At 41.3% G+C, this 288,358-nt stretch overlaps 2 protein-coding genes across 5 annotated transcripts; both read left to right on the forward strand.

The window, feature by feature from the left end:
- Nucleotides 1–17,530: 17,530 nt before the first annotated feature.
- On the forward strand, nucleotides 17,531–138,485 carry Itgb6 (integrin subunit beta 6). 4 transcript variants are annotated; one of them, XM_051184597.1, is made up of 17 exons: nucleotides 17,532–17,791; nucleotides 62,215–62,266; nucleotides 62,788–62,863; nucleotides 63,579–63,658; nucleotides 66,269–66,473; nucleotides 67,028–67,274; nucleotides 80,937–81,102; nucleotides 82,446–82,607; nucleotides 85,631–85,726; nucleotides 102,862–102,951; nucleotides 108,056–108,190; nucleotides 108,396–108,813; nucleotides 115,007–115,229; nucleotides 120,813–120,907; nucleotides 125,824–125,943; nucleotides 131,936–132,102; nucleotides 136,529–138,485. In XM_051184597.1, exons 3-17 carry the CDS (start codon nucleotides 62,803–62,805, stop codon nucleotides 136,625–136,627), a joined length of 2,364 nt encoding a protein of 787 aa, XP_051040554.1. In that variant the 5' UTR covers nucleotides 17,532–17,791; nucleotides 62,215–62,266; nucleotides 62,788–62,802; the 3' UTR covers nucleotides 136,628–138,485. The 4 variants fall into 4 exon arrangements, with proteins under 4 accessions (XP_051040557.1, XP_051040554.1, XP_051040556.1 ...); XM_051184600.1 differs by lacking the exon at nucleotides 63,579–63,658 and having other exon boundaries at nucleotides 17,531–17,791; XM_051184599.1 differs by lacking the exons at nucleotides 17,532–17,791; nucleotides 62,215–62,266 and adding an exon at nucleotides 62,492–62,590.
- Nucleotides 138,486–171,986: 33,501 nt separating this feature from the next.
- Pla2r1 (phospholipase A2 receptor 1) lies at nucleotides 171,987–285,475 on the forward strand. The gene is made up of 30 exons (XM_051184602.1): nucleotides 171,987–172,156; nucleotides 187,153–187,536; nucleotides 191,059–191,232; nucleotides 199,103–199,276; nucleotides 204,467–204,580; nucleotides 205,188–205,328; nucleotides 211,412–211,606; nucleotides 213,837–213,994; nucleotides 218,584–218,682; nucleotides 222,393–222,505; nucleotides 237,458–237,627; nucleotides 249,576–249,778; nucleotides 252,416–252,561; nucleotides 255,426–255,510; nucleotides 258,640–258,772; nucleotides 259,275–259,310; nucleotides 259,763–259,920; nucleotides 262,930–262,994; nucleotides 263,702–263,805; nucleotides 265,763–265,899; nucleotides 272,172–272,289; nucleotides 272,953–273,083; nucleotides 273,530–273,677; nucleotides 277,142–277,380; nucleotides 278,104–278,272; nucleotides 279,866–280,006; nucleotides 280,995–281,111; nucleotides 282,101–282,277; nucleotides 284,225–284,257; nucleotides 284,361–285,475. The coding sequence occupies exons 1-30, from the start codon at nucleotides 172,036–172,038 to the stop codon at nucleotides 284,573–284,575; spliced, it is 4,398 nt and encodes a 1,465-aa protein (XP_051040559.1). The 5' UTR covers nucleotides 171,987–172,035; the 3' UTR covers nucleotides 284,576–285,475.
- The last annotated feature ends 2,883 nt before the right edge of the window (nucleotides 285,476–288,358 follow it).

The following is a 288,358-nucleotide window of genomic DNA, read 5'->3' on the forward strand; positions in this document are numbered from 1 at the left end:
TGCTTGTGTGTCTGTGCAGCTATGGATGTGGAGTTGAGAGGTCAGCCACTGACATCCATGGGAAAGAGTGAATTTCCTCCAATGGAATCTGAGTTGGTTGGCATCCCACTTGGCCCTATGTACAACTCAGGCCAGGACTGAAAACACATTTGTCTCCTTGTTCCCACCTCCTGCTTTAGCTCTCCCTGGTGGGGTCTGGTATCTCCCCATGACCACCTTGCCACTGCTTATTATTATTATCATTATTTAAATGTGTTACTTATTGTCCCTACTTCTTAAAATGCCATACCCTCACCACAAAGAGTTTATTGTATTATCTACAACTTATTTTTGTTGTTATATAGTATTTCATTGGATATCACTCTATTGTTGATAGATGTGTGGTTCTCTCCAGTTTGTAAATACTCTGTGATAAACACACTTGCACACATCTCCTGGTACCATTTGTGTATGTGTTTATGTAACACTCATGATGTAAGGGTGCAGTGCTAAATCGTGGGGCATTCCTAACTTTTGCTAAATAGCTTTAGAAGAGTAATCGTTCTCAGGTCAGATAGAATACTTTCCTTTCTTGGAAGAAATGCCTCTTTTTGACAGACAAAGAACAGAAAAGCTCAGTAATTGGTAAAGATGAGCAAAGTACATGAGGAACCATATGTGGGTGAGGGCTAGCCTTCCTGTGAGGGGTGAGGAAAGGTGCAGAGCCCCAGGTATAGTGAGTATAAACTAGTGTCTGTGTACAGGAACATGTGTTCCTCTCTGGGCACACTATGAAAGATTCTCTCCATCCCTACAAAGAAGGGGTTGAATAAGCATGGATGCACTTCTAAGTTAGGGGGGCTCTAGTACCTCAGCTGATGTCCCAATGGCTCCCACAGACACAACAACAGCTGAAGAGCTGACCAAGTTGCTGCTGCTAGGATAGCTTACTGCTTACAGTCCACCCCAGCCCCTGGCCTGGAGGGCGTCACCTTCTACTCTGTTAGCAGCCACCATGGGGTTCAGTCCAAAACAAAAGCCTCCATGCTCTAATGTTGCCACTGCATGGGTATGGTGGTAGACCATTCTTGTCGACTCGTGGTTCACCAGCAGAAACAAGGGAGACGGGGAGGCTGGAGAAGGTGCACCTGGGTGTTATTTTAAAGCTGAGTGGTACCTGCACGTCTTCCTCTTTTTCAGTATTGGGCCTTGCCTTACTCCTCAGTGTCTTTCCCTTTCCAGTCCCACTAATGTTCTGCCACTTACCTGCACTGTAACTGTATATCCACTGGGGGTGGACAAGAGCCCTGCTCTCAAGATTCCTTATGTCATCTACTGGAAAGTTGTCAGCACAAACACACTACAGTGACCCTGTGAGCTATGCCCTGCAGTGGTGTGGTTACAGCTGCCTCACAAATTACAGATTGCTTAAATATCTAAAACAACTCATTGCTTCTATCAATGATTATACTTTCTTTTTTATAAGTTTTTTAATGTATTAATTATGCATACAATGTTATGCCTGCATGTATGCCTGCAGGCCAGAAGAGGGTACCAGATCTCATTACAGATGGTTGTGAGCCACCATGTAGTTGCTGGGAATTGAACTCGGGACCTTTGGAAGAACAGGCAGTGCTCTTAACCTCTGAGCCATCTCTCCAGCCCCTGATTATACCTTCTTAAAATTAGATTATCAGAGGCACTAGCAAGAAATGACAATGTAAATTAACATTAATTACTACCTTTTGGCATAAAATGTACCATATACTTACTTAAGTTCAGGTCAGCCAGGACTGCCAACCAAAGGAGTTTGAGTGATTAAAAAACAAAACAAAACAAAAAAACAAACAAAAATAACACCCAGTGAGGGATTTAGATTTCACCATGGCACAACAAATTTTACCACCACCCCTTCCCCCTGACCCATGCAGAACTAAGAATCTACACCTTGAAGAACACAACACAGAATTCATGAAAATCTGGATGAGCAAGGAACCACTGGGGGCTATGCACCAAAAGGAAGATTTTAAAACTTGCCTGACCAGCAGGAGTCACATGTTTTCCATGCCTGCTCACAATGGATACCTTTCTCTTAATTCTCCACAGAGCTGGTGCCACCTGCCATGCTCACACTGAATAGCCCACAAAGCCAGCCATAATTAACATATAATGTGCTTCCCAAGTTCAGCCATGGTGACGATGACAGTTTATAACGGCAACTAGACTGAGACACACTCTGAGCGTGCATTTGAGCAAGTATCCCGAGGAGTTAACGCACTCCGCATGTGGGCAACACCAGCCGCATTGAATAAGATGCAGGAAAAGGAGCAAGGTAGCAGAGCAGCGCTGTCCATGCCCCTGCTTTCCATCTGCCCCAGCTGCCTCAGGGTTCTGCTGCCATGCCTTTCCCAGGAGATTGAGTCGACCCTCAACCAAGGAGTCACATAAGCTCTTCCTTCAGTTGTTTTGGTCAGGTCTAGTCTCTGCTACAAGAAAGGGTACTAACATGGCTACCTTGTATGCCGCATACACATATACTCCTTCAAATACTCTCTTCTCTGCATCCCAGAAGACTGACAAGGTGTTATCCGACAACCTCACTTGCCTCTGGTTTTTTACTTGGGTGTATCCAGTAGGAGGTACCAAGAGGCTCCAAGATGGGTTAGAAGAAAGAGAACAATGGGTTAAGTCATGGGGGCCACAGATGAGTAGTGTCCCTGTCTGGAACTAAACTGTACCCCACCCCATTCCTGTGCTAAACTTAATCCCCAGAACCTCAGATTTTGGCTGAAACTGAAAATAGAACCTAGCCCTCAGTACCTCAGAATGTGACTGCATCTGAAAATAGAACCTAATCCCCAATACCCCCAGAATGTGACCGACACTAGAAATAGAACCCCTAGTGCCTCAGAACATAGTTGTGTCTAAAATGGTACTTAACCCCCAGTATTTAAGGATGTTGTGACATCTGGAGATAGGCAGATGAGTTAAAATAAGATCATTAGGAATGCCTCATCCCAAATAACTAGAGGTCCTGTAATAATGGGATATGGGCACAGAGACGAGGCACAGTGGGCAACCACACAAAGGCACGGGGAGAAAGACAATAATGAAATAATGAAAGAATGCTCAGAAGAAACCCACTTGCCAGAGCCTTAGGTCTTCAGAACTTCAGGAAATTTTTTCCCATTGCTTAAGCCATCAACCTCTAGTGCCCTCTTTTGGGAACCAGGGTAGATGAAGACAGCTCCCGTAACCCAGGCCACATCCCATGGCCATGGTTTCCTTGGGAGTCCTGGGCTCTGCTCTCCTCCTCAGGCTTGAGGATGGCAGTGGGGCTCCCTATCTCTTCCTGTCAAAGTTGGTTTCTCTGAACTGGGCCCCAGTTCAGATGTTGTCATTCAACTGGCTTGGCTTCACTTACCATGGCTTTTTCAGTAGTCTGTTGTCACTTGCAGGGGACACAAACATTCATTTTGTTCCCCTTACAAGCTGCCTATGATGTTTCTAAATGCAAGTTCCCTATCACAAGAAAACAGACCAACTCAGCAGGGGACCACCTGCCCTGTTACTGGAGAGAAGATTTTTTTCACAATTTCCGATGACAAGAGTGTTTTAGAACATACAGCCAAGCATTTAGCTATGCAAAATTAGAGGCTCCTGGCCTGGCCTGCTCTGCCCTAATAATGATGACATTTTACCTACTGCGGAAAATGAAATGGAGAAAACACTTGGAAGAAGGATTTTGCTTGTCTATTTATTTATGTAGAGCTGGGTATTGAACCCACACAGCCCGAGGCATGGTAGGCTAGCATTCTACCACTGATTTCTATTCTCATCCTCTAAGGGATTGTTTTTGCTACGGCACACATTTGTTTCTGAAACAATGGTACCTCTAGTAGTTACCTTTCTGTTACTGTGTGGTGGTTCCTGTTACTACCCCCTCCTGGGTGTTGGGTGGGAGGGGGATGAGTCTCCAGGCACACCTGTGAGAAAGTATCTGGATTAAAGGTAATCTGAGAATGTCTGAGGGGTTATCTCCATTATTGTTCACTGATGTGGGAAGACCCCTCTTAATTATAGATGGGATCATTTCCTACAAAGAAGATCCTGGCCTGGACAAATGGAGAAAGGAAACTGGCCAGTAAGCACACATTCAACAGTTTTCTTCTTGACTGCAGACTCAAGCTCTGGCCTCTGTGACTCCCTCACCGTGATGGACCATACCCAGGAGCTGTGAGTTGCTTTTATCACAGCAATGGAAAGTACACTTGGGTCATGACCAAATACCTGAGAGAAATGGTTTGAAGAAGTAAAAATTTATTTAGGATCCAGGTTTCAGCATCCTTAGTTCATAGTCTGGTACTATTGCTACTGTCCCAGGATACTGCTGAAGAAAGAATATTGTGTTACATAAGAAGCAGAGAGAAACAGTAATAGGAGGGTGAAGGCCAGGGCACCTCCAGTGAGCTCTCTATACCCAGCTCACCCTTCCCATGGGCCACCACCTCCTGATAGTTTATTCACGTTTTAATTCACTGATAGATTGATCCACAGAAGCAGGCAAGGGCCTCTGCTCCTTGCTTGTATCAGGAACTGGGGATTCAATACTCACTGAAGAATCTTTAGAAAATATTTCATGTCCAAATAACAACACCCATGTTCAAATTAGTTAACTCATGCCAGGGAAGCAAGTAGACCAACTGCAGATTTTTATCTACACTCTCTCTCTACTCCAAATCCAATCCCCCGTCTCATCACCAGCTCTGCAGCCTCCTCTACACCCGAACTCTATCTGCAGAGAGTTACAGAGATCTTCTCTCCTAAATTTTCTCCCCCAGCTCATTGCTTTATCTAGCTCCCAACTCCAGCAGGCATTCCATGGGAACCCACAGGGCACTCTGACCAGGGAAGCAGGTAGACTGACTACAGAGGAAAGAAGGCTAACTGCAGATCTTCACCCCTCCTCCAAGTCCAATTCTCTGGTCTCATCCCCAGCTCTGTAGCAGACCTTCTGCCCCCATCCCTAGGGGATCAAACAGACCCTGGTGGTACACTCTACTTTCCTGCATCCTGTGGACCCTAAACCCTAAACCAATCCACATTCCTTAATATCAGCTCCTCAATATTGAGAAACACATTTTACCTGGAACCCAATTGGCCACACATCAGGATCCAGACAAATTTCCTACCAGGCAACACACAGCCACCACACTGTCCTAAGAACCAGGAGGGCAACAGAAACCAAGGAACCAAACACCCACCCAACAGATACAAGACCAGATATCAGCACACAAAAATACAATCTTCCCAATTCCAGATGCCTAAACACCATTGTAAAAATACTATCAATAACAACCAGTAGAATATGTCTCCACTATAGGAGAGGAACCCTCCCACAGAAGGCCCTGAGTATCCCAGCATATCTGAAGCTCAAGAAAAAGACCATAAAAGCCTTTATGAACATGATAGTATTAAAGAGGAAATGAATAAAGCCTTTAAAGAAAGCTATGAAAACATAACCAAAGAGCGTAAGGAAATGAACACAAATTTCAAGCCCTGAAAGCAGAAATAGAATCATTAAAGAAAACCCAAACTAAAGGATATCTGGACATGAAATTTTTAGAAACTTAAACAGGATCCTCAGAGGCAAGCCTTGCCAACACAATGTAAGAGATGGAAGAGAGAGGTTCAGGCACTGGAAACACAATAGAAGAAATGGGTATCATCTCAAAGAGCATATTAAACCTAAAAAAAAATCTTGGCACAAAACATTCAGGAAATGTGGGACACTATGAAAAGACCGAATCTAATAATAATAACAATAGAGGAAGGAGAAGAAAGCAGGTCAAAGGCACAGAAAATATTTTCAACAAAATCATAGAAGAAAATTTCCCTAATCTAAGAAGATACCTATCAAGGTACAAGAAGCATACAGAACACCAAATAGAAAAGACTAGAAAAGAAATTCCCCTCAGCACATAATAATAAAACCACAAAATGTAAAAAACAAAGAAAGAATATTAGAAGCTGCAAGAGAAAAAGACCAAGTAGCATATAAGGTAGACCTATTAGAATGACACATAATAAAGGCCATTCACAGTAAGCCCATGACCAATATCTGCTTAAGTGGAAAGAAATTCAAAGTGAACAAGACAAGGCTGTCTACTCTCTCTATATCTGTTCACTATCGTACTCAGAGTTCTAGCTAGAGCAATAAGACAATTGAAGGAGATGGGGGGGTGTATACAAATCGAAAAGGAAGAAGTCAAAGTATTGTTATTTGCAGATTATGTCATAGTTATATTTAAGTGACCCTAAAATTCTACCAGAAAACTCTGCTTGCTGATAAACACTTTCAACAAAATACCTCATAAAACAAAATTGACTCACAAAAATCAGTAGCCCTCCTATACACAAATGATAATGGATTGAGAAAGAAATCAGGCAAGCAGCACCTTTTACAATAGCCTTAACTCGAACCAAGCAAATGAAAGACTTACATGATAAAACTTTAAGATATTGAAGAAAAAAATTAAAGAAGATATCAGAAAGATCTCTCATACTCATGGATTGGTAAAATTAATATAGTAAAAATGACCATCCTATTCACATCCATGCAACAAAGACATCTGTTCAACTATGTTCATAGCAGCACTATTTGTAATAGCAAGAACCTGGAAGCAACCTAGATGCCCCTCAATTGAAGAATGGTTAATGAAGATGTGGCACATCTACACAATGGAATACTACTCTGCAGAAAAAAATAATGGTATCTTGAAATTCGCAGGCAAGTGGATGGCACTTGAAGAAACCATCCTGAATGAGGTAACCCAGTCACAAAAAGAGGAACACAGTATGTACTCACTCATATATGGATTTTAGAACTAGATCAAATGATCACCAGCCTATAATTCACATCACCAGAGGAACTAGGATACAAGGTGTATTCTAAGAGATTCATATAAAGTCCCTCACAGAACTGGGAAGGGACAAGTCCCCCAGAGCTCAGGTGAAGTGGGGGAGGACAACGAATGGAGAGAGAAGTAGGAGAAAATGAGGGGGAGGAGAGGAAGGCATGTGCGACCAGGAGGATTGAGCCTGGTTAGGAATGGAAGATAGGAAAGAGAGAGAGAGAGACAGAGACAGAGAGAGAGAGAACATAAAAGAGGGAACCAATATTGGTTTGAAGATAAAGTTGAACACAAAGAAAGGTCGAGAGAACTACAAGACTGCTCCCAACTAACAATCTCAGCTTCCGTGGAAAGGCTATCATAAATGCCCTTCCCGGAGAGAGAGATCAACAACTAACTTCTCCATGGAGCCCTCAACTAATGCCTGTTGAAAATAGGATCAAACACCCATACATAAACACTGAGTCGAACTAGAACCCAGAAGCAGATGGAGAGGACAAGACCATGCAGTAGAAGCACATAGAGACAGCTTACCTGAACAAGGAGGAGCTAAGGGCCACTAGACTGATAGCTGGGAAGCCAGCAGGGGACTGACTCGGGCCCCCCTGAATATGGGTCTCAGCCAGAAGGTCTGAGCAGTCTAAGAGACCTCAGACAGTGAAGCCAGGATGTATCCCTGGTGCACAAAAGGACTTTGCAAACATATCCCCCATGGAGGGATAACTGCCTTATTCTAGAGACAGGAGAGAAGCCCTAGTCCCTACTTCACAGGACCTGTCACATCTACATGACCCCAACTGGATGGCATTCCCCTACATATGGAATTGGGGTGGGGGGTTGGGAGGGGAGGGTGTTTAGAGTGCATGTGAGAGGGCAGAGAGGGTAAAAGGGAGGGAAGGAGGGAGGAAGGGCTAGAGGGGAGGGAGGGAGGGAGGGAGGGAGGGACAGGGAACTGGGATCGACATGTAAAATAATAAATTAAAAAAAAATGCTTTGACTCCAAAATTTAACTTGAAGAACAAGTTACTGGGGAAAAGGATTTCTATTTTTGTTTCCACAGAAAATGAAAAGATGTGGATTCCTTCCAGACTAATGTGGTTTGATCACGCCAGACCGCCTGAAACAGAGTACAAGCTGATCCTACATTCAAAACAGCTGGACAAAACAGCCCTACAGACTACAGCCAGGATATCTGAATCTTCTTCGAATCCCCCAAGACAGCGCCCCTTACCAGCAGGAAGTAGTTTGGAAAGAACGATGCCCAAATTCCCAAATATTGTGTATAAATGTTTGTTTTCATTTAATTGGACTTTGTTATATAAAATTAAATAAAAAACTATAAAAAAAAGAAAGAAAGGAAATCATGAAATAAAGAAGCTCAAAAAAAGAAACTATGCTATATACTTCTAGTACTGAAACTGAACAATATTTATTTAGCCTATTACAATGACAATGATATATCCTCAGAAAATAAAACTGCCTATGTTTAAAAAAAAAAAATGACCATCCTACCAAAAGCAATCTACATATTCAATGTAATCTCCATCAAAATCCCAATATAATTCTTCACAGTCCTTGAGAGAACAATTTTTAGCTTCATGTGGACAGAAAAATCACAGGATATCTAAAACAATCCTGACTCATGAAAGAACTGTGGAAAGTAGCACTATACCTGATTTCAAATTGTACTACATAGATATACTAATAAAAACAGCATGGTATGCCCCCCAAAAAATGTGTTAACCAATGGAACTGAATTGGAGACCCATAAATAAATCTACACATCCATGGACACCTGATATTTGATAAAGAAGCCAGAAACACACTTGAAAGTATACCATTGTGCTGGTCAAACTGGAAGACTATATGTAGAAAAATCCAAATAAATCCACATGTATCTCCCTCCACAAAACTCAAGTCCAAATGGATCAAAGACCTCAACATAAAACTTGATACACAGAACTTGACAGAAAAGTAGGTAATGGCCTTGAGCTCACTAGCACAGAAAAGAGCTCTCTGAACAGAACACCATTATCACAGGCATTAAGATGAACAATTAGTAAATAGGACCTCATGAAACTGAGAAACTTCTGTAAGGCAAAGGACCCCCATCATTCAGACAAAGCAGCAGCTTACAGAATAGAAAAAAAAATTTTACCAGCTAAACATCTGAGGGCTAATATCTAAACCATGTAAAGAACTCAAAAATTAGATGTCAAGAAAATAAATAACCCAGTTTAAAAATGGGGTACAGATATAAACAGAATTCTCAAAAGAGGAAACTCAAATGGTTAAGAAACACTTAGAGAAGTGTTTCACATCCTTAGCCATCAAGGAAATCCAAATCAAAAGTACACTGAGAATACATCTTACATACTTCAGAATGACTAAGATCAATAAAACAAGTGACAGCTCATGCTGGCAAGGATGTAGAATAAGAGAAATACTCATCCATTGCTGGTGGGGGTCCAATTTTGTACAATCACTACAATTACTACAGAACTCAGTGTGGCAGTTCCTCAGAAAGATGGGGAAGGATCTACTTCAAGATCCAGCTAAACCACTCTTGGGCATAACCAAAGGATGCATTACCCTTCCCCAGAGACACTTGCTCAACCACATTCATTGTTGCTCTATTTATAATAGCTAGATACTGGATACAACCTAGATGTCCCACAACAGAAGAATGTATCTGGGATAAACATTAGAGAATAGCTGTTTTCTAGAAGTACTTTGACCTTGAAGAGTCACTGTGGAAAACAGTCAAGAATCATTGTGGAAAACAGATTATTTTCTATGATTTGTATAGATTGTTTTTTCCAGGTGTTTCAGCTTTCACATGATTTTGGTCACAAGATGCCTCTGGCAACCTGGGGCTATTGGATTATTGTGTATTTCAATATACACAATAAGAACTAAAGTCAAGTGGGCATGTGATGCTTTCCTTTAGAGAGACATATTATATTAGGGGCCTTGGTATGAGGAAATACTTTACACCCAAAAAAAAACTCTGTGTAAAATCAATAAATATGCCTTTGTACAGTGACTCAAGGGTCACTTCAGTTCAGTTCATCAAAGGTTGGACATTCCTGCTGCCACATAGGCCTTAAAATTTCATCTTGGAGTGACCTCTTTCTTCAACCAACTCACAGAACACAGAACACCCCAACAATGAATTTTAAAAATATATGTTACAGTTCTACAATGGAGTTTAACTCAGCTGTTAAAAAATATTAAATCATAAAATTCTCAGGTAAATCAATGGAACTAGATATAAAATCATCCTGAGTGAGGTACCCCAAGACCAAAAACACAAATGTTGTATGTATTTTCTCATATACAGATATTAGCTGTTAAGTCAATATTCAAGTTACAATCCCTAGAACCACACAGGTTATGTATACAATAAGGGCCTAGGAGTTACAGACAGATCTGGCTAGGAAAACGAAATAGAACAGGAAGAGGAGAAAAGAGGAGGATGGGGAAGGAAATATGGGGAGAAACAGCTAAGAATAAAAGTCATTTGAGGGGTAGTATAGAAATCTAATATAGAAATTTTCTAAAATATATGTGTCTATGAAGGATATATGAGTGAAATCACCGAATAATAGAGGAGACAAAATCCCAGCTGTCCATTTCTTGTCACGGATGAACTATCACTACTGGAATTGAATTGTTGGCCAAAGGGGTCCCATGAAAATCTCCAAACAACCCAGTCTGTCTAGTCCTTAAACTGATGGCAAGGTCCCATTGCTAAAGACAACACCTAATACAACTCATTGAACATGAACGAACTGATACCTACATAGAGCCTTCACTCCTGTATTCTAGTGTCTTTGGTACAGGAAGGTACTCTGCATGGTACCAAAAGAAAAACATAAACATCAAAAGAGAAGTGTAAACATCAAATCAGGCACAAATCTGTTGATCTATGATAGTGTTCTGGTGTAAGAAATGCTAGCACAATGGTGGCACCAAACTTATCTGACTTGACTTAAGACCTACTTCAGGAGATGGAATCTATACCAGACACTGTTTGGGTGAGCAAGAACCTGTGACTAGAATAATCCGGAACATAAGATAAAACCATATTCTACTGGTCTAAAAGAAGAACAACACAAAAAGAATAAAACAAAAGCAAACAAAACAAACAAACAAAAACCCATATAGCAACAAAATAAAATCCAATGACATTTTGCTCTACTCATAGTTCAGTGCCTTGCTCAGCCATCATCAGAGACATTTCTGCTAGCAGCAGATGGGAACAAATACAGAGACCCACAGCCAGGCATTATGCAGAAAGTAAACCACTTTGAAACACTTAGCACTGAAATAGATGTCTCTATCAAATCCCTCCACTCTGGAAATAGAGGAGGAAAGAGTGTAATAGCCAGGATGGAGGAAACCAAGAAAACAAGGCCCTCTAAATCAACATCATCAAAGAGAACTTACAGAGACTGAGACAGCATGCACAGGGCCTGCATAGGGCTACGGCAGATCCTCTACACTTACATTTTGGCTTCCAATTTAGTGCTTTCATAAGATTCCTGAGTGCACAAATGAGTGGGTCTCTGATTCTTGTGCCTTCTCTTGGGCTGTTTTCCTTATGTTTGTCTTGTCCAACTCCAATGTGTTAGTTTTTGTTTAAACTTATTTTATTATTCCCCCTGTTTGTTTTCTAATGAGAGACAGAAACAGAATGGCTCTGGATGTCAGGGGAGATGAGGAGGAGCTGGGAAGAGGAAGTTTCTTCTCAGGATATATTATGTGAGAAAAAAAAATCTATTTTCAATAAAATTCTAATACATGTTTGAAAAACTGGGGAATAGGATTTCCTAAATTATGTAAAGATGTTCTAAATGAATAATGTCAGAGGCCTTTCAATGTATCTCTATTCTCTTGTCTATTGTTGCTTATATGTGGGGGGTAATGATGCATCAGCTTGGCATTTCTACCTTGTCGTGTTTTATGGGTTTGACCCATGGGAAGGAGTTTTTCATTATAACAGCATTTGATTGACACCAAGGCAGATAGGAATTTATTAGGAACTTTCAATAGACCCTCTGTAAAACCAGTAGATTAGACTAAAACATGTGAATAATGATTTAGTCCAGACAGTGCCCTTGCTGTGTTTTCTCTGCAGCACAGCTTCTAGCTAGAAGAGTCACAAAACCCAGGTATAAAAATAAACAGAACTTAACCCACGCATGACTCAGATCACAAAGTGCTGAGCCAAGCTTTTCAAGTGCCAGATATTAAGTTACTTCCATACCAATACAAAGTAAGCGTACAACCTTAATATGACAGTAGATGCAAAAATGGGGAAATACATAAATGTTTCATCTTTTAAGTTTTTCTGTTTAATTATCATAAAGTATTGATTTAGTGGCATAAGCACATGATTTATAAATGTGTTGTAAATATCTGCTGAAAATCCTTGGCTGACTTGGATGGACTGACTATTAAAAGTTTTGAAACCACAGGGGTTGTGGAATAAAGAAAGAAGGAAGGAAGGAGAAGGGAAGGGAAAGGAAGGAAGAAGGGAGAAAGGGAGGGAGGAGAGGGGGAGGGGAGGAAGGAGTGGAGAGAGAGAAAATGTCTATGGAAACCCAAGTTTATGGTCTTCACAAATTCTTATGTGTTCCTTTTGATTTTAAAGAAAACAACAACAACAAAAAAATGTGAGGACAAATGCCTGTACAGCCTTTTCAGGGTTAGGCAAGTGTGTACATTTGGTTGGCCGGACACCTCTCAGAACATTTTAGAAATATTTGGAATGTAGTAGGAGACCTAAGGGACCATCTACTAGTACCAGAGAGAGACAGAGACAGACAGACAGACAGACAGACAGATACACACACACACACACACACACACACAGAGTGGGGGGGGAAGGAAAGGAGGGAGGATTCTAAAACAACAGGGGACAAAATGAGGGTCAGCCCCTCCCCATTTCTGCATGGCTAGCACACTCTAGGTGTATCAGCCATCTTGTCTAATTCAGCTTGCAAATCAAAGGCATTCCTGAGTGTCACATTGGGCGGGAACCTTGGAAATGAATGTTATCACAGCATGCAGTGTTTGGAGGTGACAGAAACACACCAGGCAGAAAAGAGCCCCACAGACAAGTCAGGGAGAATACCTAGAGCTCTAATCACCCAGTATGCCTGTTCTCTGGTGCCTTGAGCAAAACAAGAGCTCAGCCCCAGGCAGAGCTGTGAGTATTATACTTATTTATTGCCTGAACTTTCAAGCAAATGGCTATGAAAATACATTGGTGGAATAGAGATCTTCCAAGATGCTGGGTAATACTGTGTTTTTATTTTTTGTTGTTGTTGGTTTGCTTTAGAATTTTCCACTGATTAAAATGAAAATCTGGTTATAAAGCAAGGGACCTATGCAGATGCAACATCTCTACAAATGTATCCTGCATCCTCCATCTTTTCCTTTCAAAGGCATGACAAGTCAAACCACCTTCTTTTCTGTGTCGACCTTGTACAAAAGCAGTTTCACATTCCTGATCAAGCCTCCACATGACAGAACACTAGAATGCTCTGCAATTAGCAGCAAGAAATTGATTATGTCAGCACAATACTCTCTGCTACATTCTGAACCATGTCTTTGTCAATTAAATACCTGTCATTTGTTGTTGCTTTGCTGCTTATTTTGACTATCCATCTCATGTGTTTTATTGGCTGGAGATTTCTACCTCCTGGTCAGCTCACATAAAACCATTCAAATACCAAAAGCCTCTGGGTGACTACAAGTCCTCTATGCCTTGGCCAGGCTGGGAGGGTGGTGCTAGCAGATCTTGCCTTTTCCAGGACTGTGGACTCCAGACTGTTTTCCCCTTTTCATCTCAGCTAAGAAGGAAGCAGCCAAATCATTCTCTCAAGAATGATCTTCAAGATGTGCAGGGAACAGACAATATTCCCCCAGCTACGAGGTGTTTGTCCTTTCCTCCATACCCTGCTTCAGCCTCTTGCAAAGTCTGTCTGACACTTCATCATTAAAGATGACACACATAGACTTTTAACCAACTTGTGTTTTGAGAAATGAAGGTGAAGTCTTGATTTATTGTGACTTGAATAGCACATTTGACAATTCCAACAGATTGCTAGATTTGAGGTATTCTCCATCATGTTTTATAGCTGGGGCCATTCCCATCTTGGCTGAGGAGCTAAGAGTGGAATTTTAACTATGAATTTCCTTGTGTTTAATAAGCGAAAGTCAAAAAAGCCACAGTCTGCTTTCAGATATGCATGAACAACTTCCAACTGGAGTTACTCATGTGTATCTGAGTTTAGTTAAAACACTCCAACTTCTAGGCACTTAAAAGAAAAAAACACAGCTCTTTAATGTGCACAAGGGACAATAAAAAGGTATGGATAAAATAATTAAATTTGTTCATTCTTTTGGGTCAAGTGTTTGGTTTTCAAGGAAACAATCCCATTTGGTCATTTTCATCTCTAGACAGCTCACCCAGTCCACCCTCATACACACCAACCCTAGCTTGAAGGGCTCTTTAGATCGGCCCTGTGCCGTTACTAGTAGAACACAATGCCTGAACTCAAAAGAAGCAAGACCAAGTTCCTTTCTGACAATAGCCAGACTCGGGCAATTTGGTCTGCCTAAGTATCTAGCCTTCTCTAAACTATTGGTTTTGCCATCAATACAGTATGAAGAATTCAGAGATGGACAGTCAAAAAGCCCTTCTATTTAAAGCATGTTCTGGTCCTTAAAGCTATTATGCAGATAATAATTAGTAGATAGCAGGTATTGAAAAGATATGTGCACACGTGTGCATGCACACACACACACACACACACACACACACATACACACACATTCACTTAGTAATGAAGTGGAAATAGCAAAGACAAACTTATCCAACAATGATTGTGAGATGATATGGAGCAACTCCTTGGGAAAGGAATTCTAATGAATACTAATCACAACCAGCACTTATTATGTCTCCTTTGATCCAATAATTCCACATATAGAAATGTGCTATAGGAAATTTGAAAAATAACAAAAAGGGAACAAGTAAAATGAACCCAAACTTTTAAGAAATGAGAGTTTAAGCTCCCTATATATTCTTAACAAAGTGATACTTAGGTTAAATTAATGTAATGTTAGATGAAGAAATGTGAGCTCAAAATACATATTTTGTTTGATCCCATTTTGTAACAATCACAAAAATATTAAATAAGACTAGAAAGAAATCAAAGAAATGCTGTCAACGGTAACTGTCATAAGATACTTTGTATACTATTATTTGAAATTTTGAAATCTCGTACCTCAGCCAAATTATCTTACTCAAATAACTTTCCAATTAACCAAAACTCTATCTTACCTACTCCTATGAAAACAGTACAGAGACATTTTCCTGGGTAGTTTGATCTTATTTTTGCATCCAGCTATCTGTAAGTTCAGAGATATCCAGGCTAGTACATTTGGCATCTGGTCAAATAACAAATGCTTGGAATTAGTCAGCAAGTGTCATGAGGCACAACATCAAAGGAATGTTCAGTCATTGCACCCCCAAACAGCATGGTCCGTGTCATTTAAGCCTCAGGAATGCTGAGCAGGGGGTGACCCATGTCCTGGTAGGAGAGCCAATGTATATGTTTCCATCAACTGGTGTGGGGGATGGGGATGCTCAATGACTATGTGCAAGTTGCTACACTGAGAGCAGATGGTTACATTCAGAGAAAGCTTATCCCATCCACAGAGTGCATTGATGTCTAAACAAAAAGAGACTGTAATAAATAAAGGCAATTACTTTACAAAAGTGGAGTGGAACACACAGAATGAGCAGAATGATGAGCTCATGTGGTTTTCTAACCCCATTGGAAATAGCAGCATCTTTAAATGAAAGCAAAATCTAGAGGTTTTCCTTAGCAGTGATACTGTAGGTAGCAATTACTTTTCTTGTTGCTATGACAAAGCAACCTAGGAAGAGTTTACAGCCTGGGGGTATAGTCCATCACAGCAGGGAAGGTACCAGGTACAGCAAGAGTAGAGGTTATCAGGTTATTTTACTCTCTCAGTCTGGAAACAGAAAGAGATGGATGCTGATATTCATATTTAGTCTCTTTTCTCTTTTATTCAGTCCAGGACTCCAGAGCATGAAATGGCACTACCCACATTCAGAGTGGATTTTGTCTCCTCTGCTAACCCTCTCTGGAAATACCCTCACATCCTTGCCTAGAGGTGTCTCTTCTGGGTAATTCTGAATCCAGTCACAGTGACAATCGAGATTAACTGTGGTAGATCATTTTTCCTATTTCAGCACATCCTACAGGACTCTGCTGCTCGCTTGTGTATGAAGTAGAGTCTTTCACCTAGGAAATGGAAGGTCCTCTGTATCACAAGCATCTTCCCCAGGAATGAAGCCTGACAGAGAAGAATAACATTCTTGTGGCAAAACTGAGATCAGGTTTTGAATTTCAAAAGAAAATGTTTCCTCACATCTGAGTTAACACAGAAGACCAAATATGTGCCTCCATTACAGGAAACTAAAAGCCAATAGAAGAAGGCTCCTGAAATCAAGAAAGATGTGAAAGGCAAGTTAGACATCTTCTCATACCAGACCCACTCCCACACTTTTGAAAGATGATGAGCAAGCTCAGACTTTCCTGAGATTCCCCCAGCCAGTGGGGTCTGGATTTGAATCCAGATCTCTCAGCTTTTTCTCTATTCTAGCTCCAACATTCCCCAAACCCCACAGAGGTTGCAAGCTGCTAAACCTGATCAGCATGCCCACTACATGTTCAATTAGCAGTGTAGCATGACTCAAAGGGCTTTGGAACCAGAAAGTCTAAATCTTGAGTCTCAGTGCTGTGTAGCGGCAGACAGGACAACTAACTTCTCTGATCGGCAGGATCATCCATAAAGGAAAAAGCATATGGTCTGCCCCATGGTGTTAGGGTGGGAAATGAATTCACCTTGAGTGCTGAGCAGGGCTCCTGTCATGCCACGGGAGCTCAGGAAACAGTGTCTATTATTAATGTCACACCACATTCTTAGAGTCTTGACCTTTCTACTTTAGCCTAGAAAGAATGGTCGGAATAATTCATCCTTCTTGACAAACGCTGTTTGGACATTTCTGTTCTCAGTTGTGCCTGGCCAAAATAGCACTAATCCAATCTGGCCCGTTTACTGCTTGGCATCATTTTGAACACTAGTCTCATCAGTTGTTATTTTCAGTTGTGGTTTACCCAAACAGGCCATTTTTAGAGAGTCGTGAGTTTAAACCTAAGCTGCCAATAAAATAGATTTATCTTGAAAACAGCAGGACCCTTCTGAAGGAATGTCACTATAAATACACACAGGGCCCAGGGATGCTAGGCAACCATTGTTCCTGGCCTGGATAGTTGGTCAACTATGAACTCTCCCAATTCTATTTTTTTTGGGGGGGTGCGGGGGCGTGTCTATATGTGCTTTACCAACCCAGCCATCCACTAGACTTGGATGTCCTTTAAGAATGAACTTGATCCTGGTTCACTTTTGGTCTCCCTCCAGAGAAGCGAATGTGCTGGCATAGCTTTGCCATTTGTCAGCCAGAAGTCTGGCTACACATTTGCTCGTCAATCTAAACCTAACCTATTCTCATACGCGCACTTGGGGGTTTGTGTAAATCAACCAGGCGTTCTGTCACTCACCAGCAGTATCTCCGCATAGTGGTGTACACCCACATGCCTTCATGAGATGTCTCATTATGCCGGTGGAAGAAATGTTCACATGAATGCGCTTTTTCAGGGATGGTGACAACAGAATGTTTTAATTCTATTCACTACCACAAGGATCAATGGCACTTCTGCCAAAGACTTTGCTCACGGGTACAATAACGCATGTCATCTCTTTCTGAGATTAGAGGGTCTCCCTTGAGAGAGGTAAGTAAACCAAATTTTCTTCATGGCTAACAAATGCAACCCCAGATTTTAGAGCTGAGTGTTTCCTGCCTGGCCCTTGATCATTAGAGCCCAACTCTGCTTTGGGGAACCTTAATGTCATTTCTACTTTCGTAGCACTTAGGAGCCCTTGAATGTGACCCCAAGGTTTGTAAAAGCATATTCATATTAGCTCATATTAGATTCACACATGCTTTAAGCAGTTGCTTCAAAATTTTGTAATAGGCAAAGAACAGGAATTCACATATTTATATTCACTTGATGCTTGATATCATGCTTTAACTATTAATTGGATGGTCTTTTAAAAGAAGATTTTAGGATATTTGCTTCTGACTCCTCAGCCATTGTGAATTTTTAAAAAAATGGGTGATGAGATTAGCCTTCATTGATTCTTTCTAGCATTTTCAAAGGGCACAAAATGATCAACTGAGAGTTTAAATGAGAAGAAAAAAAAAATCTGTTGTTATTGACATGCAAATAACACAGGAGCAGTTAACCAGAGTCTCTCTAGATTATACAATGGTGTCTTAATGCTCAGCTAATACATGAAAACCATGGGGGGAAACAGAGAGGGAAAGACCACCCATCCTGGCTATCTACAAAGAGCACATTTCTGGGAGTGACTGAGACGCCTAGTATCATTACTATTCACCGTGAGGACCCTGAGTAAGACTGATACTGCATTTAAAAAAATTCAATATCTGTGAGAGGTTATTCATCTAAATAATGTACTCCTAGAATTAAGGACTCACAGACATACTGTATTGTATTAGCTCTCAAACTGTCTAAAATGGACAGAATATAGATTCTGTTTAGAGGGTAATAGCTTTGTCCTGACTGCTGTGGATTCTGAACAGCTACAGAAGATAATAAGAGTTTTAATACTGAATTCCAACCATGCAGTCATTGGGTCACACTATAAGCATTAGTGTCAGCCTACGTAAAATTGTGTACCTTAGTGGGGGAAAAAAAAGCCTTCCTGGCTTCCTGGAACTGGCTCTTCTAAGGCAGCCTTTTCTCTCTGACTTCTGCCCCCTTGTGTCCATAGGATGAAGTGCAGTCTCTGAGGACAAATTAGAAGTAAACAATACTTTTGCAGTATCTCAATAATTTCCCCAGACACCACATACTAAAGCACACTTACCACTTCATGTGCTGACGGAGCATTATATGATGGCAGGAATTTTTCATCTGAGGATCCAAACCCAGTAGAACCTTGATGCCATCTTCAGGCTCCCAAGGGGCCATTGACTTTTAATCTAGTTCTTAAGGGATAAATTCCTTCTCTGCCTTGAAGCTTTGCATTCTAATTTGCCCTTATTGTGATATGCAGAAAGGTAAATGGTATGCTAATGAACTAAAGCATGAAAACAGCCATTTCTTTGACATGTTCCCCAGGGGAAGAACTTAACATTTTCATTCTTCTAAGTTACATTCGAGGTTGAAGGTATTTTAACCAGGAAAAAAAAAAAAAAAAAAAAAAAAAGAGAGAGAGAGAGAGGGATTAATTTTTTTAATAGTCTTCCAGAAACCAGAGGCATATGTTTAGTCGCAGAAGCCCTTAGTAGACTAGAGGGCTAGCTACTGGGAACTGTATTGCTTATGATGCCATTTTCTTTACGGAAAACAAAATATGCTTCCAAAGCTGTCTGTTGCTATTCCTGCTACTCTGAAAATCGGCTAACTTTAGACCAAGGTCATCTGGGGACCAACTCAAGCTGCCCACATGGATAATGCCCACACTTAGCCATTGTGCCCAGTTAGCCTTGCCAAGCTGTTGAGCCAGCCAGGCCAGGCAAGACTGCTATTTCGGTCAGAGTTCCCAGGAGAAGGGCCTTGACTGCCCTTCATGCTGCTGGCACTCGATTTTATACTCAGCCATTTTGAACTACTGTCTTGTCTCTCCTGTGTGTGATGACCTCTCAGCTACACGTTACCCTGCCCCACTGCAGGTTCACAGGTATGTCACACTGTGACATTAAAATGAGTCTTTTGTGTAACACAACAGAGCTCACCCACTCACAGCACTGCTTCACCAAATTGCCTTACAGAGTGCCTACGCAGGAAATCTCAGGCTGTTTCAGACTCGCCTTGGCACCTGTCATCCCTAGTGTCCTGCCACCGCATGCACTCTGGCCAGGGTCAGCTGGGGCCCTCTCACCTCCCTTTCCCGCTGCCCCCATCAAGAGCTGATCTGGATTTACCAACCAGAACCCAGATCCAGGAGCTTGGACCCATTTATCCCACTGACTAGGGAAAATGGCCTGCAAAGTGAGTTTGAGGCTAACCTGGGCAAATTTATTTTTAAAGGGACTTGGAGCATTCAGCAGTAGAGCGATTGCTGATCAGGAGTGACAGCCAGGTTCCCGCCCCAGTACTGGAAATAAAATGGAATGAAAAAACCATTACAGACCAGGGAACTTACCTCTTGTTAGAACTGCTTCAGTGGTTCTTATTGCCTGTGAGAGTCCCAAATTTAGAAACCCCCATATGTTTAGTTCATTTTAGTGCTTCTAACAGAATACCACAGGCTGGGAAACTTGGAAGAGATGGAAAGGTTTTGGAATACCACTGTGAAGACTAAGAGGTCCAAAGTCAAGGGGCCAGGCACCAGTGTCGGCTTCCTTGTTGGGTTATCCCATGATGGGTAAGCGAGAAATGGTGACAGGGAAATTGAGACTACTTTTCCTTGCATGAGGAGCCACAATGAGCTACTCTTCCAGAAATGACAGTAGGCCTTCATTGTAAAGGTCCCATGGCTTACGCCAGTATACTACCAACTTAGATTTTAATTCACGGGTTTCAAAGGACGTATTCAGACCTCAGCACCTAACCTGGATGTTCCTAGTCCCTCTTCCAGCTTCCTCTCTTACATTCCTTTTGTAGTGTTTTGGCACTCTTCCTTCATCACATAAATATGTCCTCTGTCTTGACCAAAGAATTTCCTGTTCTCCAAGCCTATCACAGTCTTCTGTATCTCTGGGCCTTCCTTAATTCTGTCCAAAGAGAACTAAGGACAGGAGAAAAGGAGTGCAACAGACAGAAAGTAATTCATCTACCTTCCTTCAGTATTCGTTTGGACCATCACTTTTTGATGGTGTTTCCCCTACTCACGCTGAAGCCCAGCAGGGTCCAGCCTTCCAAGTAAGTGGGATAAACATGCCTGAGAGTTAGGGGAAGCACTCCATCTAGTTTTCACAGTGAGTACATTTAGTTACTCCATCTATGGTTCTCTCTAGGCCACTGTGGACTCTTCCACAGTACCTCCACCAACAACCCCCACCTCCTCACCCAACTCCCATTCACAGGACCTTTCTTTTGAGATGTAGAGGTTTTAATCCAGGAACTCTGTACTGGTTTTTGTGTGCAAGACGCCTAGGGACATAACTAAGATAAAGCATTAGACATATGTACGATATGGATAAAAATACAAATCTTTAAAGAGCCAGCATCATTCAAGGAAACATATTTGGAAACAATTCCTGCTTTGATTTATTCCTTCTACTTACTATAGACTTATTATGAGGTCTATGGCTCTACACCTGTACTTAGGAAAATACTTCTGCTAAAAGCAACTGGGAAAGTTTTGGGGAGTAAGGGTTGGGTCATAAGGTAGAAGGAGTAAGGATGTGTTGGGAGTTGCTATTTGCTGCCTCATGAGTCCAGCTCAATGCTAGAAGACTTGGGAACCAAAGGGCTATTAAAATAGAGACAGGCCTGTCAGTGGGGTGTACAAGTTTAACCCCAGCTGTTGGGAGGCAGAGGCGAGTGGATCTCTGAGTTCAAGGCCAGTCTGGTCTACAGAGTGAGTTCCAGGACAACCAGGGCTATGCTGGGAAACTGTAGTAATGTATTATTTATAATTTATTAAAGTTTACCTGAGGATTCAGAAAGCAAAGTCAGCCACAAGCCATAGAAGTCAGGCATACACCTTTAATCTCAGCAGCCAGAAGCTAGGAGGTAGTGGTACACACCTTTAATCCTAGGACTCAGGATTAAGAGGTAGAAAGGTTCTTTCTGATCTGTTTACAAGAAATCCTGTCTCAAAGAAAGCCAAACCAAACCAAACCAAACAAAATCCAAAGGGATGCACCACACACAGCTCACACATGCTACACCTTCAGATTCGCTTATTTGATGTCTATACACTGGGCTCATCTGTACACTTCCTGGTGTGGATGGGGGATGAATCTGGATAACTCAGCTTCCAGCTCTGTAACAAGCATAGGTTCTACCACTGCCATTCCAGGTGTATCATCCAGCTGTTTTATCAGAGGCATCCAGAAAGGCTGGCTCGAGAAAGTAGGCAGAAAGCTAGGCTTCCTGTGGTCTCTGATTGGCTATGTAGTCTCTATGACCTCAGCATGGGACAGATTAATGTTAGAAGATAAAATCTGGCTTTCTGTTGGTTTGCTCAGCACAGCATGTCTTTTTTTTTTTTTTTTTTTTTTTTTTTCCTTTCTTTTCAACCATCATTTATTTGCTCATGATTCTTATCAATTTGGGCTGGGCACAGTGGGTGTGGTTCCTTTGCAGGTCTCTTTGGGGCCTTAATTATATTATTAGTACAATCTAAGTCTCATGCACATGACATGTTTTCAGCTGTGTGGCCTCTCAGTTTGATAATATTTGCACAGTGGACCAATGGCTACCCCACAACAGTAGTTGCCAAGCCTCAGGGTTTTTCAGGTCTCTACTTATACGTATTTGCTAGGATTCCTTTGTCACATAGTCCAAAGCAGAATGAAGGAATGGAGATACATAGGAAGAATACAAAGAGGGTAAGTACAAAAGACATGGATTGGGGGCCATCAATCCTACTGCAGAGACCTTCTCGGGGCTGTCTTCCCAAAGCTTTCATGTAGGTATGACATGCCTTTCTTAACAACCACCGCACAGCACATGACTCTGTCAGTCTGACCAGAACTTGGGGAGAGGGTCCTGTCTGTGCTGATGTGAGCTGAGCAAGCAATTCCAGGCTTCTTGGGGACAGACAGACAACAGACACTTCTTCAGTCACAGCTGGGCCTCCCAGCACTTACAGGAAATGGAAATATAAGAAGAGTCCAAAGACATCTAAGGGAGAGAGATGGAAACATACCCTAGAAAGTGTAGGAGAACATAGCATTTCAGAGAATACTGAAAACACAGGATATCAGTGGGCCAATTCTTACACAAAGCAGTGGCTCACATAAGCTCCCTCCCCCTATCCACATGCCCTCTAACTGGATACAGTCCCCATTGCTTCCTTGAGGCACATCCAATTACCTTTTAGAACTAAAACCAAGCATTGGTTACTATTTGTCCCCACTCTTAATCCACTGTGTGGAACTATGCATGATACTCTAGTCTCTATTGAAATGAGAAAGCTAGAGATGCATGAGCAGCCCCTGAGCCAGTAAGGAATATTCATAATGAGAAATATACATATATATATATATGTATATATATATATATATATGAAAAACGTGTCTGAATAAAAACAAAAAAGTGTATCTTAAAGATGTCATTATGTAATAGCTTCATCCATTCATCCATCTGTCCATTCATTTACTCACTCATTCCTTCTTCCATATTGCCTGCCCCATAGTCATTTGAGCTTTCCCTCATGATGAATGAATACTTTATTTTCCAAGCAAAGTCTTGAGTAACCTGAAAGGTCTTTCTTCTTTTCACTCTCAGTACTCTGGGGAAAATGGAGGGGGCATCAATAAAACTTGGCTGATGAACTGAAAGTTTGGCTCGGGGTTCTGGAGAGAATAAATGCAAGGAAGGGGGTCCCCTTCTTCAGTCTGCCTGAGCCAAATGGAAAATTCACAGCTAATCACTGCATTTTAACCAGTGACAGCTGGGCCTTGCAGCTTGCATGCTGCCTTCTCATCTTTATTTCATCTGTAAAGGCAGGAAACAGAGGGGCACCACACACAGCAGTCACAGACACTCAGCAAAGACAAGCCACTGACATAGAAACTGAACACGAGAACACCTCAAGAATGACTGTGGGTGTGGCGGTCGAGTGCATGCTCTCTAGCTATCTATCCTAGCTATCTATCGGCAGCTCTGCCTTATGCTTTGTGGGTGAGGGGTAAGGCACAGTTTCCTTCAGTTTTTAAGCAAAAGGACAATTTCAGGAAATGTGGTGTGAGTGGTGTGTCAAGGACAAGCCCAGCTGTAGTGATGTTGGTATTTAATGCCAGGGTGATGCTCTCAGAAAGCCTGCCTGGCTCTTCTCCATTCCTTTTGGGAAGATTGGAATCTTCAATCTGCAGGAGCATCCATGGATGTTTCAGATAGATTGTAGTCTGGAAGAAATTTCAGGGTTCTGGGTTTGAGTCTAAGAGGAAAGATCCTTCAGGGAACCAGGACACTCTGTTAACTTGATTTTGGAGAAAGGCTCCAAACAGTCTTGGGATTTGAATTTTTAGACATCTAATACAAGAAGTTGTCCTTTTTTTAAAAAATGTATTAATTTTTTATGCATGCATGCTTGCACTCCAGAAGAGAGCACTGGATGTCATTATAGATGGTTGTGAGCCACTATGTGGTTGCTGGAAATTAAACTCAGGACCTCTGGAAGAGTAGCCAGTGCTCTTAACCCCTGAGCCATCTCTCCAGCCCCAAGGACTCATACATTTATGCCCATGAGACTTAGACCATGTTTTCACTTCTGACCTCTGAGCAAGCTCTAACTTTGAAAGGCAGCGTTAGTTATGATTCATTGTAGATTACTACAAACCTTCTCCTTCCCCCGTGAGAACAATTATTTGTGGCTCCAAAAGGAAATAGCAGAAGCGTCCTTCTAACCAGACACACACTGTAGAAGAAGCTGGGTCCATGTCCTTTTTTTATTATTAAACTAAGCCAAGTGCCTTGACCTTGGTGGCCCTTTCCTTCATTTTCTCTCAAACTAAGGAGAAGTTAACCACAAAAGAATAGGTGGAAGAATTTTGTATGATACTAATAAGGCTGAGGACTGGAGCAATGGCTTGGCAGTTAATAGCACACCTTACTGCTCTTCCAGAGGACCCAACATCAGTTCCTAGTATCCACATTAGGAGGTTCACAACTGACTATAACCCTACTTCCAGAAGTTCTGATACCCTCCAGCCTTTTCCAGAATGTGCATGGATATCATACATGTAAATTAACAGAGGCACACACACATAAAAATAAGAAATAAATTTTAAGTGGTTGAATTAGAAACAGTTCCATTTTCCATTGCTCTAGGAGAATAACCAAAGCCAAGTAACTTACAAAGTAGAGACTTTTGTTTTGTTTCCCACTTCTGGAAATCTAAACAGGTGCTATGGATATCTTTTTGGCTTCCGTTGGTGCCCTTATCCTCTTCCACGCATGTCATATAAACTGACACAAGGGGAGGAAAGGTAAAGGACAGAGTCACAACAGCCTACTCATGATGACTAATGATTCTTAGGACCCACATTCATCCCTTCAAGATAGTAGAACCGGGTGACCTCTCTTTAAGGCCCTCACCACTTCTTTATACCGTCATGCTGACAAAGAAACTTAAATATGAGTGTAGTTTAGCAAAAACCATATCCAAACCACCAAGGGAATCACAGTGTAGGAAAAGAGTGGCCAGAGTGATTTCACTAACAGCTGCAGACTCAGGGCTAGATCCTGGGTGTGGTGACAGTGCCCAGCCCGGCAGCAGCTGGCTGATGATTTTTCTCTGCTCAGGCTTGCTCTCATGACAGACCTTCTGGAGCAGAGCTCAGCAGCCTGACACTGTCTAGTCTTCAGGGCCCTTGTCTGTCTATGCTGCAGTTTAGACCAGGTTTTTCTAACTTTTAGAAACTTATACCAGGTATTCTTCAATGGAAAGGATAGAGAATGGCAATCTATAGCCTGGTGATTTGGTACGGAGGTGGCAGGGGCTATTGGCCTTCCTGTATCCCCGCCCACAGCACTCTGCTGGGGCCTGGCCAGGATGCTCAAGACACTGATGCTTGATCATCTTAAATGCCTTTGAATGCATTATTTTTTTGGCTCTCTCAAGCTGCTCTCCCTGCCCCATCCCCCATCAACACTCACTAAAGCCCCTCTGTGGACTGAGGAAGAAGAGTATGTACCCCTAGGGACGATGCTGAGGAACCCCATTCTAGAAAATCATTAGCCTCATCCTTCCTACTGGAAACTACTGGAGGAGGAATGCACTCAAGTACAACTTAAGGCAGATCACAGTGTGTGCTTTAATTATTAGCATTTGGTAGCCAACGGAAACAGCAGCACTTCATTCCCTATTAAGAGTAAAGGAGCAGCCTTTACACAGTGCTTGTGTGGGCGTGCAGGATGAACACACACAGGCTTCACACACACCTCAGATACTCTGAAGTGTGCCAGCTGACTCATTTGCTCTGTGAATACTTACTGAGCTGGCAACCATCTTTTAGGTGCTGGGAATACAACAGCAAATCAAACAGATGTGATCCTGTCCCTGGGAGCTCACAGTCTGATGGGAGGAGGCAGCTGAGGTTTAACAATAGGCATGATAAATAAGGGAAATACATGGTGCGCTACAAAATAAGTGGGGGAAATATAGCAGGACAAGAAGAATGGGGAGAGGACTCTTGTTTACAGGGCATATGCTCATTTATTATATGGCTATGTGGCTACGGTTCATATAGCCAGTGCAAAGGCCCTGAGGTGGGAACACACAGTGGGGTATTTGGGAGCGGATGCACATATCCTGCAAAGGGTTGAGGAACAAGGGTTATAGAGGGAACCGTGGCCAGACAGGTAGGCCCCCTGCATGAAGTCTGCATTCTTTCCCAGGGTGCAGGGAGCAGACAGTAAGTGACACTACCTGACCTGGGGTTTAATGGGTTCTACTTTGGTTCCTGTGGTGAATCTCACTGTAGTTCAGATGAGTCCACAAGGTCACTTGCAGTGTGACAACAACCACTCCCACTTCTTTCCTGGAAGCTGCTCCCGATGGTCAGCCTTGGTCAGCTCCCACTTAGCTCACAAATCTCTGTCTCCTAGAATCAAATTCCCATCATCCCATCACCAAGAATCTAAGCAGGACATAGAGATGGTCAGAGAAGGGGATGCATCCCCCTGATTCCCCCCAAAGACTCTTGGGAACTCAGCCTCCACCTAACAAGATCCATTAGCACTAATTAACGAGCTCCTTTCTGTGTCTCTTCCCAGTGATTAATTCTGGGTCAGAGACAGAAAGCCCGTTCCATTATGGTTCTTTTAAAAAATTATTATTATTCAGGCTTCTAATACTGGCACGAACTGCGGGTGAATTTCTGAAGTCATGTTCCCTAGCTGTCACAATGAGTAATAGAAAAATTCAATTTAGAAAGAATTAGGGGAGGCAGGAGAGGCATGCTTTTCGGTCTAGAACAAAGGAGATCAATCCTGACACAATGGCAGCATGACATTTGTGGACTTTGAAGATTCCAGGCTTCCTCTTCATTAATTAGAGAGAATCAAGAGTTCTGCTGGTTAATTATTTGCAGAAATTGTGCTCTGCAAAAGCAGATGCCAGCTCACTCCAGCCACAGCCAGCTGCAGCTCCCCATGGTAATTAAGTCCTGTGTCAGTCTCTGGCTGCATCCTCTTGTTGGCAACTATACACTCTGATGGCTACTACACACCACACACACACACCACACACACACACTCCAACCCCAATCAAAGTGTGGTCATGCATGAGACTTCCTAGCACAGAGATATCCAGAGGCCAATGGTGCTCTGCATAAATGACCCCATCCAGGTGAATCTTCCAAACTCCACAACAACAACAACAAAAAAAAAGATGGAAGCCCAAAAGTCACCTTCTCTCTTAAAGAGTAATTTCAGTGAGTCAAGGGTATTCACGTGTCAGGACTAGTGGCTTCTCTTCAATTGTCACAGGGTTAAGAAATCAATGATATTAAATGTCAGGTTTGTTTTTCAATTACAAAAATAATAAATACTCCATACATCAACATTAAGCCATGTAGAAGCAGTAAGGTGCAAATTGTAGTTTCTCCTTGAACCCATCCACCTTTCTAGGCTCCTTTCAGGCTGAAGGTTTGAGGCTTTGCTCTCCCCACTCGTCAGATACTGACAGACAAGGCAGACTCACATTCCCACTGCTCTTCTATTCCCATAAGAACCTCCATCCTTCCTCAGCTTCACTATGTCTCAAAACCCAGCAGCAGATGTGACATCAGACTCCAGTCTGGGCTTCAGAATCTTGTTAATGGCTCTGACCATGTGGCATCAGAATGTAGGGACCCTGGCAACTACTTGAATGTCTTGAACTGGAGAATAAGAGGTAAATCCAATAACACCATTGTTACATGAGCAATGTAGCCGTGATGCAGCCCAATCTTTAATTAGAGCATGCATAGTACTGGGAAGAGCATTAAAGGGCATTACCCTCATAAAAGCTGCCAGTATTGTGGAAGGGAACAGATGCTCTCCGTCTGCTTGCACCTTCTGGGGAAGCAACCAGGATGCAATGCGACCACCCTAGAAATAGACTGCGCCTGAGCTAGGCCCAAGTGGAATTTACCATGGGCAAGGCAGCAGTCAGCCCTAAGGGAAAGCAGTCATCTGTCCCTCCATCAACATTTTGGGGAATTTATCTAAAAGACTTCAGAGCAAGATCTGGACAGGAACCAGAGTGTCTGATTGGCATTCTGAACCCTCGGGCAATGAGGCAAGTGGCTGCCTTGCAGGGCTTTCCTCAACTACCCAGATTACTTAGAGTGTTTTGACATTTGTTGACATGAAGGCATTTGGGTCATTTCACAGCCCATTTACTGGAAGTATTTTAAACTCTTTCCGCAGGCAATGAAGGTTGTAATATTAGTCTTGCTGACCTCAGATATGTTCTTAAGATACTTAAGGCTACCACACCCAAAAGAGAAGTTTGTAACTTGTATTGTGCCCGCTGCACTGCCTCCCTCGCTAAGATGTGTCTCTGTAGGAGGGCGGGGAGCATGTTGGAAGTGTTCTGGTGCCGACTGGCAGTGGTATGAGTGTGAGACCAGTTCTGAGGGTATCTGCTCAGGACTGGGTGGGTTGTTGGTGGTAAGTGGTTTTGTGACACAGGGTATGAGGCTCAGCTTAATGTGTTCACTCAACTAGGCTGTAATACCCAGTTATTTACTTAAACACTGTTCCACATGTCCCTGGGGAGGTACTTTGTAGCTGTTACTGACATCTGCCATCAGCTAACTTCAAAGACTGCTCTTGATAGCTGGGGTGGCCTGCATTCATTCAATCAGCTAAGGCCTTTAAAGCAAAAGAGAAAACTCTGACTCAAAACCACAGCACCAGTTCCTGCCTGCTACTTGAGATTTCCCACAAGAATTGGATGAGCCAATCCTTAAGAAAAACAAAACAAACAAACAAACAAACAAAAAAACCCACAAAGCAAACCAAACAAAAACACCACCAACATCAACAACAAAGTCCTTTCTGTTATTCTAAACTCACCCGTTATCTGTCAAAGCACCCCACCATGCTGTGCAGAAACCCCTGAAGATCATTCTGTCCTGATGTCACATTCAAGTGGGAATGCCAAGCTATATACAAGGCAGTGTGCTACTAGTAATGACTGAACAGGGCAGTCCCTGACCTCGAGGAAGAGGAGGCATCCAAGGGCAGCTGGACACAATTGCCAGGTGTTTAGAGCACCCAGACTCTGTGATGCTGAACAATAAAGGAGCTAGACTCCGTGGACCAGAGGACAGGACAGTTGGGCCACACACCCTTGAGAGGAGAGAGTTTTCTCTACTGCAGGTGACCTTTCTCCAGAAATCCCCTTTCTGGTGTGAGAACATCCCTCCCACATGACCTCACTTCCTTTCCCGAAGGCTTGGGATTTCCCTTCAGCCTAGAAGCTTCAGGGACAGCCTGGTTTGGGAACCTTACTGAACATAAACATTTAGAATGGGAAGAATGTCTAATGAGACAAGGCAGGACACTTGCTCTTTGCAAACTCAAAGCTCAAAGTGGCACCTTTCAAATTGGCTTTTAAACTATGTTATCTTGCTTTTAAAAGATAGCATGTCAGTGAAGAAACAAGACCAATCAAAAGGCTCAAGGAAGGTAAAAGTTTCACAGAAGCGAGTCAGTACAGGCCCCACCAGGCTGATCCAGCTGTCATGAGGGCAACCTTCCTGAGAAAGAACATGACCAGTCCTTTCCCCTGAGATGGGAGGGTGGTGGCAAAAAAAAAAAAAAAAAAAGGCAGGGCTCTGGTTAATCACCATGACCCATGTGTGCAGCCAGAGTTCAGGCAAAAGTGACTGAGCCCATAGAGCACGGTTGGTGAATGGAAAACAGGGGTTCACTTTCCTCCCAGTGACCACAGGGTAGTCTTAATAAACATGCAAAACTATGCAAATATATAACGAGTACGATTTACAGGTCACCTCCTAGAGGCCTGCAAGACAACCCCATTCTCAGTGGTCCTACAACCATTTAGATTTCTGGTCTGAAGCCCCAGCATGGCATCCCAGCAGTTTGCAAGATTTCAGAGCTGCTGTTGTCCAGGAGCTTCCATAATCTACCAAGTTACTTGTGCAGGGGGATGCTTTCTGCAGTCTCTCAGGGACCACCTCCTATCCATTGGCCCACTATATCTCCACATGAGTGATGGTTCCAACCAGACCACGGGACTCTCACCACAGCCTCAGTTTCTCCCGTGCCTATCTCTTCAGTCCCTCCCCCTCTAGTTTGAGTTGACCTTCTGCAATTCAGATGTAATCTCTGTTCACAAGTCTGTTGCTCTTAGTAAGATTATGAACTACTTAGGATCAAGAGCCTTGGCGTTTCCCCTCTGCAGCTTCCAATGCTTCTGTGGCACCAACACCTAATGAAAATAAGAGGTGCAGCTGTTGTGGATGCCATTTGGAGAGGCAATGAGAACAGGTGGTTCGTTCTGCCCGAGTCCTGTGTGTATGATGGGGCCTAGCCCAGCTGATCTGACTCAGACAAAAATGATCTCATGAAATGTAGTCCACGTTTTACAGCACACCACAGTTTACAGTCTACGTGTGTTCATCTCAATTGATCATTACAAATATTCTGAATTATTATTTATATGTGAACTATACAGCTTGAAAAACCCAAGGTTCAAAGAGGTCACTGCAGGAATAGGAGAGCTACAGATCAGACAGACTGTAAGGCCTGGCTTCTCCTCATCCTTCCAGATGCCTCTAAACGTATATCCCAGCCTCCCCAAAGGAGACAGATGCAGTCCTCCCAGCCCACTGTCTACCATGCCCCTCAGGAATCACAGACTTTGCAGACTCATACACGTGTTATACATTTGGCAACCCAGCATTCCAGGTTTTGCAGAGGTCTCCCTTGCTTTCATAATTCTCATCGTCACCCTTGAATTACTGTTGGTTCCTCTGTTGAAAATGATCATGTTTTATGGAGCTGCTCATCAATGATAAGGGGTAAGCCAGGTGACCCTGTTTGTTTCCCCTTGATGGGTCATCACTCATCTGAGTGATGCAGATGCCTGGGAAGGCTCTGTGCCCCCACAGCTGCTCTGGCCATGCACTAGCTATGGATACCATGCCTGTCCAGCATAGACAAAGAGAGTTCAAGCTACTTCCTGTTCCAGCTTTGCACATTGCTAAAACCAAGACCAGTGTTTTATAAAAATGGGTGTGGGGGCATGACGGAGTAGGGGTTGGTTTACAGTTTGGGAAGTTGGAAGCCTGAGGTCAGGTGAGGACCTTGGATGGTCTCAAAGCTTGGCACAGAACATCACACAACTTAGCTTACTCCAGTGCAGCCAGGAGGTGGGAGAGACTGAAGGAAAGGCCAAGCTCCCTTAGTAATGGCTGCACTTGTGATAACCAATCCAGTTAGAGACCTATCCAGCTGTTACAGGAAAGTGAATATAAATCCCTTCCAAGGTAAAGCCCCATCACTTCACTGACCCCATGTCTTAAAGCAGCGGTTCTCAGTCTTCCTAATGCTGTGATCCTTTAATACAAGTCCCCATGTTGTAGTGACCATAAAATTATGTTTGTTACTACTTCATAACTGTAATTTACTACTGTTTTGAATCATAATGTAAACATCTGATAAGCAGGACATCTGTTCTGATCTGTGATCCCTGTGAAAGGGTTGGTGAACCCCTAATCTCACACTGTGGGGGATGGGGAGAATCAAGTTCCCAGTGCTTAACCCCTTAGAGCAACACCACATTTAACCCACAGCACCCTCCTCTCAAGGCCGATTTGGTCAGCCTGGATTCATCCACCATGTTCCTTCTGGGAAAACAGGAAATTTTCAGACAGTCCTTTGGTCACCATCCTACCTTCCACTGTGATGCTAGCTAGTATAATTTAGGAGGAGAGATGCCCTACTCAGCTTCTATAAAACTCCAGTTCGATGTTAAGTGGGTTCCTTCCTCAGAGTACAGCAGGTGAGCCCCACGCATCACAGGCTTTGCTTCCCAATGAGCAACTGTCTTGCTTGTACTCAATTACAGACCCCTTTAGGCTCTTATTTGTCCTCACACATTTGTCAATAAGAATAAATAAAAGCTACCTTGATGTAGGCATGGACCTTGAATGATGCCTTCTCTCTCCAAACACAGAAGCTGATCCTGGGTTGATAGGTAGCTGGGTGAGAGGTTTTCCCCAAAAATCCTTCCTTCAGGCTTCTCAAAGGAATTTCTGCAAAGGAATAGCCATATGGAAGCCTTAGTAGGTACCCGGGAGAGTGCTAATTGGTTCTAGCACACGTTTTTTAAGATGGAAAGATAGTGATTGGAGATGTCAGTTATAACTCTTGCTCCTGCAGGCTACTGAGGCCTTTGAGTGGGTTGCTGTATGGAAAGAGCTTGCTATACTGTGCAACAGCCAGCATTGTGGGGGGGGGCATGGATCATGCCTCAACAGAGTAGAGAAAAGCAGCTTGAGAAGGATAGACCTGTGAGTGACTGTGAAGGTTGTTCCTGCCACTTAGGAGATGTGAATTTAGCCAGACTCTTGCTCTGTCTACAGAATGGGACTGGTAAGGGATGGAAAGTGGAGTGGAACACACACACACACACACACACACACACACACACACACACACACACACACGGGTGACTATATTTCTACTGTGGCTTTGTGTCACTGGATATAATCTATCTCTATGTACATGTACCACCACACTTTCAGCAGGCCATTCCTCAATCTATTTCATAAAAGCTTTTGTACATCTCCATGAAAATATTATATAATTACACTCTGCAGCTTTGATAGTTAAAATGTGTGTGTACGCTAAGTCAATAATGCCAAGTGTTTTTCCTGAAGAAACTCATAGAGCATTTAACATGCAGAACACACTCTTCTTGCTAGAGTCTCCCCCACAGATCTGCTCCCAGGACTAGGGGCACCAGATATACTTTGGGAGACATTAACTTCTGTTCTGGAAAAATAAAAGGTTTTAAGTAGAAGTCAAGGAGACTGTCTAGCTAGTTGTGGGAATGTGGAAAATAGAGGCATTAAAGGGGGCTTCTCAGTGCTCAAGAGTGTTCAAGAGCAGAAGGCCAAGCAGGGGTAGGAAGGACTTGGCAGACGTTGCCTGTGAGAGACAAAAGTCATATTGCTGTGAGTTAGAAACACCCACGGGTCAATTAGACTGCCACTCAACACAGCAGAAGGGAAGTAGGTACTATTCACTGCCACCCACTTCTTCCTTCCTCCTAGCTCTGATGTCATTAAACACACAGGGCACTAAAGGTACCATTCCACATGCTATAGACCTGGTGTGCCCAGGATGTCACTTCCCTTACAGGTAGAGGGCATCTATGGCAAGAGTTCTGGGTTTGAGAGAGAGAGAGAGAGAGAGAGAGAGAGAGAGAGAGAGAGAGAGAGAGAGAGAGAGGGAGGGAGGCATTTCAGGCAGGGGACTAATAATTGAAAGGCATTTGCTGTATCAGATAAAAGAAGGACATTCCAGGAACAAAGGTCTACCAGGTGACAACACTGTCAAGGGTTTGGGATGATTAAGCAGGGAATTGGGTCAGAGTGTGTACACAGGATCCATTAGAGCTGGGGAGCGTTGGAAGCTTTAAAGGCCTTGCTTGCCTGTCCATCCATCCATCAGTCTACTCGTTCATTCATTTCTCTGTAAATCTGTAATGAGCATCTTAGGCTTACCATTGCTGTATTGAAACACCATGCCCAAAAGCAAGGTGAAGAGGAAGTGTTTGTTTTACTTTCTCTTCCACATGTCTGTCCATCACTGAGGGAAGTCGGAACAGGAAAGCAAACAGAGCAGGGACCTGGAGGCAGGAGCTGCCGCAGAAGCCATGGAGGAGTTGGATTGACTTACTCCTTGTCGCTTCCTCAGTCCCCTTCCTTATAGAAACCAGCCTATCCCCACCCACAATGGGCTGGGCTCTCCCGCATCAATCACTAATTAAGAAAATGCTCTATAGCTTTGTATGCCTGCAGCTGGATCTTATAGAGGCTTTTGCTCTGTCAAGGCTCCCTCCTTTCAGATGACTCTAGCCTGTATGAAGCTGATAAAAATCAAACAAACAAAAAACAAATAACAACAAAACAGCCATGGTAGCATATACTTTTGGTCCCAGCACTCGGGAGGCAGAGGCAGGCAGATCTCTGGGAGTTGGAGGACAGCCTCATCTACAAAGCTAGTTCCAGGATAGCCAGGGCTATTACACAGAGAAACCCTATATGGAAAACAAGCAAACTAAAAACCAAAGAAACAATGTACTGAATACTGCCGTATGTGCTTTTGAACAAGGAGGCAGTGTGGTCAGTATGGGACAGAGGGCTCGAAAGGGTAGTACTGCATGGGCCTCTGTAGGTGTCCAGGCTTTATCCTGCTGTGATGGTAATCAGGATTTTACTTTGTTGGCAAGGTCTTCGTACTGAAGTTGCCCAGGTAGGGTTGCAGAGTGAGAGGACATGAGTTGTGGTTGAGGACAGTGAGCAGAAGGGAATTTCACATGGATACAATATTCTTAATTCTGATAGACAAGGGACATTCTGGATGGTGTTAGGAGCGCAGAACACCGTCTTCCTCCTCTTCCGTTTGTTGATCCACCACCTGGAGGAGGAACCCTGTGGAACCCTCAGAATACTTGACATTGGGAAAGTAGGTAGGGGTAGTAGCTGTGTAGGGTTGATACCGATGCTGCCTATAGGACAGGAGTTCGAGGCCCACCCACTGGCTCAGAGGAGAGCAACTGGAGGCATAGGCCAGGAAAGAGACACAGTGTAAGTGGGTGGTGGGAGTGAAGTAAACAGCCAACACAGGCAGTTAGCCCAGGCAGCTAACACAAGCGGGAAAGGGGCAGGAGGGATGAAGCAGATTTGATAGTTTGTTATGGTTTTGGGCTTACATAGGCTGATACTGGAAATCAGCATTTCATGTGCCAAAAGGTGAACTTTGCCAGGTTTGAGATTTAGGAGAGGTGTTTTCACTGGATGAGTGCTCAGGGTGGAGATAAAGAGGGCAGAGAGTAACTTGTGATTGGTCTTGGTTTGGCTGGGGGTTGGACCCAGGACCATGTGCAGGGTAAACTCGCTCTATCTCCTCGGGCTACATTCCCAGCCTTGAGGAATGAGTGAATATTGTCAAAGGGTTGGCCCAAGTTCCTATCTTCTTGTCTCTTCATTCCAGGCATGTTTATTTTATTTGTTGAGACAGGGTCTTTAACAGTAGCCCTGGCTAGCCTAGAACTCACTATGCAAATCACTGGCCTCATACTCAGAGATCATTTGTGTTGGCTTCACAGTGCTGGCATTAAAGGCATGGCCTTCCTTCATACTTTTTATCTATAATATTACCAATCATATATCTTCAATAATTTGTTGTTTACCTACCCCCAGCATACAAATTATATGGAAGCAGAAACAGTGTCCCATTGTCTAGATCTCACACACGGACGTGCCTTCAAAGACCACTTGTTTGGCTGGCCCTGTTTGGTAGCCTGTGATCTTTTGCTTAAATGTTTACCTACAGAGAGAAGAAAAATAATTCCTATAGAGAAAGAAAATTTCCCTGCAGGGGAAATGAAACCTTCCTCATTTTGTCCAAGGATGTTTATTGGAAACTATCAAAAATTCAGTACCTCCTATTTCTGTTTGTTTGCTTAGATTTAAAACAAAAAAAAACAAAAAAGTGTTACAATTACTAAGATTTGGGGAAGGAATCAATACAAATATGACAGACATTTTAGTAGGTCTTTGTTCTCCTACAGCACAAATAAGGCCATGTCATATCAAGCTATTTTATAATGGAGTTGACCTCCCCTTAGTAATGTGAGCCAGAGGTCCCTTAGAACCTCTGTGCTTTCAATATCACAGGGCAGTTTGTGATTAAACTTAGTATTCCTTTTGCTAATATGTTTATAGTTACAGTTCATAAGGCACTTTTGAGGACTTCACAATAGCTTCTTGAGCTAGATACAATTGTTACCAGTTTTATGATGAGGATGCCAACTGAGAAACACTAGCATAAACAATAATGGTAGTAGGAGTTAAGGCAGGAGGGTGAGCCCAGTTCAATAGACTTACCCTTCAACTGCCATTTAGCAGGGATGCCTAAACTAAATCAAGTAATTCTTATGTTTTTATATAGCACAAATTAGGATTCAAAAAGGTGATTCTCTTTGACCCTCCAAAATAGATGTGAGAGCCTTAGGCAAAACTTTTAAGTGGATCGACCATTTCTTGACCTTCTACTGTCTGTTTAATATGCCACTGCCACATGTGGTCATGGGGCCCATGAGATGTGATAAGTCTAAGTGGAGATGTGCTTTAGATATATCTCCAGGGGGGCTGGTCACACCTCAATCTTGCCATCTAGACAAGCTGGCCTCTCAGGACTGCACTTCTTCATCTTTTGAGCATGGATGATGCTTGTTCTTCTGACCTCCCCAGACAGTGAACAGGGACAAATAGCATCATAGAAATAAAGCTGTCCTTTGGGATTAAAAACTCTAGATGTGTGGTATTATAAATTACCAAGCAGTCACATCCAGCCATCTCCACCATGTTGATAACCTAGATAATATGGAAACTTCCATTTTCAAATAGCACTCAGGAAAGCCCCGGGCAGATGCAAAAGAATGTGGGTCACTTTGGATCTGGTATTTTTCTGGAATCGTCAATAACATAAGTGGGCGGTTCAAATCTTAAGAGCTCTGGAAGCTGTGTTTGCTCAAGGAGAGGCCAGAAGGAACAAAGGCTGTGGGGAGGGAATGCTACCTTTCTTATCAACGTTTTCCCACTGACTGGATAAGGCCTTGTGCACTTTAGAATTTGGAAGGGGGTACAAGCATTCAGAGTGTGACCCAGATCAAAATCTCCCTGGGTCAACTACAGAATAAGGAAGCATTCTCCCAGGGGGTCTGACTCAGGGATCTGGAATTCAGACCTGTCTATAAATAACACCTGTATTCGGTGCTCTTATTATATTTTTTCCACCTGAGTTATTTAGGGATTTCAGTTCACTCTAGGTAAATGATTAGTGTGTGTCCTTGTAGAATAAATGCTGCTGCGGTGTGAGACAGATTCATGAAGGACATCGGCCATCTGTGCGATGCTCCTTGTCAGCTGGAGACCCACAGGCACTCGGCACCGTTTACTGTGAAGTGGGGTGAGCAGAAGACTGCTCTCCACACACACAGGAAGTCATTAGAATCCCGACAGAGGGACCAGGACTGGAAGCAGAAGCACCTCTGAACAGATGGAGGGCTAGGCTCTGCATCTCTGTCTAATAGAAAGGCAACAGACACCACAAACCTGATGCGCAAGTCTGCAAGTGAGCGTTTTCTAGACGTTGTACCGTGAGGAAGTAAAAAGAAAAATGAAATACTTTTATTTCATCATAATTAAAATTAAGATAGTTAATGTTCTTTTCTAAAACTAGTCACACGAAACCTTTAAAATCCAATGCACCCTTGATACTTGCACATCTCCACTTAGATTCGTCACATCTCTTGGGCCCCATGACCACATGTGGCAGTGGCATATTGAACAGACAGTAGAAGGTCAAGAAATGGTCGATCCACTTAAAAGTTTTGCCTAAGGCTCTCACATCTATTTTGGAGGGTCAAAAAGAATTGCCTTTTTTGAGTCCTAATTTGTGCTACATAAAAATATAAGAATAACTTGATTTAGTTTAGGCATCCCTGCTAAATGGCAGTTGAAGGGTAAGTCTGTTGAACTGGGCTCACCCTCCTGCCTCAACTCCTACTACCACTATTGTTAATGCTAGTGTTTCTCAGTTGGCATCCTCATCTCTAAAACTGGTAACAATTGTATCTAGCTCAAGAAGCTATTGTGAAGTCCTCAAAAGTGCCTTATGAACTATAACTATAAGCATATTAGCAAAAGGAACTTTAAGTGTGTCTCCAGTGTGCCTGGCACTTTGCTGCTCTATATACGTGTCTTCACATTTAAAATGATCTGAAGGACACTATTACCCAGTCCTTATAGGAGAGCAAACTGAGGTTCAGGAAATTAAGTATCAAGTCACACAAATGGAGAATAACTGAGCCAATTTCAACCTTGAAAATACATTCGATTCTATTCACAGCAGAGAGAATGAGTCCAAACTTTCAGTCTCTGAAACAAGGCATCTCCTGACCTCAGAGGGTTTTGTTTTTGCTTTGACAGAATCTGACTATGTACCTCTCATTGGCCTGGAATTCACTGTGTAGATCAGTCTGGCTTAGATCCACCAACCTCGGCAGGACTAAGATGGTCTTAGGTAACTCTTGGGATCTCAGATAAAGAACTAATCCTTGAGGTTGAGCCTTCTCTGGGGAGGCTCAATGTACCAGACTGTGGGTACACCCTTAACTATTCAAGGTGGTGCCTCAGTTGGGACTAGTGTAGCCCCTTCCTCTTCATAGTCCCTGGGGAGCCTTTAATGGGATGATTTATCCTCGACTTTTTATGTCCATCCTGATTCATGCAAATAATAATAGTAAAGATTGTGATCCCATAACAGCACGTAGAGAGAGTATGAGGTATTGTTGCCCAGTATTGCTTCTATCCCAGCAAACGCCATAATGAGTCTATATTATTTCCATGCCCTTGCCAAACCTCTCACCAAGCAGCCTGATTGGTTGCATGTACACTTTAGTGCTTCCTAGTCTGTTCCTTGACACATACTGTTCCTGTGTCCCAAGTGCCTTGTTCCTGAGTGTCCCCCATTCATATCTTGGTAGCCCTGCAGGAATCCTTGAGCTAGGTCAGCTTGACTACTTCAGGCAGGAAATCTTTGGACCTCCAGCACCTATACCTGCACCTCTCATTTGACCTCATCTCTCACACCACATCTTGCTGTCAACAAAGTATTTCTTGTGGAGTTTTTGTTTTGTTTTGTCTTTAAACCCAGCTATACAAAGGGTCCTTAAAGAAAAAGGCCCTTGTATCTGTGTGTTTCATATAATAGTGGACTTAAAATATCTTCCTGACTAAATACATGAATATACTTCTGTGTAATGAGGCTGGGTTTATAATGATGTGTAAGATACATTTAATTAAATAATTTTGGGGTTTGAAAACTGCACAAAATAGCTCTGTTTGAAGCAACAAAGCTCTGTCATGGCTTCCAGGGTTAGAACTGTCTATTTTTCCTCTCTCGGCTACATCTCTTAGACCTTGAATGTGAGTTACTCAATCTCACTGGCTTTCCATTTTTTTTTTTTTTTTTTTTTACATATCCTTAAGAGTTCTTTGCTACTGTTGCTCCATACTAATACCCTGTGTTATTAATATCCTCAAGCAAAAGAATGAATTATCCTGCAAAGTATATGATCAGAGCGATTCAGAAAGCAATAAAACTATATGGATGTGAGAAAGCTTGCCCCCGGGTGAAATTGACAATTGAATTGAAAACAGTGACTCAGCTGTCTGCATTTTTCTCCTTCAACAAAGCAGCACAGAGTGCTCTGCGGCCATGAATAAACTCTTCATGCCCTTCAAAGTAATGAGTAACTGTGTGTGACTAAGAATGAGGAGAGAGTCATACCTTAAAGAAAAAAGTGCCCCTGTGTCTGGCTAGCTGGGGACACTCCCAGTTCTGGGAAAGATGATCATGTCACAGGCTTGAGTCATTGTTTGTTGTTTGTCAATAAAAGCCTCTAAGGGACAGTATGGACTGTAGAGATAAGTACATGATAACTCAGGGGTCTGTGAGTTCCTTGGGCTCTCCCAGGAGGTCCTGTTCTCTGGTATCAACCCTTTCAGGAATTTTCATATTTTCATTGAGTTGTGAAATTTGCAAATACAGAGAAACGACGACTGGGTTTCGGGCCCTTAGAGAATAGATTGTTTTCATGAGAACAGGCCTTCCGGTTTGTCTTTAGGTAAAATGATTTAAATTCAGACATGAGCGTGCTCTCAGAATCTCCCCTAGCCCCTCAGCTCTCACTCCTGCCGCCACAGATAGCCCAGCAGGGAGAACTGAACATTTGGCCACTTGAATGTACTTCCCTCTTCTTGGGCTACTTTCAAGTTATTTGACTTTCTAGCCTGTGGAATTGGCTATGGGTTGCCTTTCAAGACTGTAATTTAAAATATTTGAAACCAAAGACTTCATCTGGCAGTGGGGGTAGGCAGGCAGTTCTTTCCCCTCCTGGTAGACATGCCACTGTCTGGATGTTCTGGTGAGTACCCAGGCCAGACTACCTGCATCTGAGTCGGGAGGGGCTGCTGGTGGTCATTCTTGTCATCTAAAGATCTATTTGTGTGCATGTGACCAATCAGGAAGTCCTGCCAGCCCCACCCCAAGAGGCTGTTCTCCAGGATGGACATGACTAACATGGCCCAGTCACTGTCTCTCCTCCATTCTGCTGAAGCCAAACCCTGCCTTGTCCTTCCCCAGACGCCATCATTGGAGATACCTGCCATAGCTCCAAGATGCTCCCAGCCTGCTTGATCTCTCCCTGCTCCTTTCTCTGGATTTCTCTTTCCTCTGATCTTTGCATGGATGGATCCCCTTCAGTCTAACTTTAATCACTTCCTCAGAGGTGCCTTATCCGTTATTCTACTTTATTCTACTTTAAGGTGTCATCTAGATACCCCTCATTATATCACCCCAAATCAATTCTCTGTAGACATTTTATTATTAATCTTCTTATTGGTTAATTTATTTACCATTCACCCCTTCCCATCCAAATGTTGTGTAGAAAATAACTTCTGCCATGGAAATCATGTATTACAATTGTGGCCTAGGCTGTCCTGGAACTCATTCACTATGTAGACCAGGCTAGCCTGGAACTCTCTATGTAGCCTAGACTGTCCTCAAACTCATAGCAATCCTCCTGTTTCAGTCTCCTAAGTGCTGGAATAAGCTGCCATACTTGACTCAATAAATATCTTAATGGGATGCTAGATAGTAATAAATGTCATGGCCAGTAGCCATTTCACAGTATCTATCAGGCCTGAAGAATATACAAGAGTCTAACCTCTTACCACACAGAATTGACCACTTTCAGCAGTTATAACTTCCAATGTGTAACTTATTCAACCGTTGTGGAAACAGTGCAGGACCATTCAGGAAAAGAAATCAAGGCTCTTTTGCAGATAAGCTGTAAGCTTTCTTCTACCAAAGTCTAGGAAAAGGAGTTCACATCCTAGAGGTTTAAGGCCTCTCTTCTAGCAGGGAGACTGTCAGGAAGATATCAATCCTGAAGCTTGGGATTCTTAGCACAATTACCAGGGGGTTTGATCTGCATTGTCTTGTTTTGAGCTAAAGGAGTCAAGAGGTATCTGGATGCTAAGGAACAACTAGGGCAGTTGGGATAGGACAAGAATGGGGGCCCAGTAAGACTTGAGCCCTGACTGAGAGCAAAGCCAGAGCCAAGCAGAAGTTTTGGGATTCAAACTATGAAAGGCAAGGCAGAGTGGGTGAGGGTGCTTTCCCTAAGAGGCAAGAAGGTTCTTGGCCAGTAGAAGGAGGAATGCAGAGAATGTGGAGCTCTGGGGTACTTTGCAGCTGAGCCAAGGCCGGGGTTAGCTTCATGCCACTGGCAGAATAAGAGATGTGTGGTGAGGGCTTGCATGAGAGAGTTGTCTGGGTGTTCTGAATTGTGCAATGGCTTTAGTTCACTCAGAACCTTCTCTCAGGTCACCAGTTCTCCCCATATTCTCAGCACCCCAAAGCTCTTGGAAGTGTAGGCCTGAGGGAGAGACTTAGTCCCAACAGAGAAAGTGAGACACAGGGTGTCAAGTGATAGCTTCTAGTGGCCAACAAACCATGAACATCCAAGATCTACAAAGTGTTTCTGTACATGCTCGATTCCTCCTGTGGTCTTACTCTAGGAGCAGAGACACTGTGAGAAAGAAGATGCATGGGGACCCAGAATTTCTCAGGTGGAGCAATCAGCTAGAAACATTTGAGTGGAAGTAAAGTCTAATTGGCCTCCACAAACCAGTGAGGCCTGGGGACATTTGGTTACACACCTGCCAAGAAGGCTCAGCAGACAGGTTCAGACTTACCCGGTTGGAATGCAATTAAGCATAGATGCCAAGGGGGAGCCAAAGGCAACAGTGGGCTGAACAACAGACCTGTTGTGGAGCCCAGCATCCCACAGGCTGTGGGGACGATGCTCCAAGCCCACCCCTGCTCTGCTTCTGCATTGAAATAGGCATAATTAATTAACAGAAGCAGACTGTAATTGCTCTGCCCTAGGGTAGCAGTCTACCCACACTTACAAAATATGGAAAAGAGCTTCCTTCCTTACTATGACTCTGTAATTCCCACAGAAAAGATCAAAATGTCTGCAGCAAGAGGACTCCAGTGAGACTTCGGCTATGAAGTTATTATTTCAAAGTTCTATATGAACAAATGTAACTTGTCTTTTATATCACTAGCAAAGAAATTCTAGACTGGTGTATCAGAGGACAGATACTTTACCTCAGCTACTGGCACAACTTGCAAAGCTTGGCTGGGATCTTGCAACCTAGTAGGTAGTCAGCATGTGTTACTCAAAAGGCTCAAAGTACAGCAAGAAGTAAATGTTTCTTCCAAGGAGCTCAGCTCCAGCAGCAAAATCGTACAGTGTGATATGACAGACACACTTACCTAGTGACACTCAGAAAACCAAGTCCTTTCCCCTATCACCCTTCCTAGGAAACAAACAACTCTACAGAAACAGAGCTATATTCCAGTACAGTAAGATGATGAGCTAATTCTAACTCTGCCATGATTCAGAAATGTCCATTCTGAAAGAGTCATACATTTGGTTTCATTCCGCTTGTTGGAGGCCCTGTGTGTGTATGTGTGTGTGTGTATGTGTGTGTGTGTGTGTGTGTGTGTGTGTGTGTGTGTATACACCTGTGTGCATGACCTGTGAGATATGAACACACCTGTCTTAATGAGCACTGTTAACAAAATGGCAAACATTGTTTTGTTCTGTGGCCACAGTGATGAGCATTGCACATGCCCCTGCTAAGCAACTAGAATATAAGATCTTATGTATGTGATCTGGAAACTTAAAACCATTTGGGCAATGAGCCACTCTTGTGTAGCCCTGTAAAGCAAGAGCTATAAAAGCAAGCCCTGGGTCAGTGCATGGGGTGGGAGAGGGGCTAAACTAGGAGAGGCTTTGTGACAAAAGATGATGACTATGTTGGCAGTGTTTCCAGACACTTGCTGTAGTGGTGTAAGGAATTCACACCTATATAGGATTTGCCCTTCCTTAAACTGAGCCACCCTGGCAGAGTTCAGCTGAGTAGCTAGCTGGTGACAATGGTCTGTGTGCAACACAGGCAGGATCGTCACCAGCTTTAGGAAGTCTGCCTGCCTCCCAGCTTGATGCCACCAGATGGGTCCCATAGGGACTGTCAGCTAGCTCAGATGGTTTCAGGATTATACAGTAGTGACCTACTGTGACTGCATGGCCCCAGCTGCTAAGGTCAAGAAGGCAGCATATCTTTTAGGAAATATATCAGTTCTGAAATGGTACCCAGTCATTTTAGAGAATCCAGGCTACCCAAGACCCTGACTTTACATTTATAGGCTTTGTAGGATTTACCTATCCAGGTGTTCTAGAATACCACCATCTGAAATGCCCAGAAGAACTCACAGGTGGCCCCTGAGGGCTCAGTGTTTGCTTTGGGCTGGGAATGTAACTGCCCACTTTGAAAACTGAGGTTCTTTCCATCGACTATTCTTTCTGAAACAGCAGTGACTCATGTGCCCCATGAACATTAGAGCTAAAGGTGAATCAACAAAACAAGAAATCCCTGTTCTGACCCTGAAGACATGGGTGTAGGAACTCAAAAGCCAAGCCAGATGCGACAGGAACAAGCCAGGGGTCCCAATCCCAATCTAAGCAGAGCCCCACTAAGCCTCAAATAAATTTAATCCAATTTTTCTTCCACCACTTTCTATTTTTATTTCTTTTTACCCATTGGTTCAGAAGTAGAATAGTCAAAGCAGTCCCAGGGCCACTAAGTTTCCAGGGTATTCACAGGCAGCCGGGAGACAGCAGGAAGAAGGCTTTATATATTTGTGTTATCAGACAAGCAATTTCCAAGCTCTCAGCTTTTGAACTGGGTTTCAATTAAATAAATGTACAGGTGTTAATGAGACCAGATATCTGAATCACAAGAGGAGTGTTCCTATAATCCAAATGAGATCCCAACTCCAAAGCATTGACATCCACAGAGAGAACAATGCAGGTGGGCCTCTGGGCACTGAGGAGGATACCTGATGATGGATGCAGAGCCCTGAGAGGTCAGAAAGGACTTGCTGGTGTGGAAGGTATTGCCACACCGAATGCCAGGCTACAATGAGGTTTTTTACAACATAGTGGATCTTTTCAGCCACAGAGAGGCTGTGTGTGTGTGTGTGTGTGTGTGTGTGTGTGTGTGTGTGTGTGTGTGTGTGTGTGTGTGTGTTTTAAAGATGTTTAGTCAGCTTCATACTGGCCACCGGTAGACTCTAAGCTAAGTTTACCAGCTTCTATGTTAGCAAAAGTGATAGCAGTAGCTATCCAAAATGGCTGTTGATTTAAGAGCCATATCTACAGACCTCAGACTGTGCTTTCTAGTCTCACCTGCCCTCACCCTTCCCATATCAAAGGTTCCAGCCCCACTAGTTGATTTGCAGCTCCTGACACAAAGCCTCCTGGCTGGCAACCTGTGCGCTCTTTGCCCCAGAGTGGCCACTTGCCTCACATTGGGCTTCTTCATTTGAGTTACCTCCTTAGAGAGGACTACTGACTGTGCTAAATGAGAAGACACATGGCCTCTCTCACAAAGCCAGCTAATCTATGGTGAGTAAGTCAGCAAGACCTCAAACTCTCCAGAGGGTCCTGACCTCTTGCTGCGTGGCTGTCTCTTAAACCTGAGATGTTCCAAATGATACACACAAATAGACCGAATTAGCCACACCTGCCACTGTCTGCATTTATGGTGATTAATCCAGACTGTCAATTTGACTGAACTGGGAAGCTCCCAGGAGAGTTTAGACTCTTTCCTGATGAATGAAGAGTTGAAATCACACCAGTTTCCTCATTTCCATCCCCTATTTTTCCCAGCTTTCCCCTCAGTTTTCCTCTCCAGAACAAAGGAAAAAACTCTGTTGTTATTGTTTTGTTTGTCTGTTTTGTTTTGAGACAAGGTCTCACACTCTAATCCAAGCTGACCTAGAACTTCTGGCAATTCACCTGCCTCAGCTTCCTGAATGGAGGGATTACAGACATGAGCCACCACCACACCTAGCTAGAAAAAGCTTGTATGCATCTGTTGCTCACAGATACCAAAAGATGCTAACAGAACACATGCAACTGAGGGTGTGATGGAGGAAGTGGCCTAATGAGACCATGGGTGTCCACGCAAATTAGATAAGCGGCTCTTCCTCAAAGTACTTTATTTCCATCTCTGAGACAATTGTTATTATAAACAAATCTGCAATGTCAACATGAGCTCTGTTTCCTCGAATGTTCTGTTAGGCTGTAGCTACCTGAACTGAGTAGTCAGTTAACTTGTACTTGCTCCACTATGACATCCATCTTTACCAGGAGTGCAATAAGCAGTTTAGCCCTTCCCACAAGTTTTAGTCATCTGCACATGACGGTTCCTTTAGTCTCTCTAGATCTACAAAATTGGTGCAAGAGTAGTGTGAATGACATGAGGACCCCAGACCTACCTCCTCCTACCAGCTTCCAGGTGCAGACCTGACTGTTAAAGCTCAGAATCAGCTGGAAGAAAAGGGTGTGGCCCAGAGCAGGGGCAGGCCAAGCCAGACCTGTGACTGACTTGAGATTGGCAGTTTTCTCCTTGTCAGGCTCTACTGAGGTCACACTGCCTGGAGCTGGGGAAGGAGACAGGTTGAGACCACCTCCTCCCACATTCTATTTGGCAAGCTGAATAGCATAAGGCTACAGCATCAGAGTAGCAAGAGATCTGAAAAACAGCGGTCAAGGGACGAGCAGACTTGTATAGTTCTGTTTTGCTTTCTCTAATTCCATCAGCCACATGAGGTTTCAGTTATTCTCAGAGAAGTCAGTAATCGATGCATGGCAAAGCCAGGGTTTATTGAATGCCTACTATGTGATTACAATGGTGTTAGCTCTCAATGCAAAGACATTGAAATATAATTGAGTTAGACTATAAATGTCACAACTTCAACATAGGCCAAAATAAATCCCAAATGAGCCATATGTTTATGCCTGTGGGATTCATATAGGATTGGCACTGTAACCTCAGGGTACAGGAAAGAGACTAGAACTTGAATGTGTCAATCAAGGATGTACAGAGTTTGTATGATCTAAGTACCTCTATGGGTATATGCAGACATTTCCAGGAATGGAAAGGATATGCACAGAGATTTGGTTTTGTTTGTTTGTTTTGGTTTTTTAATGTGTTGTTGGGAAATGGGACAAAACTCCATCATCAGGAAACAGTTTTCTGGACAGTCCTACACAGCAAGTCAGTGAGCGGTAGATTGAGGCAGCGCGCTGGGGGCTCTGAATATTAGGGTAAGGTCATTGAATTTTGTTCTATAGGCTGTGAGGAGTCACCAAAGATTTACTGGAGCCAACTGTATATGTGTGAGTGTGAGAACAAGGCTTGAGAGATAAGACCACCTGAGTTTCTTGCATTGGATGGGGTAGGTAGGTTTGGGGTAACGGAAGTCATTTTATTAGTATAAAATATGTAACTATCTTTTGTGGAGGGCGGAAAATGAATTGTAAAGTATATAAGTTGCTTGTTCAAAAATCACACTATCCTATTTTCCCAAAACACGGATGCAAGATGAGGGTACAGAATCTGTGATGCCCAGGGACACAACGTGGTAGGTCTCAGAAAATTAAAAAGTTTCGCATTTGCGAATCCCCCAACCCATGATGTGGTCTCGTTATTCTTTTAAAATGCCACATATCCTGTGTGTGTGTGTGTGTGTGTGTGTAATTTTGTCTATTTATTTCAATAATATAGCCATAATTCAATGCATGGGCACATGAGGCTAAGTCTAGTGATTTCCAAGTTTGTGAGTTTTCTTCTCACAAATAGCTTGTCTCAGAACCTCTATCTGTTCTTTCTAATTAATTGAAAAAAATAGCAACAACAACAAATGAAACAAATTTATTTAACAAAGTATTACTGTTCCTGAACTTCAGTGAATAAAATACTATTCCCAAATGGAGGTGTTGGTTATCTGGCCAGAGTTGTATTCAATTCAGTAAGATGTGAATTTGTCTGCTGCAGTATGGATATTCAAGTGTGAACCGCAATCAGTCATCAGTGGGCTCATACTGGAGTGAACGTAAGAAAGTATGAGGTAAATGAAAGTTGAGCCTTTGTTTCATTAAGAGAGTTCTATTTTCAACTTTGAAATTTTGTCAGGACACATTTCTTAACTTTTCAAACCTTGGGGTTTCTCTTTGGGGTTTAGAAAGTTCTGGCAGTATTGGCCAAACTAACATTAAAGAGTTGACTCCTTTTAGTTACCCTATAGGAAATCCAACAATTCAAGTATGTTAAGTAGAGGGCAGTAATACAAACTTGTGTGTGTGTGTGTGTGTGTGTGTATGTTCAGTTAAGCAGAGATACTTCTGTGTTTCTTTTCTTTTAGAAACACTAGACCTTAAAGGATATGAAATACAAATGAACCATGCGTGGAACTCACAGGCTCAAGGAATTTACTTATGATAAATAAATAAATAAATAAATAAATAAATAAGAGTTGACTACACCTTTCTAAATATGAAACCCTAGCAACACTGCGTCATAACAAATACTCTTGCAAGTATTTATAGTTACCCACATGACCCAGGAGCACATGTGTTTGTATCCCATCTCAGAGATAAAAGAATAAAGACATCAGTAGTGTTCAGGTGATCTAGAAACAGGGTCTTCAGTTTGTATGACTACTGTCCTTTCCTAGACACCTTTAACAGTCTAATGAAAAAAGAAATGTCTCTAAATTCTAAAATAAAATACATATCATAATAAAAACCAACTAGATTGAACAGTTATCAAAGTATTGAAAAACAAATGTACATTACAACAACAACCTCTTTATTAGCACTATAGATAACAGGTCCACTGGCAGTCCTAATGTCTACTATGATTCTGACAGGATGCTACATATAGATAATATTTTGAGTCACCTATAGCAACTGTAAAATGATGAGCAAAATATGTGTGGCTTCTTTTGTTGAGAGCTGCAGGAACTGCTAATGTTACATGAGTGTGTTGTCATAGTGGAAAGAAATGTTTAGTTGGTTTCAAAGTAGGATTGCCACAAATGAAGATGCAATCCTTCCTCTCATTCCAAAATCATATGCCCTGTAAGTTCTGTCAGCAGCTAAAGCCCAGGTTAAAACAGGTATGTTAAACTGGTTCTAGGCAAAACATAGGCTGTCAATGATTATTGGAGACTAAATAAGTTTCTTCTCAGACTGGGAGGTGCAGACCGTTTCTGGGCTCTGGAAGGTTGTCCTTTGAGCTTACTTAACATTGCATATTGCCCCCTGCCTAGCAAGGTAACTTGTGGGAATAAATGTTTAATGTACATATGTTCAAGGAAGGAAGGAATGGAGGGGCAATGGAGTAGGCTGTGACTTGGCAGATTAAGTTCCCTGCTTGCCCTGACAAATGCAGAAGGAATTCACCAGGGCCAGCTCATAGTCCTGTAGCTGCCCAGGACAGACCGCAGGAGACAGCAGAGGCAGTGGGTGGAGACCAGCTTGGGGCTCAGTACCCAGCTGGAATTCTGCCCCACAGATAAAGATCCAGAACAGAAAGCGGAAGTGCCAGAAGTGCCACAACCAGTGACCGCAGAGGCTAACCCAAGGGCCACAGGGAGCAGCTGAGCTGGTCAGCTGTCTTCTTGCAGCTTGTCTATCAACATGGGCAAGGGCAGGAAATGCATTCATCCTGCTCCCTGGCTTGATGAAGAGACCCACTGTAAGTTTTAAACAGCCTTTGTCTTTTGAACCTTAGGGAAAGGTCTTCACTGAGGGTACCCATTATCCTGCTCTATCTCAGCCACAAAAAAAAAAAAAAAAAAAAAAAAAAGGCGAGGACCTATAAAGTTCCTGGTAGAACTAAATGTTGCACACATAGATACAACCAGAAACAGAAACACAATGTAACACAATGATAAGGTTACTGAGGGGCATGATTTCATTTGGGATATTTACCCAACCTAACAGCTGTGTATTGAGAGAACTTATACTATACAAAATAATAATAATAACAACAACAACAACAATGGTCATTTTAAGAAACATGTCTCTCATGCAGGTATTTTATACATTTTTATCCTATTTACTCCTCTAACAAGCCTATGTGCATTACTTATCTCTTTAATGAGTTGAATAGTGGCTGTATCCAAAAGCTACACCCACCATCCTGATGTCTGTGAATGGACACTTTTTTGGAAAACTGTCTTTTACATATGCTTAAGCTAAGGCTCTCCTTGGACAGCATCTTGGGTTTTTGGGGGTGGTCAGAAGTTTAATGGACTCAAAACCATGTAAGAAGGGGAGACACAGAGAAGGAAGGCCCAAGTGAAGGAGACATCCCAGAGACATATCTACAAGTTGGGTGAGCCAAGGATTGCCAGAGGTCATCGGGAGCTAGGAGAGAGGCCAGGGCCCATTCAGAGCCTCCAGAAGAAGAATCGGTTCTTGTTTTTTAAGCCACTAGTAACCTCCAGAATCTCTTCAAGCTCTCAAGAATCAGGAGCCTACTGTTCCATTGTCCTAAACTGCCACCAGCGTCAGTCATGCATGCCACTCTGTCACTTGCCTGCCAGAACTGACAAAGAACTATGTACTTAGAGATGAAATAGCACCATTAAGGCAACAACAATTTGGAGCAAAGGTTAACCAAATGTCTTTTCTCAGACTGCTTGGATTTGAAGCCAACATTCCCACCTACAGAGTTAGGGAGCTGTGATGAGTTAGTTATCCTCCATACACGTCATACTTGTTCTTCTGTAAAATGGGGAGAGTCCACAAACAGTCCTAAAAAGACAGGGCAAAAAGTGGAATGTGGCACCCTAATCAGATTGCTAAATGGAAAAACATAAAAACAAGAAAATCTAAATGAAGCATGGACATGATTTTTTAATTATAAAAACTGTATTGGACAAACCAGATGTGAATAATAAAGGAAAATAGGGGGCATGGGAAATTCATGCGTGAATTCACCGAATTAAAGCACTATACTGAATATCTCTAAGTGGAAAAAATATGTCTCACCTTCGAGTGTGATAAGGCTTAGAAGGCACCTGGCACATTGCTGGAGTCATTGTCAGTCACTGTCATTTCAGAATTATTAACAGGACCAAGACTATGTCATGTTTGAAGGTAGGCTATTGGTTTTAAAAAGTGAGATGGTCCTATATTTGTGAAATAAATTATCTGAAGATATTGTTTTAACTATAATTTCATCTCACCCCCAAGGATGATGATTGACTATCAGACTATCAGATGTCTACCATCCTACATTTGCATATTACTCGAATGATTCACATCCAGTTTATTTTTCCTGAGGGAAAAAAAATTAAAGGAAACCTGTAAAGTTACAAATATACATTTGAACGTGGTCTGTCTGTTTCTTTACATCAATCTGCTACTCAAATCAATTTTTTAAAAAACATCCATATCATGTTTTGCATTTTGCTTGCTTAGAAAACCAAACAAAGTACGTTGTGGTGATCCTTTCTTAACTGTGTTCATGTCAAACAAGGTAGCCAAATGAGATGGACCCTGTGTATTCATTTCGATCCCCACAGCAATGGGAGAATAACATCTTTGATTAAAAACCATGTCATTGTATGAAAATGCCAAAACAAGACACTTTAAAGTGAAGACAGCCTTCAAATTTCAAGCAGTGATTGGTCCGTGTAAGAAGGGTATGCATGAGCCTTTTAAGAGTCTCAATGCTGAAAGAGGGAATCCAGATGCAAGCAGATTGTTCCTGCCTTGTGTGGCAGATGCCACCTGCATGACATGATTGGAACAGCGCAATGAGGGCGAGTGTGGAATAAACTACTGCATTCTCACCTGAAGGGAAGGTGATGGCTCGAAGGGCACTACTCTTCTGGACCCTCTGTCAGCTAGACAGGTAGACAGATAGACAACGATGAGAAGTTTGGGGGAGGTGTGTGATGACATGGCAAAAACTGGGATACTCTGGTCAGAGAAGGGGGAAGCATATCAATGGAAAGTAATGAAGAGCTTAGGAACTGTTTCACAGGGGAATCCAATTGGGCCATTTGCATCGAAAGCATAGTGTCTGGCCTTTCTAAGCAACTGAGGTCAAGGCTTGGCTCTGAGTCTGGGGGTTTATAAGACGTCTCTACCCCAGAGGCTATATCTGAACTATCCCTAAAATAAATTTGCCCTCTGAAATTTCCTTAGAGAATCCTCCCAGCCAGGGACCCCAGCCTGGAGAGTCTTTGAAGGGACAATGCTCTCAGAAGACAGGAACAGGGTTTCCTCATGAAATCTGACTACCACAAGGCAACTTATATAGGATTCTGGGTTCTCTCTCCAGGTAAACCTGAGATTGTATTAGATGAACAGGACTCAGGAATGCTGAAAACAGTGTGCAAAAAAAGGCCTTTTCCAGGAAAGCAGGTTCCTATTTTGACTGTTAAACAAGATTAACAATTTTCTTCCCTGAGAGCTTTTTGGAGTGTTTACTAGATTAATGGGCACCATGACTTTCTGATGAGGGGATTTAATAGTCTATATTAAATAAACTATGGCACACTGCATTACGGGAGTGAGGATTAACAGCTTTCTTCAGAACACAGTTTTGGGAAGCCAGGTACTTCCACCAGCGACATACATAAAAATAAATCATCCTGTCAGTTTAAATCCCATCCTCCCAATCTTTGGTTGCATAAAGTTGAGACCCTGAATCACTTCAAGACCAACTTACAAAAGATGACCAACAATCCACCAACACCTGAGCTGGCACCAGGACTGACAATTGAGTTCTTCATGCTATTGAGCCATAGTCTATGGACACTTAAGATTTATAATTTATTTCAATGCACAGAAGGAAAGTTGCCCTCCCCCAAAATTACACACACATCTCCCGAACTATTTATAACTGAGAGCAATTTTCTTCTATCAGAAAGCCTTTTTTTTTTTTTTTTTTTTTTTTTTTTTTGCTGTAACTTTAAAACTTTTAATGAATTTCTTGTTATAAACTACTGTTATTGGGAATGGCATATACATCTGTAATCTTAGCATCAAGGGCTAAGGCAGAAAGATCTAGAGTTCTACCAGTCTGAGACACATAGCAAGACTTTATCTAACAACAACAACAAAAAATCTGTGTTCTTACTTTAATGTTGAGTCACTATTGGACTATTTTTGACTGATCTCTGTATGGGTTGAATAGCCTGCTACATATTTGATGACTGGGTGCTGGGAAAGGTGGCTTCAGATTAGGATAGACTCTACAGAGAGCAACCATTAGACAACCAGACTGCAGGTCACAACGGTGGTTTTCAGACTGCCTCGGAATCTCTCATGGGTGACATCTCACTAAAGCCACTTTGGGTCTGGAAGTAATGACACCCTCAAATTCATGACTTCTGTTGTGGTATTAAAACTCACAAACCCATCTTCAGTTAGATGCCAACTACCTTAGCTTTTATGGGCCTCTCCCTTCCCTCCTTCCAGTGTTTGGGAGACTAGCGGCTCAGTGGCATGTTGATTAGCTTGTTAGAATGTCTCACTTAAACTGTTTGACTGTTATATTATAGTTGTATTGTGTTCAGTTCTCCAGTCTATTTCTCTTTGTGTAAATGTGTGGGCAGGATTCAGTGGATTGGCACTGAAACTATCAGGAAAATGCATAAAATAACAGGGGAAGTAATAAATCCTTAGCATATCTCAAAGGTACTCCTCCAACACGCACTGGCAACCGTTTCTCTGGCTTTTTAGAGCATAACAGCGGTCTGTTCTGTCACAGCTACACACATTACATCTTTTAAGAACAGAAGAAGTTTGAAACCCTTCCATTTGGATTTAAATAAATACTCTAAATTAGAGTAATATTACCCATGTGATCTGCCCTCTTTCAGTGGCTTAACGAGCAATGAAAGCATATTTACATAATTTTTAGTGCACATGCCAAATAGGTATTGACACATTAAGCAAACTGGGAGACTATTTTTTTAATTGACCCTAATTAGTCTACCAGCACAGCCATAGAAGATCATGGGGCCAGAGGGATTTTTTCAGATATTCTTTTATTCTGCAGGTGCATGGGAAATTCCAGAACTGAAAATGCCAGATAATCTGACTAAAATTGGATTGAAGGAGTATTTGCACAACACTTGAACACATGAATAGAGCTCTTGCCTGCACAGTCTAGACTCTTGTGGCTCAGGCCTACAGTTCCCTTTGCAATGACTCCCAAAGTCATTAGAATATATCTGAGCTCATAGTGACTTTGATGACGGATGGGTACAATGCCATTTCTCTCTGATAGATCGCGAAAAATCTGACAGATATGCTGAGGTTATCAGGTAGGGCCTTCATAACTCTTCCAGTTCTTATTGCTCACTTCATCTCTCTCCCTGTCACGAACAATCCATTTATACATCTTGTCAACCTCTGGTATATAGATCCAACCACCTGTCACTACTTTGATTATTTCCACCACAGTCCAGGCCAAGTACTCCTCATCTCTGGCTTCCGTTACTGAAACAGCTACCAATGAGTTTCCAGCTTCCAACCTTGCCAGCTCTATAGTCTACTTAGAGGGATGCCTTCAAAACACAACCACAAGTTCATTAAAAGTTTCCTGACCGTGGCCCCTCAGGTTGTTTTTGTTTTCTCTTTGTGACCCTGTCTCTCATTATAGACTAATGGACTCCAGCCACGCCAGCCTCACTTCCCAGCAACCTGCACACATTCTTCACATGGCAGCCTGTATCTCTCTCAGCTCTGTCTAAATTACATCCTGACAGAGAATATTCTCTAGCCTTCCTTTTGAGAACTCTCTAATCTTATTTCCTTGCTATTCCCTAAGCTCTATCACCCAGGTCTCGATACCTTTGTGTGTTTATATTTGTCTCATCCACTCTAGACTCTGAGAGGCAGACACTTTGTCGGTTTTAATCTGCACTGTATTCCTAGAGTAGTCATCTGAGTGTATTATGGTCGCAATAGACAGTTGTTGAATTGAAGAATGAACAAATGAATGGGAATCTATTTTTTTTAACCTGCAGTGCTTGTCCTGTTCCAGTTTCAACAATAATAGACAGTTCTCATGGGAGGGGATGTATGTTTGTTCAAAATTGAGGAATTCTGACTCTTGCTTGGATTGCTTGATTTATAATTTGAAATGAAGAAATTGGAATGCTTATCATGTTTGCAAGCTGTGAATAAATCACCTGGCAATCAATGTCTATTTGCTCACATGGACTTCTTGCCATAGCAAACCATTTGCTTGGTTCATAGATAGAAAACAAACAAACAAACAAAAACAAAAAACGTGCAGGGGTGGGAGTGAGGGGAGGAGGGGAGAACACATAATGAGTGTCCTCAGAGGCCAGTCAAAATAAACTTCTACTTGCTGGTATTGTTTTTTAATCTCTTCTTGAGTTTATTTCACAAGCAAAAAGCCAGAAAGAGCTCAGACTTCAAAGTAATTTCTGATTCCTGAGGGAGGAAAGTTGCTCACACAGCCAATGCTCCGTCCAGGGAGAATATTCTGTGTGTGCCTGCTGGGCTCCAGTGTGGGCAGGTGGCAGGCAAGAAACAGGACTGAGTTCTTAGACATCTTCCAGCCCAGGAAGTGCCAGGCGGCACTTGGTGCCTGGCTGCCCACCAGTGGCTGCAGTTACCCCTAAGGGTCCAAGCAACATGCTTTGTTTCATTTTGTTCAAGTGGTTTGAACTAGACTTCAAACAGAGAAGGAATAAGAAAGCTTGTGCAGTACAGGATGGCTTCTTTGTCTCATTTTTAGCAGTAAATGACCCACAAGATGAACAAAGCAAATCACAGATGGATACAGACTGAGCCAGAGTGAAAGAAGATACCTAAAGACACAGATGCATTTTAAAAACTTCTTTGTTGCCTTGTTTTCTTATGATGCTCTTATGATTCTGTGGACATCTCTTGACTGGACAATGATGCTGAGCTCATGGGGGAGGAAATGGAGTGGGGCAGAGGGGGCAGTGGCCTTTACCTTCTAGACTCTGTCCATGAATATCAGTAGCAGTTGTATTGCTTCCCTGGGCCTCAGTCTGTTTATCAGATAAACCAGAATAAAATCACCTCTACAGAATATTTTGTGACTCAAATCAAGCCAACTACTGAAATGTGTACCAGTGTCTGGTACTCTGCAAGCAGTCAGTAACACTGGCTACAATAGGCACAAACCCTGAGTGTTAACAGATGGGGATTACTATGAAATGGCTACAATCTAAACCCAGTCTGCCAGCTTTCACAGGCTCCCAGAGTTCCTGGGAGCTTCAAGTGGCTCCAGGTGGGAAGGGAGCAGATACTACATAAAGATTTCCAGTGATTTGCCTGAGGTGGAAAGGTACCTTGGTCCTGCCTCAACAGGATGAGGGACAGATTTAGTAGACTTCCTAGTGGAGGCCTTACCCTCTCCGAGGAGCAGATGGGAGAGGGGAGGAGTGGGAGGAGGGGAAGGAGGGGGAACTGGAATTGGAATGTAAAAAATAAATTAATAATAATAATAATTAAAAAAAGAGCCAGGCTTTGGTGGCGCATTCCTTTAATCCCAGCACTTGGGAGGTTGAGGCAGACGGATCTCTGTGAGATCAAGGCCAGCCTGGTCTACAGAGCTAGTTCCAGGACAAACTCCAAAGCTACACAGAGAAACCCTGTCTCAAAATAAATAAATAAATAAATAAATAAATAAATAAATAAATAGTAAAAATTTTAAAAAAGAGATGGAAAAAAAGAGAGATTGGACAGAGAAGTGCCATTATCAATTAATAGGTAAGGGTGATAAAAAAAAGTCTTAGATAGATTGTGGTAAAGATTGTATAGTTTGTGAAATTTACTTAATGCCACTGCATCATATTATAATTGATATATACTGAAACATACATACATACATACATATACACACACATACCATGCGCACATGTGTGTGTGTGTGTGTGTGTGTGTGTGTGTGTGTGTGTGTGTGTGTGTGTTTGCCGCTAGATATATACTTGGAAATTTTTTAAATGGTAACTTGTTTTCAATGTGTGTTTTACCACAATAAAAAAAATTTAATGAACTCTTGCCTAAACTGTAAGGTGCAGGTCAAGAAACAATTCTTAATACATTATGGGCATTGTGCCCGAAATGGCAGGATGGTAGGAAGTCTGAACACACCTGCTTTTAAAAACAATTTCCCTAAAGGTCTTGAAATTTGAGACAAAGACATCCATTTCCAGATTCTTTTACTGTTACATACACCCAAATGAGCCAAAATAATTCTGCAAACAATCCCCATGTAGATCCACAAAGTTGTATCCACAGAAGACTTCAAGACAACACATCCATTCATACTATATTCTTTTAACCTTTCACTGTCAAATATTTTTACAGCGGGGGGGGGGGGGACCAAAGAGATGTGTCACTGGTACTTAAATAAAGCAGGGAGCCAAGCAAAGGCAGCCCAAGTCAATGGTCATTATTAAGGCCCCCATGATCCAACTGGATCCCAGCCAGATTTGCTCACATTTCCCATTCCAGGAGTGTTTTCATGAGCCCTAGGGCAGGCCCAGGGATGCCCTAGACAGCCATTTTTCGATTTGGATGAATGGCTGGGCAAAAGCTAAACATAGTGAGTAATATTATCCAATAATGCTTCTTAAAATCAAGGCCTTCATTCTCATCTTCTGAGTAAAGACCAGCCGAGGACCTCTTAGCTCAGACTCTTTGAGCTAACTACTCTCAGATGCAGTTAGAGCCTCCAGTCTTGAGTCTAAGCAAATGGAATGTCTATATTCTATAACCATCTATCTGAAAATAGAGACAGTATGGCAAGGTCCTTGTAAGAAATACAATGATTCAATCACTTATAACAAGTGAGGATTTGTTATTAAGGATTTACTGTTCCAATGGAGAGAGGATGTTGGAGAAGGCTGGGAAGAGCTGAGCTTAGGTGAGATCACACCTAGAAGGATATTTGTGATCACAAAGCTCTTAGGTCACGGTCCTTCAGCTGAGTAAGTGTTGGCTTGTGACTCTGACTAGGATTTTCCCTTCTATGTGGCTCAGAGCCTTTACTACTTACTAGTACTCTAATTCAGCTGCCTCATTTCTGACTTGGACTATCTTTCCTCTGCCTTTGGATTGAACAAAACTGCTGATTTGCCCTAAAGTGGGCTTGGTCCAGAAGCATTTTGCTTCTTCCCTGCAGTTTATAGTGCTCGAGGATCCCTCCCCTAACCCCTCCAGCCAGCTTTACTTCTCATGATGAGACTGATTTTCTACCTGCATTTCCCATTTGTGGTTCCATACAGTATATCCGCTTTACTCACCCATTTTTAGTTTGGCTTTCAATAATCTAAAAATATTAAATGGAAAATTCTAGAAATAAATTTTAAGATTTAAGTAGTGAACCATTCAGAATAAAACAATAAAAATCTTTCAACATTTTGTTTCTTCACCTCTTTGTCTAGTGTATCCAGATGGTACAGGCTACTCATCTATTATCAACTGACCTAGTATTGCTGTTCTTATATTCACAAAATTCTTATTTTACTTTAAAAAATGCCCTCTTAGAATGTGCATGGTAATGCTGAGTTTAGATATGCCAAGTGAAGCCATAAATAATTGCCTTAAGTGAAAAGGCTAAAATTCTCAACTTAAGGACAGAAAAATATTGCATGCCTTGATAGCTAATGTCTACGGTAAGAACCAGTCTATCTGTGAAAACATGAAAAAGGAAAAGAAATCTGTGCTAGTTTTGCTGTCATACCCCAAACTGCAAAAGTTAAAGCCACAGCGTGTGATCGTACCTGGTTAAAACAGGAAAGTGTGAAATGTGTGGACATATGTACAGGAAAATCATATAGCACAGGGCTATGCACCTTTATCTTCATGTTTTAGGGACTGCCTGGGACCCTGACACTTGGTCCCCTGTGGATAAGGAGGACCACTATGTGAAGATGCAGAGACAAAGTTTTCTTCAGGACACTTAAACGAAAGGGTTGGCTGCTTGTGGAGCCATCAGGGAGGGCTGCCTCCCCACACCCCTTCAAAGGACAGGGCATACCTTACAGCCTTGAAGATAATAGTTAGATCAGGGTCAGTGTGGAAACAGTGGAAGAGTGTTTTCTTACACCCCATTCTTCTGTTTTATTTTCTCTTCAGTTCCTCCCTTCAGTTGAGTACACTCCCAAATAATTTATCCATTTGCTCATCTATTTACTCACTATCTCTTCAGTAATTACCCTATTACAGGTGAAACACTACACAATGAAAACATACATTTTGTTATTCTTCCCTATGAGTATAACTGACTACTTATGAAGTGCCATGCATTGTGCTACTCACCAGAAACAAAAAGACTAACTTGATGCAATTCCTTCTGGCTGCATAGTAAGAATTCAATAAATGTACACTGTGTAAATTAATGCCTTGAAAAAAAACTCAGTCTGGTGAGAGCAAGAAGTCAATATTCAGACAAGTGTAAGCAGTAGAAAGGGATGTCCAGGAACGTCATGGGCATGAGAGACTCAAAAGTCTCTTAGAGACCAAGAGCAGTGACTGAACTGGGCAGGTAAGGGGAAGACAAGGGTCTTCAGGCAGCAGGGGCCAAGGGCATGGGCCTGGAAAGCAGGGAAGGCATGAACAACAGAGGGTTACTGCTGAGAACACAAAAATAAATATCCCAGGGTAATTGTAAGTTTCCTGACTGGGGTGGAAGTGTTTATATGAAATAGTAAATTAGAAGACCAACTCAATTCAAAGGTACTCAATTTCAAACTGTGTTTTCCCAATTCTCTCAGGACCTCAATGCCTACATCCAATTGGCAGAAGAGCATGAAATAGTATGCAACACTTTCACTCATAGCCTATTTACAAGAGCAGTCACTAGAGTCTCTTATCCCCAAAAGAGGCTAAGGAGTCCCACTGCCCTGCAAGAAGAGATGTTTCATGGCAGCTAGAAACCCAGCAAAGATTCTAGGGGAGGGCAGCTGGAAAGGTGTGCAGATACCCATGATGCCAGTTCATCCACATCTATGAACACAAGCAGGCTGGGATGTTTGTGAGCAGATAGCTCTGGAGCCTGGGATGCCTCTGGACACAGGCATCACTGTTTGGTCTAAGTTGCACGGGGCCAGCCTTACAGATACAAGATCTTTTCTCCCAAAGCAGGGTTGGAAAGTTGCATGTTCAGTCTGAAGAAAGAACGTGATTTGAGGAGATTTTCACAAACCAGGAAGGGCTGAAGGGCCCCTGGGTTTTCAAGGCACTGCCACTCTTTCTGACCTTAGATGGGCTCCTTTGTGTCTGGGCTCACGTCCTGGGAGACTATCTTTTGAAGGTCCATTTTCAGGCAAGCATGAGAAACCTGCAAAGAGAGGAAAGCAAATTATAGACTACTTAAGATTTTTTTTCCCAGAAGCCTATATTCAGTGTTCAACTCTGTCATATACAAAACACTGGGAGAAAACAGAAAGACTCCTATAGCAAGGATCCAGGTTAGAGAGCTGAAAGATGAACCTTCGAGAGAAAAATCACAACAGGTAGAATTTATGCCTACACTTAAAGTATGGTCAAAGCATGACTTTCTGTGTCTACAATACTGCCCTCCATTTCAAAAGAGACAGAAAGCATTTTCTGAGCTTTTACATTGTGTCGAATACATTCTCTTAAGATACATTTTCATTTGTAATTGACATAGTAATTGATATATCCTTAGGGTAGAGTGTGGGGTTTCAACGAATATGTACAACATGATCAAGTCATTGGCATATCATTACCCCAGAATGTTCAAAATCCTCTCTGATAGCTAATTTTAAACATTCAATACATTATTGTTAGCCAAAGTTGTTCTACTATGTTTTAGAACAATAGATGTCATTCCTCCTCACAAACTGTATACTGGTACCCACTAAACCATCAACTCTCCATTCCTCCCTCCCTCCCTTTTCCATTCTTCTATTTGTTACTTCTTTGCTTCTTTGAGCCCAACTATTTACTTTCCATATGTATGTAAGAAAGTGTATTTATGTGTGTTTTTCTACACCTGGCTTATTTCCCTTAACAAAACAGTCTCCATTCTATTCAAATTTCCATTAAGGACAGAATAAAGGTGATGTTTATAAACATGCAAGGGCAGGTGTCTCCTCAATGTATGGATCCCATTTTCTTTGGATATGTGCCCAGTAGTGGACTTGTGGGCTGTATAATAGGTTTTTGTTTGGTTGGTTAATGCTTACATTTTTCTAACATTCTCTGTTCTAAATTTATTATTTATTTACATCTCTGTCTCTCTCTTACTCCCCGTCTCCCCGTGTGTGTGTGTGTGTGTGTGTGTGTGTGTGTGTGTGTGTGTGTGTGTGTGATAGAGCTAATGCCTGTGTCAGAGATAAAGGACTTTGCCATTCACAGTAATAGCAGTGGCCTGAGTGTCAGCATTTTATCTCATCCATCTCCCAACCCAAAAGGAACGAGATGCCTACAGATAGAGTAGGCTGGGCTCCAGGACAGAAAGCCTGCATTAGAGAAATTGAGCCTTTCCTGATCGGCAGCCAGCAAGCATGCCTGCTCTCTCATGCTAACTTTGCAAGGTGCAAGCACACCTGCCCCTTAGTCTGTACAGAAATGCAGCCTGGAACTTTCAAAGCTGTAAGAACTTTTTTACTGTCCTTAGGGAGACACTATGCCTCTCTTCAAAGGCTGCTTGCTTTATAAACACTCTTGGAGTCCAGAACAAAGGCAGCCATTGCCTCTTCCTGCAAGAGGTGTGGAAACATGAGAGATACTCTGAGAACTGATCTCTGACAAAGACAGTTCCTCATTGGCAAGATGGTGTGTCTGTTAGATAGCAGCTTCCTTTATTCTGTGCTGCTCCCCTGACTGCTACATACTATTAGGCCCAGGTCTCAGTTCTCAGGGCTCCTCCCCACCCATGCTCACTGCCTTGGAGAGCTCATTCAGACCCCTATATTTGAAGATCTCCATCCCCATAGCTCTTAGTCCATGCTGCTATATCCAATTCTACTGTACTTGATACTTTGATATTTCCTTAAGTTCCAGAATTCGATGTCCAGTTGTATTCATGGCATCTTCTGGGGTCTCAAACATGCCATGTTTTTTATGCTCACCCTCCATGTGGAAGCTGCCATTTCTCTAATCTCTCAGTCAAGAGCACTCAGTGTCTCGGCCATAAATGTCTCTCCCTTTCATATTCACATCTAATCCTCAAACAGGGTTCATTTCCAAATACATCCTGAATCCCTGCATCCCAGGGTTACAAACCTCACAGATTTATCCATAGACTACACACACATTTTGAGGTGTCACTATTTCATTTAACAAATACATAATTTCTGTGTGCCCAGCCAGGGGCTGGAAGCCAGAAGCCTCTTCTTTTTCAATGTTGGTTTTTGGTTGTGCTTTCTTTGTTTTGAAGTCTTGGTACTGGAAGACATGAATGTACCTACCAAAGTTTCTATGTGGTCCCCACCCTGGAAGAGTCCTCTAGAAACAGGGATTAAGAAGCTTGGCTGCTATTATTTCTCTTTCTGTTTCTTCTGTTGTTGTGTTAAGACTGTCTTTATTTTGACCAATTGATCTTCATATACTGTTTCATATATATATATATATATATAAAATAAGAATCCTATGCCTGTGAAAAGCAAATCTCGTATAATTTAAAAAATAAAAGTGTTTTGTTCTCCTTGACCTAACTTCTAATTTGACTGTAAAATAATGCTTTTTTATTTTTCAGATCTTATTTCAATTCTCTGCAGAGGCTCTAACATGAAAAACAAAAATCTCAGGTATTTTCAGTGAGCTTTTTTTTTTTTTTTTTTTAAGCTTAAACCCTGGCATTTTATTTCACGTTCTTATTGCATTAAAATTGTTATGAAAACTATGCATTCCAATTGGTCTTTGGACAGCCTATTGATGGCCATTTCACTAAAGACACTAATTTTCTCTAGGATGCACTTAAGACTAATAGAATTGACACACACAAAAATGTCTCCTGCATGACTCTCCCTACCTTCCCCGTGATTGTACACCTGCTTTCCTTATATGGCAAACAAGGAAGTAATCGTGTTGAAGTTGCTTTTAAACACAGCTTTTCTGCTTTGCCCGTCCAGGTAGCTTCTATTTTCATTTCAATCTTAATGAAAGCTTTTGAATTTACAGCTCGAGTTACTTTTCAAAGGGTGTAAGTAGCTTCGCATCTTTTTTTTTTTTTTTTTCCCCTCTCTTACACTGCAAGAAAGACTTTCACGGCCTCCAGCTTTGGTCTTGTAACCCTGGAGGTAACTCATTTTTTAATCTGTCTGCACAGTGAAAACTGAACCGAATGGGGATTGAGCTGCTCTGCCTGTTCCTGCTACTTCTAGGAAGGAATGATCGCGTCCAAGGTAAGACCGAAGCTCTCCGGTATCTCTCTCTCTCTCGTCATCTTACGCTTGACAAACTGTCATTTGCTTCAGAAAGCAGACCTGCAGTAATTTTTCTTTTGATCTCCCTGATGGCTCTCTTGCCACAGAGACACTTTAACAAACTATAGGCAGACTCGGGGCATGTCGCTTGGTGAATGTTCTAGGTGCTGGGTAAATAAATACAAAGGTTGCATGGGCATTTTAATGAGGAGAATTAGACAGCCCTTCCTGCACAGTGGGGCTTCTGAGTAACGTTGTGATAGTCGCTTCAGAAGCTTTTCTATTTTGTTGTATGACAAGGGCATCCACTTGGGAGTCATGATCTTGAGAATAGAGAAGGGTCTTAGAAACAGAAATGCTGAATTTATAATCCTTTTTAATGGGTACAGATAAGTTTTTGAAATTAAGGGGCAGGTATTGAATAGGAAAATAAAACAGATGAGTTTGTGCTGCTGGGCAGTTAGCCATTGCTGTGGTTTAAGACAAAAGCGCTAACTTCTGTTTACATGGTGTATATATTTCCGATGTGACAGGTATAAACTACAAACTTTGACTTGAGTTACTAGCCTTCAGAGGACTAATTTTCTCAAGTGAAGTTTGGTGTAGCTTTGCTTGAGTAAGACGTGTTAGTCCTATAAGCAGAATGAATGAATGAAAGTGCTTTAACTCCCCGTCTTGCTGGCTTTGCCCTTAGGTGGTTGTGCCTGGGGTGGTGCAGAATCCTGCTCAGACTGCTTGCTCATGGGACCTCACTGTGGCTGGTGCTCCCAGGAGGTAAATCACTGGCCCTCACCCTGTTGCAGAATACTGTTTATACATCAGTTAATGTCCTCAGTGAAAGCCTTTCTCTCTGTGGCGTTTAAAGAATCAAGAAAGGGACCTGACTATTAGAGGGTCAAATTTGTATTCATGTGTACTTTGAAAACAATTTACTGAAGGAATGGATGTCAAATTATTTTTTAAAAACTTACCTAACCATCCTTTATTAAATCTAGTGGCTTCTTTTAATTAATTAGTTCATTAATTAATTTTTTTCATTTTTATTTTTGGGATAGGGTCTCACTACATAGCACTAGATGGTCTGGAACTCACTATGTAGACCAGGCTAGCCAGGAACTCACAGAGAGATGTCTGGTTCTGCCTCCTGAGTACTAAGACTAAAAGGGTTCCAGCCATCTGGTTACTTCTCTTACATTAAAGGTTTTCTAGCTGGTTGCAGGTGTAATATTCTGTCTGGATAATTGGTGACCATGGAGATGATATTGTTCAAAGTGAAGCAGACACTTAATGCTGCTACAGTGTGGTTCCAGTGTGCTACAGTGGGACCTGAGATCTGTTGTGAGTCTCTGCTAGGTACGTCAAGAATGGAAAGCTATGATTCATGCATCAGGCAATTCTTTTACAAATTACATGTTTGTGAACTGAGTGACTCTTGCACAGCAATTGCAAAGCTGTAAAGAAACTGTCTTGTCTGGTGAGAGGGAAAACTGTGTGAAGAGTGAGGACCATGGGGCCTATCTAACAAGACAGACCAAGTCCCAGCCTGTGCTGTGATATACAGAGCAATGTGTGAAGGATTTGCACCTAGACAAAGAGGCCTTTGGCTTTCTGGATTTTAAGTCCCACCCACTGGAAAGACTCTACATGCCAACCAATGCTTATAAATGCCAACAAGAGCCCAGTAGCATTCTCAAGGGGAAAGGAATCTAGATGCCCAGCTTAGAACTGGGCTATAACTGTTACGACCCACATTCCACATCTGTAGAGGGTCACCTTATAGATAGGAAAGCATAAACCCCTCCACTGCCTCAACTGCTTGGGCCACAAACAAAATTCAAGACAACTATGCTCTTTTGAGTTCAAATAGCAAATGCAGTATTCAATAAGAAACAAGCCCATATGTTCCTTGGACATTATCTAGAATACAATATTAGTTTCATGGCAGAGACAAAGAAATTCAACCTAGAATTTATGTTTACTGTGTGTGTGTGTGTGTGTGTGTGTGTGTGTGTGTGTGTGTGTGTGTGTCCATCTATGTACTCGTGGAGGCCAGAAGAAGGAGCTATAGTTGTGCATTTCCAGATACAGGTGCTGGGAATGTATTTGGGTCCTCTGAGAGAGCAATAAGCAATCTTAGCTGTTGAGCTAATCAGCTACAGCAAACAGATGTGGCCATTAGAACAAAGAATGAACAAAGCTTAAAGTATTCACAAACTGTTTCTCAGTTCACACCACCTCTTCTCTTTTGGCAAAGGCTAAACACAGCTGATAGCCACTGCAGTGTGTTAGGAAGGATTCTGAGGCCTCATCCAGCCACTGTTTGCCTTTGTTACATCATGGGAAGTTGCAGTTTGCCATACTCAGGATAGAGCCTCAAATCTCAATACATCTGATTGGCAGTAACAAATTGTATTTTCAAAAGTCCATTTTAGAAGAAATGTAACTTTCCTAGCTGGTGAAAATAGAAGACATGGCTTAGAATCCTAAGGGATAAGGAAAAGATATAAGCATTAGTTTGGTTCTTAGTAGACACCAAACTGGCCTCCAGGAGCCCATCACACATACACACACACACACACACACACACACACACACTCACACTCACACACACACACAAATCCAAGGGTCTCGGTTCAGTTTTGCCCATAGTTGGAAACAACTTTGCCTATCAGCAGCACCTGCTCTGGGTGCTGTAAGATTGGAGTAGCTGCATCCCTGCTACACTCTACACCCCTCAGCCTTCTGTCTGGCTGGACCAGAAGAGCTGGGATTTTTCTAGGATCCCAGACAGAATACAGACTTTAAACCATCCTCTCTTTCAACTTCTAAGCCTGAAAGAAAGCTCTAAGAGACCTTGAACTGGAATTCTTTAAGACACTGAGCTCAAAGTCCTTGAGAGGTCTGTTTCGGCCAAGTGATCGCAGGGACTACATCAACGAATAGGGCAGCTGAGTGCCAGTCAGGGAGATGTCAGGTGCCCTGTCCTTTAGGAATCCAAAGGAAACATCTCCCTGGGTTTGTGACAGACATAAAAAGCATGACAGTTCTAGGAGTCCAGAAACCAGCCATTCTTCCAGAACAAATAAAGTCACAGGAAAAAGTCAACTTTGGGAACGCAGTCATTTTAAAGATCTACTCAGATCATGGGAGAAACTTCCAGACATGGGCTTTGAAAAAACAAACAGTTAGATGAATTTGACTGAGCATAATTAAAAAGAGGCTCCAGTGTTACTCAAAATAACTCCACCTGCCAATCACCACCAGTCTCATGGGGGTATGAGGTACATACTTATCTCACAAAACATACAAAAAATAATGCCTGGCATGTTAGCAAGAGATACAAATTTTTCTTATTCTCCTCTTTATAATTTTTTCCCCTTTTAGAATTTTACCCACCTGTCTGGAGCTGGAGAAAGGTGTGACACCCCAGCAAATCTCTTGGCCAAAGGATGTCAATTACCCTTCATCGAAAACCCTGTCTCCCAAGTGGAAATCCTTCAAAATAAGCCTCTCAGCGTAGGCCGACAGAAGAATAGCTCTGACATTGTTCAGATCTCTCCCCAAAGCTTGGTTCTTAAATTGAGGCCAGGTATGGAACGATTGGTTTCCTAGCATTGTGTCTGTGACTTGCTGCCCACTAATCCCACTAGTGCCCAACACACATCATTGGTTATTGGGATTCCCATTCCCCAAACTGCGAGAAATGGGGAATTACTACCATGTCCCTTCATTGTGTCACTGAAGACAGCTTCTCTAGCGGTGACCGTTCAAATTACTCAAATGTCACTTACATGACTGCACATTTCTTCAAGGACTGAAATGTGGATTTGATCTGCCCTCTATTCGGTTCACCTTTTCTAAAGCCACACACACAAAAAACACAGCTTATCTTTCATCTAAATGGATGCTACTTCTCCCAAGGAGATATAAAATATCTCCATATACACCTCCTCCAGCCCTTCGAAACTCACCACTGAGAGATTTGCAAGGATGTGCTCATTTATAAATGCTACCACACAGTTTGTGAGATTGCATGCACCTTAATAAGGTCTCACTGAAATATAGTAGCCAGCTAGCCTAAGACTGGTTCATTACAAATAACTGCTGTGTTTATAGATGTGCCATTCTCATGGGCTATTACAGGTGTCGAGCAGACTCTGCAAGTGCAAGTCCGCCAAACGGAAGATTACCCAGTAGATCTGTATTACCTCATGGATCTCTCGGCCTCCATGGATGACGACCTCAACACAATCAAAGAGCTGGGCTCCCGGCTTGCCAAAGAGATGTCTAAATTAACCAGCAACTTTAGACTGGGCTTTGGCTCTTTTGTGGAAAAGCCCGTTTCTCCTTTTATGAAAACAACACCAGAGGAAATCACCAACCCTTGCAGGTAAGTAAGTGAACTCCCTGGCATCCTCAGGCACTGGTTTCTACAGATGTAATGCACACACCCAATCTGCCCTGCCAGGAGCTTGTTAACACCCTGGCATTTCTTTCTCATGTTGGGATCTCAGCAATTCTCTGTGGTCTAGGTAGTTTCCAGCCAAGGTGGGGTCATCATAACTTCATGGTTCCAGTCCACAGACCCTACATCATCTGCCAGGTTTGCAGGTCAGGATATAGCCAAGTAGGTTTCCTGCCTGTGGGCAAGTAGACTTTGTCTTTCACTGTGGGCTACACAGGCCACACTTACCAGTCCCTCTGAGATCTTCAGTCCTCAGTAACCACCGCTTTCTAGAGCTATTTCATAAGAACCTACATTTTTTTTTTCCTGAGTCTTTCTATCAAAATAACTATTTTTGCAGCTTTCTCTGACGCACTTTGGGAAATGTGGCTTTTTCTCATTTCAGAGAGCAGGAGCCTTTACTGCAATTAAACTCAACAGGAAATGAGGCAGTGAGCCTATTATAAAATGTTATAGCCAACCATTAAAACTATGTATTATGCAGATGATAGTCAAGGGCAAATTGCTCTGTGATGGCTTACTTGTATGGTCAATGACATGTTCAAAAATCAAGCAAGTTATTTAATATCCTTCCTCTGAAAAGGAGCTACCATTTGCTCCATGGCAGCCTCTATGCTGAATACTTCTTATGCATCTTTATAATGATGGAAGGTTGAAAGTGGTCTCTTTGAGTCTTGTACTCAGAAGAAGTAGCAAGGAACTTGGAGAGGTCAGCAAGTTACCCAAGACCACGTGACTGAACAAGGATTCGTGAAAAGATCCAGTTTGAGTCAAAGCATTAGCTTTATACTACAATCTCTCTCTCTCTCTCATACACACACACATACACACACACACACACACACACACACACACATTTCCCAAATGTATGTTAGTATTTAATATTTTAATACATCAAATGGAGCAGTATCTATAAGAAGCAAATAATGTTATTTCAGTTTAGAAGTTTAGTGTAGTTCTCATAAGCTGGGTGGTGGTGGCACATGCCTATAGTTCCAGCACCTGGGAGGCAAAAGTAGGTGGATCTCTGAGTTCAAGGACAGCCTGTTTTGTAAAGCAAGTTCCAGGACAGCTAGGGTTACACAGAGGAACCCTGTATTGAAGGAGAAGGAGGAGGTATAGTTAGTATAGTTCTCAACTGTAATCTGACATAGGCCAAACAATTCTACTCTGAAAGGAAATTCTTACTGATTCTAATTCTCAGGAATTGTGTTTGGCTGCAAGTCATAAAGACACTGGCTTAAAAGGAGAATTGTTTCTCTCTCCTCCATATAGAGGAGTCTGGAGAAGGGTAGTTCAGAGCTGGCTTACCACTCCACATATGGGAATCCAAGGCTTTCCTGCTGTCTGTCTGTCTGTCTGTCTATCTGTCATGGGTTTTGTCTTCATGGTCCTAAAAGGCTGCTGGGGCACTAATCATGTGCCCATTCCAGGAAGTAAGAAAGGAAGGGAAGTAGGCAGATCAATAAAGAGCTAATTGGAGTGTTCTAGAAAAGCCCACAGCAAACAATGCTGTTTGATGAGTTTGGTAATTGAATGAACCAAGATAATCAACATTCCAGACTTGTCTTCCCCTTGGAATGATTCTTCCTGGCCCAGTGTAGTCAGTTCTGCCTCCTCAGAAGCAACCACTTTCTGATTTCTATTGTTTAGATTGTTTTTGCTTGTTCTTGGCTCTCATATAGATGTAAGAATGTGTAGTATGCACTCTTCATGCCTGGCTTCCTTCCTTCTTTCTTTTTCAAACATTTTATTGATTCTTTGTGGCTTTCACAGCTTGCATCTTGATCCCACCCATCTCCCTGTTCCCTTGAATCCAGCCTTTGCCCCTGCAATCGCCCCCCCCCATAAAATAAAAGAAAATAAAAGAAGAACAAATTCATAAACATCTCTTCTTGGAAACTGTAGTGTTACACAGTACACCCTTTAGTCCATATTTACTTTACCTGCAGCCTTTACACTGCAATTAGTCATTTCAGGCCTCTGGTTTCTGCTGCACTATCAATACTGAACCCTCACTGGGACTCCTCTCCGATATCCTGTTGTTGTCCTCTGTTACGGAGATCCTGCCGCTTTGGGTCTGCAGGACCGGCCCCTACACATGCTGCAGCAGATCATAGATGGACTGGATGTTGGGATGAGCCATCTAACTCATTGCCCTGGTTTCTGTGCCTGGGTAGAGGCTGAGTTGGTCACCCACCAGTTCTTCCCCATCCTCACCACCAGGGTGAGCTCTCCAGCACTGCCCCCAGCTAGTTCACCCCTTGCAACAAGGAGCAAAGAATAGGGCCTGTTCTCCTGCTCTTGGCCCTGAGCTCACCCAAACCTCACCACCAGGGTGGTGAGCAACACTATGTTGCTCAGGTGAATTGCAGGGGTCACTCTTCCAAGTGCTGCAGCTGATAAGGGGCAGGGCCAGCTGTCTTGCTCTTGTGACCTCAGAGCCAGCTCTCTTGCTCTCAGGTGGCAAGGAGCAAAAAGGGGAAGACATCTTTCACTTGCTGTGGATACTGTAGGGCAGATGAGGGAGGTGGGACCAGCTCTCCTGCTCTCACACCCTCAGAGCCAGCTTACCGGTACCCCTGCCAATGGGGGTCAGCTCTTGTGCTGCTTAGGTGAGCTGCAGGGCCTGCTCTCCCAAGTGCTGCAGCCAGTGAGGGGCAGGGACAGCTCTTCCACTCTCATGCTCCAGGTGCCAGCAGGTGTAGAGGGATGCGGGGCAATGCAGAGGGCATTTCTTTCTCTCCCACGCTGCCACATGCCAGACAAGTAGTGAGGCCCTTGCTCCCCTTGCTCATGCCCTCGGGCTGGCTCACCTGCTCCTGGTTTCTGGCTTCTTTTTTCAACAAACTGCTTTTAGATGTCTTTTTGACTTTGTTGTGCACATGAGCTGTCTGCTCCTCTTCATTTTAACACAAGGCCCTTTATAAATCTGCTACAATTTCATCATTCATTCTTCCCTTGATGGATAGTTAGGTTGTTGCCACGTTCTGGTTTCTGCTGTGGAAAATGTTGGTATAACCACTTACATATAAATCTTTACAAAAGATGTACTTTTATTTCTCTTAAATGCATAGATAGAATAGATTTGAATTGTACAACTTTTTTTTAATTGTCAAGAAACTACCAGACTCTCTGCCACATAGATGTGCTACCTTTTGTTTCCAAGAACAGTTTTCAAGCTTTCTGTGATATACACACACACACACACTATCATCAGTGGATGGTGGTGTTATTAGCATTAGAATTACTAAATTTTCACTAAAAGGTCAGTCCTTTTAACTTCAGATATTCTGATAAGTTTGCAATGTTGTTGCTTTAATTTGTGTTTATTGAGGAATGACGTTGAACATCTTTTCATGTCTTTATTTGTCCTAAAGTCGTATTTTGGGAAATATCTTTTTCAATCTTTTAACCATTTAAAAATTTTATTATATAATATATATAATATAATAATATAAAAATTATATTATTAATATTGTTTTGTATGAGTTCTTTTATTTTTATTTTATGAGTACCAGTGTTTTGTGTGTCTGTGCACCATGTATATGCAGTGCCCTCAGAATCCAGAAGGGGAATTCAGAACCCCCAGAACTGGAGTTGCTGATGGTGTGGATGCTGGTAAGGAACCTGGGTCCTCTGCAAGAGCAGTAAGTGCTCTTAGCTGTTGAACCATCTCCCCTACACCTATTTTATGTATTTTGGATACAAGTTCTTTGTCCAATATGTTTCTCAGATATTCTTGTCAGTTTGTAGCTTAGGTTACTAACAATATCTTTTTTTAATTTTTTATGAAGATCAGTTTATCAGTTTTTAATTTTGTAGTTCATAATTTTTTGTGCTGAGAAACTCCGTCCTTTTCTAAAGTGATAAAAAATATCTTCCATATTTTCTTATAGAAACTTTAAAATTAAAGGTCTTCCATTTAGACCCGTGATCACAACCTAATGCATTTTTATATTGAGAATGAAAACCGTTGAGATTCATTCATCTTTTGTTCCCACGTGGAACTGGTGATTCCAGAACTATTTGTTAAGCATAGTTTCCCCACTGAGTTGACTTGATGTCACTGTGAAAAACCAATTGGCTGCGTGTGAGTCTAAATGTGGACATTCACTTCTCTTTCATTGATCCCATTAATATGGATCAAGTTTTGCTTGCAGGAAAGCAAGTTCTCCAATGCTGTCTTTCTTCTGATTTTCCTAGTGTCGCATTTCCACATAGATTTCAGAATCAATTTATCAATATCTCTGAAAAATATAATTGAGATTTTGAAAGAGACTGGAATGAAACCACAGATCAGTTTGGGGAAACTGTACCATTTAAACCTCTTGAACTTTCTGGTCAAGTCATGTGACAATATCTCTGTTTCTTTGTTTCTTGTTAAATGTCTCTGTTAACCACTTCACTGATTTCAATGTAAAAAAGAAAAAGCTTTAATTTTTTTTCTGCCTTTATATTATCTATTCCTAGAAACTTGTAAAAACTCAGTTTTCAATAGTAATTTATTAAAATGCAACATAGTTTGGAGATTCATTTTTGTCCTGAAACCTTTATAGATTTCCTCTCATTAATTCTCACCTGCTTTTGTAGACTTCTGATTTTCTAAGTCACATATCCGTGAGTAATAATATCTTCTTCAATGTCCATTGCTCTGTTTATTTTTCCTGCCTTATTGCATTATCTAGGATCACTGCTTATGTAGGATCCACAGCACAGTTTCTAATTGATGCGGCAAGAGAGGACAGAGCTGTCCTTGTCAATGGGCTTTAAAGAAATGCTTCAGTTTCATCGTGGAATGTATTGTCAGCTAGTGATGTTTTCAGTTTCTTTTATAGGGCAAGAAAAGTCCCTCCTAGTTCTGTTTGGTGCCTTTCTCTTCTTAAGTACAAATGAATGCTGAATTTTATTTTCCCAATTTACGAAGTTTAGCCAAAATTTTTATCCAAAAATCTTGTCTCTTTACATAACAAAGATAGCTAAAAGGAAACACATTCCACCCCTAAACATCAGGATTCTGTCCTCTCTGGATAGACAGTAGGTGGCTTCTAGCAAATCCTGTAACATAAGACATGCAGATGTCTAGGAAGAGTGACAATGACTCAGATGCATTCTTTAAGAATGGCAAATATTAAGTAATAAGGTGTGGCCACTGTTAGCAATGACTTGGTCCATCTGTAAAAGTCAATACATTTGTTACTGAGAACATCTCATCTGATATAACAGCCTCCCTTCTGTTTCTATTTCTTTGGTAAACTGAAGAGCTCTGCACCTGCCTAAAGTTTGCATGAAACTATTTGGCATATCCCATGTCCTCCTGCAACAAGCTTTAGTACAGTCTAATGGGGCAAGTCCATCAGTACCAAGTACTTCTGATTAATTCTCCCTGTTTTGGGTCAGATAAGATGTAGCAATTTGACAATAGGGAAACAATGAGTATAGAATGCTATCAGAGAAACAATTAAAATTAACAAAGTTAGATGACTCGACTAAATTAGGAGGCAACACCTTGAATTAGCAATGAAACCTAGTCCTAAAAGAGGCTTCTGGAAAAATAAAAGTAGTTTGGCTTTATATTTAGTTCTATGTATGATAATTTCAACATTAGTTTTGTTTGAGACAGTGGCTCATGCTGTAGCCAAGACTGGCCTAGAACTTGCCATACGGCATGACTGGCCTTGAAATTAAAGCAACCATCCTGCCTTAGGCCAACTACTGAGATAATTGGTGTGAGCAAACATGCTTGGCTTTTATTCAAGCAGTCTTTCATACTTTTGTTCATTAAAAACAAAATTGCAGAGCCTCAAGCAGTGTGCTGAATGTGGAAATATCCGGGGGCAGGGGATCTGAACCCATTCCACAGGGAACTGGGTTTCTTTAGTAGACAGGCACCTTGGATGAGGACAACATGGGCTCCAGAGTCAGCTCTGGGTGGAGTCTTGGCTCGTTGAGTCACTCCTAACATGGACTTAGCTGGGTCATTTCTCTTCTCAGATCATGTTTCTTTTTCAGTAAACTGAGAGCTCTAGTTCTAATCACACAGAGTGGTTGTGAGGATTAGGTCAGATCATGAATGGAAGCATTTGACTTGACCTTGCTAAGTTCTCAATAGCAGGTGCCACTAGTAACAATAGGGCATGACCAGAGGGGACCAGACCACTGCACAGTGTGTAGCTGCTAGGGACCTAAAGGAAGATTACACATTTGGTCTCTTGAACGAATCTATATATCATGTTGGCTAAAGCTGCTTCTCTATTTCTTCCTGGCAAAATTTATCATCCAAGTTGTAAACTGAAAGTACTTTTTAAAAAATTGCAACACTATGTTTTTCTTTCCATTGTATCTCTAAATTCCTCTGTTCAGCTAGCATCCCCCCCACATATATATGATAAAAACTCACATTTCTTAATCAAACCAAATCTTGTAAGTATAGAGTAAAATTTTATCAAGTAAGAAGACAATGAAAGATAAGAGGAAAGAGCCTGGAAACGTTTTGTAATATGCATCAGACTTTGTAGTTTATCCATATACACTGATGGATACTGATGCTAGAGTAATCAAGAGATTGAATGAGCTCAGAACAATAGACATTCAAGATAAGCATCAATTTCCTTTCTTTCATTAACCCATTACCTCATCTCTAGTTATTTCCATCTAGTGGTCCCCAAACTTTCAAATCTCAGGACTCCTTTATACCCTTATAAATTAACACCTCTTGGGCCATTCCATTTTAGCTCAACAGACAAAAGCACTTGCCATGGGAACCTGATGACCCATGCTCAATCCCTGGATCTCATGGTAGGAGAGAACAGACTCCTGAAAATTGTCCTCTGACCTTACTCATATACATACATCACACACACACACACACACACACACACACACACACACACACACACACACACACCGAGGAGAGAGCAATAATAAAATAATAATAATACCTCACCCATGTATGGTATTGTACGCTGCTAACCCCAGCCCTCATTTGGCCAAGCCAAAAGGATACCAAGCATAAGTCCAATTTGACCTGCAAAGAGAGACTCTGCCTATGACGATGATGATGATGGTGATGATGATGACAATAATGATGATGATATGCCTCCAAGAGAGCTTCAGTTTATATGGGTTATATATTTTAATATTTACTTTATCAGAATATAATAGAACAAGTAAGCATTTATTTGCTGGCTTAATATTTACACTAAGAAATATTGCATATTGTTATAACATGTTTTAATGAACAGTAACTACATTTTCAAAACAAAAATGCAAATAATCAGAAAGTTTTTTGTTAACAAATAGAATAATAATAGTCTATAATTTTTTTTGCAAATTTCTAAAGCAGCTGGTTTAATTGAAGGCAACTAGATTGCCATATCCACTTTTGCATTTAACTTACTACAGTATTTTTGATAGAACTCCTCAAAGAAAGTCAAACCTCTCACGGAAATGAATTTGTCAAAGGAGAATCTCACCTGATCACTATGTCCAATGACTGTGTCCAGTTGTCCACTCTTGCAATAGACTAGGTGATGAGTGAATGTTTCAGTGTAGAACCTGAAACCGTGTCAGTTGACACTCCCTGTTCTGTTACACTGCAGTCCACTGATCTGCCTGCATGTGAGTGACCCTTACCACTCACAGTTTGCAATGCACATCTCCCATAATCCATGATATCAAAAGTGATGCTTGTTAATATCACCACCAACCTCATCACATGTGCCTTGAAGTACTGCAAAATGTTGGGTGTGTTGTCAGTCTCTCAAGTAGTAAATGAGCAAGTCCCTCAATTCAAATATTCTAGTTACCTTGAATTTCACTACTGGCAGCAAGTGCCAGCATTTATATTCATGGAAATGACAGTCCTGCTTTGTTCATTTTTAAGAACATGTCTGCCAAATATTCAAGTTGGATTAACTCAAGTTTAGCTGCCAATCATTCCTTCAGGTGAAAATGATGCTCCAGGAAAAGGGGCCAAGTCAGCTTGTTCATGCAGATGCTTCTTCTCTGTATTTCGTGGGCAGCAGAAATGCTCTGTGCAAACTCTCCACATGTTGAAGAAAAACCATGTATTCGGAGATGCCCAGCAAATGCAATTAATCATTTGTAATAGTTCCTCCAGGACAATCAGGTAGAACAAGAATTTCCACTTTTATTAAGCTTAGTGCTTCCTGAGAAACTCCTCTCAGGACACTGAGTAGAGCTTGGTGCAAGCGCCTCAACATGTGGGAGGCCCCTGCTCCAATATTACTCTCCAACTGACTGAAACCACACAGTAAACAGCAAGTGGAAGCTATAAAGTGCTTAAAGGGCTTTTCTGTACTGTGGATACGGCAGTATATAGCTTCTCTCTGCAGAGATAAAGGTGTGTGCAAGGGGGAAAAAACAGGTAAAAAGAAGGGATTAGAAATCATTTTTAATTCCTGACAGAGAAAGAAAAGTATAGTTTTATTTTATCAATACTTTCTTATTTTAAAACAATTAACAAAAATGTACCTCTTTATATTGTGCTTCATAATTATCCTACAACTAAAATGTAAATCCATTGTTGTCTAGGTCCTCGGGAATTGTTACTTGGGGAGAAGAACCTCTTCGCTTTAGCTGTGATGCTGAGAAAGTAGCGTTCAAATGTGCCACTCATTAGAGGCAGGTCTCTGATGACACTAGGGTCTCTATTCAGGTTTCCCAGCTGTGACCCATCCCAACATTCTGCTTTGCTTTCCCTACATGTTCCCTGTCATTTAATCAGATGAATGAATAATATTAAATTTTCACTCATTTTCCAAAATCATAGAGCTCTCATAAGATAGTAATGCTAGTTAGTTCACTGCTGGAGGATGGCTTGGTCAGTAAGGTGCTTGCTCCACTGGCATTGGGCCCCGAGTTCAGATGCCAGGACCCATGCAAGAAGCTGGTGCTGCAGTGTGCACCTGCAGTCCTGCTGCTGGGGAGCTGGAGATCGGAAGGTCTCTAGAGAATGCAAGGCAAGCCAAACTGGTGAGCTCTGGGCTGAATGAGAGATCCTGCCAGCAACAAAATAATAATAATAGTAATAATAATAATGTAGAGAGTAATTAGCAAAGACATCAAAAGTTTACATCTGGTCTCCACATGTGCACACACCACACACACATACACACATACACATACACTATACACACACACACACACCACACACACCACACATACACATATAACATACACACACACAACATACACACACACCACACTCACATACCACATATACACACAAACCACACACACACACCACACACACCATACACGCACATACACACCACATATACACACAAACCACACAAATACACACACCACATACACACACAAACCACACACACACACCACACACACATCACACCACATACACACACAACATACACACAGACACCACATACACACACACCACATACACACACAACATACACACACACCACACACAAATACCACATACACACACACACACACACACCACATCCACACACACACACAGACACAGCATACACACACACAAACCACACATACACACACACACACACACACACACACACACACAGAGTCATTTCCTCAGAGTCTCCTCTAAGAGGAGATATTCCAAGCATCGAAGATGCAGATTTCTCACATTAAAGTCAGTTGGCAGTTCTTTTATTCCAGAAGATGCCCCAGTGTGATGCAAGCCAATAGCCCCAAATAAAGGATTCAAACTAGTTAGGTCTCGGGGAACAGGCTAAGCCAAATATGGCTATCCACTTCCTATGTCATATAATCTTCACAAGAATTTTGGGAACTAGTTCTGACATCTAGCAGTGCTGTGTGACCTGTCTAAGGATAGATAACTGCTTAATATGTCTACTCTAAACTGAATGCATTGTCTGCTTCCCCACAGCTTCTGCAGACACTGTGTGAGCAATGTTGAACACTGGAACCATTTTAACATTTGACTTATTCCTTGCATCACACTTTAAAATACTTCTTATATTTGAGAGTAAAATATATATATTTATATATATATATGTGTGTGTGTGTGTGTGTGTGTGTGTTTAAGGCATACATCTAAATATAAAATTAAAAGACAAAAGAAAGATAAGAGATTAGTATTGTTCAGGGTGCACACAAAATTAAAATAAAAATGGCCCAATAGAAGAATATGCAAGGGGTATAAGCCTGCCAGTTAAAAAGGATTAAAAATAAAATGCCAATAAAGATAGACAAACACTGAGTCCTAGTAATTAAAGAAAATGAAAACTAACATTCAGATGACATTTCTAGCCAGTCATGTGACTTGCTTTTTCTCATTTCTGTTGTGAATGGTGTATGGCCTGAAATACTAACATCAGAAATGGCAGCAGTCAGAAACTGCATGTTCTAATGACATCACTGATCAAATCCATTGTCTGTCCTGGGGTGTGTGTGGGTCTGTGTGCAGTGATCTCTGTAAGAAGCGGCATTGCCTCTGCACAGCCCATGCTGCAGCATTGCTTAGTCTCATAACAACCCTGCCAGGGAGAGTTCATGCACGGTCAGCACTTCAGAGAAATCTGATGCAAGTTGAATTCTGAGAGTTAAAAATAAACATCATGAATCAGAGAGGACATAGAAAAAGTGGCCTGGAAATTCACACTTGCTCCTGGGCCAATTAGACCAGGTGTGTCCACCCAGGTGAAATAATAGACAAACCTTGTGTGTTAGGGGAGCACAGAATGCTGTTGTGTGCTATTTTAATCGCATTCTGACAATAAAGTCTGCTTTGAGTCAGAGGGTGGAGTTAGTCACTAGCTAACAAAAATTAACCATAGAGGTTTCGGAGGACTGAGGAAAGATAAGAGACAGGAAATAGAAAGGTGGGGCTGAGAGAGGATCTCAGCTTTTTTGGATGGAGGAATGTAAAATATAGGAGGTGGGTTCTCTGCCATTTCTCTAATCATTCAGGTTCTTACCTCGATCCTGGCTCCCAATTTTTTACTGATAAAGAATAATTAGATGAACTCATCAGAACACAAGGACCACATCCATTCAACTCTCTTGCCATGCTTCCTCTCCCATTAGCTGGTGGATTCTAAAAACTCCCTTTGGCTGAGGAAGTGGAACAAAGGTCAGGAAGGACCTTCTGGGACCAGAAGCATCTTTTCTGGGGATAGCTGTCTGAAGATATTCGGACTGAGCCAGTCAGTGCTAGGCTTCTCAAACTGTCCTGTTCTTATGCTTATGTTCAGACACAGAGTCTGAACTGCTTTCTATGCATGTATACTAACAAAAAGATGACCATCTCAATGGACATCAACAGTTTTGTCCCCATGAAACTCCCCGCCCCAGACCTTCAGTTCTGTAGCCCTGTCAGTTCTCATCACTCACAATACTGATTGACCTACAATATATTAAACATTGTTTCAAGAGGAATTAGATTCCTGCAAGTTTTTGTTTTAGTTAATTGGCCAATAAACACCTTTGTTTTAAAGTGTATCTCAGTTTAAGGGCATCCGATTTAATCAATGTTGTTGATGTATTACCATTGAACTGTAATGTCTGAAGGAAAGTTATTTCTACACAAATCACACCCCAGCCTTGTTGTACTTAGGAACACTAGACCACATTTCGGTATGGGGAGCATTTCAAATAGTGAAATCATTAATAAAGAAATAAAAAAAAATGAAACCAGATAGCACTAAATACACTACTAAAAGGTCATTTGTTTGTTTATGCTGTGAGTGCTGGGCCTCGAGGAGAAGCAGAGTCTTGCCTTGCTTGACCTCAGTTTACCTAAGGAAATTGACTTCTTTTCTGTCCCTGTTTATGTCTATGAATAAGAAAATGATACAAACACTGAGTTAATCAGCTACCTAGGAGGCCGAAGCAGGAGGATCATATGCTCAAAATATGCATGAGCTCACTTGGGGACTTCAAACCCAACCTGGGTTACTAGTAAGACCCTATCTCTAACCAAGTAACACACACATACACACACACACACACACACACAGAGAGAGAGAGAGAGAGAGAGAGAGAGAGACAGAGACAGAGACAGAGACAGAGAGACAGAGAGACTGGGTGATTTGGATCCAACTTAGCAAGTGGGTGAATTAGATGACTTTAAAAAATACAGAATCTAAAAATAATGAAGATCAAGGTCTACCTCAGGAAGTAGGTGTGGCTAACAGAAACCTGACTCTGGTAGATGCAACTGCTCTTGGGCTGCTGACAGACCAACAGATCTGTAGACCTAAGGCCAGGGAACTACGTGTGATCTACAGAGGTCACTCTGCTGCCTAAGGCAGTGTGCCACACTCTCACTGGGGTTCCTCCTTTCTATCTCTTTTCTTCTACACCAACAGTTGGCAAACCTTAGCCTACATCTGGAAGGCTTGATACCACACAGATTGCTAATCCTACACTTAGCATTTCTGGAGAAGACCCGAAATACTGCCCTAGATATTTCATTTCTACCAGCGATCCTGTAGCACCCAAGGTCCAAAGAGTAAACTTGGGCCTACATTATTGGCTCCTTTTTTTAAAGATACAGACCAAAGCTCAAAAGGATTGAGTAATTTTCCCAGAGTTTCCTGCATAGCTAGTAACTGGCTTCCAAACATGAACATGAGTGAATCTTCAATCAGCGCCTGTCATTTTCTTTGATGCAGGTGTCATACTACCATGACATTTCAACCACAGGTTCAGTTCCAGGCTGGTCTGCTCTCATGTGTTGTATCACTGTGTGCTTGGAAACATTGTTTCCTAGGTTTATGTCAACTAGACCCAATCTAGAGTCATGTCAGAAGAGGAACTCTCCAGGTGAGAAAAACCCTCTACCAGATTGACCTGTGAGCAAGCAAGCCCTGTGGTTCATTGTCATGCTTGGTGATTGGCCCTGCTCTCTGTATGGGTTGCTGTCCCTGGGCTGATGCTCCTGGGTGCTTTGAGAAGCAGTCTGAGCAAATGGTGAGGATCAAGCTAGTAAGAGGCACTCTTCTACTGCCTCTGCATCAGTTCCTGCCTCAGGCTCCTGCCTTGAGTTTCTGCCCTGACTTCCCTAGGTGATAGACTGCAAGCTGTAAGAGGAAATAAACTCTTTCCTTCCCAAGTTGTTTTGGATCGCAGCAACATAAATCCTAAGACAAAAACCAAGGGCTTTGCTGTGAGCTCTGGGCCCATGGCAGACAGGGTTGAGAGCAGAGGAAAAAGGAGGCAGGATCTTCTCTCCAATTCTTAGGGATGACTCATGCTTGATAACAAGTCAAGATAGCTGAACACAAAGTCACACAAAGTGGCTGTCACCAAGTAAACTTAACTTATCAGGTATACTTTGGTTTGTAGGCCATAGAAAGTAGTGATTACACACCATGGAATGAGGGTCTGATGATGGGATCCTCTGCAGTCCCCATTTGAGCTGTGTACAATACACAGTAGGCTTCAGATGGGTATTAGCCAATAAAGGCAACATGGGGAAGACAGCAAACTTAAGATTTACTGGGCTCTTTAGAAAAATCAATCATCATTTAAGGAAATGTTCCCAGGATATCAGATCTAATAACTGCACTGGATCACATTTAAGAATATTTTTCCATATTCCTTTTGTAGTAGTATACCCTATTTCTGTTTACCTACGTTTGGATTCAAGCACATTTTGCCACTGACTGATGATGCTGAGAGATTCAATGAAATTGTGAGAAAACAGAAGATTTCTGCTAATATTGACACACCTGAAGGTGGATTTGATGCGATTATGCAAGCTGCTGTATGTAAGGTATGGTGTGCGGGGGTGGGGGGGTGGTGGTGGGGGTGGGGTGGGGGGGTGGGGGTGGATTTGGGTCATTACTCCATCCTATTAACATAAATTTCATCTCTTATTAGCAAATCGGCTTCAGGAAACTTATCTAATTGCTTTTCCTTTGATTACCATATTTCTACATTGATCCTTTTCTTAAAATATAAAACTTCCACTAAATATTTACCTTAGTCATGTTGAAGTGGAAGAATGTTTTATATGTCTGAATTGGAGTAATCAAAGTGTCCCAGTATAAAGAAATCTTGATTCAAAGATCAGATTAGTTGTTTTTAATTAACTATAGTAGAAAAAAATTAAAGGCAGAACATTAATAAACATTAAAATGTCTGAGTCAGTATATAGCAAACTTAATTACATAACTATTTATTTCACCTTTTCATGATGTGGGGCCTTCTAAATGCTAGGCAAGCACTATACTAACTCTACTAATGAGCTGCACCTCCAACCCCTGGCTTTGAGAGACAGAGTTTCATTACATAGCTCAAGATAAAAATCTGTTGTTTTGAACTAATAAAGTCAAGATCAGAAGTCACATTGACTCTGTCAGGACCCAGATCCCTCTTGACTACTTGAGGAGTCCTAAGGAGAATGATAGGCCTGTCTAGACATTAGTCCATCATGGGCAATACAAGGAAATGTCCAGGCAGAAGCTTCTAGAAGGCAAAAGGGTCAGGAATTAAAGGAGGAAGGAAGGGTAAGGTGGTTTAGGACAGCCAGGAGAGTTTTTACCCAAGGCTTCCTAGACTAATATTAGTTTTGGGAGATCGCTGCTAGACACAAATTGCAGACAATCTCTACTAGTAGGACCCTGGGGCCATCTTCAATCAGCAGTTCTTATGTTAGGTGTATAATTCTCAGGTGACATTGTTAGAAATACATACCAAAATGTTGGGTGACATTTTAATGAAACGGGCTTACTTAATAACCAATTTAAGTTGCATTTAGCTTGAATTTAAAATGACTGTGACCTTCCCACTACCTCCTCACATCTTTTTTTTTTTCCTCCCGGTGAATTGAGAGCAGATAATAAAGATCAATAACTGGAAGACAAGATGACCCCAACACTATTTGTAGTGGAACCATTTTTTTTGTAATGGGAAAAAATCTGAACATTTTCTAAGAGAAGAAAGCAAATGCTACAGGATTTCATGTCTTTAATAAGCTACAAGTTCTCTATAGATAGAAAGGTTAGAATGGGCTATCCACACATTGCTCTGAATCCGAATGTGAGAAGCCACACAAGCCTCAATTCGGGCCTGCCTACCCATCTCCATACAACCTATTCTTCCTTTTCACTCTAGGAGAAGATTGGCTGGCGCAATGACTCGCTCCATCTCCTGGTTTTCGTGAGTGATGCCGATTCTCATTTTGGAATGGACAGCAAGCTGGCAGGCATTGTCATTCCCAATGATGGGCTCTGTCACTTGGACAACAGGAATGAATACTCCATGTCAACCGTCTTGGTATGTAAACTTCACTCTCTTCAGCTTTCAGAGCCACATGTTGACCCACATGATGACAACTGCTATGAAGCCATATGAAATGACTCACTCAATGAAAGCAGTGTATATTTTCTACTTTAGGAGCTAGAAATTATTCTCATCTACCTCAATTGCACTGTGGGTTCCACAGAGAGCTCAAGTGACCTCCACTAGGTAGTTGGTGGGCATGTGTTGAGAGTTTAAACCTGTTACGTCACAGGTGAGCCCAGAACCTCACCAGTTTCATAGAGATCCTGAGGCCAGCAAAAAGCAACACAGATAGCTCTCTATTCTCAGCAACAGTGGTCCGTATCAGAACAGTACAACCAAAGGCTTTCTGAGCATTGCTATCCCTCAGTTGTATTACGACCATGGTGCTCTGTTTGGAACAGCTAATCAAATACTGTTTGGTTGGTGCTTATTAACGCTTAGCTGAGTTTTTTGTTGCTGAAAAATGCTGGTAACATTGAAAATTAAAGAAAAACTCGACTGTTGTCAAACTAGGTAGAAATTTCAGATATCTTTGCCCCATGTAGTCTCTCATCTGATCTTCAGTAGGACCCTAAATGCTGTTGCCATCAACAGACCATGTGGCTACCAGACTTGAAAATGTTATGCCTTGTACTCAAGAATCTAAATTCTCTTTTGAGGCCCAGAGAGCCCTCTTTGACCTCCACTATGTCCCAAAGCAGTCATTTCTCATTTCACCTTTATTCATGGATGCCTTCATGCACATCTCTATATGGTAATGTGTTCGGTTATTCTGTGCTTTCCTCAGAGCCCGGGCTAGTTTGTTATCTTTGTTTCCTAACAGCTCAGTGCCTACATCACAGTGTATAAGATGGAAGAAAGAACCATCAACCTGGGAAAGTCCTATTTTGCATATTTAACATAGTAGGAAGCATGGCTCAAAAAGTTAAGTTAAAGGACCCTTCAAATGATGATTTATAGAAGGATGCATAGGAAGGAGAAGGGAAAGCCCAGAATTCCAATGTCAATTGGAAAAAAAAAAACAAACAAACAAAAGAAAAAAAAATGAAAGGAAGAGAGAAAGAAAGAAGGTATTAAAATCTATTCTATACAAGCTCTACTAGTTCACAAATTTAGGCCATTCTTTGACCTGATTCTGAACTTCAATCTAGATTTCCCCATCTTTGAACTGTTTTATTCCCCCATACAAACATGGTCTCTAATCTCAATCTTTTTCTGTGAGAATCACAGTGATTATCACCAAAGTTTGTCTTTTAGTCAATGAGGTTCCAGGAAATGGGTCCTTTTGTCATTAATTTATCAAGCACCCCATAATAGGATTCTTGAAAAGCAAAAGATTGTAGAACCAAACAATGCCCACTACCTGACATGAACTTCTGATTTAATAAATGTTTAATTGATTATTCTGAATAAATTTCTGCAAAGCATAGAACCACAGGCCATTCCAGTCCCCCTGAGTCCTTTGAGTATTTTTGTATGCTAAAAGCAAAGCTAGATTCCCAGGACCACCATGTAGGACCTGTTTCTGGCCTTGAGTTTTCTACTGAAACACAAAACAGCAGCCCATGTGGACTGTGTGGTAGGACCCTGGTTCTGCATGAAGCAGTAGACAGATGTGCACTGGTGGAGGGAAGAGGACCCAGTGTGGCAGGGCTCTAGAGCAAGGGGCACTTAAAGTTTGGGCAACTGAAAAGCAAATAACACTAAATGTGTCAGAGCAAGGAAAAGGTCTATTGTCTGGGATTTCTACTAATAAAAATCCAAATGTGGAGCTGGAGGGATGGCTCACTGGTTAAGAGCACTGGCTGCTCTTCCAGAGGACCCAGGTTCAATTCCCAGCACCTATATGACAGTTCACAGCTGTCTGTAACTCCTATCCCAGGGGATCTGACACCCTCACACAGACATAAAAATTAATAAACAAGTAAATAAAAGAAATGAAAAGTATAAAAAATAAAAAGTAAGCTGTGACAAAAAAAAAAAAAAACCAGAAAAAGATAAAAGAAAAGGTATTCACGGCTTGGGTCACAGTTGGGAATTTCCTCTGGATAATTTAGAAAAAGGAACACCCTTTGCCCAACTTGAACCTTGCACCTAATGATGGTCCCAGACAGAAATATCCTGGCAGCTATGAGAATGTAACAATGCACCACCTTGGGGAACAGAAAGCTTCTCCCCCGCCCCTTTGACAGACTGCAGCCTTAATCCGTATTCCTTGTTTAATTGGCCACAGCTTGTTCCTTCCTCTACGTGTCCTCTTTGTGTGTTTTTGAAATCACAGTGGAGGCAAATGTGCTTCCTATCTCCTAGACTTGGAAAGTAAATTCACCTGTAAATTTGATAATGGATGACTTTTTAAAATTTTTTCACATCACTTAACAATGAACGTTTTCCATACCACAAGGGCAAACTATTTCCATTCATACTTAAAAAAAAAAAAAAAAAAAAAAAAAAAAGTTTAGGATCCCATTCCACCAATTTATGACACTGCAAAGGCAATAAAACCAATGCTGAGAAATGGCGTGGGCCCGTCTCAAATCAGACAGTCACAGGAATTATAGTGTGTTATTTATTCATCAGCACTCCATCCCTTCCTTAACCTTCATGCCACCTCATCCAGTTCCAGGAAGAGTTACAAGAGCCACCTCACAGTTTGTCTCATACATCACAGTCTACCGGCCCTGCCTCCTGGTCTAACATTCCTACCTGCTGCTGAGTGGCACCTGGGGGAGACAATATGACATATTAGAAGTCTTGGACTAAATTCCAGGGGGTCTGCTTAGGAGAGAGAGAGGGCATGTATAGCATACTGCCCGTCTCCATTCTTAAGGCTAACCTGAACTTCTAAGACTTGGGACAATTCCTGAGCTAAGTGAATAACACCAACCATGACTGTTTCCTTAGAATGACCCACAAAATGCCTGTAAACATTGGCTTTTTCAACTGTGAAAGGAATGTTTTAAAATTTTACCTCCTATGATTAAGGTGATATTAAGTCTATGTGTCAATTTTAGGAATATCCAACAATTGGTCAACTCATTGATAAACTGGTACAAAACAATGTGCTGCTGATCTTTGCTGTGACCCAAGAACAAGTCCACTTGTATGAGGTAAGGATTGGAGAAACCCCTCCAAGGATATTTATGCATCATGAAACTCTAAGGTTAACTTTGTGACTCACACTTGGAAGGGCTGTTGGATAATCATTAACACATACCAAGTAAACTGAGTGGCCAAGCTCGCTCCTTCGCAGCTTAGATTTTAGATAACAAGCAGGAAGGACCAGCAGAAAGCAGGGGGCAGACATGGTAGAACGATTAAGAAAAGAAAAGAGAGTTGGAAATTAACAAAAGCAGGTGAGAAGAGAGGACTGATGAATGTAGGTGGGTCACTTACTGGCACTAAAATAAGCATTTCCTCTGACAAGCAGTTAAGAGAGAACAGGGACATTAATAGTGTGAGGGCACTGGCTAAATAATTGCAAACACAGAAAGACTCAAGCAGAGATGCAACTCAAGCTTTTGAGAAGCAGAAAGTGAAAAGAAAAATAGTTCTTAATTTGGGCCAAAAAATAATCCTTCCACCCCCAGTTGTAGTTTGTTTGCAGTTCATGTGTTTGGAAGGAGGCACCAGTGTGGAAAGGGGAAATCTTTCATTAGATTGCTCACGATGCTTTGCAAACCACCATGTAAACTGTAGTGCCTGTGCAAATTTAAGATTTCTGTGGTCTCTTTACCACCCAAGCAAAGCAAAATGTCAAAATGCTGGGAACTGAGATAACAGCAAGTGGCCTCCTCAAAATATGTAGTTTCATAGAAAATCCTGGAGTGCAGAAAAATGCAGACATTGTGTTTTCTATGAGAAAGCGTCAAATACCCCTAAGCTCAGACTCTGATTTCCCAATTCCTTTTGAAAGGGCCTCTCTTCACATGCTTGGTGACTTTGCAGGGCATACTCTGAGTTTTTTCCCAGAAGGCTTTGATTAAATGTACTTGATACTCAGAATGGTGCAGCCCACGAACTTGCATCAAATTCTATGGAAAGGATCCAGGAGAAGATGTTATCTCACATTTTTAATGAGAGGAGGGTATTGTACTCCAGGTGAGGGTGCCTTCTGCTGCAAACTAAGGAAGTCCATTGCAATCAAGCTCCACCCTCGAGAGTTTTGTTTCTCGGGTCATCTGATCTAGACATTTTCTTAAGGCTGCCTCATATGTGATACTGGTTTCCACTGGTTTTAAGTAGTAGAGTTGCAGTAAAAATATATTTTTAAATACCCTTAGCACAATAGTGAGTCTACCCTGCCTTTGATCTGAAGGCTAAAGTGAGAGGACCCCAGGGGTCACAGCACCGCCTCCCCAGCAGGGCTGGGAGCTGCTCAGAACTTGCCTGCAGAAGGGAGCCTGGGGAACAAGATTGATGATCATGAACATAGGCCCCATAATTCATGTTGGTAATAGTCTTTAAGACCCATGGCCTGTTTAGACGCCTCCCCCAAGCCACCATTAAGAAGACAGAGGAGGATGAAAAATAACTATGTGCTGAAACAGAATCTGTTGCATTCAAGTTAGCTTTTGCACGTGGCTCTCCTATTGCAAAAGAAATGATCATTCCCAAGGAAAACACCAGTTATAGCCTGCCTCAAATACAACAGCAGGACATTTATTTTGTCTGCCTACTAATCTCATTATGAGGAGAATTTATGTTCTGTCATGAACTGTGGTCTCTGCCATCCAGGCGCCACTAAATTCAAAGGGACATTTTCAGGGAGCCACAACCCAGCAGCCAGGTCAGCAGCCTGCTCTGACTGGTGTCTCATTGCTCCATTTTCCCTCTGATGGCCCATCATGCCATGCACAGTAGGGGGCCACGAGGCAGTTTGGTCTAAAGATAATGACAGCCACATGTATTTCCTGAAGGCTTCACATAGCTCGAAAATGCTGTTTCTTGGTGTTTTTGTTTGTTCATTTTGTTTTGACTTTCAAACCCTGTTTCTCTGTGTAGCTTTGAAGCCTGTCCTGTTACTGCCTGGGTAGACCAGGCTGGCCTCAAACTCACAGAGATCCACCTGCCTCTGCCTCCAGAGTTCTGGGAGTAAGGGCCTGTGCCATCACCACCTGGCATGATCTCACTTTATTGGTAATGAAAACAGAAAATAGACCAATAATGGCCTGTGTTGCTTTTCCATTTAAAACTCTTGGAACATACCTTGTGTGTGCTGGCAACAGGATGTGTGCAGTAGCTGTGAAATAAAGAACAAAAGCACCAAAGAATTGTTGAAATATAAGCCAGCAGTGGAATAAATTAAATAGCCAATGGTGAGATCTAATGGAAATTGAAGAAGGTAAACTGTTTGCCTGAGTTATACAATAAGGACAGTTCTGTATCTGCACAGCCTGCAGGGGATGGATGCGGTTCAATGGTGGTTCTGTCTTGCAGCAAGTAAGATTTATGTTGCCCACTCATGGAATTCAGGAAAAATGAGTGTTGTTTCAGGCAGCTGGGTAGGATGCTCTGGATTGCCCAGGTGTTGGGGTCTGCTACCCATGGTTGTAAGGATCTGAACAAACAGTGGAAGGGACTCAGTAAGCAGTTCTCTTTCCATCCAGTATGACTGCAGTGTGCACCCCAGACTCCAGCAAACAGACAATTAGGACCAAACTGATTATTAGGAATAGCTTCTTGTCTGTCCAATTATAGGGTCCAAAGAAAATGATGGATAATCGGCTGAGCACTAGGTAGTATATTACATCCTAGTACTAAATACCATTTAAAGTCAAGATTTGATTACCTAAGCAAAAAAAAAAAAAAAAGAAGAAGTTTACACTCTTAAAGTCCAACTGTCTGATTTGAGATATCCTTCCTTCCTAGTGAGACGCTGAGATAAAAACAATTAAATCAGTATTTTTACCATACTATCAAATCACATTATTCATCACCTCATGTTATTTGGAAGGCTTTACACTATAGGTTTCCTGTATGTCTACAGCGGGCTGGAAGGATATGATGTGTGGAAAGCTAGTGCTGATTGTGTGATGCTAAGATAACCCGTTTGCAGCAGACATATCCAGGTCAATTACTGTCTACAGCCACTCTAACCGGTGTCCTGAGGTTACTAGGACAGAGTAACATAATGTAAAGCATGAGCACAGAGGCAGATAGGTTCTTACCTTTTCCCTTAGAGATGAGAAGCTCTCAGCTAGTAGATCTTTAAAGGGTGTCTCACATATGCTCCTGTTTAGGTCAAGGCTCAGGGAAGTTGTTAAATGAATATAAAAATACAATTTAAAATTTCTTTCTAAAATTGGGCTAGATGCTCTAAGTGAGAAATGCATATGAAGATTGTGGATGTCAGGGCCTCTGACCATCTACAGGATGTTCTGCTGCCTAAGCTGCCCCTGTCTCCTGCCAGATGGCACCAGGGAGGAAGGCAGAGCCATGCTGTCTGTTTTGGGACAGACCTGCTGGAGAAATTCCACAGCTTCCTTTCCCACTGGGCGAGTGCTCATTCACTGGCACACATCAGATCACAGGCAAGTCTGAAGAGCAGCAGTAACAGGCTGCAGGCCTGGTCGTGCCTTTGCTCAGTTCATGGAAATCACACCCTGTCCGTAAGTTTCCACATTTCAGCAATCAGTAACCCCCATTTTCTTTCTTCCCTTCTCCCTTTGACTATTCACTATAGCAAGAGAGGACAGGAGATAAGGCAAACTAGAAGGAGATAAAATGAAAATTGGACTTCCTTGTTATTCGTTAGTTGGTTCAGTTGTTTTGTTTCCTAATATACTTGGTGGAAAAGGTCAGAACAATTGCAGTTCAGTGGGAATCCCTTGGTCTCTCTGGCCTCAGTATTTATAAAATAAAAAGACTAGGCTTACTGACCTCCATTTTTAACAGTTGATGACAAATGCTGGAGCTGGCCACAAATTCTGATGATCCCAATACAATTTTGTTTTGTTAGCAAGGTTCACTAGCTGTACTTTGGCTGATTTTAGAGCCTACTCTAAGAAGTCATTCCCTATCCTCTCAATCTCATGCTATAATTGGGTATTCCAAACTTGGGATTTTAATGCAAATAAAATTGTCTGGGGTAAAAGGCAATTTCACGATTATGTGACATCGCCATGGAGTTAATAAATTGCTCTCGATTCAAGTGTAATCGGGAAGACTTGATTTCTCCTTAATTGATGGTTCCTGGGAACAAAGCCTGAGGAGAGCCAGCTGCCTACACTTTCCTCATTAACTGAAACTTCCCTCAGAGAGGGAGGATTTGGAAATAAAACTCATGTCCGAAGATTACTGGGCATTTATTGAATAAAGCTAACTAGTAAATCCCAGCTATGCCCAACCATCAGTAGTCACTGTTAGCTAACTCTTAGGACTTTTCTCTTAAAGAAACCAAAGGCTTGTACTCCAGAACATTAACATAGAAGAAAAGACATGGGTCTGAAATAGAGCCTTCATGAGATCCCCTGCGAGGTCTTCCCATAGAGGAGATTTTGTCACTACACAGTCTAAATGTTTGAAGATTAGCGTAACACCTAGGATGTCTAGTGTATCACTTGACAAGGATGCCACTACTACATAATCACACATCCATCCATCCATTCATTCATTCATTCATTCATTCATCAAATATCTCTTGAGCACCTCCTAGGAACCAGGCCAGAGTTTATGACCATAAGAATATGGTACAGTGTCTGCCTCAAGAAATCTCACACATCACTAATAAATTTGTAAATCAATTATTAACCTAAAAAATAAGATGAGAACTTTGTAGAGACCCAGGGGAGAGGAGACAGAAAAAGATGGAGAGACTGGTAGAATTTTGCTAGTGAGTTCAGATGTTTTCTGTCAATTAGTGGTTTTGATCTATTCATCACTTCTGTTAGAAGAGGTAGCAGATTAGTTGACAATCATGAGATTGGTTTCAATGCCAACAATAGCACACTATAATACCTCCTAGCCTTTTACCTTCTGGGGGTGAGAACTGAGGCCTGGAGATGTTTTTGGACTGCCATCTAAACCCCATCTAGAAGCTCTGGTTCCAATAAAGAGACAAATGGGGATGGGGGTGTACAAGGCTATAGATCCATTCTTGACACGATTTAAGCATACAGAAAAGCAGTGTATACAGTGAACAGTGGACTACCCACTGTAAGTTTCCCCCAATCTAGTAATGTCACCATACTGGCTCATTTCGAAGAAGGAAAACATCTTATGCAATTGCACACTGACTAACACCCCATCTCTATTCTCCCTCTTCCTTTCTGTGAGGCGAGCAGGATCCTGAACTCAGTGTCCATCATTCTTATACTTGTTTTTGTGCTCCAAAAATATAGGGCCATCCATAACTGATTCTGTACTCATGACGTGCCAGCACATTTCATTATGTATGTTCAATTTCTACCACTTTCTTTTTTACCTGATTGAAGAACTGAACTCAATAACCTACAAGATTTAACAGCCAAAGATTGATCTTGGGGAAAGAGGAATTAATTCTAATGGCCTGGGGGGAGGGGAGTAGTTTTGTTATAGTTTCATGTTGTGGTAAAATACACGTATGGTATAAACTTTAGCATTTTAATCCATTTTTCAGTGCATAGTTCTGTGGCATTGAGCACATTGACCTTGCTGTGCTCCATAGTCTGGGTCTGAGGCTAACCCCGGGAGATGCCTGGAGTGTCAGTTGACCCCATCCTCATTTTTCTGTCACTGAGTACTGAGTCATATGCAACTGTGCAGTGAATGTTGTCGCTGTGCCCATCCCTACACTTTTATTCTCCATCACCCATCCACACATCTCTAAGTGAGGCCCCTGGGTCACAAGGAAGTGACATTGTTGTGGTACCTAGTTTGTCCAAGTTACTATTGTATTGGAAACTCTCCTGTCAGCAATGCAGTATGAAAGTGTGGAGAAACAAAACGAAACAAAACAAAGCTACTCTTTTTTCTAACTATAAAATTAATGCAACATTTGCACCAAAGGGAGGGAGGCAGCGAAGTGATGGAAAGCTGGAAGAAAAACTAAGGATCACTCATAAACCAATCCTTCAGATTCAGCTAACCACTGCTGACACTTTAGAATAAGTCCTCCTTCCCCTTCCTTTGCATATATTTGCATATTTTAACATAGTCACTACCGTACTGTACATATTAAGCATGTTCACATTTTTAAAATGAGTTTATATGTTTATAGTCTTAGAAAAGCTTAAGAATTAAATTGTCTGTAGTTATACATTAATCACTTTTATTAACAAGAATAACATTAGATGGAAATCAAGGTTATCCTATAATATTCTAAGCCTAAGGATTTTCATAGTTATAGGCTTTCTGCTGTAAAATAAAAACAAACTGAGTCACACCTGGTGGCACAGGCCTGTTATCCTATTCAGTTAGAGGCAGCAGCAGGAGGGTCACAAGTTCAAGGCCAGTCTCAGCAACTTTGAAGAGCATGCCTCAAAATAAAAATAAAAAGAGGGCCCCATGGTAGAACACTTGCTAGTATCATTCAGCCCCTGAGTTCAGTGCTCAGTATTTCTGAAAGTAAAACAAAATAAAATATTTGTTCCCTCTTACCATTAATCCCAAAACTGTGTAGGTAAGTCATTTCCCCTTGAGACTTACTTTTTCACATATTCACATGCTATGTGCTTGTTTTTGTTTTTGCATAGGCTATATTTTAACTTTCATAAACCCAACTCAATGTTTTTAGTATCTATTTTCACATCACTAACCATGTCCCTTGGCTGAGAACTCCACTATCTGTGGACACAAGTAGCAATGTGCCTTTCTCTGGGTGTTCTCATGGCTGTCCTGGCTACTGTGTGTGCCACTGTTGGGATAGGTACATCCCAATGGTTCACTCAGGGTGCTCGCCTGACTTGATGACCATATGAAGTAGTCTAACTGGTCTAACTGTAACTGTTTTCCCACTTGGAACTGGCTTCTAAACACTCACTAATGCATCCACCCAAGGGAGTAAGTTAAACTGATGGCCCACTGGACATAAAGCTTGGGAATAGTATATATATATTTTAATTTCATATACAGTTATCAGAAGGAACTTTAAATGTACTGCAAAGTGCTTAATAATAATTCTAACAGTTGAATATTTTGTTGCCCCTGCAATATTGAATCTTCAGAAAGTAAACAGGAAAAAATTTTTTTCAAAAAGCATCTGTTGAATTTGAATAGTTTGGGCATATCGTATTCATTATTTCAGGGGCTAAACACTTATTTTAGAAGATTGACAGAGTTTTGCCCATAAAATATAGAATGTCTAGTTAAAATTAGATTTCAAATAAACAACAAATATTTCTTTTAGTAAAAACATGTCCCATGCATTACTGATGCTACTCAGAAAGAATTGTTTGTTGTTCTAATGAGACTCGAGTATAGCTTGTGTGTTAGTTGCTTTCATATCACTGTGAAGACAATTCCTGAGAAAACAGGTTTCAGAAAGACAGAGTTATTTGGTAGGGAAAGCATGAATGAGTCCCATGTAGTAGGAGCATTTGGAAATAGTATTTACATCATAGAGGACCAGGAAGCAAGATAAGGCAGAAACTATAAGCTGGCTACAACCTTCAGAGGCCCCTCCCTAGTGCCTTATTTCAGGCAGCCAGCCCCTCCATCCATTCTGACCCTCCCACCTGACCCCCTCCAATATTTCCTAAAAGTTCCACATACCCTGCCAAATGGTACCAACAACCATGGAAAAAAAAGTTCAAAGCATGAGTCTGTAGGAGACATCTAAGTTTCAAGCTATAAAAACTCAGCATGCTCTATTTTCTCTGGGAGCCTAATTACTAAGAGTCAGATGGTCACCTAAGCCTTGAGAGTCATGGGCATACAACTCTACCATACTATAGGAAGATCCATGGGCTTCTGTTATTACAAAAATAGATGATAGGCTGTGGTGGTTTGAATGGGTATGGCCCCCATAGACTCTCATGTGTTTGAATGCTTGGCCCATAGGGAGTGGCACTATTAGGAGGTATGACCTTGTTGGAGTAGGTGTGGTCTTGTTAGAGGAAGTGTGTCACTGTGGAGGTATAGTTTGAGGTCTCATACGTGCCCAAGCCCCAAGCAGTGTGACAGTTCACTCCCTGTTGCCTGTGGATCAAGATGTAGAACTCTCAGCGCCTTCTCCAGCACCATGTCTGCCTGCATGTTATCTGGCTTCCTGCCATGACCATAATGAACTAAACCTCTGAAACTGTAAACCAGTCCCAGTAAATGTTTTCTTTTGTAAGAGTTGCCATGGTCATGGTGTCTCTTCACAGCAATAGAAACCCTAAGGCACAGGTCAATAATTGACCATAGGTCATAGTTTGATTTTTCACACACTCAAGTTTTTGTTTGCTTTATAATTACCAAGAACAGATCTAGACATTGGAGGAATAGAGAATAAAATGCAGGTTCTGTAACCATGGGTGTAGTCTATTGAAGGAAAGGAGACAATACTACTACTACTACTATCACTACTACTACTAATACTACTAACAACAACAACAACAACTCATGAATGAATAAATAGCCAAGAGTGACTTTTAAATATGCTGATGAAGGAGGAATAGTGTTCAGCAATGAAGAATAATTAAAGGCACAGACTGAGATGGGAGGGCTCCATCCATGAGGTGTTGAGACAGCAATGAGAAGGTTGAGAAGGCATGGAGAGGAGGCATGTGCAAAGGCCCTGGGGCAGTAAACAGCTCATACTCAGGATACACGAGAAACATAATAAAAATGTTCAAAAGCCAGTTGGCTTGGAGTGACTGAAGTGAAGCAGGGAGAGATTGAGAGGCGCTGGAAGCAGGTTCGTGAATACCATCTTTTGGCAAAACAGAGATGTCATAAGAGTATGTCAGGCTGAATACTCCCTATGACTTATACATATAAGTCTTAAAGATGTAATGCCCTTATTTTCCAAGTCACAGACTATTCTTTACCCATGGGTCTCAGTCACTGGTGCCTATAAGAATTGCCTAGGAAAAATTTAAAAAGCAAATGCAATGCCCAGGCCATATGCTAATCCGATTAAATTGACACCTCTGGACACAGACACTGCAGTTGGCGACTTTTCATTTCCTCTGTCTAAACATCCGTTCTGCACCTTATGAACATGTATGTCTCCTATGTCCACACCTAGCGTGTCTGACAAGTTCCAAAGAGATGCTGCTGCTGTGAACCATCTACAACACTTGACCTGTAGGGGCTCCTGGCTCTGCCAGTCTTTACACACCTTCTGCTTGCTACCTTCTTGTTCGTTCCCTGCCCAACCTTCCTTCCAGTCACCCTTCAAAGATTGATTGCCTGCCCATTGGTTTGCAGAGCACACAGGCTGTCATGGAAGCCCATTTCCCTTTCCATTTTAAAAGGGCTTTCTAAAGCTTAGGGACCCAGGATGTGCCTTCTGTAGCCAAAGTATGCCCCCTGCCTCTGAAAGCAGGCCACTAATCTCATTAAGAGAAGCTATGAAGTGTCCTCCAAAACAAATACTCCACACAGCCCCTTTGTTCTCAGACTCTCCCTTCCGGATGCCTGTTGGTCTCCTAACCGTTTGTATCATGCTCCACTGTTTCTTCCTTATCACGGTGGCTGCTCCCCAATACTTGTTCTGCTGTGTGCTGTGGCTTCAGGCTGACAAGATAATTACATTCTGGGCAGACTGGGAGAGAGACAGGTAGTGCTCAAAAGTTCCAAAGCTGACTACCTAGTCATTGCTGGTACAGACTTCAAGATCAAGCACCTGATCTAATTAGCACACTCCCATCCTGCCTGCCTCCAGAATGCTGACATTGGAAAGCCTGAAGGCAAGGCAGATATCATGCAACCCCGAGGAAGACAGTCATGCCACCCTTTCGCCAGAAACAATTACATGTTCTTCTTGGAATCTTGGGTGTCCTAGTAGCAGAATAGTGTGTGTGTGTGTGTGTGTGTGTGTGTGTGTGTGTGTGTGTGTGTGTCTGTGTGTCTGTGTGTGAGCATGTGCGTGTGTGTAAACTTTTGCACAATACTGGGAGTCCTGCATGTTCTGATAATGAACATGAGAACCAGAGAAATAAAACCCACAAGAATGAAAGACCCCTGGAGAGGGACCCTTCCAGTGGTTGCCTTCAGAACCATTTACATCAGCTGTCCCAGGCCCCAGCTCAGGAAGAACCATGCTTTTCCACAGAAGCAAGGCTTTACTGGAAAAAGAGCTGTTTTTCTTTGACTAGAGACATAACAGAGTTCTGGTCTCCTAGGAACCACCCCACCCCACCCCACCCTTTCATTCCTTCCTACATTTCTTCTAAGATACACCCTTTGAGTTTGAGATGACCGCAGTCCTTTTCTGCTTGCATTAGGTAGGGAAGGGCTCTAAAATCACTGAGATCTTAACTTTCTAATGAGATATTCCTATTCATTTGCTGCTGGCATTTGTACCCATCCCTCCCATGACAGCCTAACAGAAGGTAGGAACATTGGCCGAGAGCCACAGTCTGCTTCTACCATGTAGTCCACGGTGTCTGGGCAAGGTACTGCCTGCCCAGTTCAACTAAGGGTGTAAGGCAAAAGGGAACAGAAGGACCACAGCTCTGTGTTCTGAATCATGTCCCCCAGAAGCCTATGTCAGAGATGGAACTCCCCTTACCACAGACTTACTTGGAAGTTGGCTCATTGGGGGCACAATTAGTTACCATATGTCACACATAGACTCTTACTCTACCATGAAGACTGTCCGTTTATGAAGAAGAAACAGAAGAACCAACTGTTTACTGTGTATAGTTGCCACACCATTTTACCTTCCCACCAGGAATGAATGAGAGTCCCATTGCTCCCCGGGGTGTGGAGTCCACACTGTCATGAGCATTTGATGTCAGTGTCACAGGCTTCATTTCTTTAGTGGGAGTGCAATGGTATCTCACTGTGGTTTATCTCACCGTGGTTTCATTTGTATTTCCCTGATGGCATGACACGGAGTGGATTTTCAGGTGCTTCGTTACTGTCTGCATCTCTTCCCTGGTGGGGTATCTGGGCAGGCCTTTAACCCCTTTTAGAACAAGATTGTTTTCTTGTTGAGTTTTAAGAGGTCCTTGTACTCATAAGTAACAAGCCTTTGTATGATGTGTCCTCTGAAAGTGTTCTCCTTCAGTCTGTGGTTTGTCTTCTCATTCTTTCAAATTGTCTTTCACACATGGGGATTGTCTTCATTACATTGATTAGCTCATCAATTTTTTGGTATTGTAGAGGCCCAAAGTCAAGGCCTCTAGATTGTCTCCTATAATGTCTTTTATGAGATATGTTTTTTTTTTTCATCTTTCGAGTAGGTTGGTAACCCATTAGGAGTTAAATTTTATGGAAGGTGTAATATGTATACATGTCTAGATTCTTTGTGTGTGCGTGGGCAGGAGGTTGTGGGTGTACAGTTGTCCCAGTACCATTTGCTAAGAAGACTATTTTTGCTTCGTTTAATGTTCTTGCTCTTTGGGAAAGATTCATTGATTTTATTTACGTCAGCTGGTTTCTGGGCTTTCTATTCTGTTTCATTGATCTATTTGTCGAAACCATCCTTTTTGAGTTCTGCAGCTTTTTAGTAAGTCTTGAATTTAGCTTCCTCTCTCAATTTTAGTTGGCTGTTCGGGGCCCTTTTTCCTCTTCTTACAGACTTTCGCATCCATGTATTGAGAGCTACAAAATAACTTGTTTGTACTTTGATGGGGATTACATCAGATCTATAGATAGAATTCTTCCTCTAAAGTCTTATTTATCACTCTTCTCATTGGGTAGTGATTTTTGTGTTCTACTTAGGACCTTACTTTTAACCCCAAACCCATAAGGATTGTGGTGGTTTAAGTGAGAAGGTCTCCATAGACTCATGCATTTGAATACTTGGTCCCAGTTGGTGGCACTATTTAAGGGGGCTTAGGAGATCCTTTAGCCCTGCTAAAGGAAGCATGCCTCAGGAGGGGAAGGGGCTTTGAGAGCTTAAGGCTTTGCCCTACCATCTGTTTATTCTCATTCGTCTGCTTGAAGATGTGAGTTCTCAGCTGCAGCTTCATTGTCATGCCTGCCTGCCTGCTGCCCTGCCTCCCTGCCATGATGATGATGAACTCCTATGTCTCTAGCACCTTACGCCCAAATGAACCCTTCCTTCCACAGCTGAAGAAAAAGTAACTGATACAAATATCTCTCTTCTAGATTCTATAACAACTCGAAGTTGTTACACTTTTGAAGGGCACAGTCATGATTGACAGCACTACAAGGGAATTATAATTGACCTCAAAGTTATCATGGTAGTTATACTTGCTTACTTTTAAATAACCGTTGAACTGTATACTAATTGTGTATATGCTATATATATCTATTATAGAGAGAAAGATATGGTTTGGGGATAATGCTAATAGGAAAAAGTAAGTAAAAATAGGTAAGGAAGTAAGAAAAAAATCTTTGTGAGATTTGATGAGATTAAATATGAGCCAACACTCTGGTAAATACATTTCAGTTAACTATATTTAACAAGTATATTTTAAGATCAGAAACACTGAAATAGGCTATAAATGCAATGCTAAATAAACAATGCTGAGATGAAAATGGTGCTGAGCATAAGATAAAGTCATAGTGTGGGTGACACCCTAGGGAGTCTGCTTAGAAAAGACTGAACAAAGGCAGAGCCCAAAGGGATGCAAGCAGTGGCTGTTCTAAGCACTGTGTTTTGTAAATTGTCTATGAAAGCTTCCAGTTGACATGTGGAGGGTTGACTTCTGATTTCCACCATCTAACAATAGACATGAGCAGTGTGGTTAACTAGAAAATGATCACCAGTGAGCTCAGAGGTGTTAGAGATCCGGGCTAGAAGCCAGAGCTATGCAGAGATGTAGCTTTCTGTCTTGGAAAAAAAAAAATAAAAATAAAAGGATCCAGGCTTGAGTCAGGGCAAAAAAAAAATAATCAAGATGACCAGAAATAGGACAGTCAATGTAAACACCCACCTAAAAGTCAGGGGTGCTCCTGAGAGGTCAACAGGAAGTGGACCAGAGTAAGAATGGGCATCCTGCTACCTGCTAGCTGTCCCTAATAGGACAGAGTGCTAAGAGCCCTCCCAGAGCACAGGAATGCTTACCAAGGTGCTCAGAGTCTGTCAGAGGGGAAAGCCACCGGATATCAGTCCACAGGTGACATGGGTGTGATTATACATTCCTCTGCTCTTAGCCAAATGGGTGTGACAGCCAGGCATTAAACACCACTGAAGAGGAGGTCAGAGTGTGTTCATTCAGGCACTGTCCTCTGATGCCTGACTGCAGAATGACCCCTTCCCCTTGCAAACACACACTGTTAAACAACCAGTCACTTTTTTTTTTTTTTTTAAGAGATGGAAATAAGTAAGAAAACTCAGATGATCCAAAAGCTCAAGCAAACTCAGGAACTCCTGGGAGGTATAGCAGGGGGGTCCAAGAGAATCTGTAATTAGGATAATCCTCAGGAGGGTAATGGAGAGTGGGACTTTGCATTGCTAATCAGCTCATGTGCCATCATGTTTACGACCTTCACTGCTGCTAATGCCAGGAGTCAGCGTCATCTGTCTGAGTCATAGGGCTGTCATTCATCAGCATGCAAAAAAGCTGTGCTTTTTCTAACTTTAAACATGTTTAATCACAACAATTTATAACACCACTTTAAGATTTTAATGAAGGAAAGGCATTTGATACACACTTACAGTAAAGATTTAAAGTATAATTTTTCACAGTGTTAGACCACTAAGCCAAGTTGTCATGTTTTTGGTTAATTATTTGAAATAGTTTTGGAGGAAAAATCAGCATTCAAAAATTAATTAATAGTTTTCCTCTGTATAATTGTCGGTGTCATCACTGGCTACTGCTACTGGCTGCCAGCTCCTTTGTACCCTGGCTCTAGTGGCAATCAGCAAGAGTGATTAACGTTAACCACTTGTCCTAATAGCCAAATGCCAAATGTCATACCACATGCAGGATCGTAATTAGGCATTAGGAAGCGGATGGAATCAGCATCATTAGTCAAGAATTAACCCCAAATTTGGAGCCACTTGAACTGGTGCTTGCAAAATTACAACAGCTCATCCTTGGGGATACTAAGATGTCCTTCAAGAGTGGCAGTTCCATGCCCAGCTAAGAGCCTTGAAATTCCTTTTCAAAAGGATCTAAACCTTTCTTTGTCAGGAACAAAGGTTTCCACAGCTTTCTCTTCTAGGACCAGGCAAATTTACACACATTCTGGTTCCTCTTGAGTAGAATTCAAGCTCTTTAGGTATTTGCTGTTAACCACAGCCTCATGCTTCATGGCCCTTTGTGACATGTGTTTATTTGAAGAGGTGAGTCAGCCAAGCAGGGCCTTCCTCTGTTTTCACAAACTCCCCTTTACTCTGGGAAATGGAAGAGGCCTTTGCCAATGTGAAGTGATTGGAAGGAGTGCCACCTGCCTTTGCTGCCCTCGGCCCCTTTAATATTATGATAGAGCACCAGAGTGGCCACAGATGACACATTTGAGAATTCAGATTCTAGCAACTTTGAACATGAATCCCCGGAGTAAGTGGAATGTTACAAAATCCACACTCAAAACCGAAACCCACTGTTTCCATAACCAGAGGTGGAAGTCAGGACAGACACTTAAACAGGGGAGGAACCTGGAGGCAGGAGCAGAGACCATGGAGGAATGCTGCTTACTGGCTTGTTCTTCATGGCTTGCTCAGCCTGCTTTCTAATAGAACCCAGGCCCACCACCCACAATGAACTGGGCCCTGGACCATCAATTACCGATTAAGAAAATGACCAGTCTTATGGAGGTATCACCTTAACTAAGGTTCCCTCCTCTGGGTTGACTATAGCTTGCACCAAGCTGACATAAAAACAAGCCAGCACAGACAGGATGCCAGAATTTCCTTGGACCTATAAGAGATGCCCTATATGTGTAACTTGATGCTTATTTATTCTTTTTTTCTATGCAAAATTTTAACTCCATCATCTGATTTTGTAACACAGGAATGTAAAAAACCACAGCTGATAGGGTGTTATCTCTTCTTATAGTCCAGCATCATAAGGCTACCTAACACACACTGAGATTTAGATGAGTAAGTCAGGAAATACATGTCAAGGTGAAACTGAGGACTTAAGGAGAAGGTAGAAAATACTTTACAGTATACACAAGGATTGAAAGTAATACAGCTATGATCCCTCAGAATGAGAATATTGTGTTTTTCTTTCTCTCTCTCTCTCTCTTTTGTTCTTTCCTCCCTTTGCAAGCTATGGCCATCCTAGAGGAGGGAATTTTTTTTTTTAATTAAAAAAATAAAAAGAAGTCTTTTGCCCTCTTTCTATGGGGGTATAAGAAGTCTTGAAACAATAAACATGGGCGGTTCAGTATTCACTGAATGCCCTCCCAACTCAAAAAAAAAAAAAAAAAAAAAAAAAAAGCCTCCATAGGACTGGGCTGTAGGCAAGCCTGTGGGTCATTGGATCATTTTCTTAATTAATGATTGATGAACAAGGGCTCAGCCCATTGTGGGTGGTTCCCACCCCTGGCTGGTGGCCCCTAGGATCTATTAATTTCTCTCCTTAATTTTTGCTTTATTTTGTTTGAAATTGTTTGCTGCATATGTACCAAGCTGTCATGAAACTCACTGTGTAGGCCTTGCTCACCTCAAGTTCACAAAACTCACACCTTGACCTCCCCAGGGTTACAAAATCCCAGGTGTTTTCTACCAAGCTTGACTTCTCCATGGATTATGGAAGACTTGGATGACTGTAGAATTGTAGCTAAGATGGAAAGTAAAACTTCATTTCTATAAAAAAGAAATAGTGCCAATGCCTTCTTGGAAGTCTCTGTCTAAGAAAATAGGGACGGACAACCCGTGTGTCAGAAAACTTCCTGTCTGGGTTATGGAGATAGCTCAGTCAGTAAAGGGCTGGTTCTGCAAGCATGAGAACCTGGATTCGTATCCCCAGAGCCCACAAACAAACAAACCCACAAGGGTTATGAGCTGCTGCACATACCTGTAATTCCAGCACTAAGAAGGCAAAAGCAGAGGATCCCTGCAGCTTGCTAGCTAGCCAGCATAGCCAAATTGCCAAGCTCAAGATCCAGTGACAGAACCTGTCTCAAAAAATCAAGTGAAAAGGATTAGGGAGATGGCTCATCAAGATGGGGGTCCAGAGTCTCAGAATCCACAGAAAAGTTGGGTAGACATTAAAAGCTTGCTTTCAATCCTAGCAGAGGGAAGAAATTGTTGAATCACACTGGGTTTCCTAATTAGCCAAATGACAACCTCTGAGTTCAGTGAGAGAGCTTGACTCTGTATAAGGTGGATAGTGATTGAGAAAGATTCCTAATATCAATCCCAAGCCTCCACACACACAATCACATACATCCCCTACAGACACATGCAAACCTGCATAAAAAAACTCAGATTGAGAACAATAGAGGAAGGCATTCAACACTGACCTGTACATACGTACACACACACACACACACACACACACACACACACACACACACACACTTTTCATTTGAAAATAAAGCTTTACAACATAAAACTTCAAGGAGAACAGTTCACTGGCTAGAAAACTTACTCCTAGCCAATGCCACATCTCCTGGCCACACTCCATGCTTAGACTGTTGATAAACCCATAATGAAAATCCTCCCCAGGTGGAAAAGACATCTCAGGACAGTCAATGTAAATAGAGAATGCACACTGCTTAGGATTGGTTCTAAGCAACTGTGATGCAGGAAGGAATAAACCCAATCAACTCTAGGATTAATCTAACTCCCGTTAGGGTTGCTCATTACAGGTAGAAGTGAAGAATTAATAGCTAGCATGCAAGAGTTCACTCCCTTTCTCTACTAGCTGATTGCTCATTAAGAGCTCTAGACCTGATGATCTGAAACACCCTGATTTCTTCTTTTCCCGTGTGTGCACCAAAATTTGGTTTCCGCAACAATAGGTAAAGAAAGAGGCATTTGTGGAGGTCTGCCCAAAACTTCTGGACAAAGGATGTCATAAAATCTTATTAGAACCTGAGACTTGATTCTGATATAATATAAATCACAACTGTGGAATATAGCAGACCCAGTTCCTCGATTTCCCCAGTGGCAACTTAGGTCCATCAGGGAGCCTGCTTTTAAATAGAGAGAATCACAGCCACTGGAACTCTGCATTTAGCATTTCTGTTATCACGAACAATCAAAACTGACTCATCCCCTGTCCTTTGTTGTTGTTATTTACAGAATTATGCAAAGCTCATTCCTGGAGCCACAGTGGGACTGCTTCAGAAGGACTCTGGGAACATTCTTCAGCTGATCATCTCTGCTTATGAAGTATGCTATATCCCTCTGCAAGCACTTGGCTTCCTTTTCAGCATTCCATTGGTTTCTAGACACTAAGATGCAGGTAGTGAAACACACTTCCATTTGTTGGTAGGACTGCTCATCCAGAGAAAATCCCTCTGCATTCATGCAGCTAAAATATAGATTTTTATTTACTTCATTGACCCATCTTCCCAAATGGAGCAGCAGGTAGAAAAAAAAAAAAAAAAAAAAAAAAGTCCTGACCCCAAATTGAGGCTATTTTAGAATGATGGCCTGCAGACGTGTGGCCTCCAGCAAAACTTTTATACAATGAAAAGACTCAGAATCATGACTGAACTCCTCTGCTTAAAAAAAAAAAAAAAAAAAAAAAAAAAAAAAAAATCAGCCTAAATTGCCAGCAAGTAACAGTTATGTAGGAACCAACTCCACGGGTTCAAAGAAAGAATATTAAACACAAACAAAACTAAACTACAAGACCTGACCACAAACCAAAATAACAAAAGCATACCAAGCCCTCAGTGTATCAGGTCTCCTATTGTGTATTTCCAGAGCAGCAGAAGGTTCTAAGTTTCTTTCTCTGTTGCTCTGCTAAAACATCCTGCAAAGAGCAGCTTAAGGGAGAAAGGCTAGGCTTGAACTCACAGTTTCAGGTGGGTGTCCTGAGGGGCAGGAGCTTGGGGGAGCAAAGTGAGGCAGGCTCTACTCTGACTGCCACATGCCACATGGTAGCTCCTTCAAGCTCCAGGAGCCTTGACCTCCCCACTGTAGCCTGGAACTCTGAGATAAAATAAACAATTCCTCCCTTCAGGTGTTTCTGTCACGGTATTTTATCACAGAAATGGGGAAAGATGTAAGACAGATACAGATTGATTTGTGTGTGTGTGTGTGTTGACTTGTGAAGCCATACCGAGGACAGAATTCCCCTCCTCAACAAAGACATATAGATAAAGTTGCTTTGTCCCTATTATCTAACTCACTTGGTCAACACCGGATGGCCAGTTGCCACTGCTGTTTTTATTTTGATCCTAAATATTATATTCCTCTCCTGACTGAAAAATTAATAGTAATAATAATAAATTAATAGTAATAATAATAATACTCCAATTTGGACAAGCATAAAAAACTTTTAGAAATCATACAGCTCTAGCCTTTCTTCAAAGAGTATTTACCCAATAATGAATGAATTAAATTCTCCAAATTTTTGATGTTTGAAAATTGCACATTCATGACCCATATGTAATGATATACTCTAATGCTTGGTACATACAAAGCCAGTGTTCCTTGATTGAATAACAGACCAGAGTCACCTGGGAAGCTTTGGAAAAAGCTAGTCTTACTCAGATTCCTTTCAGGTATCCTGCAGGCATTCAGAGGAAGGGAAGAAACTTGTTTTGAAAAGAGAAATACCTCCAGTGTGATTTTGACATCACCCCACTGATTTTGAAACTTGTGCAACAAGAAGGAAAGCAAACTGGCCCCTGGCAAAGACATCATTTTTTTTTTTTTTTTTTCAGAGAATGAAGCACAGTTCTAGCCACAAAAGCTGTTCAATGGTGGAGGATTTTCCTTCCTAGCAATGCTCAGATATTGCAGCTTTCTTAGCACCTATCAAAAATTAATCACCATGTCAGCTCATCTTTGAAATTCTTCCAGACAGGAAGAACTGCCAACAAAACACACAGAAACACCCCCTCCCCATTCTCATGCACTAATTAAAGTTCTAATGTGTAGAATCAACTAGAATCACTAAGCAGTCCTTCACTGGATTATAATGCATTCCATTTTCTTTAACTTTATATTCTTAAAAGTGTTGACTGCTAACCACTTCAAAGAAATTAGGCAAACAAGGAAACAGTGGATTGTCAAAAATGTTTACCCATCCTGTCAGCCAACCCCCTCCATGCCCCTACTCGCTCTGTTCCAGGGTATGTCTCACTTTGCATTCCCAAATTGCTCACACAATTTACAAGGTGGCTAAGATCAAGTCATTACACATTTGAATGGAATCTTGGGTCGTTATTTATTGCCTAAAAAAAAAGAGTCTTGGGGCTAGAGACATGGCTCTGGGGTTAGCATCACTGGCTACTCTTGCAAAGGATCTGGGTTCGATTCCCAACACTCACATGCTATCTCACAACCATCTGTAATTCCAGTTTCAGGGGACTTGATGCCCTTTTCTGGCCTCCACTGACACCAGGCATACACATAGTACACAGGCATACATACATACAGGCAAAACACTCGTGTTTATTAATGAAAATAGGAAGATGCACCTGTCACTCTGCTGAGTTTCCTTATCCTGGAGTTCTTGTTGGAGCAACATGATCTATGAGGTGACATGTGCAAGAGATTGTGACACTTACTAAAATTATTACTTTTACTGAATGTATCTGAAAAAGGCTTTCATACAGAGGAATCAATAGACTGAATATCTTCTTCATTATATAAAGAAAGAATATACAAAGTGAAAGCAAAGGGCTTCTGATTAACTTCTATCAAGACTGAAGCAACTGGTGGCTATGAACATTAGCCAAGTATTTTTGAATGCCATCTTGATATTTAAAAACATCTTAAATTTGGATGTGTACTCACTCACCCACTTACTAATTTCTTCCTTGCCTTATTACACACTAAAGGTGCCTGAAGTGTCAGTGGTTTTGGGGTGGGTTTCTCTACTGGAATTTAACCTCTAGGAAGGAATTCATTTGTGTTTTTTGACCAACCTTGTAGGAGAGGCTTAAAAAATTAATGAGTGGAATGATGAGAAATATACATTAGCATTTATATTCTTTCCTTGGGAAATGCACGCTAATAACATTCCCAATCAAATTTGTGCAATAGTACTCAATTATTTCAATGCTGAGATTCTCCTCATTTAGATTAGACAATGCCACACACTAGTCATTAATGCTGTCACCAGCATACATCCATCCTTTCTTATCTAACTCACTCTGCCACTCTCTCCAACACTATCTCTCTCCCTTAATTCCTCATGATTTCAGCATAAGCATACTTTGGAGGGCTGGCTTGATAGCTTGTTCGGTACAGTGCTTACCTTACAAGCATAAGCGCTTGTGTTGGATCCCCAGAATCCACACAGAAATGCTGGGGTGGAGGACACACTTGCAGTCCCACTGTTGTGAAGGCAGAGACAGGCAGATCCCTGGAGTTTGCCGGCCAGCCAGCCTGGCCAACTTGTTGAGTATGAGGCCAGTGAGAGACACAAACTCGAAAGACAAGATGAATGGTCTCTGAGGAGCAACACTTGGGGTGTCCTGTAGCTTCCACACACACTTGACAAATTTGCACTGCTGCACACACATAGACACACATCCTGGATTTTGGAAGAAATAGAGTTATCTTTCTGTGCAGTTGGCAACATTATACTTCAGAAATAAATGAAACCAAATGTGCTTTTATAATGCCAAAAATGAGGGAAGGGGCTATAAGTCAATGATAGAGTGCTTACCCAGAACATTCAACCCCCAGTATCATAGGTAGGTAGGTAAGTAGATAGATGATAGATAGATACAAAGAAAGATAGATAAGATAGATAGATAATAGTTAGATACTAAGATAGATTAGATAGATAGATAGATAGATAGATAGATAGATAGATAGATAGATAGATAGATAGATAGATAGATAGATGATAATACATGCCAACAATGAAATAGATATGAACCTAAAACCTTTTGGATGAATTGAAATCTAAATCAACTCATATTATGTTAGATGTTTTCATTGTTTGATAGTTTGACTTTTGTCTCATTACATATATTCTAAGTAAGCAAGGAATAGAAAGGGCAAGATGAGAACATTTCAGAACAGGAATCCAGTCTTATCCAAGATCTGACTTGACATTTAAGGCCCAATCATTCCCCCAAATAACTTCAAGGTACAATTCTCTCGCACACCTCTAAAATTTGGAGGATTAGAGGGTATAACTTGGCTGGGGTGGCAGGCCGTAGGCCCTATGTTTAATCTGCAGCATGGCAAGAAAACAAATATAGATCCATTTTGTAATTAGTGAGGTCCTTACAGCCACCATGTGCCAGGTAGCGATCATCCAGGTATAGTGTTCATCCACAATTGAGATTATCGCCCTTTCAAGTCATTACATGCATTTTTGTTACTTTAAGTGTTGTGTAGTTGCTGTTGTAAAATATGATTAATATTTTTTGAACTATGATTCAACACTGAGATGAAAAGTTGTTATGTATGCAGGAATGTACCCAACAAAGCAGCAGGGTGTAAATTTGACATCAGTGAAGCAAATGTTCATTGTTTGGGGATGGATGCAATTCTGCTCTGCTCACAAAGCAGCATGGGCTGCTCTATGAGAATAAGAAACAGTGATGCATACAAGTAAAGGACACCTTCATAATGTTTCACTGCTGGTGCATAAGCTAAATAATTATCTTTTTGATACCAAGCTATGCAACCCAGGTCAGGAGAATTTACTGAGTCCTCCAGAATGGATGAAACAACTTTCAGGCAATTATTGACTCCTGCCTGCCACATGCTGTGCAAAACCATCTTCAGATACATTGTCATAGCTTGATTGCTATAAGATAGTATATCTCAACATTGATGATGTCTGAGAAATATATATATATGCATATATATATTTAGATATATGTCACATATATATCACATTCTTGCTTGATTAATGAAATGATGAATTTTATACCCAATTTAGTTTTATTAATTTATAGTTGTTTGCTTAATCCTTGTGTGTGTGTGTGTGTGTGTGTTGTGGCTACATGCATGAGCACATTCACATGTGCTCCAGCATGAATGTAGATGCGGTTTCATCTTTCACCTTATTGGAGACAGGGTCTCTTGTTAACTCACTGCTTCCAAGGCTTCTCTTGTCTTTGCCTGCCATCTCATCATAGACTCCAGGTTCCAGGCTTGCAGTCCAGAGCTCCTCTTTACCTGGGTTCTGGGATCTGAACTCAGGCCTCACACTTGTACGGGAAGCACTTTACCCACTGTTACTTCCCTAGTTCTTTCTTCTGTAGTTTAATGAGCACAATTCGGTTTCTTCCTCTGGCTGGACGTATTCTTGCTTCTGACTTCATTTAGCCTTTTCTTGTCTACACTAAAGGAACTGCGGTCTGAGGTGGAACTGGAAGTTCTAGGTGACACGGAAGGACTCAGCCTGACTTTCACAGCTCTCTGTAACAATGGTGTCATCCTCCCACACCAGAAGAAATGCTCCCACATGAAAGTGGGGGATACAGTAAGTAGAAACCCAATAGATCTTTCAAAAATAACATTCAGATAGGCCAGAAGCTAGCTCAGCTTGCTGAAGCTGGACTTGGTGCAGAAACTTCAACCATCTACTCCCACTAAATGCTTTGGGCAAAGCCAGTCTCTAGCAGCCTTGTCTCCAATCCTACAGGTCACTGGGTGGAGAAAGCAGATGACCGCGTTTTCTTTTCCAGGCATCCTTCAACATGACTGTGAGCATATCCAATTGTGAGAAAAGAAGCCGGAGCCTTACCATAAAGCCTGTGGGTCTGGGGGACACCCTGGAGATACTCATCAGTGCAGAATGTGACTGTGACTGCCAGAAACAAGTAGAAGTGAACAGTTCTAAGTGCCACAATGGGAATGGCTCCTTCCAGTGTGGGGTATGTGCCTGCAACCCCGGCCACATGGGTCCCCACTGTGAGTGTGGTGAGGACACAGTGAGCACAGATTCCTGCAAGGAGGCCCCAGGGCAACCCTCATGCAATGGAAGGGGTGACTGCTATTGTGGGCAATGCATCTGCCACTTGTCTCCCTATGGGAGCATCTACGGAACTTACTGCCAGTGTGACAACTTCTCCTGTCTTCGACACAAAGGCCTTCTCTGTGGAGGTAGGATACAGCTCAGTACCTTTTACACAGCAGCTTTTCATCTTTCATTCCTTTCTCACATTCCTGGGCTTAGTAGTTGTTCAATAAATATTTGTCGACGGCTTCAGGGGATGAATCATCAGACTTGGTATAACTGGATTATCTCTTGCATTTGTTGTTGTTTCTAACATTCCTTTGGGATCAGATCTCTGTCAATTGAACTTACATTTACATTATATTTAAATATTACTATTTTTTAAGGTTAAGTAGATAAAACTTGGAGATGCTACCTATCTAGTTATCACCCAGATTCCACAAAATTGCCTATGATCTGAATTCCATTGTCTGTCAGACTTTTCTAGATTAAGTTGCTGGGTCTGACCCTATTCTTATATCTTTTGCTTGGGGGGGGGGGGGGAGGGAAGGTAACAGAGACTACCAAAAGAACAGAACTGAGGAGAAGGCACAGAAATGCTAATTAGATTTAAGGGCCTTTACTTATCATACGTGTGTGTGTGTGTGTGTGTGTGTGTGTGTGTGTGTGTGTGTGTGTGTGTTTGTATCCCTCCCTCTCTTCTCTCTCCTTCTATTCTTAGATCCACAGTCCTCTGGTCTCAGGCTCCCAAGCACTGGGATTATAAGTAATTATATCATTCCTAGCCATGAATACTCACCAAATGTACCAAGTTAGGGATTGGTCAAGTAAAGCTAGGCATGAACACATGTGAGAAAGCTTATGAAAAGAATGAAAGTAGAAAATAACTTGGAATTTCTTGAAACTTTCAAGAAAGGTTTAAAATGTAAATATCTATAAAAACAAATACAATATACTTTAAGAATATACTACAGAAAGAAGACAGATATGGGGGGCGCATGCCTTGAGTACCAACCCTTAGAGGCAAAGGTAGCCTGAGAGTTCAAGTCTAGCTTGGTCTACACAGGGAGTTTCAGACCAGACAAGACTACATAGTGAGACTCTTCTCTCTCTCAAACAAACAAACAACAAAAAAGAATATACTATAGATGCTGGCAAGATGGCTTGTGGTTAAGAGCATATAGTTTTTTTTTTAGGGGACCTGAATTTGGTTCCCAGGACTCTTGATAGATGGCTTGTAATTGTCTATAACTCCCATTCCATGGGCTCCGATGCCCTCTCCTGGCCCCCATGGGCACCCGCATATATGTGGCATTCACTGATACAGCTGCCTGTAACTCCAGCTCCGCAGGATCAAATCTCTCTGGCCTGTGCAGGCACCTGTACTTGTGTGCACAGACACATACATACAAATAATAAAATAAATAGCTGAAAACAAATATTTTAAAAGGAGGAAAAGGATATGCTATATCAAACGATTCAAAATTACTCTGTTACTCTTACTCAATTTCAGGAACTACAACCGTGCTGACAGTTTTAAATCTGAAGCTTTAACTGGCTCTTGACTAAGCTTAGACACCCTGGTCATCCCATGATGTAAGCAGACATCTCAATAAAACAAAACAGAATTGTCTTTACAGAAAACTAAGAAAGTTCTAAGCAGGGTGTTGGTGGTGCACGCCTTTAATCCTAGCACTGGGGAGGCAGAAGCAGGTGGATGTGAATTCGAGGCCAGCCTGGTCTACAGAGCTAGTTCCAGGACAGGCTCCAAAGCAATACAGAGAAACCCTGTCTCGAAAAAAACAAAAAAAAAGTTCTATTTCTAAACCATAGTGTCAGAAATATACAAAAGACTGTTCCGGAGGTTGAAGTGGGAGGATTAGAAGTTAAAGGTGATGGCACATGCTCTACAACATAGTGCCCCCATCTTCATTCCTTTCTTTTTAAAAGATATGTGCAGGGCATCAGGAATACACTCAAAAGGAATTTACTCAACCTATATACTATATAGTTAGCAAGGTCAGACAATACTGACACTCAAATCAGATGCAGGAATTGCAAGGAATCCTATTTAGAAAACAAGATTTCTTTAGCTGGACTTAGAAATTTCCACGTGCCAAATTCCTTCACACTGTAGTGCCTTCTCCTCTAAGAGGTACAGTAAATGTAATACAAGTATTCAAATCCAGCCAGGATGGGTAGAGTGGCCTCCATGTGTCCAGTACTGTGCACAGCACAGGAATGGAAGCTGTACCTCCCTATGGACCGACACTGTCCTCCCAGCTGTGATGACCCAAAGTCACCAGACATGCCACTCACAATTTGTGTGGATCTCACTTACTCTGTCAGTAATCGACTTGACAGCGTGCTGCTTTTCTGAAAAGCTTTTATCACAATGTCTTTGTCATACAGTGTCTTTCGACCATCTTTAAGCACTCAGAGATAGAAGGCTCCATTGATTTTGTTTATCCTTGCCCAAATTCCATTAGTCTATTTTGATTCTGAGAGACTGGGAGCCACATCAGACAAATGGTATTGGAGGAGAAACTTCTAATGATTATGCACTTAAGAGTTATTTTTCGGTGGCATCCCAGAAAGAACTATCCTCTGAAAAGAGCCTGGTAATGTTTTTCTAGATCTTGGGTTATCATTTTGCTTATACATGAGACCAAAATGAAGGTGGTATTATGGTGGCGTGAATAGGTAATGTAGATGATTTGATGCCCAAGGACATCAATTGGCACCTCCAGTGATCTAAGTGATGGTCCTGGAAGGCCAGTGGAGTAGAGGGTTGCTAAGTTCTGAAAGGCACATTTTGTATTTTTGCTTTGATGGTCCTTTTTTTTTTTTTTTAATGTTTCAGGAAGTTTTCTAAACTGCCAAGGAATTGTTGTATACATAGATGTACTGAACAGCCACAGGGCATCTGGAAATGTACATGTATGCACTGCGCCAATTTTTAGAGTGAATTATAGCCCAGAGCTTTTCTTCCTTTTGTGGATGTTCCCCCTTTCCTGAAGAAGGGGGCAGGCAGATAATTGTAGTTTTCAAGATCACTTACCCATAAACATTAATTCTTCCCCCCCCCAATCATTTAGTTTTCAATTATAATTACATAGGCTATGAAATACAGCTGGATTGGGTCTTAATGTCATGGACCCAAGTAAATTTAGATCCATCTTTCATCTGAAAAGTGTCCCACTTAAATGTTATACCACATGGAATAATATTTAGAGAAAACATGCATCTATCTATCCAAACACACAGAGGATACACACACACCTTGGGAGCATTCAGAACCCAACTTTGAAACGACTGTGATTTGGAGCATTATATGAAGGATCCCTCTACCATCAGAATCCTAAGGCCCAGTGACAACACCAGAAAAGTAGCCAACTACTAGAACCAAGTCTGTAAGAGAGAAGCCAGTCTTCTATCATAGCAAACTCATCAGCACCTTCTACAAGTAGAAGTTCACACCACTTATTTATTTTGTTTTAAATAAAAGAATAGAACATTTAGTATGGATGACTGTGCCTGCAAGTTCTTCCTCCTGGATAGCTTTTAAGAACATGTCCACTGGCCAGCCCTTGTAAAGCTCAGTTATGAGTCAAATACCACTGTAAACATGGGCATAGACTAATTTAAGTAATTGCAAATTTTGCTGGAAGAGCAAAATTTTCTGTATAAGATGACTGTATGTGGATCATCTTTTTTTTTTTCCCTGAAGGAAGGTACCTGTTAGGAGTTTGTAAATAAATATCATTTGTTTGAAACACTAAATACATGTTTTAGTGTCCGTGGCAAGCACTCAGAACTCCATGGGAAGGGCACTTACCTGAAACACGCTGTTTACCATTTTAGACTGTTTCATAAGCCATTCTGTGGCTTGATCCAGAAGGGGGCTCTTGAATGCCACAGCCATCTGCACCATCGCTTCTGCCCTGTGAATGGTCACTGTGCATATTTCCATCGCCTCCCATCCTTTTCTGTCTCTTCTATCAGTGTGCCCAGGCACCTCCTCCTGCAATCTGAGTCTGTCCTGGGGTTCTGCAGTAGCATTACTCCCACTGCCCCCCTCCTCTTGACCTCTCTTGTGAGGAGTGGTCTTTCTGTCCATGTTTTACAGGCTGATGTTCTCCAGAGCTTTTCATGCTCTGCCTGCTTGCCCTACATGGCATGATTCACAACTGCCTCACCTGAAGCCTTCCCCCCTGATGGATGCCAAGCCCCACCATCCAGGCTCCTATATTTTCAACTGCCAACTAAGATATCCAGCAGTCCTTTCTCTCCCAAATTCAACAGAGCCACAGAGACTCACTGTCCAACCTTCCCAAAGCCACTTTCCTCTTCTGTTTCAGGACCATTCAGTCATTCAACAAGTGATATGACAGGTATTGGAGTACAGCAGTAACTACAAGCCAGCTTCCACTCCAAGTCAAAAGGGCAAAAGGGAGCCATGCTACCAGCTGAACCTGGCGAGGGTTCCATCTCTCTTTCTTCATGCTATACTGTTATCAGTCATGCCTTGCTCTGAGTATTCAGTGGCTTACATTGCTTATCTTTTCATCTCTGTTCTCAATGATGCTGCCATGAGTGAGACCTCTCTGCTCCTGCAAGACTTTGCAACTGTCTTTCCTGCCTCCCATTTGATCTCTCTATGGGGTTAGGATATGTCTACACACACACCTATCTGTTCAGGCCACTGCTGTACATAAAATTCCATAACCTTCTGGGAAAACATTCTTTCTTAAGCCATGTGGCTTCTTATTCTCTCACTTCTGACATTCCATGGAATTTCCCAACTTCCCTTCGCCATAGCCGTCTGCACTATTGATGCTGCCCTGTGAAACTGCTATGGGTTATTGTGCAACATTTCCATTACCTGCTGTTGTTTTCTCTCTCTAAGATGTATGTGGCTCCCTTCATCTAACTCTTCTTAGCTTCCAAAATCCACCCAAGCATCACTTCCTCTTGAAACCTTCCCAAATCCCTATTTAGTTTAGAGATTCCTACCATGCATTATAGACTCGGCATAATGTATCATAATTAGAATTGGTAGTAATACATCACTGGCCTCCTACACTAGAGGATAAATTCAGTAACCTTGTGCTGTTGAATTCTGCATCTCTGTTGCCAGATGCAGTCAGAACTGGAACTATAATTGACTCTTAGTTTCCATTACCCACCACATACTAAAGCTCAAAAGTCAGACTAAAAATTGGTGAATGAAATTAGGCTTATTGCAATTTGACCCATGGGGAAAAGGGGGGAAATAACCCTCCTAAATATTTTCCATCTTTTCTGGGATAGAGACCAGGGATAGGCAGATTCAGTGATGAGGGAGATTATGTCTAAATCCTTTCCAGAGGGTGTGGCTCTGCTCCTGCTACGACATGGGCTGACTCTACTCTCTGCACAGGAGGAATCTATTACACTGTCACATCTTCTTGTCCAATAAAATCTTTGGCACAGAGTACATGCTCAGTTAGAAACTATTGAATAATGAATTTGTCAGTGCTTAGTATGTACCAATGGGATAGGCAACCAGGGGATATAAAACTAGAACTTTTCTCCTGACCACAACCACCGTGCATTTTTATCCCTGCGCCTTTTAAGTGGGGACTTTTCAATTATTCAGTTTCTTAGCCTTCCTAATGCTGCAACTCGTTAATAAAGTTCTTTATGTTGTGATGACCTCAACCATAAAATTATTTCAGTGCTACTTCATAACTCTAATTTTGCTACTGTTATGAACTATAATCTAAATATAAAATATGCAAGGATATCTGATATGTGACCACTGTGGGGGGTCATGACCCACATGTTGAGAACCACTGGTATAGAGGGATGGGTGATAATTCAGGTTTGCCCTTCATCTCCATCCTAAAACCCAATGAACAATTTGCTAAAGAACTCCAATGGGCTTATCTGCATGGTCTCATTTTGACTGATTATTTATGCTATTTGCTGTAAGTGATTTTCATCTAGAAGACAATTTAGTAAATACATATGGCCAACAAAACACCTCTCATCTATCTATCTATCTATCTATCTATCTCTATCTACCCATCCATCTATCATCTATGTACCTAATATCTATCCGTCTATCTGTCTATCTATCTACCTATCATCTATCTATCAACCATCTACCTGTCTGGCTATCTATCAATTATCTATTTGTCTACCTATCTCTCTCTATCTTCTGTCTCCTTGCCTCCCTCTCTATCCCATCCCCAACCTTTGCTAGTGTTGAAAGGTAAGTAGAAAAGAAGATATTCCCTATCCTGGAAGTGGTTTGAGCCATAAGCAACACACTGTGCATTTTATGTTATACAGATAATGGTGACTGTGACTGTGGTGAATGTGTGTGCCGGGATGGCTGGACTGGAGAGTACTGCAACTGTACAACCAGCAGGGACTCATGTGCCTCTGAGGATGGAGTGCTGTGCAGCGGGCGTGGGGATTGCATCTGTGGCAAGTGTATCTGCAGGAATCCTGGAGCCTCAGGACCCACCTGTGAACGCTGTCCTACCTGTGGTGACCCTTGTAACTCTAGAAGGTAATATCTCTACTTTCTTTGTTCTCTTCTGTGGCAAGGTGTCCAAGTGATCACAGTTTGAATGGCATCTAGTAAACTCAAACCTCTAATCGTCTCAGCTGGGTTTGGTCTCCAGCATCTACCAAAACTCATACCCTAAGGGCCCCTGAGATCCTCATCCTGGAATGTCAGTCTCTCACCTGCCTCTTTCTAGGTCCTGATTATCCAAAATCACAATGTCACATTTCTTCTAGAGATAGCAAGGGGAATGGAGCTGACATCCTGTACTGATATCATCAGATGTCCTTTCAGTTGAATGTCCTGGAGGTACCCGCTGACACCCACAGGCAGTGGGGAAGCAGGCATCCTTGTTATCTAGAGACTGACCAAGCCATTCCCACCCTGGAAGCCTGAAGGAGGCAGAAGCAGAAAGACAAGACAATCTTAGCTTTAACTTTTCTATCTCCTTATCATGTTCTTCAGCATTTCTGTGTGGTTATCCTTATTCATATGTAGTGGTTTACTTTTGACTCTATTAAGACAATAACAACAATAGCTAAATACAACCACACTTTTCTATTAAAACCAGTCTCTGGTTAGCAACTTCACTTTACAAAATTGAAGCAAATCTTGTAGGTCCCCTCAAGCAGGTCTCTGAATGACTTGTGAGGTCACAGTGAACCAGATTAGCAGCAAATAGGATTAAGTAAGTAGTCCATACTTACTCAATCACAGGCATGGCCACCAACAAAAAAAGTAAAGTTTCTTTGAGATGTCCTTTTATTGCTTTCCTATTTCATCTTTGTTGTAAACAAAGCCTTTACCTGGTTTGTAAGATGTGAAATTAACTGTTGTTAGTTTATTTTTACTCTTTACTCTTTTTTTTTGGGGGGGGGGCTGCCACCCAGCTCCCAGATAAATACACAAAGGCTGTTCTTTATATGAATGCCCAAACTAAGCTTGGCTTGTTTCTAGCCAGTTTTTCTAACTTAAATTATCCATCCTACTTCTTTCTCTGGGCTTTTATCATTTTCAATTTTATATACTTTTTTTTACATCTTACTCCATGGCTTACAGTATAGCTGGGTGACTGGCCCCCTCCTCCTTTTTCTCATTCCTCAGGTCCTCCCTTCCCAGATCTCTCCTATTTTTATCCTTTTTTCTTGCCTAGCTATTGGCCACTCAGCTCTTCATTAGATCAATCAGGTGTTTTAGACAGGCAGTGTAGCACAGCTTTAAGAGTTAAACAAATGCAACAGAAAAGAATGTAACACCTCTTTGTACCATTAAGCAAATATTTAACAGCATAAAAAAGTAACACATCTTCAACTAATATTCTATAACATTCTCCCCTTTTGTCTAAATAATAACGAAAGGTTTTAATTTTAATACAGTAAAACTATATGCAACACAACAGTTATCAAGTAAGAATTACATTTACAATAGTCAGTCTATTTGTATTTAGCGTACTCAGAGAAAATACTCCATTATCTATTCTATCTTAGTGAACTGAAAGCTTTATACTGAATTTACTTTCTATAATAACTAAGGAAAACTGCAATTATAATCACCTAGTCTTCAACTCCATCAAAGCCCCAGAAGGATATAATATTATCTAATAACAGAGACATCTGGCTGCCTGACAGTCACCCAAAGTTCCTCTGCAACATCGGGGCATCCATCTTTAGCCTATAGGCCTAGGGTATCTGGCAGACTCTTCTATGTGAAGCAGGAAGTTTGAAGGACTTTCCTGCCTTGTTTTGGCAAAGTTCAGCAGTCACTTTCCTATATGTTCTGCAAGTCCAGTTTATACAGCATACTGACAGGCAAGAGTGGCCCAAATGCCACAATGAAAGCAAACTCCATAAGGAGTTTCTTCAATGCCCATCATCTTCTCTGAAGTATATTGGTACTGCCGGAAGCATATGTGTCTCATTGTCATGAAAAACCCTATGTTAACAAAACATTTTAGATGCCAAATTCTATGGGTCTTTGAAGTGTTTGAAAACCATCTATCTATCTAAAACATGTCTCTACATGATCTTGAAAGCACACCTAACATTTCTACAAATTAGATTGTTATAAATGACTAACTACTAACCCATACTTCTTGATTATCCTAAATAGTTTATAATAATAGCTTTCAAAAGCTAAAATTTTACCTTACATCTAAAAAATGAACCGCATAGGTGCAATACCTTAAACAAGAGTAGAAACATATGTGTGGTGTAACAAAAATAACTTTAAATTTGTATCAATATATTAAGATCCATGCCAATGCAAAATATCTGAGATTATAGTTGTCTTTTTATCCTGTATTCTTATATTCCCCTAAATGATAGCAAACATGCACAACCCACCAAATAATCAACAAGCTCCCACTGCACAACTTGGGAATATGAGCATTGTCTTCTCTACACTGCTTCCTGATGTCTGTTTAGGGATCCCTGAGGGGAAAAAAAATGAGATAATGGCCAAGTCCTGTGAAGACCAGCTATAACCTCTGTTGATATATATCATCTGTCATGATTCAGGAGGTCTCCCCATCAAACATGATCCATGTCAACCCTGGAAGAATCCATAGCCTCTCATCTCCTGTGGTAACAAAAGCAAAACCTCTTCTCCAGAGCAATGTATCTTTTAAGTTCCATTTTACAAATACATTTTTTGACTTCAATTTTAAAGTTAAGGCATTCCTAAGGCAAATAGGCTGGTTTATTTCAGCCACCCATCTTTCAATCCCATGCCTCTTAGCAGCTGTCCTATGCTTATCAACAATCAAAAAGTTCTAGGTCAATACAGCAACATGTAGGATCCAGACTCCCTGTGTATTCCCATCTCTACGTGCTTATTCTTCTTTATTATTGTACTTCTCTCTTTAAAGGCTTTATTATTTTTAAACTATGTGTATCTTTCTATGACTGCCTATACCCATTTTCTTTTCTTTTGTAAGCCTACCCACATTGTAAAACACAATGGAACCTATTTTTTTGTTTGTTTGTTTTTGTTTTGTTTGTTTGTTTGTTTTCCTTGTCTGGGCCTCTTTTACTGTGTATCTTATAGCCTTTTTGACCATATGAACAAATTTTAAACTGCTAAGCTACAGTTGGGTCCTCCTCCAGGCTCTATCAGCTGGCTTTGCCTAGTATTACATTCCTAACAGCCAAGCAAAAAGCTTGTGGCCCAGCTGGAAATGTGTTTGAGCAGGAACTGCATTCACCCCCCCCCCCCAGCTATGGAATGCTGGTGCCCTGCACTGTGACAGGTGTCCTTTCATTAGTTTTTTTGTTTTTACTTATTGTGAAAACGGCTGTTCAAGTTCTCGGCTCTATAGCAGGGCTTTTTAAAGGAGATGTATTTTTTCCACCCTTCTCAGGCTCTAGGGATATTTGAGCCTCATGTTGGTATGTCAAAATGTAGCTGGTTTTTATAACTCTTTGGCCCTTTGAGGGGCCCGCCACCCAGCTCCCAAAGAAACACACATGGAGACTTATTATTACTTATGGATGGATGCCTGGCCTTAGCTTGGCTTATTTCTAGCCAGCTTTTCTTAATGTAAATTACCCTATCTACCTTTTGACTCTGGCCTTTTTTTTTTTTTTTTTTTTTTTTTTCTGTATATCTTTCTTTATTTCTTACATTAGCTGGTTTTGTAGCTGGGTGGCTGGCTCCCCCTCCTTTTCTAGCTCCTCTTCCCCCCACCCTTATGCTCTTCTCCTATTTATTCTCTCTGCCTGCCAGCCCTGCCTATCCTTTCTCCTGCCTTTCTATTGGCCATTCAGCTCTTTATTTGACCAATCAGATGTTTTAGACAGGCAAAGTAATACAGCTTCACAGAGTTAAATAAATACAACATAAAAGAATGCAACACATCTTTGCATCATTAAACAAATATTCTATAGCATAAACAAATGCAACACATCTTCAACTAATATTCTTCAACAATTAACAATAAAGGTTATTCCAATTTGGGAATCAACATCATCTAGTTAATGTTGATGTTAGTTTTGAGATGAGTCTATTCTTCCTTTTCTTCAGGCATGTGTTCCTTTACCTAACAGTATTAAGTACCTGCTTTATGCCAGAATGGTGACAAGTAAAACAGTTATGGTCTCTACTCTCATAAGTGCTAAGGGTCTAATGGAAAGATAAGATTTTATGCTTTGCATGTGTATATGTATGTAGAGTGTGTGTATGTTCACATATGTGCATGTTTGCATGTGTATGGTACACATGCATGTGCTGGTGCATGTGTAGGGTTTTGTAGGTAAGAAGTTGTTTGACATCAGATGTCATCCTTGGTCACATTCCCCCTTTTGTTTATTGAAGCATGGTCTCTGAACCCAGAGTTCTCCAATTCCAGATAATCTGGCAAGCCAGCTTGCCACAGATCCCCTTTTGTGCCTCCCAAGTGCTGGGATTACAGGTGATTACTGCACTTGACTGGTGTTTATGTAGGCTCTGGGGATTGGAACTCTGGTCCTCATACGTGCATGGCAAGCTCTTTATCCATTGAGCCATCCCCCAATCCCATACTTTCTTCAAGTAATTAACAGAGATAAGTGGAGATGCTGAGGGTGCTGTGGATAGATAAGTGTTGCTGGAGCAGTCACAGCGAGATGCACAAAGGATGTTTGAAAGCTCTCTACAGTGTGCTCCAGCCCCCTCCCCCACAAATATTTAAAACACAAATGCCACTTCAAGACAGGACTTGTGCTCTCACTCCCACATTACCAATCCTAACAGTAGCAAAATTACACTTATGAAGTAACAAAGAAATAATTTTGAAGTTGGGGGTTCTCACAACAAAGGAAATACAGCTTCAGCTGAGATTCTGTGGGCATGAGCATTTCAAGTCCTTTGAAGAATGCTCATTCCCATGGCATGCTGGACCCCCACAGGAAGAAACATTTGCAGGTTTGTCTTACGTCTTACTCCAAACTGAATCTATTTGTAAAGTTATTTGTAGCACAAGATTAATCAAGGCCTACATTTTACTTTGATCTATAGATATCTTTATAGTAGTATAATTTCCTTATATCTTTGGAAATATACTTTCTATAAGCAGCAATCTTTTATTTAGAAGCCTGAATAATGAAGATCCAGGCTATAATCCTAAGATTTAGAAACCCACTATCAAGACTTATACTTATTCAAAAGAGTAACAGGAAATTGAATTTTATAATAATCGCATTTGACATATATTAAGAGCACTCGTCATTCTTAGAATTCTTGCTGATTAAGAAATTCATAATTTTGTCTAGACTCTAGTCATATTTATAGATATAAACATTCTCTTATGTTGAAAATGTGAAATGAAAATATAGCTAAATCAAACACTGAAGTGTTTTTTTTTTTTTCTTAGCCAATCAGGAGCCACCACTGTAGAAAAATAATGATAAGCACTGTCATCAAGGCTGCCTCAGAAAGCACTGATTATGGAGTAGAAATCAGAACAATTTAGCATCCCCCTAGATGCCACATAACTCTCTTTCTGAAAGTACCAAGAGGTCAATGTCTCCAGTTAGAAAGTAAAGAGGCATGCTGGCTGCATGCCTATTCTCCACCAATATGAGCTGATGAACTCTGTTGTGTCCCCTGCAGGAGCTGCATCGAGTGCTACCTGTCTGAAGATGGCCAGGCCCTAGAGGAGTGCACGGAGAAATGCAAAGCCACCGGTGCCACCATCAGCGAGGAAGGTGCTCCTTGTCTTAAATCACATAGTTCTTGAGTGGCACAAACTGTGTGAGTCCAGGGACTCCTAGTAACTTGACTTTGTGTGCACCAAGAGCTAGGTGCTGAGGTTCTCCACCCGCTTTGTAGAATAAATACACTTTCTAAAGCTAAAGAAATCATGATGCAAGAAACAAGAAATTTAAAGTCATGGCTCATCCATCAGTCTTCAGCTCTGTTAGTAAGTTCACCCCTGCTTGTCAGGGGTGACCAGTAAATTCCACAAGGCTGTATTTTCCAAACCAAGAAGAAGGAAATGGGAGAGATGGCTCTTAACTGCCAGTGACAGCCTAAAATTTTCCTTTATCATGGAATTGCCTTATTTCAAGATAAAGCCTGTAGTAACAGTTTGCCTAACTGCACTTTACAGATTCTGGAAGTATTCTGTTAGGGGCTAGCTGGTTTTGTCTATGCCTCCTTTATTCCTTCAAATGGTTTTACTTCCAGCCTCCCAGTCATGGGTATTATTACACCACCATCCCTATTGACTCTTCCTCTGAATTCAAGAAGTCCCACTTCTAACTGCTAAGCAAGTCCCACTTCTGTTTCCCTCTGTCATGTTTAATTATTTAAAATGAGAAATCTCATCCCAAATACTCAACACAACTGCATTTTAGCTGAGCAGTAAAGGGTATTTTAAAAAAGGAACATGGGAACTTTATGACAAAGATAGCTCACTATTCTAAAGGAATAGTTGGGAGGATTTGAGTTTAGAGCATCATTGACTGCATTAGCTTATTGCACCAACTCTGTGTGCTTTAGAGGTCTGGCTGAGATGTAACTCAGGCGAAGAGGAATGGTCACAGGATAACATATGGCCCGTAGGATACATATATTGAATAGATGGAGTTAGAAAATAGAAATTAATGCATTTACAAAATAGAATATATAAAGAATTTTTTTTTAAGTACTTGTTTCAAAATTGTAGTGATGCTACAGTTGAGTTACTGGGTGTGGCAGGACATGTTGAGTGCCCGTAAAACCCCTCATCTGTGCTTTTCTGATGACCAAAGATAAATATGCCAAACAGCAGCAAATGGAATGAGATGTTGTGTGCTTTGTCTGAGACCAAAGGTGAAACACATAAAAGCACTGAGCAAGAGCAGCATTTGTAGAGTGTCCACATCAGTAACTGGTACGCATCTTAGTGTATCCTCCAGGCTCATTTCACAGCAGTGGGGTACTTACCAGCTGTCTCGGGAAATGAGCAAAAATTGCAGAAAATGCCTGCAAATGACTAGAAGTCAATTCACCAGCAGCATGGGAAGTGCAATGTGCTGAAAAGGAGTAAAGCAGCAGCGTGTCAGCCACAGAAGTGTGAACAGGGCAGTCCCTGTGTCTAAGTTCACAGTTTTCAGAGTAGATGAGCAAAGATGCCTGGCTTGGGGAGGAAGCCTAGCTTACGCAGCTTTTAGAATACTTACGTTCTTTTGTGTTTGACCACAGTATCTGTAAGACAGAAGGATACTGCTATTTCTAACTTGGAAAACGAAAACAAGCAGTGGATGGTTAACCCACTCCAGGCACTAATCCTGACAAACTTGAGTGAACATGAGATCTGGTCAACTGAGTTTAAAAAACACCTTTCCAACAGCCTCCTTATAAATCCTGTTTTGACTTTCTAGCCCACTGATGTCATTCTCACACTATTTTGAAAGGATGACATCACATGTGTTTGTCTAAGGGTCTCTTAGCACCTATATTCCTCTGCTGGGGACATGGAGTAAACATACATACCGCATAACTCATATGAATTTACCCGTTGTGTGTGGGCGCGTGGGGCAGGCACATCAAACATTATTCATTCCCTTTGACTGAAAGAGCTGTGCTTCTTAATTTACCCCACTATTCAGACACTCAGACCATTGTTACTCAAAGTTTGTTCCCACAAACACAATCTCTGAAAAGTTCAAGAAAATAAGGCACCCATAGTCATATACATTTTAGAAGTGTATCCACAGTCAGTCATACACATTCGAAACGGGGAAACTAAGGATCCAGACCTTGGCAAGTCTTTAGAATCTTTATGCTCACTGAATTAAATACAGGTGTGAGTCTCCAGGAAAGGCAAGAGAGGCGCTAAGGTAAAAGAGAGATTCCAAAATGTATCTCAATATAGAACCACTCCTTCCCTGACACACATTGCCACCACCTTTGGGAAACTGCTTACTGGCAGAAATAATAACTGTTCCCAGAGCTGATGTCTTAAAACACAGGGTTAGGACTCAACAGCACAGACATACTATTTTCTACATTCTTCCTGGACCATCTTTCCACCCCCTCCACCCTCCATCCCCACTTACACGTCTTCCTTCACTAAGCATGACTTCCCTGGCTGTCTGAGATCTTATTTTCCCTGTATTATTCAGTAGCAGTAATTCTGGTCTCACAAAGAAAAAAAGAGAGAGAAAGAAAGGGCCATTTTCTATGAACAACAAAAGAAAACCTTAGCAGCTAATTATGCAAATCTTTCATGGCATGTCTGATAGTACTATTTCAACACCCAAACACTACAAAACAGGGCACATCTAGCCTGGGAGAGTCGAGAAAAGGAATGGTGGGGTTAATTAAAGCACAAGAGGGGAGCTGTGTATCAAAGGCCAGACCTGAAGTTCCATTAAAACCTAAATAATCCTCCCAATGCTTCAGTGTGCTATTTAAAAGGAAACAAAGAGTCAGGATTAATATTACAGACATGAGGATGCTGAACCAGCCACATAGATCAACCTGCAAGCCTGATGTCCCATTAAGTGCCACTGCTGTGGCAGAGACTGAAAGAGAAGACTTCAAAATGCAAAAGCACACTCCCCAAGACTTCAGGATCTTAGTTTTTAGAGTGTAATTTAGTCAGTGGTGAGGAAAAGGCCATATAAAAAGGACCAAACTATGAACTCAGTGAGGGTACCTGCTATTTACCATCAAACACATGAAATAACACAGGCCATGCTCATCCATAGTTGCCAAGAGCTTTCCAACTCTCTTCATCCAAGACATCTTGTTAAAATACTTACTTTAATAAGTCTAAGAGGCACCTAATGCCCAGGTTCTGTGCACATCAGTTTCTCCCATTGGAACACTGGGGCAGGGTCCCCAGACCCAGGTGAGTCAGATGGTTGTATGCATATGGATTATTTGCACTAAATTTCTTTATATTCATGCATCCATAAAAAGGAGGCTCTAATGAGTTCAAAACCAGTTTAGTTCACGTAAATCTGTTGTACAAAATTTCATTTAGAATGCTGAATCTATTATTTACTGGTTGCTGTTGTCATGAATGATTAAAAGGCTTATTAGTCACAGGTCCTATCATGTTTTTCTCTTAAAAATTAAATGCAAAGACAGCAAACTATGAAAACTTAATATTTCTATATTTTATAACTAGCATTTCTGTGCTCTAAATATCCTTAAATAGGCTATTTATTCTAAGATGGACCTGGATCGTAATAGAGAGGGCTTCTCACAGTGGTACAGCCAGGGTTGCTGCTTTGTATTGTCACGTGGTGATAATAAATTAATATCAGGAAACTGAGACAGAGGTGTTATGTGTTCTAAGAACACACACACACACATACACACACACACACACACACACACACACACACACACACACACGGATTCTATTAATACCTTTAAAAACTTCTTAAACACACACACAAAATAAATTCTATTTACACCTTTAAAATTTTCTTAAGCTGCTGGATGGTAGTGTCACACATTTTTAATCGCAATACTCAGCAGGCAGAGGCAGACAGATCCAGCCTGCTCTACAGAGAAAGTTCTAGGACAGCCAAGGATATACAGAAAAAACCTGTCTTGAAAAAAAGAAAAAACATTCTTAAACTAATTGAAAAGTCATACTCAAGATGAGTGGCCCAAGATCACCTGGGACAATTTGGTTTTCATAATCTGTCTTTGCACACTAATATTGGAGCATATGTCTTAGAAGTTTAAATTCAGCATAAATGTTATTTTAATTACAGGCTTCTGAAGAAACTATAATAGTCTCTCCAAAACTTTTCCAAATTAGAAAAAGAATTGTAAAACTAATCTGTTTTGGTTTAGTTCAGAAAACGTTCGATAAACTCGGCAGAGTAGCTGAGCCATCAGAATATTTGATGTGTGAGCTAAGAGTTTTAAATTTTTAATACCACAAATAAAATTTTATTACTAATTATTATCATGAAATTCATTTTCTAACTCTTGAATACGCTTTGCAAGGAAAAAACATTCCATTTAGGATAGATTTGAGGAAAAGCTTGCTTTCTTATTAAGAAAGAAGATATACTGCATGTTGGACAACTGTTACCCTGGGTTCCTTTAAACCTGAAGCTCCCCTTTATCCTGCGGGTCTCTGAGGCACATAACACCTCTGTCTCAGTTTCCTGATATTATTTTATTCTCACCACATGACAGTACAAAGCCAGCAACCCTGGCTGTACCACTGTGAGAAGCCCTCTCTACTACGATCCGGGTCCATCTGCACCAAGCGGCAGTGTAATCTAGCCATTCTCCCAGATGCTTTAAGCAGAGAGGGATGCACAGCCCCCTCATTACTATAATCATGGCCATTCTATTCCCCAGGCAGCTGTGGGCACCTGCCCTGTGCTGCATTCACTTCACTGAAATCTGCCTCCATCAGATCGATAGGTAGTTTTGATGGTCAGTCCTGATTGACCACATCTGGGGCTGTTCTTCTGGAACGTAAGTAAAACTGAAGTTCTCACTTGGGGAGGAGGGGAACAGAAATCCTATGCCTTTTAATTTCCATTCGATGATACTGAAAATCCTAATTTGCATATTGAAAAACTCAATACTGCTTTGCTTTAAAAATTATCTAATTTGAAATCTCATTTACCCTAATGAATGACTCTTTCATCTACAGATTTTTCAAAGGATACTTCTGTTTCCTGCTCTCTACAAGGAGAAAATGAATGTCTTATTACATTCCTAATAACCACAGACAATGAGGGGAAAACCATCATCCACAACATCAGTGAAAAAGGTGGGTACCTTGTGTTCCATTGTTGTTGTCGGTGTCTAGTGTTACCACCACGTAGAAGGAGATCCAGACAGTCACTGCAGGTAGCTTGCCAGGAAAGACATTTCAAAGTTTGGCGTGAAAGATCCTTCTCAAAGTCTTTGTGGTATTCCCATGTCTTTTATTAAGATTAGGTAATGTGATGACTTTCATTGTACCAGGCATCACCTCCTTGACAGCTGGCTGCTGGCACTGTAGAAAGGCAGACTGAAGAAGACAAAATATAGCAACAGATTTGTTTTTCCAGAAAAACTAGCAGGAAGGAATACAACAGATTTTAAAGCCAAGTATAAGCAGTGCTTCAACAAACTATTTTTGTTGTGCAATTGCTGCCTTATTGTGGGATCTACTTGCCTCTCCAGACCTCTACTTCCTCATCTGCAAAATGGGAAAAAATAATAGCACAATCTTTTTAAGACTTAACTCAAGGAATGAGAGGAGCAATGGATGTAATATATGCTCCAAAAGAGGCCTCAGTGCAATGGTTCATTAAGTGATACTGTTGGATCAGGAAAGACACAAGGCAACAGATAAGGGTGTGGCTACAGAAAATGTCAAGGTGTCAGGTCAGCCATCATACATCTACAATCCCAGTATTCAGGAGAATGAGGCAGAATGATTACTTTGAGTTGAGGCAACCTCGACTGAGTGATCCAGAACAGAGCATCCAACAGCCCATGATTTCTGTGTTTCTGTCAATTTTCAGCCATGCTGACACATGGAAATCAGTTTCTAATGTAGGGACACTCAGGTAGAAATTTCATCTCCAGCCAAGGGAAAAGACAAGTTTATATTATATACAAAGGAAAGCAGTAGAGAACATATCTTTAAGAAGCTTTCAAAATGTCCCAGAGAAATGACAGCTTTGTTAAATCTGACCTCATCAGGCTTGGGTTTGGAGCCTAAGGTCTGGTCCAGACAGCAGCAGCACACATAGGGTATAAAGCAGATGGGTTTTGGTGTGTGCTTGTTTTTCAATGTGCTGAGAGAATGTTAAGTCCTGCAATTTGAAACCAAAGCTATCAAATTAGTATCACCCCAGGAGTTGAAAAGGTGATAGCAAATACCTGAAAAGTAGGTTTAAACCTCATGTTGCAATCAAGAAAATGGTCAGAGAAAGGTGACATTACTGTGCCAAGGGCAAGATGTAGCTGGAGGTCAGGCACAGATGGAAACGTGGAGGGATGACTGTGAGCATGCTTCTGATGCTTGCGAGGGCAGTGTGCTCCCAGCAACAGGCAATTAGAAATTCCCTGTACGTATTTCTGAGAAATCTGAACACAAAATGCATCCTCCCATCTTCAGTTAAGCAAACAATGTGGGTCACACTGTGCGAAACCAAATTATTCCCTAATATAGAAAACAGACCCCATCTCCTCATTACAAGCTTTATACAGCCAGGTCTCCTGGCTGAACCCCATCACTGCATTTGTAATTGTGGTACTGACTTTAGCTCATTACCCTGAAATCAAAACCACCCCTTAACATGCTGGTCCTATTGGAAAACCACACCCCAAACAACAAAGCAAGTTTCCGTGTGCAGGCTTCTGTGCCTAAATGACTTAATTTTCTTTTTGTCCTTTTCTTTCCCCCCCCCCCCTCTATTCATGGAACATACCTTCAGCTGATAAACACTGTCTTGTTACTGTCTGCTGTTTTATTCTTGTACACAGTATGAGAAACGCACTAACATGCTGTCCTTCAGAGCACTCACAGATGTCCGAGTGCCTTTCTTTCACGGTGTCTTATTTATCCCTGTTCTTTCAGAGTAAAGGGAAGGGAAGGAAAAGCAATCTCCCTGAGATTTCACAAGATCTACTGCCAGGCCCAAGGATATCTCAAATGCCCCATTCCTGGGCAGGCCTGCTTCTAGAAGCCCTGAGGCTGTAGCCTTCCCCCAGGAGTCAAGAGTTCCTTCCTCCCTAAACTGAAACCTGTGGCTCTGAAATTACAAACTGGGATAAGAGAGAAGGCAAAAAAACAAAAGCAGGCAGAAGAGGTTAATGTCTCCTAGTGTCCTCTAAGCAAATTGAAAAGGGAGCTGGTCCAGCATGCTCGATGTTGCTTGAGGATGTAGGCACAGCACAGCATCACCTTCTATAGCTGGGTAGAACAATGGTTCTCACCCTTCCTAATGCTGTACCCTTTACTACAGTTCCTCATGCTGTGGTGACCCCCTCCCCAACTATAAAACTATTTTGTTACTAATTCATAACTGCACCTTTGCTGTTGTTGGACCCCCTAAAGGGGTTATGACCAATGGGTTGAGAACCATTGGGACAAATGTCAGAGCCTATAGGTCATGCCAGATATTTAAAAAAAAAAAAAAATGATAGCCACAGGGCTGGAGAGATGGCTCAGCCATTAAGGCTAGGCTCACAACCAAAAAATGACAGCAGAGCCTTCTTTGCTTGACAAAGCCAAGCACTGCAGGTGCGACATCTGTCAATCACACATAGGCAATCCAGGCCCTTGCCTTCTGGGAGACAGACAGGTGAGAGGAAGGCATCTGTTGTCGCAGTCCCTTTGTGCATGCTGCTTTACTAAAACACATGCCACTCCTCATGTTTCCTATGTGCTGATTCACTCAGTATCTTCAACAACCCTATAAAGCAGGTACTGGTATTATTTTTGTCCTACAGGTGGGGAAACTGAGGCATGAAAACAACAACATTGTTAGGTCTTGCAATAATTAATCCCAGAACTGCTTGCCTGAGGAAATCCAACAGCCTGGTTGGGGCCCAGGCTTTTACCCACTGCACTATACTGCCTCCCACTGGACACACACACCTGTAATAAATATCTGAATCTAAAGGATGTTGTTAGCATTGTCCAATAACACTGCTATGCAAACTCTGTATAAAATGTAATGTTTTTTACAAACCATGTTAAAAAGTCAAAAAAGGTGAAGTTAGTTTTCTTTGCCATCGTATCTAAAATATTCTCATTTCAACATGACATCAACAAAAAGATCATTAAAGTTTTACATTTTTCTTTTTCGTGCTTAGACTGTGAGGTAACTGTTTAATACTTATACTACAACCTGATTATGTCACATTTCCAGTGCCCAACTGTCACATATGGTATAGCCACCAGCTTAGCCAGAGCTAAGCACTCCGATTTCAAGACCTCAACATTAGGTACAGCAGTGACTCAACTTGACGGGCAGTATCACACACAGGAGTAGAGCTGACCCTCTTCTTCCAGGGGGCTGCTCGCTTCAGTCTAAGCACAGGAGTATCATAAAGAGCATGGAAAGAGAGGGCTAAAATCTGTGCTGTGATATCTGCCTTGGAACTTGAGCTAAAATATTTTCTTGAGAAATTCACAGTATCGCAGGACCCTGCATTCTTAAAAAACTGTCTCTTCCAAGCCACACCTTTTCCTCAGGGAGTCCCTACTTCAGCATCCTCCTGTTCGCTTTCCAGCTGTGAACAGGACAGTATTATGTTCCTGCCCAGACATTTCTTAGCCAAAGATAAAGCTGGATTGGTATATTTTCTCAGGGACACAGCCATGCTTCATTTGCTGGCTGCAACACAGCCTTTAGCTCTCGGTACTATAGTAAATAGGCCATTATATTCTGCTTGTTTCTTCATAATGTACTTACGTGGTTTTCCACACCTAAAAGTGTATGAAACCAGGCATCATGCTGCTAGGGGGATCATTCAGATTCAGGTCTGCAAAGCTCATGATCAGTCCTCAGTGTTCAACTCTCCATTTTTAACTATCTAAGAGTAGCATTATGGAGAATAGCCTGGTTCATTTCTCCCCCAGATAAAGTTGGGTATTGCCTCACTTCTTGTGGAGGGATGCAGATATTTAGTGATCATTTGATGTGGAAATTCTTCCCAGGAAAGCAAAGAAGGTATTTATTAATTACAATGCTCCGTTAAGAGCACATTGCAAGGGTGATCAGTCATCTCACTGGCAACGGAGGAAGGTGCATGTAATTGTCAATAGAGCCCAAATAACATTTCATGGAATCTTAAAGTTGAGAATATCTGATCCCCTTCACTTCCTGGTCATAAGAGAGATTTAGGTACCTTTAGTAATATATCCTGTAGTATTACCCAAGACCCACTGAAACAATATCTTGGTGCGGGGTCTAGAAGGCTGTGGCTTTGATAAACAAGATCACCTCAGCATGTTGCTGTCACAGGGAAATCGAGGGAGTATTGTGCTTTATTTCACAGATGAGGCCAAGGGACTCAGTGATGGGATCCATACAACTAATGTACATCAGATGAGAATTGAACTTGCCCTCTTCTAGTGAAGGAACAGTCAGGAAATCAGAGCATTGGATAAAACAGAAAGCTTCTGTCTTTACAGGAGTCTTTAGTAAAGGGCAATCTTTTTTGTTATGAAGATGGCGCCTGAACCCTTGCACATGCTAACTAAGCAAGTATTCCACACTCCCAGCCCTTAGTTTGTGAGACACTGTCTCACTGTGGACCTCAAGTTGGCCTCCAACATGTTCTGTATCTGCCTCCTGAGCTCTGGGATCACAGAAATGAGTAACCAGGCTGGATTAATAATCTTTAATATAATCCTGAGATGGTTCATGATTCAAGGAAATCCTTGACAAAATTGTCACTGTGCTGTATTAAAATTTTAAAGTCAACTGTCTGATCAAGTCATCTCTGTGTATCTGCAAGAGATTGGGTCCAGATACTAAAACCTGTGAATACTGAAGGCCTTTATACTTGCATAGGATTTACACACATCTTCCTATATACTTGCAATCACTTATAGGTTATTTACAAAAAGTGATGCAGGCATTGAGATGTAGTTCAATTTGTAGAGTGCTTGCCTAACACATATTAATCCCCGTGTTCAATCCCCAGCACTGTATAAAACCAGATATAAAATAAAACACCTGTAATCTCAGCACTGGGGAGGTAAAGTCAGGAGGTTCAGGAGTGCATAGCCTGGGATGCAAGAGAAGAAACAAGGGAAGGAAGGAAGGAAGGAAGAAAAAAAGAAGGAAGGAAGAAAGGGAGGGAGATGAAACCCAATACAATATGACTGCTATTTAAATACATATTATGCTTGCCATTTAGAAAGCAACAGCAAGGGGAAAGACTGGGCATGCTCAATTAAGGAATAGTTTCTTTATTTGATAAATTTTTAATTTAGATTTGAAACAAGCTTGTTTTACATGTCAATCCCAGTTCCCTCTCCCTCTCCTTCTCCCCTGTTTCCCTCAATAACCCCATCCCAACCCTTTTCTGCTCCTCAGGGTAGGTGAGGCCTTCCATGGAGATCTTCAAAATCTGTCATATCATTTGGAGCAGAGCTTATGCCCTCCCCCATGTGTCTAGGCTGAGGGAGTATCCCTCTATGTGGAATGGGCACCTAAGTCCATTTGTATACTAGGGATAAATACTGATCCACTACCAGAGGCCCTATAGACTGCCCAGTCCTCGTAACTAACACCCACATTCAGGAAATCTGGGAAGCTCCTATGCTGGTTTTCCAGCTATCAGACTGGGGTCTATGAACTCCCCCTTGTTCAGGTCAGCAATTTCTACGGGTTTCTCCAGCCTGGTCTTGACCTAAAGGGATATTTTCAATCCATAGTTTGTTGAATCTGTGCATGCAAAACCAGGGATATAGAAGGCTGGTTATAAATTAATGTTTGAATTGTTTTGAATCTTTTATTCCACTGAGAATAAACCTATCTTTAAACAAATAGCTCAGGTTTAGGGAAAAAAATTCAACAGGACAAGAAAGTATCACTATTTCTACTCTCCTGTTGAAAACATGTGACTGGTAAACCCAATGAGAAAGATCTTTCCAAACCATTAGATGGGAATACAGCTTAGGAGAGGAATCGTACACTATGTTCAGTGCTCTGGTTCAGTCCCCGCATTGAAGTGGGAGTGGCGAATCCTCCTTACAATGAAACACTAATTGTCTCAGCTTCTAAAGATGACTTCATCTGTTCCCACAGACTGCCCCAAACCTCCAAACATCCCAATGATCATGTTGGGAGTGTCACTGGCCATCCTGCTCATCGGAGTCGTCCTGCTGTGCATTTGGAAGCTGCTGGTATCATTTCATGATCGGAAAGAAGTTGCTAAATTTGAAGCAGAACGATCAAAGGCCAAGTGGCAAACGGTATGTGAACTCTGGAGAGCTGGTGGAAATGATTGGGGATTTAGCCATGCCCTGTAGAAAGTGACTTCAGATGTCACTTATATGACTACTCTGCAGGTAGCCCCAGTGGCTTTCACTTCTATCTTGCTTAGAGAGCAGAAGAATCCATTGTCTGGTGCTAGGTTGTCCTCATGACACCCAGTGTCTCAGTGTGATGGCCTTGTAACACCTGGAGAGGCTCATGACACTCCTGCTATGGTGACTCAGGGCTGTTGTGGAGGCAACCTCATTAACTAAAGCATAGGTTCTATATCTAAACATTTCTGTAAATCGTATTCTAGCTTATGTTCATGGAGAGTGTGACAGTGTATGCCAATTTCCATGGAAATACTTGTTGCTGATATAATGGGTAACAAAGCAACGTTGACAGGCCTCTTTAAATACCAGGCATTTTTTTCCTGAATAACATAAAGTTTAAGCAGCTACATGAAATAAACCTTTAAATATATGTATTCAATGATATGATTTAAATGTCTCCTCAATAGGCAAACAGAAAACAGGACTACAATTTTCAGAAGAGATAATTACATTTCTAGAGACCCCTGGAAACAATTTCATGGTTTTAATTTCATCTCTCAATCTCTAATGGTGTGTCTAGCTATCTAATAGCAATTATCTTACACCACTGATTCCAAAAACAACAAACTCACTAGAGAAAACACAGGCAAACACAATGTGCCTTTGGGTTCATCTGCCTAAATAAATTGATGTTAACACTATTTTCCCTAAGCCTATAGCAACATCCTCAGTTCTGAAAGCAAATGGAATTTTCTATTTTTGATAATGAATGTTTATATTTAGGGGAATGATTTCAAACTAATCATAATGTACATCACAGGAAAAGGCTAATAAAAATTTAATCTACCTTATATTTTTTGAACAAAAATGCTTTAGTTATATATAAAAAAAAAAAAACAATGCCATCTTTGGACCAGGAAGAGTCCTGACTTGGGAGTCTATCTCTAAGATTATATTTTTAAAGCACCTAGAAAAGGCTGGACACTAGAATGATGGTAAGTATATATGTTGAATTTGATCAGATTTAACCAAGCCATGGTGACATACTGAATGCATAATCTGTAGCCTCTAGTGAAGCAAACTGAAGTATATATAAGTAAAGAGAAATGAAGGCTAGTGTTGGGTTTTAAATAATTCAGACAAAAGTTCAGGGGCTCCCCAAAGTTTTGGTACAGGTAGAGTTGAGCCCCTATCATTAATTTATTCTAAGAACAGTCTTTGCTCAGAGCTTCTGAAAATAACAAGCAGGTATTCTGAGACTACAAGCAAACACTTGGCTATTTTGTGATGTGTGTCTACTAACCAGCATATTTTAATGTTCTCAGATGCAGTCATGAGTGCTGACAAATGATTAATATCTTTAGAATACGTTTTAATTAACAGTTAATTTCCCCAAAAACATGAATTGTTCTCCCTTAGGAAGCTAAACATGACTGAAATTCAAATGCCAAAATTTAGCTGTTTCTTCATCTAAAATGGGACAAAACCACACATTAAACAGATACAAGCATAAATGGAAAATATTATTCCCTGTTAAATTGGCTTTCTTTGAATAACAAATGTTTGATGTTCCTGGCTAGATGATGACCAGGTAATAATTATTCATTTGCATGCAAAAGAGGTTCCATTCAATATTCAGTCCAAATTTCACTAACACATCCTCCTCCTGGGACAAATGTATGCTTGGCACATACATTTAAAGGTCTTCAATTTAATTCAGTTTTCAGTCTAAAACCTATTTCTTCTCAAGGGGTGAACTTAACTGATCTTTAAAACCCAGGGACAGAAGAAACAATAAGGTCACCAGGCTCCTTAGACTCTTAAGGGGACAGAGCTGAAGACAAATCTTTGCTCTTACCTCCTGAAATATTTTGTCAGGACTATAAAGGTTACCTTTTATTACCAAAAAAAAAAAAAAAAAAAAAACCCTCAGCATTTTTCCTCTGAAAATACAAATGGAAAATATTTAAATTCATCTTTGATTAGACATTTTTTTTCTCTTGGCTGACAAGTCATTAACTTGTAGGGAAAAATAAATATGTTTAGCCTGACATTTCTTGGAGCCATGGGTTGATTTTGTTCTGTTCTAAGCAAATCTGGTCTGCAGTTGGCAGTTAGGTAGTCATTAAGGAAGCTGTGAGCCATGACAGAGCTTTCTGTTATTGCTTTTATTCAAGCCTGAAAAAGGTACCACTGGCTTTCCAGAATCCAGGTTTAGGTCAGGGCCTCGATATTCTGGAGAAAATACACCTGGTCTCCTTACATACTTAGAAAGAACTGGCCTTGTCTAAAAGTGGACACTCACCCACTCTAGATCAGGCCTGAAGCCCAAGTCTCAACTGGACATCCCACAATGGGAGGTGAATAATGAATATGGCACTGGTCATTTCCATACCTCCTCACAAAACCCAACCCTAGCATGCTCTCTTGAACTCTGATCACCATCTGAGGGCAGAACATACCTCAGTATCAGTGTGAACTTTTCCTTCTCCAGTTTACATATGTTCCTTACCTTCCTACTATGGTGGAATCTTAGTCCACTGACCCCACACAAGGGGCCCCTGAACTATTCCAGACCTGTGTAAATGAAGTAGTTTAAAAAGAAATGAAAACTGCATAAAAGTAAATGATTAATTATTTACAAAATAACATTATGTTGCCCTGTCTCTGGAAACTTGAGTCATCCCCTTTAGAGTACTATAAAATCTGTTTTGTGTGGTTGCAGAGTTGGCTCAGTGAGTAAAGCTTGCAAGCAAGTAGACCCAAGTTCATATTCCCAACACCCATGTTAAGCCAGACTCACTAACTCAAATCTGAAACCCTGATGCTGGAAGGACTAGAAACAGGCAGATCCTGGGGCTCACTGGCCAACCAGTCTAGCCAAAATGGTGAACTCCACAACACTGAGAGGTTATCTTAAGGGGGGTGGGGCAATAGAAAAAGACACACAGCATTGACCTCTTGCCTCCTATACACATGCAACACACAAGCAAGCATACCTGCATACACATGTATAGCACACTAGCACACACACACACACACACACACACACACACACACACACACACACAAATTCTATTTCATGTGGGAAGTAGGTGCATTTTATTATGATTGGCAGATATGGGGTGGGACCTACAAACAAGTACCAAGTCCTACAAAAACCTAAGCCAGCCTGATGCTAGCCAATTTATTTTTCCTAGTCCCTCTCTGCTCCCTCTCTTCAGCCTAGGCTTCAGCCATTATCCCCACCTGCATTTCATGTTTTCCAATCTTGTCTCTTAAATTGACTGCTTTATCAAGTAATTTCTAGTCCTTAAACTTCATAAAACTTCTTATGAGTTTTATTGCAAATGAGACTCCATAAGTACCTGAGACGACTTTAGTTAGTCTTAATCTTTCAAAGCTCTTAATGCTAATGGTAGCTGGATTAACTCTCCAGGCTGATTTTAGGAGTAGAGACAATACAGCAACCTGGCTTATACCCACCATGGACTGTAGCCAAAGAACTACTTCTATCTACCCTCAGTGCAGAGATGGCCTCTGTCTCTCTGAAGTCATATGACCAAAGGCAACATGGCACTTGGTCAAAGGTTTTGACACTGTCTTGAAGCCATACAGAAGCAGTTCTCATGCAGAGGAGGTGCTACTGGGAATCCAAGGGCAAGGGAAGTGAGGTCACGAGATGTTTTTGTTTCCCTTAGTTCTTCTGATAACAAATACAATTTTGTTTTGTCAAGTTGTAGATAAAGTTCCTTCCCCTGGGAAGTTGTAAACTATGTCTACCCTTCCTCCTAAAGTCCTGTGGTAAACCAGGCACAATTCCATCAATGTTTATTCTGGAGGACCACTGAGTGTATTGGGCTTTTTCACAGTGGGGTCACTATAACTGTGTGGGTACTACTTCCACAAAGAGCCCTGGAGATTACTAGTCAGTCAGTCTAGCCAATGAACTACTGGTTAAGTGAGAGGCTCTGTTTCAAAGCCTAAGGAAGAGAGCCAGGGAGAATGGCTCCAAGGGTAATGGAGCTTTGTGCCTAAGCCTGCTGAACTCAGGGAAGGTGAGAACTGGCTTCCAAGGTACCCTCTGACCTCCACAGGTGCACTGGCATGTGAATGCCCCTCTGCTAAGTCATTAAGAACAATGAAATAAAGAAGAGTAATTTTAGAAGTGTACATATGGATGCACCACACAAAAAGTGAAATAAAGATGGGTAAAATGTAAAATTTATCAAAATTATTCAAATAGCTTCCAAGATTGAGCTTTACTCTCCAATTTTTGAACTACAATGCAAACCTTTGAAGATGTTAAAGTGGTATAATAACAAAATGTATTTCCTTTTCTTTGTACCTTTTCCCTCCTGTCCTTCAGGGAACGAATCCACTGTACAGAGGCTCCACCAGCACTTTTAAGAATGTGACCTACAAACACAGGGAAAAGCACAAGGCAGGCTTTTCCACAGATGGGTAGGCAGATCTACTTCAGCTAGAGAAAGTCAACCTCACTACCGTTAAAGGTTAATGCACTGTTTGATTTGACTTTCTTTGTTGCTTCAAAAACAGGTTGACTTAAGATAATAATAGATCATTGGAGATCAGTCCTTCTCAGCACGAAGAGTGAGACCCTATTGGCAGGTTCAAAATATTCAAGAGAATATCCTAAGCAAAGAGGTGAACTCGAGATCACATAAAGAGTATGAACTCCATTTCATTGATGCATCAAAAAAAAAAAATCATCAAAATGATTCATGAGGACTTGATTTGCATTTGAAAAATGTTCAGAATTAGAATCTCACTTGCTTTCTGAATGCAGCTACCTAAAGTCTTTGTCTCCGCAAAGTCATGGAGTTCTTATGCTTTTATTGTTGCTTTTTCTAAATTTACAGAAAAATCTCCCATTTCCTGAAGGATTATTTGCTTGTTTGTTTGTTTGGGGTTTTGGTTTTTTGAGACAGGGTCTCTCTAAAAAGTCCTGGCTGTTCTGAAACTGCCCAGGCTGGCCTTGAACTCACAAAGATCTACCTGCCTGTGCTGGGATTAAAGGCATGCTACATCATGCTAGGTGATTTTTTTTTTAAGTATGGGACATGACATTCTGGTTTCCCATCAGCAGAAAGAATACAGTTCTAAATGTTAGCAATTGTCTTAGATGTTATACTTACAAGTCATATATACAAACAAGTTGTTAGCTTATCAAAAAGAGTTTCAGGAATATAAACAGAACCTGGGGTAATAGAATAAAAGGTCACATGGCTTTCCATCAAGTGTGTCAAGACTGCAGGAGTCCCTCAAGGAGTCTGGGTTTCCTGCAGGACATTGTTATCCCATCTGCACAACCAAGCATTCACAGCCTGGGTTCATGGAATGGATGTGTCACCCACTTGTTCTAACAAGTAAAACCACTTACAAAATCTGCACCGGCAATCAGCAATCCAGTAGAGATTGGAGAGAACATCTCTGGAGAATTTCATTTCTTATGGTTACTGCTGCATTATGAAGAACTTTCCTCTCACTGGATCTCCACAGAGAAGCCGAAAGGATAGGCGCAAGAGCTGGGGACAGACTCTGCATCTTCTAACTCCACGCCCTTTGCATGTGACTCTTTTGTCAGTAAAATGATAGAAGGATTGTGTTAGTTATAGTATAACTATCTTAGTTTGAAAGTGCAATGGCACGAAACAAACAACACTTAGGTCCCTGGAATGCAGGCCAGTTGCTGTATTTTTGTGCAGCGTGTGTGGCTTTGACTGGATAGTCCTGTGAAGCCATTCCCTGGGTGAACAGCTTCATATTAATGGAGGCTTCGTGATTGTCCAGTGAACTGTCACTTGGTCTCCAAGCTCCCTAGCTCCTCCCAGAAACATCTATGTACGTTTTGATTGTCTGGAGTCTTTCTTTTTCGCTTTTGAAATAACTCAGGTAAATCAGTCAGTTAGGGAGTACACAGCTAAATTTAAAAGAAAAATCCTAATGATTTTCCTTGGATCCCTGAATGGTCCAAGACCTTGGAGTCTGGAGCAACCTGCAGATACACTCCCAGTAATACGGCAGCGCTGCCACCACTACACGGGGCTGTTTGTGCTGTTTTTGTGTTATTGCTGAAATGAGATTTTAGAAAATAGAAGTCTCTTTCATGTGTGTAGTAGGAAGAATTTGTTCTTTCTCTAAATACTGTTTTGACCCAAGGCAGGACCTTGAAAAGGTCAAAACACTAACAGTAGGGCTTCTGTTCACTGAAGAGTTATGTTACACAATGATGAGATGGTTGTTTTTTAAGTGGCTTTATTGTATTTTGCATTGGCAAAAATAAACATAATTTAAACATTGAACCTTGGTTGGATGATAATGCCTTTCATTTACTTGATGCCAAACCCTCTTCTTACATGTCTGGATCATTCTGTGACTTACTCTGACTCACTTTGGTGATTTCAGTCAAGGGCCAACGAGAAGAACAGAACATTATCCCATGTTTGGTAATATCAAGTTCTTAAGGATTGGTGTTAGGGGCTGACATATCCCCACTGAACACTGTCCCAGAAGAACCATGTACTAACTCCTAGAATCTTAGAGTGTGACTATGCAACTACAGATAGGATCTGTAAAGAGGCAACTAACTTTAGGTGGGGTTATAGTGTGGGGCACTAATCCAACATGACTAATGTCCTTTAAGAAGAGGAGAGGAGACAAAGATGTACACCCTAGGCAGAACATGACACAGTGAGAAGATTGTCATCCATAAACCAACAAGAGCCTTGATGTTTACTCGTCCTTTGTATATATACCTAGAAATGATATATATGGGTCAAACAGTAGTTTCATCTTCAAGTTTTTTTAAGGAATACCCATATTGATTGCTATACAAACTTATATTCCCACTAACATTTGCTCCCTCTCTCTCCCAAATTCATACCATCATTTCCTGTTATTTTTTCTTTATGATAATTTATGAATACGGTAACATAAAATCTTAGTGTAGTCTTAATTTGCATTTCCATGGTAGCTAGGGATATTGAACATTTTTTCATATATTTATTGGTCATTTATATATCACCTTTTTTTTTTTTAAGAACTGTCTGTTCACCTCATTAGCCCATTTATTGGTTTAGTTGATTAGAGTGTTGTTGGTGGTGGTGGTTGTATGTGTGTATATATGTGGTGTGTGTGTGTGTGTGTGTGTGTGGTATGTGTGTTGTGTGTGTTGTGTATGTGTATGTGCCTGCACATGTGTGTATCTCATGAACTTTCTGTCAACCATATTAGCATATCTGTTGGTGTCACCCTTGTTCAGGTCTTGTTAAGAGAGCAATATTGAGACTTTATGGTTGCGCTTCTGACATTTCTAGGAGACACAATCTCAGCAAACACTCTGTCCCTCTGGCTCTGACAATCTTTCTACCTCCTCTTCTGCAATGATTCCCAAGCCTTAGGTGCAGAAGTTGAATCAGTTGGAACTGGGGCCTACAACTCTGCATTTTGATCGGTTGTGATTTTCTATAATGGACTCCATCTGTTAAAAAGGGAGATTTCCTTGATCAGGGGTGAAGACTATACTCATCTTTGCATATAATGATAAATATTTATAATATAGTTAGGGCTTGTGCTGGTTTAGTAATGTGGAATTAGTAGGTTCTTCTCCAATATTCATTCACTAGTTCCGTATACTTGGCTAGGTTTCCAGTACCAGGCATGATTTCCTTCTTGTTGAGAGGATCTTAAGTCCAATCATTTGTTAGTTACCAGCAATCCTTGTGTACCAACCCTGCACCCTCAGAATTAACATGTCATGTTTGTCGTTGTTGTAGTTCACAGGTGTCATGTATAGGTAGAACTGTTAGTCCCATCCCTCCTTGGAAGCTGTCATGGTATCATGAAAGCTAATTTTCAAAGAGCAGACTTTCAGGTTAGTTCTAGCTCAAAAGCCTCCTGGCCCTGTGTCTCAAGTACAAGGGGGAGGGGGGTCTTCATCAATAAGGGCTTATCTTCTATCTCTGAGTTGCTGTTTCTTGGAGACTAAAGCCCCAAATTCTAGAAATCAATACCTGCTGTTATTTTGGATAGCACTTAGTGTGGTGGTATATTGTTTATGATTTAATAAAGCCACTGGGGATCAAAATGTAAAGCCAATCACAGCCGTAGAGTCACGTAGGCAGTGGTGATGCACACCTTTCCCAGCAGCCACTCTAGCTAGCCTTAGAGGCCAGGTGGTGGCAGTACACACCTTTAATCCCAGGATTTGAGAGGTTTAAAAGGAATAAACAAGGGTCTCATGAGAATTAAGTCTCTAACCACATCGAGGAAAACATAGCAGTCTGAGATTGCAGTCTGAAGCTTGGTGGAGAGCAGAGCAGTCTGGATTGCACTCTGAGGATTGATGGAGACAGAAACACCCATGTTGATCTGAAGTAGAGGTAAGAGCTATGGCTAGCTGCTTTGTTTTTCTGATCTTTAGCTTGAACCCCAATGTCTTATAATTCCTTTAACTATCTCTGACATACTGTAAATTAATTCAATAAATATTTATTTATGTATAGTATATACCCAACATTCCTCCCTATGGCAATGAATGTATTGTGAGCAGTGAACAAAACAATCTCTATTCTTCCCAATGTGGGACACGATAATATACAAGTAAGTATGCAATGTTGAGATAGTAGACAAATTTCTGCTTATCTCATGTGGCCCATGTAAGAAGTATGGGTTTTTCCTCCCACCGCTGGTCTTGTCCCGCCGCCGCGCCAGCCCCAAATAATGTACAGAGACTCTGTATTTGATACAATGCTATTGGCCAGGTACTAGTTTCTTATTGGCTAGCTCTGCCTTAGTTATTAACCCATTTGTGTTAATCTATGTATGTCCACATGTTTTTCTTACCGGGAGCCAGCTGCTGCATATTGCTCTCTCCAGACTCTCCATCTTGACTCCTCCTTACTACTTCCTCATTTCTCCTTGTCTCCTAGTCCCTCCTATCTTCCTTTCCTATTGGCCAACAGTGCTTTATTCATTAACCAGTATGAGACACATATACAGAATGACATCTCCCATCAGCCCCACCTGCCTCCCAGGTCTGTGCTGGAATAATCCCAGCAGTAACTCACACAGTCCTCGTGGTAGTAAAACCCAGCAGTTCAGAGTGGCTTTGCCAGCAGCTGTACTAATGTACAGAACAGAACAATGTGGGAGTTAGCACCCAAAGGAAGCACGCAGACACCTAAGAAGTAGAGATGGGAAGGAATCAGAAGACACATTGAGGCTGAGCCAGCAACAGCAGTTTCTGGGGATGATGTCACCAGCATCCTCCAGCAGCATCATGTGTTCACCATCTCTTACCCCTGTCCATGCTTCTCTTCTTCCCTGGGATATCACCTCCAACTAGAGCAGTAGCAAAGAACTTTGTTTGCTTCCAGCCCTTGTTTTATGGAGAGCCTGAACTGTAATAACCCAGCAGCACCAGGAGCTATGCAGGATATAAAGCCGTATCATGATGTGTGAGGAGGCACAGCTCAATATTTTGAGCTGGGGCCTGTGTAAGAAGACAGTGAGTAAGTGCGAAGGTCCCAGGAGTCACTATTGTCTCAAGAAAGAACAAAGTGAACTGGGGGAGAAACGGAAGCAACTAAGTAAAAAAAAAAAAAATGGAAACAATAATCTATTTGGACTGTTAAAAATAAAAACATTGCGTTTTTGGACATGGAGCTTCAAGTTTCTAAACTTTGCCATTCTTCCCAGTATGTTGCTCAGTGATCTCACTCACAGGAACATAGTTCAAGTCAATTGCCAGCTAGGTTCCTAGAAAACAACTCACTGTTTTTATTTAAAACAAACAAACAACAAAAAAAAAAAAAAACAATACGTACCACACCACATAGTGGGGCCTGATCCCTATTGCACTTAATAGTAGGCTATCAAAGGTTACATTACAGCCTCAAAAAAGACTAAATATTCAGACTTCTCTTTACTTCTAGAAAAGAAACTGTTGTGGTTTATTTGGGTTTGTCATCATTTTAATGCTGGGGGTGGGGAAGATGGTCATGGCAACTTTGAGTCATCCTTTTGTTATAAAGGACCTAGGTAATAAGGAAATCAATTTTTCAAAAAAAAAAAAAAAAAAAAAAAAAAAAGCAGTCCTAGGCCAATATAAGCTGTAAATCATGAAGCCAACACAGAGAGAAGAAAGAAACAACTGGTTTGACTGGGTTTGGAGACGTGTGGAAAATGTAAGGAAAGGAAAGAATAATCCTATGCAGGGGTAATGCTGAGGATGAGACATTAGAGGTGGTTGGGTACTTATTGTAGTATTTTTTTTTAACTCTTATGATTTGTTCTTTGGAGGCTACCACCCAACTCCAAAATATCACACATCTACATTTTGTCTCTGAGCTTCTATCTTTCTCTGTCCTATATACCTTTCTTTACTTCTTACTTCATAGCTTGCTGGGTAGCTGGGTAGCTGGTGCCTGATGTCGTCTCTCCTTCTCCTCAATCTTTCTTCCCAGATTTCTCCTCCTATTTATTTATTCTCTTTGCCTGCCAGCCCCACCTATCCTTTCTGCTACCCAGCTATTGGTGATTCTGCTCTTCTTTAGACCAATTGGGTGTTTTAGACAGGCAAAGTAACACAGCTCCACCGCATTAAACAATGCAACATTAAAGAAAGCAGCACATCTTTGCATAACTAAGCAAATATTCCACAGGATAAACAAGTGTAACACATATTAAATTAATATTCTACAACTTATTTTTAATGCACTTATCATTTTGAGACAGTTATCCCCTGAGCATCCCAGCCAGCATGTCCAGCTCTATGGTAAGAGCAATAATGCCAGTTATATGGGATTTCAATCCACATAATGACTTTTGTTTCCTCTTCAACACCAGAAACAGCATGAGCTGAAACACTCCTTTGAAACGGTCCCCCACAAGTAACATGTCTGACCCAAGTAAACTCCCCAAGTAACTGAAAGTCCTCTGATTTTCTGTTTTTAATTCATGTCTTAATTGCCTGGTTTTTTTTTTTCTAGAACATCTTACAGATTCATGGTATTATAAAAGCAATCCCACTAATAGCATTGTTTAACTACTAGAGAAAGTTGGCCTTCAAAGCCTTCACTTAAATGTTGATACAGGCTGATGTTACATCTCAGTTGTAACACTTGCCTTACATGGGAAAGGTTCTGAGTTTACTCCCCAATAACCTCCCTCCTCCCCAAAATGTTGATGGTTGATCATTATTCTCTACCATTCTTACTAATTTTATAAATCTAAATAGGAAAATACACCATTTCTATACAGGAGAAATGGGAACTGAACAAAATGTGGTGAGTAGAAATAATGTCATTAGAATTAATTACTCTACATAAGACTCAAGCCAACACAACTCAACAGCAAGAAAATGTGTTTGAGGCTTGACCACAGCCATGATTCCCTTAACAAAGGCAGTTGGGCTAAGAAGTTCTGACATTAAGTGAGAAACGCTTCACTGGAAGGGTATTGGTGGTTGGACAAACACATTGATTCTTTTGTGTTGCAGGCTCCAGAGGGCTGGTTGCTGCCCTCTGTGTTGGTAACTTGCCATGCAAAGTCACCATTCAAGGAGAAAAGTCTGGAGAACCTACTCTTCTATTCTTTCCCACTCAGTTGCACAGTGACAAGGAACTGTAACTCAGTTTTCCATCCCATGAGCTCACCCAGAGCTATGTACTTAGGGTCCTGCCAATCAAAGAACACAGATTTGGACATTTCATGTTCTTTTGGTGTCATCGATAACTATGAGGTTTTGTTAAATCCCACATAGGATCTTGTTATATTTGAAATGTGACCTGACGTTTGTAATTTCCAAGAATGAGCTTTGTGAAGGAATTTATTGCTCAGATTATATTTACTGGGTTAAACCTAAATGTATTGATATTTGTGATTTCTGTACACCAGCTGATTGTATCCCAGGCCAGTAGCTGCAGGTACAACCATGAAACCCCACTGTTTCATCCAGTTGGCTTTACTCTGTCAAATATAAGGAAGTGTGTATTTTTAATGTACATATTTTATCAGCATTAAATAGCTTGTGTAGTTAATAAAAGTAGAGAACACCTACTGTTATAAGTACAGTAATTATTCTATGTCAGCTCACTGAGAGTTTACAATGACTCTACAGAGTGCTATTACCTCTTATTTTGTATATGAGGAAACTGAGGCATCTAAAAAGGTTTGATGAAATGTCCAAGATAAGTAGTCTGTTACTGGTTAAACTGGTAAGGACAGATTTTAATCAATATTACATGGCTACCACTGAAAAGAATCCAGACCAAACTAACCTCAAGTTCAATATGTGTTGAAACAACTGAGCAAACTAAGGGAAGAAGTGGGCAAAAGGGCAGTTCTTGGGGGGTCTTCGTAGTTGAGGAAGTAGAAAAGAACACAGTGGGAAGAGTTAATCATTGTGAAACTTGTGGGGTTCATTGGTGAAGATAGTCTCCTGCCTGCTCACAGAGGCTGAGGCAGGGCCTATTTCTGTATTTTGTCTGAATAAATAATAAGTTATTTTGTCTGCCTTGAGAAATTCATAGCAGACAGTCTAAAGGTAGCTATGGATATGTCCAAAGGATATGGTTTTGAAATGTTAGACAACTGCCTTAGTGTATCAGTAATGTTTGCATAGTCTGATACTGAGGCCTAGTTGAAAAGAACCTCAGTGGTGCCTGGCTAGACTGGAAGAGTTTTCATTGGAGGTAAGTATTTGATATGTACAAAACACTTTTCAACACTGTCCATACTGTATTATACATTCTAGATCAAGATGTAATATTGATTTGTAACATAATCTGCCATCACTCGTATTATAAAAATACGGCAAATAGAATCATTTTTAATCTCTAAGAGGATTGCTCTTTCTCTGCACCTGGAAAGCAGAAGCTAAAAAGTTAGAGGGATTTTCCCAGAGTTACTGAGTTTATAAAGGACAAAGATAGGATTGGGATCTGAATAGATCTGGCTGCAGAGTCATCTTCAGCCCCATTTTATTCTGACATCTCTGAAGGTGGGTCTCTCTCTCACACATACACACACACTCACACTCATATACATACACATACTCACACATATGATTATACTCAGATACACTCATACACACACACACACACACATTCACACTCATATACATACACATACACATATGATTATACTCAGATACACTCATACACATACACACACACACACACACACACACACACACACACCATTCACACTCATGGCTTTGTCCCTTCCATACATGAGGAAGGTGTTACCTTAAGCTGCCCTATGGGGCTTGTCTCAGGTACTCCTCCAGGTGCAGTAATGGATTCACAGTGCTCCATGTAGACCTAACCATAAGATTATAATGAAATCCAACTCCTAAATAAAGGCCTTTTCAGGGAATTGTTCTCTAGCCAACTGTGTTAAGGAAATGGGGTGGGGACATGTCCTGGCCAGCTCTTGTTCTATAACTCTGCCTTCTACTCTAAATCAGACAAGGACAGGACATCCACTATGCACACATTATCAAGTTGTACTTCAATATCCTAAGTCCCAGAGAGAGCCTTAGATTGTTTTGGAGGCAGAGGTTTTATATGGTATGTGGGTTACTCTCTGTTGCTGTGATAAAACACTGTGACAAAGGCATCTTCCAGAGGGAGTTTGTTTTATCTTTGGAGTTCCAGAAAGGTAAGAGTTCATCACGGCAAGGAGGTATGACAGCAAGAGCTGGCAGCAAACCACTTCAAGCACAAGCTGGAAGCAGAGAGAAAGAACTTGATGTAACTGAAGGCTTTTAATCTCAAAGCTTACCTCCAATAGCCTCTCCTGCACCTCCCCCAAACAGTACCACTAACAGGGGACCAAACCTTCAAACACCAGAGCCTCACAGGAACACTGCTCAGTCAACCACCACACATGGCAGGAATCCATTCTCAGCCCCAAAGACTCTATATCCACATAGCATTCTCTGTAAGCACTGCTGTTTTACGTCCAAATAGATAAAAAATGCCTGTCTGAGGAGACAGCCTCTGTTTCCACCATTGTCCCTGAGTGCATACACTGCTACCCTGAGGGCTTCCATGCTCTGCATCAGGGGCTGGTGCCAATGGAAATATGCTCCTACACAGAGGACTTGCCTGTTTGACATGAGAAGTTGAAGGGGAAAGTTAGCATAGTACAAAATGTGCCTAAGCTAGGATGATGTTCCTCTTTGCTGGCTGATGAGTCAGAAGAGGTGGGTGGGGAGCAGGGTGACAGTAAATATAACCAGAAAAAATAATAATAATTGCATATTAATTTATCTTATTTTGTCCCCCCCAAAGGTACTGGAGAGAAAAACAGAAATGGATCTTTGTAAAAATTTTAATTACCATGTGCTAATTTCTTTTAAAAGATCTTACTTTCCTTTTGCTGATACGTCTACAACTGCAAGTATGCTCAGGCTTCAGAAGAGGCTTGCCTCTACTGTCCTCTGCTATGGCAAGAGGTCTGGTTGGGTCTCAGTGATATCAGTGAAATCACTAAGACAATTTACCTCAGCAGATCTAGATGCTGATTAAGATCAGTTGGCCATCCACGGGCCTGTGGCTGTCCATTACATGCCTCAATGCCAAAGAAACACCTTCTGTCCATGCAAGGGAAAGCATACCGCTGTAAGAAGGTAGAGGGTATGGCCAATGCTCAGTGCTTGCTAGGGTGACTTGGGTGAAAATACAGATCCTATGTATCAGGAGATATGGTGAATCTAAGAAACTGACCACCATGTGTACCATATACAAGCTGTACTCATAGGTGAAGCAGAATGTGTTAATAAACAAGCAGGTTCTTATAAACACATCCACACACTGAAGGCAGCTAGGGGTAAGGGTAAGGAAGTATGCAATCCCATGAGGAACCCTCCAAGTGAAGAGAGAGATCATCAAGACTCTGCCCAAGCAGGAATAAAGCTCCCTTCTCTTGTCTGTTCATAGTGGCCTCAATGACAGATCCTGTGACTTGGCCACTAAAACAAGATGTTGACAGAGCAAAAGAGATCTATCTCAGAGGTCTAGGGAGATGGCTCAGTGGGTAAAACACCTGCCAGACAAGTATAGGAATCAGAGTTCTGTCAGGTGGTGGTGGCACATGCCTTTAACCCCAGCACTCAGGAGGCAGAGGCAGGTGGATCTCTGTGAGTTCCAGGCCAGCCTGGTCTACAGAACGAGTTCCCAGACAGGCTCCAAAGTTACATAGAGAAACACTGTGTTGAAAAACAAAACAAACAAAAAGAATCAGAGTTCCAAGGCTAGGTGGAGGCGGAGGCCATCTGTAATCCCAGTACTCTACTCCCCAGGGCAAGCTGGCTACACAGAAATGCCCAGCAGAATTCAGTGAGAGATTCTGTTTTAGTATATAAAGTGGAGAACAACCCAGGAAGACACCTGATGTCAGCTTCAGGCCTCTTCATACACATAAGTCTTCATACATGTCAACACACATGCACACACACCACATACCTATGTACATAGAATTAAATAAAATAAAAAGGTCTTTTTAGTCCATGTTGTGTAAAGTGCATGAATTCAGATATAATCATCTTTATGAAATGTCTTACAAGATTTTTGGAGCATCTTAATACTACCAATAAACTTAATAGTTATTTTATTATCGTTATGATTAACAAATATTTTCTTATTAAATTTTTTCATGTCTCTTGTTTATTCATTTTCTTCTGTAATAAATGACTAGAGTCTACTATCTTCCCACAGATTACTATGCTTTATAAACATTACAGTGGGATAATGAAAGTAAATCAAGTAGGTGGCTAAATGTATTTTTTGCTTACTCTCAGTATATTAAACATCCATTTCATCAGTTCAAGAAGTGTGTCATATTTTAGAACCTTTTTTATGAAGAAGATAAAATTTGAGAGAATAGATATAAACAGCAAAAGATTGGGAACACTGAGCATAATAAAATATATGAACTTGTTATCAAGACAAAAAAGAAAATATACAATGTGTTTCCCTGAAGCTTCCTTGATCTTGGTCACATTGTGTTCAGTCACTGCTTGATATAATCAAATCTAATATTCATTTAAGAGATAACCAACCCATACTTTAATAAAAGTCTATGATTCATTCAAAGTCTGCAATCGTCCTCATTGCAGAGCAACATAGAAAAGCACACATAATTTTTATGATGTAGTCATAAGGCAACTTTCCCATCATACAGGGGATTGTTTAATATCCTAGGACTAAAAGGAACAGGCAACTGGCTGTGAATATTGAATTGTGTCTTAGTGTCACGTACTGAGAGGGTCACAAGACAAAATAGCAACCCAATACCTGGCTCTGTGTTCTGTCTCCAACAGCTGCAAGAGTTGCCATGAGAATTATATGGCATATTAAAACCTTTGGTATAATCAACTCAAAGTATTAACTGCATTCAGTGTCCAAGTGCATCCTATTCTATGGTCACCCTATTAGAAAAAGGGCAGAGACCTACAGTTGGGGGATTGGGAAAAAGAGAAGTGTAAAGCCAAAGACAGGTATCAGGAAAAGAACACAAAGATGGTGAAAGTACTGCCTGGGAAGCTCTAGAATACTGTAAGAAGCTTCAAGCCTTCTAGACATCATCATAGTAGACACTGACCATACAATTCAGGTTCAATGTTTAAAATACCTTATTCATACCCACTGGCTATGGACACTTAGAAAGGTTAGGGACTTCAAGGGTGGATATATTGGATATGAAGACAGACAAAGGAAAAACAACTTACAGCTACGTTTCTCAGATTAGCATTTGTAGATCCTTAGAGGCCATTGCTCAGGGCTAAGAACAATTGAACAACCATGTACCTTATTCAGTCCTTTCCCTGTCTAGTCTTCCCAGAGGGACAGCCCATAGGACAAATCACAGTCACAGCTTCCAAGAAATGGGATGGTGCTGAGGAAATTGGGAGAGGGGGCTGAATAAAGAAATGTAGGTCATGAGAACTTATAGCCAAAACTAATAATACTGATGGAAATCACTCCGCCACAGCTATGGAAATAAAGAACACAAGGAATGGAGTTCAGATTTGTTCTTTGAAGAAACTGAGGCAGAATTTAGTCAGTGCTTCCATTGCTCTGGCAGACTGGGATGGCTTAGAGGGTACAGCTGTGTTTGTGACTTAATTTTAGCCCAGCAGATCTTGACCCAGCCCACAGACTGGAGATACATCAACCTTAGACTTGGAAATAAAATTTCTCAGAAAGGGAAAAGCTAACCTAAAAGCAGGTAGAAATAATGCAAGAGGCCATCTCTGAACACATGACTGAAAAGATCTGGAAACCCACAACAGAGGTGAGGCAACTAAGATAGGGCTCCGATAATATTCAAACAAAGACCAATTGATGTTTTTTCTGGATGTCTAGGCTTTGGAGAGGGGATCAATGGTGAACCAGTGGTCTTCATGGGGCCTAGGAAAGGGGAAGAAGATGAAGGCAGGACATGAACTAAAATTTAGTACAGGAATGAAGAATTTGTTGGTTATACAAAAAACACTGAAGAAATTTTTGCCATATTAGCAAAAAGCATTTGAACAGCTCATAGGTGCAGAAGCAGTATACGACAAATGCATCATCCACTCTCCATAAAAATCTCTCAGCCAACTAGAAATAGTGTGGGGCATGGGCATAGGGGGGTTTCCTTAAGCCTACAGAGATCTACGAAAAGCCTTAAGTTAAGTCATTGATAAAAGGCCAGGTGCCTGTGTTATAAGGTCACAAAGAAGGCAATGAATATTGATATTTAACAACTCCCACTAAACATAGTTTCTGTACTAAAGGTTCTAGCCAATGTGATCAGGCCAAGGATTCAATGGAATCTACAAAAATGCCATGAGGAAAAGGAGAGTCAATTTAGCAAAATTGCATGATACAAGATTTGTGTGTGTGTGTGTGTGTGTGTGTAAGAGAGAGAGAGAGAGAGAGAGAGAGAGAGAGAGAGAGAGAGAGAGAGAGAGAGAGAGAGAGATGTGTTTCTATGTACTGGAGACAAATAATGAAACTGAAAATTTGAAAAACAACAACAACAAAAAAAAGCTATTTATAACAGCGTCAATAAAGAACCCTAGAAATAGAGCCAATGAAAGCTGAGAAAGAGCTGTGCAGACAGAGTTTCTGTCCTCCTGGTCCCATAGCTGTTTAGTCCCAAATAAATAAACACACTGAGGCTTATATTAATTGCAAACTAGCCAAAGGCATAGTCTTCTTGCCGGCTAGCTCTCTCTTAATTATTAACCCATTCTATTAAACTATGTATCTCCATGTACTCTTAGCTTACCAGAGAATGCCTGGACCTGTTACTTCTTCAGCAGCTACATCGTATCTCTCTTGAGGCTCCTCTCTGCCTTTTCCTCTTCCCAGAATTCTCCTAGTCTGGTAGCCCCACCTCTACTTCCTGCCTGGTTAATGGCCAATCAGCAGTTTCTGTCCCACCTGGTCCCACAACTGTTTAGCCCCAAATAAGCACACTGAGGATTCTATTAATTATAAACTGGCCAATGGCTTAGGCTTCTTACTGGCTCTCTCTCTCTCTCTCTCTCTCTCTCTCTCTCTCTAATTATTGACCAGTAACTATTTATTAATCTATGTATTTTTACGTGGCCTTCTCTTGCCGGAGAATGCCCAGAATCCTATCTTCCAGGTAGCAACATGATGTCTCTCTGGAGGCTTCTTTCTGCTTCCTCTTCCCAGAATTCTCCTAGTCTGGTATCTCCTCCCATACATCCTTTCTAGCTACTGGCCAATCAGTGTTTTATTCATCTATCAATAAGAGAAACATATATACTGAAGGACATCCCCCATCAGAGCTGGATGTTAAAATGCTAATCAAGCCAAATGATGCCTTTATATCCCAGCACTCAGGAGGCAGAAGAAGGCAGATCACAAGCTGGGGACCAGTCTAGGCTACATGATGGAATCCTTTCTCAAATAAACACAACAGACAAAACCAACACCCTCTTCCCCCAAAATACAAAAGAACCTGTAAAACATTGCTGAGGAAAATTAAAGGAATCTAAACAAATGGGATAGATATTCCTTCTCATTGGATCAGAAAAATTTAATATTGTTAAGATAACATTTTTATCTTAAGTGTTCTATAATTCAATGTAATCTTAATTAAAATCCCATCAAGCTTTGGGTAGAAATAAAAAACTGATTCTGAAATTCAAACAAGAAACACAAACAACTTAGAGTAGTCAAATGCTTTAAAGGGGGCAAAGTTGGAGGAGTAATATGACCTGATTTCACAAAAGGAAGGGAGGGAGGGAGGGAGGGAGGGAGGAAGGAAGGTAGGAAGAAAGGAAGGAAAGGAGGGAGGGAGGAAGGGAGGGAGGGAGGAAGGGAGGGAGGGAGGAAGGAAGGTAAGAAGAAAGGAAATGGGTGGGGAAGCACCATCCAGAAATAGACACATATAGACAGCTCATTTTTAATATATTTTATTAACTCTTTGATATTTGCACACAAGCACACAATGTAGTTTGACAATATTCACGCCTCACTTCTCTTTCTAGACCCAACCTCACACATAACTTCATGTCCCTCTTATTTAGCCCACTGAGTCCAGCTTGTACTTTCCAAACATACTTGAGTGTGCGGCCACCCACTGTGCATGGCTGACCCATCAGACACAGCCCTTACTGACTCCCCTTCCCTAGTAGCCATCACTACCAATAGCTCCTGAGCTAAGGATCGGAGCTCAAGACTGCTCACTTTTAACCAAAGTACCAAGGCAGTTAAGTGATGAAATGATGCTCTGTTTAGCATGTGTGTCAGGATACTTGGAGAATTATATGAAAAATGAAACTCCACAACATATAAAATATCAACTCCAAATGGACCACACACCTAACAGTAAATCTAAAAATATAAAGCAGTTTGAAGAAACCATGGTTGAAAATCTTTGCATCCTTGGGCTGAAGACTCTTTAGATTTAAAAGTATGAATGATAAAAGGAGGAATGCATAAACCACACTTCACCAAAAACAAAACAACAGCAAAAACAAAGACAAAACAAACAAACAAACAAAAAACATTTGCACTTTCCAAAAGATAATATAAAAAAAAGTATAACCTACAGACTGTGGGAAATAATAATAAACCAGAAATTCTCTCAAAAATCAGTGAAACAACTCAATGAGGGGAAAGAAGGATTTTGAACAGATATATACTCTACAAAGAAGATATGTAGATAATGAATGAACACATGAAGTAATTTTCAAAATCATTAGTCCTTAAAGAAATACACTGTAGGGAAATATATCATTATGCTCCTAGCAAAATGGTTAAAATTGAGGACACAAGACACATCAAGTGCTAGCACATATATTAATCTCTTAGGACCCCTCTCAATAGCATTGAATTATCTTACAGTTCTGGAAGGCAGAGATGTTAGGACAAGGGGGTTGTCATGGTGAGGGTCTCCTGACAACTATGGGGGAGCATGTTCTGGGCATCTCCTAGCTTCTTTCTGGGATTTGTGGCTGGTTGTGGGTCTCTCTTGGCTTATAGCTGTATCACTCTAACATGTGCCTTCATGTAAACTTGATGGTCTCCTTTCTGCATGTCTGTCTGTATCCAATTCCCTCCTTCCCCGTGAAAATGTGTGTGGTGTGTGTGTGTGTGTGTGTGTGGCATATGGTATGTGTGTTTCCTAGGTGTGAGCGTGTGTGTGATATGGTATGTGTGTCTCCTATGTGTGAGTATGTGTGTGTGTGTGGTTGTGATATGTGTATAGTGTATTCATGTGGCGAGTGTGTTATGTGGTGTGTGTGTGTGTGTGTGTGTGGCATGTGGTATGTATGTGACATGTGTGTGAGTATGTGGGTGTGGGTGTGTGGTGGGTGTGTGTATGTCTGTGTGTGGTTGTGATATGTGTATGGTGCATTCATGTGGGGAGTGTGTTATGTGGTGTGTATGTGTGGCATGTAGTATGTAGGTGTCATGTTTGTGTGTGAGTGTGTGTGGGGGTGGTGGTGTTAGGTGTCTGCCTCAAGCACTTTATATCTCTGTTTTTCAGTTGGGTCCTCACTGAACCTGGAGCCCCAGAGATCTTGGGGTCAACAGATGCATGATAGAGTCTGACTTTATGTGGATGTTGGGGGTTGAACTTAGATCCTCATGTTTGCATAGCAAGCCCTTTGCCAACTGCACCAACTCAGCAGCCTCCCAATTTCCACTTTTCTAGGATAACATCATGTTCAAGTATGGATCGTAGCGGTGACTTCACTGTAACTTGATAATACTTCATATTTCTAAAGTTGCATCAATAGGCTCTCAGTGCTAGGACTTCAACACCTTTTGGAGGGACTCAGTTTAACCTATGGAACTCAAAGGGAGGATGGGCTGGAATTCTCATACATTACTGCCAGGAATGTAAAACGGTTCTACTTTGGAGGATGATTTAGTGGTTTCTTAAAATGTTAAATGTCAAACTATATGAACCCTGTCCTGCCACTCATATGTAGTTGCTAACCTCAAACAGTTTTCCACCAGAGGACTTATACAAGAATGTCCATAGCAGCTGTGTTTGTAATGACCCCAAAGAGTCCAAACGGTCATCAGCAGAGGAATACATAAACCATATATAGTATACTCATACTCAGCAATAAAAACTATAAACTCATGAACTTTCTGTGTGCACCCTCTGCATCCATACTCCTAAGCAGAGGTTCCCAGTCTCCCTAATGCTGTGACCCTTCAGTTCCTCATGTTGTGGTGACCCCAACCTTCAAATTATTTTCATTGCTACTTCATAACTGTAATTTTGCTACTGTTATGAATCATAATGTAAATATCTGTGCTTTCTGGTGGTATTAGGGGACCCTGTGAAAGGGTCATTCGACCCCAAAGGGGTCGTGATTTACATGTTGATAAACCGCTGCTCTTATGGATTGAACCTAGAACCTTGTAAATTCTAGGCATTTGTTCTCACTGACCTGTTTCCCCAACCTTTTTAATTTTTTTCTTTTTTGAGACAGACATCACTAGGCTTCCCCCACTGGCCTTGAACTCTATGTAGCCCAGACAGACCTTGAACCTGTAAACTTCCTGTCTCAATGTCCCACTTGGGCAGAGTCATAGGCCTACACCACCCAGCTAAGAACAAATGTGACAGCATGGCTGTGTCTCAAAATACACTGAGTGATACATTCCAGACAAAAAGGGCATGTGCTATATGAATATATTCACATAAAGTTCTAGAAATGAAACTAATCTGCTTGATAATTGGCTGAAGGCTACTCTGGTGGGGAGGGGTGTGAGAAAAAAAGCTTACTAGAAAACACAGGGTCCATACAGGGATGATAGGCATGTTACTATCTTGATGGTGGTAATGATTTCATTGATGCAAATACACATCCCAAATTTGCAGAACAGGAATTTATAGTTTAAATGAGAATGTATTGTTTAAATATATAGCTTATTATTTTGTCATCAATAATGCTACAACAAAGGGTTCATGTAATTTTAAATTTCACTAAAACATGTTCATTTTTTTAACTTAATAAGTCAGCCTTTCTTTCAAAAACTGAGATTGCTACCCCTATATTAGCAGATTATTTTTCTCATATCAAATGGAAATAATGGCATAGTGCAGAATGGCTGTATTGTATTGACTGGTATGAAGGGAAAAATCAAGCCATGTTCATGGATCCCTGGTCCTTCCACCACCCACACCTCTTCTTACAAAATCCACACAGCTGACAACACTGTCATTCCTGTTGAGAAAGAGGGGGAAAGGTTTAATTAACATTATTTTAAAAAGAAGAAGTACTTCTCAAAGGATTTCTCAGAGACCGAGCAACATAAAACAGGTTTGCAGAATTCCCAGTTCTCAGCTCACCTAGCTTTGAAGATCTCCAAAAGCTACACTCAACTTTATATTTAACCCGGACAAATGAAGACCTTTGTGTATAAGTCTCTAAAATTATCTTCTGTCTAATCCACTGTCGCTCTCACTGTGGACCTTAGCACCTTGAACTGTTTAGACTAAAGCTGCGCTGAGTCTCCAACCTTGAGAGCAAGCAAGATGGTACAAGCACAGATATATCACAACGTCTTTAGCCCTGAAACTAGAAGACACGTATTCCTGCAGTAAAGTGGCTATTACTGTACTTTTGGAGGACTGGCTTGTGCTTAACACTTGGCTCAGATTTTTTCTCATCTTACAGTAACTCTGCAAGGCAGATGTTCATTGTTCTATATTTAAAAGAGGGAAACTTGGCCTGGTATGTGATGTGACCCAAGCTGGACAAATAAAATTTACTTTTAGGAAGATAGTGTGGCACGCCCTTCCCTGCCTACTGCTCTCTGTTTTCCTCCTCTTCCTCCCCTCCCAGGCTCCTTCCAGGTACAAACACAACAGACTCCACTCCCATTTGGGAGCCACTTGGAACAATCAAAGGCCACCAGCCCCTATGTTTTATTATTTTACTTTAAAGCAACAGCAGTGATTACAGAAGTCATCTTAAATGCTTTCTTCAATATTAAACAGGAGAAAAAATGTCACAATTACTATAAACTCTTGATTGGATGTAAAATAAGTTCATTCCCAGGCCTCCCTTTTATGGAGTCTATAGGATGAAAGTGGGGCCCTCAATGCCCCAAGATGTCCTGGAAGCATTGCCTCTTACAGTGGCCTTCCTGGAGCTAGGCAGCAGCCTCCTCCTCAGTGGCCACACATCTGCCATAGCTTTCTATGCATTGTCCTGCCCACTCTAAGTATAACCCCTCAAACTCTGGGAGGTTTCTTGCTGATTCTGTTTCTTTTCCATGCCCTAAGTGTGAGCTCCTACCCATCTCCATTGAGAAGCCAACATGTTTCACCCTAGCCTGCCCATTAGCATCCATCACCTTCAGAGCTCAGACTAGAGTACTGATGCCTGATACTTGATGCTATCAGAGCACTTCCTGAATCAGAATCCTGGGAGATGAGGGGCTATATGCTGGCAAGGCTTAGGAGCTCGGCATACCTCTGGCCACAGAAAAAACTAATCTCTATGGCACCTGTGTGAGCTTCAGAAACACATGTGGCAGGCAGGCACTGTCTGGGACAACTCGCCTTTTTCATTTACAGTAACATAGTAACAAGACAGAGGCTCTCTGAAACTTCCCACTGAGTTGAACTTTGTTTTCTGGTTAAGAACCACATCATGACAATGCTGTTAATTGAATTAAATTGATACAAATTGCTGTTTGGACTATGGTAAAAAAAAAAAAAAAAAAAAAAAAAAAAAAAGCTCGTTTATTAATTTGCTGTTAAAACTGGCCCTCTGCCCAATGAATTTTCACCTCTGAGTACTTCAGCAACTGTGGGCATTATGAAAGTACCACAGTACTGATAAATCATAACAGAAAATAATGTTTTGAACACACTCTTCAGTGTTTAATAAATACTGGAAGAGAGCTGTTATATGTATTAAATAGGTTAGAAAAATCTGTGCCTTACAGAAATAAATATTTTCTTTTACCTATACCGGGAGCTTATTATATGAAGTTAATGGGTTCAAGGTAAGGACTTTAACAATATGCCATGGGACCTCTTCCAGTGTCCTTATCAGAAAACAAATATAACGAAGTGTTTCATGGTGTTGTTACTTAATGAACACAGTTACTTTACCCAGCACACAGCATTTGCCAGGTTGTGAAGGGCTTCCATGGATTGTATTATACACTAGATACTATGTTACTATCCTGTAGGTTGTATTATACACTAGATACTCTGTTACTGCTTCTGTGGATTGTATTATACACCAGATACTACGTTACTAACATTTCACAGAAAGGAAACAGGATGGACAAGGTTCAAAGACTGATCACAGAGCAGATTCCCACTTAGTGTCCTAAATTCTAACCTCCCTGCAGGCACCATACACACAAAGCCTAATTATGCTGAGCCCTCTCTGAATGGCTAATGAGAAGAGTTTTGTCTGTTGGCTTTTTCTCTCCACCTAGTAAGACAGCCAATCATGCTCTCTCTTTCATCTCCCAAACATACCTCTATTAACTCTAAGTAATAGTAACTCATAATAAAATCTACCTCTACAACTGTTGTGTGATGACACTGTGATCACTGTTCAGGTATTAATTTCTAAAGCAAGCTAAGGATACAGGCACTCTTGTTTTTATTCAATTTTACAGGCAATTAACATGGAGCTTAACAACTTTGCTGAGTCACTGGACTAGAAAGTGGTAAGCTAGGACCCAAAACTGGCCATCTTTCCCTGGAGGTCCCTCTACCTGTCACCATTGGTCCATCTGTGATCATAAAGCCATGTCTTTCTAAATCCCAACACAACCTTACTCTTGCTAACTACTGCAATTTTCCCATGTGCTCTTGCTGACTGAGGGATGTCAGGCTGAAGAAGGCTGGTGTCTACCTTCTCCCTGACTGTACCTGAGCACAGAACAGGAGCAACAAAGCACATGAGACACTATAAATGTTCTATACCACATCCAGTGAGTCCTGTGTCCCCACATGAATTTTCCCAGCAGTGCTCTCTCTGTCCCTATGGAAGCCAACCTCACCCACTGTCCCCTCCCCACCTCAGGAGGTGAAGGTCCCAGCTACTTCACAGCACATATCAAACAGAAGCTGGAAGCTGGCAAATTGATAACTTTCAACTATGCAGCTCACACAGTGAACCCTGTGAGCAACCCTTCATTTATCTCTTCCTATATGAGCTATACCATTTTCTTCCTAGGAAGCAACCCCTTTTCTTTTTGTTATGGTAATTTCTGACTTCTCAAGATCCTTATTCTGTTTCTTCCTGTCTGCATCCTTCCATCATTTAGTCATGCTCAAGGTGATCGTCTAGAAACAACAATGATGAGAAGGTATCTCAGTGGTAGAGTGCTTGCTTGGCATGCACAAGACCCTGGGTTCACTTCCAAGAACCTAAACAAGCACACAAATAAATAATAAATAAAATAAAATACAGACTGGGCATGCTTGGTGTCAAAGTGCTTCCCTGGCATGTGTGAGGCTCTTGGTTGTATCCCTGGCACCAGAAACCAAATCTCCCCAAGGTCATACCTTACTTTCCCACTAAATCTAATGCATGGATTCATTGGCCTTTACAGAAGTTATGACACTTGCTTAGAAATACTGACCTCCATCTTGTGGAGTACTCTGCTCTCTTGTGGCTCTAACTCCACCCCATACTTCTAGAAGATGTCTGTTTGTCTATCTAAATCTGGTCACAGTGAAATCATATAAGAGCTTCCTAGTGGCTTTGGCACCAGCTTTTGTATTTAGCCTCCATGAAATACTCAATCTGATTGCTATGTGAGTTCCTCAAATGCATTGTGCACATATTCTCTTTTGTTCACTCTTTCTGAAACACTTGTCCCGTCCCTCCCAGTTCAGCCTGGTCTTTCCTGCTAGGCCTCCATTCCTATTCCCAGGCAATTGGTCACCTGATATCTGACTTCTGTCATTAAATATTCATTTACATTCTCTGCAACCAAAATAATAGGGTCATAAAGTATGCTGTCTTCTTTCATCTAGAGTCATTCACTCAGCCTAATTTTTTGAGGTTTAGCTGTATTATTGCAAGTGTTGGGAGTCCATTCTTTTAATGTTTTTAAACGTGCGTGTGTACATACCATAGCACACATGTCGAAGTCATAGGACAACTTGCAAGAGTTGGTTCTCTCCTTCTACCATGTGGATTCCAAAAATAGAACTCAAGTCATCTGGCTAGGCAGCAAGTGCTATTATCCTCTAATCCAGTTTGCCAGCTTCATGAGCTTGTTCTTTTTTATGGAAGAGAAATATCCCATTGTGCAGATATATAGTCAGTGACAGACCACATTTATGGCAGTGACCCTGTGATGCCTAGTTTTAATTATCAGCTTGAAAAAAAAAATGTAGCATCATCTGAGAAGAGATGTCTCAAAGAGGAAATGTCTAGATTATGTTGTTTATAAGGGGTTCTCTTGACCACATTAATTGACATGGACAGCAGCATTCCTTGTGTTTGAATCGTGTACTGTATAAAAGAAGAGAAAGTGTCCTGAGAGTGAGTGTTCACACAAGCATTTTCTCCCCCACTTTAGACTGTGGATATGTCGAGCTGCTTCCATTTCCTGCTGCCCTGACTTCCCCACAGTGGTGGATTTCCCACAGTGATGGATGAGCACCTGAATTGCAAGCTAAAACAAGCTGTTTCTGCATTAAGTTGCTTTTATCAGGATATTTTGTTGCAGAAATTGGAAAAGAAACTAAACCAAGCCTAACAAAATGTTTCCTAGTGGTTATCATGGACACTTAGCTTAAATATACCCTATGATATTCACATAATGACAAAATTTACTAATGACATATTTCTCAGTGCATACTCCATTGTTCAGCAAAGGTATAGCATTACCAGTCTCTATTTCTTCATTCATTTATTGGCTAACTTTGTATTGTTTCTAGTCTTTGTTTAATACTTATAAATCCACTATGAATATTAATACACAAGCCTTGTATAGATGAATGTTTTCATTTTCTTCTATTTTGAACAAATGTCCAGGAGTGTTCTATGATTCAGCTTGGTCACAGAGTAGTTGAACTGGTTGAATAATGTTCCCAAGTCTGTCCACTGGAGCTTCAGAATGTGGTTTTATTTGGTCGTAGAGTCTAAAGATATAATCACTTAGGATGGGACCACATTGAATTAAGATGCATACTAACACCAATGACTCACATCCTTATAAAAATACCAAGTGAAAAGTGCAGAGGAAGGGAGGGAGGGAGGGAGAGGGAACTGGGAACGACATGTAAAATAATAAATTGAATTAAAAAAATGTTTTGATTCCAAAATTTAAGTTCAAGGACAAGTTACTGGGGAAAAGGATTTCTATTTTTGTTTCCACAGAAAATGAAAAGATGTGGATTCCTTCCAGACTAATGTGGTTTGATCAAACCAGACCACCTGAAACAGAGTACCAGGTGATCCTACATTCAAAACAGCTGGACAAAGCAGCCTTACAGACTACAGCCAGGATTTCTGCATCTTCTTCGAATCCCCCATAACAGCACCCCTTACCATCAGGAAGTAGTTTGGAAAGGACGACGCCCAAATTCCCAAATATTGTCTATAAATGTTTGTTTTCATTTAAATGGACTTGGTTATATAAAATAAATAATAAAAAAAGACTTGGCAAATGAGATCAGGTGCATTCAGAGTGGTATGGAGAAACTGAAGTCAAGATGTAAAAATCAACAATAATAAAATAATTAAAAAAGGAAAAAAGAAAAGTGCAGAGAGACTCAGAGAAGAAGGTTATGTGACAACAGGGGCAGAGACTGTCATGATACAACTAGAAGCAAATGATGATAATGGCTGTCAGCAGTTGCCTGCAGACCCTAAGCTTTAAGCCTTCGGGTCATTATATGTATCTCCATGCTATCCTCTGCTATCACTAGCTATAGTTTTCCCCTGCCTCTTTCCCCTGTGAACTCATCCTGCTCTGCTCTCATCTGCCTCCTCAGACTTGCTGTCTACAATGTTCCACTCTGCTTAGTGATCTAGGGAGCTAACTTCTGTGAACTTCCTTGATTGCTGAATTCCTACTGGGTTTGGCCAGTGGGAAGTCATCAGAGTAACCAGACAATAGAAACTCTTTATTCAGTTGGTCTTCCCTGGCTGGGTAGTTGTTTTTGGCTGGTACCTTATCCTCTAGGTGTCCCCACCCCAAGGACTGAGCTCTCAATAGATTCCTATCACCCTTTTCCACCCTTGTTCTCTGAGGCCTAGGTATAGAAATGATGTAGGTTCCAGCCAGAAATGTGGCATTTTGCTATCTGATGTGGGCTCCCTTTGCTTTGCCTATACCTGGTAGACAATCACTTTGTTAAATTATCATTCCAACTACTTTTGCCCATTTTTGCTGAGATCTTGATTCCTCCAGTGCTTAAAGCAATTCACTAATTTCACCCCTAACCACAACCCACTTTAAATGCCCACTTTTTCTTAAACATTTTCATTCACACACTTCAGGTTCCAAACAGTTTTATTAAGTTTCAAATGACCTCAAATACTATACATCTTTTAAACTCATCCTTTCTTCCCTTCTTCTCCCCTGAAAAAAATGCTCGCTCTCTCTCTCTCTCTCTCTCTCTCTCTCTCTCTCTCTCACTCTCTCTCTCTCTCTCTCAACCTCCTTTCTTTTGTTACTGATAATGGTGGTCTGGGTCTAGATCTGGTGTTTCCAGGTTCTTGGCCTCACTCAAGAACGAAATAAAAATTCAGATTGAAAAGTGGTAAGGAAGCTTTACTCAAAGCAAAGCAACGGAACACATTGAAGAGGAATACAGTGTAGGGACTGACAGCAAGCCACACAGTGAAGACTCAAGGGCCCAAGTTACTGCCTAAAGTGTCTTTTTAAGGCATCTTTAAAAAATGAGGAGACGCGGTCCCTGCCTGCCAGATCTTTGACCCCATCACCCGGCCTCTGCTACAGAGGGTAGGTCCAACAATCCTGTCACCTTCGGGGAACTTCCTGGAGCTGCTCTGAGCACACTAAACATGCCTGTCCACGTGGGACCACCCTGAATCCTGAATTCCTGCCAGGCTGATCTCTGACCCCCACCGCCGCCAGTCCTCTACTGAAGTTCCAGGCCCCTCCCAGAGATCTGCCTATCCCCACAGGACTTTCCTGAGTCCCTACCTGCCAGATCTTTGACCCCCATCACTGATCCTCTGCTACAGTGAGAATACCCCTGGTGCTCTGATACACACACACACCCCACGAAGAGCCTGGCCTCCACCCCCACCCTGTGCCCACTGTCCCACCGCTCTGATTGAGCATTGGAACAGAAGGCTGATACAACAATCCCGCCACCTTTGAGAAACTTCCTGAAGCTGCTCTGAGCACACTAGATCTGCCTATACAAGCAAGACTACCCTGAATCTCCCCCTGCCTGATCTCTGACCTCCACGGCTGGTCCTCTGACCTCCACGGCTGGTCCTCTGCTGGAGTTCTGGGCCCTGGCCAGAAATCCGCCTATCCAGGCAAGAACATCTTGAGTCCCTGCCTACTGGATCATTGACCCCCATTGATGGGCCTCTGCTGAAGGCTGGTCTTTGACCCCCATAGCCGGGACCCTGCCTGAAGAGAGACCTCCTAAAGAGCTTGGACTACCCAGAGCTACAGACATTGAACGTCTGACCCACCTAAGCCCACCAGGGGAGTAGTATATATAGAGAGAAGGTTCCCACCTAAACCCACTGGAAGAAGCAATGGGAAGACAACATGAGAAAACACCTAACACTAGAAAGACAAGCATGACAGCACCAGAATCTAGGGACTCTACACCAACTAGACCTGAACACCCCAAAGCAGATGAAGCAGAAGAGAACGACTTAAAAAATATCTTCATAAAAATGAAAGAGGCCTTCAAAGACGATGTGAGAAAATCCCTTAAAGAAATGGAAGAAAAAAACAAACAAAAAATTGGAAAAAATGAACAAATCTCTTAAAGAAAGTAAGGAAAGCCAAGAAAAAAAAAAAAAAAAACAATTAAACAGATGAAGGAAATAGTTCAAGACTTGAAAACTGAAATAGAGACAATAAAGAAAACACCAACTGAAGGAATGCTGAAAATAGAAAAACTTAGCAAATGATCTGGAATTACAGACACAAGCATAACCAACAAGATACAAGAGATGGAGAAGAGAATCTCAGGCATTGAAGATAATCTAGAGGAAATAGATTCATCGACCAAAGAAAATCTTAAATCCAGAAAATCCTTAACACAAACCATCCAGAAAATGTGGGACAGCGTGAAAGGGCCATACCTAAGAATAATAGGCATAGAGGAAGGGGAAGAAGCCCAGCTCAAAGGTGCAGAAAACATATTCAACAAAATCATTGAAGAAAACTTTCCCAATCTGAAGAAGGACATGCCCATGAAAGTACAAGAAGCATACCGAACACCAAGTAGACTGGACCAAAGAAAAAAGACCCCTCAATACATAATAATCAAAACATACAGAATAAAGAAAAAATATTAAGAGCAGCAAAGCAAAAAGGCCAGGTAACATATAAAGGCAGACCTATCAAAATTACCATCAAGGCCAGGCCAATTATCAAGGCCAGAAGGTCCTGGATAGATGTTCCACAAGTACTAAGAATCCACAGATGCCAGCCCAGGCTACTATACCCTGCAAAACTTTCAATCACTATAGACCGAGAAAACAATATATTTAACGACAAAGCCAGATTTTTACAATATGTATCTACAAATCCAGCCATACAGAAGGCTCTGGAAGGAAAACTCCAACCCAAGGAAGTTAACTATGCTAACAAAGGCATAGGCAATAAATAATCCCACTTCACCAGAACCCAAGGGTAAAGCAGGGCAAATATATTCACAATACCACTGCCAACAACAAATCTAAAACAAACAAGCATTAACAATCAATGGTCCTTACTTTCCCTCAACATTAATGGTCTTAACTTGCCTATAAAAAGATACGGGCTAACAGAATAGATACGAAGACAGACTGCATCCTTCTGCTGCATATAAGAAACACATCTAAGCTTCAAAGATAGATATTACCTCAGGGTAAAGGGCTGGGAAAAGATCCTCCAATCAAATGGACCCAAGAAGCAAGCAGGTGTGGCTATCCTAATATCTAACAAGTTAGACCTCAAACCAAAATCAATCAAAAGAGATGAAGACAGTCATTTCATATTTATCACAAGAGAAATCCCATCAACTCAAAGTCTCAATTCTGAAAATCTATGTCCCAAATACAAAGGTACCCGCATTGGTAAAAGAAATGCTACTAAAACTCAACATAAAACTCACATAAAACATCACACACTTATAGTGAGAGACTTCAACACCACACTCTCACCATTAGATGGGACCACCAGTCAGAAACTTAACAAAGAAACAAAAGAACTAACAGACGTTATGTCTCAATTGGGTTTAATAGATATCTATAGAATATTCCATCCAAACACAAAAGAATATGCCTTCTTCTCTGCTCCACATGGAACCTTCTCTAAAATCAACCACATACTAGGCGACATAACAAACCTCACCAGATACAAAAAAAAAAAAAAAAAAAAAAAAAAAAAAAGGAATAGTCCCCTGTATCTTATCAGACCACCATGCTTTAAAGTTGGAATTCAACAACAACACAAATCGCAGAAAACCTACAAACTCATAGAAACTGAACAATGTACAATTGCACCATACCCGGGTCAAAGAAGAAATAAGAAAGAAATGAAGGACTTCCTAATATTCAACGAGAATGAGGACACAACATACCCGAACTTATAGGACACCTTGAAAGCAGTGCTACAAGGGAAGTTCATTGCACTAAGTGCCCATATGAAGAAAATGGAGGATAGTCACATTAGAGAATTAACAGCCCAACTGAAAGCCTTAGAACAAAAAGAAGCAAACCCACCCCGGAGGAGTAGATGCTAGGAAATAATCAATTTAAGGGCTGAAATCAATAAAGGAGAAACCAGAAAAACAATACAAAAAAATAATGCAACAAAGAGTTGGTTTTTCAAGAAAATCAACAAGATAGGCAAACCTTTATCCAAACTAACAAAAAGCAGAGAGAGAAAATGCAAATTAACAAAATCAGAAACAAAAAGAGGGACATAACAACGGACACAAAGGAAATTCAGACAATTTTCAGGTCATACTTTGAAAACCTGTACTCCACAAAATTTGAAAATTCAAAAGAAATGGACAAATTTCTGGATAACTATCACTTACCAAAATTAAATTGAACAGATAAACAAGTAACTTAAATAGACCTATAACCCCTAATGAAATAGAAGCAGTCATCAAAAGCCTTCCTACCGAAAAAAGCCCAGGGCCAGATAGCTTCAGTGCAGAATGCTACCAGAAATTCAAGGAAGAGCTGATACCAATACTTTTCAAATTGTTCCACACAAGAGAGAGAGAGAGAAGGTTCTTTACCAAACTCTTTTTATGAGGCCACAATCACCTTGGTACCCAAGCCACACAAAGATACAACTAAGAAAGAAAACTACAGACCAATATCCCTCAAGTATTTTGATGCAAAAATACTCAATAAAATACTGGCAAACCGAATCCAAGAATACATCAGAGAAATCATCCACCATAACCAAGTAGGATTCATCCCTGGGTTGCAGGAATGGTTGCACATATGAAAATCTAACAATGTGATCCACCATATAAACAAACTGAAAAAGCAAAACCACATGATCATCTCCCTAGTTGCTGAAAAAGCCTTTGACAAAATTCAACACCCTTTCATGATAAAGGTCTTGGAGAGGTCAGGGATAACAGGAACATACCTAAATAAAAGCAATATACAGTAAACCAACAGCCAACATCAAACTGAATGAAGACTAGCTTAAGGCAATTCCTCTAGAATCAGGAACAAGACAAGGCTGCCCTCTCTCTCCATTTCTTCAATATCGTACCTGAAGTTCTAGCTAAAGCTATAAGACAACAAAAGGAGATCAATGGGATACAAATTGGAAAGGAAGAAGTCAAACTGTCTCTATTTGAAGATGATATGATAGTTTACATAAGTGACCCAAAAAACTCTACCTGGGAACTCCTATAGCTGATAAACACCTTCAGCAAACTAGCAGGATACAAAATTAACTTTAAAAAAAAATGAGTAGCCCTACTTTATTCAGACAACAAAGGGGCTAAGAAAGCAGAGAAACATCACCCTTTACAATAGCCACAAACAACGTAAAGTATCTTGGGGTAATGCTTGCCAAACAAGTGAAAGACCTATATAATAAGAACTTTGTGTCTTTAAAGAAAGAAATTAAAGAAGATACCAGAAAATCAAAAGATCTCCCATGCTCTTGGATAGGTAGGATAAACATAGTAAAAATGGCAATCTTACCAAAAGCAATCTACAGATTCAATGCAATTCCCATTAAAATCCCAGCACAATTCTTCACTGATTTTGAAAGGATAATAATCAACTTTATATGGAAAAACAAAAGACCCAGGATAGCCAAAACAACCTTGTACAATAAAAGAACTTCAGGAGGCATCACCATCCCCAACTTTAAGCTCTACTACAGAGCTATAGTCCTGAAAACAGCCTGGTATTGGCACAACAATAGACAAGTAGGCCAATAGAATCCAATAAAAAATCCTGATATTAACCCACACACCTACAAACACCTGATTTTTGACAAAATAGCTAAAAATATACAATGGGAGGAGGATAGCATCTTCTACAAATGGTGCTGGCACAACTGGACGATGGTGTGTAGAAGACTGCAGATAGACCCATGTCTATTGCCATGCACAAAACTCAAGTCCAAATGGATCAAAGACCTCTACATAAATCCAGCCACACTGAACAGAGAAAGTGGGAGGTACCCTTGAACAAATTGGTATAGGAGACTGCTTCCTGAACATAACTCCAGGGGCACAGACACTGAGATTGACAATTAATAAATGGGACCTCCTCAACCTTAGAAGCTTTTGTAAGGCAAAGGACACAGTTGACAAGACCGAATGCCAGCCCACAGACTGGGAAAAGATCTTCACTAACCCTACATCTGACAGAGAGCTGATCTCCAAAATATACAAAGAACTTAAGAAACTAGTCAACAAAACACCAAATAATCCCATTTAAAAATGGGATACAGAACTGAATAGAGAACTCTCAATAGAGAAAATCAAAAAGGCTGAAAGACACTTAAGAAAGTGTTCAACATCCTTAGCTATCAGGAAAATGCAATTTAAAATAACTTTGAGATACCATCTTACTCCTGCCAGAATGGCTAAAGTTAGAAACACCAATGACAACTTATGCTGGAGAACATGTGGAGAAAGGGGAACACTCCTCTACTGCTGGTGGGAGTGCAACCTGTACAGCCATTTTGGAGATCAGTATCGTGGTTCCTTAGGAAAATGGGAATCAGTCTACCACAGGATCTGGCAATGCCCCACTTAGGCATATACCCAAATGATCCACATCCATACAACAAAGACATGTGTTCAACTATGTTCATAGCAGCACTATTTGTAATAACAAGAACCTGGAAGCAACCTAGATGCCCCTCAACTGAAGAATGAATAAAGAAGATGTGGCACATTTACACAATGGAATACTACTCCATGACAAAAAAAAAAAAAAAAAAAAAAAAACAAAAAAAAAAACAAAAACAAAAAAAAAAAAAAACAATGGGATAATGAAATATGAAGGTAAGTGGATGGAACTTGAAGAAACCATCCTGAATGAGGTAACCCAGTCACAAAAAGAGGAACATGGTATGTACTCATTCATATATGGATTTTAGACATAGAGCAAAGGATCACCAGCCTATAATTCACACCGCCAGAGAAACTAGGATACAAGGAGAATTCTAAGAGATTCATATAGGGTCCCTCACAGAAGGGGAAAGGGACAAGATCTCCAGAGAATATGGGAGTGTGGGGGCAGTGAGTGGAGAGGGGGCTAGGAGAAAGAAAAGGGGAGGGGAGGAAAGCAAGTAGGAGTAGGAAGATTGAGTCATGGGAGGAATAGATGAGAAAAAAAGAGAAAAAGAGACACAGAGAGAGAGAGAGAGACGGACCATAAAAGAGGGAGCCATTATAGGTTTGAAGAGAAAACTGAACCTGGGGAAATGTCCAGAGACCTACAATACTGACCCCAACTAACAATTTGAGCAACACTGGAAAGGCTACCATAAATGCCCTTCGCTGATAGTGAGATCAACAACTAACTTATCCACCATCATGGAGCCCTCATCTAGTAGCTGATGGACACAGAAGCAAACACCCACAACTAAACACTGAGCCAGAACTGGAATCCAGATGTAGAGAGGGAGGACAAGACCAGGCTACAGAAACACATAGAGACAGCTGACCTGAACTATAAGAAGCTAATGGGCCCCCAGACTGATAGCTGGAAATCCAGCATGGGACTGACTCAGGCCCCCCTGAATATGGGTCTCAGCCAGAAGGACTGAGCAGTCTAAGGGACCTCAGACAGTGGAACCAGGATGTATCCCTGGTGCACAAAAGGACCTTGCGAACACATCCCCCATGGAGGGATACTGTCTTAACCTAGAGACAGGAGAGAAGGCCTAGTCCTTATTTCAAATGACTTGACAGATTTAGATGACCACTCCTGGAAGGCATCACCCTACATGTGGGGGGGGATGGGATGGGAGGGTGGTGGTGGGCGCATGAGAGGGTGGAGAGAGGGAAAGAAGGAGGGAGGAAGGGAAAGTTAACTGGAATCGACATGTAAAATAAAAAAAAATGAAGAGATGTTTACTGGGATGGTGAGTATACATTTAGAAGATAATTTACTATATCAAAATGACTTGTAAAAACAATTTTTTTTCAGCTTGCAAGCCAGGAGGAAGTTGCTCATATCTTGACTCTGTCAGCTAACTTGCCCAAGATGGACTACTTCCCAGTGCAGTTGGGCTATTCTTAAAAACTGCTGATTGTTGTAAAATCTTTCACTGTTCTTACAAGGTAATAGGGTCACAAGATTCACAGGCTAACTTCTAAGTTCCACTTTTGAATGAAGTGCTTGTTTACTTGGATGCCTGAGGCATTTGCTGGACATCTGTCACAAAATCAAGCTTTGCCTGGTTAACAGGGTATGAGTTAACTTAGCTCCCCAAAATTAAGAGCTCGTGGGTTTTTCCTTTAAATTCCTTGGACTAACAATAGTCAAGGCAGTACCTAGAGTACTCTATTGTTTTTGTTGTCGATATTGTTTGTTTTGTTTTAATTTTTTTAAAAAAGCCTCTATTTTACTAAAATTATCATGCCAGACTGGTGAACAATTGAATAAACCCAGACCTTTAATGTACTAAAGGATGTTATTTTGGTAATACAAAAATTTTTACAATGTATATGTCCTTTCCCATAATTCATTTTATTTTAATTATATGCACATACAATTTTGCATAGTCATGATAAATAGGAGATTCACCCTCAAAGTTCAACTTGAAGACAGCTTTGCCTTATTGCACATGAAATCAAATCCAGCTTGGTCCAATTTAGTCCAGAGGACTGTAGAACATAATTGGTCTAAGTTTGTTTTAAAGAGAAGGAGAAACCTATCAGAGAGGTGTATTCATGTATCCTGTGTGCAGATAAGGTCCTGGGCTGCCAAGCACATTATATTTTTATAAAGGGATGTACGTGTAGCCCAGGTACAGTGGGGCACCAGGATGCTAAACCACTCTCTATGCACATTTGCTTCAATAGAAGATCTGGAAGTGCTTATTAAGTACCTGGAAGTGTGGTGTTCAGGAGACTCAGAGAGGAGTACAATACAGTCGGTTCTTCAAGATACAGTCAGGTGAGACATTAAGTAAACAGCTAGCCCAAAGCCAAAAGGATAAGACAGATGGCCACAGGTCCACGGGTCCACAGTCCTGACCAGAGTATTTTTGGTGGGAACAGGAGACATTTCCAGTGGCCCAGCACTATGCAGTCTTGCTCTGAGTCCTGCTTGGAGTCTGCTCTTCTAGCTGTTTCTTCCCCACATGCTTGAAGCTCCCAGAGGTGGATATTCACAACAGGTTAAATGGTGCTACACTTCGCATCCATTAGCTCATTTAATACATTCTGAACATCATCCCACGTTGAGCTAATCTTCTTCTTTCTCCCCATTCTACAGACAAAAGTTTGGGTGAAGCTAGCCATGGTGCTGGCAGGTTGCCCCCCCCCCACCCTCCACTGCCTCAAAAACCTGAAATGGAAGTTCAGAGTAAGCATAGCCATTCCTTTTCTCATGGACTAAAAACCACACCACAGATATCTGCCACAACATTCTGGGAAAACTTGAAAAAAAAAAAAAAAAAAAAAGATAGCTCTCCTTGAGTCTTTAATGTTGAATAGGATATGCGGTGTCACAGGCCAGGAAGCTGTCCTCGCCTCTCTTCATTACACTAATTGCTCTGAGGATGAAATATGACTTATTTCCCTCCTTTCTTACCCTCCCCCTAGTCAGAGCTCTGCCACTTTAGAATATTATCTGCATGGATCAGAAAAGGTTCCCTGGCCTCATTATACAGAGGCTAAAACTGAGATCCTAGCAAGTAAAAGGTGTAACCATGTTGCCTCACTTCCTAGGGGGCCCTGTGGCTGCCTAGTGGCTGCCCTTTGTTCTAACCAGGTCCACATCCTCTCAAAGAAGCCCTCCACTCTAACCTGTGTCTCTTACAACTTCTGGTCCCAGCCAGTTGCTTCTTCCCACCACCCCTCTCCCACGTGTGGAGTGACCTTCAGAGCCCACTCCAGTTCCTCCTGTCCCTGTCCCCTTTGTTCTCCCTGCCCTGCTTCCCTCGGGAGATTAACATCAGTAACCAACTCAGTTACCTAATTAGGCCACATGGATTGCACCTGCCTGCCACGATGGATACCAGTCAGCTTAATCAGGTGGAATCTTCCCGCTCTAGGCAATATTCCCACAGTAATGCAGTTCTGAGGCCAAGGGAGAGAAAGTCACTGTTGCTGACTATAGACTGTGTGGTCTGCTGTGCTCACAACATGCCTTCTTTGCATATTTTCAGGCATAGGTACTGACTTCTACAATATACTGACGTGCTATGGACTGGAGGTACACTTCGGGACTTCTCTCCTCCTACTCTCCAGCTGCCTCTTCTGCCTTCAGTCTCCTTCCCAAAGGACCACTGGATAGTGTATCTCATCTGTCCTTAAGCCATGCACCTGATGCCTCCAGCCCCAGGACTTCTCAAGACTCTCCCCATGGCAGAAGTGCACAGACCGCAGTAGCTCCCAGAGCTCTAGGTTTATTCCATTCTCCACCAAAGAGCTCCCCAGACTCCTGCAAGGCTGAGCCCCTATCTCACTCTGGCCTTCACCCCTGGTTATCACTTCCAGGCAGAGGCACATTTACTGCCTGGCACTATGCTACCTGTACTTGTTGGGTCCTCCAAGATCCTATCACCTGTTCTCCCTTTCCCCTCTGGGTTCCCTCTTGCTGTCTCCCCTCTTCTGGTGTTTTACCAAGGTCTCGCTTAGGGTGGGTCTTGCATAAAACTGCTCTTTTTGTATATTGAATGCCGGTTATCTGAGGGGGAAGGTGGGCAGTTAGAAAGACTGTCTGGTCAGGGTTCGGGAAGCTGTTTGTTATTGTTTTGTCTCATTTAAAGAGTAAGTTTTGTTGAGTTAAAGAGTAACAGAGATCCAGTCTCTCGCCTCTTTGGTTGGGTTTCTCTACACTGGGATATTTTATTAGATAAAGGATGATCTAAGGAAAAAGAGGAGTGATGTAATTTTAAGTCAGCATAAAGCTGGATAGAGGAGGCACCTTCTGTTTTCTCTGGGGCGATGTTGGAGACCAGGAAGGGCTCCTAGGTGTCTCCTGTGCTCTGTATTCCAGGGCTGTCCCAAGCCAGCACCAAACAGCCCTTTTTACTCATCTGCGGGCCACCAAACCCTTGCAAATCCAGTTGGCAGGTTTCTTCTCCCGGAGAGGATCAGCTCGCTCACCCTCGGGGGTGGGGAGGGGTGGTGGGGGTGCAAACCCGAGTGAGAGAAGGTTGGGTACTCATGGAGCCCAGAAGATAGCCATGGCGCCTCCTTAGCGCTACCTTCTTTTAACCCCAAGGCAGGAATGTTTGGGATTGCACAGGGCCGGGCCCCTCTTCCTCCTCCCTCCCCAAGGCGGGGAAAAGTCGGCTTTTTGTGTCTCCACGCCCAGAGCCTCAAGTGTTCACACTGTGGCGACAAGGGAGGCGAGTTCATCTCCGGGGCTCCTGGGCGGCGTGGTCCTCAAGAAGGGTGGAGGCTGCTCTTGCCTCCTGCACCGAAGTCCAGTGCAGGAGACACGATCGTGACCCCCGTGGGCGCCACCTAGAGAGCCTGATGGTGCAATGGTTAGCAATACTGCAGCTGCTCTGGACGCAGCAGCTGCTGTTGCTGGGGGCTCACCCGAGCAGCGACCAGGATTTGCCCCTCACCCCGGAACCGGCCCTCGAATGGCTAGGTGAGTGTCCCCAGCGCTGGGGTTGGGACAGATTGGCACTTGGAAGTCAGGGGCGGGAAATTGATAGGAATTGAACAAGAAGAGCCAAGTCCGAGTTTGTATTGTGGTCAGTTGTGTACTGTCCCGAGGCACGTAAGACAAATCCTGTCCGTATTTTTCCTTCAGCACCCCTACTAGCCTCCGAATTAGGGCGCGGTGAGAGGCAGGATCTTGCTCTCTAGACTTGCAGGTCATACGGGATTTAGGAGAGTGGGAGTTGCTTCAAAATGTAAACTTTATGAGAGTTGTTTAGGAAAGTGACCTTTCAGATAAAGCTGACAAAAAGATGTCTCATTCCATTCCCTCCCAAAGTGAGAAATTGGCTCACCTTGTGTACAACACTCTACAGACAACCCCAAACAGGCCTGTCTGCTCCGCCCCTTCAGGAGGCGGGGCACCGAGTCCAGTCTCAAAGATGAGATTTGTACAGACACAGCTACTTTCTGCTCCTGGGTTTCTCTAACTGAACAATATTCATGGAACCACTGAAAATTAAGTTACACAGCCCAAAACGTACACAAGTATAAATTCAGCATAGATTTGAGCACCAGCCACACACAGTGAACTTGTAAGGAAAACCAAGGCAAGTTCAGTACCTTCAAGGACCAACTCAGGACTTAGGTGTTAGGCAGCAGCTTGTGAGACAATCTGGGAAGGAGCCACATAAGGCTTGTCTGGTGATCCTCCAGTCAGGGTCAGCACCCACCGTGAGCTAATCCTTTCTATATTTGGCAGACCCAAATCCTGGCCTGAGATAGTGGCTCATGAAGCCTTCTTTTCCATAGTCAAGGGCACTTGGAACTAGAATCACCAGCTCCCCACTGTAACTCCCAGGTGCAGCCTGCACATCTGAAGTTCAACATTGTGGACACACAGAGTCTCCAAATGCAGGTACTGTCGTGCTAAAAGTACAGGCATTCTGTACTAAGTGCCACACAGACTCTGTCCCACCCCATCACCTACCTCACCAGCAGAATTACAAGTGAATTGTTGACGCTGTGAATCAAGTTTTTATTAACAAAATAGTATTCAGAGGGTGGTGGGAACCTGAAATAGTGTCTATTTCTATCTTAGGGTGTCCATTGTTGGGATAAACATCATGAGAGAAAGGAACTTGGGGAAAAAAGCATTTATTTCACCTCACAGAAAGCAGTCCATCATGGAAGGAAGTCAGGGCAGGAACCTGGAAACAAGAGCTGATGCAGAGACCATTGAAGAGTGCTGTTTCCCTATGCAGTTCTGAACTCATCAGAAAGCAATCCCTGTGATGTCCATTCATTGCAGTGTGCATTGTTTATTTGGGAGATAGTTTAGGGAACATGGAAAGGGAGAGGAGAATCTAGCAAGAAAGGGAAGAAAGCCATGGGCAGCCTAGGTTCAATTCCACAGGCAGAAGACCCATTTAAAAGCCTCAGTGGGCCCACAGAGAGACAGAAGGCTGTGGCATTTTCTACTACACACACACACACACTGATTGTTATTCCTGAGCCATTAATTCTTGGTGTTTCTGGTCTTTCTGAGTCTGTAAGATGCATAGAACTTGTCTGCAGGTGAATAAACACCAGCTTAGAGGGTATGAGCTCAGAGCCAGCAGCAGCAGCAGCACACCCCCATGTTGGGGACATAAAACCAGAAGTGATATGACATTGTCTCCAGGACACACAGAAACAACTGCAAAAAAAGAACAGTAGGTGGCAGGACAACAAGCCCTGCCTGAGGAGCTGGAAACCCTCCAAAAGGGCTCCCACTTTCCTGAAGAAAAAATAGGGAGGTGGCATATGAAGAAAGGGAGATTGGGTGTCAAGTCATATTTTATGTGAAAGCCACAGAACCATGCATCAGCAACGTCAAAGTTCAGTGAGCTGTAAGTTCCTGATGAGGCTTTTTTATTTGTAAAGAAACAGGCCTGTTAAGGTCGCTGAAGAAAGTGTGGGGCTCATTGTAAATGTCCCAGAATCTTACGGAGACTCAAGAATATTGGCTACTAGAATAAAGCACCCCACCCCCACCCCCACCCCAGCAAAGACTTCATCTGAAAAGTTAAGGTTGAGCTAAGTCAGTCCTAGCAGGGAACATCAAATTTGAGATGATAGATTGGTAGATAGATAGATGTATAGATGACAGACAGATGATAGATAGATAGATAGATAGATAGATAGATAGATAGATAGATGATTGTTGTGGAGTTTTCTGTGTCTTATGTGGGTCCCTCTGCCCTTCTCAGCCCCAAATAAACACACAGATGCTATATTAATTATAGGGCTGTTGACTGGTGACTAGGGCTTCTTATTGGCTGGCTCTGTCTTAATTATTAAACCATTTTTATTAATCTATGCATTTCAACATGGCCTTATCTTACGGAGAATGCCTGGAGTGTCTTACCCTCCCAGGCTCCACATGGCAACTGTTCTGGCAGGCCCTCTCTGCCTACCTTTACTAGAATTCTCCTCGTTCTAGTCCTGCCTATCTTCCTGCCTACTTGGCCAGACAGTGTTTTATTCATCAACCAATAAGAGAAACATATATATATATATATATATATATATATATATATATATATATATAAAGACACCCCCATAAGATGATAGACTGGTAGATAGATGTTAGATAGGTGATAGACAGATAGGTAATAGACAGATAATAGACAGATGATGATGAAAAGACAGATGATAGATAGCTAGATGATAGATAGATAGATAGATAGATAGATAGATAGATAGATAGATAGATATGGTTAATTTTTCTTTTAAAAATGAGTAAGTAAAGGGAAGTTGGAGAAGTTCATGAAAGGTAGGATTGCTGGATAGCAGACATGGGAAGTCCCATTTGGAAAATGTATCCATTCTGGGTACTGGTGCCAAATGTGTGTAGCTCCCACAGCTTTCTGGGAAAATGTGGTTTCAGGCGTAGTCATGAAATTGAACAGTACATGAAAAAAGAGATTTGAAGCAGAAGTCAAGAAAGCAACTGGCCAGAGCAATACTAGAGCCAAAGTCAAGAGTGTAGTGCTCACAGAAATATTTCATACTACAATGCACAGTATATATGGAATAAGTATTTCTAAACATGTCTTTTAAAAGATGCCCTCACCCAATATATCATACTGGTTTTTTTTCCCTAAACTATATTATTCTGTCACAGTGGTTATGATACTAAATTCATTCCATATGCTACATTAATAGGCAAAGCTATCAGTAGGCAAAGCACTGGGCTAGAGATTTGATGTATCTGTGTGGAAGTTAAAGGTTTCAGATGAGGAGAACAAAGAGGAACCTGCTGCTACCAGAGTCATTGTGTGTGTGAGGAAAAGTGGTTCCAGGCAGTAGGTCCCAGAAGAGAAAGAGAAGAGAGATTGCCACCCTGGCAGAGCTTTCAAGAGAGGAGGATGAGAGCTGCATCCCCGAGGCTGTGGTGGGGAAGAGCCTTGGTTCTGACTCTCTCAGCACCAATTCAGATACACAAGCTGAAATGCCCTCTCTACTGCTCCAACACTAAAGAGAACTCTGTGCCAGTTTGTGTGTATCACACCAAATCACATTACACTGAGATAGTGCAACAGCACTCTGTACCTTTCTAAGGAGGAAACCAGGCTAAGTAACTTGCATCTACAGGACTTGTAGAGCAGGGCTTCAGCCCAGTCATCCATGCACTGATTGGAAGAATTGCTGGCCGTACCTCTGTGACCTAGTTCAGTCTTTCTCCTGCTCTATACTTGGAGCATGAGGATCAATTTAGCCCCAGGACAAGCAGTGGGTCTTCTTACTATCTGCAGCCCCCACTCTCAAAGCCCACATGTACAAGTGAATATTTTCATAAAAAGCAAGAATGTGCAAACCCATCGATTTACACACCGTTCTAGCATCTCCTATGTCCTTAGGCAATACACCATTCTCCTAATCTGGAGACCGGGAATTTAAGCAAAAGCATGACAGACTGGTTTAGCTGTCTTCCCTGGCCACATATCACTCCAACCTTCTGGACTTGACTTCTCTCATCTCTACCCAGCACCTCTCAGCATCTCTCTCTTCATGTTTTTCTTATTATGCCTCCTCTGATGGCTCTTTACCTCACTCACTTACTTTGAATAGTAAGATATATTTCCAGTTTGCCTGGTCCTTTTAACTCTTCATAGTTGTTTCTCCCCCCCCCCCCACCCCAAACCCATTGGTTTTTCAAGACAAGGTTTCTCTGTATTACTTTGGAGCCTGTCCTGGAACTAGCTCTGTAGACCAGGCTGGCCTCAAAATCACAGAAATCTGCCTGCCTCTGCCTCCCCTGTGCTAGGACTAAAGGCATGTGCCACCAACACTGGGCTCATGGTTGTTTCTAATCTTGTTTCCCATTGTTCGTTGTCATAGTAACAGATGCAACCCAATACAGGTTTTAAGCCAATGACTAGAAAGGTTAAGTCACATAGGGAGCCCAGTTGTCCACTCAGTCCTCTTCTTTGACATGACAATTCACTTATTTATCTCAGGTGTCCTGAGGTGGCAATGCTTTTGGACTATGTCTTCTGAAATCAGCCCCATCTGTTAGAGTAGCAGATTGGAGATATCAACGGACCATTCCTTCCATGTGCTTTCAGAAACTGTCCTTGAAATTTTTTAGGAGATGTTCTGGTACACAGCTGAGAACATAGATCATGACTTGAATTGATCTAAATGAAAAGAAATATAATTTATAAAAAGAAACAAACCAAGGGGCACCTTATAAATACTAGATTAACTATAGTATTCCTATGAAGTAAAGCCACTCAAAAGAGTGAGCTCTGTGATAGGTCACTAAATAAAGCAAGAGCTTTTTAAAGCTTTCATGAGTGGTTACATGACTTATTAATTATGATACTTTCCAGACGACTGTTGTTCCAAAGGAATATGTTATTGCTGTTGCTGAAAAATTGCAAAGAGAAAAATAAACAGGAAATTCCATGATTATGTAACTATGAACACTGTCTTTTTTTTCACTACCCTGACATTCAAAATTAAGATTTGTTTTCACTTTTATTAATGTCACAGTGATCTGGATGACCAAGGATATTCCCCATCAGGAGCCTATGACGGGGGATGAGCCCTATTGTGCAAATGGGGAATCCAAGGCCAATTCTCTTTGAATCTCAAGCGTGTGTTCTGTAGCCTGCCCATCTTTTCTCCATAGCACTAACTTAGATCAAAAAAATATGGGGAAGAATTCATTGGCATGTATCCAATGTTGTTTCTTAGAGTACCAAGCTCAGGAAGGCCTCCAGCATATAGTTTAATACTCTGTGCTTTGGGTCCTAATAATTTTTATCCTTGAGTTCATGTGCCTTATGTAAATCTGATGGACAGGGAAGAATAAGCCAGAGGATTGAGAATCAATTCACCTGACTTTTCTTCTCTGGGATGGTTTCTTGTCTACTTCCTTCTGGTACATCCCCACAAACAGCTGTTTTCCACATAATGTAGCAAGCACATAGCCTGGGGCCTGAGAGTAGACTGCCCACTAGACAGCAACCTCACCACATACCCTAAGAAGACCGAGTGGGAGCTGATTTCCTATATCCAATCTAGATACTACATGTGTGTCAAGAAGTATTGTGGAATAGCAAGTATGATCCTTGTGGGCCTGTGTGAAGTAGCACTACTTCTCTGTGGTTAGCCAGGGACACTTGTTCTCATTTTGCACTGGAGTCTGTAAATTATATAATAAGAAGGATGCCGTATTAGTTACTTTTCTGTTGCTGTGGTATGATACCACAACCAAAGGCAAGTGGAGGAAAGAAGAGTTTATCTGGAGTTATGGTTTCAATGGCGAGGGAGGCCAGAGCAGGAAGCCAAGAGATCACGTCTTCAACTTCAAACACAAAGGCAAGAGAGCAAACTGAAAGTACAGCAAAGCTACACATTCTCAAATCCATTTCCCAATAGCATGTGTCCTCCAGCAAGGCCACAAGTGTCCTTTATACTTGAGCCTATGGGGGATACTTTTCATTCAAAGCATCACAGATGGGGACTGTCACACTTTGAATTGTGTCCCCAGCTCCTCAGAACAAGAACTTATTCCAAAAGAGGGTCCCCCCTCAAAGGGAAACAAGTCAAAGTGAGCTGATTAGCATGGCCCTAACCTTATACAATGGTGTATTCCTAGTAAAGGGAATTTGGGATGAAGAAATATGCATAGAAAATAGAGATTTGAAGAGACTCAGGAAGACATGGCAGATCTACAGCAAATGGGAGGGGATCCTTCCTTCCCAGCCTCAAGAGGACCTAACCCTGCCCTGCTTCAGCCTCCAGAATCAGGAAAAAATACATTTCTGGTGTTTAAGCCACTCCAGTTTGTGGCAACTAATATAGATGTAAACAATAGTCCCCCTTAAAGTCATATTGTATTTGTCTTCTAAACGCCTACCTTAAGTTGACAATTTTTAAACAGGCACATTCTAAAGAAGTTAGGACAGGCAGTTCAGTGTAAACATTTTTCCCTTAGAGAGGTCATATTGCATTTCTGGAGTCCTTTGTTTTGTTTTGTTTTGTTTTGGTTGATGGTGGAGAGCTGTTTTCTGTTTGCTTGCTAGGTTCAGTTTGTATCATTTCCCCCAGGGCTTTAATATGCAGGCATTTGGGCCAGAAGTTTAACATGTCGATCCTACTGTGTCCTGCCCTAACTCGCCCTTGTGAGCATGCTCCCTGGTGACTAAAATGGTATAGTTTCAACACAGGCTGTAAGAAGACAATAGAACCACGTTGAATAATGATTTGTTTTTACCCCAGCCATGGCTGCTGGATGCTTTGATGGCAAGATGATTCAGGAATAGGCCGAAATGGAAAGGAAGGAACCTGTTCCTAGCTCAATTTTAAATCTTCTTAGTAAGATACAAAATTATGGCAAAGAGCCTGGCTAGGGGTGTGGGGGAGAGGAGAATGGGCCAGGATGGCTGAGCCTGCCAAAAGCAGTCTAAATGGTTACCGCACCTGCAGGGGTTGGTGACAGGCGATTTGAAGCCTCTCAGAAGTGTACCCGGTGGAGCTGATTAAACTGGGTTTCAGTTTCCCCACTTGTGACAAAGGGTATTGTGTGCCTCCTGGGACCTGGAGAGGTGATTTGGAGGGATTAGAGAGAACAGGGACAAGAACATGTAAAAGATTTAGCCAGAGGGGACCCGTGGGCCTGGGGAGGTGGTGATTATTCAGGTTCACAAGCAGCTGGAGAATAAAGACCTCAGAGCCAAAGAGGATGCTCCAGCAGGGACAGAAGGAAGAGTTGAGAGAGGAGTGCGGTGGCTTGGGGTCTTTTTGTTTGCTTTCTTGTTTGTTGCACTTAAGTAACTTTTTAGTTGATTAATAAAAGGCAATAGACAGGACCCCAAGTGCTGTCAAAGCCATACAAAGCACTCAGATGGTTTGAGAGGAAATGTGCAACTTTGTGTGGAGAGGCATGGCAAAGACTGTCTCCTTGCTTTTCTTTTGTGCATCTGTTCTTTGCAGAACCAGGCAGAGGCCTTGGCTTTGAGTGTGGGAAGCTCCTCACTTCTGGTTTACAAAGTCATGTGGAAGAAAACCAGATATATGAGGTGTTTGCTTCATTCCTGCTACAGAATCATAATCATGCAGCTGGATCCGAATCCCTGTCTTCACTAGAGGGGATGCAGACAAATCCAAATACAGGAGCCAATACATGAATATACATCTCCAGAGAGAAGATGCCCACCATCGGACTAGTTACAGGGAACACCTTCCCTATTTACCTCCCACACCCTTCTGCACTCAAACAAAAATAGTGTCAGAGGGATTGGGGGATGGGTTATCTGTTAAGAACATTTGGTGTGTAAACATTAAGGACTGAGTTCAAATCCCCACATGAAAAAAGCCAGGTGTAATTGCATATGCTCATAACTCCAGCACTGGGAGAGTGGGATGGGCAGAAACAGAGGCTCACTGGGGCTTAATGGCTTCCAGTCTAGCTCTAGGTCAAAGGAATATAGTAGAGAATGACAGAGCAGGACACCCAACTCCTATGGCCTTCATGAGCACCTACAAGTGCTCATGCATATACCACACACACACAAACACACACACACACACACACACACACACACACACACAGGAAATGACTCACAGAGAAGGCCCTCATTTGAGGTCAGTGGGTGATGTTTGGGTGGATGGAGTAAAGAGGCTTCAAACTCCAGGAACATTGGACTCAGTGCGCAAGTTGTGACATCTTAATAGCTTGTCTTAAGCATTGCATTTGATGTGAACTATGAACTTGAACTTTCCTTGCAGTTCCATGCAGAACCCCACAGAGGCCAACTTCCTCATGATGCAACCTGTTGAATGCTAGAGAGCCCTTTGCATGCCTAAAATGCCACCATAGCATAGTATTTCTTTACAAGTTTGTTTTGTTGTTTGCTGAAAGTGGTGTTTGCTAAAAAGTGCGGATGCCGTGCAGAGAATTAACAGTTCAAAACTTGCCCTAGCCACACTATATCTTCATGCAGCTACTTCTAAGAGAAAAGCTGTCTAATGCAGGAGACATTAAAGATAGTTAGAGAAAACCAGGAGAGTTTTCTCTTCCTTTGGGCTCCTCCAGTTGACACTAGAAAGAGTCAATTGTACTTTAATTCCTGATACAGCACAGGAGTCTTGATTGGGTCATTTTCTCTGATAGTTAAAGGATTACAAGGCAAGAATAATCTCCAGTGTGATAAGTAACAGCTGAGAAATTCTCAAGCATAGCCTTCAGCTGATAAAGAAAGACTTTAATGAAGGGTGGGCGAACACATCCAGCAAGAACACAGAAAGACCCTTCTCAAAGCAGACAGGGTACTCAGGAAACCAAAGCCAAGCTCCCCCTAGAAGGCTGGGCCTTTTTTTTTTTAAGTCTTTGAGGGGTTCTTTACCCCCCCCCCCAATTTAGGGTTGGTCAGTTTGAAGAAAGGTAGGATGGCTGATAGGTCCTCAACTATTATGTAAACTTGCCCTCATCCAGCCAGAGAAAAAGTCCAAAGGTCTTTGTTTTACAATGCCAAGCTTTTGTGTCAGGTCAAGAGGGGGAAGAAGTCAGGCATCTTGGGAGCTCACCATCTTTGGTGTCTAGTCCTGGTTCCTCTCCCTGTCTGCCTATCAGAGAAACAGTCTAACTCCTACTCCTTCACTCCAATCTCAAGGAATTGGGAGACATCTGATAGCCATTTGAATTCATAAAGCCAAAAACTTAGCTAGTACAAAGAAGTATTGATGTAAAAACCACAGTTCTCATCTTTTTAATTTCTTTTTTTATTACATTAGAAACAATCTTATTTTACATATCAATCCCAGTTCTCTCTCCCTCACATCCATCCCCCCCCCATTCCATCCCCTTTCTGCTTCCCAGGGAGGGTAAGGAATTCCCTGCAGGATGATCAAAGTCTGTTGCAGGCCCTCCCCCATGTGTCTAGGCTGATATAGTTCTCATCTTAAAGAGACTAAGAGTTAGTTTGTTCTGGAGCTGTTTTGATGACTATGGCCCAGAAACACAGATTTAGATTATGGCAAATTCCATCATCCAATGTGGAAACAGTTTCCCAGCTTTCTTTTTTTTTTTTTTTTTTTTTTTTTTTTTTTTTTGCTCTTGTTTTTTGGGGGGTTTATTTATTTACTTATAATTTTAATAGGGTAAAGAAAATCATAAATCAAGGAAAGTTTAAAATACATTAGTGGGTACACCAGAGAGGCAGGTACGGTGAGATGGGAGGAGCTATTCTATAGGCCCAAGATGCTATCTGATGACTTTCTTAGCTGTTGAATTGGTAGAAGCTAGTGTTGTGCTAAATTAATGGCTTCTAAGATGCTTTTATTTATTCCAATGATGTGCTAGTATAAATACAGAGTAGGGCAAGGAATGGCTGTTCCAGAAGGCTAGAGCTAGATTAATTATCATCTAACCCTGCAAAATCCCAATCTCTCTACAGTACTGAGACCCAATTGGCCATCAGTGTCAGCAGACACAGCTCCCTCCCAGGGGTTGTTTTGTTCACAGCCACACACAGCTTCTTTTCAAGAAGTTTTGTTCATATACCTTTCCAGAATTCTCCTGGAGTATTCCGCTTTTTATTACTATAATGAAACAACCAAGACTGTGAGTTACTAAGAATTTAGTTTCATTAAATTCACAGCTCTAGAGGTTCAACATCATGGCACCAGCATCAGCTGGGTTCTAGAGGGGAATTCACTGCAGGTAGCATCATAATGGCAGAAGTATGAGTGCGGACTTGGCAAGACAGGAAATCAGAGAGTGTTCCTCAGACCCATTCATGTACCACCTTGTTTCACCTAAATCAGAATGCCTCTGAAACAGGAGCTTGGCTATTTGTCTTTTATTGTCTGGGCACCTAAAAGGATGCTGGGCACACAAAAGGTACACAACAATATTTTTGTTGAATGCTATTTGACCCTAGTTCATCTTGTAGGCCATAGCCTCAGACATATTTTGTTCCAAAAGCTCCATCTTGTAGAATATAATTAACAATATGAACTTTTTAAAGCAAAAATCAAGATCTTCATAGAATGATGGGGAAGCACTGTATAACAAGCAGAGGCAGCAATCTGGGACCAGTATATACCTGTGGTTGCAAATATTAGGCCCCCAATCAGTATTTCTTGTGTGAAGATATGAGGACTATGATCCTCTAATATTCAAGACTAGAATGATGCCTCTTACCCCTGGATTCCTTCTGTTAGGCCTTGAGTTATTACCTTCGTACCTGTCACTCACTTCTGAGGCAGCACCCCGACTTAGATACCCTTCCATCAGCAGTTTCCCAACACTTTACTCACTACATGTTTGCTTTTGGAAATTTCAAGTTCATTTTCTTCTTTCTGAACATTTCCATAGGATATATGAAAATAAAGCCACAGTAGAACACAGTCCTTAGTAAAATTTGAACTTGTGTCCTAAGACAAACAGTAAATGAATATTTCCATTAAACAACTTTTCCTATCTGACTCTGAAGGTCATGGATCTAGGTTTATGGGTGAATCTTGTCTCCTCTGCTGAACTCAGGTTCTACCCAGGGCTGTTGTTTACTTTCCCTGGATAATGGGCAAGCACATGTATCCCCATGCTGCCTCCATGGAAGAGAGTCTCATCCACTTCCTGCTGACAGCCACTGAAGGCTCAGTCAGGTGTCTTTTTATGTGATCCATTTCCTTCATCCTGTATTTATTTTAATGACTCATTTCCACAGGCTTTTTTTGAGTGTAACTGTAGTTATGTTTCTTAGGCACTGACAAGGCTTCCTTCATTACATTAGCCAGTACAGTTCTCAAGATTCCAGAACACAAAGACTGATAGTTTCAATGGACAGACAGACTAACAGTTCTTGGCTGCTAGGCCTATCCATCCCATTTGGCTGGCACCAATGAGTGCTTGTTGAATGAGTAAGTGAATGAAATGATCCACTTGCAGTCATGAAAACAAAACAAAACAAAAACAAAAACAAAAACACTCTAGCAGAAGCTGAACAGTTTGATCGCTGGTCCCTTCTCACTTCTTAGACACTCAGAAGTTAAAAATCATGTACTACTTTACCTGTGCTTTAAAGAATGTTAATCAGCTTATAAGTTTCTTCTAGTAATCCATACTTCTTCTCCACCCAAATTTATAATTAGGAAGGGAAGAACATAACACTTCCCTGCAAAGAGATTTAGTAATTCAGGCAGCACTTCATTAATCACTTAATCACTGTTCAGGCAGAACTGATGTCCTTGACATATGTAATCAATCTTGATTCCTCCCACACTTGACTTCCATCCTTTCTGAAATCCAACAACCTCACACACTACAGTGTAGCTTTTTGGGGGCAACTAATATGTGCACACAGTAGCAACCAGAACAGTGATGCTTACAATGGATCTCCTTGCAGTCCCCTGTTGTTAGTGAATTCAAGGAGACTGAGGATGCTGGAAGCCAGGTGTGGTAGATGCCAGTGCGTGGCAGGCTGGGACAGAAGGAGGGATCGCAGGACCAGCCTACAAAACAGCAAGACTCTGCCTCTAGTAATCTGATGGCTGGTTGAACAGACAGAGAGACATGAAATATTAGGATCAGATTCTGTGTGACTTGATGGAAAGTGGCACAGATAATTTATTAGCTTCACTTTTTGAGAGGCAGCATGTTTGTTTGTGTAGGTGAGCATGCCTACTTGTTTAAGACACAGGCTGATTCACTTTCCCAAAGCAGCATTCTAAAGGAAGCTGGCATGGAACTGGCATGGCACCCGGAGCTCAGCAGCAGGGAACAGGCTTATCTGGTTGCATTTTATGCTTTGGGAAAGATTTTGGGCGATTACTGGTGTGATCTCACCATCCATATCTGATTCTGCCACTCTTTTCCCTTAAATGTCTAATAATTTGGAAACTTAAAACATTATTTTCGTCACCTCGAATCCTAGTGATGTGCAATTTCTTTGTCCACTAATTCATACTGCCACCAATATACTGCTTGCCCATGTCACATTTTTTTTTTGTTTGTTTTAGTTGTTAAGGTGCAGTATGTACTTTATAGTGAAGAGAGTATGGAATAACAAAGCATAAGGAGTCTTAATTAATAATTGTATGTGTAGTTGAAAAGCAAGACAAGGATTTTTTTAAATCTGCTTTTGTTTTGTTTTGTCTTTTTTTGGTTTTCTGAGACAGGGTTTCTCTGTGTAACAACTCTGACTGACCTGGAACTCACTCTGTAGATCAGGCTGGCCTCAAACTCACAGAGATCCGGCCCCCTCTGCATCCCGAGGGCTGGGATTAAAGGTTTGTGCCATCACCGCCCAGCAAAATCTGGTTTTTTGACCAGTCTTTGGCAGATGTTCAGAGTAGAACTTTATAATGTTCAGCCAGATCCACAGGTCTCCAGTGGGCTCTGTCACTCAGAATCTGAGGAATATTACTAAGTCACACTTACTGGCCTCTTCTCACTTGGCATGGTAGCTTTGCATGTGTATTTAATAGACTATCCTTCACATCCTTATGAGATTCACATCATACATAGTTCCAGCTCAAAAAGGGAAAGTGAGGCTGTCAGAGGTCAAGCCATCAGTTTACAGATACACAGCTAGCTGCTCTGTGGTGGGTCCACCTGTGTCCATAGCCCTTACCCACAATCCAGTTACCCAATGAGCCCATCTCAGATGCATAAATTGAGGCCCAATCAGTAGATACCTGGAATATGGATACACTGGAGTTTGCATATTAGATAGAAGCTGAGCTGCAGGCTGATCATAGTCAAATAATTATCCTTTATTGAAAAATTAATGGAACTCTGAGCTAGCTAAAAAGCAATTAGTAGATTGCAGCAGAAATTAAGGCTGGCGTTCTGTCCAGGCATGAAAAGGTGAAAAGACGGGACGGAGGGAAGGTTAATTATTGAATTCCATATCACATTGATGAGAGGTGGATTCGATTTTTGAATGACTTTTACTAATAACCACCCAGACGTGGCTTTCATTAGAAAAACAAATTTCCAGATCTAAATGAAATCTCCCCTAAAACAGTTCATTTCCCCACCTCACCGCACCCCAGCCCACCCCAGCCCTCAATATTCCCTTCTCTTCTGTTCTGATGTGTGGTAATCAAAGCGTCTTTCTGACAACTAATTTAACTCCTCAAACACATGGCTATAAGAAAGGTTATCAATTATTAAATGAAGTGCGACTTTCACTAATACACCGACAATGTTTTTAACAGTGTCTTAAGTGATTTTGGTTGCTATAAATCAACTCTCAGCCAGATCACTTTTGGAGGAAACCAAAAGAATTTTCCCAAAAAGGAGGCACTACTCCCTCACCCCCATGCATTAAGAGGCTCATCTGCACTGTTCCAATCTCTCTAAGGCTCCCACAGTCTCTGGCCCACTTTTGCTAGATGACTCTCACTGCCCTAACCTGGCCATTTCAAGGAATCCGAAAAGGTCCCTTCAGAATTTTAAGGAATAAATGAAAAGGAAAATGTAATATGGGAGCCCAGCTCAGGGGAGGACAAAGGAACTCGTGGATGTGAACAGATATTCAGAGATAAAGCCACCGTGGCTGCCATGAGTTTTAAGCAGCAGCTGCTGACACATCCTATCAGCATCAAGCACTTACTGAATTTAGACCACAGAATTAAGAAAGCATTGTCACCTTTAGGATACCAGGGAGGAAATGTGTGCAGTTATAGAGTAGGTGACTTCTAAGCCAGCAGGCAAGCAGAGGACACGGGTTCTCTGGTGGAATCCTACCAGCTTTTTCACAGCCAACTGGCCGAGGGAATGCTCGGCCACACCCCATGTTCTTTTCTACTGCAGCCTCTGTGCTCCATGCCTCTTTTGTGTTGTCTTGGCATCACCTCTTGAGGCCCTGGCCAAGCTCCCTAGGCTCCTACTGGTAAAACTATCAGACTTTGCCACCTTTTCCCTCCTGATGGATCTAGACAGAAAGCAATCTGCAGAGGCATTAAGCTCTCACCGACACCGATTCCTCTATCAGACAGCTTCAGAGAAGTGCTTCTGTTTACTTCATTACCTTGTGGTTCTCTGCAGGAACACAAGGCTAGAGGTTTTCCTCTCAGTAGCTCTCGACTGAGCTGCAGTGTTCCAAACATTAAGGAATATGACTGAAGAAAAACAGACGACGGCCATACCCTGGACACCCAATGCCCCTCCCACTGGTCCTGTGCATCATGCCCTCTGTTCAAGTGTTATAAGAACTTGGACTGCCAGGAAGCCCTGTTTGTCCGTGCTCAGGGACTACGTAGATCAGTGGTCTCACATGATTGCCAATAAGGACTCATCTGCTTGCCAGGAAACAATTTTGTTCAAATGAAGACTATCTAGTGGACTCTGTCCCTCAACTACAAAATAACTGGCAGCTGTGACTTATCACAGTGTAGATGCTCACACTGGGATCATCAAAGCCCTAGCTAATTATATACTAAAATTGCATGCCTCATCTTTCATTTATTTTGTTACAGATAAAGGAATTTTCATTATCCAGAGCGAGAGCCTCAAGACATGCATTCAGGCAGGTAAATCTGGTCTGACCCTGGAGAGCTGCAAGCAGCCAAACAAGTACATGCTGTGGAAGTGGGTTTCCAACAACCACCTCTTTAATGTGGGAGGCAGTGGCTGCCTAGGCCTGAATCTATCTGATCCAGAACAACCATTAAGCCTTTATGAATGTGACTCCACCCTCATTTCCTTGAGATGGCACTGTAACAGGAAGTTGATCATGGGCCCACTCCAGTACAAGGTCCAGGTACAGCATGGCAACACAGTGGTGGCCTCATGGAAACAGCTGCATAAGTGGATCGCCTACATGTCAGATGGTGGAGACATCTGTGAGCACCCTCACCGAGGTAAGAGTAGATGTAGGGAATATGAAGACTGTATTTCGTAAGTGTGTGTGATACATAAGGAACACATGGAGTCTGCCATGACAAGACTTCTGGGAAGTTGTAGTCGCTTCCTTGCTTATAGGGAAAGGATTATTGGAATCTTGGAATGGCTGTGCTAAGTCTGCTAAAGAGACAACAGTCTCAGAATCTAAAGGTACTGAAAGAAAATATTTAACTAGCTTTGGGAATCAATGCAAAGGAGAAGCACTAACAAGAGGGAGAGGAGGAAAAAACAGAAGGGATGACATGTAAAGGGAAGGCTTTCGCACTGACAGATATAAAGTACCCACCCTTGGCACCACTTCTCTGATTGTAGAAGCTCAGCCCCACCTGTGAGGAGGCAACAGCATCTATGGGGCATTCAGATACCTTCTCAGCCTGGCTGTCATCCATGTGACAGTCATGCTACAAGGCACTGGAAGATAAATGGCACACTATTGTCAAGGGTTATTTGTTGTGTACCAAGCATGGATTGTGGGGAGGCATGATTTATGGGGGGGGGGGAATCTTATTTTCTACAGTTCTGTTACTTTTTGGCATTTTAAACAGGAAAAGAATGGAAGACACAAAAACAAAGCTACATTGTAAAATTGCTGACACCCATGCTTTGTCCCCACACAGTTCTATTCATTTGTGTACTCATCCATCCATCGGGCACACGTTTTCTGTTTTCTTGAGCACTGACTATTGACCAGACACAGCGCTAGGTACCTGGTGTACAGAGGCCAAGACAGATGAAGTCCTTCTCCTCAGGGTAGTTGGTAAGATTAAAAATCCTAAGAACAATATACTAGTCATCAGAAGTGCATCAGGAAAGTCCCAAGACCTAAGGCGGGACCTTCTGCTGTCCATGTGAGTGAAGGAAGAGTGAGAGCCAAGCATAAGACATATTCTGGGCTTGCATACTAGAATAAAGCAAGAGTTTTATCAGCATTCTGGCAACTCTATAATTCTCAGGAAGAACTTGGTACTTGCTTTGTGTTAGTATTTTAACCCTCTACCCATACCAACAATGCATACAGCAGCCAATGGTTCCGAGTAGAAAACAAGGGCCGAAAGAGATAAAAGGCTGGGTCCTGAAATACCTCTAATTCCTGGAAAAACCCAGCCACGTCCTGTGAACTCAGTCCAGGCCCTGCCAATTATGAGTTGATGTAGAAATCTCTAAAGCCAACCCTCTTGTGTAAGATTAGATGACCTCATAGGGTATGACTTGCATAATCTCTGTCATGGAAATCACCTGCTGAATTGTGGATGCTTTCGTTGATTGCCATTGTGGCCAATGATGGTAGATTTTCACAATATTCCAAGTAAGCAGTCAGCAGAACTGCATGACCAGCCTGATGAGAACCGGAAGTAGAAACTGGTCAGGTTCAGCAAAGATTTTGCTGAAGGACTGGAAAGACAGAAAAGTGTTGATTCCTGTTTTACCTTTCATCTCCTAAAGAAGCACTATGAGTCTATGTGTAGCTGCTTGACAGACCAGGAGGAGCCAGCTGGGATGATCTGTTCATCTCCCTCCTCATAGCTCTGCCATAAGTCCCTTAAAAAGCCCAGACTGTCAGCTGGGTGGTACCTGCTTTCCTGGGAGCCCTTCCTGCTAAATTTACAGGTGTCCCCCTCCCCAAAACCCTCACCTGTGAATGTATAATAAATTTCTAAAGCTCTCTCTCTCTGGCCCCCAAGTTTCATTCTTTGAATTCCAGAGACAAGCACTGTCTGAGAGCACCACCTGGGAGCACTAACTCAAATCAGCTTGGATGGCCATGGCCATGTCTGGGACCCTAGCTCCCCCACAAGGACTCTTCCATTATCAAGAGCACCCCAATATTCCTACGGATAGAGGCTGACTCACTGGCTAGCCCACTTAATTCTCTTTCCATTTAGACTGTGTCACAGTGCACCCACCAATTTTTTTTTTCTTTTTAAGAATAGAAGTCTGATTTTGTCACTTTCTCATTTGAAACCTGCCAGCGACTTCCCACCACCCTCAGAGTAAAGGTGGGAATATATAAAAAACAATCTGAGAAACTGCTTCTCAGAGTCCACTTCCTGGATGCTCCTTTTTTACTACCAGCACTCTTTTCTCTAGTGCTTTAGACTTGTTCTTTCTGGGGGACAGTTCCTTTTCCCACACGAGTATCTTTGCTTCAACCAACTTGACCACCGATGCTGGGGCTGCTCCACCACACACACACACACACACACACACACACACACACACACACACGCACGCACGCACGCACGCGCACACACACACACACACACACACACACACACACACAAAACCTTCTTATCCTATTTTATTTCCCTCATGGAATTTATTATTACCTGAAACTAGATATTTGCTATCATATATTCTTTCTCCACCAAACAAGCCTGTTAACAAAAAGGACACTTTAATAGTTCACTGTGATAGTCCCAGTGCAGGGTATGTTAAATGATCAATAAATACTTATTTTTTCATTTTAAAGGATTTATTAATTTATATATAAATGTTTTCCCTGCACATATGTACATTCACTACATGCATGCCTGGTGCCCACAGAGGCCAGAAGAGAGCATTGTATCCCCTAGAACTGGAGTTATGATGGTTCTGAGTATCCAACCCAGGTCCTCTGCAAGAAGAACAAGTACTTTAAAACATTAAGCCATCTGTCCAGGCCCCAAAATATCTATTGGCTGTTGTGAGATATAAACATTTATCCCCCCTACATAAGAGACATAAACAACATCTATCCCCCCCACTACATGGGATCTCAATAACAAGCCAAAGTGGGGTCCACCAAAGTTAGCTCCGAGGAAGCAATGAGTATATTAGGTTTACTTACAAAGCATGGGTGAAGGATTATGGTCTGGAAAGTGGGTAGGCCTAAAGCAGCCACACTGGAAGGTCTGTGCCTAGTATGAGCAACAGCCCCCAAGCCTGCATAGATGAATCCCTCTACCTTTAGCCTTCCCCAGCCTATACACCCTAGTACCTCTGGGACTTCTCAGGACATATTTGTATACAAATGGCCACAGCTAGGTACTCAGGTGAAAGTCCTATTATCACCCCACCACCACCCTTAATGTCAACAGTCAACAGGCCCAACTATGATGACACTTGATGGCAGCTGTTTTGCTTAGAGGACTCTGGTCTACAATATCAACCTCCTATAGGCAGGCTACAAATATTTTAAAAAACTAACTCCATTACATGTCTCTTTCCATCCATTCACAAATTTGTATGCCGCTGTGAGCAGTAGCTGCAGTAAAGAAATAGCAAGATAAACATAGGAGCAAACCATTTGCCACTACCTCTGAAGACCTGTTGTGTCCGCACACACTAGCTAGTGAGGCCCCAGGGCTCACAGAGCTTTTAACAGGTGCCTGCCAGTGGGGGCTTTCAACCAAAAAAAAAAAAAAAAAAAAAAAAATGCACTAAAGATGACATGCTCCTAAGAAGAAACTGCATTTGACTATGGTTTTCTTTTCTCCTAGATGTATATACAATCAAAGGGAATGCCCATGGGATGCCTTGTGTGTTTCCTTTCCGGTACAACCATGAGTGGCACCACGAATGTATCCGGGAAGGACAGAAAGAAAACCTGCTGTGGTGTGCCACCACAAGCCGATATGAACGAGATGAGAAATGGGGATTCTGCCCAGATCCTAGTAAGAATAAATACATCTCCATATGTCATGAATGAATCAAGGATGATTGGAAATGTATCTGTAGTGAAAGAAAATGCCAGGTTGACGGGTTGATGTCTGAACAAGTGCTCTGATTCCATCAATCTAGCATTTGATTTGAGGTTTGTTTTTCACTTGAAGAGACAATTCTAATTCATAGTCCTCCCCCACCCCCTACATTCAAAAGATGCTAACTAGCCTTTCTTCATTACACTTAGTGCATAAAGATGATTTAACTGGAATCAAATTATAATCTATGGGCTTGCCAGTGCCAGCTCCCCAACCCAACCCTTCTAAACAAGCTGAATGCAGATAAAACCCAATCATTCTTTCAGTCCACGCCCCCTAGGAACTGCCACAATGTGTTCACATGCAGACCGTTTGTCTTGCCCATTGTCAAGCCCAGATGGGTGGCCTCTCTGTAGCATCAACAGCGGGTTCTCTCTCCTCTTGACTTCTCTCTTTTCCAATCCTCCTGCTGTAGCCTCAAAACCTTTTCTCGGGTTCTTAACCTAATTTCCAAGGTCCAGTGAGTTATAATGTCCTACCTATTTTTCCAGGTAATGCTTGATTATTACTATTATTTTTATTTAACTAAAGGATTTTCTATTATTCCTAAGTTTTGAGGAGTAGTCATACCTTCTACTTTCTGTATTCTGTTTCCTTCACATCAGTTCCCAAGACTCAGAGAACGTATCAAGTTCTCTCCCTCCATGCCTGCCTCCCTTCCAGGCATACACTTAAAATGCAACAATTAAATTTAAAACAATGGTAAATTGAAGAGATATCTCCCAATAATGTGACTTATAAGCTAGCTTCATAGTTCTTTTCTAGTGTAAGAGCCACAGGGGTTTAATAAATAAGAAAGAGTGGCAGTTTTTAATTCAGACAAACCAAGATGAGTCCAACTTGCTCCGGGCAGTGAATCTTTAGGAAGTCCCCCATCTCCATTTCTCTCACTCTCTGCTTCCCTCATGACAAAGTGAAGACCATAGCATTGCCTGTTAGGGTTATTGTGTATATTCAATTAGACAGTGTGCATCAAAGACACTGATAGTAGTGGGTACTGGGTATCACTCATCCTTTCAGCATGTTTTCTGTTTGGGCAATACTGGGTACTGAACCTGTGACCTTTAACAGATCTAAGCAAATACTCTGCCACTGAGCTACATGCCAGGCCTTTCAGCATTTACTAATGAATGGATGATCCCTCCTCTTCATTGCTGTCCTTAGCACTAAACTGGGCATAGTAGTGAATGTCAAGAGTTTTAGAGCTTTGGATGTTCCCCTCAAAGAAGCTGGCATCTTGACTTAGGGCAAGGTGGACAGGCTTGCTCTGTGCCAAAAAATGAAGACAATATTTGATGTGATGCATGCAGGTCCAGGATGTGGGGCCTGGAAGCCTGAGTGGTTCAGGATGTGGGGTCCAGGCATCTGCACTTTGACAAGTGCTCAGGCGAATCTGACACATATAATTCTTCACCTGGGAATTCACAGTATGCAAGTCATTTCAGGCTATCTCTACCTATACACCAGGATGGCATGAAGACACTTACTAGCCAGCATCACACCAGGTATCAACCATTCTGAGTGAGACCTTAGCGTGAAGCTCTGTTCTTCATGTGGGATTGTTTATAAGTACTGTGTTCTCCCTGAGGGACTATTTTTTAAAAGAACCATATGTTAGTTTTCTTTCCATGTGATTTCTATAAAACACCATAACTAAAATGCAATTTGAGGCCAAAAAGACTTATTTGGCTCACAGTCCCAATCTCAGTCCGTCATGAAGAGAGATCAGGCAGGAACCTGGGGGCGAGACTGAAGCAGAGACTATGGAGTGATGCTGTTTATTGATCTGCTCTTCATGGCTTGCTCAGTTTGCTTTTTTATACAACCCAGGATCCCTGCCCAGGGATGTCCCCACTGACAATGGGCAGGGCCCTTCCACACCAATCATTAATCAAGAAAATACTCCACAGACTTGTCCCCAGGCCACACTAACAGAGGCATTTTCATCATTCCAGGTTCCTTCTTCCCAGATGACCAAAGCTTGTGTTGAGTCGACAGACTGACCAGAACAGCTTTCTTAAGTTTCTGAGTAGAATTTTGTCACCATGCACTGTCACTTTTAGCTGATATCTGCTTTGTCCCTTGGAAGACTGGTTCTGTTGCACTCAGGACTTTGACACTCCCTAGACTGTTTGTTCAGTTTCCCACAGCTCAGGAGCTTCCTCACCCACCTGATTCCAGCCCCTCCGGCCTCCCCACAGCAGCAGAGACCATGTGTATGTAGTACTAAATTACAGCTCTGATTTCCTGCTTTCTTTATTGCTTTTGGTGGCCAACATAAGTCAGACTGATGTGTCCAGGAATGGAATCTGAGTATGCTGGCTGCCCTTTCCATGAGTCTACAAGAGAGGTCAGAGAGACACGAAATAAAGATTCACACTTCTCTGTCTCAGCTAATGTCTCAAGGAATATTTTTAGGATGCTGTGTGGAATGATGGCTGCCTTTAATAACAGTTGATTGTAAGGGAGCAAAATTTAAAGTTAACACATGTATGGCCAAACACACTAGCCTTAAGTGTACAGTTAAACAGTATCAGGAATAAGTATGATAAACAGGACTCGCACTGTTTTGTTTAGAGGTGAGTCTGGGCCATACCAGCTCTCTCTGTGTTCTATACCTTACACAGTGACACAGTTACATTTAGAGATATTTTTGGAATCCTATCCTCTGCAACAATAGTTCTCAACCTTTCTAATGCTGTGACCATTTAACACAATTTATCATGCTATAGTGACCCCCCAACCATGAAATTATTTTCATTGCAACTTCATAACTGTAATTTTGTTACCTCTAATGAATAATAATGTAAATATTTGTGTTTTCTGGTGGTCTTAGATGACTCCTGTGAAAGGGTGGTTCAACCCCCAAGGGGGTTGTAACCTAAGGGTTGAGAACCCCTGTTCTATACAGTTTTGATAAGTAATTTGAATGATAGAACAGAATAGTTTGGTACAACCTGTATTTGCCACCCTCACCAGAGTCTCTAAAATGAATCAGCAATGTGTTATATCCCTCTTCATCAATAAACAAACAAACAAAACATGTGCTTCAAAGACCATATCAGGACACTGAAGGGAATGGCTTAGTGCTTGTCTAGCATGACTGAGATCCCAAGTTCTATCCCCAGGGCCCTCACCTCAAAAGATTTCCCACAAGTGTGAGAAATATTTATAAATAATTTGCCTTCTAAGGATAATATATCTAGAATATATAAAAAATTCTGAGTTTATGCAATCCGAAAGGTTCTCAGGGGTGGTACTGCCTACAAGTGGGTTAGGCCCTTGTCTTAGTTACTGTTCTATTGCTGTGAAGAGACACCATAACCATGGAAACAAGAAATCCTGGGATGGGGGATTGCTTACTGACCATCATGGCAGGAAGTATGGCAAGAGGCAGACAGGTGTGGTGCTAGGGCAGTAGCTGAGAGCTCACATCTTGCAAACACAGTAGGCTTTTGAAACCTCAAATCCCACCCTCAGTGACACACTTTCTCCAACAAGGCCACACCTCCCAGTCCTTCCTAAACAGTTCACCAGCTGGGTGCTGCATTCAACAGAAATTTCAATTCCGCAGACTCCAAAAGGTTCTACAAATATCCAGAAATGAGCTGAACCCAGCCTATAGGAGGATTTCTGGTGAACAGATAAAAGCCACCATTCCTCAACAACTTGTGAAATCAGTTCTCATCTGTCAAAAGGAGTCATTTCCCTTACCTCCGGTAGAAGAGCTGTTTGGCTCCATTGACATATACCTGTGGTTGTGTATCAAAGCCTATACCACCTCCAGGCTCCCTCAGTGCCATAAGTACCTGTTATACATTTCAAAGTCCACACTAGTATCCTAGCCCTTTCCCCTTCCTTCTCTACCTTAGCTCCCTCCAGCTTGTGGGCTTCCCTCCCTGCTTCCTTCTTATAACCGGGTTGTACTCACTATACAGTGTCTATTCTGTCTCTGGTCATTCTACGTCTCTCACAGATAGCTCTGGTCATGTTCAGTCTGCTGCTGTTTCTCTCTGTTCTCTTTCATATCTATATTAAAAATCTCCCCCTTAACCATAACATAAGGCGGTCAGCAGTTTCTTTACTGTGACCCCCTCAAATATGTGGGGAACCAAACATTCAAGTAAATATGGGGGCCATCCTCATTCACTCCATCACAGCCCTCCAACATCAACCATTAATCAAGAAAATGCCCCATAGACACGCCCACAGGCCAACCTGATGGAGACAATCCTTTAATTAAGGTCCGTCCTCCCTCATGACTCCAACTTATGTCAAATTGGAAAGCTGCTAACTAACATACCATATAATACATAATGTTGAGCAGTAAAAAAATAAATAAATAAATATTGCTACAGGCCATAACATAAATGACTCTTGAAAACACAATGCTAAGAGAGCAAAGCCAGGCACAAAGTAGCACACAGTACATAATTTCAGTTATATGAAATATATAGCATAAGCAAATCTAGACACAGAAACTAGATTAATGGTTGCTATAGGCTGGAGGTAGATGGGACTGAGGAATGAAAGGGAAATGGGGAGTCACCCCTCATGAGTACTGTTTCTTCTTCATATGATTTAACCGTTCTAAAGCAATTATGATGGTTCCACACTCTCCCGATTATACTAAAAGATTGGATTATGTAGTTTAAATGGATGAATTACATGGTGCATGACTTACGTTGCAATAAAAACTTTAGGAGATGAGAAATTAGAGACAGAATGTGCATAAAAGTATATAATGATTGGAGAGCAGGAGAAGACAATAACTGGGATAGGGGCCACCATAGGGAGATTTCTCTCTCTCCCTCTCTCTCTCTCTCTCTCTCTCTCTCTCTCTCTCTCTCTCTCTCTTGCTTTGTTTTGTCTTTTTGTTTTGTTTTGTTTTGGAGATAGGGTTTCTCTGTAGCTTTGTAGCCTGTCCTGGAGCTCACTCTACAGATCAGGCTGCCCTCAAACTCACAGAGATCCATCTGCCTCTGCCTCCCAAGTGCTAGGATTAAAGGCATGCACCACCACTGGCCAGCTATTTTTGTCTCTTTTTAAGGACAAAGGATGATCAGCTATCTTGCAATGCATCTGGAAATCATACAACTGAGGCACTACAGATGCATAAAAGTGAAAGCAATTGATGGCTTCTATGTGATCTCTCAGAGAACAGAAGTAGGGTTCAGACCACATACTTTGGTTATATACCTAAGGGAAATTTTCAGTAGGAGTGATGTAGAGGACAGCATACTCCCAAAGAAATTGATAGATTGTATGATGGGAGAAAATGAGAAGAAACTGATCCAATGGCTGTAACATTCTACACCTAAAGGTAGATGCATTTTTGAAAGGGTCCTATATTAAAGACAACAGAAAACAAGTTTGTCACCAAATAGCATTTAAGGAAGGAGAAAGCAAAGGAGGAAGAGAAAGAGAAATGTTTAGAAACTATTTTTCTGGGGTGGTACACTGTCCTTACTGAGATGCAATCCATTATCATTACCTTTAGGTAAAGTGATAGGCCTTCCCTGGGGTGAGCAATACACTGGGTTTAGACCTTAGGTTGACCATATTCATCTGGTGTGACCACTGAGACAATGAAAGGTAGGGAAAAGTGTATAGGACTTCAGTGTGCCAAGGAAATCTGTAGCAGGTTGTTTTTAAAAGGCTGATTCCCTGATCTCAGTCTCAGAGGTTATAAACCAGGCCTGCCGTAAAACTCAGGAGCATGCATTTAAAGCCTAGTCCTGATTGTAAAGCAGATGTTACTTGAAGCAAACACTAGGAAACACAGCCTTCAAGGCAAAAATTCAAAGTTCTTCCTAAGGAGGGCTTGTCTGAGTGACCTGTGGCTACTCAAGGATGGCAAAGTGGCAGAGGTTAATCCTGGGCATGGGGCACCTGATTCTCACTTCTGACATGAAGGATGACCTTACAGTAAGTCTTGATTATAATACAGATCACAGCTGTACACATAACAAGAAAAGGTGTGAAGGACACCTCAACTGATCTGGGTTCTGCTTTTGTCAAGAGTTGGTCTTGCTCTTTCAAGATAACCTTTTCTTCAGAACCTCTTCAAATTCTACATATTAAATAGTTGCACCAAAGTGTTTGCAAGTGGTAGCATGTGGGCTGTGTATACACATCCCCGGGTGAGTTAGATTGTATTATCTGTGCTTATTTCTAAGATTATAAATAGAGAAACTTAAGTCGAACACTTGAAGTAGACACTCATCTTCTCCTAACAAGTCAGTTCATTTGCCATTCACATTTGTTTGACTCAAATATTAGAGCTTACAGTTCTATGCAGGTAGCCCCAAGTGATATATGTAGGAGAAAGTTTCTGTCCTGCCTGCCAGTTTCCAAATAACCTGCAAAGAGACTTAATGTTAATTATAAATGGCTTGGCCAATAGCTCAGGCTTATTAGTAACTAGCACTTAGAACTTAAATTAGCCCATTTCTATTAATCTACATTTTGCCACATGGCTTTTATCTCTATCACATCTATGACATTTTGTTTGTCAAACTCATTTTGCATTTGGCTGGCAACCCTCTGACTCTGCCTTTCTCCTTCCCAGCATTCTCAGTTTGGCTCTCCCACCTAACCTCTTTCTATTCAACTATTTGTCAGTCAGCTTGTTTATTAAACCAATCACAGCAACAAATTTTCACAGTGTACAGGGGGATTATTCCACAGCAGACATCTGCTTCTCCAGACAAGCTGTGTTACACTACACATCTCTTTTGAATGTTCTCAATCAACTTTCATGGTTTTAGCAGTCACAGCAAATAAATGTGGCCAATCTAAAGTCTAAACCCAGTATACTGTCCATCTCAGGGAAGGCCTACCTTTTACCTAAAGGCAATGGTGAAGGGTCCCATCTCAATGATGAAGGGCTCTATCTCAGTGATGAAGGGTTCCATCTCAGGGATGAAGGGCTCCATCTCAATGAGGACATTCTAACCACACCAGCAAAATAGTTTCTAAAATTTACACACACACACACACACACACCATCCTGACTCCTTTGCTCATCACTCTTCCCTGTCTGCAACTGGATTCCAGAAGTTTGGCTCAGTGTTTAGCTGTGGGTATCTGCTTCTGCTTCCATCAGCTACTAGATAAAGGCTCTAGGATGGCATATAAGGTAATCATCAATCTCATTATCGTGGAAGGGCATTTAAAGTAGCCTCTCCACTATTTCTTAGATTGTTATATATTATGGAATTTTTGACCAGTGTCTTATAAATGGATTTTGTTTCTATTCTTCTCTGAAGAACTACTTGAAATTAGTATCATTGTCTCCATAGGCAATGACAACATGTGTTCATTGTTGACACATGTATCTACTTATCATTTTTCACTCCATTTTGGCAGTTTGGTATTAAAGGAGAAAGGTTTTTGGAACAGCATTAAGGTCTATCCCAAGCAAATATTTAATTCCCATGTTGAATGTATAGTTCTGATGCTTGCTTTTTAAAGAATCAACATATTTTCTCAAACACTTCATTTCCTTTCTTTCTTTTGAAACTGGTTCCTCTTATTTCCTTGAAAGTATCAGAGATTCTTTACTGATCATGTCTTGAGTTACCTTGGGTAAATTTTGAAAGAGCTTAACCATAAGATATTAATGGAGCAGCAATGCATACTTCACACAAGACCTAGTCAAGGCACTGGAGTTTTAGAGGTTACAAGATACAATCATTTTATTTAAATTCATCTTGGAAATATCAGGTATCACTAATGGCACAGAGAAGACTGTTGTGTTTTGAATGAACATTGTTTTCAGCCTCCACAGAGGTGTTCTGTGATGCTGTGTGGCACAAGAACGTCAACTCAAGCATTTGCTACCAGTTCAACCTGCTTTCATCTCTCTCCTGGAATGAGGCACATGCTTCATGTCAGATGCAAGGAGGTGCTTTACTAAGTATTACAGATGAAAAGGAAGAAAACTTCATAAGGAGTGAGTATGGGAATGATGCACATTGATACTGATGCAATAAATAATGGCTATTGTGAGCCATTCTGTCCTTGGATGCAAATGTTTTTCTTTTCTTAGTATAGCCCAAGACCTAATTCTGAATATTTAAAACTTAATTTATTCAGTGTGTGTGTTTCTGTATGCATGCATGCAAAGGTCAGAGAACATTTTTACAGAAGTCAGTTCCCTCCAGTGTGGTTGTGGGGTTGTGGGGATCAAACTCAGGTTGCCAGACTTAGTGGCAAGTGCTCTTACTCACTGAGCCATCTCACCTCCCTTCTAATCCTGAACTTTATTTTTCTTTTCATTTTTTGAGAAAGAGTTTCTCTGTGTAATCCTTGCTGTCCTTGGACTCGCTCTGTAGAGCAGGCTGGCCTCAAACTCAGAAGTCAGCCTACCTCTGCCTCCCAAGTGCTAGAATTAAAGGTGTGCACCACCACAGCCTGGCTCTGACTTTTTGTATAAATACTATGCCATCATCTTTGGTACCTACTCATGTCTTAGTTTTCTCCTTGGGGAAGAGAATTTGTAGCTATAGTGTGTGACCTAGGTGAGCTTCAACTCCTGCAAATGGATTAGAGGAGCTCCTAAAGTTAAGATTCTTGTCATCTGCAAAACTTAGATATCCAATTCCATTGATAAATAATTATATTTGTTAATATTAATATATTTATTAATCTATTTATTAATAACCTATCCATCATTTGTGGTGTGCAGGTTCATCACAAAACCTTTGGTAATACTAATGGGCAAAAAAAAAAAAAAAAAAAAAAAAAAACCCTGCATGCTAACTAAATAGTCTAAGTGCCAGCAGTGATGGGAGGGGACACCTTTTCTTTATTCCCACAGCAGGCTAAAAGTGGTCCCGGTCCCTAAGGGACTGCCATTCAGGCAAAATTGAGATTTGTGGCTTTGACAAAGAAAATAATTTTATGGATCCTCAGAATTATAGAGTTGGGGATTTATGAAAAGATATTCTTATATAGCTCCTAGGCTATAGGGTCAAAACAAAGTGTAGAAGTGGCCATTCCTAGTATGTTTGGAGTTTGCAATGTACTGTTGGGGAGACAGCTTTCTTATGATGTCTCAGACTGCTATCTTTAAGGCATGACTTGAGACATCAGTAAATCAATCTTTATGGAAATATCCTTCTGGATAAACTATGTATTGTTCTTATCTGATCCAAGAATGGGATATGAACAATGCTATGGGATTTTTAACTTCGTTTCTAATAATACTTAATAAACATCACAAAAAAACAAAACCCATGATGAAAGGCAAGCTGAGTTTATCAAGACCAAACAGGTAAGGGGTAAGTCAGGGGAACTCACCAACAATACTTTCATTGGGCCCCAGACAAACCCCCAAGTTGTCAATGGTGATGAGCACAGAGGAATAGCTACACTCCATCCCCCACATCAGCCTGGAAGATTTCTTATCTGTTATGAACCTCTATTGGTAAACAGAATTTGTTGTTCAGTGGCGAGGAAAAAAGAATTTAAGAGTAAACTAATGTGAAGCAGGATTAGCGATTTACTAAATGACATTTTTTAACGTGGATGGTAAACACAGGGTTAAGAAAGAAGCACTCAGGGAAGAATAAGGCAGAAACATGGACATCACCATCTCAAGAGAGAGTCTATCTAGATATTTTTACAATGACATGTGTGTGTGTGTGTGTGTGTGTGTGTGTGTGTGTGTGTGTGTGTGTGTGTGTCTGTAAACAATATTTTGCCCTATCAGGTGCCAGTGTCACCTGAAGTTTCCTGACTCCATCAGCAGGATAGGTAAGCCAGACCTCGGATGAAAGGCCTGTTTATTTTCATGCTTTCCCTCCTATGTGCCAACAATTTTTCATAACTTTCTACCCTGCCTCAAACAGGATTGTGACAATGAGCTGGAACTTGTGTTTCCTCTGTCATCCACCCCTCCTCTTCCTCTCTTTAGATCCAGTTCATCCGTGAACCATTAAAGGGTTATTTGGAACTTGGCAGGGGTAGTTCAATAGGTAGGGGTGCTTGTGCACAAGTCTGATGACCTCAGTTCTATCCCCAGGTCCCGCAATGAGGCAGGAGAAATCTAAGTCTGAGAGTTGCCCTCAGCCTGCACACACTCACTGGCGCACACATGTACATTTTAATAACCTGTTAATTTTAAAAACTAATTTGGAAGCATTAAGAACTATTAGTTACTTTTATTGAGTTTCTGACACATTTTTAAATCAATTTTTACTTCATCTGTAGCTTTAGAAATTAAAATTCAACCATATAGAAAGAAAAGCAAATAGGGGGGAAATCTGCCACTTATAACTTAGCTTTAATCATGTCCCACAAAACAAGGAAAGGCATGTGTTCAGACATAATGTTCCAGTTTGCTTTCTAGTGCTCTGATAAACACCATGGCCAAGAGTCACTTGGGAAAAGTGTTTATTTCTTTGTGCACTTCCAGATAATAGTCATTGGGGAGGAAAGTCAGGTCAGGAACTCAAGACAGGAACCAAAGCACAGACAATGTAGGGGTTCTGCTTACTGGTTCTGCTGAGCCTGCTTTCATACCCAGGGGTGGCTGGGCCCTCCCACAACAATCATGAATCAAGATAATGACCCACAGACTTGCCTATAGGCCAACCCGATGGAGGACTTTCCTCAGTAGAGATTCCCTCTTTCCAGATGATGCTAGCTGTGTCAAGATAATAACATAACAAACAAACAAAGGTGGATATCCATGGAAATCAGTACTGTATAAGGCACAAGATGCTGTTAGGTAGTACATGGGTGCAAGGAAGAGAGGGGCACCTGTCGGGTTTGAATCCTCCTACGACCACCTACTGGCAGTTCCTCAAGAAGTGATTTAGCCTCTTGATGTGTCAGTTTCCCCTGTACCAAGTGGAAATAATGATAGTACCCTCTTGGTGATGTACATTACATATCATTATAATGCAGGGAGAGACTTAGGAAAGTGCCTGGCATGCATAACAAATGGTGTGGGTTCACCAATTGACAGCTATGTACGCAATTTTATTCAATTTAACCTGCCTGTGTTCATGTCTGTAGAGGTAAATATATAGTTCTACATTGTGTGTGTGTGTGTGTGTGTGTGTGTGTGCTACATGTGAGGCTTATGTTTATGAGTGTACATATGCATGTGTTCCTGCATACACACAGTTAGAGGGCAGAACTAGATGTCAGACATCTTTCTGTATTACTCTCTGCCTTATTCACAAGTTCAGCTAGGCTTTCTGGCCAGTGAGCTCCTGGAGTCTTGTTTCTGTCCCCAAATGTTAAGGTTACAGCATCCCAGTGACATCCAGCTTCTTAATGAGGGTGCTGAGCATTTGAACTCAGGCCCTGATGATGGCAGAGTGAGCACTCTTTCCCCTAAGCCATCATTTCAGTCCTACATCTTGTTACTCCGTTTAGTTACACAAAACCAGTTTGCTGCATAGTATTGTAGCTTTGTAGAAACAGACTAATCTGCTGTTGAAATAGGCAGATACAATTGTTTTGACATGTGTTTGTTGTTGTTGCTAGTCATTCCTATATAAACCTTAGTGCAATGTTCCACTTGCTTTTTTCTGTGTCTGTGGAATGAGATTCACTGGAGGGAAGAGGAAGCAGCCTTACAGCTTTACAAAGCCAGAGACTCGTCCCAGAAGGACTGTGATAAATGGATGCACAGTGCACGCTTGCCCTTCTCTCACAGTTCTGCACAAGCAGGGAATTATCATCAAAACTAATTTGACTGAATCTTATTGGAGTAAAATACCAATTTCCAAAATCATTACTAATGTGTAATGGGTCTTATGCAAAAGCTTGCACACCATTTATGAATTACAGTTGTTATCTATCTTAACTGCCATAGTCTCTCATGGGAGAATTTTCTACCTATTCATCAAGCTTGAATAGCAATTTTAAAAAAATAAGATCTGTCACTGGATCTTATTTAAACATTTCAAGTCTATAATTAGGCTTTGGGGATTGTTTGGGAAAATAGAAGTCTATTCATAAAGACAGAAACTGTCCTAATCAAAGTATTTTAAGTGATGATACAAGTCTAGCATCTCTTGCTAGTCACTGGTGAATGAAAATTTTGAGATAAAGAAATATCTAGGCTGCCACAAATGACAAAACCATCTAAAGGAATTTAGTTTCAAGTTTATACTTATGTGTTAAAGATAAATTTAGTTATAAAGAGTGGTGTGGGCTTTGTTTGTTTGGTTGGTTGATTTTTTGGTTGTTTTTGCTTGTTTTGTGTGTGTGTACCTTTAAACATGAATTACAAATTGCATGAAGCTTTTGTGTTTTTTAGTAAATAAAATTGCTCAGTTTTGAGTATGTGGAGTAACTTCAAGAATAATTAGTATTTGAATTAGGTTATTTAAAATGTCACTTAGCACTTTGCCTGGGTATGGAATATGGATATGTCTCCCTGTCTTGTCCAGTCCACCTCTCGTCCTCATGGGAAAGTTAACCAATTTTATCCAACAGTACTATTGAAAGCAGAAAGCAGATGGATATCAGGAAGAGACTGGGTATAATGCTACTAAACCTTGGAAAGAGTCACAAAATTAGCCATTTTCACTAAAAGACAAGACATGGGTTGTCCCTACCCCACCCCAGTTTTATTGTACAAAGTAGTACATGTACATACTAGAAAAATGTTTTTCAACTTAGCCACACTAAAAAAAAAACCATAATTATACAATTTCTACAGGCACATTTTTCTATGCTGAGGCCTCCAGAGCCCCGGGCTTCTTACACTATGATGTTTCTATTCAGGCGGCTCCCAGCAGCTCAGCTGGGCTTCCACTCACTAAGTGTGAACACTGGACTCTGTCCCCTCTCTGGAAGCGTGTGAGCTGGGGGGAAATGGGAGAGCCTCGAATCCTGAACAGGGCACCTTCAAACCAGAGCTGGACACTGCTTATTGCTGTCAGTAGGTCGTAGGTCTTGGGAAGCTTGCCGTGTGACTGTGGACGGTCTAACCCTGCTTTGTCACACTGAAGCTCCAGCATGAGGGTCACAAGACCTGTTTTTAATCACAGTCTGGCACTACCTGTGGCTTTATGACATGGAGAAATAACAATTCGAGAAAGTGATGAGTGCTGAGTTTGACTTTCATTTCATTCTGTCTATCTTCTTTTCTGTTCTAATGCCTTGATCATGTTCTCAGGACAGCTGAGCAGGGAGGCAGTAGAAGTATGGATGGGTTTGAATCAGCTGGATGAAAAGGCTGGTTGGCAGTGGTCTGACGGCACAGCGCTCAGCTACCTGAACTGGAGCCCAGGTACCCACAGCACCTCCTCTACCTTCAACATGCTGGGCTATGTTGTAGAATTAAACATAGCAATCCTATAAAAAAAAAAAAAATCTCCTTCTGTGAGTGGTTAATGATTTTTTTCTTTAGGTCAGGGTCTCCTATGCGATACAAGCAAGCCTGAAGCTCTCAGTTTTCCTTCCTAAGCCTCTCAAGTGCTGGGATATAGGTGTATGCCTCCACACCTCATAGTTTATAAATATAGTTTTAGCATTACTAAGTTCTTTTAAGGCAAGTTTTCCAGAAATCAGAAGTCAGAAAGATAAGCTATTTAGCTAGTATTGCAGCAGAATTGGGTTTAGAGATAGACTGCTATTTTCAAAATAGCAACAAATGACAAAATATTCAACTCTACTCCAAAACAACGAAAGTGGCTCTTTAGGCATCTTTGGAAAATCATTGTTATGCCTGGACTTGAACTTGAAAATTACAGATAACAAATGTCCTGTAGGGGGCGCAAAGTGAGACGACTTAAGGGCTAACTTTAAGGGCTTTAGGCTTTAAGGCTAACTTAAGGGCAATCTTGAAGGGCTAACTTTTGTGCTGAAACTACATTTCCATGCGTATTCATTTTCAGAGATAAATGCTGGGCCATTTGTTGAGTATCACTGTGGAACACTGAAATTTGCCTCAGCTGCCTGGAGGAGCAGGGACTGTGAGTCTACCTTGCCTTATGTATGCAAGCGGGATGTAAACTCCACTGCTCATGAAATACTTGGTAAGCACTCTTCCAGTCTTCATTGGTTGTCCACATGCCCACTCAATGCATTAAATTTTTTGGAACTTAGCAAAATTGGGTTTGTGGTTATATGAATAAAAATGTATGTGATCCCTGTCATCCTAAAAAAAAAAATTCATTTACTCAGAACTACAACAGAGTAACATGAGCCAAGCAGACGTGTCTTCCCTTTCTTTTAAAAGATCTTCAATCTTTGTCATTCCACATTAGGAAACCAAATTATGCTTTCTCTTGTAGCATACTTAAAGATAAAATAAAACAACATAGTACTTTTTATAATGTGTATTTTCTTTTTTGTTCACTTTTAACATAATAACTGTATGTGGTTATGAAGTACAATGTGTCTTGATGCATATGTGTATTGTGCAATGATCATCACATCCATTACCTCAAACTATCACTTCTTTGTGGTGATACCATTCAAGTGCCTCTCTTCTGGCTATTTGAACAATATGATGTATTAAGTCTGGTCACCTGGCATGCAACAGAGTCAGGGCAGTTCATCCTGACTCCTGCCCTCTCCTGTAGTATTTCAGGAGGTTTCTACCACATCCCACGTCTCATATCAGTAACACATTTCCCTACTAAAATGCTGAGCAAAATTTGGGTTATATTAAGACTCAAATAATACCTAGTTATAATCTAGTATGATGTAACCTAGTCCAATTCTATCATTTTCACTGTTTTTTATTCATCTGCATGTATCAGTGTGTGCATTACGTATGCATTGACAGTGTCCATTATATGTACAAAGTGCATACATATGGTGTATGTGCACATGTGTATGGGTGTGTATACCATGTGAGCATCCTGAGGCCAGAGGATAACATCAACACCATTGAATGAAAAGACTTTTCTTTCTCCAGTCCATGTCCTTATGACATCTTTGTCTGGTTTTCTGTTTTGTTTTTCAAGACAAGATTTCTCTGTGTAACAGCCCTGGCTGTTTGTACACCAGACTGGTCTTGAACTCAACAGAGATCTGCCTGCCTCTGCCTCTGGAGTGCTGGGGTTAAAGACGTGCACCACCGCCCAGATGTTCTTATGACTTTTGTTTAAAATCATTTGCTGCAACGCATACTCTCACTTCTCAGTTCTCTATACTGTTCCACTGTTCAGTGTGTCTGTCTTTATGCCAATCCTATACTCTTTTTGAATAATAGAGTTTTGTAGTATGTTCCAAAGTCAAATAGTCTAACACCCGTTTTGTTCTCTTTGCCTAGGGTGGCTTTGACTATTTGAGGGGTTTATGGTTCCAGATAAATATCGAGTCTCGCCCATTTAGGTCTATGAAGAACATCACTAGTATTTTGATAGCAAATGCACAGATTATATGAACCACTTTGGGTAGTGTGAGAACTGTAGCAATAGTGATTTTTCCAATCCACGTATAATGACCATCTTCCCATTTTTTGTATTCTCTTTAATTTTTTCATTAATGTTTTACAGACTTTATTCCAGAGAATTTTCAACTCGGGTAATTTTTTTCTCACTCTATTTTTCATATTTATTATAAATTGGTTTTATTTCTATATCAGATAATCCACTGTCAGCTTATAGTCCTGAATTTGATGTGTTGTGTCCTGCAACCTTGAATTCATTTATTATTTCTAATAGTTTCTCTGTGGGGTTGGGGAGGGTCTCTGTGTAAGATGATGGAATCTACACACAGGGACAGTTTGAATCCTCTTTATTTCCTTCTTTTGACAATTGCTGTGGGGAGGACTCCAGGAACTGTAGGACAAAAGTAGTGAGAGTGTGACAGATTCAAGGACAAAGCTTTCAGCTCTTCTCTGCTCAGTTTACACTATAAAGCATTTCTAAAGCAATAAAGTGTTGCTGGGTTCAGCACTAAGCACCACATACACCAGGAAGTAGAAGCAGGAGGGTCAGAAGCTAAATGCAGGGTGAAGGAAGGAAACATAGAAGGGATAGAAAAATATTGCTCAAAATAAAAATCTTTCAAAAACAAAATTTGATGAATATATGAAGGGATAAAAGCGCACGGGAAATTTAAAAGGGACAATTCCAAAATCACAGAGGTGAAAAGAGGAGGTCCTAAAGTGACTTCTTTCTGGGTCCCCAGAAATTGCCAGTTTCAAGTATGGAGGGATTAGTCAGCTGAATGTGAAGATTCTTGTCCTGTTGCTTTTGTTGCTGCTGAATGTAGATTAAACAAGTGTTAATGTCTGCCAGTTGTCTTTATAACAGGAATTTTCTTTCTCTGCAATACCAGTGGCTTCTGCTGGCCACACTTACCGTTGCATTCTATGAGATGGGTAAATATGATCACCCTCCTGAAACTCCTGATCATACCCCCTGGGGTGGCTAATGTTTTACCTGAGGGTTGTCCTCAGGTGCACAAAGCAACCACAGCACTAAAACAAGTGCAAGCAGAGAACCCAGCTTCATTTTCAAGACTTTTTGAGTATTGTCTTAGTTCCTTTTCTACTCTGTGAGGAAATACCATGATGAGGACAACTTATAAAACAAACCTTCAATTAGGCTTACAGTTTCATAGAGTTAGAGCCTGTGACGGCAAAGGAAAAGTATGGCGGCAGGAACAGCTGAGAGCTTTTGATCCACAAGTAGGAAGAAGAGAGGGCACACTGAGAATAGTGGGAGGCTTTTGAACCTCAGAGCCTATGCCCAGTGACACACCTCCTCCAACAAAGCCACACCTCCCAAACCCTCCCAAACAGTTCCACCAACTGGGGACCAAGCATTCAAGTGTATGAGCCTATGGGGGCCATTCTCATTCACAATGTTAGTGACCCTGCTGGAGGGATGGTGTGATATCACACATACATTTAGAACTGCAGAATTCCCGCACTCCATCACTCTACCCCGGTGAATAATGGATAGATTATTCAGTGACCAGAGTTATCGAACTCCTGGCTTATTCTCAATTGGTGAGCTGTTGGTTTGTTTGGGGGTTTTGTTGTTTGTTTTTTTTTTTTTTTTTTTTTTTTCCCTGATTTTTCTCCTTCACTGGCTTTCACAGAAATAACCTTTAGTCCACCATCATGCCCAAAAGTCAATGTCTTCCTTTCCATCTCTGGTTTTACTTGAGTATTTTTGTTTTTTCTTAATCGAGCTAAGGAATTGTCTGTTGTGTTTGAAGAATCTAACACATTGTTTCAGTGACATTTTGTATTCTTTAATCTCAATTTTATTCATTTTTACTCTGATCTTTATTTATTTTCCTCTGTTAATTTGAAATTTGGTTTGCTCTTCTTTTTCTGGCCCCTTGAAGGCGTAACACCGAATTGTTAGAATTTTCTATCACTCACATGTAAGGGATGATAGCTACACACTTTCTCGTCAATGCTGCTTTTGCTTTAACCCATAAATTCTGGCATGTTGTGTCTCTATTCACATCTGTTTCAAAAGAATTTTTAAATTTCTTCTCGATTTATTGGCTGGTCAAAAGCCAATCATTTAATTTACGTGCATTAGCATGGCGTCCTTTCTTGTTCCTGCCTTCTAGTTTTCTTGCATGGTGCTGAAAAAATAGTCGATGTGATCTCAGTTTTTGTCCATTTGTTGAGAATTGTCTTGTGGCCAGGCATATTATCTGTCATGGAGAATGATTTATGCTTATGGTGGAAAATACAGCTTAGGCAGCTGTTGGAATGTTCTGTAGATGTCTGTAGGGCCATTTAGCCATGGGTGCAATTTGACTCTGCACTTGCTTGGTTGGTTTTACTGTGCGCAGTCTGTGTGTCACTAAATATAAGGAGCAATTTCTCAACTACTGCTATATCCGAGTTCCGAGTCTCTTTCTTCATTTAAGTACAGCCTTGTGTGTGTGTGTTTTGGGGTTTTTTTTTTTTTTTTTTTTTTGAGGCCAATAAGCTTGAAAAAAGCAGATGGTTTTAGTTGGGCAGTGGCGGTGCACACCTTTAATCCCACACAGGGGAGGCAGGCAGATCTCTGTGAGTTCAAGGAGACAACCTGATCTACAAAGAGAGTTCCAGGACAGCAGGGAAATCCAGTCTCAAAAAACAAACAAACAAACAAAGAAGCAGCAGCTGTTTAAAATTCTATGCAAGCTTTCCCAGACTGATTTCTAGCAGGTTCCCCTTCTGGAACCTTCTTTTAAGTAGTAGATACAGACATAGTTTTCTGAAAATTCCCATACTTATTGTCATGCTGCAGCATCTGGCCATCATAAGACTAGTTCTTTATTTTGTTTCTCTTAATCTGGCTCTGTTTGTGTCCTTCTGCCTAGAAATGCTAGTCTGGATAGTTTTCCCACATCCAGTATTGTCAGCACCAGATAATGTCCAAGTCTAGTTTGCTAAGAGTTTGGCATTGATACAATGTCATTATGACAGTATTAGAGGGCAATCAAAACCAGGTTTTCTGAAAATACCATTAAAAAACTAAGAAAACATTTAGACAGAGGGGAGTCTGCCCCCACAAGCCTTTCCTGGGAGCCACGGCATACCCAGGTGCATCATTCACTTACTAACCCACTGTCAGACATGGAAGGATTCTCCCCAGTTCTGGGCAGAGTCATCAGGAATGGACCTATGTCGTACATATGTCCTCCAGGCTGTGCTGCAATTCAAAGCCCTGTGCTAGCATTCACTCCCTGCCCTCTAGCAGGTGTGCTCCTGATTCTGCCTCAGCTCCTGAAGTTGGAAGGCAGGTGTTAGTTACAGCGAGCTTCCTGGCCAAGTGCAAGGCTAGCCCCACAGTCACTAGCTTTTGTGGCAGGAGTTACAGACCTCTGCCTAGCACTGGGCCTCACATCTAAGACTGCACTTAATTCTGTCTTCCTCCTTAAGAGGGTTCTCTGTGCTGTGCTGCTTGGAGGGTGGGGAAAGGATGAAAGGGACAGCATAAGGATGGTTCCTTCCTGCCTTCTCCATTGTCTTCTCACCTCATTAGACTCAAAGGGGCCACTATAACATCTTGTCTGCTATTCTTGGCTCTTGTGGAGAAAGTCTGTTGATAATCAAGGGAAACTTTTTCTTTTCTACTGTTGGAGAATAGAGACTGCACCCCCACAGCTGGTATGTTAGATAAGCACTCTTCCAGCCCTTAATACCATCTCACCCAGCCTCTAAGGACTCAGTCTCTCGGGTCCTACCACTGTCTCCCTCTCAGAAACTCCTCTGTGAACTTTTTTCTTACCTTGAGAGTAAAATTTAAAATAACTTTTTGTTTTGTTTAGGTTGATAACCATTGACAATATCTAAATGTTCTAACATTCTCTGGCTATGATTCCAATTGACATCAGAGTCCTAAAAGCAATTTTGAAAGAATTGTTTCTCAAAAAGTAATGAAACCATACCTATCTGAACTAGTTCTGGAGGGAGACACTTGTTACCAATTAACAAAATATCCTCAAAATGTAATCACCAGTCAGGGACAAGCTCCCTCAAAATCGAGAGCTGAAACCAGACCTGCACACCACCACCTGCTCAAGTGTCCAGAGCTTCCGGGCCACTGACCCTGGGAAACTTAATCCAGAGTTCACACCCTCCCAGTGTGATGCCACAGATACCACAGTGACTTGGTGGACAATAGTGAAATTTCATCATTCCTGTTCTGAAGGAAGTAAAAAGAATTTTATGCTCTTTTAACTGGAGGATAAGTATCTGCTCTACCTACCTGCTACCTACCCACCTACCTTTCCTATATAAAATCCTTAGATAACAGAACTTTTACAATATAAAAACATTTCTAAGTGAGCTGACCAGTTACATTGTCTTTCTGTCTGTCTGTCTGTGTCTCTCTCTCTCTCTCTCTCTCGTGTGTGTGTGTGTGTGTGTGTGTGTGTGTGTGTGTGTGTGTGTGGTGTTGCCTATATGTATGTATGTGTACCATGTGTGTGACCAATGCTTGTATAGTAAAAACCAGAAGGGGGAGGGGCTCCAGATCCTCTAGAACTGGAGTTACAGATGATTGTAAGTCACCATGTGGGTGCTCGGAATCAATTTTGTGTTTTACTTAGTAAAAGTGATCACACTGATGGCAATTTGTATAAAGGTGTTAAATAATGTTGGAAGTAATTGTGCAAGTGATGGTTTTTGTGTTTATTTATAAAGAAAACAACTCTTGGAAATATCATGCCACTCACTGTGATCCTGATTGGACTCCCTTCAATCGCAAATGCTACAAACTTCAGAAGGAAGAGAAGACCTGGCATGAGGCTCTTCACTCTTGCTGGTCTAATGATAGCGTGTTGATGGATGTGACTTCATTAGCAGAGGTGGAGTTTCTTATAAACCTTCTTGGGGATGGTGAGCACCAAAGACCTTTATTTAAGACCTATGAAATAGCATGTTACTACTTTTTAATTAGAGTTTAAAAGAAATTAACTAAACTATTTAAAGGTGATTGCTTATGATATATATTTATGGTTTATATATAATATGTGATTATATGGAATATATATTCAAAGTTTTAAAAAAATATCCAGAAACACAACTCACTGGAGTCGTATAAGTCATATATTCAGTAGCCATGTAATATTTGCCAAATAGATTAGATTTTTTTTTTAATCTTAAATAATAACAACTAAGACCTTGGGGGCACCAAACCCATACACTTAAGGCTCTGGAAAATGTATGGAGACAGAACAGAAGGATTCTGAGAGCCAGAGAACCAGGATGCCTGCTGTAAGACAGTATCTTCTAGACATAACAGGCAAGTAGTGCACATGAAATCTTAACAATACAGTTGACTAATCAAGACCTGCATAACGACGGCACCAGTTGACATGCCAAAGAAGATAGGGGAGATCTCACAGGACTCCACCCCTAGATGAAGCACTCTAGCCAATCAATGGCTACAGACAGAGGAAGAGTCAGTTTTCTCCAGGGACAAGCCCCCTGATAGGTTATTCAGTCCCAAGTGGTCAGCCTAAACACACACACACATTCACTAACTGGACTCAATAGGTTATATACATATACGTAACAAAATAATTAAGACGAAGCCTCGGGTGTTGATGGTGCCTTTAATTCCAGCACTCAGGAGGCAGAGACAGGCAGATCTCTGTGAGTTTGAGGTCAGCCTGGTCTACAGAGCTAGTTCCAGAACAGACTCCCAAAGCAATACAGAGAAACCCTGTCTCAAAAAAAAAAAAAAAAAAATTAGAAAAGATCAAGAAATCATGAATTTGGGAGGGGGACACAGAATAGAGAAAGAGAAGAAGGGGTAGACATGTTGTAAACACAATACACATTAAATTCTCAGAAAAATTAAAAAGTTAAACTTAAAAAAAAATCTTAAGGGGTAGAAGTCACAAAAGTCATTCCTTGCTCACACCTTTAATCCCAGCATTCAGGAGGCAGAGACAGGTGGATCTCTGTGAGTTTGAGGACAGCCTGGTCTGTAGTGCAAGTTACAGAACAGCCAGGGTTACACACAGAGAAACCCTGTCTCAAAAAAGAAAGAAAGAAAAGGAAGAAAAAGGGAAGGAAGGAAGGAAGGAAGGAAGGAAGGAAGGAAGGAAGGAAGGAAGGAAGGAAGGAAGGCCATTCCTTAGAATTTCTATGCAAACCCTAAACTGTAATCAGCTTTATGGCCACTGGATAGCCAGTGTGCTGTGCTCTCATAAAGGGGGGGTTGTTCAGTAAATAATGTGAGTAACTTCACTTGGCTTGGTGATTCTCAGACTGTGTGTCATGCTCAGAGGTTCCAGGCTGCTGGGTCTCCCATCTTCCATTCTCCACAGCAAACCAGGCCCCACCCTTGGCCCATGACATGTATTAGCCATGAAGTCTTCCTAAAAAATCCTAGAAATTATTGATTTCATTTTCATGTGATTAAAAACAAAAATAAACAAACAAAAACCAAAAACATCACTCATCTCTAGGAGGTGAACTTTATAATGGTAGGTTTTAGCTTGCAAATATACTTCTATGTCTTTTTCCTCTAATCCTTTGTGGTTAGGATTAAAAGAATCCTGCAGGGTCCCTGGTAACAACAAGGACACTTGAATGTCTCTCTGCTACCTGGCATTTCTCACTGCATCCTGGCTGTGAGGCTTTGTTTGTTTTTCCAGCAACCCCACTGTTCTGTGTTAATGCCAGGAGAGCTTCTGCTTGCTTTATTGTGTGGGGCTGAGGAGGAGGGAGACAGAAAAGCATTCAAGTTACACTATGATTAAGAGTTCTGGTGGTGGTGGTGTTTTTAATGTTCCCCTTTCAAAATCCAATTAGCCTCTTAATTTTTTCTTTTCTTTAGGCAAAAGCAAAACTAGACATTTCAGGTCACTTTGAACATAGTGGAGGAGCTGGAGAGCTAAACTTGCTTTGGGTTTAGCTCATACTATCTTACTTGGAAGGCCTGGATATTAGAAGGAAAGAGGTCTAGACAGATATTTCATAGTGAGATTCAAACAAGATTTATCACATAAAGGAATAATGAGAGTCACACATGAAAGGGTATAGCTCACTGATAACCTGGGTGCACTGTACAATATTCAAATGATGTCTAAAAATAATTTGCATTCATTTCTTACAGAAAATGCATCAGAAACATGGATTGGTTTGAGTAGCAATGAAATTCCAGTTTCCTTTAGATGGTCCAGCGGCTCCCCTGTCTCCCTCACTAACTGGCAGCCTCTTGAGCCTCGGGTTTTTCCACAGAGAAGTCAACTGTGTGTTGAAGCAGAACAATCTGTAAGTTGAATCATTTGATCAGTTTTGTGGTATTGACACTGAGAACCTCCATGGCCCAGGTCTTGTGTCATGGTATAGATCAAGAGAAGCAGACACTGCTCTTCATGGGGCTTCCTTACATATGGTAAGGGCTAAGAGCATTATTCTTAGGGGAGAAGGAAAAAGCTTGAATTAGAGCAGGTGCTTCAGATAGGATAAGAGTGGGAAGCCTCTCCGAACAGATGATGTTTAAGCTAGGACTTCAAAAAACACAAAAACCCTTACACAACAGAAGAAAACTTCCAAGAAAAGCACAAAGGCAGACAAAGGCTTGCCCTCTTCAATAGCCAGACAAGTGACTGGTGGTAAAGAGGTGACAGATGGGACAAGGGGAGTACAAGAAACACTGGTTTATATACCAAGGTATAGGAGCCATTAGAGTGTTCCAAGGACACTGAAGGGGAAAAAAAATCTGACTTGAAAAAATAACTGTGGTCATAACATACAGAATGGTTTGGAAAGGACAAAATAGCAGAGAAACAATTTGGTGGCTGTTCTGTGTGGTGGCCTAGGGTGAAGGCTATGCAGAGAAGAGTCATGTTTCAAATAACAAGATTCATTGCTAACTAAATTTTGTGCGGAGGGCCAGAGGCAGGTTTTTTTGGGTTTGTTTGTTTGTTTGTTTTGTTTTTGGTTTGGTTTGGTTTTTTCTTGAACAAATGCCACTATGCTAGTGAAAGACCCACAGAGCGTGGATCTTCACGCTCCCACTCAGGAAAGGCGACACCTCAAATCACTCACAAGAAGCGGTCTTGATGTAAAAGCATGAGGTCTTTTATATTCCAAGTGCACTGGGGTCCCCAGTCATGCGCCACACAGGGGTAGAGTACAGAATTGAGACAACTTTTATAGGGTTATAACAAAGCCCGTGCATCATAAACCAATCATCTCATAGCATCCAGAGCCTGCGCTGTGCAGGCCAATCAATTTAAACCATCCAAGCCCACGCTTTATAGACCAATCAGTTTTCTATAGCCCTGGAGGTCTGTATTTGTGCAGGCTCCTGGGTGGGATGACAAATGGCAGTTAGGTTAGGTCACGGGGCGGGGGGTTTCACGAGAAGTTTACAAAGTCAGGTAAGCGCCCGAGGAGTGTGACCTTTCTCGCCTATTTACTGGCTGAGAGCAGGATCTGGAATTTAAGGTATTTAGTATTTTTAAACTTCTAGCTTCCAGGGGTCAGTGGAGAGTTAGGCTGTATTTTTTCATCCTTACAGTAAACAGTGGCGGGGCAGCCCTCCTGGTGCAGAGAAGGGGGAGAAAAAAGCTGGAGGACACTGGAGAGTGATAGTTTTAAAGCTCCATTAGCTTATTAACAAGAAAACCACTGTGCAAGATGTGAAACCTCTTTGAAGACTACCGATGGATGGCAAACCTCACTCTCACACGAATGGAATGGAGCCAGGGAGACTTCAGATTACGCAGAATTAGCTTAAGTCCAAAATATCTGAATAGTGTATTAAACATTTTAAACAAATAATCCTCTCTCTGCTCAAATCACTGTAGAAGCCCTGGCCTAGTTTAAGGAGGCTGGAAGACTTGATAGGTGTCCTCATTGTCTCTAAGCACGGGATGTTGTGTCAAGTTCCCCCCCAAGAAACAGCTCATTAAATGCTACGTAAGTAGCTTGACAAAGTAATTGTGCCAACCAAACATGAAAAAATTCCAAAGCACTTACTTCTGTGACACATTACACTTTTGTGTCTTCTGAGGCTTGCAGAAACATGCGCATTCATAATTATACATGCTACCAATGTGTGGCTGAGTGGCATTTGAGGAGGAAGCAGCAGTGATCTCTTTAGATGTCTGTCGTGGATCTAGCTCTGCTGAAACCCAGCATGGTTACAGGAGCTGATGGTTTTTGAGTCACTGGTTTTATATATAATTAAGATGACTTTCATTTCCTATTGCCTGCTGTGACTATTTCACTCACTATATTTATAGAACAAAAGCTAACATTTGGATAGGGATTGTTTTAATTAGTGTATATTCATTGTACACAGTAATGGGGTTATAATGACATTTTTGTTCAAGCATATCACATACTTTGACCACATTTCAGCCCTCTTTACCCTTTCATCTCCCTCTTCCTCAACAGCCAACAGCCCCCCATATTGTGAATGAGTGCATGGTGTGTGTGTGTTTGTGTGTGTGTGTGTGTGTGTGTGTGTGTGTGTGTGTGTGTGTGTGAAACCTAGGCTCCACATAAGAGAAAAACATGGGATAGTTGTCTTTGTGTCTGGTTTATTTTAATTGTGCTCTCTAATTCCTGAAAAACAAAGGTTTTATTTTAAGAAAATAAAGATAGATGTTGATATTTGTGCTAGCTGGTTTTTATGTCAACTTGACACAAGCTAGAGGGATCTGAGAGGAGAGAGCCTCGATTAAGAAGGTTCCTCTATAAGATCAGGCTGTAGGCAAGCCTGGAGGGCATTTTCTTAGTAATGATTGATGGGAGAGGGCCTAGCCCACTGTGGGTGGGGCTACTCCTGGGCTGGTTGTCCTGGGTTCTGTTAAAAAGCAGGCTGAGGAACCCATAATGAGTAAGCCAGTAAGCAACCCCAGGGCCTCTGAATCAGTTCCTGCCTCCAGGTTCCTGCCCTGTTTAGTTCCTGTCCTGACTTTCTTCAATGATGAACAGTGATGGGGAAGTGTAAGCTAAATAAACATTTCCTCCTCAAGCTGCTCTTGGTCATGGTGTTTCAATAGTAACCCTAATTAAGAAAATGTTGTGTGGATCAGAACAATGCTGTTCTGAGAAATTTAGTAGTGCCCCCCCCCCGTAACTTACTAACTCCTTAAACAATAAGTATATGGACCATTGAAGTTAACATTAATTTCCATCAAGTAGATCTCAGTATGAATATAATAATGTTATATGAATAAATAATTATTATCATTAATTTTACTTAAATACAGCTAACATCTAAATTTGAAGGTGAGAGCTATTCATTCACTCATCCTCCCAACAGCTACACCTGTATTATGCCTAACACTGTCCTGTAGCATGATGACTTTCTGGAAGATTCCATGGGGTGCTGCTCTTACTGGTGAAGATGTCAGCATGGTATTTCCCAGAAGGTCATTGGAAGACTCCAAATTCCCCTAAAATCCTGAATGTCAGAACTCCACCTGAAGTTTGAATTGAGTAGTATTCATCTAAGGACCTGTTTTATATTAAAAGTCATCTGTGACAATAGTCTGTTTGCTATTTTATTATGATCAGTAAAAGACCAGTGGTTCTCAGCTTTCCTAATGCTTCAACCCATTAATACAGTTCCTTGTGTTGTGGTGACTCCCCAGCCATAAAATTACTTGCATTACCACTTCATAATTGTCATTTTACTACTGATATATATATATATATATATATATATATATATCTGCTATGAACTATAGTATAATTATGTGATATGCAGGAAATCTGATATGGGTAAAAGGGTCATTCAGCCACCAGAGGGGTCATGGCCCACAGGTTGAGAACCATTGCTTAGGTAAAAGTAATAGAAAACCTAGAGTTGTCTATATATGAAGAAGAAGCTGGGCTGGGGAGATGCTTCAATGGGTATCAAGTACTTCTCAACAGCACGAGATCCCAAGTTTGTCTCGCTAATGAACATGTAAAGCCTGAGCATGGTGCCATGTCTGTAACCCCAGTGGGGAGGAAGGAAGAGACAGGCAGATCCCTGGAGCTAGTTGGCAAGTCAGCCTAGGCAATAGGTCAGCTCCAGGCTCAATGAGAGACCCTGTCTCAAAAAATAAGGTGGAAAACAATTGAGAATGGCCCTCAATATTAACTTCCAGTTCACACACACAGATGAGCATGCTCACCACCCCAACACATGCATATCTACATATACATGTACATTCACCACACATACATCAAAAAAGAAAAACAGAAGGAAGGTAAGGAGGGAAAAAGAAAGAGGAAAGAAAGAAGGAAGGAAAGAAAGAAAGAAGGAAAGAGAAGGAAGAAAGGAAGGAATGAAGAAAGGAAAAAGGAAAGGAATGAAGAAAGGAAAAAGGGAAGGAAGGAAGGAAAAAAGAAAGGAAAAAAGGAAGAAGGAAGGAAGGAAGGTAACCTAGGTCTTGGCATGTCTGTATTTCTAGCCCTAGTACTTGGGAAGCTGAAGCAGGAAGATTGCTGAACTGAAGAAAATGTAGACTATGTAGTCAGTTCTATGCCAGCTTGGAACTGCATAGTGAGACCCACTCTCAAAAAATAAAATGTTTGATTAATTAAAGAGAAAGCTGAGTGAGGAAGGGTATTGGAGTCTAACATGAATTTTGACCCTAGGAATGACTCCTGGTAGCTTCTGGGTATTTCCAGCAGCAACTAAATTCTTCCTCATTTAGGTCCCCTCAGCTCTGAACTGCATTCGCCCTATCACAAGCAGAGACAGTCACCAGGCTTCTGCGTGACCAGGCAGGGTTCTGGGCCATCACCCCACTGGGGATGCTTGCTAGTCACAGCTTGGCCACTGACTAACACTCCTGCCCACCAACACCCTCACAGAATCTACTCACTCACTGTGACACTTTTCCCTTTAGGAAGGATACTGGAAACTGAAAGACTGTGAAGAAACACTTTTTTACATCTGTGAAAGAGCAGGGCAAGTCCTTGCTGATGAGGAATCAGAATGTCAAGAGGTAAGTGTGGCGAACACTGCAATGGGTACCTGGACTACAAAACTAAAGGAATGTGACCACAGTGGGCTAAAGGGGATCCCTTCTGAGTGGGTATCTCCCCATTACTAGTCAGATGTCAGCTGGGGGCACCACAAACCTTGCTAGCCCTCAGAAGGATTCGTCTTACTGTGCACTTTGACCCAAAACTGATATATTCAGCCAGGCAATGGTGGTACAGGTCTTTGATTCCAGCAGTCAGGAGGCAGAGGCAGGTGGATCTCTGTGAGTTCAAGGCCAGCCTGGTCTACAAAGCCAGTTCTAGAACATCTAGGTCTGTTACACAGAGGAAACCCTGTCTTGTGTGTGTGTGTGTGTGTGTGTGTGTGTGTATAACCCTGTTATTCCTTCTATAAAAACAATGGTAATCACATGACACCCCATCACACATGCTCCTCGCGGTTCTCAAATAGGATGCCAGGGAGTGTGCACACATTCTTCAGAGGCAGGATTCAAGCATCTGCTGCCAGGGCCCTGCCTCCCTTTCACCCTTCTTAGCCTTAATTGTTGGCACAAATACATTGCTGGGGGAAGTGCACATATGACATATTTGTTACTTGGGAAAGGGATGGTAAGGCTGTGTTTGGTGTGACAAGTTATTTTTTATATACTTTAAATAAAAAGCTATTGCTTTAGCTTTAAATCTAAAAAGTAAACTATTATATGCTTCAAGTTTCTTTAATGCATTTAATATTTTGCAGTAAAGTTTTTTAGCATCTCTGTCTTTCTGTTTCTCTCTGTCTCTCTGTGTCTGTCTCTCTGTCTCTCTCTTCCTCTGCCCCCTCCTTGGCTCTCATTCTCATTATGGCTGACCATATTCTAAAATGACACAGACATTGTTTTATGAAATTCTACTTACTGTCTCCTCTAGTTTACCTATTTATAGTCTAACTAAGGAGTGGTCCATTTCGGCAGAAGCTGAGCGACCCTGCACACTTCAGCTGGACAATATTCATGGCATAGCTCACACACCACCAGATATTGCAGTTCCTGAATCAGTTCTAGCTGCCAACAGATGTGAACTCTACCTTTCTGTGCCTTTCAAGGCAAGACAGTGAGGTTGCAAGAGCACAACACAAACAACTGATGTGCCCCTTGAAGGCCTCTTTTCTGCTTCTTCTTCAAGCCAGCATCACAAGCATTTAAAGATTTCGCATCCAGAGATAATTCTTGAGCATTATGGAAAACTTCCCATTCATTTTCATATGGTTCCCCATGCTCATTTCTTTTAGCTCATTGCTGCCCTTTTACCTTTGTCACAAGGGCTGCTAAGGCCATAGCCTGGGAGGATTCTGTTCACCCAGACAAAGGCTGTGTTGTTGCCACTAAAGAGAACTTTAACTAAGTCTCTACCATTCTAAAGTCTAGGGTAAAAACCTTCTGAGCTCAGAGAATTAGAATAGCAATTGGCTAACCTGCTCTCTTTACTGGCATCCTGGAAGCCTCTTTCCGTCCACACCGCCCCAACTAAAAGACCCAGGCTATGCTCCTCTCTGCTACTTCCTGTCAACTAGTTGCTAATCCCACCTCTCTGAGCCCAAGTTAATTTTACTTAATTAACACAAATACAATATATCTTTACATAGTTAAACAAATGCAGTATAAACAAATGTGAAACAAATATTCCACAACAATTGCTTCAGTAAAACCCTCTGAATAATTGGCCCATGTATATATAATTAATTTACAAAAATGAGTGCTGAAGCCAGGCATATATTGTAATCCCAATACTCAAGAGGTTGGAGAAAAATCATGAATTTGAGACCAGTCTGGATTCCAGAGCAAGATCCAGGCTAGTCTGTGATACATAGCAAGACCCTGTCTTAAGTGGATGGATGGATGGATGGATAGATAGATAGATAGATAGATAGATAGATAGATAGATAGATAGATAGATAGGCTAGATAGACAGACAGATGATAGATAGATGACAGACAGACAGACAACCTTGATTACCTTGCCACTGAGTCATTTTGGTGTGTTGGACAATGTGAGCAATGCTTCTATCTTAGTATCCAAAAGCAACTAATAAATAAGACGTGCTTTGTCAGAAAGATCAAATGTCCATCGCTCTTCCTCTTGTACTTCCAACAACAGTCCAGGGATACTTGAGGGGGCTCAGTCTAGAGCCTCTATATTGAGGCCCCAGAACAGAGTGAAGGTGGGGGTGCAGAACAGGCCATAGGCGGATGCAGGAACTCTGTGATGGGCTCATTTACTGGGGTGTTTCTGAACTGAATTAGACAATTTATACAGTGTTCTGCAATTAACTACAAAACTAAGACATTGCCAAGAAGTGTCCTAGAAATGATCTTGTGTCTGATCAAAGCTTGCGATCACTGGAATGGCACAAAATGATGAGCATTTTTAAATGGTGAACAATTAAAATGGATGGACGGAGTCATGTGACTTAGTAATATTAGAAGCACGAGTGAAACTGAGAGAGCTGGAATGAGTGGGAAGCCACTGTACCGCATGACTTTAAGGAACAGACCCACCTACCTTGCTCCCACGGCTAATTGCCATCTTTGTCTGAGTGCTCAAACTTAACATTCTTCCTCCCACCAAGGCCAACCATTTAACTCAGGAAAAATCCTAACCATATATATGTCTCCATATTAGGGAGTCAGTACTACTTGGAAGCATTATGAGCCAAACAAAACCATAATGGGGGCTTTGGGTGTAGCTCAATTGCAAAGGGCTTTGCCAAGCATGCAAAGAGCCTGGGTTCCATCTTCAGCACAGGGAAGGGAGGGAGAGGGAAAGGGGAAGGGGCTCCAAACCACAATTGCTATAGCTGGACTCAATGGCTCTTGTAGTCCCAACTCCCAGGAGGTTGAGGAAGAAGAGTCACAAGTTTGAGGCTAACGTGGGCAACTTAGGAGGTTCCAGGTTAACCGAGTATGGGCTACCATGACTCAGAAGAGGGCTACCATAACTCAGAACAGCAGCAGCAGCAGCAATGAGAAAAGGCCTGGATTACAGAAGGACTAGTAGACCTTCAGTCCTGGCCCAGCTGATCCACTGTTAGTAAATATACTTAAGTCCCTAAGGACCCCAAACAGCTGATGCAAAGGCACACTGAAAAATTCCATGACACTCTAACGCTCCCCACTACTCAGAGGCCCGGCTTCACTGCACCTCGGGCTCTACTCAAGGTCTCTCCTGCACTTTCTCCTTTGATCCTTGGGACAGCCATGAACACTATTCTTGTCCCCACTTCACAGATGAGAAAACTAGATGTGGAAAGATTAAGTGTGTTTCTTAAAATGCATTCGTTATTTATAAATAAGGTGGCTTAGTGGGGAAGCCAGAATTCAAACAAATAGCCAACACTCTATTTTCACCCAACCATCACAGCCATATGAAAGAAATTCTGTGAGCTAGAAGAAAGGGAAGAATGGTAGCCCTTGAATGTGTATTCTGTTTGTATTGTTTTAGTCTTTTCCCCCTTTATGTTCAGTTATGTTTAAGTTGGTTACGTTTTTTGAAATGTAAAATAACAAATCAGTTAAACGTGTAAAGTGGCTATAGCTGCTGACGATTCCAGACAGTAACAACACAAAGTGATGGTGAAGAGGAAAATTCAATCTGGTCAGCAGAGAAAGCAATTCAAGTGGGACAGGGATCTCTTGACATTTAACTAAATCAGATTGTGTCTCTTTCTTTTTCAGGGGTGGGAGAGACATGGAAAATTTTGTTACAAAATCGACACAGTTCTGAGAAACTATGACCAGGCTTCCAATGGTTACTATTGCCCGCCTGCCCTTCTGACTGTTACCAGCAGGTGAGTGTTACCCCGCTGCTTTGCCAGGGACTTTGTAAGGACAAAAACCTGTCAGCAGAGCTTGTCTGCATCTAAAGTTGTGTCCAGTAGGTCATGAAGTATTTTTTTGAGACGAACTGAGATCTGGTGTTATTTCTAACTTGATTTTTAAATGACAAATAGTAAAAGTTAGGGTGGCTTTTACTTTCCAAGAACACTCATAGATTATCAAGCTTTGTTATTATAGGCAGCTATATTTGGGGTTTGTCTTCTGTTGGTAATGAGAAGACAAAGTCATTGAACAGTACTTGAAAAGTGATGGTTAAAAGTTGTGGCTTGTTTGTTTAACAAAAAAAAAAGAACTATAAAGAGTGGAGGGTCAGGAAAATGCTTCTTAGGGGTATTTTGTTTAGACTTAGATTGCTCTGCACAGAGGCGTTTTCCTCACAGTAACAGAGAGATCATACATGTTTACACTATTAAATTTAAATCACACAACAGATGTGTAAAGGGAATGAAACTCTCATAACAAAGGTGCGTCCATATTAATGCCCATTAGAGTGAGGTCTGGGAGACTAGTTGTTCCATGCCTAACACAGCAGCACAGTAGAATTCTTCAGTGGTTCCATGGAAAACTATACCAGCAAAGCGGGCCATTTCTGTGAGCTCAAGGCCATCCCGGTCTACACAGTGAATCCCAGACTAGCCAGAGCTATATTTGATACTCTTTCTCAAAATAAACACACACACACACACACACACACACACACACACACACACACACACACACTGCTCTCCCTGCTTTGGAAGTCCACAGACGTTAATCGTGGCCCTTTCTCCTCTCAGCCTCTTCCTTCCACACAGAACTCAGGAATTCACTCATGCTTGGGAAAACATGACACTCAGAAGAATGGCCCGGCAGCATTTGGTGGCCTGAGTGGCCCTCACTGCCACACAACACACATTTTGCTGGATCTCAGTGCACTTTCTAGTTCTACCTTTCTCCCTCCCAGGCACAGTTTCCAGGCAGAAGCATCCTCTCTCCCCTCAGCTCCCAAATGCTCCAAGAGCAGTCCTCACTAGACATTACAAGAGTGTCCAATGAGACCAGCCTCCTCTGTTAATTATAATTTCATATAGTTTTGCATTAAAAAAGTCTAATTGTTTTGTCTTTTTATTATCTTTGAGGGGTATTTTTCTGTTGAATATTCATTGAGTATCTGTCACTGTAACTAAAATTTCTCCCCTTGGGGAGATGTAAACAAGGTCTACCCCTCTTCCTAAGGTCCAATCACAAATTGAGCCATAATTCTGCTGAAATTCACTCAGGGGAAACCAATGAGCTTATTTAGCTTTCTTGCAAAGCATAGATGATGGGTTATTTACAGGGGCATGAAATGCTCCTTCCCCAGCAGGCCATGCCTGGAAATCCTTTACCCAGCAGGGATGAGGACTTCTAGGTAGCTGCATTGTTGGAGCCTCCTCCCCACTCAGTCTTCACACACCTGTGTACTCGGGCCTCTTCCCAAGGCCACATACAGTGGCACAATTAGACAGTACAGAGCAGTTAGGTGCAGTAGCAGCAGATGAGGGTCTTGTGACCCTCCCCAACCCTCCGTGTGGTTGTAAACAGTCAACACACCCAGCTAGGATAATCCCTTTGCACATAGGACACAGATGAATTCTCAAACATGACAGTAGCCTGGCTTGTAGGACAGTCATGCCCCAACATGCTCACACAGTGTTAATTACTTTTCACACATTATCTGACCATGCCAAAAAAATTATAGTTAAGTCCATGTTTTAATTAGAAAATTACTTATTATTGACTACCAGTTTGGGGAAGGGAACCATATCTAACACTGACATGCTCTTTAAAGAAATAAAGGTAGGTGTAGCTCAGAACTGAAGAGACAGAACACTGCATAAATGAAGCACGTGGAGGGGGAGGAGTAAAGAACACTTGGGTAAAGCCAGAGTAGCCTTACAGAGTGCCGGTGGGTCCCACGCCAGTACAGAACTCTGTTAAAGCACAAATCCCTCCCATTCTACCTTGGGAACTTCCTACAACTGTTACAGAGTTCCAAAATCAAAACGTTTCATTTCCTCCAGCTGGATGCAAGAAGACACTATAAATGTTAGTGACCAGCTGATGCAGAGGCCATGGAGGGGAGCTGCTTACTGGCTTGCTCCTCTGGCTTGTTCAGCCTTTTTCTTTTTCTTTTTTTTTAAATTTATTTGTTTTTACACCTTGACCAGTTTTCCCTCCTGCATCTCCTGCCATCTCCTCCCCCACCTCCCCTCCATGCCCTCCCTCCTCTCCTCCTCTTTTTCTGTTCAGAAGTGGGTAGGCCTCCCATGGGTATCAACAAAACATGGCATATCAAGTTGTGGTAAGCCTAAACACCTCCCTTTGTATTTAGGCTGGGCAAGGCAATCCAATATGAGGAATCAGTTTGCAAGAGCCAGCTAAATCATTAGGAACAGCCCCTGCTCCCATTGTTAGGAGTTCCACAAATAGGCCAAGCTACACAACTGTCCCATGTATGTAGAGGACTTAGGCTCCCTACTTGTTGGTTTAGATTCTGTGTGTTCCTATGAGCCCAAGTTAGTTGATTCTGTGGGTTTCCTGTGCCACCCTTGACCACTCTGGCTCCTACAATCCTTCCCCCTCTTCTGCAGGATTCCCCAAGCTTAGCCTAATGCTTGGCAGTGGGTCTCTGCATCTGTTTCCATCAGTTACTGAATGAAGGTTTTCTCATGACAGCTGAGATAGTCACCAACCTAATCACAGGCGATATATCCACTATTGCTAGGAGTCTTAGCTGGGGTCACCCTTTGTAGATTTGTGAGCGTTTGCCTTGCTTCATGTTTCTACCTGTCCCTGGAGAGACTCCCCTTTCTAGTCCTCTCTTTCAGTGTTCGCACCCTCTACCCACCTGCCAACCCGATCCCTTAAGTTCCCATTCCCCTTCCCAGGGAGATCCATGCACCCTATCCCCCTACCCCACCCCACCCCTGCCTTGGGCCCTCCTTGTTACCTAGCCTTTCTGAATCTGTGGATTGTAGCATGGTTATTACCTTACAGTTAATATCTAATTATGAATGAGTACATACCATGTTTGTCTTTCTGGGTCTGGGTTACCTCACTCAGGATGATTTTTTTTTCTACTTCCATCTATTTGCCTTCAATTCCCTGATGTCATTTATTTTTGCTTTTTAAATTATTTTTTACATTCCAATCCCAGTTCCCTCTCCCCCCTCTCCTCCCACTACCCTACCCCCACCCTACCTTCTATCTGCTCCTCAGAGAGGGTAAGACCTCCTCTAGGAAATCTACTAAGTCTGTCCCATCATCTTGTTGAGGCAGAACCAAGGTGCCTCTCCATCCCCCACACCCCTGTGTCTAGGCTGAGCAAGGTCTCTCTCCACATAGAATGGGCTCCACTGAGTCAGTCTGTGCATTACAGTTAGATCTTCAACCCACTGCCAGTGGCCTCATATATTGTCCCAGCCCCACACCATTGTCACATGTTGACAGCCAGTTATACCAGCACCATTTGTTGAATATGTTTTCTTTTTTCCATTTTATAATTTTAGCTTCTTTGTCAAAAATTAGGTGTTCATAGGTGTGTGGGTTGATATTGGGGTCATTGATTAAATTCCATTGGTCCATCTGTCTGTTTTTGTGCCAATACCAAACTGTTTTTATTACTATAGCTCTATAGTACAGCTTCAAGTCAGGGATGGTGATACCTCTGGAAGTTCCTTTACTGTACAGGATGGTTTTGGCTATCCTGGGTTTTTTGTTCTTGCATTTAAAGTTGGGTATTGTTCTTTCAAGGTCTGTGAAGAATTGTGTTAGGATTTTGATGGGGATTGCATTGAATCTGTAGATTACTTTTGGTAGGATTACCATGTTTTCTATGTTGACCTTACTATCCAAGAGCATGGGAGATCTTTCACTTTTATGGTACCTTCTTTAATTCTTTTCTTCAAAAACTTAAAGTTGTTGTCATACAGGTCTTTTATTTGTTTGGTTAGAGTTGCTCCAAGATATTTTATATTATTTGTGGCTTTGTAAAGGGTAATATTTCTCTGATTTCTTTCTCAGCCTGTTTATCATTTATATATTAAAAGGCTACTTATTTTTGTTGTTGTTAATCTTGTTTCTCATCACATTACTAAAGGTGTTCCCTTGTAGAATTTTTGGGGTCATTTATATAAACTATCATATCATCTGCAAATAGCAAAAGTTTGACTTCTTTCTTTCTAATTTGTATCCCCTTCATCTCCTTTTGTTGTCTTATTGCTCTAGCTAGGACTTCAAGTACAATATTGAAGAGATATGGAGAGAGTGGGCAGCCTTGTCTTGTTCCTGATTTTAGTGGAATTGCTTTGAGTTTCTCTCCTTTTAATTTGATGTTGAAATTGGCTTGCTGTATATTGCTTTTATTATGTAGGTTTGTTGCTTGTATCCCTGATCTCTCCAAGACTTTTATCATGAAGGGATGTTGTATTTTGATAAAGGCTTTTTCAACATCTAATGAGATGATTACATTGGGTTTCTTTGTTTTGTTTTTGTTTTTGTTTTTTTTTTTACACTTTGTTTCTATGGATGATTACATTGATGGATATTTGTATATTGAACCATCCCTGCATCTCTTGCATGAAGCCACTTGGTCATGGTGTATGATCTTTTTGATGTGCTCTTGCTTTTAATTTGCCAGTGTTTTTTGAATATGTGTGTATCAATGTTCATGAGGAAAATTGGTCTGCAATTTACTTTCTTTGTTGAGTCCTTGTGTGGTTTAGATATCAGGAAAACTGTGACCTTATAATAAGAATTTGGCAATGTTCCTTCTGTTTCTATTTTGTGGACTAATTTGAGCTGTACTGGTATTAGCTCTTTTTTGAAAGTCTGGTAGAATTCTGCCCTGAAACCATATGGCCTTGGTTGGAAGAATTTTAATCACTGCTTCTATTTCCTTAAGGGATATAGGTCTGTTCATATTGTTTATCTGATTTTGGTTTAACTTTGATATGTGATATCTATCAAGAAATTTGTTAATTTCTTTTAGATTTTTCAAGTGTGGAGTACAGAGTTTTGAAGTATGACCTAATGATTCTCTGGATTTCCAGTGTCTATTATTATATCATCCTTTTCATTTTTGATTTGGTAAATTTGAATATTCTCTCTCTGTCTTTTAGTTAGTTTAGATAAGGGGTTGTTTATCTTGTTAATTTTCTTAAAGAAACATTTCTTTGATTCATTGATTCTTTGTATTTTTTCTTTGTTTCCATTTTATTGACTTTAGCCTCAGTTTGATTATTTCATGCTGTCTACTCCTCTTGAATGTGTTTGCTTCTTTTTGTTCTAGAGCTTTCAGAATGTGGTGTTAAGTCACAAGTATGAGATCTCTCCAAATTTTTTATCAAGGCACTTAGTGCTATGAAGTTTCCTCTTACCACTGCTTTCCTTTTGTCTCATAAGTTTGGGTATGTTGTGTATTCATTTTCATTGAATTTTAGGGCGTCTTTAATTTCTTTCTTGACCCAGTGGTAATTCAGTTGAGAGTTTTTCAGTTTCCATGAGTTTGTAGGTTTTCTGTAGTTTATGTTGTTGAATCCCAACTTTAACCCATGTTACTCTGATAAGATACAAGGGGTTATTCCATTTTTTTTTTTTTTTTTGTATATGTTAAGACATATACATGTAAGGTTCCATGAGGAGATGAGAAGATTTATTCTTTGGTGTTTGAGTGAAATCTGTATTTATCTGTTAGGTCCATTGTGTGATAACATCTGTTAGTTCCATTATTTCTGTTTAGTTTCTGTCTGGACAACCTATCCGTTGATGAGAGTAGAGTGTTGAAGTCTTCAACTATTAATGTGTGAGGATCAATGTATGATTTAAACTTTAGTAAATTTTCCTTTACAAATGTGTGTGTCCTTGTATTTGGGGCATAGACTTTCAGAATTGAGATGTCATCTTGGTGGATTTGTCCTTTGGTGAATATGAAATGTCCTTATCCATCTCCTTTATTTAATTTTGGTTTGAAGTCTATTTTGTTAAATATTTGGATGGCTATATCAGCTTGCTTCTTTGTCTGTTTGATTGGAAAAATCTTTTCCCAACCCTTTATTCTGAGGTAATGTCTGTCTTTGATGTTGATGTATGTTTCTTATATGCAGCAGAAAGATAGATTCTGTTTTCATATCCACTCTGTTACTCTATGTCTTTTTATTGGTGAATTGAGTCCATTAATATTGAGAGATATTAGTGACCAGTGATTGTTAATTCCTGTTATTTGTTGTTGCTGTTGGTGGTGTGTGTGTGTGTGTGTGTGTGTGTGTGTGTGTGTGTGTGTGTGTGTTTCCCTTCCATGGGTTTTGCTGGTATGGGATTATCTATTGCTTGTGTTTTCATGAGAGCTAACTTCCTTGGGTTTGAGTTTTCCTTCTAGAACCCTCTGTAGCACTGTATTTGTGGATAGATATTGATTAAATTTGACTTTGTCATGAAAAATCTTGCTTTCTCCATCTATGGTGATTGAAAGCTTTGCTGGGTATAATAGTCTGGGCTTGTATCCAAGGTCTCGTAAAGTCTGCAAGAGATTTATCCAGGCTTTTCTGGCTTTTAGACTCTCCATTAAGAAGTCAGATGTAATTCTGATAGGTCTGCTTTTATATGTTATATGTTATATGGCTTTTTTCATTTGCAGCTTTTAATATTCTTTCTTTATTCTGTAGGTTTGGTGTTTTGATTATTATGTGGTGAGATGACTTCTTTTTCTGATTGAGTCTATTTGATGTTCTGTAAGACTCTTGTGTCTTCATAGGCATGTGCTTCTTTAGATTTTCTTCTATGAATTTGTTGAATATATTTTCTGGAACTTTGACCGGGGTTCTTATCATTCTTCTGTTTTTATTATTCTTAGGTTTGGACTTTTTATGGTGTACCAGATTTCCTGAACTTTTTTTTTTATTTAAATTTGAAACAAAGTTGTTTTATATGTCAATCCCAGTTCCCTCACCATCCCACCCTCCTCTATCAGCCCCACCAAACCACAGCCCATTCTTTTTCTGCTCCCAAGGGAGGGTGAAGCCTCAAAGTCTGTCATATCATTTGGGGCAGGACCTAGGTCCTCCCCCATATGTCTAGGCTGAAAAAGTATCCCTCTATGCAGGATGGGCTCCCAAAGTCCATCCTTATACTACGGATAAATACTGATCTATTACCAGAGGCCCAGATATTCCATGACAAAACCAGACTTAAACAATACACATCAACTAATCCAACACTACAAAAAGTTCTGAAAGGAAAACTCCAACCTAAGGAAATTAACAAAACTCGCAAAAACACAGGCAATACATAATCCCACTTTACCAACAGCCAAAAGAAAAAAGGGGGAAATCCACACACAATACCACCACCACCACCAAATCCAAAACAAACAAGAATTAACAATCAAAGGCCATTAATATCCCTCAATATCAATGGTCTTAACTTGCCTGTAAAAAGACACAGGCTAAAAGAATGGATATGAAGACAGAATCCATCCTTCTGCTGCATACAAGAAACACACCTCAACTCCAAAGACAAATGTAGCCTCAAAGTTAAGGGTTGGGAAAAGACTTTCCAATCACATGGACCCAAGAAACAAGCGGGTGTAGCAATACTTATATCTAACAAATTAAACTTTAAACTAAAATCAATCAAACAAGATGAAGAAGGTCATTTGTTACTTATCACAGGAGAGATACATCAAGATGAAGTCTCAATTCTGAACATCTATGACCCAAATACAAAGGCACCCACATTTGAAAAAGAAACATTACTAAAACTCAAATCTCACATAAAACCTCACACACTTATATTGGAAGATTTCAACACCCACTCTCAATACTAGACAGTCCCATAAGACAGAAGCTTGACAAAGATACAAAGGAACTAACAGTAGTTATGACCCAATTGAGTTTAACAGACATTTGTAGACCATTCCATCCAAACATAAAAGAATATACCTTCTTCTCAGTGCCACATGGAACCTTCTCTAAAATCGACCACATATTTGGCAATATATCAAAACTTAATAGGTACAAAAAAATTGGAATAACCCCCTGTATCTTATCAGACCACCATGCTTTAAAGTTAGAAATCAACAACACAAATTGCAGAAACCCTACAAACTCATGGAAATTGAACAATGCACAATTGCACCATTCCTGGGTCAAGGAAGAAATAAAGAAAGAAATTAAAGACTTCCTAGAATTCAATGAGAAGGACTTATAGGACACTTCGAAAGTAGTGGTAAGAGTAAAGTTCATAGCCCTAAGTGCCCACATGAAGAAACTGGAGAATAGTCACACGAAAGAATTAATAACACAATTGAAAGCTCTAGAACAAAAAGAAGCAAACTCACCCCTGCGAAGTAGATGCCAGGAAATAATCAAATTGAGGGCTTAAATCAATAAAGGAACAACTAGGAAAACAATATGAAGAGTCAATGTAACAACTAGTTGTTTCTTCCCGAAAATCAACAAGATAGACAAACCTTTATCCAAACTAACAAAAAAAAAAAAAAAAAAAAAACCACACACACACAGAGAACATGCAAATTAACAAAATCAGAATGAAAAAGGAGACATAACAAGGGACACAGAGGAATCCAGAGAATCTTCAGGTCATACTTTGAAATCTTGTACTAAACAAAATTCAAAAATTTAACAGAAGTGGACAATGTTCTGGATAGATATCACTTACCAAAATTAAATCAAGACCAAATAAGCAATTTAAATAGACCTATAACCCCTAATGAAATTGAAACAGTCATCAAAATCTCCCAACCAAAAAAAAAGCCCAGGGCCAGATGGTTTCAGTGCAGAATTCTACCAGAAATTTAAAAAACAGCTAATACCAATACACCTCAAAGTGTTCCACACAATAGAAGCAGAAGGGTCATTGCCAAACTCTTTTTAACGAGGCTACAATTACCTTGGTACCCAAGCCACACAAAAACACAACTAAGAAAGAGAACTACAGACCAATATCCTTCATGAACACTGATTCAAAAATACTCAATAAAAGACTGCCAAATCAAATCCAAGAACACATCAGAGAAATTATCCACCATGACCAAGCAGGCTTTATCCAAGGGATGCAGAAATGGTTCAACATACGAAAATCCATCAATGTAATTCACCATATAAACAAACTGGAAAAAAAAAAAAAACAAAAAAAAACCCCGCATGATCATTTCACTAGATGCTGAAAAAGACTTTGACAAAAATCCTACTCCCTCCATAGCTCTTCAATATTGTACTTGAAGTGTTGGCTAGAGCAATAAGACAACAAAAGGAGATCAAGGGCATACAAATTGGAAAGGAAAAAGTCAAACTTTCACTGTTTTCAAATGATATGATAGTTTACATAAGTGACCTGAAAAACTCTACCAGGTAACTTTTACAGCTGATAAACACATTCAGCAAAGTGGCAGGATACAAGGTTAACTTAAAAAAAGTCAGTAACTCTACTATATACAGACCATAAATGGGCTGAAAAAAATCAGAGAAATATCACCCTTTAAAATAGCTACAAATAACAAAAAAATATATTGGGTAACACCTTTCAAGCCTTGCACTGTTTGAATTGTTTCTTGCAATTTTTGGTTTGTCTTTTCATCCACTTCTTAAATTTTTTTTTTTTTTTTTTTTTTTGTTGCTTTGTCTTCCATTTCTTTAAGGGATTTTCTGATTTCCTCTTTTAGGGTCTCTATTATCTTCATGAAGTTGTGTTTAGGGTCGTTCTCTTCTACTTCATCTGTGTTGGGATGTTCAGGTCTTGCTGGTGTGGAGTCCCTAGACTCTGGTGGTGTCATATTGATCTTTCTGTTGTTGACTGTGTTCTTATACTTTTGTCTACCCATCCCTTCTTCCAGTGCATACTTGTGGGGTCTCTCCCTATCCTGGTGAGTATGGGACCAAGGTTCTCTTCTGGTGGGTGCAAGCAGGTCCAATACTCTGATGGCTCTCCTCTTCCAGTGGGTGGAGGCAGGACTACGATGTTGGCAGAGTCTGGATAGGCCAGTCCACTGGGATGGTTCCCCCAAGCATGCACAATCCCCAATCATTAGGAAGCTCCTAACAAGGCACCTGAAGGTGGGCTCCTCCCATCAATCCTCCATTTTTTAAGGTTTTTTTTTTTCCAATTCCTCTTTAAGAGCCCCTATCATCTTCATAAAGTTATTTTTAAGGTTGTTGTGTGTGCTTCAGCTGCATTGGAATGTTCAGATTGTGCTGTCATTGGATAACTGGGTTCTGGTGGTGACATATTGCCCTTTCTGTTATTGAATGTGTTCTTATTGGCATTTAGGCATTTAGAGTTTGGATGATTATAGGTCTAGGTGTTGGTTCCTGTGTTTGTCTTTGTTGGATGAGTATTTTGTTTCTTGGGTTCTGCTTCATCTCTGGTCTTCTGCCTAAGTTCCAGGCTGTTATACACCATCCCACCTACCCGACTGGGCAATGGCAGCAAGTTGATCTCAACCCCCTCTCTTACCTATCACAGCATCACGTCTCCAGTCCCACCTCTCCCTAGGGCACATAGCACGCTGTTTTTCTATCTTTCCCATCATATATTCGTTCTTAGTGGTGGTGCTCACCCCCTCCCCAGCCTGTGAGGCCAGAACAGTGCTCCAGCCCTCTTTCTAATAGCACCCAAGACCACCAGCCCAGGGATGGCACTATCCACAAGGTCTAGGCCCTCCCCCATTGATCACTAGTTAAGAAAATGTCCTACAGACTTCCCAGCTTTCAGCCAATCTTCTGGAGGTATTTTCTTAGTTGAGGTTCTCTCATCTCAGATGACTCTAACTTATGTCAGCTTGGCACAAAACCAGCTGGTTCAAGCTATGTAGGCCCGTCCGGGTTACCTTGTGCTAGCATGCCACCAGTCTCCAACGAAGCCTGTAGGACTATGAGAGCAGTAATATGACATCTCTCTCAGTCAGTTAGCACAGGGACTTGCCTCCACAAACAAGGACACACCCAGAGCAGAGTCTCTACCACAAGACTCTCAGGTTGAGGAAAGAGGCCCCCATTTCATTCAGACCTCATCAGGGAAGAAGCTAAGTGGTGATCCATGTTGAAATGTTTTATGAAAGTACTTATCTGAGAAAGCTGGGCACTATAAGGGAGGTCTTCTCAAACCCAGGAGACTTTCTAAGAGGCTTAGGAATCATCTGCTTCCATTACCAATTTCCCATTTGAGTTACAGACCCTCCATCACTCTGAGCACCTAGGCTTGTAGTCAGTTGTTAATTGATTTTCCACTGTCTGCACAATGGAGTGACAGGTTTGATGGGTGCAATTAAAACCACCTGCTGCAAATTACTCATTTCTTTTGTTATGGGGCGACTGCTTCTGATTTAGGACTTCTTAAAGCATTGTGGAATAGGAAGGGGAAGAAAAAAGACCCTCCTTTCTGAGTAACAGATTTTGATGTACTGGATTATTGTTTAAAAACAAAACAAAACAAAAAACAAAAACCTCTTCCAGTCTGGCTACGTGGCTTCCAGACAGTGGGATTAAAAAAACTGAATTACAATGACACCACAGAATACTGTCCATACACTCAATAGCTAAATGGATGACCCATGAATCAATCAGCCATGAAAAGCTTTGTACAAAATAATGCAAGTGATACTTGATTTTTGTAAATTTGCCCAAAAAGATATAGAATTCCATATCACTCGGTGTCCTGTTTTAAAAGCCATTTGCTCCTAAACATAATTTGAATTAACATGAAAAATATTCATGAAAGAAGATATACGATTGCCACCACTTTAAGTGAACATCAGTGGCCTTAAATGCATTCTCTCTGGAACATGGTTCTTCTTCCCATACAGAAATACTTCCCATTCTCCACCCACTCCCAGCTCCTGATGAACAGTTTTCTGCTTTTGCTCTCTAGAAGTTGGACTATTCAAGGTACCGGATGTAACTAGGACCATCTTCTATCTGTGTTGCTTGCTGCACATGGCTCCTTTCACTTAGCACAGTGCCTTCAAGTTTTATTAACATTGATTTATTCCTAAGTATCTCATTCTTTTTGGTGTTAATGTTAGATTTCTACCCTGAAACTTTGTGGAATGCTTTTGAAAATCATAGAATCTCTTCTTCACTTAATTCACTCCATGTAACATACTATCCTGCTCTCTTGGTTCAAAGGAAAACATAAAACTATGTATACACAATGAGCTTCATTTCTTTCATTTCTTAAATCTTGGCAACATTTGATTTAATACCAGTAAATTCAAACAAAATGTCCAGGTGACACACAACTCTGAACTGTTCTCCTGTAAATAATTCTAAAACATGGAGTAGAAAAATCTTAGAAATGTTACTGTCTATGGCTGTTTGAATGAGAATGGTTCCTATAGGCCAATGTAGTTGAATGTTTCTTTTGCAGCTGGTGGAGCTATTTGGATAGGATGGGGAGGTGTGACCTTGTTGGAGGAGGTGTGTCACTGAAAGTGAGCTTTGAGGTTTCAATAGCCCACTCCATTACCCCCCCCCATCTATCATGAGCCAGATATAAGCTCTCAGCTACTATTCTAGCACCATGCCTGTCTGCTGCTATGCTCCCCAGCACTCAGGAGGCAGAGTCAGACAGATCTCTGTGAACTCAAGCCACCCTGGTCTCTAGAACTACTCCCAGGACAGACAGTGAGGGCTGTTACACAGAAACCTTATCTCTAAATAAATAAATGAATGAATAAATAAAATTGCTTTATTGCTAACTGGAAGCAGATGTTCAAGAGCTTGTCCCAGATCACACACTGTTATCCAGCCTTAGAAGGACATACTTGGTTTAGAACAATGACACACTTGCCGAATTATTTTACTAATGGTACCATCTTGTAAATTAGACGAAGGAAACCTGAATGTTGACTTTTGATTTAAAGACATTAATGTTTGAATATTATAAGCACTCCATAAAAATAGACTTGACAAATCAAAAGGTTTCTGTTGTCTCAAACAATAATGGAGATAAAATAGCAAACCAGAGTGGACTAAAGAAATCTATAACCAACAGGTTACAAAAGCACTGTTGTCATGAGTAATGACACCCAAGACCAAGTTTACCAACAGTGATTTCCTGCTATTGATAAAGTAATGGAAGAACCAGCCACCGCCTTGGATTTAGCAACAACATCATAACTAGATATCTCGGGCTTGTAGCGCAGCAATTCTAGGTAGCAGAAGGCATCAGTAAAACAGATCTTCCACTGTGACAGCACAAGCCAATAGAGAATAAGGAAAATTACCATAGCATCTACACAATACTTAGCTTTACATACCCTCCCTCAGAAACACATGTATGTAAAATTCTGCCTCTGAGATATGGCTAAAAGTAACTTCTCTGATTTTAGAGGTGTAATATTTTCAGTTGCTGATAGAGCATTTGCAGAAAATATTACTAAAGTCTGATGAAACCCACATGCTCTGCCACAGTGAGCACCTCCCTAAGGTCCTTCCCAGAAGTCCTCTGGGGTGACCCTAAGGCACTTAATGTAGTACCTTTTGTTCTCCCTGCCATTTCCTTCCCATTCCCTTTGAGGCGCCTCGATTTTATAAACGGTCACATTGCTTTTGTTCCCCATAGCAAGTGAATAATGCATGCTATAAAGGGAATCTCAAATTGAATATTAAAAGTCTAATGCTCTTTCTCCTGAGGTTTCTTGGGTAATTTTACCAGGCTTTGTGTTTTCCTTTGACTCAGCAGATATGGCCAGACATCTCCTCCATTTGGAAGTCCTTTGAACTTGGTGTGCTCTAAACGTAGTTTCAAACGAAGCTTTGAATTCAATGCTAGCTGAGTTTGATGTTTGCGCTTTGTTATAGGTGTGTGTTTGTGTTTGTGTGTGTGTGTGTGTGTGTGTGTGTGTGTGTGTGTGTGTGTATGCATGTGTGTACAAGTTGTCTACATCTGCTTTGGGTGAGTTTGTAGTTGAAAAGGAGCATTGCCAACAATCACTGGGAGAAAATTCGTTCAGTTGCTTGGGGAAAATGATAGTGGGTGGAATGCCTTGGATTTGTTGAAATTTATCTTCAGTGAAAATGCACGTTTGAACACATTTGAATAAGCCAAAGACTCCATAGGCCTGTGAACAGACTGATTTGGGAAACATAAAATTGTTCCTTCCCTTCCTTTCTTACTAAGCAAGAAGGGGGAGAGGACGCATGTTCAGAAAGCATAGTGTCCTCCCTCCTGCCTCCTGCCTCCTGCCTCCTGCCTCCTGCCTCCTGCCTCCTGCCTCCTGCCTCCTCCCTCCTGCCTCCTGCCTCCTCCCTCCTCCCTCCTGCCTCCTGCCTCCTGCCTCCTGCCTCCTGCCTCCTCCCTCCTCCCTCCTGCCTCCTGCCTCCTGCCTCCTCCCTCCTGCCTCCTGCCTCCTGCCTCCTGCCTCCTCCCTCCTGCCTCCTGCCTCCTGCCTCCTGCCTCCTCCCTCCTGCCTCCTGCCTCCTGCCTCCTGCCTCCTGCCTCCTCCCTCCTGCCTCCTGCCTCCTGCCTCCTGCCTCCTGCCTCCTGCCTCCTGCCTCCTGCCTCCTGCCTCCTGCCTCCTGCCTCCTGCCTCCTGCCTCCTCCCTCCTGCCTCCTGCCTCCTGCCTCCTGCCTCCTGCCTCCTCATCACGGTACAGGGCATGGTGTTTGGCCTAAATAAAAAATAGACATCTTTTTCTAAGAGACACATAGATGTGTGTGTGTGGAGACTGCCACTCAACTGCAGAACCAGACCTGGGACTTTAGGAGTCACACATTTCTGAAGTTGTGCTGACATTTGACATCTACGGGCAACACTAGGGTCTTTGTGTATTTGTTTTGTGCACTCTGTTATGATTTAATGATGTTTTTAATTATCCATAAACTTAGTATAACAAATTCCTTTTCTTTTTCTCTCTTTTTTCAAGGTTTGAACAGGCTTTTGTAACCAGTTTCATCAGTAGTGTGGCAAAAACAAAAGACACTTATTTTTGGATAGCTCTTCAGGACCAAAACAATACAGGAGAGTACACTTGGAAGACGGTGGGGCAGAAGACTGAGCCGGTACAGTACACACACTGGAACACACATCAACCCAGTGAGTATTCCCATGCAACACCAGCTCACTTCACCCCTTCAAATCTGTTTCCTTGGCCTCAAACTCTCTCTACTCTTTGGTCACGTCCTTTAATGCTCCATTAACATTTTCTTAATGCCTCATGTAGCTAAAGTGATCACAACCGGTCTACGTGAGGTGACATAGGGTGGCCATTTTAAAGTTCATACTTATCAGGTGATTTTTTTTTTTTTTTTTTTAAGGGATGCAACTATTGCTGGAGACCACACTTACCTTACTTGTCAGAAAGTTTTGCCTTCCTTGTGTCTTTCCCTATAGACCCTCTTCATGGTCCATTCTATTCTGCACCAGTGAACGAAGATCTTCACTTAAGACTCTTCTGAGAAAGAGATTTATTTGGGAAGGAGGAGTCCAGGAGAGTAGCTGCCTTTGCCAGGGTGGGAAAGGACAGCCAGCAACTGAATAGGCAGAGGGGCTTATCAGGCTTCTTAGGGGCAGGGGGGAGGGAGAAGAAGGTTTTCTGCTCAGGGCGTGGTTAGTTTTCCTGATCAGGGATTGGCTAGCTTAGTTGGTCAGTGGTAGAGATGGCTCTGGTTTCAGGGCCAACTGTGTTTCTTTCACTGGTCCTTTTTAGCCTTTTGGCTCTAATTTTAGGGCCAGGCATATTTCTTTCACTGGCTCTGATTCTGGGGATAAAATGTGTTTCTTTGGCACTGGTTTCAGAGTCAGGGTGTTTTTCTCTGGTTCTGGATTCATGGATAAAGTTTTTTTTTTTTTCCCCCACTGGCTCTGGATTCAAAGTTGGCTCTGGAGTCAGGGCCAAAGTGGATTTCTTTTGCTGGCCCTTTTACCCTACCTACACACCCTTCTATGACAATTGACCTCACAATGTTCACCAATTCCTTTTACCAAGTATACCACATCTAGCTGCAGCAAAAATACCATCCCCAGGTGGTGGTGGCATGTGCATTTAAGCCCAGAATTGGAAGGCAGAGGCAGGCAGATCTCTGTGAGTTCAAGGCCTGCCTGGTTTACAAAGCTGCAAAAAGAAACTCTGTTTTGAAAAAAGGAGGAAGAAGGAGGAGGAGAAGAGAGAAGGAAAGGAAGGAAGGAAGGGAGGAAGGAAGGAAGGAAAGAAGGAAGGAAGGAAGGAAGGAAGGAAGGAAGGAAGGAAGGAAGGAAGAGAAATACTGTCAATGGACTTAAAGGCAAAATGTGCTGACTGAAGAAACTGAACCAGCATCAGAACCAGTCACATGACAGGAAGGTTGGAATTATCCAGCAACCTTGAAATTACAATTAATATCATGGAGGCTTTAATGGAAAGCAAGGAGATGGGCATTCTGAGGAAAAAAACCAAGAGAGCAAATGCAAGACATGGTACTGGATTGAAGGGTACCTGTGGCTTAATAGTACCCTGCACTTGTTAAGCAAGGGAACCCTACGCTATAGGTTATGACATAGAAACTTAAAAATCTGAAAAACAGAGAAAAAGAGCAAAATGGGATAATTAAAACATATTTAAATATATTAGTGGGGAGAGAAGAAGGATGGGGAAGGAAGAAAGAAAGAAGAGGTAACCCTCAGACAATGAGTGTTCTTAAACCAAAGATTCTAGAAGCTCTGAGAGCACCAAGCAAGACAAATACCCTCCCGCTGAAAAGCTAGTTACACATAGCATTTGCTTTCTGTTGGTTTGTCTTGTTGAAAATTAGATTTATTTTCCCATACAATATGTCTAGATTATGGTTGTCCTCCCTCTGTTCCTCCTGAATCCTCTCCACCTCCCCTCTCATTCAGATACATTCACCTTTCTGTCTTTCATTAGAAAACACACAGGCATCTAAGGGATAATAATAAAATAAAACAAGATAAGATAAAAGCAAACACATCAGAATACGGCAATATGATCATAAGGGAAAGAGCTCAAGAAACAGTGCAAGAAATATATATATAGAACCAGATGTCACTCATCCTCACCTTCAGGAATCCCATAAAAGCCTAAAACCAGTAGCCATAATAGGTACACAAAGGACCTGTAGGGAAATAAAAGAGAAAAAAAATAATCTTAACAAGGTTTCTCTGTGTAACAATACTGGCTGTCCTCGAACTCACTTTGTAGACCAGGCTGGCCTCAAACTCACTGAGATCCACCTGCCTCTGCCTTCTGAGTGCCATCAATGCCCATCATAAAAATGATTTTTAAAAAGAAGAAGGAAAAAAAAAGAGCCCAACATGGCATTATGGGACAAGGAACCTCCAAAGATGCCATTGAGTTCATTTTCTGTTAGCCATCTACTGCTGGATATGCAGCCTACACTTAAGAGTAGTTGTTTCCCCAGCAAAACTTCCTTTTTTACATTTGTAAGTGGCTGTCAATTGTTGTAAGTGGTTTTCAATTGGAGATAGCTTCTGGGTTAGGGGTGGGGTCATGTATCCACTTCTCCTTCCAACTCTAGGGCCCCATCAGATGCAGACGCGCGCACCCTGTGCTTGCTGCCTCCATCTCTGCCAGTTCCTGCGTGCATTGGTCCTATTGTGTTCATGAGGCCTTGTTTCCTTGGTGTCCTCCAGCCCCCCTGGCTCTTTCTGCCTCCTCTTCTGTGGGGTCCCTGAACCCTGTGGGGAGGAATTTGATGAAGGCATCCAATGTAGGACTGAGTGTTCCAAGGTCTGCCACTCTGCATATTGTCTGGTTGTGGGTCTCTGTATTTGTTCCCATCTACTGTAGGAGGAAGCTTCTCTGATGATGTCTGAACAAGGCTCTGATCTATGAGTATAGCATAGGAGTAGTTTTATTGCTACATTCCCTTAGTAGAGCAGCAGTATTTGGTTTTATCATAGGTCCCTGAGCTATCTAGTCTCAGGTTCTTGATCACAGAGTTGGGTATGGGTTCTATCTCCTTGAGTAGGCCTGAAATCAAATCAGGTATCAAACTTGAAGCCATCGTTGCATTGGCATATCTTGCAGGCAGGACACTATTATATTTCAAAGAGTTTGTAGATGGGATAGTATTTATCCTTCTCTTTTGGTAGAGTGCAGAGTACCTTCCAGGATCAGCAACACTAACTGGCGGTGGCAAAAGCTCTATGTAGGCACCAGCTCAACTTCTCCATGGCCAATGAGTTGTGTAGTTGCTGTCTTCAGCAATAGGACCTTGCTGTCCACTCGTGGAGAGAAATCTATAGCCTTGGCAACAGCATAGGTTGTTTGGGGGAACTCCATGGGAACCCTTTGATCAACAACTCAATTAGATATAATGCATTTCCAGTACCAGAAGGTTTATTTGGTGACAAGAATGTCCAAGTGGGGTTCTGTCTCTCCCGTTATTTGGAGATTTCATTTAGATTGCCTTCATATATGTATATATTTTACAAATCTTCTACTATATCAGGTTTTCATAATACTCCTCCATCAGGTTTCCATACCACTCCTCAAATGGCCCTTAATTTTAGCTGTCTTTCCCTGTATTCTCTCCCTCATCCTCCTCTCCCTTCCCCCTCCCTGCTTGCTCAGTCCATTTCAGCCCCACCCCTCACCAATCACCCCTGGCTTCTATTCATAGCTATCTGTTCTATTTTCATTTTCTAGGGAGATCTGTTTCCTGCCCCCTTGCTCTCTACCTAACCTCTGTAGTTCTATGGACTGTAACTTGGTTATCATTGATTAATTAACTTAACAGCTAATATCCACATATAAGCAAATGCCTATGGTATTTGTCTTTCTAGTCTGGACGATTTTTTATATTTCCATCCATTTACCTACAAATTTCATGATATCATTTTTTTAAAGCTGAGTAATATCACATTTTCTTTACCTTTCTTCTATTGAGAGACATGTAGGTTGTTTCCCATTTCTGGCTATTATGAATAGAGCAGCAGTGAGCATGGTTGACCAAGTGTATCTGTGATAGAATGAAGTGTCCTTTGGGTCTATATCCCAGAGTGGTATAGGTGGATCTTGAGGTAGACCGATTCCCATCTTCCTGAGGAACCGTTACACTGATTTCCATAGTAGTTGTGCAAGTTTGCACTCCCTCCAGCAACGGAGACGTGTCCCCCTTGCCCCACATCCTCGCCAGCATAAGCTGTCATTTGTTTCATTGATCTTGGCCATTGTGACAGGTATAAGATGAAATCTCAAAGCAGTGTTGGTTCCATTTCCCAGATGACTAAGGATCTACACATATCACTTTCAGACTCCAGGTAAATAAAAGGCAAAGGAGCCACAGTGAGAAAGCGCCTTCCGTGCACCGCAGCACAGATAAGAGTACTTCGGCCTTCTCAGGGGCCATGCAGGCAAGAAGAGAGCCTGTGGAAAATCTGGTGATAAAGGAGGGAGGGAGACTACTAAGAGTTCTATCCTCTGTGAAATTATCCTTTAAAACTGAAGAACTATTTATTTCTACAAGATAAGAATTGAAGGACATTTTGCCAGTTGGCTTTGCCTTGCAAGGAAAATGACAGAGAAATGTAGACCTGCATTTCCTCCTGTATAAATGAAGTACCTAACAGGGACAGGAGGGACTCTGAGTGATGGCGATGTGTCATTGTAGGTTCATTGTTGTGACAAATGTGCCACCTATAGTGAGGGAGAGTGCACAGGCAGCAGGGAAGGGGCTGTATGGAAAAATTCTGTATCCCATTCAACTCTCTGCAGACCTAAAACTACTATTTTACAAGTTTGGATATTTTTTTTCAAAATTTTGCTTTTCTAAGATGCATGTAAATTGACATGACAACAGACACTGTGTGTGTGTGTGTGTAAGCATCAGCTTAAGAATTCTGTCTGAAGACTGTTGACTTGCCACAGCTCAGAGATAGGAAGCACCACAGCCCACGCTACTGGACATCACTGCATGACAGGGAACAACACAGCTTTGTGTCACTATGCTGTTGAGAAGGACCTACTCAGGATCGTGTCTATATTCTGCAGAATTTGGTTAGAAGTGTCTGTCTATACCTGTCAAAATAAATTAATACATTCTGAGCAGACAAAACTTTTGGTTTTCCATGTTAACTTCCTCGGGGCATATTTAGATGTCTAAAATCTGGAAATGAAGCGGAGCGCCCTGTCATTCATAAGTTTCTGCGGTAATTTATGTGAGTGGCATTACTCTCTTCCTTTTCCCTGAAGCAAAAATAACTCTGTGATGCTCAGTGTGGCTGTGCCTGCTGACTGACACTGAGTAAATTGTCTCTGAATAAGAGGAAAATGTAAATCGTTTCTGGAAAAAAAAATAGCAATATAAAAGCCCCCGTGTTTCTCTTTTCCTTTTCAATTGCAGCTTGTGGAAACACCACTGTAAATCACCTCTCCTCTCCTGCCTGTCACAAAAGAGTCCACCAGCTCAGGCCCTGGGTCAGACTCTTAATCCAGCATAAACTGACTACCGAAATTGACCACTGAACTCGGGAAGCCCAAAGCTTTTTATAAACTCAGGCCAAGGTTGTCCTTAAGGTATGCCTACAAGATGGGCAGCCCATGGTGAAATCACAGTTCAGCCATTTTTTCTCAGCTTTGTCTATTGTTCATTAAATATTATAATGGAGCACCAAGCACTTACTGAGTCATGGTAAGTATTGTCTCAGTTCTAACCTCAGGCCCGTCTGAATCTTTTCTCAAAACAGATCTCAGACATCGGATTGTTTCATCCACAAGTATTGCAGTATTATCGTTAAAGTATAAGGCCTTCTCTGTCAAAAACATATTATGATGATCTCATTTGAAACCACAATTCTTTAAAGATTTATTTTTAGGTATATGAGTGCTCTGTCTGCATGTACAACTTTATGCCAGAAGGGGGCACCAAATCTCATTATGGATGGTTGTGAGCCACCATGTGGTTGCTAGGAACTGAACTCAGGACATCTGGAAGAACACCCAGTGCTCTTAACCCCTGAGCCATCTCTCCAGCCCTAAAACCATAATTCTTTAGTGTCATAAATCTTTTTTTCAAGTAATGCCCAAATATCTAAATCACACATACACACACACACACACACACACACACACACGTATATTTTAAGGTTTTTTTTTTTTTTAAATCAGGATCCAAATAACATTTGTATACTGTAATTGATTATTAAAGTCCCCTAAAGATTACTTTAATGTCTAGATTTTCTATCTATCCCTTTTTTCTTTTCAAGTGTATTTACTAATTTAAATGGGTTATTCATCTTGTAAATTTTCCTAAAATCTATACCTTGCTTATAAAAGACCTGATCAAAATTGAGGTTTATTTTACTTCAGAAAAACTATATTATTTTGGTAGTTATTTGTTCTGTATAGAGTAACACAATGTCCAGTTTTCTCTTTGTTGTGATAGGGACTGCTTGATGTGTAAATTCATTGATTTGGTAGAGTTGGGTTTTACTGTTGTTTGGTTTGGATTAAACTCAGGGCCTTCTCCTGATAGGCAAGTGATCTACTACCAAACTACATCACCACCTGGCCTATTAGGAGTGTCTTAATTTTTGGCTTAGATATTTCAATAAGAAAGTAACTCTCTGCAATCAATACTTTGTTTGGTTTGTGGTACAGATTCTATAAGAAAGCAAGAATAGATGCTTGATCATTCCTCTTCCTAGTTTCCAAAAGAATTATTTCCTCATTAGTGTTCTCCAACAGTGAGCAATTAGAGGTTAGGGCTCCTCCAACGTCACTGTGAAGTAGGGGCTTTAAGTATTGATATACCTCCATCCATTGCAACTGTCCTTAATGTTTAAGCCCCATCTGTTTGATTCCAATGTCTTTAAGGATACTGGTACTCCTGAGTACTGGTGGTGTGACACTTCAGTCTTCCATAGGGTTCTTGTTACCACTATGACAAGATGTAAATTTCTGTGCCATTTCATCAAGAACCACTAGGTTTTCTTTTTATGGGAAATGTCATTTTCACACAAATCTGGCCATTAGGGGGCTCACTGAGGGTTTTCTTGCTATGCCCTTGGTCATGTCTCGGAAATATGTTGTGTGTGTGTGTGTGTGTGTGTGTGTGTGTGTGTGTGTGTGTGTTTGCTTGCATTGCACAGGTGAAGAGGAGATGCTTTCTTGGTTCAAACTGATGCTTTAAGTTTTAGTTCAGGACTACAGAGTTTCTCCTTAATTTGTCTTTTATCTGTTTTTTTGTTTGTTTGTTTTGTTGGTTGGTTGGTTGGTGTTTTTTTTTTTTTGTTGTTGTTGTTGTTTTTGTTTGTTTTTGTTTTTTGTTTTTGTTTTTGTTTTCTTTTTTCCTGCCAAAATTCTCAGTTCTCTCAACACCAGGAAATTCTGAGATTTTCCTCTTTCAAAACAACAAAAGGACTCCCTAGCCTTAATATTTTGGGAGAAGTAGAACATTCCATAAAACAGGAGGCATGGTTTTGAACTGCACAAGCCATTGCTACAGATTAAATAGAAAGAATAATGCATAGAAACAGACATGCCTTATATTTAGAGTACAGATTCCAGTGAATGGAGACAGGTCTATAAGGGCAAACAGGGGGTCGCCTCCTGGTAAGATAGCACAGACACTTTTCTAGGGTGTGAGCTTCAGGTGTGTCTCAGAAGATTAAGAGAATACCTGAAATCACTATTTCTCAGCAGTCTGTAACTTCAGCTCTGCATCAGAACCATTCCTAGATCTGTCACATGGGACCATCCAGGGCACCCGGGCTCCAATTCTTCCAAATCAGGTGTAATCTGCCAGACAAGGGCAACTGTATCCTAGCAAAATGGGCCAGATTTGTCTGCTTAAAAGTATCTTTTACAAAGCGAGAACTTGGAAGCCTGTCACCCCAATCAACAAACAGTTACTGGGACAGTCAAGCTTGAGGATCCTCGGGATTCTGATGTGAAACACCACACACCTGTGTGGATGTGCTTGATCTGGTTCTGAGCACATGTCCAGGCCTCTTTACAGTCAAGCAAGATAACCGATGACAGGAGTTCTTCAAGGGAACCCTGTGGCTACACAGGGAGAGAACCATGCTGGGGGCTGAGGTTTCCAGAGCTCAGTGCAAGGGGAGGCTTGTTCTCATTAACCTTTCTCAAACACTGACCAAAAAGCAGTTGCTTTAGGAGGAAAGTTCATTTGGCTTACATATCCTAGTCATCACAGTCCATTATCAAGGAACTTGAGACAGGAACCCCGGAGGCAGGAACTGAAGCAGAGACTGGGGCGGAACACTGCTAACTCCTGGCTTGTTTCCTCTGGCATGCTCAACTACCTTTCCTTTATAGCCCAGGTCCACATGCTCAGGGACTGCACCACCTACAGTGGACTGGACCTTCCTGTATTAATTAGCAATTGAGAAAATGTGACACAGACATAACCACGGGCCAATCTGATGAAAGCCAATCCTCAACTGAGGCGCTGTCCTCCCAGTTCATGTCAAGTTGAGAAGAGCTAAACAACAGCATGGGGGCCATAACCTCAAGAGAACAGTTTCCTCCAGCAGCCTTGTATTGAATACATACCCAGACTTCGGTACCACCGCACAATTAGACTCTGATAAGCATGGTTTCCAAGCCAGGATCAAGCCTTCCCTAATTCTGTGGCCTGTGGCACATCTTTGAGCCTCAATTTTTCCATTGGAAGATGCTACCACAATCTTTGCCTCCAAGAGTATTTACAGATAAACAGCAGAAAGACCACACAAAGTGGCCAACACAGTACTGAGCAGATTGGGGCCTTCCAGAAAGCCCACCTTATCTGTCCCAAGAGTTTTGCCTTACTCTTTAGAAGAGAGAACAAGGGAGAGGGAAGGAAAGGCAGATGGAAACTTGAGCAGTGAGGGAGTTGTGGAAGAGAATTGGAAGTAACTAGACAGACCAAGTCAAATAACTGTCTAAAGATGCCAAGGCCCAGCATAATTCTGTCCTGCCCTGATACCACAAACTGGTTTGATTAGTTGGTTTATATTTAAGGATTTGGCCAGAGAGGTCACAGATGATAGCTTTCACAGATCAAGTCACTACCTGTGATTAGCTGTAACACATGGAAAAAATCTAGAATCATGAGTTAGAATTTAATTACAGAAAGTTTTTCAGCTGATGCTTAAGGGAGATGGTGAAGGGGACCAGGGAGGAAAGGCAGGTCAAGAGAGTGCTTTGAAATGTGAGATGTGAGGTTCACCAATGAGAAGGAGGAGTGTCCCCTCTCCAGCAGAAACTGAGTTATCGAATGAAAGAGCATTTTCTTTGGGAAAAGCCTGCCTCTACCCTTCTATCCTTCCCTTATTATTTGACTTGGCAAGCTTCCCCATGAATTGATTTACAAATTCCCTTTATATATCCCTTAGCCCAGCCTCCCTTTATTACACGATTTTACTGCTTCTCTGGGACTGAGATGCTAAAATTTGGGTCAAATGATACATTAAGTTAACCACTTTAGAATACCAATAACACTCCTGCAGCACTTTTCATCTTCATGGTGGGCCACAAGCATCTCCTTCCTTACTAATGAAGATGACTTGAATATCCACAGCATCTAAAACTATAGCTAGTTAATCATTGTCTAATGTGGGGAAGTGAGACAAAATGCAAGGCTAGCTAAAAAAAAAAAAGTATTACTGTAAACTTGCTGATTCAAACCTTTTAAAAAGTCTTGAACACACAGCAGAACTTGTGTCACACACACACACACACACACACACACACACACACACACACACACAGAGTTTCCCAGTATTGTAATGAAAATGCCCGTAAGGACAGGGTTGGTTTTAGCTTTCTGTTTCATGAAGTCCTTCTTAGTAATTATTTCATTTGATCATCATGAATACCCATGAGAAGAAAAGGAATTATCTGTTTTCAACAAGACTTATGGTTAATTAATTAACTCAAATGTTAAGTTATTAAATATTTGTGCTGAGACTAGAATCCCAGCTCAAGGATCCAAATGAGAAGTTATGTCTAGAAGACTTTTCTACCTGTGAGCTGTAGTGATGAATGTCCCACCAGGATGCCTTAAAGGAAGAGTTGGGGAGTCAGACAACATGCATGTTTCCCATGCACTGGAACAGCCCACAGTGTAGTATGTCTAGGCCTCCTGTTGGGTTTCCACAGTTCAATCTGGCTTCATAAAAAAAATACACTCTTCCTCTATTGCTCATGATACAGCTAGGTTGTGGGCCTCATCCTACAGTTAAGCTCCCTGGACCTAAAAAACTTTGTTCTTGGGCCAAGGCAGTTACATGAGCTCTGTTGCTTGCCTCTCCCCTACCCCATTCATCATTAGTAGTACTAAGTAGTGGCCACTGTAGGCATCTGTTGGTCTTTGCATGAACCAACACTCTTTTTTTATCCAATGTAAGTCACGCTTTGTGTATTTTATACTTTACATCTACTTGCTTTCACCTTTTGGGTCAGTTTGATGCATAAGCTTGTTAGTATATGTAAACATAATTCTAGCTATACACTAAAATAAAAGTGGCCATTTCTTCTAAGGGGAACTTAAGCCAGATAAATACTTCATACTAACGGACTACATAATTTTAAAATGCTTTTAGGTCCAAATTTGTCACTTGTCTGGAGTCACTTGATTTTCATAAGCCCACCTTGAAAACTCTTTTCCTTTTTCATTCTTTAAAATTTTGCTCAAATTCCACCTCCCATAAACTCTGCTGACAAATCTCTTTGCAGGCTCTGTGGTTACTTCTGAAGTCTGCCCCAGAATTTTGAGTATATCTTCCCCTGTATACAAGCAGGTTGTAGATACATAATTTTATATAGTTGTTGAATGTCAATTTAGTTCATTTAATGATCAGTCCAAACTCAAAAGAAAAAGAACCAATGACATTATCACTCAATTTTTAAAACCAATTTGTTTTCCACTAATATTCACTGAATTTTTTTTTTTTTTTTTTTTTTTTTTTTTTTTGGCTTTTTGAGACAGGGTCTCTCTGTATAGCTCTGGCTGTCCTGGAACTCTCTCTCTCTCTCTCTCTCTCTCTCTCTCTCTCTCTCTCTCTCTCTCTCTCTCGACTAGATTGGCCTCAAATTCACAGAGATCCACCCGCCCCTGCCTCTCAAGTGCTGGGATTAAAGGTGTACACTACCACTGATGCATATTTTTAGTAATCTTATAAATTGTATAAATTATGCACAAACTTAAGAAATTTCATTCAGTCTGTACATTGTTTCTGGGGGTCAGTCATGGTGTTCTACATCTGTAACCCCAGCCTTCTTGAGCCAGAGAGAGGAAGATCACAAACATAAGAACGAGACTAATTAATAGGGCCCTGTCTCCTAAATCTTGATTGGAAACATGAATACTTGTTTCTACGGAAAAGTATTTTTCATGTTCAACACACATAAAAGAACATGTGAAGGTTCATCCATGACTGAGGAGGATTCCCCTCTAATATTTGACACACTGTGAAATTGATGAGCTTGTGTCTCACTTAGAAGCCTGCTCCCTCATTTCCCTGATATCAACTCTGTTTCCGCCTTCAACCCCATGAGATTTACCCCCATTTCAAGAGTTTATCTCATTTTCTCCATTCTCCATGGTTTGTGGCTTAGAGTGTGGGTCTTTGTTCTGTTTCTTGTCTGCCTTGAATCCATTATTCATGTGACTGGTTTGCCCTGGTGCACCTTGCTCTCAGGGGACAAGCACTGTGTATTTCCCATTGTGATGGTCACAATGTGGTTTCAGAGCACATCACCGAGCAGTAGGGCATTCTTCAGCTCCAATCGGAGCAGCGCCTCATTTCCCATCATTTCCCATCTGAGCTCAAAGCAGACAATGTCCAAATTTCAGGCTTCACAGCTTCTTTTCTCTCGTGTTTCTGTTTTCTGTTCTTCTCTCCAGAGATGAAGAGAAATGAGATAATTGTGCCAATAAAGCATCCTTTTCTGTCTTCATTGTTCTTCTCTGGTGCTTCATTATGACGTGTCAATTATTCAACACTCCAGAGAGCTGTCTTTGGAGCACAAAACGGTATAATCACATTATATTAAAATGCTTGGTTTCTGCTTTTAGGCTACAGCGGTGGCTGTGTTGTCATGCGAGGGGGAAGTCCACTTGGTCGCTGGGAAGTAAAGGACTGTAGCAACTTTAAGGCAATGTCCCTGTGCAAAATGCCAGTCAAATCCTGGGAGAGAACAGAGTTTGAGAGAAGGTGGCCCTTCCACAACTGCTATTTGGATTGGGAATCAAAACCTGGTCTGACCAGTTGCTTCAAGGTAATGCCAAGGCTTTCTGCATATTCATTTGCCACATAATTTCTCTATTCTAAGACTGCCTTCTTACAGTTCCCAGTACACAGCATAATACAGTTATTCTCTATTGCCTCTCTATCCTTATGTTTGCATTCCAAATAATTCTAAATGATAAAAAAGATGGCAGATATTCCCCAGTGTCACTGAAGGCAGAAATATCATGCGTCAGTATTAAACCCAAGGAAAAGGACCCTATATACTGGTTACCTGGAAAAGAGCTCTGAAAGCCTGATCAGTTTCTAGAACTGGTGGGAGAATCCAAATCCAGAATGGCAGAACACTCCCACAAGTCAGGCAAAACAACTTTACTGTTCACAGATAGACTGCAAGAAACAGTAGACACCTAGGATCCTAGAGTGCCTGTACCTCAAGCCTCAGCAAAGCTACTCAGGGTGGCATATGGACTCTTCAGGAAAATACTTCTCTGGGTTTTATGCCTTGCATAGGTTCACTGGAATAAAACACTACAGGACTCCCTGTTCTGTGAGGGACAAGGACAGTTCCTCCTTTCCTCAGGGAGTTGCATCCATACATTGTGGACTAGAATTACAATCAAGAAAGAGCAAAGCAAGGCCAGCCATGGTCATTTATGGAATTGTCTTCATATAATAAGTACAAAGGCACCAGTCAATGTTGTGTATATTACTAAGCATATACCAAATAAAGGAAGCCAACACACAGTGGGTATTAGAATGATGCTATTCTATATTGTCTGTAAGCCTGTGCACAAAGTACTTATTATGAAGCTATTCTTACACTAAAGATAGACTTAAAGACTGCCTGCTAGATACCTGAAGATCAAACATAGTAATACAGATAGTTGAGATATGTGTGTGTATGTGAGTGTGTGTGGTGTGTATGTATGAAGAGTTGGGATTAAGGTGTTGAAATAATTTACATATTCATAATGAGATATCTTGAGGTTTGTACATAAGTCCAGACACAAAATGCATTTGTTTCCCATATAGTATGTACACATAGCCTGACAGTCATTTTATGCAGTGTCTGGAACATGAAATGGTCTACCTACTTATAATAGTCAGAAGAGAATGTCACTCTCACAGAAGTTTCCAATTTTAGAGAAGCTCATAACTTCAATTTCCAGATTAAGAATGTTCAACCTATATATGAGATGTATCTGTGATATACTCGTGAAATCCTTGAAGAAATGTCTGTTTGCAAACCAGCTTTAGATCCTAGAGATGAACCAATTCTTACAATCTTCTTATTAGAAATACACACTTTTTTAAAAATTACTCTTATGCTCAGTAGTTTTCTCTTGGTTCATTCTTCATGTAGCAATTCTCTAAATCCATGGAAAAAGTTTTTCCCCATCAACTGGGCACACACAGGATGAAGATAGACCATATTCCCCAGACACTGCAGTGCAGACGTAGCAGCAAATACAAATGAATTCACTACCTTTATGTACACAAGAAATCCCTACATGAAATTCATAAATAAAAGGCCAAGACATGGCCTCATGGAGCAATAAGTTAAGCTTTAGAAACGTGTAAACTGAGGCCAATGTGATGAAGTGATTCACCTGAGATCACAATTATTTATTGACAGACTTAGAATGAATCCCTGGTTTTGGGACTCCCAGTACAGCGTTGTCTTACTATCCATCATCCTGATGTGTCCACAAATGCACAGTATGCTTGATGTCCAAGGTGGTGGGATTTATGAATTTAGAGTGATTCGGGGATAGGTTCCCCAAGGAAGCAAGTTTTGACATATAATTTAAAAGATGGAAAGGCTGTGCTGTGGTCCACAGGACTTGGAAAAGCATTCATTCTGGTCTCAGCAAATCAGAGCCTGTTGAAAGCTGGCCATAGAGTGTACCTGCAGCGTCAGATCATAAAATTCTGTGGCCTTACACAGCAAGGATTCAGAGTCCCAGGATTAGGGGCACTGTGTCTTCAGCCACCTCCTGCCTGATCTTAAGACAAAAGCACATGTCCCTCCAAGCAGCTGCTCCCTGTTAAAAGGACAGCTAAGGAATAGCAGATAATTCAGATACACACCAAGGAGCTGCCAGCTCAGCAACGACCCAGAGTCCCTAGACATATACCTGCTCTAGGCCTTCAGTCTTGTGTTGCTTTGCCTGTAATGGAGCCAACAAGTTCATTGTCATTCCATGAATTCTATCTTGTCCATAGACAGGATGCCGTAATGGAAATGGATAGATTGTGGAGGCAAGGAGTCCTGGGTCTAAGCCAGGTTTACATGTGTGTGACCCGCTATTCTTAATGTCTCTTGACCTGATTTTCCTGATAAATTGGCAGACATTTATTGAAAAGGAAACTCTATGTCTGTCATAAGAAGTTTAGTGAAAAAGAAGCCAAGGAAAGTAAAAGGAGCCAACAGTTTTAGGGGTGGCCATGTTCTAGTTTCATATGGGCTAACTCTTCTGATCAGAATTTTAATGAAGAATAATGAAGGGGTGAAAGTCTGGCTCAGTAGAAAGAGTGTGCGCTTGGTACACACAAAGTCATCCACTTCTTACCCTTCACCCTACCCTCACACCGCAAGAAGAAAGGAAACAGTAGGAAGTAGAATTCAGCAGCCTTGCTCTTGACTTGTTTTGTTGCTCTACAGGTGTTTCACAGTGAAAAGGTCCTAATGAAAAGATCATGGAGAGAAGCTGAAGCCTTCTGCGAGGAGTTCGGAGCTCACCTTGCAAGCTTTGCCCATATAGAGGAAGAAAATTTTGTGAACGAGCTTCTACATACAAGATTTAACCAGTAAATACTTATTAATTATGAGAAAATTATTAGTCAAACGTTGTCTTCTAGTAGTGGCTTCTTAGGGATGAAGATCCCAAGTGGTTGTTTAAAACTTACATACTTGTTTCATGTCTAAAAATAGTCACAACTTATGAAAGAAAGCTATATCCTCGTATGTGGTTTTGTGTTTGTATTGCACCAAGTTCACGTTGCATACTGGATATTCAAAATCTTCTTGAGTGCCTTCAGTGAGATTGTTAGAGCTGCCAGCAGTTTCTAGGTGGACTTCAGCATGTTGTCTGAAGATTCTCAAACTCTGGGAGGAAACAGAACCATTTGGGCAGAGCTTCCATTCCTTGCTTGCTAGCTCCCCAGAAAATGCAATCCCATTGCGCCGACAAGGGTTTTCCATAGATGAGAGTCCAGTTAAGATTTTGTTGGAGAGGGAAGTTCTAACGATTTAAAACATAATCCAGTCCAGCTCTCTGGTTGTACATTTGAAGAAATCCAGGTTCACTTATCAGTGTACATCGACTGTTAGAATGTCCATGCTCATGAAGTTATTAATGTAGTTTGGTTTTTTGTTGGTTGGTTGGTTTACTGCCTTGTTTGTGGGGATTTTTCTTCAAGCTGCCAAAACTTGGGCCTTGTATACTCCACCACTGATCCGAATTCCCCATCAACTAAGTTTAAATTAGAAGAAGCCTAACTGAATATGTAGCAACCATCAAATTATTCATCTTCAGCATTTACAAAAATGACCATGCATGTAGAGCAAATGTGAGTGTTAGCATAATTCCATAAGAAAAGGATGTGGTGGTGGTGGTAGGAGGTATTGCTATTGTTTTTTGAGAGGAGATGATGGGGGTATAGCATCAGAGGGATCAAATAAAAATGAAAAACAATGGACAATATTAGAAATATGGTATGTAATCAGTATTGTGAGGACTCCTAGCAGAAATCTCTTTCTCTGCAAAATGCTTTTTTCCCCTCTTGAATAAGCTTTTTAGCATCCCACGGAACTGCTATGCCCTACAGGTTCCAAACAGAGTCTAATATACTCGGCATCTTGGAATACAGAGCCCTCTATACCACCTCAGACTTTGTGAGGCTGGTGTCAAAGAAGCTTCCCCATTGACTGGATTGCTCACCAGCTATGGAGGACAGCTTCTACTGTCCTTTTTCATCCCTTGTAAGACATGCTTATACATTCTGCCCACACATCGGGTCATAAACAATTTTCCTATAATGTAATGCAATGGTGTCCTTTCTGTTTATGTGTCCACATTTGAAGTTCCTAGTAGAATTGTGTGCATCTTTCAAAGTATTAACCTTCAGCATCTAAGCACAAAAGTTGTATAATGTATGCTTTATTTTTGCCCACATTACCAAGGGAATTCAGCTGTGTCAAATGTGTGTTGTTTAAAAATTACACAATGAGGAAATTAGTGGAGAGAAAATAAATATCAATTTGTCTTCTATGAGCCAGTAGAGCAGGGAAAACAAAGAAGGCTGAAATCAGTGAGGGAATGGATGAAATGCCCCCAATGTAGGGAGAATGAAGTTGGTTTCTAGTCTGTGCCAAAGAGATGCCTGACCTTCTAGAGGTCACCCTCGCCTTCTTAGAAGTATGGCATCACCAGTGGCCACCCAGGCACCAGTGACCTCAGATACACTGCCTGCACTTGACTTTGGTCTCTGTCTTTCACATGTGAGAAGCGACCCTGCAGTGACCATGTTTCCCTGTGCTGAGCAGGGGAAGGCATCCGTCACGACTTCTGAGTCTCTTAAATCTTTAATTCTTCAAAATTATTCTCAGAAAATTGTCTTAGTGCAATGGTTCATCATACAATTAGGCTTTATTGTTTGATTTATTGAGTACTCTGCAATTTGACATATTTGTTCTCTGCCTAATAGAAGGGATGGTGATTCTCTGTGAAGATTCTTGCCAAGTCTAAACCAGTGGTGACTGCTCAAGTTAATCTACCATAGCCCAGGCTGATTTGCCTCAGATTTATTTGTGTTGGAAATTAGAAAAAAAATCCTCAAACCTTCTGTGTACCTTTTATTACATGGAGATGACAGTGATCAATGTGCAGAAAATACACAAACAGTTGATAAAGGAGCACCAAATCAAATCATAGTAAAATAGCACAGAAAAGCAGAGTGAAGTAGTAAATAGTATAGCAGTTAAGGTAATCCAGAGACGCTATGCTCTAGGATTTTCTGGCAACTTGTTTCTGTTTGTTCATGATCTGATTGCAAGGCATTTCCACTCTTATGCAGGGCTCCTATTCTCAGTGTAGGTTGATTCTTCTCTCTGTCTTAGTTAAGGTTTCTGTTGCTGTTAAGAGACACCATGGCCACTACAATTCTTATAAAAGAAATCACTTAATTGGGGCTGGCATATGGTTAAGAGGTGTTTAGTCCATTATCATCATGGTGGGAAGCATGATAGCATACAGACAGACATGGTTCTGGAGAAATAGCTCAAAGTTCTAAATCTGCATTGGCAGGCAGCAGGGAGAGAATGAGACACTGGGCCTGGCTTGAGCTTCTGAAACCTCAAAGTCCACCCCCAGTGACACACTTCTTCCATCAAGGCCACACCTCTTAACAGTGCCATTCTCTATGGGCCTGTGGGGACCATTTTCATTCAAACTAACAGTAGTGTGTGAGTCTAAATGTCTCACCTTATTTCATAGCATATGATTTTTGCATATAAAACAATGTTTGATCCATTTATGTCAGCTTGCCCCCATCCTGGCAATTAGCATCAACTCTTTCCTGATCACATGAATGTTTCACCACATCTTAGACCCTTTCGTCTAATGTTGGGAATGAGATAGGAAAGACAAAGCTTTTGTTTCTTCTCTTCCTAGGACACAAGAAAGGCAGTTCTGGATTGGATTCAATAAAAGGAACCCCATGAATGCCGGTTCTTGGGAGTGGTCTGATGGGACACCTGTAAGTCTTTTCAAACTGTTTACAGGAGATGAAATCAAGCCAGGTGGTCCTTGACTCACTTGGTAAAACAACTAAGAGAGCCTAGAAGTGACTGTAGCACTTTGGCAAACATACATTAGGTCTTGGCCATGATAGTAATTGTACCAAGTCTTGGGAAATCATGCTATTCTGAGACTCTTATATTTCATCCTCAGAAGAAATCCAAATCTCCAAAAACATTCTCCTAAACTGCCTCCCATTCAGAGAAACAGCTGCCCTTTACAATAATACCTGGCTTCTAACCCAACCCATTCATGCATAATGCCTGTGTGAGTATGGGTCCTTAATCAATGTAACAGTGTAAAAGAAACTCCTGGGGAGCTTATGGGATAGCTTAGTGGGTAAGTATGTGTGCTTTGCAACCCTGAGGATCAAATCTGCAATTCCCATATGAAAAAGTAGACATAACTGCACATGACTTCAGTGTTGGGGAACAGAGAGGGTGGATCTCTAGAACTCGATGTCCAGCCAGCCTGGCCAGATGGTGAGTTTCTGGTTCATCATGAAGCCCCTATATTAAAGTGATAAGGTAGAAATGTCAGCATGGAGGAAAATGTGAAACATCCTTCTCTTGCCTCTGCCTGCCTGCACCTGCTCTCCTCCACAAACACAGAAAGAGAATTTTAAAGGATGGTTTTTATTCTTTCTCTCTCTGAAAAAGAACAAGTGCTTTCAGCCTTAGAAATAACCCCTTCTTATTCAGACAAAGTAGTTCCAGAAGTGGGGGAAAATGTTGCTTTCATTCCACCCATACTTGCAGACCCCTGCGAAGGGAAGAAGGACCAGTATGTTGCGTTGTTTTTTCAGGTGCATTGAGGATTTCTCAGACTTTCATCAAGGTGACAAGGAAAATAACATGATACCATTTCAACTCTGAAAGGGAGTGATTAGGACTGGCCTTCAGGGAACATTAGAGGCAGCTGCTCTTTTCCAAACCTTCCTGACATTCTGTGGCCTACGAGCATTGTACATGATCACATTCCATCCTTCGGTGGACAATAGGACAATTAATCTACCTAATGTATTACAGGGGACAGCCAGAATCTGCATTCAGTAACCTGACTCTAAAGCTACAGTGCTATAACATTTCCCAGTTTGTAAAACACTAGCAGCCATGTGTGGATAAAGACCAACTGAGAGAAAAAAAAGATGGGGTTCAAATTCACAGCTGAGAAGAGATTTACAAAAAAAAAAAGAAAAGAAAACAAAACAAAACAAAGAAATGCTAGTTTAGAAAGGCTACTAACCATGTTTTCCACTCCAACATTGCTTCTTTGAAAAAGGGTGTCAAAAACAAAGAATGGAAAGAGACCTTAGAGAGGGTTTACACATCTGAGCCCATCTGTTTTGCTAATGAAGAAACCAAGGTCAAGAAAAGGAAGGGATGTTAAAACCATTTCACACCTGGGAAGTGAAATGGGATGCATAGAAGTTGAAATACTTTGTTTTGTTTTAGTCACTCAATTCATAATTCATAACAGGAGAGGGACAGACAGTTGGCTTAGGAATGGATGAGACTTAAGTGTACTGGTGTGCTGAGGTTCTTGGCACAATCCCAGAAAACAGTTGTCTTAGTCAATTTTCTATTGATGTGAAGAGACCACATCCACTCTTACAAAGGAAAATATTTTTTAAGAAGTCAAATTATGTATATTTGTCAATGATATAATATTATATATAAGATATCCCAACAAATCCACCACAAATTTTCTAGAAATTATGAACATTTTCAGAAAAATGGCAGGATACAAAATCTACTTACAAAAATCAGTAGCTTTTCTATATACCAACAACACACATGCTGAGAAAGTTTTAAGGAAAGACCTTTATTCACAATGGCCTCAAAGAAAATAAACTTGTCTAGGGATAAACTTAACCAAGGAAGTAAAAGACCTCTAAGAGTGAAATTATTAACTCTCTTGAGAAAAAACACTTGAGTTGACATGAATCTGCAAAAATTAATGAGTTGGTAATTCTATGAAGATTACCAAAAGCAATTTACAAATTCAATGCAATCCCAATAAAAAAATCTCTACAATATTCTTTTACAAAAGAAAACATGCAATTGGGGCATGCAGGCAGACATGATGCTGGAGAGGTAGCTGAGAATTGTATATCTGGATAGCAGCCTGGCTTGTACTTCTGAAACCTCAAAGCCCACCCACACTGACAAACTTCCTCCAATAAGGCTACACCTACTTCAACAAGGCTATACCTACTTCAACATGGCCACACCTCCTAACATTGCCACTGCCTGTGAGAGTATGGGGCCATTTTCATTCAAACCACCCCAACAGTGCAGGTTCAGAATGAAGTGTGCATCTGACCTCTTCTGTAGAAAACAATAGGAAAATGTGTGTATGTTCATGCATATTTGCGCATGTGTGTGAAAGTCAGTGGCCAGTGTGAGATGTCTTCCTCAGTCACTCTCTACCTTTTGTGAGGCAGACCCCACCAATTAAACCTAGAACTTACCAGTACAGTGGCTGGCCAGCAAGCCCAGGGTTCTTACCGTCACTTCCACAGTGCTGGCACAGCAAGTACATGCTGCTATGTTGAATTTTTTTTTTAATGTGGGTACTGCAGATTGAGCTTGTGTCCTTATACTTGCACAGCAAACACTTTACCAGCTGCCTCATATCCCCAGCCGCTCATGCCTCTTTGCAAAAAAAAAAAAAAAAATTGCTCAGTACCCATTAGCTCAGTCTTCACAAATGTGAGAAGTCTAACCCTGGAATGACATGTAGACATTTCTGAAGATCCCTCTGAAGTCCCTAATGCAGTGGTTCTCAACCTTCCTAATGCTGGGACCCTTGAATACAGTCCCTCAGGTTGTGGTGACCCCCTAACCATAAAATAACTTTTTTGCTACTACGTAACTGTAATTTTGCTGCTGTTATGAGTTGTAATGCAAATGCCTGTGTTTTCCGATGGTCTTAGGTGACCCCATGTGAAAGGGTCATTGGACCCTGCAAATGAGTGGCAACCCACAGGTTGATAACCACTGTCCTAGCACTTGCGTTCTTTGATCTTCTGAAACTCCTTTGGGGGGAATCATCATTAAGGAATAACAAACTTCATCTGTCGCAGGTTGTTTCTTCATTTTTAGACAGTGCTTATTTTGGAGAAGATGCAAGAAACTGTGCTGTGTATAAGGCAAACAAAACGTTGCTGCCCTCGAACTGTGCTTCCAAACATGAGTGGATATGCAAAATCCCAAGAGGTATAAGATCTTTCCTGTATGTTTGATGCAAAGTCTCAGCCCTAGAACATGAGCCACATGGCCAACAGCCCACCTGATGACCCTAGCTATGATAGTGTGATAAGCAGGGATAACAGGCAAAAGAGACAAGCCAGTGAAGTACCCTGTGCCAAACTGTTCATTAGGAGTGAAGGTCACCAGCTGACATTGTGGAGTAAGTACAGATGAAAGAAATGTCACCCTGGCATTGGAAGTACACAAGATTACCTGTACCCTGAAAGTGTGGAAGCACCTCAAACAGTGTGGGACATGCAGTAGCCCCCAGGAGTGTCCATGTCCTTCCTTTAGACTCTGGAGATTCCCCTTCATGTTGGAACTCTTCGCAGTGTCTACACGGTACACAGTACCTGTCCTTAAAATTATTTGTTAAAGATGAAGAAGAACAGTGTGTTTAGAGTGAGGTAGTTCAGAAGTTGCACCTCCGAAAAAGTCTCAGTCAAGATTCTTTGCTTTCACTCTGCAGATGTGAGACCCAATTTTCCAGACTGGTACCAGTACGGTAAGAGCCAACTTGGCAATTCTCAAACTTCTAAATACACAGCACAGAGGGGATAGTTATTATTCTAACCTTCCTATACTGATTGTTTCCTTATATATCAACCTAGAGCTAATTTGTTCAAATTAACAGATCAAGGAGATATAATCCCAGTAATAAATATACTCATTAGTTAGGGTTGAAATTAACACACAACTTCATTTTCATGGCATTTTATTTTAAAATATGTATCTATCCCTGTCCTTTCAAAACTAGTGAAGAGTTCTTAAGTGAGGTAGACTAAGAAAGTAAGCGAATTATATATATCCATACATATTCACACCCTTTTTGAAAATGCCAAGTGACCCAATTACAAACTACTACGGGAGTCAAACATAGCCCACACTGTCTCAAGTCTACCTTGTGTCTCTCACTGGTCTTGGCACAGTCAACATCATCATCTGGTTTCCTTGCAGATGCGCCCTGGTTCTTCTACCAGGATGCCGAGTACCTCTTCTATACCTACCCCGGAGAGTGGGATGACTATGAGTTTGTCTGTGGCTGGCTGAAGAGTGATATCCTCACAATTTATTCTGCTCAGGAGCAAGAATTCATCCACAGCAAAATCAGAGTGGTACCTGCACACAAATCACTACATGAAACTCATAGTTACGCCTTCTTCTTCTGTCCTTGGGGGAAGAGATATTCTTAAAATTTGACTCCACAAATTCTTTTAAATGTCTATAAAAGTAACAGATTTTTTTTGAGGATTGTTTTCCTTCCCACTCTACAGATTAATAGAAAACAATAGAGACACAAGTTTGTTATGCTGCCATGTCCCTTGACTTCGCTAAGTAATAGCAATGGTGTTAAGTTAGTTAATCAGGTTCTGTTTAGTGAGATTGATTCATCACTCTCTGGGCTCTGTTTCACCAGGATGCTCCACACTCCTGATCTAATCACTTAGCAGAAGCTTCCACTTCCTAATATGCCATCTTGTGAGTTAGGAATTCAATATAAAAGACTAGGGAAGGCGGAAACATATACATATTCAGTCTAGAGGGAGCTAGCTGTAGATTTCCAAACAATATTTATTTCTACCCATGACTGACACTTTTTGTTATCAGTAGTATGGTGGTGTTTATGGTGAGCATTAACATTTCACAAGTAGGAAGTCTCGTGCCTAAGAATATCCTTGTAGAGTGGGTCAATGCAGAACTTCCTGACTCCAGGATGAGAAGTAGAACTTGTAGAGGTCATTTCTTGTGATTTTGAGGCATACCTATCCAACCTCTAAATGTCAAAAAAGTTAGAATAAGTAATTACTTTTAAATAACAAACAAGTTCTTATATCACTTTACTATGAAGAATAGTAACTTGGACTGTGAAAGGTAAAAATAACACTTATTTGGAGTGTAGAGAATTTAATGTAAGATAGAAGGCTGGGTACAGTTTTTAAAGTCTGAAAAAAAAGTGGTTTTTCTTTTGAAGAATGCTTGTGTTTCTTTTACCTCTTTGATAACAGACCATGGGGTGTTATCAGGGTGAGCTCTGAATGTTTTTCTTTGGACCAATGTTCTCTTTCTGGTCAGTGATGAAAACATTAAAAGCTACAAGCACTGAACAGTTATTGGACATGAATGGTTCACCAAGCAGTCTCTTGGCTACCCCTTTTATCTGTGGTCTACAGTATTTGCATTTTAAAATGACAACTCATTATTACTTTTGAGTTGTGTTTATAAACACTTCTAAAACTATATATCAAATCATTTACTTCCCCAAATCTGACATTTTAAGCCCTTACAATAAATCAAAGCCCTTTATCACTTTGGTAAAAACATAAAATATGACAAATTGTCTTTGCTTTAGAAATCACAGTGGATGAGATGTTCTATCTCATTGGAAAGTGACCTTCCATGTAATGTTAACTGGAAGGTTTACTTGAGCATGACAACACATGTAACTGACTTATGAAATGTATGGTCATATTATGTTTCTTCTCTCTAAACACCTATTATTAGGTTTCTATTGTTGTGGCTGTATACCTAACTAACATTTAAAATTCTTGTTTTCCATACTGGGCTGTTTTGCCTGGGCATCTTTCAGCTTACCCCATGAAGTTTTCTACCACATACATCATAACTATGATGTGCTGTGTAGGAGATTATCATACCTTAATTCAGGTGGTAGTAAATATGCCACTTAAGATGTGTATGTCATACTTTCTCTTTAAAGTTCCTAAATTGGAATAGTGAGTGATCGGGCCACGAGGCCATGATTCATTCTCTCTCTCTCTCTCTCTCTCTCTCTCTCTCTCTCTCTCTCCAGCCCTCTTTCTCTATCTCTTTATCTTTGTTTGTTTTATTTTATTTTGATTTTAAGACAGGGTTTCTCTGTGTAACAGTCCTGGCTGTCCTGGAACTTTCCTCCCAAGTTCTGGGATTAAATGCGTGCTCCACCACTGCTTGGCAACCATTGAGCTTTCTCTAGATGGGATGAAGTTGTGGTCTTCCCACTGCACCCATGTCCGATCTCAATAGAGCCATTCCAAAGTCTGGAAATGGAAATCTGAATTTAGTGTGTGGGTACATGTCCATGAATCAACTCCTCAGGGATCTGAAATTATAGTAGTTCCCCCTTGCAATCTTCCCAAATTGCTGGTCTGGCAAACAGCCATACTATTTAAGGAGTAAAAGTACACTTGTTTCAGAATTTGAATGTTAGTAAGCTATCACATTCTGTTGTACGATGACCTGAAATTCATATGGAAATAAATATCTTAAAATTTATCCCCACGCTTTCTCAAAATGATACAAGAGTACAAATTTAAATACATAATGCCTTAGGATTAACAGGTTTTTGGCATATAAAAGTTAATTTGAATTTCAATCCACACACAGAGGGAGCAAATACACCATGCAGCACACACCCCATGCAATGGCTCAGTGAAGCCCTCCTGTGCTTTTCTCTTTGATGAGTAAGGAGGGGGCTTCCATTTCCTGGTCCCTAAGTCCAGCATTACTTGCTGTGTGATGTGAGCACGTGTGTGCATTTGACACATCGCTGTGCTTAGGCTGAGTGATTAATATTGGCTTTAGTTTAATAAAATGGATAAAGGGTAATTTTCTGCTGTCAGACATTGGAATTCTGCAGTATTCTTTTGTCCTATGCCATGTCTCTCTCTCTCTCTTTGAATGCTGACACTATTTAAGGCTTAACAGCCTAATACATATACTCTAAATCTTTATTCTGTTAATGTCTTTGTACCTTGTTTGTCAAATAGATGTGACATCTTCAGTGAGCCTCCATAAATCACCAAGAGAAGACGCCACTAATTATAGTCAGAAAAAGAATCTATCTTCTCTTTTATGTCTTATGGCTTCTTACAGAGTTAGAAATTTGGCTTTGAAACAGAAAATATTTTCAATGGTTCATTCTAACTCGCTTTCATAACAAACAGGGAGTGTTTTAGAATAACGCGGTTTCAAGTTTTCTCTAGATATCAGCCTTTAGTTGTTTTTCCTTATGTAACTAGGCAAAATAATAGTAAATGAAGAGCTGATAGCATCTCCATTGATCTTAATAGTGAAGAACAGCAAGCAAGAACAGAAAACACTGACATGTTCTTTCTTCCCTTTAATAGCTATCAAAGTTTGGTGTGAATTGGTGGATTGGAATCGAAGAAGGAAGAGCCAATGACCCAATTCAGTAGGAGCCAAGATTAATCTGCATTTAGCATTATTTGACAAGTTGCATGTGTGGAATGATTGGACTGGATTTTGGTGACCAGTTTGCTGAATAGCCTTCAACTGTTATCCTTAACATCCAAATTTTCATTCTTCTAACCAAAGGAACTGGTGTTTTTTTTTAAGTCAATACAAATGGAGTCATCACCAGTTTACACCACAAACATGCTCATCACCTATGAAAGCCTCTGCCTCGTGTGTGTGTGTGTGTGTGTGTGTGTGTGTGTGTGTGATATAAAAACACAGCATAAACTTGACTTTCAGAAAACTTTGGTGTCTATAATGGGTATTAACTATAGGCAAAATGCTGCATGTACTTAACCAAATTGAAGGAACTATTACGCCTTCGGTCCATACCCCAGAACTACAAGGATGGACATAGATAATGGACATGCTAAATGAGCCTTTTTTTTTTTTTTTAATTTTCACCGGGGCTGGAGAGATGGCTCAGTGGTTAAGAGACTCCTTCTCTTCCAGAACTTAGTTTCCAGCACCCACACTAGGCAGCTCACAAACCTCCTGTAAACCCAGCTCAAGGGTATTTGACGCCCCCTTCTGGTTTCCACATGCATCTACATGCATGTGACATAAGTACACACAAGCAGTGAGATGACATGGCACATAAGTGAAAAAAATAATCTTTTCGGTTTTTAAAAATTTTTCCTGCAGGTGGCATAATGGATCACCGGTGACATTCCAGAACTGGGACAAGGGAAGAGAAAAAAGAGTGGATAACCAGAGCCAGCAATGTGTCTTCATTTCTTCCATAACAGGTTACTTTACTTATCCATGTTGGGGTTATACTGCAGACACGGCTAGAGGCTGCCAGGCTCCTCCCTGCAGTTATTTTTGTTTTCTGATGATCATGCGCAATCTCATTAGTTGTCAGGTTTCTGGATGGCCACTCATCCTGGAAAATCATGCAGTCACATTCCTGTAAATTACTTACAAATATGTAAGTCCTCACAAGCCAGCAGAACCCGAAGTGAGCCTACTGAGACTGTTGCAGATATGCACTTCTGTGACTAGAGAAATGGCTCAGAGCCTAAGAGCACTGGGCACTCTGCCAGAAGACCTGATTTCTATTCTCAGCACCCACTTGGTAGCTCACAACCATCCATATCTCCGGCTCCAGGAGATCAAATGTCCTCTTCTGACCTCCTCTGGGACCAGGCACACATATGGTGAACATACATGCATTCAAGCAAAATACTCATACACATACAATAATGAAATTAAGAAATCTTTTTAAAAGACAGATACGTACTTACTTCCATATCAGACATAAACAAGATAGATGTTTCTTGTCCCTACTCAAAACAACTAAAAATTGTTCACTAATTTTACAAGGAAATATGCTGAAGTTTGAGGTTGAAGTAGGAATAGAATTAAAAATATGCAGGAAGCAGTTACATGAAAGAAGGTTTGAGTGAGAGGAAAAGTAAAATGTACTAAATGTAGAAAGTTACCAAAAATAAATTCCCAAAACTGTAAGGTGAAATCATTAAAATGACTTGATACAGTGGGTGGGGGGGGTCTTGTAAATGCTGTTCTCTTTGAAACTTCAGTGTGGAGCTATTCTTCATCCATCTCTACTTTCGTAGTTGTAAACTTTAACCTCTGCAACTTACCTCTGTTTTCCCTCATGTAATTAAAACTTATGTTCAGGGCTGGAAAGATGGCCCCTGTTAAGGGCAGTGACTGTTCTTCCAGGGGCCCAGGTTCAATTCCCAGCACCACATGGCAGCTCACAACTGTCTGTAACTCCAATTCCAGGGGATCTGGTATCCTCACACAAACATAAATGCAGACAAGACACCAATACACATAAAAATAAGTCTTTTTTTTTAAAAAAAAAAAACTTACATTCATTTCACTGTATTATTATTATTATCATTAATAATTATTATTTTATTATTTCTGGCACCTATGACTGCTCATCTTAGTCAAGCACCTGTTTGCAAGTTGGATCCAATAGTGCCCTAAGTCTAGAAGCTGACTTTTCTATGTTCTGAGAACAGTACTGCCTAGCTGAGTGTCTACTGATACCAGCCATCCTTTCCCCAAAAACTCATGTTCATAACTACCATGGTCAGGAGGGAAATAAAGAGAAGTAATCCTCTGTGGGCAGGCAGGCCTCTGCAGTTAGGGGAAAGCTGTAGTTAATCCGCATGCTTTGCCAGCAGGTGTCACAACAGCCTATGGAAAGGGCTGTTTTGCAAGGCCAGCTGAGGATCCACACTGGCAGTCACAGCTCCTCTTTTGATATAAGCTGGGCCTGCCTTGTGTTGTAAATGCATCTTCTTTGTCTGTCATTTTTTACTCAGTACTAACCGGTGTCCCGCCACCTCTCCTCTGGAATTGCAGCTGTTCTAAGTTAAAAGATGGTTTGCAGGAAGCTGGGAAGTTGGGGATCTATCTTAGAGAAGATGTGTTCATATGGGAGTCTGTCCTGTGTAAAGGACAAGACTGGGAAACCCTCCTTTTTAAGAAGTTCCTGATTTAATTATTCTACGTTGTTATATAAGTTGAGTATCTTTTATCCAACACGAGTAAGATAAGAAGTGTTTTGATGTTTGCAGGTTGTGGGTGTTTACAGGAGTTTTACTAGTGAGCTGTCTTCAAGCTAAACACTGTGTCAGCTCTCAAATGTTTTAAGAAAATCGGGTCAAAGATTGTAGAGGTGCTGTCCTAGTTTCTATGGCTTTTCTGACCTGTCTCCTCCTGCAGGGCTCTGGGGCACTGAGAACTGTTCTGTTCCTATGCCCAGCGTTTGTAAGAGAGTGAAAATCTGGGTCATCGAGAAGGAGAAACCATCAATGCAGCATGGGACGTGCCCCAAAGGCTGGCTTTATCTTGACCATAAGGTACATTTCTTCTTGTAAGGTCATCTTTGTTTCTCTTTTGTAGAACTTCAATTGAAAAGTAATTAAAAGTGAGGGTAGTTTGGAGGTTTGTTTGTTTAGCACCAGTTATTCACGGGACCTGAGATGTCACTGTCACAGCTTTCAAATGACTTCAGAAGCTTTCCCTTTAGGAACAAACCTTTAGGAACAGAAAGGTTTTGTGCATGGCAGCTGTGCCTCTACACCTCATTTGTAGAGGCGGTTTTACTAGCAGTGTGCTCCTTGTGCTGTATGAGTCACTAGATGTGTGTGTGTGTGTGTGTGTACACCTGTGTGTATCTGCATGCCAATTCATCCAGCCCCACTCCCTACAAATAAACAATAAACGTTAGAGGGCCTGTATTCCATCCCTCCTCATCTTCCCCGCCCAGAAGGACTCTTCCCACCTATAAACTGATGAACTAATAATGTAATTCAGTCAATGCCATTTTGAACCTCATAAAGCTGATGCTTCGGTGCCTAATTCAATTTAAGAGTAAACGCTTGCCAGCAGGGACACTGTCAACCAAGTTATGATCTCTGATGCCCCCTTCAATTGAGGCTGATAATTTGCATCCATTCCTTATGTTTTGTAATAAAATAATTTTACAGGCCTTGGGTAGAAGTGACTTAAGACAAATCCCAAACTGTAATTGTTTAAGTCTTAGGGAATTAAGAAATGGGACAGTATCATAATGTCACATGCTAACAAAATTGCTCTTTGTAGACAGCCAGATTTAAGTCTAAGTGTTGGGTCACACTGGTGGGGACACTCTTTCTTCTTCACCATCTTGCTGTCAATGACTAGTTTAACCATGGTGGCATACACATACCTCAGTCATTTACAGTGTGTGGTTTGCCAGTATTCAGCATCAGAATGTTGTACAGTGCATTCAAGGTCCTTTTTCTTCTTGCAGAACCAAAACTACATTCATTAGCTAATGACAACTCCCTATTATTCCCCCATCACATCCTGGCTCCTAAATAAATGGATCCACCATGATGCCTCATGTCTGTGTAAATTTGATTCCTATACATGGAGACATGCAGTATTTATTATGACTGGTTCACTCCACTTAATATGATGTCTTTAAGCCTCAGTCATGTTATGAGATGTGACAGGATTTTTCCCCCTTTTTAAGGCTAATATTCTATACCATATGTGTTGCCCAAATTTCTTCTCAGTGGAAGATATAAACAATATCTACCCCTTTACTCAAAGTCCCGAAGACAAACCAAGGTATTATTCTTCTGAAAGCCACTGTGGAGAACCATTCAGTTTATTGGGCTTTCCTTACAGAGCACAGACAAAGGGTTGATTATGAGAAAGTCTTTACCTATCAAGGATGATGATAGTCACATGGACAGAGCCTTCTTCTCCAAGCCTTCCCCTGCCTATATACCCTAGCCAAGATTAATTTTTAATTATGTCATTTGTCCATGTTTTAATTAAGCCATTTGTTTTTTTTTAATTATTGATTTACAGGAATTCTTTCTAGTATTATATGTAATGAATTTCCATCAGATTTTACTCCTAATAATTATAAGGATATTCTCCCTTGTAATTATAATGCCCTTTGATGCATGCAAATCTATAATTTTGATGAAGCCTAGTGTATCTACTTTTTCTTCTGTCTCTTGCACTTTTGTTATCGCATCTACCAAATCACCTCAAATCACATGTCATGAATTCTTTCCCCTACATCTTCTTCTATATAATTTTGGTTCAGACTTGGATTCTGATTGGCTATTACTTCATCCATATGACTGTTGGTTTCTTAAGGCTGTTAGAACAAGTGCATCCCAGACAGCTACAAAGAAATGCCTACCTTGTCTCAAATTTTCATTTTAAATGAGAATCAAAAGGCAGGTGTTGGTGGCACATGCCTTTAGTCCCAGCACTTGGGAAGCAGAGGCAGGTGGATCTCTGTGAGTTTGAGGCCAGCCTGGTCAAAAGAGCTAGTTCCAGGACAGATTCCAAAGCAATACAGAGAAACTCTGTCTCAAAAAAACAAAACAAAACAAAAAAAGCAAGTGTTTGTACCTTGTACATCCATGGGGGTGGAGAGTAGACAGAGAAACAGAGTCTAGTGGTCCTTTGTGATGGCTGAGGGCACACCTTTATTTCTTAAGGCTTCAGTGTCCACAGCACCTCCCAATGTAGCCACCTGTAGAGAAAGCCTTTATGTGAGGGTCCTTCTGAGGACTGTGTAACTTTGATAAAGTTCCATTTCTAAATGAGGTGGGTTAGAAACCATAGGGGCTGTAGAGCATCCTCAGCAGTTAAGAGCCTGTTCTTCAGAGGACCAAAGTTCCGCTCCCAGCATCCACATGGGGCAGTTCAAAACTACATTTAACTGTAGCTCCAGGGCATCTGACACCTTTGGGACTCCTCAGGCACCTATACTAACTTGCACATATAAAAACAATCTTTAAAAAGATAGCAAGAATCACAATAACCAACAATAAAATAATGTCATAACAAAATAGAGGGACTGCCTCCCCTCTCTATTTTGATCTCTTTTCCACACACATACCCTACCTTTATTGTCATTGCCCTTGGCTTTTTTGACTGTGAGTAATGGAAGCTGATAAAGTGAAAACCATGGATAAGAAGGGACTCGTGTCAATGGGTTACTCAGACAACCAGTGGAAGCCAGTGAAGGATTGTTGCTAAGAGAAGTAGCAAGCACTTCTGGACCATTCCCCCCATTAATTCTTAAAGCTGCCGAAAGAAAACTGGGGGATAAATTCTGAACAAATTTCAATACATTATGGGCCATTAAACTTTCCCCCTTCTTTGTCAACTCTTCCAAGGACTTATTTTTATTACTTTAAAAAAACTCAGCTGACAAGTTAATCGCCTTTTTTAAAGTTTTAAGAACCAAGATAGCTGGAAGCTAAACATCCTTCCCAATGACTCATAAATCATCTTCTCCATGTGTAATAATGTAGTTTAATGACGTATGGGAAGGATGACAAGATGTCACCCCAGGAAGGGTAAGTCAGTTGGGCCAAGAGGGAAGTCTTCCCTATCTTTTTCCTTCTCCTCTCCTCCCCTTCCACCTCCCAGTGTGTGTGTGTGTGTGTGTGTGTGTGTGTGTGTGTGTGTGTGTGTGTGTGTGTGTGTGTCTGTGTGTGTCTGTGTGTGTTTTGCACATCTTTATTCCAGACCTTGATTCAGTGCCAATGGCTCCTCCAGTAGCATCTAAGGCAGAGAAGGAGGAGAGAGTAAGGATATCCACAAAGTTTCAGACACTGACATTCAATGACAATGACAAAAGGAAAACTGAGAAAAGGCCAAATAGTATAGATACTATTGCCAAATGTTAACTAGAAATTACTTTGGAACAAAGGGGTTTTATTATTCTGAGCTCATTTGGAATATTATAGGGCCTCCTTAATTTAAAATTATGATCAGGGACACATAAAACTCGATCACATTTTGCAAATTTGTCAGAAGGTAAACAAGTTAAAATCAGGGGTGCCATCCTTCCTCCAATGTCCTGCCTTAATTATCAATGACACTGTTTCAGAGTGTGTTAGTAAGTATGGTACATTTTAGAAAAATAAGCCTGCGGTAATAGGATACCATACTTCCACTGTCAAATTCATAGATCCTGGCTGCAGGGAACATGTAAGGCTGTGAAGGGAGAGTTTTCCTGCAAAAAAAAAAAAAAAAAGGGTGGAGCAAACTGGGCCAGCAAGAGTCACTGGTATTTATGAATAGTTCATTAGTGACTATCTGAACACAAGGTGAACTCGAATTAAATGATAAGACTTCCCAATAATTAGTGTGTGCCACTCGTTGGGATTTATAATTAGAAGAAAGAAGCAGAATAAAAAGGGACAGATAAAAGGGTAGTTGTTATGAAACGAAGCTCCTTTAAAGGCATTTTTTTTTTTTTTTTTTTTTGATGAAGCAAACAAGAAAGAGGTATGCAGGAGACTTGGAAACCCACTCCTGTCTTTTAACCCTAAAAACTGTAAAAAGCCTGAAGCCCTAAAGAATGATGCCATCAAAACTGCGCTTTGGGAAAACTGACTCTGGCACTACTGACATTTTGGGCTGGATAGTTCTTTGCTGTGGGAAATTACAGTCACTCAAGGCCATAACTGGCAGCATCCTAGTCTCCATCTGCATCTGCCAGTGGCAACTCTTCCCAAACTAAAAATAACTAAGAATGTCCCCAGACTTTGCTGAAATATCCATAAGAGTAAATATCGTGCTATATGAGCACTGCTGTGGTCAGTCTAGAATGCCTGAGAGCGTCTTAGTGTAACTGACTGCAGGGAGTCGGTGTCTTGGAGAGGGCTGAACCAGAAACACAAGCAGGAGATCAGAGTGGGACGTGCCTGTTGTTCGCATTACTTAAGGGGAGCACTGGGGTTGTCCCCAGAATTCTGCTCTCCTCCAGGAATGCAAATGTGGTGATCTTGTAGAGTCTTTATCTACTCCCCTGGAGAAGCATATGAGGTGGGCACATACATGAAAATGCTCAGTGTACAGTTATAGTTTAAGAAGAAAATATGGTAGACCCATTTCTGGGCATGCTCAGTTCAAGGCCAGAAAGTACATAGCCTACAAGGTTAAGGTAGAGAATGTGGACATATCTGGGCATGTTCAGTTCCATGTCACACAGATGAAGGACACAAACACTCTGAGTCAATGTTGTAGTGAGTGAGACAAGTTTATGTGCCCAAAAGAATGAGCTAGAGTGCATCTGTGAGGTTAGTAATTTGGACTGATTTTTTTGTCTTCAAATGCAGTTTGCATGTGTGTAAGTACACATGATTATATAGGAAAGATGGCACTCACATATTTGAGTTTCTAGGTAAACTGAGGTTAGTTTGAAATTTTCTCTATAGCTCAATCCTGGAGTCAGATCTGCCAATAATGGACTGTCTACATTCAACTGAGTGTAAAGAGAAATTGCCAGCACCTTCTGGATGGAATGTCCCAGCAAAAAGTCTCTCCTGACTTCTGTGGAACCTGTCCTGAAGTGTTAGTGCCGTGGCCTCCTTTCTCCCTCTTGCTTTACTTCAGCTCTGTCCCTACAGTGTTTACATTTATTGAGCAAGGTGGGCACACTAAGCCATGCATCATTCTGATTCTCATCCCATCTTATAGCAAGGAAACCGTGACAGTCACAGGCCTGCAACATGGCTCAGTGGATAAAAGTACTTACCTCAGAAGCCTGACTGACAGTGTGAGTTTGGTCCCTGGACCCCATAGTGGAAAGAGGGAACTGACCCTTAGAGTCATCCTCTGACCTTCATGTGTGTAATATAATAAAAGAATTTTTCGTTAAAACCACCCATCTCATGGTGAAGATCCAGCCTGTATTTTTGTGTTCCATTTAGCATCAGTGATAATCTTTGTTCCTCAGTTGTCTCCTTTGTTTTTCTGTCTTCCTCTTACCTCCCCTGTTGCCTTTTTGTAACTTCCTGTGTGCTTTCTATTGTGTGGCTGACTCTGAGTTTCTAGTAAACTTCAAGCCTCTATGTCTGTTCATTTCTCACTAAAGTAAGGAAGTCTACTTATAGATGCTGTCTAGCTAAGCCAATCTGATGGGGGATGTCCTTCTGTATTTATGTTTTCCTTATTGGTTGATGAATAAAACACTGTTTGCCCAATAGAGGCAGGAAGATAGGCAGGACAAGAAGACTAGAAGAAAAGGGAAAGGTAGGCAGAGAGGCACCACAAGGAGACACCATGTAGACCACAAAGGAGTAACAGGTCCAGACATTCTCCAGTAAACCAAGACCACGTGGAAATACATAGATTAATAGAAATGGGTTAATAATTAAGACAGAGCTAGCCAATGAAAATCCCTAGCCATCGGCCAACAATTTAATACAGCATCTCTATGTGTTCATTTGGGGTTGAAGTGACGGGACCTGGAGGAACAAGAAAACTCCAGCTACACCACTCCTTCCCTCTTAGACTAAATCCCCTACTGTAACCCTTGCAAACAGACTGGGTCCTTCTTAGGAAGAGCGCCAGACCACTCTGCTGTGGCATTCCTGGTGAGGACACATCCCTGCTTCTGCTCTGCTTCATGTGAATGAGACAAATCTCTCTTCACCCCCAAACAGTTTCATTAACTCCTGCAGAACAGGCAGAAGACAGATGAGGTCTCTGGCTAAGAAAACTATCCTTTCCAAGGCTGACCTTTGGCGCCTTTGGGAAATTGTTTTACTTCACATAGAACAGTATGGGAATGAATGCATTGTGTTGTTCTTGTCCGTAGTGCTTCCTGGTGTCGATTCCCAAAGACACTCAAGAGATGAAGACCTGGATAGGTGCTCAGGACTTCTGCATTGACAAGGGCGGGACACTGGTCTCCATTGACAGTGAACTGGAACAAGGTAGAGTCTGAGGGTTCAGCCAAGCCAAAATAGCCAACGTCATAATAGTACTAATCGAAACATCACCCTCAAACTTTCATTTAGAAATCAACACTTAAAACACTGTATTGCTAAGATACAGGAAATTTCAGTTTGAGCATCAGGGTTTCTGCCCATACATCTGTGAGAGTCAGTAGGCTGCCCCGAAGCTGCTGACTTTAGAGGCTTTCACTAGGTGGATACACTGGAAAGAATAAGGACATATTTACGTGTGTTCTAGAATAGCTAAAGTAATTTCTCAGTAATATCTACTATAATTGCATGGTAAGCTTTATAAAGATCATTTGGAGTTCAACTATACATTTTAGCTTGAAACTTGGGCAATTATATACGTCTGTTTAAATACGATAGATACGTTAATCCTCTTTTGTTTAAAAAAGTAGTAAGTGAACACTGGAAATTGTTTTGCTAATGATCAGTTACCCAGCTAATTTCAGTCAATGTAAACTGAAACCAATATAAGAGATGCTGTACTCCCTTAATGAGAACAAAGCAAGGAGTTCCTACAACTGAGTCATAATGAAGTTTCCCTGTCATTTAAATATAATCATTTCTATGAACAGCATTTGATGCTGACCCAGTGACTTGTGTGGTATTATTAGATAATGTATTTCTATTTTCCAGCTTTCATTACTATAAATCTTTTCGGCCAGTCTACAAATGTGTGGATAGGGTTACGAAGTGATGATCATGAAAAATGGGTAAATGGGAAGCCTGTGATATATTCTAACTGGTCTCCATCTGACATAATAAATGTAAGTTTTAAGAGTTATTGGGGGCAAGGTTCACTGGGGATCAGACCCAGGGTCTTGCACAATTTAACCACTGTGCTGTATACTAAGACCTTCAAGATTTATTTATTTTTACATGATTTTTAACAAGAGATCATAACTGAGACTTACTGGCTATGGCTTTTTCTTCCTGTATTTTGAAGCTCTAAATTTGTATTAGTTTACTAGCTATATGATAATTTTTAATAATATAACATTATGACAGTTTTGTGAGTACCATAAACACAATTATACTATGAATCACTGATGGCTGTTTATCTCAGAGGCTATGAACATTTCTGAATTGGTTCTAATTAGATATAAATAAGATAATAATGGTGTTTTACTTTTTAAGATTATGCATAAAATATTTTTTCAATGTGACAATAATGTTGTTCCCATATTTTTATAACATGTGTATTCCTTTAAAGATGCCCATTTATAATACCTCTAAAGTTCAAAAGCATGTTCCACTCTGTGCCCTGATGTCAAGTAATCCCAATTTCCATTTCACTGGAAAGTGGTATTTTGATGACTGTGGAAAAAAAGGCTATGGATTTGTTTGTGAAAAAATGCAAGGTAAGAAATAATTTGTGTTTCATTCCTTTTATTCCCAACCTTCCTTCCACAGCTGTTGTCTATCAACTTAGCAGCTAACAGCATGAGCTTCTTGTCCTCTGTACTTAGGTATATTTAGCCATGTATCCCCCACTTCTTAGGACTATGCCCTTCAACTGTGTTCTAAGGACTGCCAAAACCATCTTACAAATAACCAAGTTTATACACCAACCCCAGGACCATTAAATAGCTTTATTTCTATGTTCTGGGATTCTGTGTCTGCACTTGTCCATTTCCCTATACTATAATGATAGGATCAGCACAAAGAAAAATATTTTCTCTTGACTCACGGCTCTGCTCCAAAGTCAAAGTGATGACATCTATTGATGGTCATCTCCCTGCCAGACTTCCAAGGTGTCTCATTATATAGCAAGAGACTGGGGTGAGAAAGAAAGTTAATTCCTGGACAGCCTGTGCTATAGAGTGAGACCCTAACTCAAAACAAGCACAGCAAAAATCATAAAAATAAACCACTTCACACTCACCCCCCCCCCTTTTTTTTAAGCTCCAAAAAAAAAAAAAAGTATCTGTGGCTAAATATGGCATGTGGTATATTTCTGTATCTGTGAAAAAACTCCCTAAGGATTTCTGGAGTATAATATCAAAGCCGTATGTAAGAGCTTCCCCTCCCTGTAACAAAATAGCTGAAATAATCAACTTATAAAGAGAGAGATTTATATTGGCGTTATATTGAAGGTTAGACCCATTGCTTTTAGCGCTGTGCTAAAAGCAGAACACTATGGTGGGATTGGGGAACAGAAAAAAGCCACTCAATTAATGACTGGGGGCAGAATCTAAACTCCCATCACGCCCATCACTGGCATGAACAGTGACCTATAAGACCTCCTACCAGGCCTCACCTGTTAAATGCTCTATTGGCTCCAGCAGTACTGCTCTGGGGATCACAACTGGGGTACCTGGGCCTTTGGAGGACATTTGAGATCATAGTATCACACATATCTAATGGGATGAATGAGCAGTGTTACTGTCCCGTGACCTGAATAATAAAAATATCAGAGACAGCTCTTGCTTTCGCTCCCTTGCCTGGTCCCAGGCCTTGGGGTTATGAACATTATGCCATAAAACCTTCAAGGCCGTTCTAGGTCAAAGTCTCCCCATTCTATAGACAAGGAACAAAACAAAACAGTACTTCAGTTAAATAGAATGATTCTATTTCTGCAATGCTGCCCTCTTCTCAAATTTACCTGATGATTGCTTTCTTTGGCATTCGGGGACAAGCAACGTGGGCTCTCCTTTGGTGACATTGCAGGGGAGAGCGGGAAAGCAAAGGCCTGATGTCTGGCTAAACAAGCTCCCACTTCACCCCTCTTTACATAAGTCTCAGTCAAATGACTTGATCTTCTATGACCTTGATTTCAGTTTCTGTAAAATGAGTTAAGAACTATTGCATATGCATGTAAAGTTTAGCATAGTTCTCAGCATATGTGTAACAAAAGACAGTTTTAAAAAGTCATTATTTCTGAAAAATAGAATAAACTTTAGTTCTTGTTCAATGAATATGTCCTATATTTTCCACATAAAAGATAAGCTTATATTGGACTTGAGAAAAAAATTGCTATGTTCCTGAAAGAATAAAGAAATATGAATAAGTGTGGTGGTGGTGGTATCAGCATACACCTTTAATCCCAGAGCACAGGCAGTCGGATCTCTGTGAGTTTGAGGCCAGCCTGGTCTATAAAGTGAGTTCCAGGACAGCTAGAGCTGTTACACAAAGAAACTCTGACTCAAAAAATAAAAAAGAAACATGAATAAAAAGAGAGACAGAGGCCAGAGGAAGTTGTTCAGTGGGTAAAAGAACTTGCAGTGCATGCTTGAGGACCTGAATTTGGATCCCCAGGACCCATGTAAAGCCAGATACATGGTATCGGTCTCTGTAACCCCAGAACTCCTTTCAGGAAGATAGAGGACAGACAGGAGAATTTCTGAAGCTCATAGGCCAGTTAACCTGGCAAACACAGCAGAAAAACAGCAGAACAAGACCTTGACTCCAATGAAGAGAAGAAAAGAACCAACACCCATGGTTATCCTCTGACCTCCACATGCATGCCATGGCAAACACAGGCGTGTATTCACACACAAACACACGTATGTATATAATACACACACAAATACATGCACAGAGAGAGAGAGCAAGAGAAATGGGAGACTGAACAGTTGGAAACAGCTCAGTTTCCATAGCTATTTCTTTTCCAGGACAATGACATGCAAAACCACATTGCTCAAAATCATGTGTGTTTTGAAACTTGAAACCTGAAAGGATTAATTGCATTGGGAGAAATTCCTATGTATAAAAGCAATGGTATAACCCAGAGGAAGGAAACAAAAAAATTTCAGTTACATTATTGTACTAATTATCATTTCAAAATAGTGCTTTGGTATCATATAGATTCTGTATAACTAACCATAAACTGGGAACAGAGGCTGGCAAGCAGACTCCCAGCAAAGAGCACACTGGTGACTCATTAATTGGCTCATTTTGCTTAAGTTGTACAATGTGTGCTTCCTAAATAAAGTAACAGTAACAAAGGCAAAAGGTAACTTCCCACTTTACCATTTTAATTTTGAAGAACATGACCAAAACAGGAGAGGGGAGTAAGGAACAACACTTATTGTCTGATGTGTCCCAGGTGCAACAGTGTGTGTGGATACCACAATGAATTCTATACAGACCCTCCTAAGGAAGACCTGTCAGTTCTTATAGACCTGAAATTTCAGCTTTAGGACTAATTTTCTCTAGGTCTCTCAGCCAGGCAAGGTCAGGAAGGGAATGAAGCCTAGACCTTCGGCCATACACATCTCAGCATGTCCTTTAATAAGCCCAAACCACTTAATGATTTTAGTTTTCAGCCAGCCTGGTATCCAAGAGGGACTCAGTTCACTCTAGATCAGATAGTGCAGAAATTTTACTTTGTTTTCCTAAATTTAGGCTGTTCTGTGGATATGGTGTAATACAAGACAAGAAATGCACATATATTGAAGAGACAGCACACATAGGCAGAGAGAGAAAGAGAGAAAAAGAGAGAGAGAGAGAGAGAGAGAGAGAGAGAGAGAGAGAGAACTAACTGGAAATGGCATGGCTTTTTAAACCTCAAAGCCCACTCCCAATAACATACTCCTAATCCTTCTCAAACAGTTCCACCAACAAGGAACGAAGCAGTCAAATGTATGAGCTTAGGGAAGTCATCATCATTCCACCAGTGTTCCAGTTCCCTAGCATCACACACACACACACACACACACACACACACACACTTCCAAGTATAGTGTCATTATTTTGAATTTGTCACTTCTGGAAGAAAAGCTCAGGTCAACGTGGATGTTGGTGACAAAGATGCATATTAAGTCCAACCTCCTCCTTTGCTGTCCAGATGCTACAAATAATTTTGTTGTTGTTTTCATTCTAGATACTCCTGAATACCATGTAAACGTGTCTGATATGGATACAGTCCCCAATACATTAGAATTTGGAAACAGAACTTATAAAATAATTCGTGCTAATATGACTTGGTACTCAGCAGGAAGAGCCTGCCTGATGCATGGAGCAGAACTGGCCAGCATTACAGACAGTTTTCACCAGGCCTTCCTCACGGTTGCCCTCAGCAGGCTGGGACGTGCCCACTGGATTGGACTTTCCACCACAGGCGTAGGTGTTCAAAGCCCCTCCAATCATCTTTGCAAAGTTTCTGTCTGCTTCCTTAGGAAGACAACCACTAGAAACAGCATGCAAAAATAATTCCCAGGCACAATAGAAAACTTAAAATTTCAATAATTTGTTTATACAGAAATTTATACAGGATTTTGTTGTTGTTGTTTTCAGGGGTTTCTGTTTATTTGTTTTTTGTTTTACTTTGCTTTTGAGAAGCCTGAGGCTACAAAACAAGAGTATGCATCCTTTTAGGATGAATATGCTCTTGCCTGATTTCTAAATATAATATCCCCATGGGTCCTTTGAAAATTCTTAAACATCCCCTGAGTACTGATTCAGTTGTGCAATGAAACACAACTCAAACTCAAGTACCATGTTTGGGTAATTTGTTAGATTTCCAGAATCTCCATGAAAAATGATTGCTGCTTCCTGCTCAGAAACTTTATTATTAATTAATTCACTTCCCTTGAAATACAACATGCAGAGTTCTGTTTGTGTGATTTTGATTTTGTGTTTTATTTTGTTTTCTGTTCGTTTTTGCTTTTTAAAACAAGAGTATTGAATTACTCTTGAATATTGAAAAGTAAACTCTATTTATCCATGACCTCTGATTGTTTTGGGAAAAAAAGTGTAGAATTTGTAAGGAGTGGATGCTTGGGTAGTATTGGATCATCCCAGCAAGTCTTGGCAATGAAGTGATACTTCCAAACCCCTCTGCAGAATGGTCTTAATTTTGGCTGGTCAGATGGCACCAAATCCCCTTTCACCTTTTGGAAGGATGAGGAGTCAGCCTTTCTTGGTGACTGTGTTTTTGCTGACACTAATGGACGCTGGCATAGCACAGCCTGTGAGTCATTTCTGCAAGGCGCCATTTGTCATGTAGCCACTGGTAAGTACAGTTCTGTTCAACAGATGTGTCATGTGCTACTGTCGTGTGCATGAGTGTGCTCCTCGGGGAATATGAACATGAATAATAAAAAGTCCTGGCCCTTTGGATGCCTGCAGTTTGGTCTATGATACAAAGACAAATAGCTGTCATACCAGGCATGGCTAGAAGATGAGGTAGGAGGGATTATCAAGGGAAGGATACATTGTCTTCTGATGCTGCCCTCCTCACCATGGTCTGCAGCATAGTAAATAATGTTTTGTTGCTTTTAAAAGAGCATCCTACCTATTTGGGGAAAGACAGAAGGGCTTCTCAAAGGGCATGACAGTATATGTGGATGGAATGGGTGGGATTGATGGGCAATAATGAACATAGAGAAGCATTCTGTGGCTGAGAGGTAGAGGATGGGGATCCAGAAGGCAAAGCTGGTATTGAGTTTGCTGACATTACGGGTTGGCGGGAAGAGAAAATGGGAAGTCACACTGGAAAGGTGTGCTTCAGCTTCTGTGGACAATAGTGGTAGATTAATGGTTATGGTGGTGGTAGCTGACACTGGTTGGACATTCACTGTATCCTACCCCACAGTTTGCATAGTATCACATTTACATAAAGTTCAGCTGGTCCAACCTTTTACTGGAGATGAAACTTAGCTGAGAGCATTACACAGATTCCCAAGGCTCCATCCATCACCAGAACCAGGAGCAGAAGAGGCTCTGTCTCCCCACCCTCTGATTGGCTTTGTCCCATTTTCCCTGGTCTCTCCTTTGTTGCTGCCATATGCACCTTGAACACACATGGAAAGAGAGGAAGAACTGACCCCTGAAAGTTAATCTCTCACCTCCCACACCATGGCACACATGTTGTCACACACACTTATCTATAGAACAATAATGCATGAAGTACTTCAAATAACAAAGGCCAGATAATAACACATCTAAACTATTCAAACTGTTTGAGGGGAATGATATGCTGTTAGCTCCCAGTCACAAAGAAATTAAGTGATGGTGACATGCCCAAGGTCACATAGCTAGAAAGCAATGGGGCCAGGATCTCAGCATGGATGTATCTGACTCTCATATGTAGTGCCAGAAGGGAAGTCCCCTCAAACTCTGCTTATTTGTTTCATGTTGTGTTTCATTGTGACACTTACTGAATGAGCTATTCTCTCATAGGCTCACTGACAATTAAGGATTTTAGAAATCCATGACACTTAGCCCAGCACAGGACATGTTTTATACATTTAGACACCTTTTTTCAGTATCATTCAGCCACTGCTTCCTCTAAGAATTGCACATCCCTGATGCCCCAAGCTTTAGGATAATAGTAGACAGCCACCTTCACTGGGCAGCACTCAAAGTAAACGACAAGGCAGCCTATTAACACACTCTACATATTGAGGTGAACAATATTTCTAACAGAAACACAAGAACCTAACCCTACTTTGTAGTCATTGACATCACATTCAGTCTTTTAGGGTATTATCATGAAGATCTTAATGCATGCATTGATTCTGGCCTTTCACTGGATGTATAATAGGGTTATCTCATCATAGGAGCCCAGGCACCTGCCTAAATCATGCCTGGTTTTTCTTCACAGAAACAAAGGCATCTGAGCACCCAGTGCTATGCCCAGAAACATCAGTTCCCTGGATAAAATTTAAAGATAATTGCTACAGTTTCTCTACAGTCCTGGACAGCAGGAGTTTTGAGGACGCTCATGAATTTTGCAAAAGAGAAGGTAATTTTTCTGCAGCACTAAAATGCTTTCATGTACTCCTTGACATCTCAGTAAACAATGTGCTTTCTCACATGCCAATTATCCAATACTTTTAGGAGCCATGACAAAAAAAAAAAAAAAAAAGCACCATTGAATTTGTTTATTAGGGGACAGCTATCATAGGCAACTTAAGATCCACTGCAGACTTTGAAAACCCAAGATGGTGCCTCAGTGTACAGCTTTACCACAAAATTCCTCCTCCAAAGTCATGTGCTTATGAATCCTTAATGTTCTCTGAACTGGATTATCAGTATTTTAGCTTTCTAAGTGAAAGCGTGTATGTTTTTATAAATGTAGTTTTACCTTAAAAGTCTTAAAATCACATTTTAGGTGGGTGTGGTAGCAGAGGTCACCTAATACTCAGGAGACAGAGACAGATTCTTCATGAATTTGAGGGCAGCCTGGTCTACATAGTGAGTTCCAAGCCAGCCAGGCTACATAGTGAGACCTTGTTTTGTTTTTAATCACTTTAAAATTTTTTTGTATATATGGGGAGGTGGGGCTTGAGTGAATATGAGTTATACCAGGTATCTTCCTCAATCGCTCTCATCAAAAATGTTTGAGACACTGTCTCTCCCTGAACCTGGCCAGCAAGACTCAGGGATCCTTCGGTCTCTGCCTCCCCAGCCCTGCTCTTCACATGAGTTCTGAGGATTCAAACCTGGGTGTTCATGTTTGCTCAGCAGGCACTTTACCAACAGAGCTGCCCCACCCACCCACTCAATCACTCTATAACAATGAAAACATGGAGTTGGGCGTGTGGTTCAGTGTAGAGCACTTGCCTAACATGGCAATGCCCTGGGCTTCTAGCTCCATCACCAGAGAGGAAAATAAAAATGTACTGAGTAATGTCATGTTTATGTTTCAAAGCCCAGGTTTCACAAAACAGGGCACAAAAACATTTCTGAATTGCATTTACCTTGTTTTTTGGCTATTGTCTCTTTTACAGGATCTAATCTTTTAGCAATCAAGGATGAGGCTGAAAATTTGTTTCTCCTGGAAGAGCTTCTTGCTTTTAGTTCTTCTGTCCAGATGGTTTGGTTGAATGCTCAGTTTGATAGTAACAGTAAGTGATGTGGGTGCGGAGGAGGCGTAAATAAATACACACTCGTTAAGGCCTCTGGGAGACACAAAATTCTCCTTGGACACATTTGCTGTGAAAGTAGTGTGTGAATCCTAAAGCCACCCCTCTCAAACAAAATAAATGACAAGTTAACCTTCATGTAGACTGTGAAGATGCTTGCTCCAACTCTGTCCCCAGGCTTAGTACGGCAAAGCCACTTTGACTTGAAAACACCCCACTCTCTTAAGTGTTACAAAGCCCAATAGTCAGAGAGCCATTTCAAGAATAAACTGTGCTTTTTGAATTTTTACATACTACTCATAAATAGCAATGTGTGTAATTGGAGCCACACTTTTCTTTATGTAACTGTTGTTATTAAAAAGTACTTGCAAAGAATAGTATCGTAATTAGCATGGAGAGAGTGTTAGAGTGGTGTGGGAGGCTGGGGATAGCCCATCCTTGCAAGGAGTATTTTAATCCTGGACATTGTTTGAATTTCTAGCCAATGGTGATAAAGCAAGCTGACTTATAGTTCACTTTATTGTTAGTTTTAAATTTGCTTCAGACAATGCCCCACTGCACACCTTGTTGACCATACAAGGACTGAACTTTCCCACTCAGCCACATCTAGTATAATAATGGCTGCAGGAAATGAAGCCTCTTGTTGTGGTGTTGATGTTAGGGTTTCAAGGGACTTTCAATACATTAATTAATTTAATTTCATTTACTATGTGATTTTTTTAAATTGGCTAGAAATGTATGGATTATTTCAAAACTCAAACCAGGACATTAAGAGGCAAGATAGCTAAATCTAAAGAGGAAGGCTGCACAGGAGATGGCTTTAATGGATACATACCTGTTCTGTGTTTTGTTCATGAACACACTTATGGAATGCATGTGTCCCTCTAAATCTGAGGGCTGCTTTTGTGGTTTGTCCCAGTGTTAGACTGGTAATCATGCACACAATACATAAGTCAGCAATTTTTCCACAGATGAAACCTTACGGTGGTTTGATGGAACACCCCCAGACCAGTCAAACTGGGGCATTTGGAAGTCAGCCGTGGACCACCTCAAGCCCCATCCGTGTGTTGCCTTGAGGATCCCTGAAGGAGTATGGCAGTTTACCCCATGTGAAGACAAAGGGGGATTCATATGTAAAATGGAGGCAGGTGTGTGAAGAGAGAGAGACATTCTTCATATTGACTTCTGGTTAATGCTGACCCACCATGGAAGCATTCAGATAAATTCTGGCTCTATATCACACAAGTCAGAACACTTAAGCTCCTTTTTTTTTCTCTAATATGAAAGGAAAAAAATCATTAGTCATATAAATGAAATCAAAACATGCAGTTTAGACCAAAAAGAACTGTGCTGGAGAAACATTTAGAGTCGCTGTCAGTCTTAAGAAATGCCATCTGTTCGTTTGGGGCGCTTGTTCTGGATAAGTAAGTGTGGTTCTCTTTGGTCATACTTAACTCCATCCTAAGAAAGGCAGTTTATAGGCATGGAAATTAGTTTTTGAGAACCAAGCCGGAAAATCTTAGCCATTTGCCAACAACAGCCAAGACTTCTGAACTGGCATACCATGAGAATCACTGGTGTTTGTAACAATCCAGACAATTCCTAGATGCTTGTTTTAGCAAAAAAAAAAAAAAAAAAAAAAAAAAAACAGGAAGGTTGGCATGCCTCTGGGCTGCTGAAGAAGGCTTCGGGGTTATAAGGGGTGGGGATGGGGGGAGTTCCAGGAGCTGGAACAGAAAAGGAAAGGTGTTTCAGACCAAAGGCCCAGCATTGCTAAAAGCAGCCATGGAGTAAGAGTGCTCTTAGACTGGCGTAGGAGACACACGATGGGAGTAAAATTGAGCAGTGAGGCAGGGTCCAGCGCTGGGCTAAAGAGCTGAGATTCCTGGTGAATCCAGGGATGCACTAAGTGCTGCGTAGACACCCACAGTGAGATAAACTCACGAGATGCAAAGAACAGCATTAGTAATTTGAATGGCATGACTGAAAATAGAGGGAGGGGTAGAAAGACCAGCGAGACACTGGCAAGGAAGGAGAAAATGCCGAGGTGGGGGCACTGGCGTTTGAAACCCCAAAGTGCAGCAGCCTTGTAGGAGATATCAGACAAAGAGCATGCCCAAGTTTTCGCGGCCATTTAAGCAGCAAGAGCAAATCAGAAACAGCATATATCAGTGTCCAATTTTAATTAAAGCTCTGGAACTTTTCAAGGCCTGGTCTGTAGACACCTATTCTGTAGACAAGGAAGTGCCTGTCCAAACTAAGTATCAGACTTTCTCTTTCTCTTTCTAAAATGTACTTATCATTATTATTTTAATGTAGCTTTCTGAGGTAGAATCTCACCCTGTTGCCGGGCTTGGTCTGGAACTCACTATAAAGTCCAGACCTGCCCCAGGCTCACAGCAGTCTTCCTCCTACAGCCTCGCAGGTGCCTCTACACCATGCCAGCTTGTTCTGCATCCTTCCCTAGACCAAAAACTGCAGTTTAGCCCACGAGATAGTCTTCTTAAGTGAGAAACGATTTTACAATAGAATGTCCTAAAACAGGAACCATGTGAGTCTGGAGTGGAGAATCTATGCATTTGTTTCCCAGACTCTTGGGAATCACAGATGTGAAAGGTGCTGACTGTAATATTGTGACATACAGATAAGAAGGTCTTTTATTTTGGGGCTAATTCTCCATCTAACCACAACAAAATGGTGACCTCTTGAACATCAGTCCTTATGAGTACAAATGGCTCATGGGCTAGCAATATGGCTCACCTGATAAAGGCACTTGCTGTCAAGCCTAATGACCTAAGCTGGATCTAAACCCTGGAACACACATGGTAGAGAGAACTGACTCACACAAGTTGTCATCTGACCTACACACACCCACACCATGGTGCATGCCCCGTGACATACAAGCTCACACACATGAGAGAGAGTCGTAGGTGATACATAAATGAGTGAATATCAGAGTTCCTTTAAAACATCATTCATAAAAGCATCCCACCAGATTTGATGTATGAGCAATAGTTTGATTCGTGCTTTGTTTGAGTCATGCCATAACTTTGTTGAATTTAAAGAAAACTTTTTATTTACTTTTTGATTTTTAGATGTTCCAGCCGTAATAGAGCATCCAGGAAAAGGTAGGTTTGGAGGAGGAAAGAATACTTAGGTATTTCTTAGTATTAATATGATAGAGAGCAGGTATGTGGAAGTAGCTGTTCCCTCTTTTCTGTCTTCCTCCAGGACAAAGCTACAGCATCGTTCCTCTTGTAATCTCACTGACGCTGATAATAGCCCTGGTCGTTTCTGTGCTTTCCTTCTGGCTCTATAAGCAGAACAATGGCTTCTTCCAGAGACTCAGGGGGCCTAGGAGACTTTACTACCCTACACTCAGCTTCAGTACAGCACATTTGGAGGAAAACATTCTCATTTCTGACCTTGAGAAGAATAACCAATGACGATGAAGTGAGGATGGTCCATCAAGGAAGAACAAAGAAGGCCACGAAGGGAGCGCTGTTTGCATTTCCCCTCAACAAGACACCACTACACTGTGAATTGTGCCACTGTTTTAATGATTCTTCAAGCACTGGTTTTAAATTCTAACCAAATAAGATGAGGTTTAATGCATTCATTTCCTTTAACTGTGGCCCATTCTGAAAAGGGACACTGGCTATTGTTTGGACAACAATTATTAAAAAGAGTCCTGCATTGCAAACTCTCAAGCCAATCTGGCACTCAATACCTTAAGAGAGAAAGGGACAGGGCTTTGACTGTATCGAGAGAAAGGTGCTTCTGAGAACCAGTGTCCTGTTGGATTCTATTGCAGTTATCTTTTAGTAACCTGGTTTGGGAAAGTCCTAAGTTTAAACATCCAAGTTCTGTGTTCCCCACTAATACTTTGGATGACATTAATTTTTATTAGGTTTGATTCTTAAGCTAAATGGGAGAAACACCACTTCTAAATATGAAGATCTTGGTATGCAGCACTCTCAGGAACAACCATGTGGTTAAAATGTGGTGTGAACCCTCTCTTGCTAAGTGATTACCATGTTCAAGGTATTTTGTAGGTAAGCTCAAAGGGATACATTGACAGTTCGATGCTGTTAAAGTTCATGGACCTTATTTAAAACTAAAGTAATAAAATAATATATAATGGTAATAACTAGGAGATACAGAATGTATGTAACTTAGACCTAAAGAGAGAGAGAGAAAAGAAGATCTGAATTATACTCCCATTAGAACCAAACTAGAGGGGATGTTGAGAAATACTAAATAGAATGATTCTGCAGTAGTAATCTACATACATTTGTCATATGTTCATTTAGGTGTTTTAAAATAAACTATCAATTTTTACTATCTCCTTTTTTTGTATGTTGGAAAGTGATGTCACTGGCTGGTTAATGAGGATTAAAAGTATGATACTGAGAAGTAGCTCAGTGTGTAAAGCGCCTGTTGTGCAATTATGAGAACCTGAGCTCAGATCCCCAGCACCCACTTAAATGGCAAGTGTAATGGGGAACATCTGTAACCCCAGCTCTGGGACAGAGTGGAACAAAACCAGGTGAACCCCTGAAGCTCATTTACCAGGAAGCCTAGGCAAACTGATGAATTTCAATTGGTGATGGACTTTGACTCAAAAACTAATGTAAAAAGACACCTAATTGTCTACCTCTGGCCTCTAAATGTATGTATGTATATATGTGTGTATGTACATACACACACATTAAAAATTTAAAGTACATTTTCTTCAAATTAAAAAAGTCACAGATATGATATTCCTTCTAATTCCTGAAAAATAAAAGTAGCTCCATAACCAAGACTGAAAAGTTACTTCTTATACAAATGTTTTCTGAGCCTCCTATTAAGACAAATGTTCTGTTCTAGAATCGTCCTGTGGGTGAACGAGTCAGGGAGCTCTCTATGCTCATGACATCTTATCCTAGGAAAGCAGTCTACACACAGAAGACAGCAGTGGCTATGGGAATTAGGTGTAGTCCTGCGATAAACATGGGGATTCTCCAGGCGTGCCTCAGTGTGCATTTCAACCAGGACAATGGACTGCCTTGGTGCTAGTGGCCACTCGTCACAAGGGGGAGCTCTGAGAAAAAGTATGAATGTGTTTCTGCACAACACACTGGGATCATTAGCAATGCGATGTGAAGACTAGAGTCCTTGTGGACTATTACAGTGAATACAGCTCCTGGTCCCAGCCCTTTACTACTACTGTTGTGGAGCTGACACACTAAGGCAACATACTTACTTTTAAAAGACATGGCATTATGTGGCAGTTGTGTATCTCTGACTCAAACAAATAATTGGCTTAACTAACCAGAAGATATAAAAACTCAAATTTAAAAATCTATCAAGTAGCTGGGCATTGGTGGTGCATGCCTTTAATCCCAGCACTTGGGAGGCAGAGGCAGGAGGATCTCTGTGAGTTTGAGTCCAGCCTATCTACAGAGCTAGTTCCAGGTCAGACTTCAAAGCCACAGAGAAACTCTGTCTCCAAAAAAAAAAAAAAAATCTATCAAGTAAAATTAAAACTCCTTTCTTTTCAGTATATTTGATAAAGCTGTAATCAACCTCATTATTATTATTATTATTATTATTATTATTATTATTATTATTATTATCATCTTCCAATTCTAATTTATGGCTCTTATCATACATAGTCACACATAACAATTTGACTAAAGTATATCATTGCAAAAGCAGTTTTGCTGAAAGAGATGACATTACTTGTCCATGCTCTGGTTTTCAATATTTAGTATTGAGTCTTGCTTCCAAAATCTGTCTCCATAAACAGACCATGTATTCATTTCCATTGATGAAACTTCAGAAACAAATAGTACTAAGGTACCCTGCTTTTTCCACATATGAGCCCTTTAAAGTCATATACAATCTAATTTTCTTCTTTCATTCACTTAAAAGTATCTTTTATGCAGTGCATTTTGATCATATTCTTTCTCCTCCCCAACTCTTCCCAGATCTTCCCCACTCAATGTCATGTTCTCTTTCAACAATAAAATGAAAAATATTAACACAAAGTACCCCAGTAAGACAAAAAAAAAAAAAAAAAAAAAAAAAAAAAAAAGAAAGGAAGGAAGGAAGGAAGGAAGAAGGAAAGAAAGGAGAGAATCAAAACCAAAAGCACACACACACACCCATGTCATCCATTTTGTGTTGGCCAATTGGTTGATATACCCACAATTACTTCATTGGAGAAAATTGATTTCTCCTCTCCCAGGAGGTATCAATTGCAAATATCTTCTCGGTTAGAAGTGGAATATACATCTATTTTTAATCAGAACTTAATTTTTAAGTTATTTATTTATTTTACATTATGTACACTGGTGTTTTTCCTGCATGTATGTCTGTGTGAGGGTGTCAGATCCCCTTGAACTGGAGTAAGAGACAGTTGTGAGCTGTCATGTGGATACTGGCACTTGAACCCAGGTCCTCTGGAAAGCAGCCAGTGTTCTTATCTGCTGGGCCATCTCTCCAGCTCCCAGAACTTAATGACATAGCTACAGCTTAAAAGAATAAAGGTAGTAGGATTACAAACTCACTCATGATTAATATGCACCTCTTAAAATATATATTATTTTGCTGAAGGACCCTTGACCCTGTGTTGGTCTAAAATTTAGTGGACACAGGGATCACTAAAAATTAAAATATGTATATATGTCATTCTTTTCCTGTGACTGACCTGAGTATCTTCATCAATTCCTGAGGATTGGAAAGTCTTGGATTTGTTTCAATTAATATCTTCCCAAGCTGGGCAGTGGTGGTGCATGCATTTAATCCCAGCACTCAGGAGGCAGAAGTAGGCAGATCTCAGTGAGTCTGAGGCCAGCCTGATCTAGAGTGAGTTCCAGAACAGCCAGGGCTACACAGAGAAATCCTGTCTCAAAAAACCAAATAATAATATTAATAATATCTTCCCATTCTAAATTTATGGCTCCACACTGAATGATCTCTTTAGATGAATGTTTAGTCTTGAAGTCTCCTTACCTCTTTGAAATGGCCAAATTAAAATATGGCTAACTTCTGAATATCCAGAACAAATGACAATCACAGGAATGACGTAGTGGTTAAACCCATTTAAAGTCACTTTTTTTAAAATAGTAATTCACACTTGACACTGGAGTGGATCGGAAAAGGCAAGGGCTTAGCATTCAAATATTAACTCACATGAACAATTTCAGTTTAACACCTGTATGATATCATGTACCACAGCA

This window comes from Phodopus roborovskii, unplaced genomic scaffold (genome assembly GCF_943737965.1).
Source record: "Phodopus roborovskii unplaced genomic scaffold, PHOROB, whole genome shotgun sequence".
Lineage (NCBI taxonomy): Eukaryota > Metazoa > Chordata > Mammalia > Rodentia > Cricetidae > Phodopus > Phodopus roborovskii.

Bases quoted from the DNA above. Each gene is read 5' to 3' on its own strand.
- Pla2r1 (XM_051184602.1), top strand. From the start codon at position 172,036: ATGGTGCAATGGTTAGCAATACTGCAGCTGCTCTGGACGCAGCAGCTG. The intron at 249,779-252,415 runs GTAATGCCAAGG...GTTGCTCTACAG, and splicing joins GTCTGACCAGTTGCTTCAAG to GTGTTTCACAGTGAAAAGGT. The intron at 273,678-277,141 runs GTAAGAAATAAT...TTTTCATTCTAG, and splicing joins TGTTTGTGAAAAAATGCAAG to ATACTCCTGAATACCATGTA.
- Itgb6 (XM_051184597.1), top strand. From the start codon at position 62,803: ATGGGGATTGAGCTGCTCTGCCTGTTCCTGCTACTTCTAGGAAGGAAT. The intron at 120,908-125,823 runs GTGCTCCTTGTC...TTTCATCTACAG, and splicing joins TGCCACCATCAGCGAGGAAG to ATTTTTCAAAGGATACTTCT. The intron at 125,944-131,935 runs GTGGGTACCTTG...CTGTTCCCACAG, and splicing joins CCACAACATCAGTGAAAAAG to ACTGCCCCAAACCTCCAAAC.